At 37.8% G+C, this 235728-nt stretch overlaps 1 protein-coding gene across 4 annotated transcripts; it reads left to right on the top strand.

Annotated features, from left to right (window-relative positions):
• Window positions 1-28663: 28663 nt before the first annotated feature.
• Window positions 28664-216009, top strand: LRP6 (LDL receptor related protein 6). Of its 4 annotated transcripts, XR_005021566.1 has the most exons (24): window positions 28664-28992; window positions 50412-50805; window positions 105971-106168; window positions 140761-140957; window positions 142690-142821; window positions 145404-145800; window positions 146863-147034; window positions 164569-164785; window positions 165882-166171; window positions 167469-167695; window positions 169666-169850; window positions 170482-170808; window positions 177427-177629; window positions 179407-179618; window positions 180497-180687; window positions 192386-192595; window positions 194773-194898; window positions 199382-199618; window positions 200294-200404; window positions 204109-204339; window positions 205990-206126; window positions 206783-206880; window positions 210425-212821; window positions 214351-216006. XR_005021566.1 is itself a non-coding variant. In XM_036866848.1 (23 exons), the coding sequence occupies exons 1-23, from the start codon at window positions 28923-28925 to the stop codon at window positions 210720-210722; spliced, it is 4854 nt and encodes a 1617-aa protein (XP_036722743.1). In that variant the 5' UTR covers window positions 28664-28922; the 3' UTR covers window positions 210723-216009. The 4 variants fall into 4 exon arrangements, 3 of the variants coding, with proteins under 3 accessions (XP_036722743.1, XP_036722742.1, XP_036722744.1); XM_036866848.1 differs by having other exon boundaries at window positions 210431-216009; XM_036866847.1 differs by having other exon boundaries at window positions 210425-216009.
• Window positions 216010-235728: the final 19719 nt, after the last annotated feature.

The raw sequence follows: 235728 nt of genomic DNA, 5'->3' as shown, positions 1-235728 counted from the left end.
AGCACAGTGACTATAGTTAATAATATTTGTACTCTTGAAATTTGCTAAGAGTAGATCTTAAGCATTCTCACACACATACAAAAAGGTAACTGTTAGTGATGGATGTGTAAATGAACTTGATTGTAGTAATAATTTCACAATGCGTATCTATATGAAACCATCACATTGCACATTTTATATTTTTAAATTTATTTATTAATTTTTTGGCTGCATTGGGTCTTCATTGCTGTGTGCGGGCTTTCTCTAGTTATGGCAGGCGGGGGCTACTCTTCATTGTGGTGCGCAGGCTTCTCACTGCAGTGGCTTCCTTTGTTGCAGAGCACAGGCTCTAGGTGCATGGGCTTCAGTAGTTGTGGCACGTGGGCTCAGTAGTTGTGGCTCTCGGGCTCTAGAGTGCAGGCTCAGTAGTTGTGGCGCATAGGCTTAGTTGCTCCACGGCATGTGGGATCTTCCCAGACCAGGGCTCAAACCCATGTCCCCTGCATTGGCAGGCGGATTCTTAACCACTGCACCACCAAGGAAGTCCTACATTTTAAATATATGATAATTTTATTTGTTATATCCCTCAATAAATCTAGGAAAAAATCATTTTAATGACATGCGTAAATACTAGCAGGATAATATTAAATGAAAAATGAAACTGTATTAGGTATAATCCTGATTTTGTGTGTATGTGTGTTTATATGTGTGAAAAGGCTTAAAGAAAATTTACCAAATACACCAAACTGTTCACAGTGATTATCCATCTTTGGGTCATTGGACTTTGGGTGATTTTGTTTCATTATATTTATCGATATTTTACAAATTTCTATAAAAAACTAAAATATTATGTTTATAATTAGAAAAACACAAAAGTTATTTTTTAAAACACTTATAACACCACATTTATATTTTTAATACCGAAGCCTCTAACCCTCCCCAAAGGACAGGTCTCCACAATTTACATATTTTGGAGAAGAAGCATTTGCTACAGCACTTATAAGCATGAAAACATGTATAACCACTGCTTAAATATCCAATCATGTGCCTGGAGTCTAAAAAAGTCATCTCTTTCATAAAACACCTCTTTTGTAATCTACCATGGGATAAGCCAGAAATCAGGCATACCAGTGGGAACAGGCAGAGGCCCCTGACCTCAATATAGGTGCATGGCTAAGGTCACAGGCTTTGGAGAAAATGCCAAGACGAAAAGATAAGCCTAAGGGGAAAGGACAGATGGACTCTCACTTTTATAAGCCAAGTCCCTGTAGAATCTGAGAGTCAGCCCGAGCTGGGGTGGGGGAGGCAATGGCAGGTGATTGGAAGAAGGCCAGAGAGGACATTGGCAACAGGGAGATATGGCAGCAGGGCCTCAGGCATCAATCCCAGGGGCTGGAACTTGTGGGTGATCTGAGGCATTTAAGGAGCCAGAGGTGCAGTTCCCCAGTTTGAGGGGCTGTGGATAAAAGTGGGAAAACCTCAGTTTCAGAGATACATCTGAAAGACCTAGCTCAGACATACCCAGTTCAGCCAAGTGACATGGTGCTAATTTCTACTTCACAGAGTTATGGTGGGGATTAGATGAAATATGATAGGTGAAATATTCAGCACAAAACCTACATAGTACAACTAAATCCAAGTCACTTTACCATTTATGTTTATTATTGCTGTTGTTCTTGCTTTCTTGACTCTCATAAAATGGGGTTTGGGCATATGTGGGTAAGAATCAGGGATCCTCAGGCGACACTTTGCCTAATGGACCAAGCCTAGACATTCTTCATTAAAGACCACCCAGGTGGTCTCCAGACCTGCAGGAGCCTAAGTCAAGGGGAATTCATAGTGACACGCTGATTATTTGATCTTCTCACCTGGGGCATCAATGCCTTATCTGCACCACACCTGTATATACAGCCTGTAAAATGAAGCTTTACTGCCTTTATTAGTGTGTCTCTGGAATAGGAGGGAGCCAAAGCAGTGTTCACTTTCTTCTCTTAAGCCTTAAGTTGTAAAGTTGACAAACATTATGCAATTTTTGATTAAGAAACAGAATTACACATATAGATTATGAATCATACCTTAATCCAATTGACTATACCTTATGTAACCCATTTGAAACTTTTTTGGGGGGTTATAAATGTTTACCTCCAAATTTCCAACATTATAAGATAGAACCTTAACAAAGAAAAAAAAGGGAGCTTCCCCTCCCGATTTCTATGCCCTTCACTCAAAGTTAAGAAAATATGCCCACACCTTTTGCTGTTACCTATGTTGGATCCTGCATTCCCAGCCTTGTTTACTTATAGCTTCAAGCTCAACTCCATCCAAATCCAGAACTAAAATAGGACTTAGGCAGCTAGTAATTGCTGTTTGGGACCAGTGTATGAACTTTAAGCCCTAGCACAATTATAAAAACTATAGTAATTATTTTTCATTTTTTTCCCCCTGCCCAGCATCCCTCCTGCTTCTTCTGGTAACACTATCCTATTTTTTCTGGTGGGCATGGGGGATCGGAGGGTTGGGGGCGGGGGAGGTCAGTGCCTCCTTGGCTCCACGTAGCCATGGTGGAACTCTAGCGTTCTCTGCTTATGAAACAGAAGCCTTTTCAGACTCCAGATGTATGATGGGATGTTTAAGCAGTGGCTGTACCGACCATGTCCTGAGATTCTGATTCAACTGGGGCAGGGGCATCATTATTTTTTGTTTCCCAGGCGGTCATAGTGTGCAGAAGACAGGTGGAGATCCACTAGACCAGGGCAAGCAAGCCATGACCGTGGGGACCCTGAGATCTCCTATCTCTCACCAACTCAAGGGACTCTCCTTCTGCCTGCCCTTTCTCCATCTTCTCCCTCATGAATTTCCATCTGGTTTATCCATGTTACAAAGTGCAGAGTTGTGCTTTAAAGTTATACAGAATTAATATTTTTAGTTTTAAAAAAATCACCAGAGTTGGTGGATCACTTGTGACATTTTTATTCTCAGACCCGACTGCAGGGTCTGTGTCATCCTAAACAGACTCTACCGTTCCCAAGCATGACATATTTGGGTTAACAGAAAGGTTATTCTGCCAGTTTTATGAGAAGACTAGTGATGAGAAGCAGCAAAGGCCGTTTGGGGGCTGTTTCTAGGTGGGCACATTCTGCTAGGATCTCTCTCCTAAAATCTCTCTCCTAAAGTAGAAAGAGACCTGAGACCCAATAAGATTAAAACGAGCCTTGTGAGTGTGTAAAAGGACATCCTCTTCAACTTTGGGAGCTACCTGGACACGAGAATTCTAATTCAGATACTGATGTAGGATTCCTATGGTCCAGGTATTAGCTATACCTCTGTCTCCAAAACACATATTTTAAATTCTTGAAATCAAGACTTTACAAATATAATAGAAAAATGGATTTGTTTGAGCCCGTGCTCTGGGATGCAAAGCATGCCCAGTATATCCTCACAGAGGTTCCTGTGTAACAGACTATACATGATACTTTCTGTGGTACATCATTCAATATCTCCCTGGCAGCAGCAGCTAGAAATTACTGCTTACACACTTCACGCTCACTGATCCATGGGCTACCGAGACACGGGGTAGAAAGTCTTTAATTCCACGTCCTGAGGCTCGCCTTCCACCTGCTTTCTACTTCAGCAACAGGGACACCTGTCATAATCCCAGTCTGGGTTCTCTGGCCAAGCTACAGTTTGTATTGGTGAAATCTGAAGGGACTTCTGTGGCAGTTTTCCTCACTTCATTCATCCATTTATCAAGCAGTGATTGAGCAACGTCTTTGTGTCAGGCGTTGCGGTGATTCAAACACAATTAACGTGCAAGCAATTACAACACATTGTGCCACACGTAACCCTAGAGGGATGAACAAAACTGGACAGAGAGACAGTTTTCTTAGAAAATTTAAGGCCTTTTTTATAAAAAAGAAAAAAAAACACGGGAAGTTATGTTCAAGTTGGGTCTTGAAGAGTATAGGGGAGTTTCCCTAAGAGAAAAGTGGAGTATGGTACTCCAGGCAGAAAGAATACTATGTACAAAGGCATAGGAGTTAAAAAAAAAAAAAAAAGCAGGGCAACTTTGAGAATAGTGAGAAATTCAGTATCACTAGAGCAATGGGGATGTGGGAATAAAATTGTACGTGAGACTAGCAAGGTAGTTTTTGGGAAGGGTTTTTGTAAGCTTTGCTTGAGAGTTTAGATTTTACCCTATGAATGCACAAAATAGTCATTATTTCCAAGCATGGCACGTTTTTGTTACAAAAGAAAATCTGCCAGGTGTGTAAGAAAAAGACTAGGGGTGAGAGGCAGAAAAGTCAGCTTCAAGACTCCTGAGCTGTGATTCTCAGCCAGGGGAGATTTTTGCCCCCTCCCCAGGGGACAGTTGTCAGTGTCTAGAGACATGTTTTATTTCACGACCAGGGATATATAGTGGTGGGTAGAGGTCAAGGGTGCTGCTAACATCTTACAATGTAGAGGACAGCCCCCTGCAACCCCAGTAAAGAATTATCCCGAGAATTCCCTGGTGGTCCAGTGGTTAGGACACTGAGCTTTCACTGCCAAGGGCCTGGGTTCAATCCCTGGTCAGAGAACTAAGATCCTGAAAGCAGTGTGGTGCCACCAAGAAAAAAAAAATCATCTAGCCCAAAATGACAACAGTGCCAAAGCTGAGAAACCCTGACCTAGGGTGTAGCGGACAGTTTCTGCTTTCGGTTGCTCAGTGACCATCCCCTGTTCTTCTTTGGAAAAGGAACTTGATTTTTCATGTTCCCTTTTCTCTATAAAACCACGTGCTGCAGGGAAAGCCGACATCCACATTCCAGTCTGCAGGAAGAGCAAAGAGAGAGTTCACTGCCAGCAGTTTTTTAGTCCTTACGGAGGTGATCTGAAACTTGTATGCGTCACTTTCCCTCCCACCCCATTGACCTGAACTCTGTCATATGGTCACGTCAAGGGGAGAGAGAAACTGGGAAGTGGCCATGTTCTCAGCTAAAACTGGGGCAAGTGGTGGTTCTGCTAAGACGTAAAAGGGAAGTGTGGAAACTGAGGGATAATTATCGTCTCTGTCACACCCAGATTTTTTTTTTTTTTTTTTTTTTTGGGCCGTGCCACTCGGCATGCGAGTGGCAGCGCAGAGTCTTAACCACTGGACTGTCAGGGAAGTCCCTCTGTCACACCTAGATTGATTTGTGTTTGGTCCAGGGCCATGACTTGATATAGGCCCATGAGATATAAAAATATATGAAAAAGACATTTTCTAGGAGCTTCTGGGAAAGAAGCTAGGAAAATTCAAATCAACCTAAAAATAACTTAGAGTGTCCTGATATTTTTCCTTAACCTTATTAGATCTCTTCCTCCAAACTGCATTTTTATTTCTCTCCATTTCCACACTGCCCTATTTCTATCACATTCTCCCTATCATGATGGATTGGTACTAGGCATTCCCTTCCTCCTTTTTCTCTCTAGCCCCCGAAACTAGTCACTCATGACGTCAAAGCTCTGTTCTCTAACATCCCTCTTTTTTTAAAACAACTTTGACATATATTTCACAAGCCATACAATTCACCCATTTAAAGTGGGTAATTCTATGGTTTTTCATATATTCACAGATCTGTGCAACCATCACCACAGTCAGTTTTTTTTTTTTGAATTTATTTATTTGGCTGCGTCAGGTCTTGGTTGCGGCACGTGGGATCTTTGTTGCAGCGCGCAGGCTCTAGAGCCTGTGGGCTTAGTTACAGCATGTGGGATCTTAGTTCCCCGACCAGCGATCGAACACGAGTCCCCTGCACTGGAAGGCGGATTCTTAACCACGGGACCACCAATGAAGTCCCTACCATAGTCAGTTTTAAAACATTTTCATCATCTCCGGATGAAATCCCATACCCTTTGGCTATCACCTCCATATACCCCCATTACCTTCAGCCTTAAGTAACCACTAATTTACTTTCAATCTGTATAGATCTCCCTGTTCTGGACATTTCATATGAATGGAATCCTGTGAAATACAGTCTTTTGTGACTGGCTTCTTTCACTTCGCATAATGGTTTCAAGATTCATCTATGATGTAACATGTATCGGTACTTCATTCCTTTTTATGGTTGAATAATATTTCATTTATGGACAGACCACATTTTGTTTATCCATTGGCCAGTTGGTAGACATTTGGGTTGTTTCCACTTTCTGTCTATTATGAATAATGTTACTATAAACATTTGTGTGCTAGTTTTTAATTGGACATATATTTTCATTTCTCTTGGGTTTATACTTGGGAGTGGAATTGCTGGGTCATATGGTGACTCTACGTTTAAACATTTCAGGAACTGCCAGACTGTTTTCCAAAGAAGATGCACCATCTTACATTCCCACCAGCAGGGTATGAGGGCTCTGATTTCTCCATCTTTGCCAACACTTGTTATTACCTGACTTTTTTTATTCTAGCCATCTTCTAATTGTTACCAAGTCAATTGGTAACACGACGTGTGACCTGCTGGCCACACGACAGGCCAATAGGTCAAGAGATGAGTTATTGGGGCAAGGAATAGCAACTTTATTCGGAAAGCCAGCAGACCGAGAAGACGGTGGACTACAGTCCCAAAGAATCATCTTACCCAAGTTAGAATTCAGGCTTCTTTTATACTAAAGGGGGAGGGGGTGTGGCTGGTTGTTGCAGACTTCTTGGTGCTGGAATCCTTTGTTCTTGCAGCTGTCCACTTAGGTCTGGACACAATGTTTCTATAAACCTGCAACAAGACAATTGTTATTTTCTGTTCTGCAACTTTTTATCTCTATATGAAAGGGAAAGTGTTATACCTTTAAAGGTCAGAGCCTTGAGACTGGGCTATCATGTATATTTCAGGTTATAGGCAACGTTCTTTTATAAAAGGTGCAGAGCCAGCTTGACTAAGCACAGGCAACAGAGCAAAAGGTTAGAGCTAAAAGAAGAGATCCAATATGGAGTCACGTTTATTCTTCTCTGTTACATAATGTCTCTTGCTTTCATCTCTTTTCCATAGAGGCACCAAGCCCTCAACTGACCCATTGGTTCCCGATTCCAAACCTCTTCTAGCACTACCAACCTGTGTATTTTCCTGTCACAATGAGCACCTGACTTACGCCTGTCTTCCTGGTCTTGTCCTGTAGAGCCAATGAGAGACCCATCAGGCAATATGCAGGTGACTGTCTACACCAGACAATCCAGTCTTCCAGTCCTCCCCACACACACTGAGTTGGGGAACATTAAAATATCATGACTGGGGGCTTCCCTGGTGGCGCAGTGGTTGAGAATCTGCCTGCCAATGCAGGGGACACGGGTTCGAGCCCTGGTCTGGGAAGATCCCACATGCCACGGAGCAACTGGGCCCGTGAGCCACAACTACTGAGCCTGCGCGTCTGGAGCCTGTGCTCCGCAACGGGAGAGGCCGCGACAGTGAGAGGCCTGCGCACCGCGATGAAGAGTGGCCCCCACTTGCCACAACTAGAGAAAACCCTCGCACAGAAACGAAGACGCAACACAGTCATAAATAAATAAATAAATAAATAAAAGAACGTGAATTTCTTTAAAAAAAAAAAATATCATGACTGCACACTGATGGTGGGAATGTAATATGGTATAACCATTGTAGAAAACAGTGTGATGGTCCCTCAAAAAATTAAAAATAGAATTACTATAAGATGCAACAATTCTACTTCTGAGTATATACCTGTGATGGTTAATTTTATGTGTCAACTTGACTGGGTCACAGGATGCCCAGATGTCTGGTTAAACATTATCGCTGGGTGCGTCAGTGAGGGTGTTTCTGGAAGAGATTAACATTTGAACAGGTGAACTGAATAAAGCAGATTACCCTTCCCAGTGTGGATGGCACCATCCAATCTGCAGAGGGCCTGAACAGAACAAAAGGTGGAGGAACAGAGAATTCTCTCTCTGTCTGACTACTGAGCAGGGATATCTGTCTTTTGCTCTCAGGATGGGGCTTACACTCTGGCGCTCCGTTCTCAGGCCTTCCGACTTGGACTAGAGCTAAACTGCCAGCTTTCTTGGGTCTTCAGCTTGCAGACGGCAGATCATAGGCCTTCTCAGCTTCCATAATTGCATGAGCCAATTCCCTGTAATAGTCTCTCCCTCTCTCTCTCTCTCCCTCTACGGATCTATCTATCTCCTATTGTTTCTCTGGAGAACTGTAATACAATACAGAAAATAATTGAAGGCAGGAGCTCGAACAGATATTTGTACACCGATGTTCATAGCAGTGTTATTCACAATAACCGAAAGGTAGAAACAACCCAAGCGCCCATCAACAGATGAATGGATAAACGAAATGTGGTATATACATTTGGAATAGAATATTATTCAGCCTTAAAAAAAGAAGGAAAATCTGACACACGCTACAACGTGAATGAGCCTTGAGGATGTTATGCTGAGTGAAATAAGCCAGTGACAAAAAGGCAAACTGTATGCTTCCATTTATGTGAGATTTCTTAGAGCAGTCAAATTCACAGAAACAGCAAGTGGAATGGAGGTTATTAGGGGCTGCAAGAAAGAGGAATTGGGAGTCACCGTTTAATGGGAACAAAGTTTCAGTTTGAGGAGAAGAAGTTCCCAGATGGTGATGAGTGTTGTGAAATAATGTAAATGTACTCAATGCCACTGAATCATACACTTAAAAATAGTCAGGATGGTAAATTTTATGTCATGTGTATTTTCCTACAATGTAAAACATGTTAAATCATGATTGCAAATACGTGCACAATGGGGTATTATTGGGCCATAAAAACGAATAAGCACTGACACATGCTACAACATGGATGAACCTGAAAATGTTCTGCTAAGTGAAAGAAGCCAGACACGAAAGGTCATATTTTATGGTTCCACTTCTATGAAATGTCCAGAATAGGTAAATCCGTAGAGACAGCATGCAGACTGATGGCTGCCAGAGTCTGAGGGAGAAGAGGAAATGGGGAGAAATTGCTTAATGAATGCAAAGTTTTATTCTGGAGTGATGGAAATGTTTTGGAACTAGATAGAGGTTGTGATTGCACAACATGTGAATGTCCTAAATGCCACTGAATTGTTCACTTAAAATAACTAATTATGTGTTATGTGAATTTCATCTTACTACATTAAAAAATCTGTATATATATACATTTATATATGTATGTATATGTATATATCTGTATAAATATATATTATTATTTTATTATATAAATATATCTATAGATGTAGATACAGATATCATGACTAATACCTGCTTCCTCCTTGACATCAAGCACTGTAGCTGCTCTCTAGAGCATGACTCCAATTTTATTCCCCTGAGGAGGGGGCTAGCTACTTACCTGACCCTCTTCTCTCCTTTTAGATACTGACCTTTTTTTCCTTCTCCCCATTCCCCATCCCTTTTACACTGTCATTACCATGGCCCACAGTGCTCCAGGGGGACCTGGCCCCTGCCTAACGCTCTGAGCTCTTTCCTACCACCCTCCCCTTTACTTACTGTCCTGCGTTGACACTGGCCTTGAGCTTGAACAGGCCACACCTGCTGCCCCCTCAGTGTTAGCGCTTGCTGTGCCCTCAGCCTGCAGTATGCGTGCCCTGGGTATTTATCTGCTTTACCTTCCCTTCATTTCAGTCTCCTCTCTAATGTCACCTCCCAAGAGGAGCATTTTGTAATCAATCATTCTACCTACATTTTAAGTATTATCCACCGTCATTCTCTGTCTCATTTCTTTGCCTCCCCCCCCCCCGCCTTCCTAGCAGTTATCATATTTGCCATATTTGCTTCAGACCTTTCTAAAATAAAGAATATAGTTGAAGGTCCTTTATTCCATCTTCCCCCAATATCATTCCCTTTTCCTCCTTTACCAAAGGAAACCACTATCATAACTCTGTTCTCTCTGACTTCACATATTCTTCTACTCATGTTTTTATACTTCTATTACATGTATGTAGGCATAGATAACATACAACAATTGTCTTTTCTGTTTGTTTTAAACGTTTTTATACTGTTATGTATTTCTCTACAATACACACACACACTTAAAATTTTATTTATTTATTTATTTTGGGGTTTGTTTATTTATTTATTTATTATTTATTTAATTTATTGTTGGGTCTTCGTTTCTGTGTGAGGGCTTTCTCCAGTTCTGGCGAGCGGGGGCCACTCTTCATCGCGGCGTGCAGGCCTCTCACTATCGCGGCCTCTCTTGTTGCGGAGCACAAGCTCCAGACGCGCAGGCTCAGCAATTGTGGCTCACGGGCCTAGTTGCTCTGCGGCATGTGGGCTCTTCCCAGACCAGGGCTCGAACCCGTGTCCCGTGCATTGGCAGGCAGATTCTCAACCACTGTGCCACCAGGGAAGCCCCCACACACACACTTTTATAGATACACACACTTATATACACAGTTCATTCATTTTAACGGATGCTCTATATTCTAACAAATGAAAATACCTCAATTTATCTAGCCCTTTACCAGGTTCCCCCCCAATCTACTGTGAACAATTCTGCACGACAGTATCCGTGCATGTCCTTTTGTACACACGTTGGAAGAGTTTCTGTATGGTGTAAACCTGGAAGTAGCGATGCTGGTCATGTGGTATGAGGGGTGTTTTCCATTTGCCCCTCAGATCCACTCTCTCCTCCACAGAAAGCTGATCTCTGTGGACTACATCAATGAATTCCCTTTCCCTACTGGCTTCCTGTTGGATAGTTGGCCAGTGGGAGGTACCATCAGGAAAGCAGGGGGGTGAGGAGGAGAGTGAGATCTGGGCGTTTATCCTCCTGGCTCCCATCCTGCTGGGTCTCTGTGGATTGGCTGGATTTCTCTCCGTAAGGCTCCCTAAGGCTGCTGCCCCTTGGGTTCTGGGATCTGGTGACACTCCTCTCTTTACCTCTTCAGGCCTAAGGGTTGCAATGAAGCTCCCCAAACTCCCCTCTTAAATGTAACTGACTTTGAGCTCTGTTTTTTAGTATTCACCCATATTACCTAAGTGCTGTGTACAGAGAGGAGCTCAGTTAGGATTTTAATGAATCAATAAATAAATTGACTGCACTAATATCGCTAATCAAGAATTGGTAATAGCATGCAATCTGGTGACTTGAAATCCTTTCTGCAGTTCTAGATAAATGTAATTTTCATTTTTCCTGCTTGTCTAATTTATTCTTATGTTAAATGTATCCTGTTAAATGGCCTGTGTGTCTTGGTTCTGAGAAATATACATTTTGGTAGTGAATGAATTAATGCCTATAAGTTTACCGTAGATATAAAACTGCCATTAAAATTAAAATATTCATATTTTCATAAAAGAAAAATTTCTTAGCAGTGAAAATGACGGTGATACCCAAGTAAATTAATAGGGATCAAGGGCCTCCATTCTCCACCCACTTCTGGATGAAAATCTGAGGTTCCTTTATCAGCTCTGAAGTATCTCTTAACATCTGCAGACATCCTAAGGGAAATAGGCACAAATAAATAGATCCATGCTATTTTTAACTCCAATGGGAAAAAAAAGCTAGGAGAAATTAGGTTTCTCTATGTGAAAACAGGAAGAGAAATGTTTCTCAAAAGTCTACCTAAGGGCTTCCCTGGTGGCGCAGTGGTTGAGAATCTGCCTGCCAATGCAGGGGACATGGGTTCGAGCCCTGATCTGGGAGGATCCCGCATGCCGCGGAGTAACTGGGCCTGTGAGCCACAGCTGCTGAGCCTGCGCGTCTGGAGCCCGTGCTCCGCAACAAGAGAGGCCGCGATAGAGAGGCCCGCGCACCGCGATGAAGAGTGGCCCCCACTTGCCGCAACTGGAGAAAGCCCTCGCACAGAAACGAAGACCCAACACAGCCATAAATAAATAAATAAATAAATAAATTTAAAAAAAAAAAAAAAAGTCTACCTAAGCAAAGAAAAAAAAAAATTAGTCCTTGACCTCATTCACAGCCACCCCAAATACAATAACAACAATCACCCATTTCTACCTAACATATACCCAGGGCCCAAAATATCCTGGATCTTATGACTGTCAAAATACTTTTTTCTCTTCCTTTCCTTTGACTTAGGGCTTTAAGTTTTTTTTTTTTTTTTTTTTTTAAATGAATCTGTGATGAACACTTCAATTGCATTTGTAAGCAAATACTTAGATTTCCTAGAGGTCAGGATGCATTACGCTGCAAGTAACAGCTTAGATCCTTGCTACTCAAAATGTGGTCCTTGGAGCATCACTTGGGCATTTGATAGAACTGCAGAAGCTAGGCTCCACCCCAGTCCTACTAGATCAGAACCTGCATTTTAACAAGACCCCCAGGTGACTCATGTGCACATTAAAGTTTGAGAAGCACTAGCTCAGACCAAACAGGGGTTTATTATTTCACATAACAGACGTCTGGAGATAGATCATTCTGGAGTTTGTTAATTCACTTGCAAAATGATGTTGTTGATAATCCACGTGCTTTCCAGCTTTCTGCTTTGACATCTTCCATGTGTTGGCTTTTGTCCTCGGATGTAACCTTTCATTGTAACATAATGGTTGCTGCAGCTCCATCACATCCTCATCAAACTATATTCGAAGCAGGAAAAGTAATCTCTCCTCGTGCTTCTTTTTTTCTAAAGAAGAAAACTATTTCTCAGGAGTCCCCCACCACACTTCTCCTTTGTTTCATTGGCCAGAACAGAGCTAATCACTGGTAGTGGGCATAGGGATTAATATATTGGCTTAAATCAATCATGGTTTATCCCCCCCAGAAGTAGGAGGAGCCTGTCTCACCTGGACACCTGAACCAAATTGAGGTTCTATTATCAAGACACATTAATCTCTGTCCGGTAAGTACAAACCAATTATATTACATGGAAGCAAGTAGCATTAGTAGGGAGAAGCAAAATGAGTTAATGAAGGGATGGGAGGCCTATGGGAAAAGTTCTAAACATAGAACTTTTTCTTATAAATACTGAGAAGTGGTCAATAATATCAAATCTGTGTCACATAACAAGTTTGACAAACAACAACTGAATCTGGTGATCATAAAGTTACAAACAATCTTGATGAACAGTAAAGTGGTGGATGGGGGTAGGATAAAGATTACAGGACATTAAAGAGAGAATGAAGGGTGAGGGAATAAGAATAGTCAATGTAAACAATTTAAAAAGTTTGCAAGAGGGAGTGGCCAAGTGGTTAGGATTCCGGGCTTTCACTGCTGTGGCCCAGGTTCAATCCCTGCTCAGGGAACTGAGATCCTGCAACTTGCACAGCATGGCCAAAAAAAAAAAAAGTTTGCAAGGAAAAGATAGAGGAATAGAGTGATGGTTAAGAAGTAACTCTATCAAGGGAAAGGGTTCTTGTCTTTTCCCTGCTCCCTCAACCGCCATAGCACAGATCTGAGAATGTCAAGAGGAGAATGAGTCTGTGAAAGAAGAATGAGAGAGGTTGTTAGCAAAGACAGAGGTAAGTCTTGGGTCACAGGGGACCTTGCTGGCCTCGGTGAAAGGACAGGCAAAATCGTCTGTTGAGGAGAGAGATGTGGAGTGGGTGCTAGGGTGGTGGTCTTCATGGCGTTTTCCCCAGGTTGACAGCACCTCCTGGGGACTTAGAAGTGCAAATTCTCTGGCCACACTTCAGACCCACTGAATCAGAATCTCTGGGGATGGGCCTCAGCCATCTGTGTGTTAATAAGCTCCTTCGCAGGTGATTCTGATGCAAGTTTGAGAACCACCATGCCAGGGAATTGTTTATACAGTACCTGCCTGTATGCATGCCTCTGCAGCGAAACTATTTGAGATTTTCCTGTCAGGAAGTGTTTCCCTCTTTGTTCTTCACTGCTCACTCCAGCCAGGTATACCTGTGGGTTCGGGTAGACACACTCTGAGGTGCTTCTGGCCCTGAGGAGGGTGTGTAGAACTCTGGGTAGACTAGGAGGTCTTCCATGTAGTTTCTCTTCTGGCTGGGCTGGTTACCCACATTTCCTTTATTCCTGCTCTGGCTCTACTTGAGTTCACAGAAAAAAGCCCACTCATCATGTTAACGTTTGTTTCAGTTCCATTAATGACTGTCTATTGCTAAACCATGAACGTCTGTACCCCTGAGCATGGAAGGCCAAGGCTTCTGTAGCCTAACCTCTGCCCACTTCTTGAGCTGTCTACCTTGCTGCCCTGAGGGAGACCTCTTCTCTTTGGCAAGAAGTATGTAGAAGGGAATTGAGAAAAATTCTTACAGAGTTCTAGTATCATCTGATCTGCTCACAGACCTTTATTACCTGCCTACTATATGCTCGGAACTCTACTAGGGATAGGGATAAAAAGATGCTTTACAGAGGAGTATAAAAGATTCTGGAAGAGATGACCAAAGAAACAGATGATTTAAATACAGTAAATTTAAATGCTATGATAAAGGTCTGTGTGAGGTGATGTGGAAGCACAAAGACAGGACATTTAAGTCAAGGAAGGTCTCCTGGAGAAATTGGTACCTACACTTCAGAATATAGTCTTGAAGGAAAAGTAGGAAGTAGCTAAGAAAAAAAGGTAGAGTTATGTGTTGTGACGAAAGGAATAACATAATCAAAGATAGGGTGTAGGGCTTCCCTGGTGGCGCAGCGGTTGAGAATCTGCCTGCCAATGCAGGGGACATGGGTTCGAGCCCTGGTCTGGGAAGATCCCACATGCCACGGAGCAGCTGGGCCCGTGAGCCACAACTGCTGAGCCTGCACGTCTGGAGCCTGTGCTCCACAACAAGAGAGGCCGCGATAGTGAGAGGCCCGCGCACTGCGATGGAGAGTGGCCCCCACTTGCCACAACTAGAGAAAGTCCTCGCACAGAAACGAAGACCCAACACAGCAAAAAATAAATAAATTAATTTTAAAAAAAAACTTAAAAAAAAAAAAAAAAAGATAGGGTGTAAAAACAGCGGAGCAGAGGCTGGACACAGAGATTCCCTGAAGCCGGACTGGAGAGCAGCAGATCAGAGAGCTGGAGAGGAAGATAGAGGGTGACCAACCATTTGGCTTTCCCCAGAACCATCCCAGTTTTAGCATTGAAAGTCCCCTGTCCCTCACTTCTAGGCAAACCAGGATGGAAGCCAGAATGCAGAAGGTCATATGTGCCATGGAAAGGAGTACACACTTGATCATCAGGGTGGAAGAGGCACTGAAGGCAACAGGATATATTTGGGAACATCTTACAGGGCTGCATGAGCAAGAGAGGGGCCCAAGTGGGCTAACCCTCCACAGGGAAGGGAAGGCAAAGTCAAGTCTCCGGGCTTTTGCTGTCCCACACAAGTGGGAAAATCAACACACATACGCAAAAACATTGTTAAAGAGGGAGGAAGGAAAGGCAGGAAGGCAAGGAGGGAGCATAAGACTTGAAGTCTGGAGTTAACTGTTCATTGTTTCCACTTACTCAGATGTGCTTTGTGAGCTTCAGCTTCCGCATCTGTGAAATGGGATAGTACTTACCTCCTTGGTTTGTTTGATGATCAAACAAGAGAGTGTGTATGGAAAAGCTTGGTAAGCTATAAAGCACTCTATGAGTATTACTAATAGGACTATTATCACACTCAAAATGTACCCGACCACATCAACTCTGAGAGTGTGATTTTGGTTGTAATTGCATCACATTGCTTTCTGCTGTTCACCAGCACTGAGTCACCATCAACAGCTCCTGTATGTCGGCTGGTTTGAGGGGGGTTGAGAGTTGCTGGGGAGAATTGCTAAGGGAGAGGCAGTCTAGATTCTTCTTGTTCTTCCTCCAACCATAAACATTCAAGCCCGGTTCAGTGAGATTGAAAGAGCAAGAGTGGAATTCTAAAAGATACATGTACCCCAATGTTCATAGCAGTGCTGTTTACAATAGCCAAGACATGGAAGCATCCTAAGTGTCCATCAACAGATGAACGGATAAAGAAGATGTGGTAAATATATACTCAATGAAATATTACTCAGCAATAAAAAAGCATGAAATTTTGCCATTTGTAGCGACATGGATGGACTTGGAGGCTATTATGCTAAGTGAAATAAGTCAGACAGAGAAAGACAAATACTGTAGGATACACTTATATGTGAAATCTAAAAAATACAACAAATAGTGAATATAACAAAAAAGAAGCAGACTCACAGATAGAGAGAACAAACTACTGGTTACCAGTGGGGAGAGGGAAGGTGGGAGGGGCAATATAGGGGTAGGGGATTAAGACGTACAAACTATTTGGTATAAAATAAGCTACAAGGATATATTGTACAACATGGGGAATATAGCCAGTATTTTAAAATAACTATAAATGGAGTATAACCTTTAAAAATTGTGAAAATGGGACGAAGCTCACACTTCTTGATCTGACCCCACTCACCTCTCCAGGTTCTCTTTAGTCCTTCCCCCGTGTACTACATTTCAACCACTGCCACCTGCTAACCACGGCGGAATCTGTCCTGGTCTCTTCTCGCTTGTGCCATCCCTTTCCCTGACTTTCCTCCTTGACTTCCAATATGGGCTCAGATGCTACCTTGGTTTCCCCAGGCAAAGTCAAGCATCAGTGAGCCTGTATGACCTTGGGTGATCTCCTAGTACAGGGGAGGGTATGTAATGCTGGGTAGCAGATGAAAGCATTGGGTTTGCAGGCACTCTGGCTTTTACATCCAGATCAGCCACCTGCTTCTTCGGGCTAAGGCACAAGAGATGCACTGGAGTGGGTTGTAAAGAGCATAGATTCTGGAGCCAGATGACCTGGTGGCAGGACCTTGGACCAAACTCTCAGCCTCTCAGTATCCACATATGTAAAATGGGGATGATGATATCAGTACCCATATCATAGGGCAGTCATGGGGATAACGTGAGCTCATATGTAAAAGACACCAAGAACAGCGCCTGACACATACTTGTTAGCTCTCGTTATTAATTTCATGCTTTCGTCTTTGTGAAATGGGAATAATACTCACTGGAGAGAGCTGATATGAGAATTACTCAAGATAAGCAGATGTGCTTGGCTTAGAGAAGGTGCTCGATAAATCTGTTACTTGCCCTTTTCGCTCTTGCCATTTGTATTGTAATTTTTTTACTTAAAGATATTTCAACCGCTAAACTCTCTTAGCTCCTCCAGGGAAGAGAGTCATCCATCTTTGTGTTCTCAGCGTCTGACACACTCTAGGTGCTCAAGAAATGCTTGGCAAATGAATTGATAAAAAGATAGTCATGGGGAAACTCAGAAGGGCTTTAACTGCCTCTCAGCAATATCCTGAAAGGTCACAAAATAGGAACTTAATCCCTAAAAAATTCATATCTTTATAAATCTGCGTGCAATTCATAGTTTGAATATTAGTGTGGTTTTTTTTGTTGTTGTTTTTAAAATTTTATTTACTTATTTATTTATTTTTGGCTGTGTTGGGTCTTTGTTTCTGTGCGAGGGCTTTCTCTAGTTGCGGCGAGCGGGGGCCACTCTTCATCGCGGTGCGCGGGCCTCTCACTATCGCGGCCTCTCTTGTTGCGGAGCACAGGCTCCAGACGCGCAGGCTCAGTAGTTGTGGCTCACGGGCCCAGTTGCTCCGCGGCATGTGGGATCTTCCCAGACCAGGGCTCGAACCCTTGTCCCCTGCATTGGCAGGCAGATTCTCAACCACTGCGCCACCAGGGAAGACCTGAATATTAGTTTTTAATTGTGTTCTGTGTTTGTGTTTCTTGGTATTTTTTTCCCTCCCTCGTCTTTTCTGTATTCATCTTGGGCAGGGTTTCTCGATCCTGGCACTAACAATTCTTTGTTGCGGAGACTGTCCTGTGATTGTAGGATGTTTAGCAACGTCCCTGGCCTCCACGCACGAAATGCCAGTAGCACCTCCCCCCCCTAGTTTTGACAACCTGCAATGTCACTAGGCAGTGCTAAAACTTCGGGGGAGGGGGCAGAATCTACCCCCTTTCCCCACTATTGAGGACCACTGATTCAGGAATATGCTTAAACAGTTTCAGCTACAGCAAATTTGGGTAGGACTGATCGTTTTTCTCTTTATCTCCAACGGAAAAATCTGGCTCCTATGCCTCCAAATTGAACAGATTCTAACAATGGTGAAGGAGAATTTCTTCTTCCCTGATGGCAGAATTCCTCCCCATTCTCACTCTCAGAAGTGGCACGGAGGCGGGGAAGAGGTTGGGACCATGTTTTATTTACCTAGACATATACCCCCCAGATAGCAAGTGCATATTTCTTTCTCTTCATTTTGTGGGAAAACTGAAAGAATGCAGTGTTTTACAATTCAGATTAAAGCGAAAAACACATCAGGCTGTCTGATTTTCTGGGAGCGAGAAGTGGGAGAGGGGCTTCATTCTGTAATAGGTGGAGAAAAAGACTTTTCAGCATCAGAAGAACTTTTTACAGCATGAAAGAAAAATGTGTATGTTGAGAAAGAACATGAATGCTAAAGACATATTGTTACTATAAATCCTTGAATCTGAGACACAATTCATAATGCCGCTTTACTAATAGTGCAATTTTAAACCTATTTAAGCTGGGAAATTTGTTATCAGGTGACTCAGACATGTGGGGAAATCCAGTTCATCTGTGCCAAAGCTGAAAGAAAGCGATTAGGTATTTAAATATTGAGATTCCATTCAGTCTTGTAAATGAATTGCAGTAATCTTGGATGAGGAGAAAAGTAAGAACTCATCATTTTTTAACTCATCATGTTAAAAAATGTTAAAGGGCTCTTTGGATTTAAATAATAAAACCTTATATTTATAACACATTTATCTTTCAAATAGCATACGTACTTTTATTACTTTTTTATCTTGAAACATTCAAAAAGTTTTTTTAAAAAAAAGTTAAGTACAGTGCAAAGAACGTTTTGTCCTTAACCGTTTGAGAGAAAGTATGGATCTGATGCCCCACCGTCCCCAAATACTTTTTAGTGTTATTTCCTATGACTAAGACCTCTTTCCTACTTAATCACAATGCAACCATTAAAATCAGAAAATTAACGTTGATACATGACTGTCTAATCCTCAGGTTCCACTCAAGTTTTGCCAGTTGTCTCAATAAAATGTTTTCTAGCAACAAGATATGGTTCAGAATCACACACGACATTGAGTTGTGTCTCTCCCATCTCCCCTATAAATCTCTTACACATCTAATCCTGTCTTGGTGACTGCTTCTCAGTAGACATGAACTAATACATCCGCTTGTTGGACAGAGCTAGGGAATACACACACACACACACACACACACACAGACACACACACACACTTACAGCCATGTTTATTTCTATATCTATCCACATATATTGAAAACCATGAGTTCATAACAATACATCCAATACTAATACAGCATCACAGGGTCCATTCTAGTTTTCTCTGTTTCTGTGTTTGTAACTCTTTGTAATTGTTAAGCTTCTCGGATGTGTAGATTTATATATTTTAACAAACACGAGAAGCTTTGGATTATTATTTCTTTAAATATTCTGCCTCTTTCTCACTCTCTCCTCTCCTCCTGGGACTCATATTATGTGTATGTTGGTACACTTAATGATGTCCCACTGGTCTCATAGTCTCTGTTCATTTTTCTTCATGTTGTTTTCTTTCTGCTCCTCAGACTTGATAATTTCGATTGACCTATCTTCAAATTCAGTGATTCTTCTGCCTGCTTGTATCTGCTGCTGAATTCTCCTAGTGAAATTTTCATTTCAGTTGTTGTATTTTTAGCTCCAGAATTTTTATTTGGTTCCTTTTAAAATAATTTCTCTCTCTTTATTGACATGCGGTATTGGTTGAGGCATTGTTCTCCTGGTTTCCTTTAGCCTTTTGTCCATGGTTTCCTTTAGCTCTTGAATATATTTAAGACAGTTGATTTAAAGTCTTTGTCCAGTAAGTCCAATGTCTATGCTTCCTCAAAGATAGTTTCTGTTAATTTCTTTATTTTCCCCTGTAAATAGGCCATGCTTTCTTGTTTCTTTATATGCCTCATGATTTTTTTGTTGAAAACCGGACATTTAAAATATGAGGTAACTTTGGAAATCAAATTCTCCTCTTTCCCAGGATTTGTTGTTGTTGGTTGCTGTGGGCTGTAGTTGTTTGTTTAGTGACTTTCCTAAACTACTTCTGTAAAGATCATATTCTTTGTCTTGCGTAGTCTCTGAACTCTCTGTAGTCTCTCTGTGTGTTGCCGCCAATGCTTCAGTGCTTAGTCAGGCCATTTATCACTTGGCTTTAGCCTTCACTCCTGCTTGTGCTAAGCCTGGAGATCAGCCAGAGGTGAAAGCGTATGGTCTTTTCAGGTCTTTTCTGAGGACGTGTCCTGCCCTGAGCGTGTGCATAGCTTTCTCGATTCCCCTGAATGCACAGGAGCTTTTCAAAACCTTATTCCCTAAGTGTATCAACCCTCAGCTTTTCCTCCCAGGTTTCTACATGTCTGTGGTTTGTCCCAGCTGCCTTTGCACTTTTTTTTTTTTTTTAAATAAATTTATAAATTTATTTATTTATTTTTGGCTGTGTTGGGTCTTCGTTTCTGTGCGAGGGCTTTCTCTCGTTGAGGCGAGCGGGGGCCACTCTTCATCATGGTGCGCGGGCCTCTCACTATCGCGGCCTCTCTTGTTGTGGAGCACAGGCTCCAGACGCGCAGGCTCAGTAGTTGTGGCTCACAGGCCTCGTTGCTCCGCGGCATGTGGGATCTTCCCAGACCAGGGCTCGAACCCGTGCCCCCTGCATTGGCAGGCAGATTCTCAACCACTGCGCCACCAGGGAAGCCCCCCTTTGCATGTTTTTGAAGAATCTCCTCCAGACAGCCACTTCTGCACTCTTAGAGGGTCCTGAGTTGGGTGATACAAAGGCAAACCCCTTGCTTCAGTCCTTCAGGGAGCCCCCAAACAGGCCAAAACATACAAGCACAATTCCCTGGGAACAAGGTCCCCTCTGCTCTCTCCAGATCAAGGAACCCACTCTGGGAACACTGGCTGCTGTTTTCTAGAATGCTTCTGCCCCAGGGAGGCAAGGCTGGGCAAGGGTAGGGTCAAACATGACAAACCTCCTCTACCATGTTTCAGTGGCCCTCCTCCTGATAAAGCATTTGCTTGGTTGCTGTAGACCCTTGACTATCTTCTAGAGCTCTGATAAAGTTGATTCTGACAGTTTCTGCCAGGTTTTTTCAGTGTGTCTGGGAAGAGACAGGACCCTAACAGAACTAGTCCACCATTTTCATTGACTTGGGCACCAATACAGCTCCCTTGTATTTGTAACTCCTTCTCCAACAGTTAGAAACCCAGCGTCCACTGTCCTTAATGTGTTTACTTACTTGATCAATTCCTCTGTATGTAACCAATATTCTGACTCCACCGTCATCCCCTCCCTGGCATGGACACCCTCCTCTCTGCTCTGGCTCTGGTTCCCTAGGGCAGGGTACCCTCTACTGCAGATGTCCTCTCCTCCTGCAGGGGCTAAGTATTTATTGTTCATGTTTTAATTTTATTAGTCTTATTGGGGGTTTATATAGCTGATGTTGAAATAAGAAAAACTATTACCAGAAACAAAGTATAATTCTTTTCAAATTATAATGAATTCTTCTTATGCATCCCCTGCAATACTCTCATGCTGTAGCTAGGAACAAATATTATTTCCATTCCGTGATGGGAAAATAGAGGCAAGAAGGCCACCGTTCATGGTACCCACCAAATTTATGGTAACCAGTTGCAGCAGGACCCTCTCTGATGTTGGGGAATTCTTTGTCAGCTCTCTCGTCCATTCCTTCAGCAGCTTTTCCAAATCTTCATCACTTTCCTGAAGCCCCCACTATATTCTTTCTTACTTCACTCTGAACAGATTAACTTTGCTTTTTGTTTATTAATAAAATAAAGGCGAACAAACATAAATTTCTTTCAGTTTTGGCCTCCCCTATCCCCTCTCCCCCAAACCTATTAACAGCTACCAGGGGCAGATTTGGTTTTGTGGTGCCTGAGCAGATTCAACTGGAGAAGGGGGAACTTTAAAAAAAAAATGAATACAAAAAATACCTTACTTTTGCAAATTTGGTAAAAACACATGACCACGTTAAATCATTGCCAGGGTCCCTCCTAGGGCCTCTGGAAGAAGCCTGTAGAAAATGGGGGTGGGAGAAAGGGAGCTGGAACTTCAGCAGCCCTAGATAGGCACGCTCATTCTCCTCTCGCCCAGAAATGGCAGCCCTCCTCCTCCTCCCCCTCCTCCTCTCCCTTCCCGTCTCCCTCCGCCTCCCTCCTCCTGCTCCCATCCAAGACTCATGCACCCTGCCAGGTTCCAGATCTTCTGGGAAGCCTCCAATTCACTCCTTTTTCCTCCTTCTTTATTGGATCACCCACTTCAGGTTATAAATGTGACTGTGTTCCTCTCAAGCTGAAAAACAAAGTAACCAGTCAACCCTAACCATGTCAACCCCTAAATTCCTCCATCTCCAAATTCCTTTCTAGCCACCCAATTGCTCTTTCCTTTAACAACAAAATTCTGGGAAAACCACTGGCCTCCCTCCCTGTTTCCTATTCATTTCTTAATTCACTTCACTCTTGCTTTGGCTCTCATAACTCACTGAAATTGCCTTGGCTAAAGTCATCAATGACTATTTTGTTCACTTTAAGTTTAGTAGTGATTTTTTTAAAAAACAGGCATTTGAATTAAAAAAGTAATGATCCTCAAGCATCTCAAATAGTAAAGTGTCAAAACTAGAATTAAGTTCCCATTACCTCTGCTAAGTACACACCTCTGAATGTCCACTCTTTTTAACAAAAAAACCACATTTATTTATTTATTTGGCTGCACTGGGTCTTAGCTGTGGCATGCGGGATCTAGTTCTCTGACCAGGGATCGAACCTGGGCCCCCTTGCATTGGGAGCACAGAGTCTTAACCACTGGATCACCAGGGAAGTCCCTGAATGTTCACTCTTAACAACTTCATGTTTACTATCCATACTGTTTGCTTTGTCCATCCAAATCTAAAACAAACACATATGCAACTACATAGGATTTCTGTTTCTTTCTCTTCTTCTCTCTTTCACTCTCCCTTCATTCCTTCTTTTCTTCTAAACAAAAATTCCATCACATTGAACATTCTATTCTCTAACCTGCTCTTCAGTTAACCATATATCATAGCTACACTTTCAAACCAATAGATAGAAATCTATAGAATTCTTTTTGACAGTTGCATAGCATTCCACAATAAGGATATACTGTGGTTGATTCAACTATTCCCTACTGAAGTGCATTTAGGTTCTTTTGCCTAGGTTGAATCACATAAAACTGCCATTTTTTGTAGGCTTGTTTTTTTGTTTTGTTTGTTTTCTATTACATACAATGTTATAGTAAATATCTATATATGCGTATCTCTATAAACTTTTCTTTCTGCCGATAAATTCCAAGAAGTGGAACTCTAGTTTAAAAGGTGTGTGTATTTTACTCCCAGGTTGCTTTCCTAATATGTTGGCATAATGTATGTTCCCATCAATGACCTTTTGGGAAGTTATATGTCATAATGGCCTCTTTTCAGTGCTTCTCTTAGCAGACTTCACAGTACACTGTATAGTCGGCCCTCGAGGGTGGATTCTAGGGTCCCTCGGTTACCAAAATATGGGGATGCTCAAGTCCCTTATATAAAGTGGTGTAGTACTGTCAGCCCTCCGTGACCGCGGGTTCTGCATCCTCCATCCGATCGGGGTTGGTTGAATCTGTGGATGTGGAACCGCAGATACAGAAGGCCGACTGCATTTTGCTATTATTATTATTATTTTTTTTGATGTGGACCATTTTAAAAGTCTTTATTGAATTTGTTACAATATTGCTTCTGTTCTATGTTTTGGTTTTTTGGCCGAGAGGCATGTGGGATCTTAGCTCTCAGATTGGGGATCGAACCTGCACCCCCTGCATTGGAAGGTGAAGTCTTAACCACTGGACCACCAGGGAAGTCCCTGTATTTGCCATTATTGATGCACCTTCTCTCCTGGCAGCACTTTCAGCCAGTTTTCCACTCGCCTCTTTTTGTCTCTTTCCCTAGTCTCTCTTCTTCTGTTTGTTCCTAGATTCTTGTATACCACATGGTTCTGCCATGGCTCACTTTTCTAGTCACACTAAATGTTTTGTTCTCTCCTTAGGCAAGTTTATGGTTTCAACTACCATCTCTACCCTCAGCCTGCCAAGGAGGTGACCCCAAGGTGACTTCACCTGAATTGAAAAAAGGATTTCCCTTCCTGAAGATGCCTTACTATCGTCGTCCAGAAAATTGTGCTAATAACTATTCAATCACTATTTAATATTCTACAGTATGTCCCCTGGACGGTGTGGTGTAGAAGCTCCACAATCATCACTGATGACTGTGTTTTCCATTCCTCTCCTGAGTCCAGACTTCTACGTCAAAATGGTCTCCTGGAGGGTGTGGAGAAAAGGGAACCCTCCTACACTGTTGGTGGGAATGTAAATTGGTGCAGCCACGATGGAGAACAGTATGGCAGTTCCTTAAAAAACTAAAAATAGAGCTACTATATGATCCTGCAATCCCATTCCTGGGCATATATCCAGAGAAAACTGTAATTCGAAAAGATACACGCACCCCAATGTTCATTGCAGCACTATTTACAATAGCCAAGACATGGAAGCAACCTAAATGTCCATTGACAGATGAATGGATAAAGAAGATGTGGCACATATATACAATGGAATATTACTCAGCCGTCAAAAAGAACAAAATAATGCCATTTGCAGCAACATGGATGGACCTAGTGATTGTCATACTGACTGAAGTAAGTCAGAGAAAGACATATCATATGACATTGCTTATATGTGGAATCTAAAGAAAGGGTACAAATGAACTTATCTATGAAAAAGAAATAGAGTCACAGATATAGAAAACAAACTTACGGTTACCAAGGGGAAAGGGGGGGGAGGGATAAATTGGGAGATTGGGATTGACATATACACACTCCTATATATAAACTAGATAACTAATAAGGACCTACTGTATAGCACAGGGAACTCTACTCAGTACTCTGTAATGGCCTATATGGGAAAAGAATCTAAAAAAGAGTGGATATATGTATAACTGATTCACTTTGCTGTACAGCAGAAACTAACACAACATTGTAAATCAACTATACTCCAATAAAAATTAAAAAAACAAAAACAAAAACAAACAATCAAACAAAACGGTCTCCTGGATAGCAGCAAGCTTGGTGTTTTACAGACCCCGCCAATATAAAAGACCCATTGTTGAACTTATCATCTGTCCCTCTTGGAATGCTCCTTATGCATTTCTTTTCTTAGTAAATGAGACTCCCATTCACTGGGGTGCATATTTTAGAAACCTGGAAATTCATCATAGACTACTTCTCTCTCTCTCCAAATTCACATCTGTTAGGTTACCACATCCTGCTGTTTCTATCTCATATTCCTGAAATCCACCATCTTTTTTCAATCCCCAGTGCTGCTGTCCTGACCATCTCTTTCATAGACTAAAAATAACTTCCTCACTGGTGTTCCTACTTTTTGCTTTGCCTCCATTCTCTTATTCACACTGTTGCCAGAGAAATTATTTAACATGCAAATCAGTTCTCTCCATGAGAAAAATCCTTCAATGTCCATTGTCAAGAGGTGAAAATCTAAACTTCTTAGCATGACTTAAAAAGCTCTTTATTATCCAATACCTACTTAACGGTCTTGCTTCATTTCCCGATATTCTCTGAAAGCGCCCTATCCTTCAGATATATGGATCTACTTTCAAATCCCCAACATGCCAAGCTCTCTCTCTAATAATTCAGTGCCTTTGCACCTGCTCCCCTTCTGCCTGGAATTCCTTGTCAGTCGTGCTGGCCTGACAAACTCCGACTTAAATTTCAAGACTCAGCTGTAGGGTTATTTTCCCTTCTTTAAATTGTTCAGGCAGACTTAAGTGCTTCTGTACTTGAATTCCTTGTTGATGTGGCACAAACATGCACTACAGCAATTTTAACATTTTATTTATTTGTTTTATTAATTAGAGTTTCCAAACCAGGTTGTAAGCTTCTAGAGGGTAGGGATTATATGATTAATCTCATCTTTGCATACCCAGCACTTTACACCGGGACTGGCACTGAGTATTTTTAACAGGCACTTGAATGCACGTAAAACAAATTATTAAGTAGTAAGAAGAGCATCCTGGCTGAGCTTAAGCTTAAGCTATAGATTTTCACATAAGTACCTTTAAAGAAATTGCAAAAAATATATAATACATTAAAGGAAATTTAAGAACAGAAAACTAAAGTAAATCTCATATTACTTCACCATCCTAATCCCTGTTTTAGTGTATTTACTTTCGGTCTTTTCTCAAATATGCGATATTTATATATATATGTTTTTGTTTATACATGTATATATATATTTATATTTTACATAGCTGTAATTAAAATATACATGCACTTTTATATGTTTTTAAGCTTAATGAACTGTAAGCATTTTCCAACACTGTTTCATAGTCCTCCAAATTATCATTTTTCCAGGATTGCATATCTCATTTCCCTGCTTCGGTTGATAGCCTAAAAGAGGCTTAGGTTATACCCAGTTTTCTATTATAAATAGAAACAGATCCAGGTTTTGTAGAACTTGAAATTTACACAATTTTGAGTCATGTTTTCAGAAAAAGAATACAAAATTATCTTACTTTTGCAAATAGGACCATGTGAACACATTGTTAGGGTCCCTCCCCAGGCTTTGGAAGGGGCCTGTGAAAGTCGTGGGGGGGAAGTCCTGAAGATTAATTTTTATTGGCTTCACAGTTATCTACCTCCAACTAGAAATAATCCTGGAATAAACATTTTGAGCATGAATTTTTTTCCCTCTTTTCCATTCTCTTCGAAGGATTCCAAGTTACTATGATACCATTCACCTTGCAGCAGTTGGGAAAGGAAATGGTCATTTATTGAGCACCTATTATATAGTGAGAAGTTTGTATATATTTTAAAATTTAATTCCTACCACAAACCTGAAGGAGGTATTATCCCCATTTTACAGATGAGAAAACTGAGGTGCAGTGTATTTAACTATCATGCCCAAAGTTACACATCTAGTAACTGGCAGGGTTTTGGAGCCTACCGGTCTTATTCCAAAGCTCATGCCTTCTCATTACATCGTGTTGTCTCCACAGCCTCACAGCTTCCAGGTAATATTCTCTAGGCTACTGCTGAAAACCTGGTTCTCAGTTACCTGTTTTGAGGAGGACAGAATACAAAACTTGCAGAGTCCTGACATGTTTCTTGGAAGAAGGTAATTTAAATCAATGATGGCCAGACTTTCACAGGTGAGATTAGGAGAAAGTGATTTGGCTCTTTCTGCCCTTCTGCTTACAGACACGTATTGCCTTGGTTCCGTGTGCATTTCTTGGAAGGAGCAGAGCGTCTGCAGTCGGAAGACCTGGGTTGGGTTCTGACCTGCTATGCTCTACCTGAGTGACCTTGGGTAAGTCATTGAACTCCTCAGCTTCTCATTTTCCTCTCTGCACCAAGGATACTAAGTGACACAACCTGCCTTACCCCAGGGTAGCTGTAAGCGTCAAATCTGATCATGTGTGCTCTGCACTTGGTGAACTGCAATGTTACTAAGATACCAGTACCAATGCGGGAGTGGCTCCAGCTCCGCATCTATCTGCCCCCCAGGTAAGGGCATGTGACAGCTGGGCAGGTTGCACCTAATGGCTCCTTTACGTTAACTCTTGGTGGCTTGCCCTCCTCCCTCCCCACCTCCCCCTTCACCCCGCACTGAAGCTGCCATGTGATTCCAGGGGCGTGTGGGTTGTTACTCCTGAATGCCCAGTGCACGGAGAGCAGCCAGCAGAGGCTGTACAAACTCAGAGTCCGAGATTCCGAGGAATCCTTTCCTCAAGCTGAAAACGGATCGTCAAAACATGCCCAACATTCATCATTAAACGCGGTTTGTAAAATCCCGAAGACAGTTCTGACCAATTGTCCCTTTGCTCTGTCTTAGGTGCTGACGCATTTATCTTGGAATTTTATCTGCCAGTTTAGAAATCTTTAGTCCTTGCTGGACTTAACTGAGGGGGCAGTCTGTAGTTCTGGGAAACCAGGAGAAAAATTTAAAAAATCTCCGTTTTGTGTTGGCGTTTGAACACCCTTCTGGTGTTCAAACCATATCTACGTTGAAAGTCGGTGGACGCAGCATTAATTTTTATTTACCTTAAAAAAAATAGATGCTTAAACCAATTTCCAACCCTGGAACTAAGCTCGTCACCCGCGTTGGGACCCGCATGGCTCCCTGAGCGTGGACCTGCGGCTTTGCCGGCCCCGGCCCGCCGTCCCCCGCCGCCCCCCGCGGTCCCGGCCCAGGTGGCGGCCGGCGTGGCCCAGGAGCCTCACCTGGCTCGGCCGGCAGCAGCCGCACAAAGACCCGCGCAGGCGGCGGCCGGGCCGAGCCGCAGAAAGTAGTCCCGACCACGCCGTCCCCGATGTTGTTCGACGTCGCTTCACGCCCTCCGCGGGGAGGGCCGAAGGGGCCGGACCGGGAAAGAATCCCATTGGAATGCGCCGCCGGGCGGCCTTTCCCCTCCCGCCCGCCTCTGCTCGCCCCGCACGTCTCCCGGGGTCTCCCAGCCGAGGCCGTGCGCACGGCCCCCTCTCCTTTTCTGAAATGCCCGGGAGGCGGCGCCGAGGGAGGGGGCTCGCCCGCGCGCAGGGAGACCTCGGCGGCGACTCATGAAGGCGGCAGGAGGCATATCCCTGCGCCGCTGCGTGAGAGGAAGAGGCTGAATGAGGAGCTGCGCGGGGGAAGCGGGGCGCCGGGGGAGGAGGCGGCGGCATGGAAGCAGACGCTGGCGTCGCGCGAGCCCCGGGCGGAGCGGCGCGGTAGAGAGGGCGGCAGCGGCGGCGGCGGCGCGCGCGGAGCCTTGACGGGCCCCTTTCTTTCTTTTCTCTCGGGAAAGCTGGGAAGCATGAGCGTGCAGACCTGCCGCTGCGGCGGCCGCCCCGGCTCCTCGCCTCCCCCTCTTCGGGCCGCCCCTCGCCGGTGAGAGAAGCGAATGCGAGAAGGGAAGATGGGGGCCGTCCTGAGGAGCCTCCTGGCCTGCAGTTTCTGCGTGCTCCTGAAAGGTGGGGAGAAGCGGGGGAACGGGGAAGTTGGTGGGCTTTGGGGGGGGAGGGGGCCTCGTTCTGCGGTGTGGGGGTGGGGAGGGGAGGGAGGGAGGCGAAGCAGGGGAAGAGGAGCCGGGAGAGGCCTGGTCGTGGGGAAGGAGGAAGAGAGGGGCCCGGGAGAAGGGGCTGCGCGCTCGGCCCGGCCACGCTGCAGCCCCCGCCTCGCTTTGCCCACCTCGTCGGGGCAGAGCGGAGCCTCCGTCCGGCCTCCCTGGCCGGGTGACACCCCGACCCCCCGGAGCCCCATTCTGTCCGAGTGACTGAGGGTCGGTGTGTCTCTTTCTGCCTGGAGTCACCGGGGACGAGGGGCTTTGTCTGGATTTTGGCTCTCGGAACGGTGGAGCCCAAGATGCTTTCACGTTGGGCTTCTCCGTCGAAGCCCCCGCCTTTTCTGTGTCGGTCCTGGGAACTTTGAGAGCTCCCTTACTATTTTTCCAGGCCTTGTTACAACTAATAACTGGTTTCCGTTGGGAATATAATGATCGTGGGTGAGAGCACAGTTGGAAAGTGACTCCGAGGTTAAAGGTCGAGAGGTTCAGCCTTGGGAATCGCCCGGGCTTCAGGCCATAATAAAATAGAAACGTTGCCCTTGCAACTCCTGGCATTCAGGACTTGCCCCTATTTTCGGAGCATGCAAGTGCACAGTTGGCACCAAGTAGGAGAGTCATCCTTGGTGCAGAGGAGCCTGTCTTGGGACCTAAGTTATCGTCTGCTGCGCTCCCCTGGGGACTGCTTTGGCACTTTGGTAAATAACATAGGCTATTCTAGATAATTTGCTCCGAGAATCGCGTAAATTCGATGGTCCTGTGGGTTTTTGTTTTTGTTTTTTGATTGGCCTGCAAAGCTGTCACATACGCTGTGACTTTTATTTTGTGACAGTTCACTGAGGTTTTTCACTGGCCCGCAAGATTTCAACAGCTCTTCTCAAACTTATCAGTGGTGAAGTGGTAATGACTCTGATGCTATGGGGCATTTACCAGCAGAGGAATTTAAGTACCGATTGATGCCATGACTTGTAGCTTTGGTTTTGTTAAAACTCTCGCTTGTGTTCACGGTCAGTTCTTTTCGGGTACGGAACCTCTTGGGTCTAAGGAGATTTTTAGCTATTAATTTAACAGACTAAACTTTTGGTAAGCGTGCAAAGTTACTGAGGTTTCCAGAACACAATAGAAACTAATAGTCTTGTGCTATAAATGAGCCAGATATGCCATTTTTGAGTATATATTTATTTTAGATGAGGGTGATTGACATTTTTTTGGAGGAGGAATTTTTTTTCTTTAGTTACGCTTCAGGATTATTATGTCTGCCTATTGTATCTTAGTTTTACTTAATTACGACCCACTGTAAGCATATCCTAAACTATTTCCACGTGTAAACTCCAGAAAGCTAGTGCCCATTTCATTTTCATGGCAGAGAATTTAATGCAGTGTTATGTACTTGAGAGGTTTAATAAGTATATGTTTATTTTGTTATAGTATACTCCCTGTCGAAAGGGGATTTTGCTATAGCTGTGCAAAACAATTATATTTGACATAGAATATGTATATATTTTAAGACAGAAGATTAATAGAGTTAACAAATAGGAGAGTCAGCTGATGGGTTAAAGTCTTTGAGAAATTGAAATCCATAACCCGGGATGTTTCTGGTTGCCCAATTGTGTTTCTTGGAAGGGAAGGTTATGATGTAAATGCCACTTGTTTAACACCACGTTTGAGCCTAGAGTTGGGTTTATTCATTATTGGAATTGAGAGAAGTTGTACTTGAAGTAATATTGTGCAGTATGATATTGTGTAAGAAGACCTAAAAGAGTTAATAGTTTAAATTGCCTCATTTCCACTAGCAAGCAAAGTTTCCAAAAGTGAAGCTTTCATTTTAAATGTAGTCTAATAATGGTATGAGGTGGTCTTTGAATTCAGTGTACTTAACTGTGAGTATGTATTTGAACTAAAACTGTCTTTCAGTGTGAAAGATTTTTATTCATAATTTAGATTCTTTTCATTCCATGATAATGTCATCCTGTGTTAAAATGGCAATATTAGATAACCTTGGACTCCAGGGAGAAATGTGATTAATTTGTTGCATTAAGATAATGTTTCTTCACAGAAGAGTTGGAAGTTTAACATTGGGAAGATGGGATGATGGGAGAGTTTGGGAGACCTTTTGTCCTCTGGCCCTGTTAAATCAATAGCTGAAAGCCAGGGAATAATGCTGTCATTATCTGGGCTGCATCCCTATCCCTATCATCAGAGGACAAGGTGTAATGGAAAGATTTGGGAATTTCAACACCAAAATCTTGGGTTTAAAGTCCATGCTTCACTACTTAATAACTTTGTGATTCTAGTCTAGTTAGTGAGTTTCTCTGGGCCCCAGTTTCTTTACTTGTAAAATGTGGGTAGTAATACCAAGCTAATTTGCAAATTTGTTGGGTATATTAAATGAAGTACTGAATATCAAGTGATTTGCAAATGTTATTTTTTGTTATATAATTTTTGATTGTGGACGTATCCTCAAATGCTGGGGATTTGAGATTTAATTCGTATGAGATTCACAAATTCTTAAAGATAGAAGAGATCTTGATCCTTCTGATCTAACCACTTCATTTTCAAGTGGGGAAACTCAGATTCAGAGAGATTATAGCGTGATCAAGATCCTACAGCTAGTTAATGTTAGAGCAGGGATTTATTGTCCATTCTTTCAGCAATTAGGTATGGTATACCTACTATGTATCAGGCTCTGATGGTATATTGGTGAGCAAAATCGACACGGGCCCTGCTCTCATGGACCTCACGATCTAGGTTGCCATCCTTACTTCCATCCAGGTGCTGGTTAGAAAAGAGTATAGCTCTGATTTCCTAGAGGAAATATTTTTTATAAGAATATAAGTTTTGGAATACCATAAGTGTGTATAATCTGTAAATACTATGTCTAGCTTATTTTGAGAAGGCTTTGTTGTTCTATAAGAATTCTTTGTTACTTACCTTTTTTTGTTGTTATTTGTTTTGGTGGGGTGGTGGTAAATACTGTCAGCACAAGCCACTAGTGTTTCCCATCTTAAATTTTTATAAGAGTGGTCCTTGGAAAATTGTTTAGTATCAGGTATAACGAAGTCTTGGGAAGATAGAATGAATTTTGGTGTGGGAATCAGGAGAATTTGATTCTCATTCTAAGTTTGTCATTTGCTAGCTGTGTGACCTTGGATAAGTTACCTAAACTCTGTACACCTTGGTTAGGATAATGAATCCTTCTTTTGGAGGTTCTTACTTCATATTAACACACTAAGGGCTCTGAGAGGTTCTGAGGTAGAGACCAGTTTTAACTTTGTTGAATCCACTGTTTCCCAAAGTAGACAATGAATTTTTTCATAAATCCTTTTAACAGTCTGCTGAACCTTTGTTCCAAGGAACAAACGTAGAGAGAACCTGGACTCGGTAACCCTTTAAGCATTAGGTTGAGTCATGTGAATTGATATTTGATGATAATTTCTTATAGTTGAATCTGATACTTTAATCCCTTCTTACTTACTTGGCTTTAGATTTGCTCATCTGACTAGGAAATAATTTGACTGGTTATGAAACTTCAGGGTTTCAGCTCATTGTTATCATCAGGCCTAACAGTGATTTCCCATGGTTCAGTTTTTCAGAGAATTTTTCTTTTCTTTAATTGGAGGTTTTTCCATTTGCTGAACTGAAATGCTTTTCTGTGTAGTTATATGTGTTTTGACTATCAGAAAGGTTTGTCTTTTTTGAATATCAAAGAAGATTCTGTGAAGGAGTATATAAATGGAAAATATTTTATGTGAATTTATAAATTGAATATATTGGAAAAACAAGTAATACCGGTTATAGTTCTGCTTAGACCATGGGTAAGTACTCTGAGAAAATTCATTTTCATCATGGAAATTTTATTGCAAGTTGATATTCAGAGAAGAGGCTTTGTTGACAAATCAGGTTTGTCTTCCACCACTTTATGTAGCCTTGGACAAGTTACTTAGCTTTAGTTTCTTCTACTATTTCTTACTATTTCTTCTACTATTAGACGGGGATAATACCTTCCAAGATTTCTGTGAGAACTGATGGAGTGTTTGCAAAGGGATAGCACAGTGCACAGTCTGTGGACTTTGAGTAAATGGTCACTATTGTCAAGATGGCTAATTTAAAAGAAATGTTAATGCACAGGAAAGACGAGTAAAACATTTATGTTCTGGGCACTGTTTTAGACAGTAGTTTTAAACCAGTGGTTTTTGAACTTGATTCTTTGGCAACTGGAACAAACTCCGTGAAATACTTTTACTTCTGATATTTTCTATTTTGTTTTATATAAACAAGATGGCCACTATCTACTAAATTTATTTTTCCTTCTAAAGGATTGCAACTTGAACACTTTTAGGTGATTATTATAAATAAGCTAGAGAATAAGTAGTTCGGTTAATTATAATACTTATTTACTTTTTTAAAAATTGCCCATACTTATGGGCAAAATAATTTTATCAAAATATTGTCTAATTGAGAGTTTTATTATTGTGTTTGTTTATAATAATTAAAATCAGTTGATGGACTTCTCCCTGTAGGATGGGTAAATGCTATACTGAGTTCCTGCATTGTATATTTCAGTCTTTGTATGAGAGTCTTTTACATATCTTCTGTAAAAGGACTTCCTCTTAATGAATAGAACTGTGCTCCATGTGAATAACTTTGAAATTTAGTTCAGATACATGGACTAGGCAACCTAAAGAATAGGATATTTGTCTTTGAGATTATTCATTTAAAATATAATTCATCATAAATACAAGGAAAACTGTTATTTGATATTATTAGCACATGCTTTTGTTTCTCAAGCTGTTTGTGTTATTTGTGGCAGTGACTATCCTCACAAAAAAGTCATGCAGATGTGAGGCTGGAAAATACTAAAATGTGCCTGGGCTCAATTTGGTGAACATTACAGGTACTTCAATGCTGTGATCCTATTAGCTATAATGTAACTTGCTGATTTTTGTTTCTGTGATACCTTGTTTGGAAGGGCCAGGAACTTGGGGATGTGAAGTGAAATCATATTTTTAGGCAAAAAAAAAAAAAAAAAAAAGGTGAAAATTTAAATTATTAATTGACACTAGAAAGACGAATGACTGATCTAAGGCCAGATTGCTTGTACTCTGGACAGTAATTTTACATGCAGTGCTTTCTGTATGCATCTAATTTCACCTGGACCTTAATATGGTTTTGAAAATGATACCAATCACTTTTTTTTTTTTTTTTACACTAATCACTTTTGATAGGGGAAAATAAGTAACATTGTAATTTTGGAGTTTGTACATAGGTGGTTTGTCATATTACTGTAAAATAAAAACTAGTCCAGATTTAGGTAAGGAGAGACTTTATTCAAAAGGATTATTGCAAAAGGGAGAATGCTCTTCTGTAGGATCTGCAGGCATCTCAAAATAAAACACAAAAAGACTCTTCTTTTATGGACAAGGGTGAGCAGGGCTAGCAGTAACTTGGTAAGAGTGTGGGCCGAGTGGGTGAGGGTGAGCAGATTGCATGATCAAGATAGTTTAACTGGAGTTTTTTTAATTTACTGCAGTCAGTTGATGGCTTGGAATGAGCTGTTAAGGGAGCCTAAGAGCATCTGCTTGCTTAAATTTAGGGCAAGCCAAGCTTTAGGGGCTTGTGGGAAAGGAGAAAAGCCTGACTAAAGTTTGTCAAGCCAAGTCAGTGGATAAGCAAGGGTAGTTGTGAGCACTTGGTCAGTTCTGCTGTTGTTTAAAAGAAAATTTGTCAGTCTTAGGGATATGTTTTAGTCAGCTCAGGCTGCTACAACAAAAATATTATAGACTAGGTGGCTTATAAACAACAGAAATTTATTTCTTACAGTTCTGGAGGCTGGTAACCCAACAGCAGGGTGCCAGTATGGTCAGATTCTGTTGAGGATCCTCTTCCAGTTTGCAGACTGCTGACCTCTCTTTGTATCCTCACAGGGCAGAGAGAAGAGAGAGGAAGCAAGCTCTCTCTGGACTTTTATAAGGGTACTGATCCTATTCATGAGGACTCTACCCTTATGACCTCATCTAATCCTAATTACCTCCCAAAGGCCCCACCTCCTAATACATTCACATGAGGGGGAGTGGAGGGTTTCAACGTATGAATTTTGGGGGACACAGACATTCGGTCCACAAAAAAGTAGGCTAAAATCATTGTGAAGTTGGTCTCATTAGATTGGTCTGATTATTTATGTAGGTGTAGGCATTTTAGGTCTGCTTCAATGGGACTTTTTTTTTTATTTTTATTTTTTTTTAATTAATTAATTTATTTATTTATGGCTGTGTTGGGTCTTCGTTTCTGCGCGAGGGCCCTCTCCAGCTGCGGCAAGCGGGGACCACTCTTCATCGCGGTGCGCGGGCCTCCCACCATCGCGGCCTCTCTTGTTGCGGAGCACAGGCCCCAGATACGCAGGCTCAGTAATTGTGGCTCACGGGCCCAGCCGCTCCGTGGCATGTGGGATCTTCCCAGACCAGGGCTCGAACCCGTGTCCCCTGCATTGGCAGGCAGACTCTCAACCACTGCACCACCAGGGAAGCCCCAATGGGACTTTTTATAAGGAATCTTGGATTGAACTTTTAAAAGCCTCTTGAGGCCAGGAAGCCAAGTCAAGTACTCACCATTGGGTTTCACTTGCAGTACCTGTAGATTTGGGTAAATTCCTAAGGTCCCCAAAATATCCTAGGGTTCCTGGGCCTGCCTGGAATTGACCTTGCTTACTTTACCTGTAAGACTGGGAACTCTGTAAGCCAGGTACCAGTCTAGTTTTCCCAAGGGAACTGTAAGCATTGTTCCATAAAATCAATCACAGCTCCTTAAAAGTAACTGGTGGTATTAGATTAAGTGAACATGACTTTCAAATATGACATCCAGTCAAAGCCTTGGTTGCATTATAATGTTTCCAACCGGGAGGACAGACTTTTATTGAACCTATACAAATAACTATGTTGCCCTGAAAATAAGAATACTCATTTAAATAAGAGTTTTGTTTTTGAATTATGGATGAATTAGGGAGAAAAAGATAAATATTTTTATTTCTGTTTACAAAAGCATAGTCTGCTGAAATTGTCAATGAATTATAGATAGCTTAAGAGAAAAGAGAAACGAATTCCTTATATCCAGAAAATAGGACATTAAAGCATCAGCAATATTTTAAAACCCATAATCATCCTTCATCAGTTTATTCAGTCCTGTGTGATTAATTCTTGTTCTGCTAGATCTCGAGTTAACAGTCTCATGAATCCATCTGCTTCACTAGTTTTTTGGGAATCCTGACTCAGTCCACTGGTATAGTCTTGAAGTTATTTAAGTGATGCCATCAGAAGCTTGTGCCCAGGAGTTACCGGTATAGTCCTCTTTCAACAATCCTTTTTTTGTTGAAGACAAGCACTTGGCCTGTAGCTCATTTGCAGGCACTTTCAGGGAAGCATCGAAGTAAAACAAAAAACACTCTGTAGATAACAAAAGACTTAAAATGGTGGTGCTGACTTATACGGGTAGTTTTAAAAGCGAAAGATCTGATGAGAGTTTGTTATAAAAAATAATGCAGTTGGGCTTCCCTGGTGGCACAGTGGTTAAGAATCTGCCTGCCAATGCAAGGGACATGGATTCGAGCCCTATACTGGGAAGATCCCACATGCCGTGGCGCAGCAAAGCCCGTGCGCCACGACTGCTGAGCCTGCGCTCTAGAGCCCGCGAGCCACAACCACTGAGCCTGCGAGCCATAACTACTGAAGCCCGTGTGCCTAGAGCCTGTGCTCTGCAACAAGAGAAGCCACCGTGATGAGAAGCCCGCAAACCACAACGAAGAGCAGCCCCCGCTCGCCGCAACTAGAGAAAGCCCACGTGCAGCAATGAAGACCCAACGCAGCCAAAAATAAATAAAATTTAAAAATCTAAAAAAAAAAAAATGCGGTTGATGAATAAGTTTGGTTGTTTTTTTTTTTTAAATAAAATTTTTTATTTATTATTTATTTATTATTTTTATTTTTGGCTGTGTTGGGTCTTTGTTTCTGTGTGAGGGCTTTCTCCAGTTGCGGCGAGTGGGGGCCACTCTTAATCGCGGTGCGCGGGCCTCTCACTGTTGCGGCCTCTCTTGTTGCAGAGCAGAGGCTCCAGACGCTCAGGCTCAGTGGTTGTGGCTCACGGGCCCAGTTGCTCCGCGGCATGTGGGATCTTCCCAGACCAGGGTTCGAACCCGTGTCCCCTGCATTGGCAGGCAGATTCTCAACCACTGCGCCACCAGGGAAGCCCAGTTTGGTTGTTTTTATGGCGTGCAAACCAAAATAAAATCAGTCCAGAAAAGTTTTAGGCAAGATATCTATAGGCATAATGATTAACCTTATTTTAAAAAAGAGTAGCTATTACATCTGATTTATGAGTATAAGTGAATATAACTCTTGTAGAGAAAAAGACTTAAAGATATGCAGTAATCCTGAGACATAATGTGTTATGAAGCATATAGTTAGAGCATATCAAGATTATCAAGTAAAAATTTTTAGTTAAGTCTGGAATAAGTCCTAAACATCTGTATAATAAAATTCCGTAAGTAAGTTAAGTGAATCCCTGGTGGAGAACCACTCACTGGCCTACTAATAATATACTGTATTCAAATTAGAGAAATGAAATTGTGACCAAGGTAACATTAAAAAAAATCATAAAAAAGAAAAAACAAAATTATAATTGATGATTCTGTACTGTTGTTTAATATCAGACAAAGCACCACTGGGACTCAGGAAATGGAAACACATTGTGAACACTGAGGCTATTGATAAATTTCTAGGAACTTCATCCAGTTTTTGAAATAATCATATTAACATTTTACCCATACTGATTTAATCTAGGGAGGGTAAGCCTCTCTTCTGATTTGGCAGTGCTTCCCATGCAAATCATAACATTGATCAAATAAACCAGTTATTTTTAGTACCTCTCTTCTTACAAGGTGAAAGAATCCTTTGTGAACTTCCAGGGGCCCTTTGGGAAATTTTAAAGACAGTAGTAGGTGCAAAATACATCATTTAGTATTTGAATTTGAAAAGGCAGAATGTCAAAAGTTGTCAGGAGGTTTGAACATCCGATTAAATAGGATCATGGATCAGTGAGAAAAAATACCTGGCAACCTGTTTAACCAGTGTCAAAAAAATATTTTTTTAAAAGTGAACATAGGAAAGAACTTTAGCTCTTTCAAAAGTGAGAAGACTTTTAAAAATAATAAGACATGATAAAATTAACACCAAGTACAGGAAATTCTGAAAAGACACCGAATTTTTGGCTTCTAAGGAGATTGATTACTCAGAAAACAAAGAAAAACCTTTTATAACCTCTTTATTAACAGCGGATCAGAACCCAAGATAATTTTGTCATTTTAGTAGAAAACCAAATTTTAGTTTTGTACAAGTATAATGTTTGATACTGAAGCACTTTCTGAAAATCTTACAAATAAACCTGTCAAGTCTTAGCTGGCTTTGACCGTGACAAATAAAATTCTTTTTATCATCAACTTGTTATAACTTTCTCTGTCCATTCAGGTTTTGTTCTACATGTTCCTCTTTCTCATTCTGGAACACGTAGTCACTTTACTTTAGGACCGTTTTCTTTTTCCTTAAAAACACATCCTGCATATAGAGTTGTTCCTTTCTGTCATTATTTCTATTAGAGTCTCATTTACATACAAGGTTATAACTTATAATGAGAGTAACTACTATTTTACAGAGAAAACTATGAGGTGGATAGTTGTGAACTGTCTGTCATACACCAACATTTTGTAGTAGACTGGCAGAGTTTATGAATATACATCTTACAACTTCTTATAGCCACGCACTTCCAGATAGTACAACTTCTCAATGTGACAAAAATGAATATGTTCATTGATAGACTCAAATATGTGTAGCTTCTTGGTACCATGAAAATAAGAGGCAAAAACTTATATAAACTTGAAATGCTTATGCTTCAGTGTTCTGTCTTACTTAGAAATGACCTAGGTATTTGATGAATATCCATGGACTAACTTAGCATAAGTCTAAGGTTTTAAGTTACTAAAAGATTTTGGAAACTATCTTCAAGTTGGCTTATTACAAGATATAATTACTTTTGAAGTACAGTTTGTCAGAATAATGATTCAACTTGGCTAAGTACAAATGTAGATAAAATGCTAGTTTATTCTGTCAGTAAACCTGTAAAAATTTAGGAAGAACATATTCAAGTAGAATAAAAACCTATTCTTGTGTTATACTTAATGCCCATAACTCAGAAGACATAGGTGTTTTTATTAAACCAACAATATTAAACTGGTCTCATATACCAAAGATTTGCCTAAATGTATGTTAACTTGGATTTTTAAAACATTTGGGTTAGTTTCTAAGAATTTTGATTTCCTTAACTTCTGGAAATCTTAGAAATACTTTTATATGAGCACTTTTTGTTGTTATTTTAACAGCTTTATTGAGATATTCACACACCATACAATTCATCCATGTCACGTGTACAGTTCAGTAGTTTTTATTCTATTCACAGAGTTGTGCCACCATCACCACAATCAGTTTTAAAACATTTTCATCACTCCAAAAAGAACCTGTGAGCACCTATTTATCTTCAAGCTAATCAGAATAGAACTCCTTCAAGGGATTTCATAATCTAAAATTATACTTAACAATACCATCTGAAGGTAGGGAAGTATTTTATATACATATATAACATACATACATATGTACATAAAACATACAAATAGCTTATAGCGTCAGTTTGAAAGTTTCAGCTCACTGATGGTTTATGTAGAAGAGCTAGTTCTTATCCTTCCTTTATCTTTGTGTTTCTGGCAGATAGGGCAGGTTGAGGTTACCTACCCAGTCACTATGAAGGCTAAAGTCTTCCCACCATTATTTGTGGAGGAGACTTTTCAGATTTTCTTTGCCCTGACGTGTAACCTTAAGGAGGCTGTGGACTACATTTTGAGTGAGGGCCCAAAGAGAGACCAAGGGCTGTCTGGGTGTCTCAGAAGCTCATTTGAGTGGATAAAAGATCCAGCCTGTTTCCAATTTGTATTTTTAACTTCAGGTCCCTGAGCCCCTCATGAGTCCCTAGGGGGGAAAAGGGAACCTTAAAGTGCTAGTGACTACAGGGAATTGAGGGGTTGGAGTGAGAAGGGAAAAGTCTGACAGGGTGGATAGAGGGGTGGAGGAGATTGGGGTATTAAAGGAGGATAGATAAAGGATTTAAGGGAAGGTTGAGGTTGGTAAAATGGAGGAAGGAAGAGAGATGGTGATGGGAAAGGAGAGGTTTTAGGGAGATCCCGTTTCCCAAGGAGGACATTGAAGTTCTAAATTGTCTTTAGTAAAATTTTGCTATTTTTGAAGATACTGGACTGAATTAGTGCTGTAATGGTGAAGCATGTGGTCAGTGGGAGAAGACGGAGGGTGCTCAATAGAGTGACAATTACCTGTTGGATTAGATAATTAAACAAGACATAAGAATTTTTTTTTCTTTATCTTTTTTTTTTTTTTACATCTTTATTAGAGTATAATATTAGCTATACATATATCCCCATATCTCCTCCCTCTTGCATCTCCCTTGCACCCTCCCTATCCCACCCCTCTAGGTGGTCAAAAGCACCCAGCTGATCTCCCTGTGCTATGCGGCTGCTTCCCACTAGCTGTCTATTTTCCATTTGGTAATATATGTAAGTCCATGCCACTCTCTCACTTTGCCCCAGCTTACCCTTCCTCCTCCCTGTGTCCTCAAGTCCATTTTCTAAGTCTGCATCTTTATTCCTGTCCTGCCCCTAGGTTCTTCATAACCATTTTTTTTAAATTCCATATATATGTGTTAGCATACGGTGTTTGTTCTTCTTTTTCTGACTTACTTCACTCTGTATGACAGACTCTAGGTCCATCCACCTCACTACAGATAACTCCATTTTGTTTCTTTTTATGGCTGAGTAATATTCCATGGTATATATGTGCCACATCTTCTTTATCCATTCATCTGTCGATGGACACTTAGGTTGCTTCCATGTCCTGGCTATTGTAAATAGAGCTGCAGTGAACATTGTGGTACATGACTCTTTTTGAATTATGGTTTTCTCAGGGTATATGCCCAGTGGTGGGATTGCTGGGTCGTATGGTAGTTCTATTTTTAGTTTTTTAAGGAACCTCCATACTGTTCTCCATAGTGGCTGTATCAATTTACATTCCCACCAACAGTGCAGGAGGGTTCCCTTTTCTCCACACCATCTCCAGCATTTATTGTTTGTAGATTTTTTGATGATGAAGATATAAGAATTTAAAGGAGCTGGGAAAGGGTATTCCCTTGTGAAGAGCCCAGGAAATTCCCTTGTGTAATCTCCATTATAGGAGTTAGGGAAGTTAGAAGAGGCCTCACAGAAGAGTTGGGAATATTCCGCCTCAAGAGTTAGGGTGTGATTGTCTACTCAGAGAGTCAAAGAAAAAAATTATTTGCTGGAAAATATCAAGGTAACTTCTTACCATGTTGCAACAGATAAGATGTCTGCAGCACTGGTTAAAGAGTTGAACTCAAGGAAAGATCCCTGAATCTCTGAGCAGGAAAGGAGTTTAAATGACTCACAAAGTGTCATTATTGAGGTGGGGATGGCACGGGTCCATAGGTGAGGTCAATACCCATCCAAGTCATGTCACTCACTATACAGATGTCAAATACAAATAAATTCCTGCTTGGTAAGGCGAGTCTTTATTCAAAAAGACTTTTGCAATAAGGAGAATGACCACAGGGTATGCAGGTATCTCAGAATCAAACCCAAAAAGGCTTTACTCTTATATGTAGAAATGAATAGTGCCAGCAGGATCTTTGTGGGAAAGTGGGACAAGTGGGTAGAGGTTAGCAGATGACATGACCAGGGCAGTTTTAACAGGAGATTTTTTTGAGTGTATGGTCAGCTGATACTTCAAATGAGTCCTTAAGAGAGGATGTTCTGGATTGGCTTGCTTAAGGTTAGAGCTAGCCGAAGTTTAGGGCCCAGAAGCCTGACTAATCTGGGCAGGCCAAGTCAATGTGTAAGTTGGGCATTTGTATGCATTTGGCCAGTACTTAATGTAAAATCCTTTAGGGTTTATGACAAGTATGTTTTTAGATCAGGTTCTAAAAAATTCCTTTTAAATATTAATAAATGTTTTTTATATGACCGTCATACAGTGAACTGTGTTAGGGATTCCCCAAATTAGTTAAAAGGTATGGCTCCTGTTCCCAAGTGGCAGAGGTCCTAGTTGAAGAAGGAAATATACCTAAAAAAATGCTAATATGAAATAAGTGGTGAAGACTGTAAGGGTGCAAAGAAGGAAAGCTGAGGCAATTGGAAAGATTCTTGGAATAGATAAGGTTTGAATCTGGCCTTGAAGGATTTGCTTGCTGGATAAGGTTAGAGAAATACGGAGCGTGCAGGAAAATGAATACACTGTGGTGATGGAGTATGATGTGCTCACAGTTGATGTGTTAAAAACTAGTTTGTATGACGCAGAGACTATAAAAGGTAAGTTAGAGTCATAGGTAGAAAGCACCCGGTGGAGGCCTGAGGTATTGAGGCTTTTTAATTTTAGGCACAGGAGATCAGAAACCTTTTTGAGTTGGATAAAGTAGAAGTATTGGAAGTAGAAAAGGGAAGGGAGAGTGTTGAGATCATTTACTATTGAGGTAGTTTAGGCATGAGGTTATGAAGGTCTAGAGTAGGATAGTGGTTCTAAAAAAGGGAAAAGAAGAGGCAGATTTAAGGACATGCTAAAGCGAGAATCAACAAGACAGTGAGTGATTGGCAGACGGGGGGGGGGGGGGAAAGGTGGGTGTCAAGGATGGCTCCGTGGCGCACCAGTAGGATTAGGAAAATTGTGGTACCATTGACTCTTGAGGATTTTCTTTGGGGGAAAGGTGATGAATTTAATTTTATGGCCGGAAGAGACGGCCAACTTAGATAATTTTCTCATCTACACTCTGTGTTGTCCCCTAAGTAAGAGAGTGTAGAAGAGAAGATTATCCAAGTTCACCTGGTCAACCAGCAACTCTGTTCAGGTAATTTTCAAGTCATCATCTCCAGCCTAAGCTTCAGTTCTATACATATAACTTCTTGTTGGCCATCTCACTATCCTGTTTCTTGAATCTCCAATGGCTCCTGCCAGGTCCCTGCTCTCAAAAAACTTAGTTTTAATAAAGCTAACCTTGCTACCACCAAGAGAATAATTATATTAATCACAAAACCTTACAGTATTGGTATACACTTCATATAACCACCCATTAGCTATTAACTCCTTTAGTCTAACTTCCCACCTAGCACTCAGCTGAAACTGCTTTCTCCAAGTCTTCATAACCAAATCCAACTGGCCTTTTCTCAGTCCTTATTCTTCTCTGCAGCATTCAAAAATGTTGACCATATCCCCACCTATGTACAATGTTCTGCATACTATACTATACTATTATTCCTCTGATCGTGCTTCATCTGCCTTTTAGTTTCAAATCTTCCCTCCCACTTACCAAACATAGGTATAGACTAAGAAAGGAGGAAGCGCAACTTGTCATTTGAGACTGAGGACAAAATAGAGGAGGATGGGTAGGATATAAAGAGATTTTTGAGAAGTTTAAAGTAATTTGTTGGGGATGTATGACATTTACCTTGCTTCCTGCTTCACTGAGATTATTTTGTGAAGATGATCTGGGATGAAGGATTCAAAGCATGGAATTTGTCTTCAGGAAAGCAGAAAAAGTTTAGAAAGGCACTAGGGAAAGATTGGTAGAAAGTTAATAAAGGAAAATAAGGATTTCTAAGCACCTGTGAAGGTTCACTAAAGAGATATGATGGTGGTTATTTGGGTTATCTGGGTATTAAGTCTGAAGGTAAGTGCTTTGGAGTGGAAGATACTGAGTGCATGGCACATACGCTACAACTAGGGGCAAGTGTGTCTGGATCCAGTGTATTTCTTTAGTAGATTAAAACAGTATTACAAGTCAAATTATACCTTTCAGATGTCCCATTTAATACACTGCTAAGTAGATATTGGTGACAATATTGTAGAAAGTATTGAAGTATCAGAAGGGTGGTTGGACAGGATGAACTCCGGGATTTCTTTTTAATAGTGTGTATAGGGTTATGTATAGTCCTTTAGAAATCCTCAATTATAATCACTACTGCTAACTTAAATTAACTTGTACACACTCACCCACCCACCCCCCTCCCCTTTTTTTTTTTTTTTGTACTCTTAAGGCTTGTGAGGCCTTAAATGACCAGAAAGGTTCTTTGGATTTTGTAGACCACATATTTAGTAGAAATGTTAATGTTTGACTTGAAAGCCATAAAAGACATTTAGCTGCCACTTAATGCCATATACAGATTTGGTATAGTTTTCCAAGGAAAGTGCCATAAAGAAAGGTGCCCAATAAATATCAGATTATTATCACTCTTGGATTTTAAATTGTAAATGCTCTGGGGCTATTTCTTAGCCTTGTGCAGCACTTAACATTGTACCCTTAACTAATATTGACCTTTCTTCTGATTTTTATAATTGGCGCATAATATGAGGGGTTCAGTATAAGATAGTGCAGTGAACACTATGTGGACTGATAAATCAGTGTGATGTATGAAGGCCTGAAATGAGCTAAAAGTGAATCTGTGAGGGAAATTTACTAATTTGCCAATAGCAGCTGTAGGTACGCAGAATAAGCAGAAAGGGCTCTTAGTCACTTTTTTTTTTAAAAATAAATTTATTTATTTTAATTTTTATTTATTTTTGGTTGCATTGGGTCTTTGCTGCTGTGCGCGGGCTTTCTCTAGTTGTGGCGAGCGGGGGCTACTCTTCGTTGCGGTGCGCGGGCTTCTAATTGCAGTGGCTTCTCTTTCTGCGGAGCACGGGCTCTAGGCGCGTGGGCTTCAGTAGTTGTCGCACGCGGGCTCAGTAGTTGTGGCGCACGGGCTTAGTTGCTCCACAGCATGTGTAGTTGCTCCGCAGCATGTGGGATCTTCCCAGACCAGGGCTCGAACCCGTGTCCCCTGCGTTGGCAGGCGAATTCTTTACCACTGCGCCACCAGGGAAGCCCTCTTAGTCACTTTTTTAAAAAGCTGTCCGCCCATCTGTTTTTGACTAAGAAAGTTGGACTTAAGCTTAGTTAGAAGGGAAGTTCATGTTGTGCTTACTGATGAAAATAGTGGACTTAATAACTCCATTTGGCAGACAAAACCCATAAACTGGCTTAAACATCACTTTTTTCTTTACTGTTTTTGAGCACCTTAATTTTTTTAAAAATTAGTTTCTTAAAGAGGGGAGTGGTTAGTTTTCAGTGGCACTTGGTCTTGGCTTTGGATGACTGTTTTAGATCTTTAGTAAGTAATTGTGAGAGAAGATCATGTAGATTATTGCATCGTAACTCTGGTCTTATTTTTGCTGCCTCGTCTGTGTTCTTCATCTCAGCCTCTAGATCTGTGCTATCCATACGACCACTTGTCTACTTAAATTTAAATGAATTAAGATTAAATAAAATTAAAAATTTATTTTCTTAGTCATACTAGCCATCTTTTAAGTGCTCCGTAGCCACATGTGGCCAGTGGCTATTGTATTGCACAGTGGAGAGAACACTTCTATCATCATAGAAATTTCTGTTGGATAGTGGTGCTCTAGATCTTTAATTACTGTTGATACCAGGAAAGTAGATGTCAAAAGCTTGGAATAAATGCTTTAAAAAAACCAAAACCCGTATTTTGGGTTAAAAAAAAAAAAAAAAAGCATTTATACTACTTCAGTCCTAACAGCTTCAGCTTTCTCAGAGTTAAATATCTCTTTCGGATAGGCTTTATATTTAGTTTTGGTATTAGGTCTTATTCAAAGATCATTTTAATAATAATATAAAACAGAATAAAAATAGTTGCATTAAGAACTATATCTGCCAGACTGTTTTATTAAGGTATAATTGATAATTCAATAAATTACACATATGTAAAGTTTAAAATTTAATAAGTTTTGACATATGTATGTACTTCTGGAACCATCATCACAGTCAGTATAATATAGCCATCACCTACAAAAGTTTCCTCATGCCCCTTTATCATCCCTCCTCCTCTTCTTTTCCGCCCTCTCTCCCCACCTCCAGGCAACCACCGATCTGCTTTTTGTTACAATAGATTAATCTGAATTTTCTAAAATTTTATGTAAATGGAGTATGCAATATATACACTTTTATTCTGACTTCTTTTATTTTACATAATTATTTTGAGATTCACCCAAGTTACATAAACAAATAGTTCATTACTTTTTTTTTTGGCATGCCGTGTGGCACGCGGGATTTTAGTTTCCTGACTGGGGATTGAACCCGTGCCCCCTGTAGTGGAAGCGTGGAGTCTTAACCACTGGACTGCCAGGGAATTCCCAATAGTTCGTTACTTTTTTTTTTTTTTTAATTTATGTTTGGCTGTGTTGGGTCTTCGTTGCTGCATGCGGGCTTTCTCTAGTTGCGACAGGCAGGGGCTACTCCTCGTTGTGGTGCGCGGGCTTCTCATTGCGGTGGCTTCTCATTGTGGAGCATGAGCTCTAGGCGCGTGGGCTTCAGTAGTTGTGGCATGCGGGCTCAGTAGTTGTGGCTTGTGGGCTCTAGAGCACAGGCTCAGTGGTTGTGGTGCACAGGCTTAGTTGCTCCACGGCATGTGGGATTTCCCCGGATCAGGGCTCGAAGCTGTGTCCCCTGCATTGGCAGGCAGATTCTTAACCACTGCAACACCAGGGAAGTCCCCATTACTTTTTTTTTTTGAAATTAATTTTATTTTATTTTTTTATACAGCAGATTTTTATTAGTTATGCATTTTATACACATCCGTGTATACGTGTCAATCCCAATCTCCCAATTCATCACACCACCACCCCCCGCCACTTTTCCCCCTTAGTGTCCATACATTTGTTCTCTACATCTGTGTCTCAGTTTCTGTCCTGCAAACCGGTTCATCTGTACCATTTTTCTAGATTCCACATATATGTGTTAATATATGATATTTGTATTTCTCTTTCTGACTTACTTCACTCTGTATGCCAGTCTCTGGATCCATCCACGTCTCTCCACATGACCCAGTTTCGTTCCTTTTTATGGCTGAGTAATAGTCCATCGTATATATGTACCACATTTTCTTTATCCATTCGTCTGTCGATGGGCATTTAGGTTGTTTCCAGGACATGACTATTGTAAATAGTGCTGCAGTGAACATTGGGGTGCATGTGTCTTTTTTTTAGCAATTTTTTTTTTTAATTTTACTTATTTATTTATTTATTTATTTATGGCTGTGTTGGGTCTTCATTTCTGTGCGAGGGCTTTCTCTAGTTGTGGCAAGTGGGGGCCACTCTTCATCGCGGTGCGTGGGCCTCCCACTATCGCGGCCTCTCTTGTTGTGGAGCACAGGCTCCAGACGCGCAGGCTCAGTAATTGTAGCTCACGGGCCCAGTTGCTCCGCGGTATGTGGAATCTTCCCAGACCGGGGCTCGAACCCGTGTCCCCTGCATTGGCAGGCAGATTCTCAACCACTGCGCCACCAGGGAAGCCCACATGTGTCTTTTTGAATTATGGTTTCCTCTGGATATATGCCCAGTAGTGGGATTGCTGGGTCATATGGTAATTCTATTTTTAGTTTTTTAAGGAACCTCCATACTGTTCTCCAAAGTGGCTGTATCAATTTACATTCCCACCAAGAGTGCAAGAGGGTTCCCTTTGCTCCACACCCTCTCCAGCATTTGTTGTTTGTAGATTTTCTGATGATGCCCATTCTAACTGGTGTGAGGTGATACCTCATTGTAGTTTTGATTTGCATTTCTCTAATAATTAGTGATGTTGAGCAGCTTTTCATGTGCCTGTTGGCCATCTGTATGTCTTCTTTGGAGAAATGTCTATTTAGGTCTTTGGCCCATTTTTGGATTGGGTTGTCTGTTTCTTTAATATTGAGCTGCATGAGCTGTTTATATATTTTGGAGATTAATCCTTTGTCCGTTGATTCATTTGCAAATATTTTCTCCCATTCTGAGGGTTGTCTTTTCGTCTTGTTTATGGTTTCCTTTGCTGTGCAAAAGCTTTTAAGTTTCATTAGGTCCCATTTGTTTATTTTTGTTTTTATTTCCATTACTCTAGGAGGTGGATCAAAAAAGATTTTGCTGTGATTTATGTCAAAGAGTGTTCTTCCTATGTTTTCCTCTAAGAGTTTTATAGTGTCTGGTCTTACATTTAGGTCTCGAATCTGTTTTGAGTTTATTTTTGTGTATGGTGTTAGGGAGTGTTCTAATTTCATTCTTTTACATGTAGCTGTCCAGTTTTCCCAGCACCACTTATTGAAGAGACTCTCTTTTCTCCATTGTATATCCTTGCTTCCTTTGTCATAGGTTAGTTGACCAAAGGTGCGTGGGTTTATCTCTGGGCTTTCTATCTTGTTCCATTGATCTATGTTTCTGTTTTTGTGCCAGTACCATATTTTCTTGATTACTGTAGCTTTGTAGTATAGTCTGAAGTCAGGGAGTCTGATTCCTCCAGCTCCGTTTTTTTTCCCTCAAGACTGCTTTGGCTATTCGGGGTCTTTTGTGTCTCCATACAAATTTTAAGATTTTTTTTTCTAGTTCCATAAAAAATGCCATTGGTAATTTCATAGGGATTGCATTGCATCTGTAGATTGCTTTGGGTAGTAGAGTCATTTTCACAATATTGAGTCTTCCAATCCAAGAACATGGTATATCTCTCCATCTGTTGGTATCATCTTTAATTTCTTTCATCAGTGTCTTATAGTTTTCTGCATACAGGTCTTTTGTCTCCCTAGGTAGGTTTATTCCTAGGTATTTTATTCTTTTTGTTGCAATGGTAAATGGGAGTGTTTCCTTAATTTCTCTTTCAGATTTTTCATCATTAATGTATAGGAATGCAAGAGATTTCTGTGCATTAATTTTGTATCCTGCAACTTTACCAAATTCATTGATTAGCTCTAGTAGTTTTCTGGTGGTATCTTTAAAATTCTTTATGTAAAGTATCATGTCATCTGCAAACAGTGACAGTTTTACTTCTTTTCCAATTTGTATTCCTTTTATTCCTTTTTCTTCTCTGATTGCCGTGGCTAGGACTTCCAAAATTATGTTGAGTAATAGTGGTGAGAATGGGCATCCTTGTCTCGTTCCTGATCTTAGAGGAAATGCTTTCTGATTTTCACCATTGAGAATAATGTTTGCTGTGGGTTTGTTGTATATGGCCTTTATTATGTTGAGGTAGGTTCCCTCTATGCCCACTTTCTGGAGAGTTTTTATCATAAATGGGTGTTGAATTTTGTCAAAAGCTTTTTCTGCATCTATTGAGATGATCATATGGTTTTTATTCTTCAGTTTGTTAATATGGTGTATCACATTGATTGATTTATGTATATTGAAGAATCCTTGCATCCCTGGGATAAATCCCACTTGATCATGGTGTATGATCCTTTTAATGTGTTGTTGGATTCTGTTTGCTAGTATTTTGTTGAGGATTTTTGCATCTATATTCATCAGTGATATTGGTCTGTAATTTTCTTTTTTTGTAGTATCTTTGGTTTTGGTATCAGGGTGATGGTGGCCTCATAGAATGAGTTTGGGAGTGTTCCTTCCTCTGCAATTTTTTGGAAGAGTTTGAGAAGGATGGGTGTTAGCTCTTCTCTAAATGTTTGATAGAATTCACCTGTGAAGCCATCTGGTCCTGGACTTTTGTTTGTTGGAAGATTTTTAATCACAGTTTCAATTTCATTACTTGTGTTGGTCTGTTCATATTTTCTATTTCTTCCTGGTTCAGTCTTGGTCCCCATTACTTTTTATTGTATGGATATATCACTGTTTTTTCATCTGTTAGTCTGTTGATGACTTTTGGGTTGGTTCCAGTTTGGGTTATTACAGAAAAGCTGCTGTGAACATCATGCAACCAGGTCTTTGTATTGACATATACTTTTATTTCTCTGAAGTAAATATCTAGTCTTTTAAGAAACTGCCAAACTGTTTTCCAAAGGTGCTGCACCATTTCACAGCCCGCCCCCCCCCCCCCCAACCCAGGAGAGTATGAGTGGTCCACTGGCTCCATATCCTTGCCAGTTCTTGGAATGACCAGGCCTTTTAAAATTTTATCTGGCAGACTATTTTAACAAGAAAAGACTGTCCTGGTAGAATTAATTTCCCCTCTTGCAACTCTTTTGTATTTAAAATGCTGCAAAAATAATGCCATGTGAAAAGATTTTGACAGTTTTCTATACATTTATTTACTCTTTAGTTTTGATAGTATTTGCTCACTAACACTAATTTGAAACTCAATTTATAGGAACCAAGACATTTCCTTCGTTTTGACTTACATATTTTTCTTTTTTTGTTCTAGCGGCCCCTTTGTTGCTTTATGCAAACAGACGGGACTTGCGATTGGTTGATGCTGCAAATGGCAAAGAGAATGCTACGATTGTAGTTGGAGGCTTGGAGGATGCAGCTGCGGTGGACTTTGTGTTTGGTCATGGCTTGATATACTGGAGTGATGTCAGCGAAGAAGCCATTAAACGAACAGAGTTCAACAAAACTGAGAGTGTACAGAATGTTGTTGTTTCTGGATTATTGTCCCCTGATGGGCTGGCATGTGATTGGCTTGGAGAAAAATTGTACTGGACAGATTCTGAAACTAATCGTATTGAAGTTTCTAATTTAGATGGATCTTTACGAAAAGTTTTATTTTGGCAAGAGTTGGATCAACCTAGAGCTATTGCCTTAGATCCTTCAAGTGGGTAAGTTTTGCATCATGTACAAAGGTTATTGTATCTCCTTCTCCTGGCTGTTTTCTCTCCATTAGCATAGACATCCCTTACCTCCAAGAGAAAAGAAACATCAGACCCCAGTTTTAGATTCTTTGGGCTTCTTTGTCAAGTAGATTTGAATGTGGGAAGTTAGGTCATGTTCTGATTCAGTAAGGTGTGTCTGTAAATAGTTTTGTGTTTCTAGTATCACTTATGGGATAGCCATGTTTATAGTTCTTGGTTTTTCTTCTGCACTTATTTTTTATAATTATGAGAGGATAATCAGAAGGCGGAGAAGAAGGAATGATAATGAGTAGTATTTGATAGCTCAAGATTATATAAAAAATCTTCTGAATCTTATACCTTTTATTATATACACAAGTGTTTTGTAATGCTAGTGTTTTTTTATATTAAACTGATATTTTTAATATGTCAGTGTTGAATGAAAAATAAAAATTAGGTTGTTAAATAACTCATTTTTAGTTAGCTAAACATGTATTTGCCATAAGAGTTTATTTTCTTTTTTTCCCTAAATATTTGTGTTTTTATTATATATATATTTTTAGTGCAGATATTCTCTACAGAACCACTGATTTTTCAGAAAGCTGTCTCTAATTTGGGCAACACAATGTATAGGGAGACCACGGTATCCTATTACTTTATTTTTTTTTTTTGGCCACACCGGGTGCAGCATGTGGAACTTCCCCAACCAGGGATGAAACCCGCGCCCCCTGCAGTGCAAACGTGCAATCTTAACCACTGGACCACCCGGGAAGTCCCAAAGTTTATTTTCTAATAGAAGAGAAACGTAAAGCTATGGGCAGATCTTATTATAAAATGTGAACTGTGTCCCCAGGTGCTTCTCTGTTACTGTGTTTCAGTCCTGCCATATACAATTCCTTGCTATTTATCTATTGAATACATTGTCATGCCAGAGTCTGTCATGGCTAGGTATAGATAACTAAACATGAACCTGAAATGAGTTACTAATAATTGTTTAAAATCTAAAGATAAATAACCTGTGAATAACTCTTTTAGTACTTCGTTTTCTTTGACTTTCAAGTATGTTGGAATGCTTTAAAACTCATTTATAGAAGGCAGTGGATTAATATTATGTAATAAATGAAAATTTGGGAAAAATGAAAGAAAGGTTTATATATGCTCCTTTCTCTTGATATCAGGCCCTTTTTGGTGACAAAAGTTAAAGAAGATACAATGTTATAGGAAAATGAAAAGCCTTTTCTGACTATAAAAGATAACATGGGCAATGGTGAGTGAAATTTTAGGGTGAGAAGTTCTAGAAAACATATATTATGTATACTTTATATAATATATAAAAAATGTATTTTTAGAGGGGCATTAAGAGGTATCTGCTAAAGTCAGATGGTCTTTTAATAAAGCATCAGAAAATATTATACTGACTCTAGTGGTAGGAAAAAGGTTTGTGTGTCCCAAGGAGAAGGTCACAGATGTTGAATGTGTGGTAAACTGTATTGATTGAAGAATTTGCTTCTTGAGAACTTGCAGGGTATTTTTGAGAAATGGAATCTGTTTTGCCAACAAAGTTCGTTAAGTCTCAGGGAGTGTTGAAATGTTTCTGAGGTTACTGCTTCACAGAACACACAGGGTTTTGGTGCTTTCAGTGGTTATTAGGGAGTAATACGTTGATGAAAAGATAAATAGTTCTTTTTTTTTTCCCCATTTTTGACAGATTCAATCTTATAACTCTAAGGGTGATGATGGAAATTTCCCCAAATATCTGTTAAATGGTTAGTATGTTCAGAGCTTTGCTTTTTGTGTTCTTCTTGTGGAGAGGGTGAATATCTTTAAGGATTTACTATTTTATTTAAGGAGAGAAAACTTAGGAGAGAGAACTTTTCATTTTTCAGAGCATGTTTATTTGCATTATGTAGTATGTATGTGGAGAGGGAAAGAGTGTTAAAGGAATTAGAAGGGCCACAGAACTCTTAAGGAGGATGGGTGGATAAAATAGCTAGATTATCACAATTCTGGAGTAGCATCTTATCATTTCTATAAGGGGTAATGATTATGTGATAGTACATAGTCAAGGGAGATGAATTTATAGGCAACTATTGACTATTCAGGAGCTGATAATTTAATAAGTAAATGAATCATTCTCATTTTGTCCCCTAAAACTGAGTTTCACTTCTGGGTGGCAGGTCTGATAAGTGTCTTAGGAAGTAAGTTTGCCATATGATTAAAAAGTATTTACATTAGCGTTTCTGTGGCTTAAATATTTACTAATATTTAAAGTTTGAATTTGCCAAAGACTCAGCTGGTAAAGGATACTGGAAGAATCAATAATAATGTGCTTTGAAGGTAGAAAGTACTGTTATTTAAGCTTCTAAGGGATGTTCAGTGAAGAATATGTATATTTTTCCTGAGGCCTAAATGGGGGTGTGGTCAAACACTCAAAGAAATGTCTTTCGTTATTTTTGATGTCTGTAGTTAGTGTTCAGTGTGTGTGTGTGTGTAAATTCACTTTCCCCCCCCTTCAGCAGTTCTAAAATTTCTTTTAATTTTTTGAAAGTTTTGTGTCAGATGGCTATTTTTTGAATTGTGCAACTGGAAGCAAATAGAATGCAGACAAATGGCATCATTTGGTAATTAGCAAGATGAAGCGTATTTAAAATTATATTTTAAACTCATGCATTTAAAAATATATTTTATCAAACGGTTTTTCGGTATTGATCTTAGGTTTTATGTTAATGCTTTTAGTTTTAACGGAATAGTAATTTTGGATTGAGTATATCACTTATCAAACAGAAGAGATGATTTTCAGATTTATTTTTTAGGGGAAAAGTGAAGTTTGCTTTCCAGAGAAAGTACATGAAAACAGAGCTGAGGAAAAAGGTGGCTTTATCAGAGTTCCGGGATCCTGGGTTATGAGGTTCAGAAGAGCTGACTGAGCTCTCTCACAGCAGCTTATGTAAAAGGAAAGCTATTGAATGACTGGTATTGTTTGAACCCTGGGAACTGGTGCAGAAATCTGTGTGCTTTTGGGTGTATGGAGTTCTTTGTGCACTCAGTCCATTTAGCCTAGACTGAAGGAAGATTTTTATTTCCCTCCCTAAATTTGGCCTCTGTTAGTCTGAGATTTTTTTTCTTTTGAGTGACTGGCAGTGTAGAATTCAGAATAAGGAGCAGGAAAACGTGTGTATGGAAATTGTTCCAGAAGTGAACAACCATGGCTATAGAAAGCAGTATCCTTACTTTATAGTGAGAGGTGATTCCTATGTGGCTGCTCCTAATGGTGGAACGCCTTAATCTGATCCCCAGTGACTGTACTAATCTTAGTGATGTTGAGGACCTACTGTTTCAGGTACAAATAAAGCAGTTCTAAGGGTTTTTTGTTTGTTAAGGATCTGTTCATATTCCAAATCATTCTGGATATTTTTTAGAAAGTTAAATTTTAGTGATTCAGTCTGAAGTGAATTCATACTGAATAGCTTTGAATGATACATATTTTAAAAAGTACATTTTTATCATTGTTAAGAATAATAACAACACTAAAAGTTCTGCTTTAAAAATGCTTGCAGAACTAGTTCAGTGGAAAAAGAATGATTTATAATTTCTTTATCAATTATGTACATATAATTGTCATAACTTGAGTATGTTTAAAAGTATTTTCTGTACTGGTATATCCCAGGTGACTAAAATAGTTCCTGCCACATAGTAAGTATTCAGTAAATATTTCTGAGTGGCTGGACTTTATATTTTCTTTTATAATTCTATTAATTATCCTTGTTAGGGACATTTGTTTTCTAAGCAAATGTAAATTTTAGTATGGTCCTGTGAATTCTAAATCACTATGGCTTTGACTGCAATTGTTAATTTAAAACATAATTAAGATTTTTAGTCTTTTCATTTCAAGTTTTCAAGATCATATTTTATAAAAATACACTCACTGGAGTATGGTCCTCTGAATTCTAAATCACTATGGCTTTGACTGCAATTGTTAATTTAAAACATAATTAAGATTTTTAGTCTTTTCATTTCAAGTTTTCAAGATCATATTTTATAAAAATACACTCACTGGAGCATGGTTCATATCACACCTTGCTCTGTTATTTACCAAGCAAGTTACTTCATTTTCTTGGACCTCAATTTCCTCATCTCTAGAATGATGAGTTCCTTTCAATTTTGACATTATTTAAGTTTTAAAAGTCAGACATTTAAAGAAAGTACTCTTAATTTTTATTTTTATTTTTGGCTGTGTTGCTGTGTGCAGGCTTTCTTCTAGTTGCGGCGAGCGGGGACTACTCTTCGTTGCGGTGTGCAGGCTTCTCATTGCGGTGGCTTCTCTTGTTGCGGAGCACCGGCTCTAGGCGCGCGGGCTTCAGTAGTCGTGGCACGCAGGCTCAGTAGTTGTGGCGCAGTGGCTTAGTTGCTCCGTGGCATGTGGGACCTTCCCGGACCAGGGCTCGAACCTGTGTCCCCTGCATAGGCAGGCAGATTCTCAACCACTGTGCCACCAGGGAAGCCCTAAGAAAGTACTCTAATTTTAAAAATTGTATTTTACTATTACATATTCAAGTCTAATTTAGGTATGTTACACTTAGAATTGTGTTTCTGCAGAACAGATTCTTCTTAAAATTTTGGTTCTACTGCCCTTATTGCATATGTCATCACACTTTTTTAGGGTTGTTTCGCCTCTAGTTTAAACCTCTTTTCCAGTTCCACTTGATGTAAACTGAAAAATTTTTTTTTTTTTAATTTTTATTTATTTATATTTATTTATTTTTGGCTGTGTTGGGTCTTCGTTTCTGTGTGAGGGCTTTCTCTAGTTGCGGCAGGCGGGGGCCACTCTTCATTGCGGTGCGCGGGCCTCTCACTATCGTGGCCTCTCTTGTTGCGGAGCACAGGCTCCAGACGCGCAGGCTCAGTAATTGTGGCCCACGGGCCTAGTTGCTCCGCAGCATGTGGGATCCTCCCAGACCAGGGCTCGAACCCGTGTCCCCCGCATTGGCAGGCAGATTCTCAACCACTGCGCCACCAAGGAAGCCCTGAAAAATATTTTTAAATGGCGAAGGATTCTTTTTTTTTTTTTTTTTTTCCGAAGGATTCTTTTTGTATGAAGAATGGAAAATGTGGCCTATTACTTTTAGGCAGACTATATATATTCAGATATGTTTGGAGATAGGTGTTTTTGAGATTATTTAAAAATTAAGAGAGTGTGTAAGAAAAGCCACTAATCCAGGAAATCTGGATAATAGGTTTAGCTTTACCAGCCTCTGGGATAGGAATCAAGGCCCTTGGAAGTGAAAACATTTTTTTTTAAAGAATAAATAAATGTGATGAATTGGGCGATTGGGACTGACATGTATACACTGATGTGTATAAAATTGATGACTAATAAGAACCTGCTATATAAAAAAATAATAAAATTCAACAATTAAAAAAAGAATAAATAAATGTGTGTGTATATTTATAGGTATTCTTAAATGTTAGTGTTGGTCTTTCCTCTTATAAACATCTTAACCCTCATCCAGTTTTTAATTCTTTATATCTAGTGATATACATCACATCTCAAATTGAGTTTTGATTATGTGGTCTGATATTTTTATGTTCTGTATCTCCAAGGCCCACTTCTATTGAAGGAATATTGAAAGGGAGTATTTGCAGTATGACCTAGCCCAGTCTCTTAATAGCTTTCTTTGCTAAAAGCTATCCTTGCTTGCAGCATTGACCTTGTAATTTATCCTTAACAAGGAGAACAGTGAACAATGAAATTTTATGAGAGTAAAGAATAGGATACCTTTAACTGAGTTCTCTGCATTTTGGAGATCTTACATACCCTTGCTGTATTCCAGTATGATTGGCTCTTTAGCAATTATAGCAAATTAGTTTGATTGCTCCTGGTATTTCTGTCATTGAACCTTTAAGATTTTGGAAGGAGGAGTCTGTGATAGCTAATTTGTGAAGTAGGAATAAAATGATTGTCTTCAGTATTTTTTTTTTTTTTTTGCAGCATTTGATATTGATACCATATTCCTTTTAGAAATTTTCTCTTAAGACTTTCTTATTTTTATACTGTTCGTTTTCCTACCACTTGGACCACCCTTTTCCTTTCTTTATTAACTCTTTAAGTTTAAAATGCATCATTTTCTATATTCTTTCTCTAAGATCATATCCATTTCCATAGTTTTTGCACAGAAGCAGATAGCCAGTTATCCATAAAGCTCCATATCCTCAAGCACTGGTTCTGAGTATGAAATATCTTGCTCTGAACTCTCAATAATTTACATTTTTAAAAGTGTCCTGGTCAATTGGGGAAGCCTATTTTCTGCCCATTAAATCCTGGGACTGGTAGGGAATTTTAAGGATCTTCTAGCTAAATGCCTTCACTTTTTGGCTGAAGAAACTTAGGTCTTTGGCTAAAATAAGAGAAAGTCAGATTCTTGGTTGAGATTTTCCAGTTCCACGTTTGGTGCTTTTTTCATCATGAAAGGTATCTTGCTAAAGCCATTTTTTTTGCACATTTAATTACTTTAAAAATGCAACATGGTAGCTTTATTTAAAGGAGGATTTTATAAATTCTGTGTTTTAGATTTACTCACTGTACTAATTTCTTATTTTACTATATTTTTTTGCATCCCACTTAATCCATTTGTGTTCAGCTTCCTTCTGCTTGCAGTATGTTCTTTAATATTCCTTTCAGCAGAGGTCTGTTGATGGTAAACTCTTGATCTTTGTCTGAAAATGTATTTATTTTGTCCTCATTCTTGGAATGATAATTATTTGATTATAGAATTCTTTGTGATAGTTATTTGCACTTTGTCCTTCGAGGGTATTATGACTTTAATTGTTGCTGTGAGAAGTCTGCTGTTTCTAATTATTGTTGCTTGGCAAGTAATTTATTATTATTATTTTTTCTGGTTGCTTAAAAGCAGCCCTTAGAAATCCCTTAATTTTTTTAAAAAAAATTTATTTATTTTATTTATTTGCCTTATTTATTTATTTTTTTTGGCTGTGTCGGGTCTTAGCTGTGGCGCATGGGATCTTTGTTGAGGCAAGCCGGATCTTTTTCGTTATGGCGCGCAGTCTGCTTGGACTTCTTTCTAGTTGCGGCGCCCGGGCTCCTCTCTAGTTGTGGCGTGCGGGTTTTCTCTCTCAAGTTGTGGCACGTGGGCTCCAGGGCGTGTGGGCTGTGTAGTTGTGGCGCACAGGCTTAGTTGCCCCGCAGCATGTGGGATATTAGTTCCCTGACCAGGGATCGAACCCATGTCCCCTTTATTGGAAGGTGGATTCTTTACCACTGGACCACCAGGGGAGTCCCTAAACATCCCTTAATTTTTTTTAAATTATTTATTTATTTAATTTTTGGCTGCATTGGGTCTTCGTTGCTGTGCGCGGGCTTTCTCTAGTTGCGGTGAGTGGGGGCTACTCTTTGTTGTGGTGCGCGGGCTTCTCATTGCGGTGGCTTCTCTTGTTGCAGAGCACAGGCTCTAGGCGCACAGGCCTCAGTAGTTGTAGCATGCGGGCTCAGTAGTTGTGGCTCACGGGCTCTAGAGTGCAGGCTCAGTAGTTGTGGCGCATGGGCTTAGTTGCTCCGCGGCATGTGGGATCTTCCCGGACCAGGTCTCAAACCCGTGTCCGTCCCCTGCATTGGCAGGCGGATTCTTAACCACTGTGCCACCAAGGAAGCCCCATCCCTTAATTGTTGGTATTTTGCAGCTTTGTTCACTTTGTGTCTAGATGTGACTATGTTTTTATTTATCCTGCTTAGAGCTCTTGTTTCTAGAATGTAATCATTATTGTTATTTATTAATTCTAGAGAATTATTATCCCTTAATTTCTTACTTACCCTTCAGTCTCTTTAGTCGCCTTTGGATCTCCTGTTTGATGTATGAGGACCATGTAATTTTCTGCTCCTTGCCTCTTAATCTTGCTTTCATATCTTCTATATCTAGGCCACTTTCTGGTTAGTTTTTGCACGTGCCTTCCAGATAATTAATTCTTTCTTAAGCTGTGCCTAATTTTACAGTTTGAGTCAGTTGATTTTTTAATATCAGCAATTGTATTTTGCTTTTCTAGAAGTTCTTTGTGCCCCTCATTTAAAAGACTTATTATGAGAAAATGTCAGCCTACATGAAAATAGAGAAAATAGTGTTATCAATAATATTAGACTTATAAAAAAGTTACAAAAATAGTGTATAGTTTTTGTATAACCTTTACCTGGCTTCCACTAATATTATATTTTATGTAATCATAGAATAGTTATCTTAGATCAGGAAATTAATGTTGATAAAATACCATTGACTAATCTGTAGACCATATTTGAATTTCTCCAGTTTTCCCACTAGAGTCCTTTTTGTGGACTAGGATCCCATGTCACATTTAGTTGGTATTTCCTTAGTCTTTTCTAATCTGGACATTTAACCAGTCTTTGTCTTCGTAACCTTGACCTTTTGAAGATTACTGGCCATTTTGTAGAATGTCCCTCATTTAGGATCTGTCTGATGTTTTCTTGTGATTGGTTATACATTTTTGGCATGGCAGAGGTCGTGTTGTGCTCTTCTCTGGGCATCATATCAGCAGGTGCATGATGTAGATACTGGCGATGTAACATTTGATCACTTGCTTATGGTGTTGTCTGCCAGGTTGGTTTTTATTTTTTTGTGTATTTACTTTTTTCCCCCTTGTAATAAATATTTGAAGCTATGCAGTTATCCTGTTTCTTATCATACTTTTCAGCATTTTTTAATGGTTTTTGCCTGCAACAATTATTACTGTGGTGTTTGCCAAATGGCGATATTTCTAGTCCCATTGTTCCTATTACATGCATTATCAGTTAGAATTCCATCTTAAGGAAGAGCTTTCCTGTCTTTCCTATTTATTCATTTATCCAATTATTTATACTAGTATGGACTTGGGCACTTGTTTATTCTATAGGTTATAATCCATTAGTGTCATTATTTCTTGCTTAGTGTTGTCCCAGATTTTGCTGTTGGGAGTTCCTTCAAGTTTGCTCCTGTGTCCTTTTGACAGGCCCTCATCATTTTTTAAACCCTTTTTTTTTTTTTACTATCTGCATAGCACAAGATGTTCCAGATTCAACTTGTCCTTCTTCTGCTTCACCCTTAGAATCAACCATTTCTCCAAGGGGCTCTGTTCTCCTTTGATTGGAAAATGGTATTGAGAAATTAGGATCTGGAAGCTCGGTGTGTTCATACTGGGTTTTCATCGCTTTTAAGTCCTCTCAGTGGACAGAGTTAAGAAATACATGTATGTATATGCATACACCCAGTTCTGTGTGTTTCTATCTGTATCTACATATTTAAAAAAAAGAGTTCGTGTTGATATCTCCAATTCCAATCCACTGCTTACAGCATTGTGTTATAGTCTTCTCCCCCCACACCGTTTGTTTGATAGGTTGTTTTTCCAGTCTATGATAGTGAGAAACCTGGTTCTCATTGTCCACAATGTATTTTCTTACTTGCTCAATCCTAGTATACAAGAATTTCAGAATTGCTAACCTCTACTCTTGTGAGAAACAAATTTACTGTCTAGAATACACTACTATGAAAATATTGTCAGTAGAGTCAAAATACTGTTTTCCAAATTTATTTAGGTAATTTCTTTTCTTTCCCACCCACTGCAGTGTGACATTTGTAATACATTTATTACTGTTTGTGTTCCATTTTGAATCCCCACCCCCCATATCCTGGTTGATTTTAATTATCAATTTATTTTGGGGTTATGTGAAACAATTACCATGTTTCTAAGAGTTAGAAATAACACAAAAAGCTTTACTCAGAGTAGTGTCCGTCCTCCCTATCCTTCTACCATGGTCCCATTTTCACTTTCTTTCCAGCTTGTTCCGATTTGTCCTCTAGGATATCTTATTATCATTTATTTCTGGTTTTATCTTCTTGGAATTCTTTTTTGTGCAAATGAGCTGATACGTATAAATTTTCTTATTATATTGCCTTTTTTTCTTACATGAAAAAAATACTAAAGAGTTTTTTTGTACTTTCTTTTTTAACTTAATAATATATACTGAATATCACTTCATATCATTTCATAGAGCTCTTCCTCATTCTTTTTTTTGAGACTGCCTAGTATTCCATTGTGCAAATATAGCATAGCTTATTCAGCTACTCTCCTGTGTTTAGAAATTTAGGCTGTTTTGTTAGCTGAGGTGTTTTAAAGCAAATCACACAGTGACATCTCACTTTATGTTGCATCTCTGAAAAATAGACATTTTTCTCCATAACCACAGTACCATTGTCTTCCACACACCCCAAATGCACAAGTCTTTAATATTTTAGTTTAGTTATATCTTTCATAGCCTCAGAAATGCTGTGTTACAGTTGGCGTGTTTGAATTAGGATTTAAAACAAGCTTCATAAGTTGCATTTGATTATGTCTCTTTAAGTTTGTCTAGACCAGTCCCCCCCATCTTTTTTTTCCTCTCACCCTCTTGACTTATTGAAATGATTCTACAGTTTTCTTGTAGAATGTTCCAGATTTTGGGTTTTTTAAGAGTTATTTGGATGTTTGACTTATTTTTATTCCTTTACATTTCTTTCTATCTATCTATCTATCTATTTATTTATTTTTGGCTGAGTTGGGTCTTTGTTGCTGTGCGCGGGCTTTCTCTAGTTGCGGCGAGCGGGGGCTACTTTTCGTTGCAGTGCGCAGGCTTCTCATTGCAGTGGCTTCTCATGTTGCGGAGCATGGGCTCTAGGTATGTGGGCTCAGTAGTTGTGGCTCACGGGCTCTAGAGCGCAGGCTCAGTGGTTGTGGCGCGCGGGCTTAGTTGCTCCGCGGCATGTGGGATCTTCCCGGACCAGGGCTCGAACCCGTGTCCCCTGTGTTGGTAGGCGGATTCTTAGCCACTGCGCCACCAGGGAAGCCCTCCTTTACATTTCTTGTAAAATTAAAATTTATGATAGGAGACTTGGTTTGCAACGAATTCAGTGTTTTGGCACAAATGCTTCATAGGTAGTACTGAGTACTTTGTATTCATCACATCAGAAATGTTTTGTCCTACTTGTAGTGATGTTAATATTCAGTAGATTCAGATGATGAAAGTTAATATTCTTATTATAATATTGAGCTTTTCCTCTTATATCCTTCGTGCAATCTGTGGGATGATCCTTTTGTACCATGCCAGTATCCAGTTCCTCATCTGTTGATTGTTTTAACATCCACCGAGTATCAGTTCTTGTATTGTTGTGTTAGGGATGTCTGTTACTGTTTTATGATGTCCTGTCCCATGTATTTTAGTTTATCTTTTATGTGTTTTAATCATTTAAAGCACTTATAAATGTCTATCAGATTGTTCAGTTTTCTGAAGTTCTTAGAAATCCACTTCTGTTCTTTGCTATATTTGCTGATTCTTAAGGTGAACTGTTTCCTTAGGTGTTTTATAGTTTTGAATTGTGAGCTGATCTTCAGAGGGGTTGTCTATGAGAATTCTGAGTGGCTTCTTGGCGAGGCGGGGGGGCATATTACTCCAGAGAGGTTTGTTTTTGCCAAGCACCCTAGAGATGTTTCCAGGGACCACTTTATTTTTAAACTGAAGTATAGCTTACATGTACTAAAATGCACAGATTTTCATTGCAGTTTTGACATGTGTATATACCTATGTTATCAAGCAGAGAACATTTTTTCTATTTAATTTTTGGAATTTGGAGTTCCTGTACAACGTAGATAGAATAAATTCAAACTCTAAACCTATGTGAGGGCATCTTGTGATTACAGAGTCTTTGCTGATTTTTCCCACATTTTCAGAGCCTAGGCCAAGGCAGAAGATTTCTTTGCCTCCTACCAATGGCAGATTTTTCTACTTCAGTTCCCCAAGGGTCTGTGCTTTGTGCAAAAATCTTACTTCTAACCCAGTGCATCTTGTGTGTCAAGGCCTTGTCTTTTTCCCTGCTCTGCCACTGAAACAGAAGTTCCTCAGTTTCTGAGATGAGAATAACCTGCAGGGTGGCTGTAGCATCAGGTGTGTACTGCTTTTTATTTCCCTATTAATTTTTGGCTCTCTAAGAGATTTCCCCTACTTTCATACCTTAGTTGTACATTTAAAGGAGTGTTTATGTATTTTTATTTTGTGTATATATGTGTATCAGTCCGTTTGGACTGCTATTACAATACACCACAGACTGAGTAGCTTATGACAATAGAAATTTTATTGCTTACAGCAGCGGTCCCCAACCTTTTTGGCACTAGGGACCGGTTTCTTGGAAGACAGTTTTTCCACGGGGGGTGGGGGGGATGGTTCAGGCGGTAGTGCGGGTGATGGGGAGCGGCAGATGAAGCTTTGCTCACTCCCCTGCCGCTCACCTCCTGCTGTGTGGCCCTGGTTCCTAACAGGCTGTGGACCGGTAGCGGTCCGTGGCCCAGGGGTTGGGGACCCCTGGTGTACAGTTCTGGAGGCTGGGAGGTCCAAGATCAAGGCGCCAGCTTGGTCCACTTCGGGTGGGGGCCCTCTTCCTGGTTCATGCACCTTCTTTCTGTGTCCTTATGTGGTGGAAGGGCCTAGGGGTCTTTCTGGAGCCTCTTGTATAAGGCACTAATCCCATTCATGACAGCTCTGCCCTTATGACTAAGCATCTCCCAGAGGCCTCACATTCTAATACTATCATCTTTGAGGATTTCAGTACAGGAATTTTGAGGAGACATAAACATTCAGACCATAGCAATGTATAAATCAAGTAAAAAGACTTACCAGTGGTTCTAGGTGTTTTGTAAAAGGAGGGTTTTCTGGTTATGCTGTTATCAAATTACCAGAAATAGAAATTCTAACTTTTATGTTTTTAAATATTACCTTTTCTTATTGTGGATATATGTGCATGATAGTTGGGCATTATTCATACTTACTAATATGTGTACTAATGACTTCTTTTAATTATAGGTAAGATTATATAAGTAACTTAAAGGATCATGAAGTGGTTTATCACCTGGTATAGATCTGGTTCACTTAGATTTTATGACTCAATTCTAAATGTTGTCTTAATTAGTCACCTTTGAATGTAATTACATCTTGTAAAGGGTGAAAATGTATCCCTTTTGTTTAGCTTTATTGAAACTGAACATTTCTGAGTATTTTTGTTAGGGGAAGCTGGATTCAAATTAAGTATACATACTAGATTAGGAGTCTGTAAATATTTTGGAAAATATATTATTTTTTCCTTACCTAATCATAGAAATTATATGCTTGGGATTGTAATAAATGTGTGTAAAATGGCTGATATCTAGTCTGATTGACAGTTGAGATATTTTTACTTTACTGGCATAAGAAATTTTGATGTCTTGAAAACTCACTGTTTTCTTTACTTTACTTCCTAATTAAAATGAAGCCGATCTTCTACCCTTTACTCCATTTAAAAATTATTTTCCAGAAAGCGTTGCAAATGGATATCATGCCAGATACAGCAATAAAATTACATTTGTGTGGAAACTAGTGAACAGCATATAGCAACCTGGCATTGGTTTTCATGATTTTTGATGAATAGCAGATGTGCACACTCTGGCAAAGCGGAGCTGTAACCACATGTATTTAATTCTTCAGTATCAAGTAGATATGTTTATATTCTCTTAATGCAAAGCCCAGATAGAACCCAGAGCCAAAATAAATTAGAGGCCAAACAGACTACATAATTGGAGAGTTAGTAATAATTGTTGCTGAAGAGAGATTTCTCTTATGTGAGCCTGTAACTTGGCTTTTGAGAAGCCGTAGGAGATATTTATCAAACACTCTTGTATTTCCTAAAGGATACTTTAGGTATCCTTTTGGCTTTTAAATAATGCTGATAAAAAGTGTTTGTAGAATATACTACACAACTAGTTGAATTTAGCAACTTTATTGTTAAGTGCTTTTAGGTAACCATAGGTTACTAAGCTAGGTTAACTGCCCAAACAAAACAAAACAACTAAGCCAAACCAAACTGACTCCTTAATATGTGTACCCCAGTTATTTTTTATTTTTGGAAAGAGTCCAAAATAAAATGATGTCGTCAAGGAGTTCACCTCATAGTCTTAGTTTTTAGGCAGCTGGGTTAAGGGGGGAGGTCTTCAGGCCTCAGTGTCAAATACTCTTTTCTTTATTTTAATAATAGAAAATGTTTATGTGATATCCTAACAGATAAATCTGGAGAATTTTTTTTTTCCTCTTTTTTCTCTGCATCCTGAAGTCTCTATTCTGCTGGCAATCTTGATGTTCTCCATCCTACTAGTTGATCTTTAAATAAAACGTTTACATCTTTCTCTTATTGGCTGGTGCCCATCCCCCCTTTAAGGAGTAACTGTCTTAAAAGGAGTAGCCCCTAAGTATTGTTCTTTATTAAATCTACTGTCTTAAAAGGAGTAGCCCCTAAATATTGTTCTTTATTAAATCTAACACCTTAGTTTGTCATTCAAGCTTTTAGCCGGTGCCCTTTACCATATCATCCTGATTTTTTCATATTCTCTTATGCAACTTAACAGTGAGAGCCAGAGTCTGTATATATGCTATATATTTTTGGGCTGGAAATGACCTTCCCTCACGTCCCCAATGCAGATATAACTCTTCATGACTTATTGACATTCATTGCCCCATGATGCTTCTTGTTGGCAGCTCTACCCCAGCTGTGTAAAGTTTCTGGAAATTTTGAAGTCATAGAATCATTTTGAAAAATGACAAATTCCTAAAGGATTCAATTTTGCTTTAAATTATGTACTATAATAGATTAATGGGAAAAACTATAAAGTTAAAAAAGTTAACTGGGAATTTAAAAATCTCTTTTGTAAACTTAAGAGTTTTTCTAGGTCACATAATCTCTTTCTGATACATAGACTGAACCTTAAATTTCTTCCAGTACCTAGAGTAGTAAAGTCACTCATATTTATAGAGATATTGTGTATTTGTGCCATGTCTGGATTACGTATGAGGGCAGAGCATGCTAGTCTTGTCTTGTGCCACACTTTGACTAAGGGATATAAATTGATATTCATTTGACAGTGTTAAAATGTTGTAATTCAACTTTGTCCCCTCACCTGGCCCAAATAAAGCTCTTAGGTAATCAAACTCAAAATACAGAGTAAATCCTCTGTATCTACTTTGGATATGGAGGATACTTTGATTTTGGAGGACATATACCAGTGGATGTTCTTTTTCCCCTCTCTCCAGGGTTTTTCTCCTCCCCTCATGTTGAATGATGATTTTGGGTTTGCGGAAATGGAATTCCCAGTGATGAGATCGGCTGCCATAGTTGTCCAACATCACATATCTGTACAAGGGTCCTGAGCGGGGCTCAATAGCTTCCATTCCGTTTGAATCAGCTTCAGTGCTTCATCCCCGAGTGCCATGAATGCTTCTCTCCTGGCTCCCTAGGGCCCATTACCATTTTTTTTCCGCACTCTCTAGAGAAAGACAAAGTCTCATAAAGCAGAGTCTGAGCCTGAAACATAGGAAAGACTATAGTGTGACCGTTGTGGAGAAGACCCAAGCAGAGAGCCTCATTGTGCTGAAAGGTCATTGCATTGACTGGAGACATTTTAGAATAACATTTACTGTAATCTCTTTCAGTCTCTCTTTCTTATTCCTTCCTTTGGACACGTAATTTAGCTGCCTTTGGGGAGCCCACGTGCCACAACTAATGAAGCCTGTGTGCCCTAGAGCCCGTCCTCTGCAACAAGAGAAGCCACGGCAGTGGGAAGCCCACGCAGTGCAACGAAGAGTAACCCCCGCTCACCACAGCTAGAGAAAGCCGGCACGCAGCAACGAAGACCCAGTGCAGCCAAAAATAAATAAAATTTAAAAAAAGAATAAGAAAAAGAAAATAAAAAAGAGAAAAGTTTTTTGTTTGACATTCATTCATTCCTTCTCTAATACTCTTTTTTTTTTTTTTTTTTTTTAATGTAGATCTGAGTTTCTTACCCGTATCATTTTCCTTCTCTCTGAAAAACTTCATTTCTTGCAAAGCAGGTCTGTAGGCAATAAATCCCCTCAATTTTTGTTTTTCTGAGAAAGTCTTTATTTCCCCTTCACTTTTGAAGGATAATTTTGCAGGTTACAGAATTCTAGATTGACAGGTTTTTCCCTTTCAACTCTTTTAAGTATTTCACTTTTCCTGCTTGCTGTTCTCTGAGCTGCTTAGATTTGTGGTTTGGTATCTGATACTAATTTGGGAAAATTCTAAGTTATTAGAATATTCTTCAAATTAGAATATGCTTCAAATAGCTCTTTCTCTTTTTCTTTGCCTTCTGGGATTCCCATTATGCATATGATATACCTTTTGTAGTTGTCCCACAGTTCTTGGATATTGTGCCTTTTTTTTTTTTTTTTTTCCCAATCTTTTTTCTCTTTGCTGTTTAGTTTGGAAATTTCTGTAGACATTTTATAAATACAGAGATTCTTTCCTCAGCTGTGTCCAGTCTCCTAATGAGCCCATTAAAGGCATTCATTTCTGTTATAGTGTTTTTGATCTCCAGCACTTCTTTTTGTTTCTTTCTTAGAATTTCTTAGAATCTTTCCGGTTATATTATCTGTCTATTCTTGCATGTTGCCTGTTTTTTCCGTTTGAGTCCTTAGCATATTAATCATGGTTGTTTTAAGTTCCTGATCTCATAATTCCAACATTCTGGCCATATCTGAGTCTGGTTCTGATGCTTGCTCTGTCTCTTCAAACTTTTTTTCCTTTTAGTAAATAAGCCTTGTATTTTTTTGTTGAAAGCTGAACATTATGTACTGGGCAAAAGGGACTGCAGTAAATAGGCCTTTAGTAATGTGCTGGAGGAGGGGATATGTTCTGTAGTTATATGAGTAGGTCTCAAGTCTTTTAGTGAGTCTTCTAGTTCCTGGGCTGGGAGCTTCACAAATGTGTCTGTTTTTTTCCGTCCCCTTAGGTGGGGCAGGATAGCTAGAGGAGACTGGAGTTGGGTATTTCCCTCCCTCAGGTCTGATAAAAGCCCAATAGGTTAGGGTAAAATAGTTTCTCTTGAGGGCAGGCCTTGTTAAGAAGAATAGAATACTCTGATGTAGTTCAAAAATTATTATTTTTTTCCTTCCCATTGCTGGAAGCATGAGGGGATTTTTCTTTGATCTTCACAGTGAGGACCTGGGAGAGTTCCTGGAGGAAAAATTCACGAAAGTGTGAGGGCCACCTCATGACTGGTTCTCTCTGGAGTTTTTAACTTTCAGATTTATCTACACTAAGTCTCTAGCAATTCATCATTTACAGTTTAGGTTTTACTACCCTGCTACTGGTTCCCACATAGTTTTCTGCTCTGGTAAATTATGATTCTCTGTATCTGCCTGCCTGTCTGTCCAATTTTTGGATCAGCAGTTTACTCTGTGACCCAATTCTCTGATGGATCTAAGAAGAATTGTTGATTTTTTTCAGTTCAGGTTTTTGCTTGTTAGGATGGAGTGGTGGTTTCTAAGCTTCTTACATGCTGGACTAGAAATTGGAAGTCAGGGCTTTTGCTTTTTTTGCATTAAAAATCTAAATACATGAAGCTTAAGTAATGCAATATTTATTAGCTAGAAGAATCTTACATAATATAATCTGGAATCTTAATTTCGATAGATGAGTTCCAGACATATTCAGAGGTTTTGCTTTGGATTGGGGCAGGCATCCAGGGAATAGAACCTGTATGCTCTTATATCTTATTTATATCCTTAGTCTAGTTCCCTAAGCCATTGGTATTGGGTCTAATAATACTTTTATTTATTACCATAAACTGTTTTTCTACAGTAAACAGATACTGTTTAGACTAGACTGACTTTGTTTAAGAATCCTTACAGTGAGACTGAACTAAGCAAGTGAATCCATATCATCTCAGTTTATATATAAGAAGACTGAAGTGGAAATGAAAGCAGTAAAATGAATTCATAACTGTCTTTTTAAATTTTCACTAATTTTATTAATGATAGAGGCTTAAGTGAAACTCTCAGAACTTGGTTGTAAAATAAGATATGAAGTCTGTTTTCTTATAACTCTGTAACATTTTCCTTTGAAGCCTAACCATGAGCAAACAACTGTTAGCAATCTGAAAGTAAATTTTCTGAACTGTCTCCTCAGAGGTTGAAAATAGTGTTATGTGCATGGAGATAAGCCTACAAACATGTAGACTGTGTACTCTGTTTAGAAGAATTAAAGAGGACTTTGGAAATGTGTATGTTTGCCTGAAGAATGAGTAGTAAAATTGTTTGTAAGCTGTTATATGTATATAGAAGATGAGAAGCATCATAAAAGAGCACACTGTAAATTTGTCAAAACCCATAGAACTCTACAGCAGAAAGTGAACCTTAATGTGTGCAAATTAAAAAAACAAACATGTAGTTGGTTGGAGGATCCCAGGATGAAATGCAGACTGAGCCAAACATCTAATTCTATTAGAAATGTATGAAAAAAATCTCACTGAATATAACGGGGGAGAAAAGGTACTGTCCTAAGTAACTTCGGAAATGCATGGAACCTGTAAGACTAAAGGCAAAAGGAACCGCACATACATAGTGTACTCAAGTTGATAATGTTGCTTCCCATAGAGGCATGGTTAACAATTCTGATTCTATACTAGAATTCAACAAGTAAGGTAGGTGGTAGGTGGTGGGAACCAGGTTTCTTACTGTTGGAGTGGGAGGTTACAGACAAGCAAGGGAAGGAGGCTGCAGTGATCCATGTGGTAGTGCATTAGACTTGGAGATACTAGTATAAGCTCATACTTAACTTACTCTAGATATAAGTGTACATCTTAAATGAGTTTATTAGTTCATTAACCTCAAAGCAATCAAACATAGAAATTTCAGCCTTGGAATTAATCGTATTTTTAAATTAAAAAAATTTTTTTATAATTAATTTATTTTTATTATTTATTTATTTATTTTGGGCTGCGTTGGGTCGTCGTTGCTGTGCGTGGGCTTTCTCTAGTTGCGGCAAGCAGGGGCTACTCTTCGTTGCAGTGTGGTGGCTTCTCTTGTTGTGGAGCACGGGCTCTAGGTGCACGGGCTTTAGTAGTTGTGGCTCGTGGGCTCTAGGCACGCAGGCTCAGTAGTTGCGGCGCACGGGCTTAGTTGCTCTGTGGCATGTGGAATCTTCCTGGACCAGGGCTGGAACCCGTGTCCCCTGCATTGGCAGGCGGATTCTTAACCACTGCGCCACCAGGGAAGTCCCTTAATAGTTTTTTATAATCAAGGTGGGAGTAGTTGAAAAGTATATTATAGTTAATATTTTAAGCATTTGCCTTAAGTATTGCAGGATTTGTTAGATCTTACAGAATGAGACAGAGTCCTAAATCCAGACCTAAGTATTGCCAGTCATATTGTTGAATGCCTTCTGTTAAGAGGGAGGTTTGTATTGATACAAATACAAATCCCTTGATCATAGAATCATGATTGTATTTTGCAGTATTTGTAATTTTATTTAAATTTTTCAATATATGTGGTATGCTCCTTCCTTCTCTCTCTCTCTCTCTCTCTCTCTCTCTCTCTCTCTCTCTCCCTCTCTCTCTCTCTCTCTCTCTCTCTCTCTCTCTCTCTCTCTCTCTCTCTCTCTCTCTCTCTCTCTCTCTCTCTCTCATTCCCAGGGGGAAACACAGCAACAGTGTTTGACTGGTGGTAATACTTGTACCTAATTTTCAATTAAACAGTTTGTGGAAAGACTTTGTAGAATGGCCGTTTCCAAGTCATTCTGGGAGGCTGAGATAAATGACTGTAACATGCGTATAAAGATTTGGGAAAATTCAGATTCTGTTTTTTCTTTTGATGAAGGGTTTGAATGAAATAATTGGGGAAATATTTCTTTAAAACCTTGGAGTGTCTTTATAATTTTTATGCTTAGCTAATGGCATGAATACTTACTACTTTTCTGGGGAGAATGATTTAAAATATTTTATCTTGGTGTTGGACTGTGTCAGCTATAATTTCGGGTTCAGAAAATAGAGTCACAATATGATTGAGATTTAATTGATGGTTTTTCCAAATTGACCTAGGAGCATTTTGCCAAATGCTTTATAGATTTATCCTAGAAATACTGCTTGGTGTTTTCTAGAGTTGTGTATACTACGATTACTATGTATTTACTGTGTATTTTCTGATGTTACAAAGACATTTATAAGGAAAGATAATACTTGAGTTTTATTCTCTTATTACAACGTGGATTTTGATTTAGTAGTTCTAGTGTGGAGCCTGAGATTTCTCTGAGGCTGTTGGTTCATGGACCACATTTGCAAGGTGTTAGAGCAAGGGGTGGGCAAATGTTTTCTGCAAAGGCCCAGTTAGTAAACATTTTAGTCTTGGTTGGCCACATATGGTCTCTGTTGCATCTTTCTCTTTTTTTTTTTTTTTTTTACAACCCTTTAAAAATGTAAAAACCATTCTTAGCTCATGGACCCATACAAAAACAAGGCATCAGATTTGAACCCCTGGCCATAGTTTTCCTATTCCTGTTTTAGAGAAAGGACATATGTGTTTAGTTTGATAGAAACAAAAATTCTAGAATTGGTGTTTGTCATGACTTTTCAGCATTTCAGATGATCATGTGATTTTTCTTTGCCCTATTAATGAGGTGAATTATTGCTGATGGTTCAGAAGCTATTTGTTGTTGTTTACAAAAGTTTGTTCTTATTTTAATAGGGGTATAATTTTACATACAGTAAAATTCATCCTTTTTATTGTATGGTATTATGAATTTTGACAAATGAATATAGTTGTGTACTGTTAAAGGTGAACAAAGCTGGACCCTAGTTAAAATGGTAAGGACAGATTTTAATCAATAATATATTACTGCAATACAGAAAAGACTCCAGCGTGAATGGAGCTCGGCTTTAATTTGTACAGCAGTGACCTGGCGTTTTAAAGGGAGAATGAAGGCATTGAGAAGGGGTGAGAGGGGGTTCAGTGGAGTCAGGGAAGCGATAAATAACAGGAGGCTGGAAGGGGAGCTTTTTGTTATTGGTCCACATGAAACTATCTGGATTGGTTAATTGCTGCTTATCCAAAGCTCTTACCATCCCACACGTCCTGCCAGACAGAAGCCCTGTGTTCAGGTGTTGGCTGGAACACACAGTAAATTCTTTTGGCAGCTTTGAGTTTTTTCAGGCAGGTATTTTAAGAGGGGCTGGAGTTATCCTAGGGATGCAGCTGTGAAACTGTGTTAGTGTTTTGTTCAAGTCTTTATAGGCCATGGTTGAGGCATAGTTGAGGAGGGGACTCAGGAGCATGGCTGGAGTTTAATTAGAGAGTCTCTGTCAGTATCACCACCACAATCAAGATATAGAACTGTTCTATCGTCACCTCCCCCTCCCCCCCAATTTCCTTGTGCTCTGTTGTACTTACCTTCTTGCCTCACCCTTGGCTCCTGACAATTACTGATTTGTTCTCTGCTCTTCTTGTCTTTTCCAGAATGTCATATAAATGGAATCATGTATTACATAGCTCTTTGAGACTGGCTTCTTTGACTCATCATAATACATTTGAGATTCATCTATGTTGTTGTGTGTATCAGTAGTTTTTGTTGTTGTTGTTGTAGCTGAGTGGTATCCCATTGTATTGATGTATTACAGTTTGTCCATTAATCAGTTGTTTCCAGTTTTGGCAATTACAAATAAAGCTACTGTAAACGTTCGTGGACAGGTTTTTTTGTGAACATAAGTTTTCATTTCTCTTCCTATTCTTGGGTAATACCCAGAAGTTAGCTTGTTGGGTTCTGTGGTAACTATAATTAACTTTATACGAAACTGAAAATTTCCTGAAGTGGTTATATCGTTTTTTATTCCCACTAGCAGTGTATGAGGGTTCCAGTTGTTCTGCATCGTCACTGGCATTTGATAATGTCAGTTTCCGTCAGGTCATTCTTATACATATGTTGTGATCTCATTGTGGTTTTAATTTGTATTTCTCTAATGGCTAATGATGGTGAGCATCTTTATATATGTTTAATGTATTTGTGTATCTTCTTGGGTGAAATATCTGTCAGATGTTTTGCCAAGTTTTTATATTGTTTTTCTTAATTATTGTTGAGTCTTGAAAGTTGCTGATATACAGTCTGGATACAAGTCCTTTATCAGGTATGTGTTTGATAAATCTTTTCTCCTAGGCTGTGGCTTGTCTTTTTACTCTCTTAACAGCGTCTTTCAAAGAGCAGACATTTTATGTTTTATCAGTTTTTTTTCTTTTAGGGATTGTACTTTTGGCTTTTAGTATCACATCTTGGAAATCTTTGCCTCATCTAGGGTCACAACGATTTTTCTCATGTGTTTTCTTCTAGAAATTTTAGGTTTTACATTTAACTCTATGACCCATTTTGAGTTAATTTTTTTTTCCATTTTTACTGGAGTATAATTGCTTTACAGTGGTGTGTTAGTTTCTGCTTATAACAAAGTGAATCAGTTATACATATACACATATCCCCATATCTCTTCCCCCTTGCGTCTCTTTCCCTCCCACCCTCCCTATCCCACCCTTCTAGCTGGTCACAAAGCACCGAGCTGATCTCCCTGTGCTTTGCAACTGCTTCCCACTAGCTATCTATTTTACATTTGGTAGTGTATATATGTCCATATATACACTACCAGTCTCTCACTTTGTCCCAGCTTAACCTTCCCCTCCCTGTGTCCTCAAGTCTATTCTCTAGTAAGTCTGCGTCTTTATTCCCATCTTGCCCCTAGGTTCTTCAGGACCTTTTTTTTTTTTTTTTCCCCCAGGTTCCATATATATGTGTTAGCATACGGTGTTTGTTTTTCTCTTTCTGACTTACTTCACTCTGTATGACAGACTCTAGGTCCATCCACCTCACTACAAATAATTCAAATTTCTTTTCTTTTTATGGCTAAGTAATACTCCATTGTATATATGTGCCACATCTTCTTTATCCATTCATCTGTCAGTGGACACTTAGGTTGATTCCATGTCCTGGCTATTGTAAATAGAGTGGCAATGAACATTGTGGTACATGACTCTTTTTGAATTATGGTTTTCTCAGGGTATATGCCCAGTAGTGGGGTTGCAGGGTCATATGATAGTTCTATTTTTAGTTTCTTAAGGAACCTCTGTGCTGTTCTCCATAGTGGCTGTATCAATTTACATTCCCACCAACAGTGTCTGAGGGTTTCCTTTTCTCAACACCCTCTCCAGCATTTATTGTTTCTAGATTTTTTGATGATGGCCATTCTGACCGGTGTGACATGATATCGCATTGCAGTTTTGATTTACATTTCTCTAATGATTAATGATGTTGAGCATTCTTTCATGTGTTTGTTGGCAATCTGTATATCTTCTTTGGAGAAATGTCTATTTAGGTCTTCTGCCCATTTTCGGATTGGGTTGTTTGGTTTTTTTGATATTGAGCTGCATGACCTGCTTGTAAATTTTGGAGATTAATCCTTTGTCAGTTGCTTCATTTGTAAGTATTTTCTCCCATTCTGAGGGTTGTCTTTTCGTCTTGTTTATGGTTTCCTTTGCTGTGCAAAAGCTGTTAACTTTCATTAGTTCCCATTTGTTTATTTTTGTTTTTATTTCCCTTTCTCTAGGAGGTGGGTCAAAAAGAATCTTGCTGTGATTTTTGTCATAGAGTGTTCTGCCTATGTTTTCCTTTAAGAGTTTGATAGTGTCTGGCCTTATATTTAGGTCTTTAATCCATTTTGAGTTTATTTTTGTGTCTGATGTTAGGGAGTGTTCTGATTTCATTCTTTTACATGTAGCTGTCCAGTTTTCCCAGCACCACTTATTGAAGAGGCTGTCTTTTCTCCACTGTATATTCTTGCCTTCTTTATCAAAGATAAGGTGACCATATGTGCGTGGGTTTATCTCTGGGCTTTCTGTCCTGTTCCATTGATCTATATTTCTGTTTTTGTGCCAGTACCATACTGTCTTGATTACTGTAGCTTTGTAGTATAGTCTGAAGTCAAGGAGTCTGATTCCTCCAGCTCCATTTTTCTTTCTCAAGATCGCTTTGGCTATTCGGGGTCTTTTGTGTTTCCATACAAATTGTGAAATTTTTTGTTCTAGTTCTGTGAAAAATGCCAGTGGTAGGTTGATAGGGATTGCATTGAATCTGTAGATTGCTTTGGGTAATATAGTCATCTTCACAATGGTGATTCTTACAATCTAAGAACATGGTGTATCTCTCCATCTATTTGTATCATCTTTAATTTCTTTCATCAGTGTCTTATAATTTTTTGCATACAGGTCTTTTGTCTCCTTAGGTAGGTTTATTCCTAGGTATTTTATTCTTTTTGTTGCAGTGGTAAATGGGAGTGTTTTCTTAATTTCACTTTCAGATTTTTCATCATTAGTGTATAGGAATGCAAGAGATTTCTGTGCATTAATTTTGTGTCCTGCTACTTTACCAAATTCATTGATTAGCTGTAGTAGTTTTCTGGTAGCATCTTTAGGATTCTCTATGTATAGTATCATGTCATCTGCAAACAGTGACAGCTTTACTTCTTCTTTTCCGATTTGGATTCCTATTACTTCTTTTTCTTCTCTGATTGCTGTGGCTGAAACTTCCAAAACTCTGTTGAATAATAGTGGTGAGAGTGGGCAACCTTGTCTTGTTCCTAATCTTAGTGGAAATGGTTTCAGTTTTTCACCGTTGAGGACGATGTTGGCTGTGGGTTCGTCATATATGGCCTTTATGATGTTGAGGTAAGTTCCCTCTATGCCTACTTTCTGGAGGGTTTTTATCATAAATGGGTGTTGAATTTTGTCGAAAGCTTTTTCTGCATCTATTGAGATGATCATATGGTTTTTCTCCTTCATTTTGTTAGTATGGTGTATCACACTGATTGATTTGCATATACTGAAGAATTCTTGTGTTCCTGGGATAAACCCCACTTGATCATGGTGTATAAACCTTTCAGTGTGCTCTTGGATTCTGTTTGCTAGTATTTTGTTGAGGATTTTTGCATCTATGCTCATCAGTGATATTGGCCTGTAGTTTTCTTTTTTTGTGACATCTTTGTCTCATTTTGGTATCAGGGTGATGGTGGCCTCATAGAATGAGTTTGGGAGTGTTCCTCCCTCTGCTATATTTTTGAAGAGTTTGAGAAGGATAGGTGTTAGCTCTTCTCTAAATGTTTGATAGAATTCGCCTGTGAAGCCATCTGGTCCTGGGCTTTTGTTTGTTGCAAGATTTTTAAGCACAGTTTCAATTTCAGTGCTTGTGATTGGTCTGTTCATATTTTCTATTTTTTCCTGGTTCAGTCTTGGAAGGTTGTGCATTTCTAAGAATTTGTCCATTTCTTCCAGGTTGTCCATTTTATTGGCATAGAGTTGCTTGTAGTAATCTCTCATGATCCTTTGTATTTCTGCAGTGTCAGTTGTTACTTCTCCTTTTTCATTTCTAATTCTGTTGATTTGAGTCTTCTCCCTTTTTTTCTTGATGAGTCTGGCTAATGGTTTATTAATTTTATCTTCTCAGAGAAGCAGCTTTTAGTTTTATTGACCTTTGCTATCATTTCCTTCATTTCTTTTTCATTTCTTTCTGATCTGATCTTTATGATTTCTTTCCTTCTGCTAACTTTGGGGTTTTTTTGTTCTTCTTTCTCTAATTGCTTTAGGTGTAAGGTTAGGTTGTTTATTTGAGATGTTTCTTGTTTCTTAAGGTAGGATTGTTTTGCTCTGAATTTCCCTCTTAGAACTGCTTTTGCTGCATCCCATAGGTTTTGGGTCATTGTGTTTTCATTGTCATTTGTTTCTAGGTATTTTTTGATTTCCTCTTTGATTTCTTCAGTGAACTCTTGATTATTAAGTAGTGCATCGTTTAGCCTCGGTGTGTTTGTATTTTTTACAGATTTTTTCTTGTATTGATATGTAGTCTCATAGCGTTGTGGTCAGAAAAGATACTTGATATGATTTCAGTTTTCTTAAATTTACCAAGGCTTGACTTGTGACCCAAGATGTGATCTATCCTGGAGAATGTTCCATGAGCACTTGAGAAGAAAGTGTATTCTATTGTTTTTGGAGGGTTGTCCTATAAATATCAAGTTCATCTTGTTTAATGTATCATTTAAAGCTTGTGTTTCTTTATTTATTTTCATTTTGGATGATGTGTCCATTGGTGAAAGTGGGGTGTTAAATTCCCCTACTGTGATTGTGTTACTGTCGTTTTCCCCTTTTATGGCTGTTAGTGTTTGCCTTATATATTGAGGTGCTCTTATGTTGGGTGCATAAATATTTACAATTGTTGTATCTTCTTGGATTGATCCCTTGATCATTATGTAGTGTCCTTCTTTGTCTCTTGTAATAGTCTTTGTTTTAAAGTCTATTTTGTCTGATATGAGAATTGCTACTCCAGCTTTCTTCTGATTTCCATTTGCATGGAGTATCTTTTTCCATCCCCTCACTTTCAGTCTGTATGTGTCCCTAGGTCTGAAGTGGGTCTCTTGTAGACAGCATATATACGGGTCTTGTTTTTGTATCCATTCCGCCAGTCTGTGTCTTTTGTTTGGAGCATTTAATCCATTTACATTTAAGGTAATTATTGATATGTATGTTCCCATTACCATTTTCTTAATTGTTTTGGGTTTATTATTGTAGGTCTTTTCCTTCTCTTGTGTTTCCTGCCTAGAGAATTTCCTTTAGCATTTGTTGTAAAGCTGTTTGGTGGTGCTGAATTCTCTTAGCTTTTGCTTGTCTGTAAAGGTTTTAATTTCTCCGTCAAATCTGAATGATATCCTTGCTGGGTAATTTTGGTTGTAGGTTTTTCCTTTTCATTACTTTAAATATGTCCTGCCACTCCCTTCTGTCTTGCAGAGTTTGTGCTGAAAGATCAGCTGTTAACCTTATGGGGAGTCCCTTGTGTGTTATTTGTTGTTCTTCCCTTGCTGCTTTTAATATTTTTTCTTTGTATTTAATTTTTGATAGTTTGACTAATATGTGTCTTGGTGTGTTTCTCCTTCGACGTATCCTGTATGGGACTCTCTGTGCTTCCTGGACTTGATTAACTATTTCCTTTCCCATATTAGGGAAGTTTTAAACTATAATCTTTTCAAATATTTTCTCAGTCCCTTTCTTTTTCTCTTCTTCTGGCACCCCTATAATGCGAATGTTGGTGCGTTTAATATTGTCCCAGAGGTCTCTTGAGACTGTCCTCAGTTCTTTTCATTCTTTTTTCTTTATTCTGCTCTGCAGTAGTTATTTCCACTATTTTATCTTCCAGGTCACTTATCCGTTCTTCTGCCCCAGTTATTCTGCTGTTGATCCCTTCTAGAGAATTTTTAATTTCATTTATTGTGTTGTTGATGATTGTTTGTTTACCTTTTAGTTCTTCTAAGTCCTTGTTAAACGTTTCTTGTATTTTCTCCATTCTATTTCCAAGATTTTGGATCATCTTTACTATCATTATTCTGAATTCTTTTTCAGGTAGACTTCCTATTTTCTCTTCAGGTGTTTGGTCTGGTGGGTTTTTACCTTGCTTCTTTGTCTTCTCATTTTGCTTAACTTACTGTGTTTGGGGTCTCCTTTTCGCAGGCTGCAGGTTCGTAGTTCCCGTTGTTTTTGGTGTCTGTCCCCAGTGGCTAAGGTTGGTTCAGTTGGTTGTGTAGGCTTCCTGGTGGAGGGGACTAGTGCCTGTGTTCTGGTGGATGAGGCTGGATCTTGTCTTTCTGGTGGGTAGGTCCACATCTGGTGGTGTGTTTTGGGGTGTCTGTGACCTTATTATGATTTTAGGCAGCCTCTCTGCTGATGGGTGGGGTTGTGTTCTTGTCTTGCTAGTCGTTTGGCATAGGGTGTCCAGCACTGTAGCTTGCTGGTCATTGAGTGCAGCTGGGTCTTGGCATTGAGATGGAGATCTCTGGGAGATTTTCGCCATTTGATATTACATGGAGCTGGGAGGCCTCTGGTGGACCAGTGTCCTGAACTTTGCTCTCCCATCTCAGAGGCACAGTCCTGATGCCTGGCTGGAGCACCAAGAGCCTGTCCTCCACATGGCTCAGAATAAAAGGGAGAAAAAAAGAAAGAACGAAAGAAAAAGATAAAATAAAATAGTTATTAAAATAAAAAACAAAAAATAAGTATTAAAAAAATTTTTTTTAACTGATTAAAAAGAAAGATAACAACCAAACCAAAAAGTAAAGCCACCAATGATAAGCGCTGAAAACTATACTAAAAAAGAAACAAACAAAAAACCGGACAGACAGAACTCTAGGACAAATGGTAAAAGGAAAGCTATACAGACAAAATCACACACAGAAGCATACACATACACACTCACAAAAAAGAGAAAAAGGGTAAAAATATATATATCGTTGCTCCCAAAGTCCACTCCTCAATTTGGGATGATTCGTTGTCTATTCAGGGATTCCACAGATGCAGGGTACATCAAGTTGACTGTGGAGCTTTAATCCACTGCTCCTGAGGCTGCTGGGAGAAATTTCCCTTTCTCTTCTTTGTTCGCACAGCTCCTGGGATTCAGCTTTGGATTTGGCCCTACCTCTGCGTGTAGGTCGCCAGAGGGCGTCTGTTCTTCGCTCAGACAGAATGGGGTTAAAGTAGCAGCTGATTCGGGGGCTCTGGCTCACTCAGGCTGGGGGGAGGGAGTGGTACGGATGCCGGGCAAGCCTGCGGCAGCAGAGGCTGGCATGACGTTGCAACATCCTGAGGTGCGCCGTGTGTTCTCCCAGGGAAGTTGTCCCTGGATCACGGGACCCTGGCAGTGGCGGGCTGCACAGGCTCCCGGGAGGGGAGGTGTGGAGAGTGACCTGTGCTTGCACACAGGCATCTTGGTGGCTGCAGTAGCAGCCTTAGCGTCTCATGCCCGTCTTTGGGGTCTGCACTGATAGCCACGGCTCGCGCCCGTCTCTGGAGCTCCTTTAAGCAGCGCTCTTTAAGCAGCGTACCAGGAAACAAGGAGGCAAGAAAAAGTCTCTTGCCTCTTCGGCAGTTCCAGACCTTTTCCCGGAGTCCCTCCCAGCTAGCCGTGGCGCACTAGTCCCCTTCAGGCTGTGTTCACGCACCCAACCCCAGTCCTCTCCCTGGGATCTGACCGAAGCTGGAGCCTCAGCTCCCAGCCCGCACCCGTCCCAGCGGGTGAGCAGACGAGCCTCTCGGGCTGGTGAGTGGTGGTCGGCACTGATCCTCTGTGCGGGAATCTCTCCACTTTGCCCTCTGCACCCCTGTTGCTGCGCTCTCCTCCGTGGCTCCGAAGCTTCCCCCCTCCGCTGCCCACAGTCTCTGCCTGTGAAGGGGCTCTCTAGTGTGTGGAAACCTTTCCTCCTTCACTGTTCCCTCCCACTGGTGCAGGTCCCTATTCTTTTGTCTCTTTTTTCTTTTTTCTTTTACCCTACCCAGGTACTACCGTGGGGAGTTTCTTTCTTTTTGGGAGTTTTGAGGTCTTCTGCCAGCGTTCAGTAGGTGTTCTGTAGGAGCTGTTCCACATGTAGATGTATTTCTCGTGTATTTGTGGAGAGGAAGGTGATCTCCACGTCTTACTCTTCTGCCATCTTGAAGCTCCTCCTCCATCTTGAGTTAATTTTTGTATGTGGTGTGATTGAAGTACATCTTTTGGCATGTGAATATCCAATTGTTCCAGCATCATTTGTTGAACAGACTGCCCTCCATTGACTTGTCTTTGTATCTTTATTGAAAACCAAATATGTGGGTCTATTTCTGGACTCTGTTCATTTGATCTTTGTGTCCATTGTTTTGTCAGTAACATGCTCTCTTGATTACTGTAGTAAAGATAGTAAGTCTTGAAAGCAATTAGTATGAGTTCTCCAAGGTTGTTTTCCATTTTCAAAATTGTTTTGGCAACTCTAGTCTTTGATTTTTCAAATGAATATTAATGTCAGCTTGTCAGATTCTAATTAAATCTTGCTGGGATTAAATGAAGCATGTTTGTTCTGTTGAAATCTTCTAATTCCTAACTGATTTTTGAGTCTGTTTGATTTATCTGTTGCTGAGAGAAGTATGTTAAAAATCTTGACAGTTTCTTTCTATAGATCTGCCCATTTTGCTTTTTAAAAGGGTGCTTTGAGACTGTTTTGAAGTGTACGTAGATAGAGAATTATCTTCCTGATGTACCTCGTACTATTATTTAGGGACTGAATTTATTGCTAATGCATTTTGACTTAAAAGTCTGTTTTGTTTGTTGTTACTGACTACATGTACTTTCTTTCAGTTAGTTTTTGCCTGATAGTTTTCTGTTTTTAAATTTTCTGTGTGTTTGTTTTCTAGGTATTTCTTTTTTAAACTTTAAGTAGCTTGTGGTTTGATTTTTAAGCCCACCTTACAATTTGTCTTCTACTGAAGCTTTTAGTCCATTTGTGCTTATTGTAATTACTAATATATTTCAGTTCATTTCTGACATCTTATTTTGAGCTTTCTGTTTGTCCTTCCCATTTCTGTTTCTTTCTCTGTTCTTTCTTGGCTTTTTTCATGTTGATTATGTTTTGTCCTTCAGTTTTTCTCCTCTACTAGTGTGCAAATTGTACACATTCTGTTCTTTTTGAAGATACCCTAGGAATTTTTTAGCACATACACTTATGAAATTCTTAGTACACTTGACCTCTGTTTATTACTTTCCTGGCTTATATAAATATCATTATCATTAATTTAAGTTCTACTTCGTTGTTTGTAACTCACTAGAAATTTTTAAAATTTAGATTTATCATGCCATCTTGCATATTAGACCTTCCAGGTGAGATAATTTTTCCAAATGTTTAGTATTTACATTAGTGAAGGTGTGTTGGTAGCTGACTCTCTCAGGCTTTGTTTGTCTGATATACCTTCATTCTAGGTCAATAGATTTCATCATGTTGATGGTATCATTCTACTGTCCATTGGCATTCTTTGTTGTTGAAATAATCTATTATTCTTATTATCATTCCTGACCACAGTTTAAGTATAATTTGTGTAGATTTTTGTTTCTTATTATGCTACTTGGGATTTGTTGGGTTTCTGGATTCTGTGGGCTGATGTCTTTCATCAGTTGTAGAAAATTCTCTTCAAATAATTGCATTTGCCCCATTGTTTTCTTTTGGAACTCTAAATAGAAATCTGTTTTCCTCACTCTTCCATTTTTTTTATGATAACCTGTCTTTCATGAATCCATTTTTTCCCTTTGTATTTAACACTAATTATCTCTTCATACAGTCAGGTATTCCTACCATTTCCTTCTTTCTCTCTGTCTGTGTGTTTGTGTGTGTGCGTGTGTGTGTTCCTTTTAGCTTACCCACTGAGAATGTTCAAGTTGGGGTTTCTGGTACTGTGTGTAATCCCTCATCTGTGGGTGCTACCTTGTGTAGATTACAGAGACTGTCTCTCTTTCAGTGCTGCATTACTTCTCTGGATTTTTCCTTTCTTTTTGCTGTGCTCAAAATATTTCCTTAATTTTCTATGGTCGTAGATATGTACTTAAAATATTATTTTTGGAGTTTATCATTTTCAGGTGTTTTATAGTAGAAAGCCTTCTCTGGACTTACAGTCTGCTGTATTGCTGTATAAGCTTTCCTGCCCACCCCCACCCCAGTATTTAATTTGCTGTTTCTTTCTTTTATGATTCTTATATTCCACTCTTTCCAGTACTAAGGAGAGTTAAGTATGTTCAGCTTGCTTTCCTCTCTTCTTTTTTTCTTTATGGTTTAGTTTGCTGTGCATTTTAAACCACTCACATACTTATATTTCATACCTACAAGAAGATAATAACATAATGAGCACTGTGCCTACTATATAAGCTAAGCAGTAGAACATTACCAGTGTGGTTTGCTCCCTGTACTGATTGCCTCCTCTCGTACCATACTTCATATTTAATTCTTCAGTTGTTTTGGGGGATGTGAAGTAGGGTGAGACTCTAAGTAGCTCCCCCAACCAAGAGTTTTTTAAATATATACTAGAGTTTTAATTTGATGAAATTTGAGAGTTGGATTAGAGATTAATTCCTAGTCTAGTGCCATTTTCCTTTTCTCAGTTATTTCAATTTAAGAAAAAAGTTTATTCTGTAGCTTTCAGATGATTTTGTCCTTTTTCTCTTTCACCTGCTTTCCACTTCTGGTAGATTAATGAATTACCTGCTCAAACATACTGTTCACCTTTTTAAGTAGTATTTGTTTAGAGTTTATTAACAAATTAATTTTTCACCCATCACTTTAAATTCTTTTGCAACTAAATCCTTGTGAAACAGGCCTACTTAAAATAATAATCCTTTTACTTAGCTCCTTTTCTAACTGGAGAATACATTTAAAATAGATGTTTATGGTGCCGTTTTATTTTTAAGTTTTAAATAACTATTTCTGTTTTGTTTTTGGTAGTTATCTTGACGTTTATTCTTTTGACCTGTTTGACCTCAAGGTGAAATTGGAGGTAACTTTAAGCGCTAGGTAGTACCCAGGTAGCTCTAAATTTAGCACCAGTATCAGAAGACTGTTCATCCTCTAGATGCTATTTCACTCTGACTCTTGGGGTCTTGGGCAGAAACTGAGTCACTAATTTTGTCAAAGAATCTTAATGATGCCCCCACACATACATAAAAGAAGGGTTGGCTTTGGGGCATGTCTGCCTACTGTGGGTATCTGAGTAGGATTACCAACTTTTTTCTGCTGATTTATATGGATTTGAAAAAGACAGTAATGAGTGATGGCTTTTATTTTCAGGAGTATTTAAACTCTTAGAAGTGTACCAGTTTTCCCAGGGGAAAATTGAGAATTACCAATTGTTTTTTTGAGTAATGCAGTTTTGTTTAAGGCATGATAGCTTTTTGTTCTTATTTATTTATTTTTTTAAATCTTTATTTTATATTGGAGCCTAGTTGATTAACAGTGTTGTGTTAGTTTCAGGTATACAGCAAAGTGATTCAGTTATTTGTGTACATGTATCTGTTCTTTCTCAAATTCTTTTCCCATTTAGGTTATTACAGAATATTGAACAGAGTTCTCTGTGCTATACAGTAGGTCCTTGTTGGTTATCTATTTTAAATATAGCAGTGTGGACATATCAATCCCAAACTCCCAATCTGTCCCTCCCCGCTGGTAACTGTTCTCTAAGTCTGTGAGTCTGTTTCTGTTTTGTAAATAAGTTCATTTGTATCATTTTTTATTTTTAGATTCCACATATAAGCAATATCATAAGATACTTGTTTTTCTGTATGTGACTTACTTCACTTAGTATGATAATCTCCAGGTCCATCCATGTTGCTGCAAATGACATTATTTCATTCTTTTTAATGGCTGAGTAATATTCCATTGTATATATGTACCAAATCTTTATCCGTTCATCTGTTGATGGACATTTAGGTTGCTTCCATGTCTTGGCTATTGTAAACAGTGCTACAGTGAACACTGGGGCGCATGCATCCTTTTGAACCATGTTTTTCTCTGGATATATGCCCAGGAATGGGATTGCTGGATCATATGGTATCTCTATTTTTAGTTTTTTAAGGAACCTCCATAATGTTCTCCATAGTGGCTGTACCAGTTTACATCCCACCAACAGTGTAGGAGAGTTCCTTTTTCTTCACACCCTTTCTAGCATTTATTGTTTGTAGATTTTTTGATGATGGCCATTCTGACTGGTGTGAGGTGATATCTCATTGTAGTTTTCATATGCATTTCTCTAATAATTACCAACGTTGAGCGTCTTTTCATGTGCCTATTGGCCATCTGTATGTATTCTTTAGAGAAGTGTTTATTTAGGTCTTCTGCCCATTTTTTTGGTTGAGTTTCTTTTCTTTTTTTTTTTTTTGATATAGAGCTGCATGAGCTGTTTATAAATTTTGGAGACTAATCCGTGGTCAGTCGCACTGTTTGCAAATATTTTCTCCCATTCTGTGGGTTGTCTTTTTTGTTTTGTCTGTGGTTTCCTTTGCTGTGCAAAAGCTTTTGAGTTTAATTAGGTCCATTTGTTATTTTTGTTTTTATTTCCATTACTCTAGGAGATGGCCCAAAAAAGATATTGCTGTGATTTATGTCTAAGAGTGTTCTGCCTGTGTTTTCCTCTAAAGAGTTTTATAGTGTCCAGTCTTACATTTAGGTCTTTAATCCATTTTGAGTTTATTTTCGTGTATGGTGTTAAATAATGTTCTAATCTTTTTTTTTTTTTTCTTTTTACATGTAGCTGTCCGGTTTTCCCAGCACCATTTGTTGAAAAGGCTATCTTTCTTCAATTGTATCATCTTGCCTCCTTTGTCATAGATTAATTGACCATAGGTGCAAGAGTTTATTTCTGGGCTTTCTATCCTGTTCCATTGATCTATATTTCTGTTTTTGTGCCAGTACCATACTGTTTTGATGACTGTAGCTGTGTAGTATAGTCTGAAGCCAGCAAGCATGATTCCTCCAGGTCTGTTTTTGTTTCTCAAGATTGTTTTGGCTATTTGGAGTCTTTTGTGTCTCCATACAAATTTTAAGATTTTTTTGTTTTAGTTCTGTGAAAAATGCCATTGGTAATTTGATACGGATTGCATTGGATCTGTAGATTGCCTTGGGTAGTATACTCATTTTCACAATATTGATTTTTCCAGTCCAAGAACATGGTATATCTTTCCATCTGTTTGTGTCATCTTCGATTTCTTTCATTAGCGTCTTAACAGTTTTCGGAGTATGGGTGTTTTGTCTCCTTAGGTAGGTTTATTTCTAGGTATTTTATTCTTTTTGATATGATGGTGAATGGGATTGTTTCTTTAATTTCTCTTTCTGATCTTTCGTTGTTAGTGTACAGGAATGAAAGAGATTTCTGTGTATTAATTTAGTATCCTGCAACTTTACTAAATTCATTGATGAGCTCTAGTAGTTTTCTGGTAGCATCTTTAGGATTTTCTATGTATAGTATCATGTCATTTGCAAACAGTGACAGTTTTACTTCTTTTCCAATTTGAATTCCTTTTATTTCTTTTTTTTTTTCTGATTGCCATGGCTAGGACTTCCAAAAGTATGCTGAATAAAAGTGGCAAGAGTTAATGACAGCTTTTTAAATATTGATCTTTTATTGGACTGAACCTGCATGAAGGAAAAAGTAAAATATCCTTAATTATTTAGAAAAAAACATTAGTTTTGTGATCATTTCAGACTTTATTTAGCATAGCTAAGGGTAGGTGCAAGTCAACCAGTGTCAAAGTAACACAATGCCAAGGTAACTATACTATTTATATTACACATTTTGATGAAAATTTCTTGCTAGCCTAACATAATCCGTCTTTTACCATTTTGGCAACATCTAAACTGAAGACAAAAGTTTTTTAAGGATATTTACTATAATCTTCTATATGTTTATATCTTATAAGTAAAATGAGACCCTGTTGTGTGTAATATATTGAATGAATTAACAAATTAAAACCTCCAATGAAGAGTTGCCACCATATATATATATAAAGAATTGGATGCCAAAAGCTTGAGAAGTTTTAGAAGAAATTTGAAAATTCATTTTATCCTCACAGATTTTTGTATATTTATTCTTAGTAGAATTTTAAACAGTAATTGTGAACTTTCAAAATACCATTTCTTAAATTATAAAACTTTTGAAAGAAATATGGAAGTGTTGTGTGCAGGAAGGAATTCGTTTGGTACTTTGCTTCCTTTTGTGGTCTTCCACAGCTTAAGGTGTGAGTACCAACTGAGGCTAATTATTAGCTAATATTTAGGGTCAGCTGGTTAATGATTTAAACACATTAACACCACCTGTACAGGAACAGAGTGCTGTGGATAAACAGGTGCTTGAGAAAGTCAGACTCCTCTTTACTCTTTCTAAACCCTGTCTGAGTGCACTAACATTCCTTTGGGAGCTTTTAGACAATATTGATGCCTGGGCCCCAATCCAGACCAATTTAATCAGAATCTCTGATGGAGGAACCCAAGTTACTGATATTTTTAATGAGTTTTTCAGGTCATTCTCAAATGCTGCCAGGGTTTAAAAAATTTATGCTTTAGGTGTTTCATGCTGTTGATGCTGCTGCTGTTGTTGATGGTGGTGGTATTAATGTTGTTGTTGTTATTTTTATTAGTGTGTTTGTGTGGGGAAGCGTGTGCATAATCTAAGAAACATTGTGCTTAAGGTAACTGGTATTAGTCCGTTTGGGCTTCTGTAACAGTATACCATAACTGGTGGCTTATAAACAACAGAAATTTATTTCTCACAGTTCTGAGGGTTATGATGTCTAAGATCAAGGCACTGGCAGGTTTGGTGTCAGGGGAGGGCCTGCTTCCTAGTCGGCTGTTTTTTCCACTGTAACTGCACATGGTAGAGGGGGCAAGGGAGCTTTCTTGGGCCTTTTAAATAAGGGCATTAATTCCATTCACGAGGGCTCCAACCTCATGACCTAATCACCCCAGAGGCCATACCTCCTAATACCATCACCTTGGGAGTTAGGATTTCAACATATAATCTTGGGGGGCAGGGGAACATTCAGGCCATACCATAACTGTTAATTATGTGTACAATTCTGGTTTCTGAATATTCAAGAACTGGTTATCTCAGGGTCATTACGTATTGGTGATTATTGGATTTTGAAGTTATAAATGTGTAGATAAAGCAGACAGTTCAGTTGAATTTTCTTTCTTTTATGCCTCATTGTTTCATTGTTTATGGTGACATAAGTGTCATATTTTGATGTTAAGTTGGCTTTTCCATCTGTCACAAATTGTTCTCTTTATATCAGTTTTCATCAAGATACCGATTTAGGTTAAGTGTACAGGTGGAAGGTTCAGGATATGATTTGCCTGACAGTTTTCTGCCAGCCATTCTCATGAATGTTGACATTGCCCCTTAATGAGCGGAGTCACAGTAGATTGAGGGAAGAGTTGTGAGATTTTTGAAACATGCCATTTCTAAGATAGCAGAGGTGAGGGGAGGTCTAAGATACGAGGCTTTGTTGGGACAAGAGTTGAAGTGACTTTGTCTAAACTTTTAAGTGATGGTGTTTGGATCTAAAAATGTGTGTTAGTGTTCATAGTTTTAAGCAATAGAAACCCTTCTACTTTAAACAGAAAAAGTATTTTTAAAGAGGATGTTGGCTTACTCATAGAATTTCATAAATGGTAGAATTACCAAGCTTGGAATCTACATCCAGGACCTCTGCTACAAATCATACCACAGACCTGGTCCGGTGAGGGCACCGCTGTCAGGTGGTGTGCTTACCACTGTGTGTGCTCTCCCACTGACACGAGGCAACAGATGATCCTTAAACTGTTGTAAAACTGGGTTAAAGAAGGATGAGTGAGCTTAAACTGGATTTAATTAGCCTTTGCTCTTACCCCCAGCCTCCCCAGAATGGGTTGCTGTGGTCCTTGCTGCTGCAGCTGTTGCTTCCTCCTCTCCTGCCTCTACCTCCTCCTTTCCTTGGTGTGTCTGACTGGGAAAACCCAGATCTTATGTGCTTGTCGCAATTGCAAGGAAGGTTTGGAAAGCAAATAGCTGGTGTTTTCAGTTTCTTTAGTTTCAGGTAGTGGTTCTCTCTCATAAGGTGGAGGATTCTTCAACCATAGGAAGGTAGTTTAGATGCTGGAGAGCCCCCTAAAATGCCAGCTATCCATGACAGAACATTTTGTAAGTGAATGGTCATAGGATTAGTCCATATTTTTGCCATACTTTGAATACTGTATTTTTTTTCCTTTCTCATGTTGAAAGAATGAATGGAGTGTGATGATAGATAGTTAATAGAAATACAAATTTTGTAACTGGAATGGGCCTTAGGAATTATCTAAGCCAATCTAAAGAAAATACTGATTATAAGAGTAATGCCATTCGCTGAGAAATCATCTTTCCTCCTGTTAGTGAAACCAATTTCTACCCCCATTAGTCCTCATAAAGAAGCTGCTATATAAAGTAGTGAACAGCACCCTTGTAGTATCATCAGTGACACATTTATTTGGTCTTTGTGCTGCAGTGTCAGGGCACAGTGCAGTTCAGTAGAAGCCGGTAAGGTGAGCTAGAGATGTGAACTGAGTACTCAAGGGCAAGGGCAAGATTCTCCTCAAAAAGTAATTTTGGGATTCCTGTAATACATCAGACATGTAATTGAAGTCCTCATAGGGCCGACTGAAATAATTTTACCTTTATTCTCTTCACCAGGCCATTAAAAAAAAAGTCAGTGAAGCTCTATGTGTAGTTTTTAGGTTTGAGCAATGGGATATTCTAGTATATCCTCTGCGGTGACCTAATAGCAAAATGTGCATAGAATAGAGACTAATTATATATTGATTAGGTATAAACCAGTTTTAAATTTAGGGAAATAATGTTGTGTAATAAAGCTTTATAGGTATTGCTATGGGAATCTGTACAGTGGAGAGAGTTTTCAGTTTTACCCGGGAGGCTATTTCAGGTTGGTGCTTTCTAGCTGAGCAGTTGTTGGCCAGAGGAACAAGGTGTGGAAATGGGTAATAGCTTTTAGTCAGTAGGAACGCTGTGTGCCAGACTCTATCGTGCCATTCATTGCACATTCAAGGAATAACAAATAGCTTGTAACTGGAGTGTAGTATAGGAATAAGGGTATACATTAAAATAAAATTCTACCTGTATTTTTCAAGGATGTGGTCTCTGTAATAAGACCCACATACAAGATGGTCCAAGAGCAGGTGAATGCAGACCATTATTAAACATTGGAGTAGTGACTATAAATATGCTTGCCATTATATTAGATGGTTTTAGGATAGGGGATACAACTATGAATAAAAACAAGGGCCTGGAATCTAGAGGGGTGGGAAACGTGTAAACAGTCCTGGTATCGTATGTGTTTGAGATGTACAGAGCACTGGAGGAGCACAGAGGAGAGTGTGCTTGAGGGAGTCATGAAATGCTTTCACCAAGGTGTGGTGACGTTTGAACTGTCTGAAGAATCAGGATGTTTATGAGTGTCTAGAAGGAGGAGGGTGGCATTCCAGACAGTTAATATATCATTTTTACTATACTTAAAGGAGCTCAAAATGCATCACCTTGTTTTCTTCAGAAAGAGGAATGTGGATAACAGCAATTTGGCAAAATTGCTATAGTTAACATTTTCTTTGGTAAGCGTAGGGAATTAAATTGATTTAGCGTGCTGTTAATTTCAGGCTTATAAGCTATACCTTCCAGTAGTGTTATATCAATGTTATTTCTGAATGAAATATATTCTTAGTATTGTGTCCACTAACTCTTAAATTTGTCAACTAGACTGGGTGCCTAAGGATCATTTTTCTCCAGGATAATCAGTTTATACATGCAGACTTCCATTATGATGCATATTGTCGGAGCAAGGTTTTATTTAATAGAACCCATGTTCTTTCCTGTTCCTCAATAATAGAATCTTTTTTTTTGATTTGGTTACTGTATATTCTCTGTAAGAACAAATCATGTAAAACAAATGCTTTCATTATCTTCCAGTAATCCCCACGTATAGTTAAAATATGATACTAACACTAATAATCAAGGAGAGGGAAAACACGGGAAGTATAGCAGATTTCTTCATAGTTTTTTTTTTTCCTCTTTGTATTGGGTTGGCTAAAAAGTTCGTTCGGGTTTTTCCGTAAGATGTTATGATAGTTCTGTCAGGAAATAGATATTATTGAATTCTCCAACCTTTTCTTCACTTAAAAGCCTAATCTACTAACCAAAGTAAAACAGAACTGGTTCAGGGATGAGGAAGACGAAGGATGTGTGAATTCTGCATGAGCCTTTTCTTTTCACTTTCATTAAGTCAGAATTTTTTTCACTGGCTTTAGTCCCAGTGATTTTAGAAACTTTCTCAAAACAAATTTTATGGCAAGAAAATGTTTTTGAGGCTCCACGGCTCTTTATAGTTAGATTTTACCTTACATCTGTCACGTCATGTTGTTAGAATGTGGCATGACTCTTCCTTACACTTTGGGGTTGGCTTGGTTTCATATGCAACATTCATTCATTCATTCATTCATTCATTTATTTATTTATTTATGGCTGTGTTAGGTCTTCGTTTCTGTGCGAGGGCTTTCTCTAGTTGCAGCAAGCGGGGGCCACTCTTCATTGCGGTGCGCGGGCCTCTCACTATCGCGGCCTCTCTTGTTGCGGAGCACAGGCTCCAGATGCGCAGGCTCAGCAATTGTGGCTCACGGGCCTAGTCGCTCCGCGGCATGTGGGATCTTCCCAGACCAGGGCTCGAACCCGTGTCCCCTGCATTGGCAGGCAGATTCTCAACCACTGCGCCACCAGGGAAGCCCTCATATGCAACTCTTAATTGTAGTTTCTTTTGCCTTGTTACTATAGTCCAACTGCGTTGACTGTTAACATCCTTTTTATTTTATTTACTTTTCTGTCCAACTCTTCCTTAATTTTTACACTGTTTTTTTTTTTGTTACTCTTTTGGCTGGTTCTTTGGATATAGAAGGAAGAACAGTGAGGTCAGTGTGCTCATTTCATCTTTGTCTGAACTCAGCATGTTGCCCCCTAAACTCTGTCTCTATTCCATATTTTGTTGAGTGACACCAATATGGACTTACTCACATTAGCCAAATCTTGGGAGCCATCCTAGTCTGTCCTTTATCTTTCTTCTCCCTCGTTGATCCATCCCTCAACTTTTATCTTCATCAGTTCTCATTTGGAATATCTGAGAAGTTTTGTGCCTTACTTCTCTTTCTCTAATTTCTTCCCCCTCTAGTCAGTCCCTCAGTATTATCAACAGTGATTTGTAAAAGGATAATCTTTTGTAATTTGTAAAAGGATGATAAGCACTTTACTTTTCTGCTTATAGTCTTACGTAACTTCTCATCCCTTATAAGCTATGCAGTCCAAGCTTCTTAGCACAGCAAAATAGATCCCATCTGTGGGACTTCTTTTGTTGCCTTGTGTCCTCCACAATACACAGTATCCTGCAGCTCTGCTGATCTTGCTGTTTCTCAAATATGTCATGACTTCTTATGGCCTTTGCATAGGCTGTGTCTTCTTCCTGGAACACTGTTTCCCATTTTGGCAACTGCCTAAATAAAAATATTACTTCCTCTGGTGGGCTTTTGTTGAGAACTCTTACATTCACTGGCTTGACTGGGTATGAATTCCCAGTACTCTCATAGCAGCCTGTTCATACCTCTCTTGATACAGTTACCATTCCTTGCCTAGATTGCAAGTTTCATAAGGACAGTAGTTTTACCTTGCTTATTTTTGTACTACCATGTCAAGCATGATGCTAAGCTCCTAATAGGTGGTCAGTACATTAAAAAAAATTAAACAGTATCTTGGTAACTTATAAAATATTTGTGTTTTTGTGCTGCCTGTTCCTTTTTCCCTTTCTGTATTAAGTATGTAATGAGTTTTTAGCTTAAAGGTTAATTAAATAACAAATGCAAATGTTCGGTATTTATAGATGAAATTTATTACTTTAAATTTTAAATATTTGAACAAATGAAAATACCAGCAAGCTTCAATTAAAAATTCTAAATTTTATCAAATTCTCACCTGACAAATTTCTGTTTCATTTGTTGTAGTTGAAGCCTTTACCTGAGTGTGATCCGTGAAGTAACATGACATGATTTATTTCTTAGGGTTGAGTACTGGAAGAGTTATTTATTAGCTTTGAGCATGCATATAATTTTATTTATTATAAAATTCTTGTTGAGCTGACTAATTCATTTGTGATAGCTTTTTATTACACCATAAACTAGACACTGAGTTCTTGTAAGTTTAGTGCTTCTTTAGACAAGCTTAGTGGCAATTGTGAGACCTATGTAAATGATATTATACAGGAAGGAAAACGGCACTTATTTGCTATATCCATTTGATAGCGTGCAAATTGCTTATGGTCAGCCCATATGAGTTCTTCATAATTTGTCTACAAACTGTGATAAGTATTATAGCACAGTGAAACAAGCTATATAGGAGCACATAGGAGGGAGTAACTCTACTTTTTCTAGGCAAGCTAGGAAAGGCTTCTACAGAAAAGAAGCTACCTTTGCATTAACTTTAAAAATAGTCTCTTGATTCTTATTTGTGTTATAAGCAACTTTTTTGAGATATAATTTATATGCAAATATATGTATATTTTAGTATTTATAGCTTGATGAGTTTTGATAAATGCGTGCATCTACCATTACCTCCGAAAAAAACCCATTTTATCACATCACTCCAGAAAGCTGCCTTAGTCCCTTTCAAGTCAGCTCCTACTTTCACCACGATAACTACTGATCTGACTTCTATCACTATAGATTAGTTTTGCTGAATCTAGAACTTCATATAATGGAGTCATTCTGTAGGTACTCTTTTGAGTCTGGGTTCTTTTGTTTACCATTATTTAAAAAAATATATCCTTGTTGTTGAATATGTGAGTAGTTAGTTTTTTTACATTGTTGAGTTGTATTCCATTTTATGAATATACCAGAGTTTGTTTATCATCCTATTGATGGGCATTTGATTTATTTCCAGTTTTTGGTTATTATGAATAAAACTTCTGTGGACTTAAATGTACAGATCATTGTGTGGGTATGTTTTTATTTCTCTTGAGTAAATACCTAGAACTAGAATTACTGGTTCATAGGGTTTAAGTGTACATTTAATTTTGTAAGAAACTGCCAGACTATTTTCCAAAGTGATTATACTAGCAGTGTATGAGAGTTCCAGTTGCTGTATCCTCACCAACACTTGGTATTGTTGGTCTTTTTAATGTTAGCCATTCTAGTGGGTGTGAAGTGATATCTTATTACTGATTTAATTTTCATTTCCCTGATGATTGATGAGATTGAGCATCTTTTTATGTGCCAATTGGCCATTCATGTATCTTTTGTGAAGTATTAAATGATGTCTTCTACCCATTAAAAAAGTTAAAGTAAAATTTGCACACAGTAAATTTACACTTTTTTGGGTGGGCAGTTCTGAATTTAGACAAATGCATACATTTGGGTAATCACTACCATAATTAAAATATAGAATAATTCCACGACCCCCCAAAATATATTCTTGGCTTTTTGTTATCAACCTTTCCTTCCACCTGCAGCTCTAGGTAACCACTGATCTGTTTTCTGACTCTATACAATTTTGTTTTTTCCAGAATGTAACATAAATGGAATCATATATCGTGTAGTGTTTGAATCCAGCTTCTTTCTCTTACCATAAAACATTTGAAGTTTATATGTGTTATTGTGTATGTCAGTGGTTCTTTTTCTTCCTAAAAATATAAACATTTAGTAAATTATAACACAGATACAGAAAATGTGCAAATCATATATATATAAAGCAAATTAAGTTTATAAATGTGAACACATCAATGTGAGCAGCATATAGATAAGAAAACAGTACAGTACCAGCATTCTAGAAGTCCCCTCATGCTCTACTCCTTCCCCCAGAAGTAACCATTATTCTGACTTCTAACAGTTAAAATAGTTTTCCTTTTTTTTTTTTGCACTTTTATTTTTATTACAGTGGTTCTTTTTATTAATGCTGAGAGTATTCTGTTGTTCGAATGTACCATAGTTTGTTTATCCATTCCCCATTTGAAGAATATTCAGTAGTTTTTGGTGACTATGAATACATCTGCTATAAACATTTTCATACAGGTTTTTGTGTGAATACATATTTAATTTCTCTTGAGTAAATACCTGGGAGTGGGGTTACTAGATCTTATGGGAATGTTTAACGTAAGAAACTGCCAAACGGTTCTCCAAAGTAGATGTGCCATTTTGCATTAACACTAGCAGTGTATAAGAGTTTCAGTTGCGCTGCATCTTTGCTAGTACTTTGTATTGCCCATTTTTTAAAGTTTAGTCATCTTACTAGATCTGTAGTGATATCTCACTATAGTTTTAATTTTCATTTCCGTGATGAATAATTATGTTGACTATCTTTTTGTATGCTTATTTGCCATTTGTATGTCTTTTTTTGATGTGTCTGTTCAGATCTTTTGCCCAGTTTTTAATTGGGTTATCTTTTATTGAGTTTTAGGAGTTCTTCATACATTGTAGATATAAGTCCTTTGTCAGATATATATAATGTACTACAACAGATTGAACGCAGAAAGCTCAGATTTTGTTATTGGCAACAAATTGAAGTGACAAGGTCATTTCATGTATTTCCAAGAAAGTATCTGCCTCATACCTAAGTTTTATTAACCATAGTTTGTCATTCATTTTTTTTTTTAAAGTAAAAATGGTGTTCCATGAAAAAAGCAGCTAGCTCAGTTGGCCAAGTGCTTTTTCTCAAGACAACCATTCTACATTCATATGCAGCAAAAGTACTTTCTCTGTAGATCCTGTTTTGTCACACAGAATATTAAATGTGTAATCAAAGGTCAAGCTCTAATGAAATTAATAATTTTCTGCCTTACCATTGTCAGTGTTCATTGAGACTGACTTTTCTTTTGTATGTGGTGAAGAATAAATATAGTGACTATTAGTACAGTTGGTTGCCACTCCCTGCAGTCTTACCCACCATTGCTTTTGGACTATCAGTGCAAATATCAGCACAAGTAGGTAGTTCAGGGTAATCTGTGCAATTCAAAAAAGTTATTCAACACTTTGAATATTTCAGCACCACTTACATTTATTGTTGTAAACATTCACATAGAAGACCTTTGATAATTAGTTGGTACTGACACCTGATGAACAAACAAAACAGTAAGTCCGGCCATATCTTTAAATTTAGTCATATGTAAGGCAAAAGCACAGTTTCTTAGATGACATTAACTTCCGTTTTCATGTTTGCAGCTAAATTTTAAATTTTGTGTTAATGTAGCTTTGGAAATTGGCGGCACTATGATTTCTTTTATTGGCTTTTCCTCTGGGAGGAATTCAGTAATGCTAACTGGAGAAAGCTTTATTTGTCTCTGTTTTTGTGAGTTTCTCCAGCTGGAAAGCTGTAATAAACATTGTTTGGCTTTTAATGAGGTCATATTTACATTTAAACTATGCAATTCATTTTTCTTTAAACTCTGAATGATTGTCTCAAAATAATGCCTCAGCTTAACTGGAACCATAATACTATTCAGAAAAAGATAACATGTATAAGCCAATGGAAAGATTGCTTTTGTAATACTTTTTCATTTACAGTTTTGCTCAGGGTCTTGGAGTAGATTTCATCCCTTCTTAGAGTCAGAGAACTCTCTCTGATAGATCAGTATCATCTTTTTTAACATCTTTAAATGTAGGCAGTATAGCTGTGGGTTGAAGAAGTGAGTTTTCTCATCTCTCCTTTTTAAGCCAATGGGCCATTCTTAAATACAAGACAAATATAAGTAAATTTTCTTTTATTTTAAAATAGAATACTAGTAAATTTCAAAATAAAAACTTAAAGTTAAGAAATATTGTAAAACAAAGCAGTGTATTTGCTCCTTGATGTGTTTTTGCTCTGGGCACAGTAAAATTTCAGGACTTCAAAAGTAACAAGTTTTTAGATGATAATGAGGTACAGAGATTATAGCAGGTATAATCAAAGGTAGCTAGTAAGAGTGCAAAAGTGCTGTGAACTGAGTTAATCTCGGAACATGTATATAGTTATTTCCAAAACCTGCTACCTTAGAAGCTTATGGAAAATATAGTAGGTATACATTCCATGAGCCATCAGGGTGAAGTCATCACCACACCTTATATGTATCCATGAAAAACCTCCAGGATGAAAGTGAAAAAGGCTAAATAAATACATAAAGCTTAGCAATATTATGAAAACAGTTTTGACCCTGTAGACCTCCTGAAAGGATTCCTTAGATCTCCAGATCTTTTTTTTTTTTTTAATAACTTTATTTATTTATTTATGGTTGCGTTGGGTCTTCATTGCTGCGCGCAGGCTTTCTCTAGTTGTGGCGAGTGGGGGCTACTCTTCATTGCAGTGTGTGGGCTTCTCATTGCGGTGGCTTCTCTTGTTGCGGAGCATGGGCTCTAGGCGCGCGGGCTTCAGTATTTGTGGCACGTGGGCTCAGTAGTTGTGGTGCATGGGCTTAGTTGCTCCACGGCATGTGGGATCTTCCTGGACCAGGGCTCGAACCCGTGTCCCCTGCTTTGGCAGGCGGATTCTTAACCACTGCGCCACCAGGGAAGTCTGTCCAGGGATTTTTGGATCACGCTCTGAGAACCACTGCCCTAGGGTGTGGTCTGGATTCAGCCCTTTGAGGTGTCTCAGCTGAATGTCCAGGGTGGTGTTGATACTCTTTACTCTGTCTTGGCAGAACGTGTAAGACCACCCGCATTCCTTGACTTCTGGCATTTTAGTTCTGTTCTCAACCTGATAATCCTTGAGGATCCTGTGCGTGCACAGCCTGGTTCTTGGTCCAAGGACTCATGGGGATCCCCCATGAGTCCCCCTCACCCCCACCAATGTAACTTTCTCCTTGTTGGGGCCCTGCAGATTCCAGTCTTTGCCCCAAATTCTGTCTGCCTTCTTAAGCTTGTTGAGACCACTGTTCCTAATTTCAGTTTCAGCTTTCCACACTTTGGTTGGGGAGTTGTCACCAGGTTGAGTCCGGGTGATTTTTGGAGCTCACCTGGTGAGTTTCCTTTGTCTCATGGTTTGTGGTCTCATGCTGCCTTATTTTCAGTTCCTAGAACAGCTGCCTCATAATATTTTGTTTAATTTTATGATTATTTATAGCTGTCTCAGTAGAAGTTAATGTGTAATAGCTGCAGTTTTGTGAGTTAATTATTGATGGTGGTTATTAGCTTTTTAAATTAGGATGGAGTAAAATAGTATGCGCGAAAACATAGGGACAAAAAACTCAGGGTGTCTTGGGAAGAGCATGTAGTCGCTGTGTTTACAGTAGGGTCAACAAAGGCAGGCCTGCATTAGCTCATTCCCCTGGGTTCTTAGTAGAAGTCATTAACTAAAAATCACTGAGTTTCTCCCCACAGCTCTGACTAGGCTTCACAACCTTTATGAACAGAGTACCGGACCAAGTCACTGATGGTTGGCTGTTAGGGGAAGGAAACAATTTGTCAACTTGGGGCTCTAACTATAGGGAACACCAGGTGATGAAACTAGGAATTTAGGCTAGGCCTAAAGAAAGGCCCTGACCCTTTATATAAATGAATATTTCTGTTATATTATTCTACTACCATTGCCCATTTGCTTTAGTTGTCGCCTCATCCTTTCTCACTTGGAAAAATTGAAATAGATTCCTAACTAGTATCTGTGTTTTTCTTCATTTAAATCCAGTAAGCTGCCAGTGTGATCTGTATAAAATGTACAAGTTTGACCATGTCATGCCTCCCCCGCTAAATAATCCAACTTAGCAATGGTTTCCCAAATACCTATAGTGTCAAGTTTAAGCTCCTGAGTACAGGTGTATGGCTCTTTGTGAGATTTGATGCCTTTGTTCTCTAGCCTGATCTCAAACCTTTCATTTTATGATGTAATGATACTGGAAAGCATGTAGTACCTTTTACACACAGTTCGTGCCTCGGTGTAATGTTTTCTCCCAATTTCTTATAAACCAACCTGCTCCTCCTTCAAGGCGCAACTCAGGTGTCATTATCTCTGGTTGGACTCATAGCCCCTCTTCTGTTGCTGTCAGAGCAGTGAGGTCACACTTACCTCTCTTATATCTCTATTATATTTGAAAACTGTCTCTTCTGAAAACTCCTTGAATGCCAGAACCATACCTCAAGGGATGTTTGTCACTTGGTAGGTGCTCAGTGTTAGTCTAGCTGCATTGAAGTGAACTGATGAAAATGAAATAATGGTTAATCCCCAAAAAAGCTTTTCCTATGGAGGAAAATTTGACAAACACCAAAACGTGCAACACCATACAAAGCTGTAACTATACAAACCAATCTTAATAATTAGTATATAAATTACAGTTCTTTTGTGACGTTTAAAATTTTTTGTCAAAACATTAAAAATTATTACTATCTGCTGTAAATGTATAGGGAAATGGAGAAACAGTAAAACTAGTATTTATTTATGTACTATAATTTAAAACATTAGAAATATTATTAAAAGTAGTTTGAGCAGAGTGTGCTGCTGTCTTCTCATTGTATAACTTACTATACGGAACAAACATCTTTTCTATGCCTTGGTGAATTGTCGTATTCCTTTCTATGTTTGGATCAAGCTTTCAGAATATTTAGGCCTTTTTGTTTTCACTGTTGTGGATTACCTGAGGGAGTCCCTTCAGTGTGAAGTCTTTGCCGCCATCACTCTGGGGTGGCTTTATCCTTTTTGTCGCAATCATTTTCCTCGTTTATGTTGATAACTTGGCCTTGACTGAGTTCTTCTGGCTGCATATCTGTGTAGAGTCTTGAATGGCAGTGGTGTCGATGTTCCCATGGTCAGCTGTTTCTTCTATAACTCCATTTATGTTCAATTCAGATTTCATTTCCTGTGTTACCACTTTTCATTTCTTTGCTGCACCTTCATCTTTCTTGGCCAATTTCCTTTCGATAATTCATTGCCATAAAATGTTACATGGGTTTATCAGTACAAGGAGGCAACACAGCTATACACTTTGCTGTCTATGTTTGAGCTGAATAGCAGATGGGCAGAGGCCAATCATAGACTTTGAAAGAAGGATGTGATTGATCACTGATCATCAGACACATCTGTCATTTACATAGTGATTTGTGGAGCTGGCAGTGAAATTTGTACTTTGTGTACTTACAGTTCATATACCATGGTAAGTGAAATTTGATCATGTTGAGCGGGGACTGATGTTATTTAACTAAACTGTGGTAACTGAAGTTCACACGTATTGGAACCGTGCAGAGCCATGACTGCCTGTACAAAATTAAAAACAGGATATTGGAAGGAGCCTGTATGAGGGATTCTGAGGTTTGCTTATGCTTTATTTATGGTAAATGTGCTTCTGAGTTGCTACATGATATATGCATTTAACAATTAAAGATAGTTTGAGAAATTCTGTATTTTGGTAGAGATAGGGTTTAAATTTCAATTTTTTTTGAAGAAAGCTTCTACATGATTTTGTCATTTTTAGGTGGTTCTTTGCCCACATGCAGAAGACTGCATCTCAAACAAGCACTTAATTTATGGGAATAATAGCTGATTGGGAAAAGATAAACACAGATACTCAGCTTATCTTCCCAGCCCCTCTTTTTCCTACTCATTATGGAGATCCAAAACAGTGAAAGGACTCACAGTTAAAAGTGAAAAAATTTAGACCAGCACAAGCAACAAAAGCAAAAATCAACAAGTGGGACTACATCATACTAAAAAGTTTCTGCACAGCAAAGGAAACTGTCCCCCCCACAAAAAAAAACAACAAAAAACCCTACAGAATGGGAGAAAATATTTGCAAACCATATATCAGATAAGGGTTAATATCCAAAATGTATAAAGAATTCATACAACTTAATTAAAAAAAATCCAATTAAAAAAATGGGCAGAGGAACTAAATAGATCTTTTTCAAAAGAAGTCATCTAAATGGCCACTGGGTACATGAAAAGATGCTGCATGTCACTAATCATCAGGGACGTGCAAAGCAAAACCACAATGAGATATCACCTCTCACCTGTTAGAATGGTTATCATCAAGAAGACAAGAGGTAGGTGTTGGCGAGGGTGTGGAGACAAGGGAATCCTTGTACGCTGTTGATGGGCATGTAAATTGGTTCAGTTACTATGGAAACCAGTATGGAGGTCTTCAAAACATTAAAAATGGAACTGCCATATGATCCAGCAATTCCACTTGTGGATATACAGTTGAGCCTTGAACAACACAGGAGTTAGGGATGCCGACCCTCTGTGCAGTTGAAAATCCACATGTAACTTATAGTTGGCCCTCTGTACACATGTGGTTGCTCTGTATCCGAGGATCCACATCCGAGGATTCAGCCGACCATGGATTGTGTGGTACCGTAGTATTTATCGTTGAAAAAAAATTTGCGTATACATGGACCTGTGCAGTTCCAATTTCTGTTGTTGGAAATGAAAACAGGAGTTTGAAGGGATACATGTACTCCTATATTCATTGCAACTTTATTCACAAGAGCTAAGATACATAAACAACCTAAGTGTTCTTCAACGATGAATGGATGAAGAAGTTGTAGTATATATATATATATATATACAATGGAATATTAGCCATTGAGAAAGAAGGAAATCTGCCATTTGTGGCAACATAGGGGGGCCTTGAGGGCATTATGCTAAGTTAGATAAGGCAATCAAAGACAAATATTGTATAATATCACTTAGATGTGGGCTCTAAAAAAGCCAAACTTATAAAAGCGGAGTAGAATAGTGGTTACCAGAAGCTGGGGGCTGGAGGAATTGGAGATGTGTTGTTTTAGGGTACAAACTTAGAACTAGTAGATAAATAAGTCCTTGAGATCTAATGTACAACATAGTGATTATAATAAACAATACTATATTATAAACTTCAAAGTTGCTAAGAGACTAGATCTTAATTGTTCCCACTGCACAAAAGAAATGATAATTATGTGATGTGGTAGGGGTGTTAGCTAATGCTATGGTGGTAATGATATTTCAGTATATAAATCTGTATCAAACCAATATGTTGTACATCTTAGACGTACGTGTTGTTATATGTCAATTATACTTCAATTTGAAAAAAAAAAATTAGTCTAGGAGGACCTTGGACTTGGATTGTACAATAATAAAAGAACAAAAGGTGCATGGGTTGACTTAATATTTTGTCATTGACTGGTTGCTCTCTTTTTAAAACTCTTCTTGTGGTGAGAGATCTAAACTCTTATCATAAATTCATTCCAGCTTTCTTATTTTTAACGTTGTGAAATATAAACCAGAGGTGAGCTGTTAGCTAGAACATTGCTAAAATATTTACTAATAGAATGACCTGTAAACAGTTGGCACTCAGCCAACTGAGACATGACATTAGCATGTCAAACTACATAATGAAATGCTGCCACCAAATTCAGTCTGTGATCATTGGAAATCTCTAGTCAGTTTCTCTGCCAACTTATTCTTCAAATGTATTATTTCTTTTCTGCTGGCTGTTGTAGACAAGAGTTCTTTCATGTAATAGCATTATTAAGAATGAGGTATTTGTATGCCTCAGCAAAAGGTATACTTTACCAAATCAGAAGATGGAAAATTTATCTTTCATTTACTTTTAAAAATCTTGTCCTAATCCAGAAATTGCATGAAACATAAATGTGCAAGTTAGAGGTAATAAACAATAAACATTAAGCAAATAATTATATTGATAGTTGTAATGCTATGAATATAAGATAGTCTGAGAGCTTATGAGAGACTGTATAACCTAATTTGGGATTTAAGGGAAGGCCTCGTAGAGGAAACACGATTTAAGCGGAACTCTGAAAGAGGAAGATAATAGGTAGAGGGAAAGCCCTATACTGCCAGGGAGTGTGGTACCCGGCATATAATAAATGAGGTGAAGAGTGGCATTAGTTGAAGCTGAAGAGATGGGTAGGAGCCAGATAGTACAGAGTTAAGGATTATGTTAATGATTTTGCTCTTCATTCTAAAAGTGAGAAGCCATAAACAAGGGATTTATGACATAAACAGCAGTAGCTAAAGCATATATAGAGCTTCTACGTGCTTTGCATATATTAACTGCTTTAATTCTTGCAGAAACCCTATGAAGTAGATCGTTTTTGAATCCTCATGTTATAAGGAATATGAGGGACAGAGAAGTGAAGTAACTCGCTCAAGATCACGTGTCTGGGAAGTGGCAGAACTGAGCTCTGGAATCTGTGCTCTAAATCACCTCTACACTATCTTATAATCCAACTTTTCCACACTTAAAGGGCTTGTAATTATAAATTATACAATTTATAATTGAACAGTTACAACAAAAGAACATTTCTCTGTTACGGTGATATCCGAAATATGACATTCATACCAGTAGGTGTTATATGGTTGAACATCTTTTATTTTAATAGCTGTGTATTTATTTTGATGTGTATTAATATTTACCTCTTTTAAGGCATCACTTTTTGGCCAGAGACCTAGAAATCATCCGCAGTTCCTGCTCTTCCCTCACTCCTCAAGCCAAGTCCTGTCAGTTTTTCCTTCCCAAATACCTGTTGGCTTTGCCCTCTGACAATTTCTTTTTTGAATGGAATCTTTAATACATTTATATTTTAATGTTGTTATTTACTTGAGTGTAGTCATGTCTGTCATTTTGTTTTCCTTACGTCTTGTTTTTCTTGTTACTTTGCTTCAACTTAACTGCCTCCGTTTTTATTAAGCAGATGTTTTCTAGGGTATCATTTTAATTCCTCGTTGAATTCTTTTTTTAAAAAATTATTTATTTTTATTTATTTATTTATGGCTGTGCTGGGTCTTCATTTCTGTGCGAGGGCTTTCTCTAGTTGCGGCAAGTGGGGGCCACTCTTCATCGCGGTGCGCGGGCCTCTCACTATCACGGCCTCTCTTGTTGCGGAGCACAGGCTCCAGACGCACAGGCTCAGTAGTTGTGGCTCATGGGCCTAGCTGCTCCGCGGCATGTGGGATCTTCCCAGACCAGGGCTCGAACCCGTGTCCCCTGCATTGGCAGGCAGATTCTCAACCACTGCGCCACCAGGGAAGCCCCTCCTCTGTTGAATTCTTAACTATAATTTTTAAGATATTTTCTTAGTATTTGTTGTAGGGATTATAATATCTATTTTAATCACAGTGGACTTCAGATGAATGCTAATTTAATTCCAATAAAATACAGAAACTTTGCTCCAGTATTGATCTATGTTTTTCCTTGTCCGTTTTGCTATTGTCATATATTATGTTTCTGTATGTTATAAAACACTAATACTGTGTCATAATGATCGCTTTAAGCAGTCTTTTTTTTTTTTCTTTTTGGCTGTGTTGGGTCTTCTTTGCTGGGCGCGGGCTTTCTCTAGTTGTGGCGAGCAGGGGCTACTCTTGGTTGCGGTGCACGGGCTTCTCATTGTGGTGGCTTCTCTTGTTGCAGAGCACAGGCTCGAGGCATGTGAGCTTCAGTAGTCGCGGCACACGGGCTCAGTGGTTGTGGCTTGCGGGCTCTAGAGCGCAGGCTCAGTAGTTAGTTGTGGCGCACGGGCTTATTAGTTGCTCTGTGGCATGTGGGATCTTCCTGGACCAGGGCTTGAACCCCTGTCTCCTGCATTGGCAGGTGGATTCTTAACCACTGCGCCACCAGGGAAGTTCCTTTTTTAGTCTTTAGTAAGGTTATTTTGTATATAAGACACTTTGGGAACTGGGAAGTCTTGCATTTTTTAAAGATGCTAGGGGAATAACAGAAAAAATGTATAAGCCTTTTATATTAACCTGCATATTACCATTTCTGGTACTCTTGATTTCTTCTTGTGACTTTAGTTTGTGCTGTAACTTGCCTCAATTTTGCTTCCCTTTTCTCTTCTTAATGCTACTATTTCCATATATATAACACCTTTATATGTTACAAGCCCAATAAAACAAGTTTATAATTATTTTTTTGTGCAGTTGTCTTTTTAATCCATTAAGAGAAGGAAAGGGAAAAATATATTTGTCCTGTCTTTTATAATTACCTACATAATTATCTGTATGAGTACTGTTTGCTTTTTCATGTGGATTTGAGTTAACATCTAGGTCACTTCTTTTCTGCCTGAAGAATATCCTTGGTATCTCTTGTAAGGCAGATCTACATGCCACAAATTCTCTCACTTTGTTTATCTGGGAATGTCTTTATTTCACCTTCATTTTGGAAAGATAGTTTTGCTGTATGTAGGATTCTTGGTTGACATTTTAATTTCTTTTAGCACTTTTAGTGTGTCGTCGTACTGCTTTCTGCCCTCCATTGTTCTGATAAGAAATCAGCTCTTAGTTATATTGTGGTTTCTTTGCAAGTGATGAGTTGTTTTTCTTAGTGCTCGCGATTTCTTTGTCTTTCAACAGTTTAACTGATGTGTATAGTTGTATATATCTGTGTTTATCATACTTAGAGTTTATTAAACTTCATGGATGTATGGGCTAGTATTTTAAAAATCAAATTAGGGAAGTTTTTGGTCATGATTTATTTGAAATATCAGAACCAAAGTACAATGATCATATTTAGGAAATTAACATTAGTACATTTCTGTTATAGAATTTGACATGCTGTAAAATTTTGCCAGGTTTCCCAGTAATGTCTTTGTAGCATTTTCCGCAACTGATCAGTCCAGAATCATACACTTTATATAGTTACTGTGTCTCTCTTTGTTTATTTATTTTTCTTTATTTTTTTTTGGCTGCGTGGAGTCTTAGTTGCAGCATGCAGGATCTTTTTGTGGAGGCATGGGAGATCTTTTTCGTTACCGCGTGGTCTGCTGGAGCTTCTCTCTAGTTGCGGCTTGTGGGTTTTCTCTTCTCTAGTTGTGGCACGTGGGCTCTGTAGTTTGTGGCACGTGGGCTTAGTTGCCCCACGGCATGTGGGATCTTAGTTCCCCGACCAGGGATCGAACCCCCATCCCCTGCATTGGAAGGTGGATTCTTAACCACTGGACCACCAGGGAAGTCCCTTACTGTGTCTCTTTATTTTCCTCCTACCTAGATTAGTTCATCTGCCTTTCTTTGACTTTTATGACATTGATATTTTCAAAGGCAGTTGTTTTGTAGAATGTTCTTTAATTTGGTACTCTCTATTTCCTTAATAATTTTGTTCAGGTTATGCATTTTGGGGCAGAAATAATATGTAAGAGAATATACATAAAAGAGACGGTATGGGGGCTTCCCTGGTGGCGCAGTGGTTAATAATCCGCCTGCCAGTGCAGGAGACACGGGTTTGAGCCCTGGTCTGGGAAGATCCCACATGCTGCAGAGCAACTAAGCCCGTGCGCCACAACTACTGAGCCTGCGCTCTAGAGCCCACGAGCCACAACTACTGAGCTCGTGCGCCTAGAGCCTGTGCTCTCAACAAGAGAACCCACCACAATGAGAAGCCCGCACACCACAACAGAGTAGCCCCTGCTCACCACAACCAGAGAAAAGCCCGCGTGCAGCAATGAAGACCCAACGCAGCCAAAAGTAAAATAAATAAAATAAATTTATATATAAAAGAAAGGTGGAATGTTCTTCCCAGCGTATCACATATATGATGCCAGTGTTGATGATGATGATGTTAATTTAGATGATGTGGATAAGGTGGTGTCCACCAAGTTTATTTTCTCTAAAGTTACCATTTTCCCCTTTGTCATTAATAAGTAATTTGTGGGGAGATACATTGAGACAGTGTAAGGTATCCTTTTTGCCAAAGAAACTTTGATCAGATGGTTTTTGTGTCCTGGATGATGCTTGTCTTGAGTCAGTTATTACCATCATGGTGGCAAAAAGATGATTAAAATTTCGGTAACAGTTTCTAGGAGTTTCAGTTTTAGTGTTCCTGAGAGAGCTTTCTTTATCCAATAGTTATAAGATACTTGGCGGTTAACCTGCTTATGTCATGGGTTTATTTTTCATGATTTTTAGGTTCATGTACTGGACAGACTGGGGAGAAGTACCAAAGATAGAACGTGCTGGAATGGATGGTTCAAGTCGCTTCATTATAATAAACACTGAAATTTACTGGCCAAATGGACTGACTTTGGATTATGAGGAACGGAAGCTTTATTGGGCAGATGCAAAACTTAATTTCATCCACAGATCAAATCTGGATGGAACAAATCGGTAAGATTGCCTTATAAATTTATTTTTAAACTTTAAGTCAACCCTGTGATATCTTGATGTAGTAATCAAATTATAAAGCCTAATTTTATTAAGAAGTTAGCATATTATTGGCTTAAGTGTCAAAGGGGAAGAAGAATAGATTTTTTAAAAATTTATTTATTTATTTATTTATTTTTTATTATTAATTAATTTATTTATTTATGGCTGTGTTGGGTTTTTTTGTTTCTGTGCGAGGGCTCTCTCTAGTTGTGGCGAGCGGGGTACACTCTTCATCGCTGTGCGTGGGCCTCTCACTGTCACGGCCTCTCCCGTTGCAGAGCACAGGCTCCAGACGCGCAGGCTCAGTAGTTGTGGCTCACGGGCCCAGTTGCTCCGCGGCATGTGGGATCTTCCCAGACCAGGGCTCAAACCCGTGTCCCCTGCATTGGCAGGCGGATTCTCAACCACTGCACCACCAGGGAAGCCCAAGAATAGATTTTTAGTTTGCTTTTTAAAAAGGTAACGACATTTCTCATCTATCTTGGTGGCACTTAGAATTTATGGGCTGTATTTTCTCCTTCTTTACTCTGAGCTAATAATTTAGTTCTGCAGTGGTTCTCCACCAGGGATAGTGCTTCCATTCTCTTGCAGAGTGTTTGGAAATGTGTGGAGAATTTTGGTTAACACTGGGATTGGGAGTACTACTAGCATTTTAGTTCCTGGGGGGCCAGGGATGCTAAACATCCTGTAATGTGCTGGGCACCTAATGTCACAAAGAATCATCCTGTTCAGACTTACCCACCTCCCAGGTGCTGTTTGTGGAAGCTCATTTGATAAATCTGTAGACCAGAACAGGGTTGGCCAACTTTTTCTGTGAAGGGCCAGATCGTAAATATTTTAGGCTTTGTGGGCCATATCTCTGTTGCAGCTATTTACCTCTGCTGTTGTGGTGTGAAAGAAGCTGTATATAATACCTAAGGGAATGGGCATGGTTGTGTTCCAGTAAAACTTTTTTTGAGCCAGTGGACTCTAGTTTGCTGACCCCTAGACCAGGAGAAAACCTACTGCATGTATGCTATACCCCAGTATTCACAGAAGACAAAGTTATAGTACATAAACATGGAATTTCTATTCAGATCATGTTCAGATTTTTTAAAAAATTTTTTATTGAAGTATGGTTGATTTACAATGTTGTGTATGTTCAGATTTTTAAAAATTATTTATTTATTTATGTATTTATTTAGGCTGCGTTGGGTCTTCGTTGCTGCGTGTGGTCTTTCTCTAGTTGCGGCGAGCGGGCTTATTGTGGTGGCTTCTCGTTGCAGTGCACGGGCTCTAGGCACGTGGGCTTCAGTGGTTGTGGCATGTGGGCTCAGTAGTTGTGGCACACAGGCTTAGTTGCTGCATGGCATGTGGGATCTTCCCGGACCAGGGCTCAAACCCGTGTCCCCAGCATTGGCAGGCGGATTCTTAACCACTGTGCCACCAGGGAAGTCCTGTTCAGATTTTTAAAAACACTTTATATTCTTGTGTTTGGAAGATTATTTAGGTTTCTAGTGGTCTCATTTTAAGACCTCAATAGAAGCAGGGAGCCTTAGGTAGTTGAAGGAATTTTTCAAAGTGTACACATTTGTAACTTATCTGAACTATGAGTCAGGAAGCATTTATAAGTGTTGAAAACCAGGAAAGATTTAAAGAATATATTAAAGTGAACTTTTTAAAATCATGGAGTGAGAGAATTTTTTGCCTTGTTGCAAAAAAGAATGAAATGACTCACAACAGGATGGTTTAAAAATAATTAGAAATAAGTGTCAAAAAAATTGATAAGTATATGATGAATATAACAACATAATTGCTGTGTTTGAGCTTCAAATTTGTCTTTGAGAGGGATACTAGGAAGTGAATATGACCACTCCGTAGGTTTTTGACTCTCTCGGAATACCCACACAAAAACCAATGGAACAAGATAGCAAATCTGAATACTTACCGTAAAGTTAACCTCAGGCATCCAGAAATGAAAGCAGGTAAGTGCAGACCACTAACAGCCACAAGACCTCCATAGTATTACTGTCTGTGCAAGAGTAAGCTGAGAGAGTGAGTAAAGTATTTCACTGAACTTAAAAGCAGGGGACCTCCAAAATAGCCCCAGCTATTTACTAGACAGTGTAGTGAGCTATATTAAGAGCAGTAGCTGAAATGAGAGAGTGGGGGGTTGCCCACTCCAATATGAGGCAAGTGCAGTGTGTCCGTGGTAAAGACAGAAGAGGATAGAGCAGTCTGGCTCCAGAGAATTCTCAAAACAGACCTGCTAGAGTTCTCTACCAGGACAGGGTACTACAGAGTAGAGACAAAGTTGAATAGAAGAACATCAAAATTCAGCACAGTAGGGAAAATTAAGGAATGAAAGGAGAAGGAAAGAGAAGGTTCAGATAAGGATGGGCAGAGGAAGAGCTGGGATATCTCAGAAAGGAAGCTACCATAGTTTTTAACATGTGAAAACAGAAGAGTGAATTCTGTAAAGTTAGAAAAACTATGCTGAACACCACTATGTTCTAAAAGTTCAGGAAAACTAATTTCACAAAAATAGAAACATAAAAGTTTCAAGGTATAAAATCTCATTTAAGGTTACTATGAAGAATATCTTACATTTATAACAGTATTTTAAGCTAATAACAACTAAACTTTAAATGCGTACTTAGGGACTTCCCTGGCAGTCCAATGGTTAAGACTCCACGCTTCCACAGCAGGGGGCTTGGGTTCAATCCCTGGTTGGGGAACTACGATCCTTCATGCTGCGTGGTGCGGCCAAAAAGAAAAACCAGAAAACAAACAAACAAAAAAAACCGTGTACTTAAACTCTACATTTTTTTCCCAAACATTTAGTGTTTATGATGTCACAATGCATGTCTTTATACCTTGTGTATCCATTAACACATTATTATAGTTAGTTATTTTTAGTACTTTCGCTTTTAAGTGATTTGCTCACCACCATTACGGCATTAGAATATTCTGAATTAACCCTATATTTATCTTTACCAATGAGATTTATACTTTCATATGTTTTCCTGTTACTAATTAGCACTCTTGTTTCATCTTGAAGAAGTACCTTTAACATTTCTTTTAAGGCCGATACAGTGGTGATGAACTCCTTCAGCTTTTGCTTGTATGGAAAACTCTTTATCTCTTTTCATTCTGAAGGACAGCTTTGCTGGGTAGAGTATTCTTGGTTGGCAGTTTTTTCTTTCAGCACTTTGACTGTATCATGTCACTCCCTTCTGGCCTGCAAGGTTTCTGCTGAAAAATCTACTGATAGTCTTATGGGGGTTCCCTTGTGTGAGACAACTTGTTTTTCTCTTGCTACTTTCAAGATTCTCTCCTTGTCTTTAACTTCTGACATTTTATTTATAATGTGTCTTGGTGTGGGTCCTTTTGGACTCACCTTTTTTGGAAGTTTCTGGGCTTCCTGTTTCTGGATGTCTGTTTATTTCCCCAGGTTGGGGAAGTTTTCAGCCATTATTTTGGGATAAGCTTTCTTCCCCTTTCTCTCTATCCTCTCCTTCGGGGACCACTGGCATGCAAATAGTAGTCCACTTGATGGTGTCCCATAAGTCCCTTAAGCTATTTTCACTTCCTTTTATTGTTTTTTCTTTCTGCTTCTCTGACTGGATGAATTCTACTGCCCTGTCTTTGAGTCTGCTGACCCTTTCTTCCACTTGATCTAGTGTACTCTTGTACCCCTCTATTGAATTCTTTATTTCAGTTACTGCATTCTTCGGCTCTCTGATTTCTGTTTGGTACTTTGTTCTCTTTTTATTTTTTTTGTTGTTGAAATTCTCACTTTGTTCATGCATTGTTCTCCTGACCTCAGTGAGCATATTTATGATTGTTGTTTTGAACTCTTAATCACGGAAATTATGTATCTTTGTTTCATTATGAAGTCTGTTTCTGGAGGGGTTTTTTTGGTTTGTTTGTTTGAAACATATTCCCTTGTTTCTTCATTTTCCTTGACTCTCTGTGTTGGTTTCTGTGCGTTAGATAAAACAGCCACCTCTCCCAGTCTTGACAGAGGAGTCTTGTGTAGGATATGAACCTTAGCATTCAGCTTGGCCTGAGCTCTTGGTTGTCTCTCAAACCTTTGTGATTGTCCAAGCTGCCTTCTTTGTGCTTCTTGCTCCCAGTAGTTGAGTGTGTGCCAGGATTTGTCAAGTGTTCCATAGAGGAGGATTGCAGTCGGTACCTAGGTGAACCCTGTTTGGAAGTCAGACCCCCAGGCAGCAGGGAATATGCATGTAGTTTGAGCCCTTCTATGGAGAATGTTGGAGATAGGCTTTTTTTGCCTGCTCCTTCTGCTCTGGACCCAGCTTATAGCTGTGGAAGAGGTTCCTCCTGTACCCATTAAAAACTGCTTCATTATTTGCCATAGTCCTGTGGGATTTGTCAGTGCAAGCCCTGTTGACTTTCAAAGCCAGGCGAGCCAGGGGCCCATTGTTTGAGTGGCATCCATGAAATCTGGGGTACCAGATGTGTGTACAAGCTGATTCTGTGTGGAAATACTGGAGATTTGGAGTGGGCTAGTGGGAGAAGGCAGAGGCAGTATCTGCTGGCTTCCCTGGTCTCCTAGGAGGATTGCACTTAGCCCCTGGATGTCTGCCAAGTTAGAAGCCTGAGCATTAGACAGCAGCTTTTAAAGTATGAAAATAGACCTCTTTTAGGGAAAGACTGGGAGATGAGCAATTCTGACTGCTCCCTCTGTGCTGAGCTCTGCTGGGCTCGACATCTTATGTAAGCCTAATGGTAATCGAAAACAAAAACCTGTCCTAGATATACAAAAGATTAATAGAAAAATCATCAAATCACAAAGAGAGGAAGAGAAGAAGGGAACAGTTGAAATACAAAACAGCCAGACAGCAACAAAATGGCAATAGGAAGCCTATACCTATCAATAATTACTTTATATGGAAATGGACTATATTCTGCAATGAAAACATGTAGAGTAGCTGAATGGATAAAAACACAAGACTCACTGTATGTTGCCTGCAAGAGACTCACTTTAGCCTTAAGGAAACACACACTTTGAAAGTAAAGGGATGGAAAAATGTATTCCATATGAATGGAAACTGAAAGAAAGCAGGGAAGCTATACTTATATGAAACAAAATAGATTCTAAGCTGCAGACTGTAACAAGAGACAAAAAAGGTCATTATATAGTGATAATGGAGTCAGTCCAAGAAGATATAATTTTGTTTATACACCCAACATAGGAGCACCTCTATATATGATGCAAATATTAACAGGCCTGGAGAGAGTAATAGACAGCAATACAACAATAGTAGGGACTTCAGTACCCCACTTTCAGTAGTGGATAGATCACCCAGGCAAAAATCAGTAAGCAAATATTGGACTTAAACTACATGTTAGACTAGGTGTACTTAAGAGATGTTAAGAAACATTCCATCTAACAGCACCAGAATACACATTCTTCTAGAGCACACGTGGAACACTCTGGAGAACAGATTATATGTTAGGCCACAAAACAAGTCTTAATAAATTTAAGAAGGTTGAAATCATAACAGATATCTTTTCTGACCACAGTGGTATGAAACTAGAAATCAGTTACAAGAAGAAAACTGGAAAATTATCACCTCATACTTGTTAGAGTGGCTTTTTTCAAAAAGACAAGAAATAACAAGTGTTGGTGAGGATGTGGAGAAAAGGGAACACTTGTGCACTGTTGATGGGAATGTAAATGGTGCAGCCACCATGGAAAACAGTGTAGAAGTTCCTCAAAGAATTAAAAATAGAACTGCCATATGGTCCAGCCATTCCACTTCTGGGTATATGAAGAAAAAAACACTTAACTTGAAAAGATACATACACCCCTATGTTCATTGCAACGTTATTTACAATCACCAAGATAAGGAAACAACCCAAGTGTCCATTGATGGATGGATAAAGAAGATGTAGTATATATGTACAATGGAATATTATTCAGCCATAAAAAAGAATGAAGTATTGCTATTTGTGACAACATGAATGTACCTTGAGGGCATCATGCTAAGTGAAATAAGTCAGACAGAGAAAGAAATACCATATTATCTCACTTACATGTTGAATCTAAACAACAAACGAACAAAAAACCAAGCTCATAGATACAGAGAACAGATTGGTGGTTGCCATAGGCAGGGTATGGGGGTTAGTGAAATGGTTGAAGGGAGTCAAAAAATACAAACTTCCAGTTATAAAATAAGTAAGTCCTGGGGATGTAATACACAGCATTGTGACTATGGTTAATAATACTGTTTTACGTATTTGAAAGTTACTAAAAGAGTAAATCTCAAAGATTCTCATCACAAGAAAATGTGTACTTTGACAACGGACGTTAACTAGACTTGTGATCATTATATGTTATATACCAATATCAAATCATTATGTTGTAAACCTGAAGCTAATATTATGTTGTATGTCAGTTATACCTCAATTAACAAGAAAAGAAAATTGGAAAATTCACAAATACATGGAGATTAAACAGGATTCTCCTGAACAACCTGTGGTTGAAGGAAAATGTCAGAAGGGAAATCAAAAATATCTGGAGACAAATAAAAATTGAAATACAACCTACCAAAACTTACGGGATGCAGCAAAAGGAAGTTCTAAGAGGGAAGTTCATAGTGCTAAATGCTTACATTTGAAATGAGAAAGATCTCAAACAACCTAACTTTACACCTCAAAGAACTTGATAACAGAGGACAAACTAAGCCCAAAGTTGCCAGAAAGAAGTGAATAATATATCAGAGTGGAAATAAATGAAATAGAGACTAAAAAGACAATAGAAAAAATCAGTGAAAGCAAGAGCTGTCTTTTTTGAAAGAGAAACAAAATAGACAAACCTTTAGCTAGACTTAATAAGAAATAGAGAAGACAAATAAAATCAGGAGGAGACATTCAACTGATACTACATAAATAGAAAGGATCATAAGAGACTACTGTAAACAATTACATGCCATCAAATTGAACAGCCTAGAAGAAATGGATCATGACTGAATCATGAAGAAATAGAAAATTTGAGCAAACCAGTTATTTATAAGGAGAGTAAATCAGTAATCAAAAACTTCCCAAAAAACAAAAGTTGAGGACCAGAAGGCTTCACTGGTGAATTCTACCAGACATTTGAAAAAGAATTAGTACCAGTCCTTCTCAAAGTCTCCTGAAAAATAGAAGAGGAGGGAACTCTTACAAACTCATTTTAAGTGGCTAGCATTACCTCGATATCAAAACCAAACAAGAAGCCTACAAGAAAAGAAAATTACAGGCAATATTCCTAATGAGTATAGATGCAAAAATCCTCAACTAAATACTAGCAAACTGAATTCAGCACCACATTAAAAGGATCATATACCATGATCAAGTGGAGTTTATTCCAGGGGTACAAGGATGGTTCAGTATATGCAAATCAATCAATGTGATTCAGCACATTAACAAAATGAAGGATAAAAGAGATGTGATGATCATGTAATCATCTCAACAGGTGCAGAAAAAGCATGTGACAAAATTCAGCATCCGTTCATGATTAACTCTCAACGAAGTGAGTATAGAGGGAACATACCTCAACACAGTGAAAGCTATATATGACAAGCCCACAGCTAATATCATATTCAAAAGAGGAAAGCTGAAAGTTTTTCCTCTAAGGTCAAAACAAGACAAGGATGTCCACTCTTGCCACTTTTATTCAGCATAGTACTGGAGGTCCTAACCAGAGCAGTTAGGCAAGGAAAAGAAGAAAAGGCATCTCAATAAAAAGGAAGAAGTAAAGCTGTATTTGCAGATGATCTGATGTTATATATAGAAAATTCTAGAAACCACCACAAAACTGTTAGAACTAAAAACAAATTCAGTAACATTGCAGGATACAAAATCAGTATACAAAAATCAGCTATGTTCCTGTATGCTAATAATAAACTGTCAGCAAAATTAAGAAAATCTTATTTACTATATCATCAGAAAGAATAAAATACCTAATATTAAGTTTAACCAAGGAGGTAAAAGACCTGTACACTGAAAGCTATGACACTGATGAAAGAAATTGAAGAAGACACAAATAAATTGAAAAATATTTTATGCTCACAGATTAGAAAAATTAATTTGTTAAAACGTCTGTACTACCCAAAGCCATCTACAGATGCAGTGCAATCCATATCCAAGTTCCAGTGGCATTTTTCACAGAAGTAGAACAAACAATTCTAAAATTTGTGTGGAATTACAAAAGACCACAAATAGCCAACGGAATCTTGAGAAAGAATAAAGCTGGAGGCATCACACTTTCTAACTTCAAACTGTATTACAAAGCTGTAGTAATCAAAACGGTATGGTATTGGCATAAAAACAGACACATAGATCAGTGGAACAGAATAGAGAGCCCAGAAACAAACCCATGCATAATTGGTCAATCAATTTATGGGGGAGGAGCCAGAATATCCCATGGGGAAAGGATAGTGTTTTCAATAAATGGTTTGGGAAAACTGGATATCCACATGCAAAAGGATGAAACTAGATCCCTATCTTATACCACACACAAAATCAACTCAGAGTGGCTTAAAGACTCCAGTAGAAGACCTGAAACTATAAAACTTTTAGAAAAGAACAGAGCGTAAGCTCCTTGACATTGGTCTTGGTTATGATTTTTTGTGTGTGTTTGACACCACAAGCAAACAGTATGGAGGCTCCTCAAAAAATGAAAAATATTAATTCCATATGATCCAGTAATCCCACTTCTGGGTATTTATCCAGAGGAAATGAGAACAGGATCCTGAGGAGATATCTGCACTTACATTTTCATAGTAGCATTATTCACAATATCCAATACATGAAACAATGTAAGTGTCTGTTAGCAGATGAATGGATAAAGAAGATGTGGTATATACACATTCAGTAGAATATTGTTCAGCCATGAGAAGGAAGGACATCCTGCTGTTTGTGGTAACATGCATGGACCTTGAGGCCATAATGCTCATTGAAATGACCCAGATAGAGGAAGACAAATATTGCATGGTATTACATATATGTGGAATCTTAAAAAAAAAAAAAGTCAAACTCATAGAAACAGAAGAAAAGTGGCTGTCAGGAGATTGGAGGAAATAGGAAGGAGTTGATGGAAGGGTGTAAACTTTCAGCTATAAGATGAATAAGGTCTGAGGATTTAGTATACAGTTGACTTGTGAACAACATGGGTTTGAACTATGCGGGTCCATTTATATGCAGGTTTTTAAAAATAAATATGTACTACAGTACTACATGATTTGTGCTTGGTTGAACCTGCGGATGTGGAACCTCAGATATGGGAGTTACAACTGTAAAGTTATACACAGATGCAGGGGTTTGCACCTTTAATCCCTGTGTTATTCAAGGGTCAGCTGTATAATATTGTGACAATCGTTGATAACACTGTACTGTGTAATTGAAATTTGTTACGAGAGTAGAACTTAAATATTCTAACCAAAAAAAACACCAAAAACACGAAACCCTAAAAAGTAAAACAAACCCCCCCCAAATGTGTGAGATGTGATAAATAACTAGATGAGGGGTATTCTTTCACAATTTATGTGTGTATCATATCATTACTATGTACACTTTATGTATCTTTCAAATTTGTTTGTTAATTATACCTGGAAAAAGCTGAAGAAAAAAAGTGAGGAACAGAATAATGTCCTTACATAAAAATCTCCCCAGCAAGATATGATCATAGAACAGATTAAACTTCCATTTTAAAATGCACTATCACTAATTGAGACACCAGTATCACATGTCAAAGACCAACATATATTAAAATTAGAAAGTTCAGAGATGAGATGCCAGAACTGAGGAAAGAATTATAAATAAAAGAAAAAAATCATTTCAGAAAAGCTAGCTAAACTAGAAGGGACAAAAGAGTGAGTAAACAGAAAAGATCTTTAAACAGAAGTTGAAAAGGGGGAAAAATTTAAGGACTAAAAAGAAATGTAAAAAGATGAACAGGATTTGAGAGAAAGTAACAAATATTAAAGATAGGCAAAGAAGAAAAAACACATAGATTAAAAAAGACTCTTAGGAAGATAACTTACATAAAGGAATAGGACAAATATGAGGAACTATAATTCAGGAAAAGTTTCTTAAAAGAAGATTTGAAACAACAGATAGAGAACATTATGTACCTGGTAATATAAGCTAAAGCTTATACAAGATATAAGTAAAATCACTCTATAGAAAAAGGAAAATATTCCTTTAAGAATAAAATAAATGACTTTTTAAAAGGAAAAGAAAATTAGATTCACATTAGGCTTTCTCACAGCAACACTCCCTGTCAGAATTAAATGGAATAGTATTTTTAAGATATTGAAAGTAAGAAGGTGTGAGCCAGTGATTTTTCTCCCCAGCAAAAGTGATTTTCCTCATACAAAGCCATAGACAAATTTTATTAACATGCAAGAAATCAAGAAATACTGTTTCCCTGAGTCATTCTGAAAATGATCTAGTGGCTGAGCTTTAGATAATCAAAATGATGAGCGATATAACAAAATAAGACTTGGTGAAGAGCATTAAACATATAATTAACTTGTATTAAAACTAAAGGAGGATTAAGATTGAGAGTATGGTATATAATGTCTAGATAATGTAGGTAAAGCACCACTCTAAAAAATAGAGTGAAAGGACTTCCCTGGTGGTCCAGTGGTTAAGATGCCGTGCTTCCATTACAAGGGGCATGGATTCAATCCCTGGTCGGGGAACTAAGATTCCACATGCCTTGCAGAGCGGGCAAAAAAAGAATAAATAAATAATAAAATAAAATAAAATTTTAAAAATAGAGTGAAAGTTAGAGGTATTATATGCAAAAATTTTGTTCAACTCTTTATAGTGACTACAGTGGTGTATTGGTATGAATATTTATAATTTTGGATCAAATAAGTGAGTAATTTTTGGATATATTAATTCCATTGCCTTTGAATATGTAGGATTCTTGTTGTGGAAGAAAGGATATATAGATGTAATACTGTGGAGGTTAAGTAAGAAAAATTGATAAGTCTGAGTTTTAATTGAAAGGACTGGTGTGAGCTCATTAGTTATTGTATGTTACAAAAATACACACAAGTATGTATGTTTATTTCTTAACTGTGACCACTGATGAGGACTAGGGAAAACACCACCCAGATTGTATTCTTGGAAAAACATTCCACCTTAAAAGAAATCAAACCTTTCAGGTGAAATGGTTGATTCTATGTCTCTTGCAAGAAACGTCCAAGATGAGCTGGAACATTATGTCATAGTGGAAAGCAAGGAAGCTATTACAAGCTACTAGGGTCATTTCATAAAGCCCAGAGAAATAACTTGAAAAGCCTCTCACTGATCAAAGATTGATAGAAACCCATCAAGTATGTTTAAATCCTTGAGTGCATAATGATACTTTTTTTTTTTAAAGGAAGTCACTTTCAGAGGATGACGGAACCAATTCATTACGTTTTTGGTTTTTTTTTTTTAAATTGATATTTCTTTATTTTTTCAACAAAGATTTACCTTGTCTCACTGTTCTAAATTTTTTTTTAAGTTTCTTTTTCTTTTTTTTTAATTCAAACAGAAAGTCACAAAAATTATAATCATCCTCATCAGTTCACTCAGTCCCATGTAATTAATTTTTTTTTCATCTTGATCTTTTGTTAGCACTTTTATGAATTCATCAGTTTTCCATTAGAGTTCTGAAAATGCTTATTCATTCAGTTCAGCAGTATAGTCAGTTACCAGAAACCTGTACTTGTCAGAGTCTTTTTCATGAATTCCTTGAAGATGAAAACCTTTTATAGGAACATTTTTGCAAAAGCATCAGAGTACACCCAGAACTGTCTGTAAATGACAAAAGACTTAAAAATGACCACGGTTAAAGATTTGATGAAAGTTCATAATAATACAATTGACAAGGTAATTTAGTTATTTCTGAGATATACATTTTAAAATAATAGCTAGAATTATGACATAACATTATACCAGAACATATAAGATTTTTAGGAATTTCATGTAATGTCTGAAACATTTATATTAACATATTTCCATACAAATAACCCAAAGAAAGTTTAATATTCGTTTTTTTTTAATTTTTAAATTTAATTTAATTTATTTTTTTATACAGCAGGTTCTTAATAGTCATCAGTTTTATACACATCAGTGTACACATGTCAATCCCAACTGCCCAATTCATCACACCACCATCCCTGCCCCCCCTCCCGACCCCCCGCAGCTTTCCCCCCTTGGCATCCATACGTTTGTTCTCTACATCTGTGTCTCAACTTCTGTGCTGCAAACCGGAATATCTGTACCATTTTTCTAGGTTCCACATACATGCGTTAATATACGATATTTGTTTTTCTCTTTCTGACTTACTTCACTCTGTATGACAGTCTCTGTATGACAGTCTCTAGATCCATCCACGTCTCAACAAATGACTCAATTTCGTTCCTTTTTATGGCTGAGTAATATTCCATTCTATATATGTACCACATCTTCTTTATCCGTTAATCTGTCGATGGGCATTTAGGTTGCTTCCATGACCTGGCTATTGTAAATAGTGCTGCAGTGAACATTGGGGTGCATGTATCTTTTTGAATTATGGTTTTCTCTGGATATATGCCCAGTAGTGGGATTGCTGGATCATATGGTAATTCTATTTTTAGTTTTTTAAGGAACCTCCATACTGTTCTCCAAAGTGGCTGTATCAATTTACATTCCCACCAACAGTGCAAGAGGGTTCCCTTTTCGCCACACCCTCTCCAGCATTTGTTGTTTGTAGATTTTCTGATGATGCCCATTCTAACTGGTGTGAGGTGATACCTCATTGTAGTTTTGATTTGCATTTCTCTAATAATTAGTGATGTTGAGCAGCTTTTCATGTGCTTCTTGGCCATCTGTATGTCTTCTTTGGAGAAATGTCTATTTAGGTCTTCTGCCCATTTTTGGATTAGGTTGTTTGTTTTCTTAATATTGAGCTGCATGAGCTGTTTATATATTTTGAAGATTAATCCTTTGTCTGTTGATTCATTTGCAAATATTTTCTCCCATTCTGAGGGTTGTCTTTTCATCTTGTTTATGGTTTCCTTTGCTGTGCAAAAGCTTTTAAGTTTCATTAGGTCCCATTTGTTCATTTTTGTTTTTATTTCCGTTACTCTAGGAGGTGGATCAAAAAAGATCTTGCTATGATTTATGTCAAAGAGTGTCCTTCCTATGTTTTCCTCTAAGAGTTTTATAGTGTCCGGTCTTACATTTAGGTCTCTAATCCATTTTGAGTTTATTTTTGTGTATGGTGTTAGGGAGCATTCTAATTTCATTCTTTCACATGTAGCTGTCCAGTTTTCCCAGCACCACTTATTGAAGAGGCTGTCTTTTCTCCATTGTATATGCTTGCCTCCTTTGTCATAGATTAGTTGACCATAGGTGCGTGGGTTTATCTCTGGGCTTTCTATCTTGTTCCATTGATCTATGTTTCTGTTTTTGTGTCAGTACCATATTTTCTTGATTACTGTAGCTTTGTAGTATAGTCTGAAGTCAGGGAGTCTGATTCCTCCAGCTCCGTTTTTTTTCCCTCAAGACTGCTTTGGCTATTCGGGGTCTTTTGTGTCTCCATACAAATTTTAAGATTTTTTTTTCTAGTTCCATAAAAAATGCCATTGGTAATTTCATAGGGATTGCATTGAATCTGTAGATTGCTTTGGGTAGTATAGTCATTTTCACAATATTGATTCTTCCAATCCAAGAACATGGTATATCTCTCCATCTGTTGGTATCATCTTTAATTTCTTTCATCAGTGTCTTATAGTTTTCTGCATACAGGTCTTTTGTCTCCCTAGGTAGGTTTATTCCTAGGTATTTTATTCTTTTTGTTGCAATGGTTAATGGGAGTGTTTCCTTAATTTCTCTTTCAGATTTTTCATCATTAATGTATAGGAATGCAAGGGATTTCTGTGCATTAATTTTGTATCCTGCAACTTTACCAAACTCATTGATTAGCTGTAGTAGTTTTCTGGTGGCATCTTTAGGATTCTCTATGTATAGTATCATGTCATCTGCAAACAGTGACAGTTTTACTTCTTCTTTTCCAATTTGTATTCCTTTTATTTCTTTTTCTTCTCTGATTGCCGTGGCTAGGACTTCCAAAACTATGTTGAATAATAGTGGTGAGAATGGGCATCCTTGTCTTGTTCCTGATCTTAGAGGAAATGCTTTCAGTTTTTCACCATTGAGAATGATGTTTGCTGTGGGTTTGTCGTATATGGCCTTTATTATGTTGAGGTAGGTTCCCTCTGTGCCCACTTTCTGGAGAGTTTTTATCATTAATGGGTGTTGAATTTTGTCAAAAGCTTTTTTTGCATCTATTGAGATGATCATATGGTTTTTATTCTTCAGTTTGTTAATACGGTGTATCACATTGATTGATTTGCATATATTGAAGAATCCTTGCATCCCTGGGATAAATCCCACTTGATCATGGTGTATGATCCTTTTAATGTGTTGTTGGATTCTGTTTGCTAGTATTTTGTTGAGGAATTTTGCATCTATATTCATCAGTGATATTGGTCTGTAATTTTCTTTTTTTGTAGTATCTTTGTCTGGTTTTGGTGTCAGGGTGATGGTGGCCTCATAGAATGAATTTAGGAGTGTTCCTTTCTCTGCAATTTTTTGGAAGAGTTTGAGAAGGATGGCTGTTAGCTCTTCTCTAAATGTTTTATAGAATTCACCTGTGAAGCCATCTGGTCCTGGACTTTTGTTTGTTGGAAGAATTTTAATCACAGTTTCAATTTCATTACTTGTGATTGGTCTGTTCATATTTTCTATTTCTTCCTGGTTCAGTCTTGGAAGGTTATATACCTTTCTAAGAATTTGTCCATTTCTTCCAGGTTGTCCGTTTTATTGGCATAGAGTTGCTTGTAGTAGTCTCTTAGGATGTTTGTATTTCTGCAGTGTCTGTTGTGACTTCTTCTTTTTCATTTCTAATTTTATTGATTTGAGTCCTCTCCCTCTTTTTCTTGATGAGTCTGGCTAATGGTTTATCAATTTTGTTTATCTTCTCAAAGAACCAACTTTTAGTTTTATTGATCTTTGCTATTGTTTTCTTTGTTTCTATTTCATTTATTTCTGCTCTGATCTTTATGATTTCTTTCCTTCTGCTAACTTTGGGTTTTGTTTGTTCTTCTTTCTCTAGTTCCTTTAGGTGTAAGGTTAGATTGTTTATTTGAGATTTTTCTTGTTTACTGAGGTAGGCTTGTATAGCTATAAACTTCCCTCTTAGAACTGCTTTTGCTGCATCACATAGGTTTTGGATCATCGTGTTTTCATTGTCATTTGTCTCTAGGTATTTTTTGATTTCCTCTTTGATTTCTTCAGTGATCTCTTGGTTATTTAGTAACGTATTGTTTAGCCTCCATGTGTTTGTGTTTTTTACGTTTTTTCCTTGTAATTCACTTCTAATCTCATAGCGTTGTGGTCAGAAAAGATGCTTGATATGATTTCAATTTTCTAAATTTACTGAGGCTTGATTTGTGACCCAAGATGTGATCTATCCTGGAGAATGTTCCATGCGCACTTGAGAAGAAAGTGTAATCTGCCGTTTTTGCATGGAATGTCCTATAAATATCAATTATATCTATCAGCTCTGTTGTGTCATTTAAAGCTTCTGTTTCCTTATTTATTTTCATTTTGGATGATCTGTCCATTGGTGTAAGTGAGGTGTTAAAGTCCCCCACTATTGTTGTGTTAGTGTCGAGTTCCTCTTTTATAGGTGTTAGCAGTTGCCTTATGTATTGAGGTGCTCCTGTGTTGGATGCATACATATTTATAATTGTTATGTCTACTTGGATTGGTCCCTTGATCATTATGTAGTGTCCTTCCTTGTCTCTTGTAACATTCTTTATTTCAAAGTCTATTTTATCTGATATTTTATCTATTTTATCTAATATGAGTATTGCTACTCCAGCTTTCTTTTTTTTTAAAATTTATTTATTTATTTATGGCTGTGTTGGGTCTTCGTTTCTGTGTGAGGGCTTTCTCCAGTTGCGCAGAGCAGGGACCACTCTTCATCGCAGTGCGCAGGCCTCTCACTGTCACAGCCTCTCCCGTTGCGGAGCACAGGCTCCAGACGCGCTGGCTCAGTAGTTGTGGCTCACGGGCTTAGTTGCTCTGCGGCATCTGGGATCTTCCCAGACCAGGGCTCGAACCCATGTCCCCTGCATTGGCAGGCAGATTCTTAACCACTGCGCCACCAGGGAAGCCCTCCAGCTTTCTTTTGATTTCCATTTGCATGGACTATCTTTTTCCATCCCCTCACTTTCAGTCTGTATGTGTCCCTAGGTCTGAAGTGGGTCTCTTGTAGACAGCATATATATGGGTCTTGTTTTTGTATCCATTCAGCGAGTCTGTGTCTTTTGGTTGGAGCCTTTAATACATTCATATTTCAGGTAATTATCGATATGTATGTTCCTGTGACCATTTTCTTAATTGTTTTGGGTTTGTTTTTGTAGGTCCTTTTCTTCTCTTGTGTTTCCCACTTAGAGAAGTTCCTTTAGCATTTGTTGCAGAGCTGGTTTGGTGGTGCTGAATTCTCTTAGCTTTTGTTTGTCTGTAAAGCTTTTGATTTCTCCATCAAATCTGAATGAGATCCTTGCCAGGTAGAGTAATCTTGGTTGTAGGTTCTTCCCTTTCATCACTTTAACTATATCATGTCACTCCCTTCTGACTTGTAGAGTTTCTGCTGAGAAATCAGCTGTTAACCTTATGGGAGTTCCCTTGTACGTTATTTGTCATTTTTTCCTTACTGCTTTCAATAATTTTTCTTTGTCTTTAATTTTTGCCAATTTGATTACTATGTGTTTCGGCGTGTTTCTCCTGTATGGGACTCTCTGCCCTTCCTGGACTTGGGTGGCTATTTCCTTTCCCATCCTAGAGAAGTTTTCGACTATAATCTCTTCAGATATTTTCTCGGGTCCTTTCTCTCTCTCCTCTCCTTCTGGAACCCCTGTAATGCGAATGTTGTTGCGTTTAATGTTGTCCTAGAGGTCTCTTAGACTGTCTTCATTTCTTTTCATTCTTTTCTCTTTTTTCTGTTCCACAGCAGTGAATTCCACCATTCTGTCTTCCAGGTCACTTATCTGTTCTTCTGCCTCAGTTTTTCTGGTATTCATTTCTTCTAGTGTAGTTTTCATTCAGTTATTGTATTGTTCATCTCTGTTTGTTTGTTCTTTAATTCTTCTAGGTCTTTGTTAAACATCTCTTGCATCTTCTCAATCTTTGCCTCCATTCTTTTTCCGAGGTCCTGGATCATCTTCACTATCATTATTCTGAATTCTTTTTCTGGAAGGTTACCTATCTCCACTTCCTTTAGTTGTTTTTCTGGGGTTTTATCTTGTTCCTTCATCTGGTACATAGCTCTCTGCCTTTTCATCTTGTTTATCTTTCTGTGAGTGTGGTTTTTGTTCCACAGGCTGCAGGATTGTAGTTCTTCTTGCTTCTGCTGTCTGCCTTCTGGTGGATGATGCTATCTAAGAGGCTTGTGCTTCTTCTGATGGGAGGGACTGGTGGTGGGTAGAGCTGACTGTTGCTCTGTTGGGCAGAGCTCAGTAAAACTTTAATCTGCTTGACTGCTGATGGGTGGGGCTGGGTTCCCTCCCTGTTGGTTGTTTTGCCTGAGGCAACCCAACACTGGAGCCTACCTGGGCTCTTTGGTGGGGCTAATGACAGACTCTGGGAGGGCTCACGCCAAGGAGTACTTCCCAGAACTTCTGCTGCCATTGTCCTTGTCCCCACGGTGAAACAGAGCCACCCCCCGCCTCTGCAGGAGACCCCCCAACACTAGCAGGTAGGTCTGGTTCAGTCTCTCCCAGGGTCACTGCTCCTTCCCCTGGGTCCCGATGCGCACACTATTTTGTGTGTGCCCTCCAAGGTGGGGTCTCTGTTTCCCCCAGTCCTGTCGAAGTCCTGCAGTCAATTCCCACTAGGCTTCAAAGTCTGATTCTCTATGAATTCCTCCTCCCGTTGCTGAACCCCCAGGTTGGGAAGCCTGACGTGGGGCTCAGAACCTTCACTCCAGTGGGTGGACTTCTGTGGTATAAGTGTTCTCCAGTTTGTGAGTCACCCACCCAGCAGTTATGGGATTTGATTTTACTATGATTGCGCCCTTCCTACCGTCTCATTGTGTCTTATCCTTTGTCTTTTGATGTGGGGTATCTTTTTTGGTGAGTTCTAGTGTCTTCCTGTCTATGACTGTCCAGCAGCTAGTTGTGATTCTGGTGTTCTCACAAGAGGGAGTGAGAGCACGTCCTTCTACTCCGCCATCTTGGTTCCTAGTCCCCAGTTCATTACTTTGAATGTTGGTAATAAAGAGAATCAAGCAATTTATCTTCCCTTTCATATATGAATCTACCGGTAGCTAACAAAGTAGTAGATATGGGAAAGCTATTCCAGCTAATAAATGAAAGAAATAATATAATTAGAATATCAGCATTTTATAACTTCCAGTGAACTATTAGATCTAGGCATTGAACATCAATGGCTGCTAATATCACAAGGAAAAGAACAGACACTGCCACCTGAAGGAAGAAAAGAGCATCCTCTCTCATTTTGCCAAAAGGATCAATTCATCAGGAATCTGATCAAACTTGGAATTTGCAGGAAATTTGTGGGAGAAATAAAGGACAGAGAAACATATTGAACTGCACCATGAGTATGCATCAGCAGATTCAGACATACAGGTCACACATCCCAGGTCCTTGAACAGATAAACTGCAAAGAATGATGAGGGAACCTATAGATTAAAACAGACTTAGAAAGGAAACTTACGGTTACTAAAGGCAAAGGGCGGGGGTAAGGATAAATTAGGAGTTTGGGATTAAAATATACATATTACTATATATAAAATAGATAACCAACAACGACCTACTGTTATAGCACAGGGAACTATACTCAATATTTTGTAATAACCTATGATAGGAAAGAATCTTAAGATACATATAAAACTGAATCACTTTGCTGTACACCTGAAACTAACACAGCATTTTAAATCAACTGTATTTATATTTCATTTTAAAAAGAGACTGAGGAAACCATAAACAAGACCAAAAGACAACCATCAGAATGGGAGAAAATATTTGCAAATGAAGCAACTGACAAAGGATTAATCTCCAAGATTTACAAGCAGCTCATGCAGCTCAATAACAAAAAAACGAACAACCCAATCCAAAAATGGGCAGAAGACCTAAATAGACATTTCTCCAAAGAAGATATACAGATGGCCTACAGACACATGAAAGAATGCTCAACATCATTAATCATTAGAGAAATGCAAATCAAAACTACAATGAGATATCATCTCACACCGGTCAGAATGGCCATCATCAAAAAATCTAGAAACAATAAATGCTGGAGAGGGTGTGGAGGAAAGGGAACACTCTTGCACTGTTGGTGGGAATGTAAATTGATACAGCCACTATGGAGAACAGTATGGAGGTTCCTTTAAAAACTACAAATAGAACTACCATACGACCCAGCAATCCCACTACTGGGCATATACCCTGAGAAAACCATAGGTCAAAAAGTGTCATGTACCACAATGTTCATTGCAGCTCTATTTACAATAGCCAGGACCTGGAAGCAACCTAAATGTCCATCGACAGATGAATGGATAAAGAAGATGTGGCACATATATACAATGGAATATTACTCAGCCATAAAAAGAAATGAAATGGAGGTATTTGTAATGAGGTGGATGGAGTTAGAGTCTGTCATACAGAGTGAAGTAAGTCAGAAAGAGAAAAACAAATACAGTATGCTAACACATGTATACGGAATCTAAGGAAAAAAAAAAAAAAGGCCATGAAGAACCTAGTGGCAAGACGGGAATAAAGACACAGACCTACTAGAGAATGGACTTGAGGATATGGGGAGGGGGTGGGGTGAGATGTGACAGGGTAAGAGAGTGTCATGGACATATATACACTACCAAATGTAAAATAGATAGCTAGTGGGAAGCAGCCGCATAGCACAGGGAGATCAGCTCGGCGCTTTGTGACCACCTAGAGGGGTGGGATGGGGAGGGTGGGAAGGAGGGAGATGCAAGAGGGAAGAGAAATGGGAACATATTGTATATGTATAACTGATTCACTTTGTTATAAAGCAGAAGCTAACACACTATTGTAAGGCAATTATACTTCAATAAAGATGTTTAAAAAAAATAAAATAAAATAAAATAAAAAATAAAAAAAAAAAAAAATAAAAAGAGACTGAAAAGACAGTGTGAGTGGAGGGATGAATAGGCACAGAGGGTTTACATTTAAGACGGTGAAAATACTTTGTATGAAACTATAATGATACGTACATTACTCCAGACCCATAGAATGTACACCACCAAGAATAATCTTTAAGGGTAAACTGTGGACTTTGGGTATGATGACTTTGCACTTGATTTCAAGGCTTCCCATAAAGCCAGAGTAGTTAAAACAATGAGGTACTAAATCTGAGCATAGATAGGTATCAGTGGAACAAAATTGGGTTCAGAAACTAGTGTACTAGTGTATGTATGGTTAGTTGACTTTAACCTAAGTATCAAGGATGTAAATATGCTCTTTTAACCTGCCTTGACAGACACTGAAGAAAAATAATAAACTTTAAAAACTGGGAGGAATATAAAAGCCCTTTCTGTGAAAAAATTTAAATTCCTAATTAGTAGAGTCAGGTTTTCAAGTTAAGCTTATTAAAGTTATTATTAAGGTTATTAAAGAATGCTTTGGTTTGTTCCTGTTCAGCAGCAACTGGAAATGTGAGGAATGGTTGGAGGCAAGTGTAGAGAGATGCCTAGGAGCCAGATCCTGCTGGGTCTAGTATTCTGAGATGCGGCATTTGAATTTTAGCCTGAAGTTATTGAGAGTCATTGGAAATTTTCAAGTAGCAAATTGACACGGATGGATTTGTCTTTGAAATACCTTTGGTAGTTGTGTAGAAAATGGTTTGAAGGCTAGTTATTTCACTTCCATAAGTCTTCCAATTAATCGTCATTGTTCTCCAGTAAAGTACAGACTCTTCACTATAACTTACGTGATCTAATTTATTTACCTCGTTTTAGACAAGTATTCTCACCGCTTCCTCCCTTGCCTACTATGCCCCAATCCTAACAAACCACTTGCGGCTCCCTGATGGTGTCTATGATGACTACTAGGTTTCTGCTTTTAATGGCTGGTTTGATGGAAGTGCCATTCAGTGAGATAGAAGATTCAGGAAAGGAGGATATATTCTTTTTCTTTCTTTACTTCTTTCTTTCTTTTTTTTGATGTAGAAAGAGAATGAGATTGAATTCAGCTTTGGACATGTTTGCGTTTGCATTTGAGTTGCTTACGGAAAACTATGGTGATAAAGTCTGGGGAGCTTTAGATATATGAGCCTGCAGCTCAGCAGAGTGGTCTCAGAGGGACATTTAGATTTATAGCCATTATCAAGTTAATGGTTATTAAAGCCATGGACTATAAACATAGGGGAATTTTACATCAGTGCTAGAGACTTAGGCAAAGATAACAACCACATACCAGAAACCTTGAAGAATTTCTTCAAGACTGAAGGATGTCCCAGTCTGACTGAGCTGTTGCATGATCAGCCGTCCTTGTTTGCCTGGTTCCAGGAACCCCCTCAGACCCAGGCAAATCAACATGGTTGGTCACCTACCGAGTTTGTGAAGAATCTGCTTCCCAAAGAAGCAAATTGAAGAGATTAACCCACATAAACAGTAATAACCACAACTCTAGAGAAGGAGGGCTGAAGGTGAGGGTGATGAGAGGGAGGTAGGATAAGGTGGAAGGTAGGCCTCATCTGGATTCTGTTAGCACCTCTGGGAAATATACCAGGCACTAAAGGACACGTACCTTATGACAACCATACTTGACATGATTGAGCATCTTAGGCAAACATCAGAGGTGTAGTTAAAGCTGGCTCTGAATGAGTACAGTGGTGCCAGAGAATAAGCAGGGTCATGATATCAACAGACTTCTTGGTGCTACCAGAAACATGCAAAAGAAACAGGAATATGCTGCTATTATTGCTAGCTTCAGATCCCACCGCCCTGTCCTCTGCACAGTATAATTTGATTTCCAAATTAAAATGAAGTTGTGATAAATCAGAAATTTATTTGCCTTCTCCCTTCTTGATCTGAAAGCTTGGACCAAGAATTTTCAGGCTACAACAGAATTAATCTCAACTTCCAATAATGTACAGTCTTCCCTCTGAAAGCCCTCCCTCCCTGTTAGAAAAAAACAACAGGGCACATGAGAAGATACTACAGTTCAAATGAATGATCCATGTTAAAGAATCAGAACAATGTCTTGCTGTAATTTCCTGTAAAATGCAGGAGAAAAAATTATAGAAGTTCAAGAAGACACAGCATGTATGAAAACAGAGTAAATAGTATGAAAGAGTGCATTCAAGACTGGTGAAGACAGAATGGTAATAAAGAGCATGATTGTTCAATTTAAAAGTTTAAGCAGCATCAACCAGATAAATGACTGAAAAAAAAAATAAGTGAAATGGAAGGTAACCTTGAGAAATTGTCCCACAAATTGTAGAAGTAGGGATGAAAACAATGGAATAAAAAGATCTGAGAAATGGAGGTTGATCTAGGAGTTGTTCTGTTACTGCAACAGGAAGACATTATTATTAGATATGCAAGGAGTCAAAATATGCCATTTATATCACTCTTTCTGAAAAAGTTACTTGCTACACTTCAGAAGACTGATAGAGATGAAGTACAATGTAGAGCTCAAGAGTGAGGATATCAGATAATTAAATATTTGTGAAGAATGAAACCAGTTAAACATGGAGTTAAATCTAGTAATTACTGTTAATGTACTTTTAAAACTTAACGTAACTGTGAGATATTTTGATCTCTCAAATAAAAATGGTAAAATGAAAGCACGTAATAGAGATCTAAAATTCCAGGTTTCATCAATTAAAAAATGAGACATGGTAGGGACTTCCCTGGTGGCGCAGTGGTTAAGAATCCGCCTGCCAGTGCAGGGGACACTGGTTCAAACCCTGGTCTGGGAAGATCCGACATGCCGCGGAGCAACTAAGCCCACGCGCCACAACTACTGAGCCTGCGCTCTAGAGCCTGTGAGCCACAACTACTGAAGCCCGTGTGCCTAGAGCCCATGCTCTGCAACAAGGGAAGCCACCGCAGTGAGAAGCCCGCACACCGCAATGAAGAGTAGCCCTGCTCGCTGCAACTAGAGAAAGCCTGCGCACAGCAACGAAGACCCAATGCAGCCATAAATAAATAAGTAAGTAAGTAAGTAAATAAATAAATAAATAAGTAAATTTATTTTAAAAAAAAAGAGAGATGGTAGTGGGATGGTTAGATGAGGAAGAAGAGCATGTTAACTTCTTACCTTACACATGGGAGCGTCAGTAGATACTGTCTTACTCTTAAGTTTATTGTCTAAAGTAGGATCACATATGATTTTAAAACATAAAGATAATAAAATTGAATAAAACAGTTTGTATAGCCTCCAAATCCCTAGAGACATTTAGAAAAGCATATAAATCCAGTCTAGTAGGAAAAGTCCATGAAAAAATGGAGAGGTGGAGTATAAGGAAGAATAAAAAATGGAAGTTATAAGAAAAGAGTAAGGGTCAAACAGCTATGCTGTTAGATATAAATGGAAGAAATCTGAATGTTGAATAATATTTTTTATAAACTTCCCTATTGTGAAATATTTAAGTTGTAATTTTTTTACTTGTATAAATACTGATGGAATAAAGAGGAGCCTATATGAATCTGCATCTTTGATTACATCTTTAGAATTCATTACAAGAAGTAGGATTTGTATGTCAAGGTTCAGAGTTTTAAGGCCATCTTTGTTTTTTTTATAATGGAATGATTTTATTAATTTCCACTGTCACACACAGTGTATTTCTGCATATCTAATCTACCATTTTTTTTACATTAAGTTTAGCTAAGAAAAGATAATTTCATCCTTTTTGAAATTTAAAAATATATTTTATTTGTATTTGAGTTTTTATCTTTACTAGTGAGAGTGAATATTTTCCATAGTATTAAATATAGTGGATTCTCATTATTCACCGTAGTTAATTTTATAAAGTTGTTGTGAACATGGAAATATAGTGAGCCCTGAACCATTGCTCTAAGGAGAAATACAGAATTAGTTTCCTGCTAGACTGTTGTCAAAAATTTTTCATCAACTGATCATTACATAATTTTTTAAATATATGTTTATGTTTAAAGACACCTTATTTAATATATAATGTTGAATGTTGGCAATATGGGTTTTAAAATTATAGCACAGCCATTCAATGCAGTGTTATATAGCCTTTAAAATTAATGTGAGGGCTTCCCTGGTGGCGCAGTGGTTGAGAGTCTGCCTGCCAATGCAGGGGACACGGGTTCGAGCCCTGGTCTGGGAAGATCCCACATGCCACGGAGCAACTGGGCCCGTGAGTCACAATTACTGAGCCTGCGCGTCTGGAGCCTGTGCTCCGCAACAAGGGAGGCCGCGACAGTGAGAGGCCTGCGCACCGCGATGAAGAGTGGCCCCCGCTTGCTGCAACTAGAGAAAGCCCTCGCACAGAAACGAAGACCCAACACAGCCATAAAAATAAATTAATTAATTTTTAAAAAAATTAACGTGAAAGCAATATTTAATAATATGTTGAAAATCTTTACATTGTGAAATGAAGATGGGTCATTATGATGCAGTAAATGCTGTGCATTTACAAAAATTCACTTTTGTAAAAAAATACAGTCAGATATTGTTTAAACAAGATGAGAGGGTGAGTTGGAGTCTTTCAAAATACATAAATTAACCATTTTTTCTCAGGGCATATTAACAGTTACTAAGATGCAACAAGAACCTTGGGACCTGCTGCATATATACCCAGTGAAGAAGCTCTGTAATTATAGTTGGTAAATGCTCTTTATTCCTGGTTTGGTGCAGGCGCCTCAATTGTTTCTTGGTTTGGCTCAGCTGTTTTCCTTTGTCCTGTTGGGGGCTACGATTTAGAACTAATGAATTTTTACCAAATTATTAATTCTAAATTCCATTGGTTAGTTGGTTTCCTGTTATGTCTTAGTTATTTGGTTTCATGCTGTACCTTATCTATTTATAAAAGAAACCAGGTTTTCCATTCCTTGATCATTGGAAATTGCTTGTATTTGTGTATATACATGTACATATTGTACACATGCACATAATAAAGGACTAGAAAGATATACTTTCTATTTCCACATTTTTTATAGTCAACATATGTGTATTCTTTATATTATCAGGAGAAAATAATTACTTTGGAAAAAGTAAATACCAGATTTTGCCGACATGGTTTAGGTCCCTTCATGCTTCTCTTTTGCCTCTACTCCAGATACATTATTAACTTTACTTCAGTCTATCCTGCCTGTAATCTTCTTGAATACAGTGTAGCTCTGTCTTCCTTCACATGAGGCTCAGATATTTAAGACACTATTCAAGTTAATTGCCCATTTTTAAATTGGGTTATTTTATTATTGAATTGTAAGAATTTTATGTATTCTAGATACAAGTTCTTCATTGGATATATTATTTAGAAATAAAGTTCAAACTATTAGTTTTTTTCTTTTGTTAAAGGTGTTTTTTATGTACTAAGAAATCTTTGCCTAACCCAAAGTCACAAAGATTGACACTTATGTTTTCTTCTAAGAGTTTTATTGTTTTAATTCCTAACATTTAGATCTATGATCCATTTTGTGTATGATGTCTTACACTCTTTTATTAATTTATTTCCAAGTATTTGGGGTTTTTCATGGTGTTGTGAATGAATTATTTAATAAATTTCAATTTTTCTGTTTTCTCAGCACCATTTATTGAAGAAATTGTCTTTTCTCCATTGGATATTCTTGACTCCCTTGTTAAATATTAGTTGACTATATCACTTCTTTGTATTTTTCATTGCTAGTCTGTAGAAATCAATTTATTTCTGTATATTGATCTTATATCCTGCAACCTTGTTGAATTAATTACATCTGTGAGGCTTTTTTCTTTTAAATTCTTTAGTATTCTCTGCATACAGAATCGTGTCATCTGTGAATAATGACAGTTTTACTTCTTCATTTCCCATCTGGATGCCTTTTATTCTTACTTGATAGTACTCACTAGGTCTTAGGCTGAATAGAAGACATCCTTGCCTTGTTCATGATCTTTGCGGGAAATCATTAAAAATTTTTTTTTCTTTTTTTGCCATTGAGCAGGATCTTAGCTATAGGTTTTCTGTAGAGACCTTTTAATCAGGTTTAGGAAGTTCTCATCTATTCCTAGTATCTTCAGTTTTTACCATGATTGCGTACTAGATTTTGTCCAGTACTTTTTCTGCATCTGTTGAGATGATCATGGGGTTTTGTTTTTTATACACATGGTGAATTTCATTAATTGATTTTCAGTTGTTTAACCAATCTTGCATTCTTGGAATAAATCTCACTTGGTCATGTTTTAGAATCCTTTTTATTTTTATTTTTATTTTTTTAAAAAATTATTTATTTATTTATTTTTGGCTGTGTTGGGTCTTAGTTGCTGTGCGCGGGCTTTCTCTAGTTGCGGCGAGCAGGGGTTACTCTTCGTTGCGGTGTGCGGACCTCTCATTGCAGTGGCTTCTCTTGTTGTGGAGCACAGGCTCTAGGCGCGCGGGCTCAGTAGTTGTGGCTCACGGGCTCTAGAGCGCAGGCTCAGTAGTTGTGGCGCACGGGCTTAGTTGCTCCACGGCATGTGGGATCTTCCCGGACCAGGGATAGAACCCGTTTCCCCTGTCAATGCAGGCGGATACTTAACCACTGTGCCACCAGGGAAGCCCAATCCTTTTTATTTTTATTTATTTCTTTTTTTTTTAAATAATATTTTTAAAAATTTATTTTATTTATTTACTTTTGGCTGCGTTGGGTCTTTGTTGCTGCACGTGGGCTTTCTCCAGTTGTGGCGAGCGGAGGCTACTCTTCACTGCTGTACACAGGCTTCTCATTGTGGTGGCTTCTCTTGTGGAGCATGGGCTCTAGGCGTGCGGGCTTCAGTAGTTGTGGCATGTGGGCTCAGTAGTTGTGGCTCGCGGGCTCTAGAGCGCAGGCTCAGTAGTTGTGGCTCACGGGCTTAGTTGCTCCACGGCATGTGGGATCTTCCCGGACCAGGGCTTGAACCTGTGTCCCCTGCATTGGCAGGTGGGTTCTTAACCACTGTGCCACAAGGGAAGCTGTAGAATCCTTTTTAGATGTTTCTAGATTCAGTTTGCTAATATTCTGTTGAGGATTTTTATGTGTTTATTCATGAGAAATTGGTCTGTAGTTTTATTTTCCTTGTGCTGTCTGGCTGGTTCGTATCAGTGTAATACGAGCCTCATAGAATGAGTTGGGAAGTGTTCCCTCTTCCTCTATTTTCTGGAAGACTATGTGATGGATTGATATTATTTCTTCTGCATATATTTAATAGGAGTCATTAATGAAGCTATCTGGGCCTGGGGATTTCTTTATGGAAAGATTTTAAATTATTAAGTCAATTTCTTTAATTGTTCTAGGTCTTTACATTTAATTTCTTCTTGAGTGAGTTTTGGTGATTTGTTTCTAGGAATGTTTCCATTTCATCTAAGTTTTCCATTTTGTTGGCATAAAATTGTTCATGGTATCTTATAATCCTTTTAATTTCTAAGGTCAGTAGTGATGTCCCTCTTTTATTCATAATTTTATTCACAAGTTTCCCAATTTCTTTTTTTTGTCAGTCTAGTTAAAGGCTTGTCAACTTTGTCAGTCTTTTAGTAGAACCCACATTTGGTTTTATTTTTTTTTTTTTCTGTATTGTTTTTTCTGTTTTATATTTCATTTGATTTCCACCCTAATATTTAAAAATTTTCTTGCTTTGGATTTAGTTTGCATCTTCCCCCCCCCCCCTAGTTTCTTAAGGTTGAAGCTTAGATTATAGATTTGAAGTCTGTCTTCTTCTTTTTTTCTTTAATATTATTTATTTATTCGCTGCATCAGGTCTTAGTTGCGGCACGCAGGTCTTTCGTTGTGGTGTGTGGGCCCTTCACTTCGTTGCGGTGTGTGCAAGGGCTTCTCTCTAGTTGTGGCACACGGGCTTAGTTGCCCCGCTGCATGTGGGATCTTAGTTCCCTGACCAGGGATAGAACCGGTGTCCCTGCATTGCAAGACAGATTCTTAACCACTGGACCACCAGGGAAGTCCCTATCTTCTTTTCTAATGCAGGCATTTAGGGATAAATTTATAGAATTTACCCTAAGCACTGCTCTGGCTGGTAACATCCCACAAATTTTTATATGTTGTATTTTCATTCTCTTTTAGGTCAAAATATTTTTTTAAAATTTATTGGGATTTCTTCTTTGACCCATTGCTTACTTAGAAGACATTGAGGGAGGATTTAGAAAAATTTAACAATGAGAAAATTCTCACTGTGGATTTCCCGAATTTTTCTGTTCTTGGTATTCAGTGTGCTCAGAGAATACACTTTGTATGACTTCAGTCTTTTAAAATTAATTGATACTTGTCCTAATGTTCGAATTTCCATATCCTTTTTTTTTTTAAGTATTTATTTATTTATTTATGGCTGTGTTGGGTCTTCGTTTCTGTGCGAGGGCTTTCTCTAGTTGTGGCGAGCGGGGGCCACTCTTCATCGCGGTACGCGGGCCTCTCACTATCACGGCCTCTCCTGTTGCGGAGCACAGGCTCCGGACGCGCAGGCTCAGTAGTTGTGGCTCACGGGCCTAGCTGCTCCGTGGCACATGGGATCTTCCCAGACCAGGACCCGAACCCGTGTCCCCTGCATTGGCAGGCAGACTCTCAACCACTGCGCCACCAGGGAAGCCCGAATTTCCATATCCTTTATGATTTCCTGTCTAGTTGTCCTACCTTTTAATGAGAATAGGATTTTGAGATCTCAGACTGTTATTGTTGAATTGTCTGTTTCTTCCTTCAGTTCTGTCAGGTTTTGCTTCATTTGTTTGGGGCTCTGTTTTTATTTGTGTATGTTTATAATTGTTATATCTTCCTGATGATTTGACTTTTTGTCATTATAAAATGTGCTGCTTTATCTCTAGTAATATTTTTTGTCTTAAAATGTATTTTGCCTGATAGAACCACTGCATCTCTCCTATGGTTACTGTTTGCTGTAACCTTTCAGTTTCAACGAATTTGGATCTTTGGATATAAAGGGTGTCTCTTGTAGACAGCCTACAGTTGAGTCTTGTTTTGTTTTACCCGGTCTAACAACCTTTGCCCTATATATATGGTTTCTTTTTACAAAGAAAAACTGTATATATTTAAGGTGTTCAACCTTTTGTCTTTTAATTGGGGTGCTTAATCTATTTACATTTAATGTTGTTAATAATATGGTTGAGTTTACATCTGACATTTTTATTTTATTTTTTTTCATGTCTTTTTTTGTTCCTTTGGTTCTTCTGCCTTCTTTTGTATTAAGTAGATATTTTTTAGTGTATCGTTTTAATTCCTTTCATGTTTTTAAACAGTATTTTAGAGAATAAAATATTCTTAGTGATTGTTCTAGGGATTGCAGTATTCCTTTTGTCAAAATCTGTATTATGATAAAATACTAAGTTAATTCCTGTAAATTATAGAAATTTTAGTCTAGTATATCTCCATTCCCTCTCCCCTCCTTTGTACTATTAGTGTCATTTATATTACATTTCTATTATAACCAATGGAATGTTATAATTATCACTTTATACAATCTTAGGTGTTTTTAAAAGGTTAAAGGAGAAAAAGAGAAAACATTATTCATAGAGTCTTTTGTATTAACCTACATATATGCCGTTTCAGGTACCCTGTAATTCTTCCTGAGGGTTTGAGTTACTATTGGGTGTCATTTCTTTGCTCCAAATTAGTTCTGTTCTCTTCCCTGTCCTTTGTGCTTCAAATCTTTATTTTTAAAATATCTATTTTTCTGTTTCTTTTTGATCTTCAAAAATTCCTCCTTAGGGATGTAATGTACAACATGATGACTGTAGTTAATTAACACTGCTGGATGATACATAGAAAAGTTATAGGAGAGTTAATCCTAAGAGTTCTCATCCCATGGAGAAAATTTTTTTTTTCTTTCTATTATATCTGTATGAGATGATGGATGTTAGCTGAATTTATGTGGTAATCATTTCACAATATGTCTAACTCACACCATGCTGTACATTGTACTGTGATATATGTCAATTATTTCTTAATAAAACGGGAAAAACATCATGAAAAAAGAAAAAAAATTCCTTCTTTTCACTGGCTGTTTCTGTTTCCTTATCTGTTGTGTTTATTCACTCTTGTGTTTGTGTTATTTCTAGTTGATAATTCATTTCTTAAGTGACTTATTCTTATACTTCTAATTCTTTCATTAGTTCTGTCACCTCAGTTTTGAGGTTTTAAATTATAATTTGTGTTATTCTTTTATGGCTAGTATATGATTTTAAAGCATTTTAGGTTATTTTGCAATAGGTTGTAAACTATTTGTTTTAGGGCCATACTTTTCTGGCATATTTTATTATCTTTAGGGATGTTATTTTCCTTATTCTTCTTTTTGTTTTTAACATTTACTTTGTTAATGGACTTGATCTTAATTTATTTATTTATTCATTTTGTTTAAAAATTTTATTTATTTATTTATTTATGGCTGTGTTGGGTCTTCGTTTCTGTGCGAAGGCTTTCTCTAGTTGCAGCGAGCGGGGGCCACTCTTCATCATGGTGCACAGGCCTCTCACTATCGCGGCCTCTCTTGTTGCGGAGCGCAGGCTCAGTAGTTGTGGCTCACGGACCCAGTTGCTCCGTGGCATGTGGGATCTTCCCACACCAGGGCTCGAACCCGTCTCCCCTGCATTGGCAGGCAGATTCTCAACCGCTGCGCCACCAGGGAAGCCCCTTAATTTATTTTTAAATTTTCACATGAAATTGTTTTTCTGGAACTTGTTGAAGAAGGCAGAGTTTATCATAACTTTTGTAATTTCACAGAACTCTAGAGTGTGTGTGTGTTTAAAAAATTGGCAGCTTGCTTTCTGAGATATCCTGGCTCTGTTTCCTTCTCCCACTTTTTTCTGTACCTTGGTTTTCCATTATCTCTCTTGTACTATCATCCTCATTTTCATTCTACTCCCAGTAGTGTATGGTCAGTATGGGCCTTTGTCTGGAAGGGAGCTCTGTTGGGTCAGTTGGAGAGTTCACTGTAGGTTAAAGTGCGCCAGTCCCTTCAGTACCAACCATCCACTCTTTGCATTCTCCGAGTGGACGGAACCAGTCCTCGGCAGCTGCTGTTCTCAGATTGGTTTCCCTGTCTTTCCATTGCTGTCTATTTTGTGTATTCTCCTGTTCCTGGATCTGCTGAATGCCCTATTTTTTCCTTCCGATTCCTCCTGCAGAAGTGCTGATGCCAATGAGATCTTATGGCTGTTGGTAGTTTTCCTTTTTGTGTCTTGGGTTTTGTGGTAGTACCTTTTCGTCTAGCTTTGTTGTAAATGTTGTCCAAGGGTTTTTTGGTTTTGCTACCTAGTTGTTCTGTTTTCATGTGGAAGACTTGTAGAGATTTTTCAAACACTGTACCACTACCACTGTTGTCATCTTTTTAGGTGTTATAAAAACCTCACTGTGATGTGGAGAAGCTCTCTTCCAAGGTTAGGTTCAGATGTCAGAATTCATGACAGTAGTGCTTTGGTGTGACTAAGTAGATTTATTACCCACACAGGTGGGGAGTTCTGAGTTGGGGGAAGAGGACAACTTTCTGGGAAGAGGTCCAGAAACAGAAAGTGAATACAAGTGCACAGGTGTTTTATAAAGGATAAGTCTGGTTGGTGCAGAATTTGAAAGAGGCACCTGCCAGGCGTGGAATCTGAAAGAGGTAGCGAGTGCACTCCTGTACTTGGCGGTACTGGTGAGAGTGAGCCCTCAGGAAATGACAGACAGAGGGAGGAGTTGATGCTCAGAGGTTGCCAGCACTAAAGCAAAACATCAGTGGGGGTCTCGGTTTCTCTCCTTTGGTCTCTGTAGAAGAGATCAGTTTTTCAAGTCCTGTTTTGGTTGTGGCATACTACTGAAGGACTGGGCTTTGACCTTGCCAGCCACATTTGTTCTCAGTATCCGTGATCAACTCCTCCTTGAAGTAACCCGAGTTCCCGAGGGGGGGGTAATCCCAACCAGAGGGAAGAAAGGTGAAGACTATGTTCACTTATCTGCAGTTTCAGAGCAAGTCACCATTTGCTGGACAAATCGGTAAGTCACCAAAGAATATGACAAGAATGAGTGATAGCCTTCTTAGCTCTGCTTTTTGTACAGTTCTGTTAATTACATATTTCATTTAAGATATTTAATTTTATCAGGCATTCACTGAGTGTCTAATAAGTCCACCTAATTTGTACATATTGTCATTTTGTGTTGTGTGAGATCCTGTTAATGTAAATAAGCCAGAGTCTAGTATTTACTTGATTCTAATAAGCTATTGATTTTAAGAGCTTTTTATTTTGACTTACAAACCAGCCCATGAAATGTTCACTTCAGTTGTAAAATATTATCCCTATGTCAGAAGTATTAAAATATTGAAAACATACATCTTAAAATTGAGGAGTCATTTATGAAATGTTTATTAAGTACCAATCATAATGCTGAAATGCTTTTGCATATATTATCATTTAGTCTTCACAGTAACTCAGTGTGGTTAGGTTAGTATCTTCCAATAACAGATGAGGAAAACAAAGCTTGTGGAAATAAGTAGTGTAAGTACAGGGGGACATTTGAACTCGGCTCTGTCTCATTTCTTTTCAGTATATAAGTGCTTTCAGTCAATGTGTAAACTGAGTATATCTTTTAGGGAGGGGTTCTGTTTTTCCTATCTGTTTATTCTGCTGTGTTAAATTCATCAGGGTGAATTGTAATTTTTTATTTAATAATATACAAAGGACTTAGAAGACTTCTTTCTCCGCAGAGTTTTTCAAAGATCTGGTTATATAATTTGTGATTCTTTAAGATGGTTAATGAAAACCTAAGTAATTTCATCTTTCCTGTTATTTATTTTTCAGTCATGTTACTTGACTTTCTTGGCAGCTTCTCAGAACTCTCTCTTTATGTCTTACCATAATGAATTTTGGAAAACGTCAGTGTGAAATATGCAGGCCTATTTAAATTTGAACTTAAACTATGATATCACTCCTATAATAGCATAATCATTTTAGTAAACTTAATAAAGCAGTTCATTTAAAAACTGGAAGAAACCACTTCAGAAGTAGTCATTGTGACCGTTTTTATTGGGAAATGAGAGGGAAAGTAATCTGCTAGGGAAGCGAGAATTAAAAAAGAGGAGAAAATTGTGGTGATGTGGGCTGGCCTAGGTATGAGGTTTTAAAATAGAAAGTTTGATAAACTAGTCATGCTAATCTTGTATACAGTTATTTAAAAATCTGGCTCAGATTTAAAACATCTTAGGCTAGGACCATTCCATGTACAATAACAGATGCTAATTCTGCTTAGATGAAAATTATCTTACTGCTCTTAAATTTAATTTAGAATACCTGTGATCTGTTAGGTGTTAGAGATCAGATAACCTCAGGGACCTAAAAACTGGATTATCTGTCAATGTGTTATCCTTTATTTCTTTTTAGTTGCTTACATTTTCCTCTTTCTCTCCTAGCTGAGCGATTTATGAAAATATTAGATTTGATATTATGAAAATATCAAAGCATTTATTTTCTTGACTGTTATTGTGGCTCAAACGCAGTTTGTTCATTATTCAAGAATTATATTATTTACTAATTACATAACTCTCCATGACAGTCTGCAAAGTTCTGTGCCTTCAGTACTAATCAGGTTCTCTACCTCTCCTTCCACATAGTTAGGATTGCTTGTGAAATTTGGGGATCTGCTTTGTCTCTTGAACACATTCTGCCAGTGGTTGGGCTTCCTTTTTGCTGCCTGGCTTGTGGAGATTAAGTAACCATATAGCAGAAAGCCAAGTGAGATGATCATTTGCTGGAGCGAGACTGGAGTCTGCAGAGAGAGAGCTCTACCAGAATGACTTTTTAGCCTCATGTGTATGTTTTTACTTTTCAGTTATCAAAGCCATAAGAAGTGATGGAAGAAACAGGCTCAGATTCTTTGTTCTTCCACGTCAAGAAGGGAAAAACCTATTGCTGATTTAAAACTACTTCCCAGGGCCAACTCTAAACCCTGGGATTTTTCTTTTTGCCAGCCTTTCTCTTTCCAATGGCATGAATTATGTGGAAGGCTGGAAGGTGTGAGTGCGGAGACGGGAGCTGACAGCAGTGCTCATACTTGGGTCTTCACTTTGTCTGCTAGCTTGTGGTGCACCCGAAGCCTGCTGCCAAGTTAGGAACCATTCTGAAGTGCGTGGTTGAGGATTTCGGGCACCATGATTGCAAATACGTTTGAATTTACTCCGTGTCTTATTTTTCATAGGTGTATTTGACCTTAACATATGTGTTATCCAGGATTTGTATGTGTTAATGTGGACTACAAGACCATTTTAATGGGAGAGATGAAGTTTTGATTAAAGAAGAAAATTTAGAAATGTTTGAGTTTTTCTCTTTATGTTTAATAGGCAGGCGGTGGTTAAAGGTTCCCTTCCACATCCTTTTGCCTTGACGTTATTTGAGGACACATTGTACTGGACTGACTGGAATACACACTCCATTTTGGCTTGCAACAAGTACACTGGCGAGGGTCTGCGTGAAATCCATTCTAACATCTTTTCTCCCATGGATATACATGCCTTCAGCCAGCAGAGGCAGCCAAATGGTAAGTGATCTTGATTTTTAAATTGCAGGTTGGAATAGCTTTGTAGCACTCTGATGTTTGGCTTTAGTGAGGGGCAAGAGGAGGGAGGATATATCCAAAGGTAGTGGGAAGGAATAAAAAACAGGGAAAATGTCAAAATATAATTCAGGGTAGATAACAGCGTTAAACCATTTGTAGCTTGATATCTGTCACTACAGACCACCTCAGCCCTTGGTTGAGTCTGGGGTTATGAAGGTAAAGAAGAGAGAAATAAAATAAGAAATTGAGATAGCTCATATGCTAAGATTGTGCACAAATGCATTTCTTATTCATATTATTTCTCTCTAATGAGTGATTTTGTTCATTGTATGTTTAAAAATGAACACTTTTCTTGAATGGAAACCTCTATTAATCTAACTGGTTAATTTAAGTACCTCAGGTTACTTAAATAAAATACTTGCTTATACCTTTTCTGTGCACATCCCCCCACCTTTTTTTCTTAGTTTTGCTTCTGTTTCTGGCCATCCTTTATAATGACTTGGGCTGTGACTGCTGACAACAATTTCTTGTAAGAGAGGACTAGAATTAGGTTTAAAAGAATATGAGAATGTTAAGTGTTTGGCACTGGTGTGTAAATAAATGTCTGGCATGTGTCTGAGTGTATTTCAGATTGTATTCCATAGCCAAAAATGCAGGGGTTTTGAATTATGCATTGCTTTGTATTAGTTCCTTCCATTTAGGGGGAGATAGTCAAATACTGAATGTGTCATATTGGAATCTGGTGATCATGAGTCCATAAAAATGTTTTAAAATGTTTGTGTTACTCTTTTGTAGAAAAGAAAATGTTGAGTCACTTGCGTGAATTTTTTCTTCTTAGTGTTGGCCCTCAGGAAAGAATTTCTTTGTTCTTGTTTTTTTAATGACACTGTTGATCCTTTATGTTTTACTAGTTTGAGAATTTGCAGTTATGTGTGATATTGCTTTCTTTTATCTTTCATATTTTGTTGATCTCCATCTTTTGCTGATTTTTTTCTATGAGTATTATTTAAATCCACCCCTTTCTATAGTGTCCTCACATTTTCTAATTAATCTCTGCTTCTCAGTTTTCCCTTTTAAGTCCATTTTGTTTATCTTTTCCATGTAAATCTTTCCAAAGTGTGGCTTTTCTTGACTCTCAGTGCCTCCACCACAGATGTGCTCATTCAGCTTTAGTTCCTGTTAGTCAAACCTTAATCTTCAGTTACACTGTTCACCTTATTATCTCACCCAGTGCACAGCCTCCAAGCCTTCATTCATGTGGTTTTACCACACTTGAATGTCCCCCTATCTGTTCTTCCTATCTTTCAAGACTTCAGTCATGTCCTGTATCTTTCCTTAGTGATTTACTTCCCATTTGACTCTATACTTACTTTACAGTCTAAATGTGCAAGATAGCAGTTTCATTGTTTTGTATTGTTTTCCAGTATTATTGTTCATTAATTTTGGCATACTGGCCAGATTGCAAGCTCTTTAGGGCAGGGACATCCTGCTTTATTTCTTGTATATTCCTCTTTGGATACAAAATGCTAAGTAAATTCTCACTGATTAATTCCCTTCCTTGTAGATGGTCTGGTAGTCAAGCACCTGGATGACATTTGGTAATGATTTGGTTTATCAGAGTTGCTCATGTTATGGTTGTTAACCTTTGTGTACCTAGAGTGGGGGAGGTCATCCATAATCATTGGTATTAATTACTGTGATTTATATTTGACAGCTACAAATCCATGTGGAATTGATAATGGTGGTTGTTCCCACTTGTGTTTGATGTCTCCAGTCAAGCCTTTTTATCAGTGTGCTTGCCCGACTGGGGTTAAACTCCTGGAGAATGGAAAAACCTGCAAAGATGGTAAGAAGTTGGTCTCCAAGAAGGAAGAATTTTAGATAGCAATTGGGATTCTTTATGATTTATTTTATTTCTCTATAATAAGCTCTACAGGTTACAGTGCTTTGGGAGACTAGTCACTTAATCTCTCAGTCTTCACAAGTGGTTATACACTAGGAATGTTTTGTGTTTTATGGCAACTCTCGAATATTATTTTATAAATTATTTTAGTATTTAACTGAATTTTTAACATGCTATTTTGGAAAAAAAAAATTAGGTGCCATTTCTTTTCTCTGTCAAATCTCATAGTCATTGATATCACAATTGATTCTTGTGGAAATGAGTATTCTCATAAAGAATACATTTTTAACAGTAGGTAGCATTTGTAAATAAAGAACTTCCGTGCAAGGAAAAGATGTTTATTAAACTTTTAACTATAAAGACTATCATGGGATAAACATATTTTCTAAAAAATGATTGAATGATGTTTTTAATTGCCTTTTAACAACAGAGAATTGCCTTCAGAAGAAGAAAAGAATTCCTTATTGTACTGTTTAGAGCAACTCTTTCTATACTTAACCACCACACTGCCTCTTCTCCTTACCCTCAATCCCCTATAGAGAGAGGGCATATTGGAGAAGTATTCTGATTTAGGACATTTCCAGGGACTTCTGGTTTGGGATAACACCAGTTCTTCTCTTTTTCTTCTTAATGAGAATGTTATTCTTCATTCTTACCCCTATGGATCACCATCTGGTTCTCTAGCCACCAGCAAGACCTGGTAAGAAAATTGTTACATTTAGCAGTGCCTTCTTTATCTAACTCTGAAAAGCAGAAGCCTTTATTTAGGAGTGGGTTAGAGTTTCTGGCAAGGGGGTCAGGGAGCCAGAGAGATGGAATTGAGTTGGTGTACAGGATATTTGTCATGACTTGGCATTGATAAATTATCCTCCTAGTCAAAGGTGAAGCTGGCTGACTCTTGTCAGACGGTTTTCATGGCAAACAATAATTTGGTTTCAGTTTAAAACAAAAGGTTTTTGTAATGTTGCCTTTTTGTTTAAAAATGTAGCCCGACTTTAAAACAGAGGATTTATTTTAGCAGTAGTGGTCTGTTTACACCCTATAGCAGTGCAGATGTATGAGTTTAACTACTATTTTGAATTTCAGATATAAATTTGGCATGTAATAGCCTTAAGTTAACTATTCTGTTTTGATCACCTTGCCAAATTGACAGCTTCACTTTCTATGACTTCTTTGTTTGCAAAGTTTAGGGCTGGCTTCTTTTGGTAGTTAGCAGAGGCAGTGAATTGTATAAAGTTACTCCTGCTTGGTGCCTGCTATGGCATTTAGGGCCGTATTCTCTCCAAGACAGAGTTCATTTATAATTAATCCATGAGTCAAAAAGCTGATGCTGAGAGCTTTTTCACTCCTCTTCTCAGTGTTTTCTACTTCCAGATTAATGCTTGAAGTTTAATGTCAGTATTTTCTTTCAGACTCATTTCTTTGGTTGGGAATCTTTCTTCACTCTTTGAGATGTCAACTTGCTTACTATCTTTTATTAGCTTTTATATAAAGTTAAATGGTTTTTTGCTAGTGGTTGACTTGAATATTTAAAATCAAAGCAAACAAAAAGATTAATATTCTCATTCACAACAGTGTTTTTATTGAATACTGTTTTGGGTTAAAAGCATTTCATAAATAAATCTGATTTAAAACTCAATGAGATAAAAATTTGAAAGTTTATTTTCTAATGGTAATAATAATAATATATTAGCTAGTATTTATTGAATACTTACATGTTTGGTACATTTCTGAGTTTTACATTTATCTCCTTAAAGTCTCACAGCAACCCTATAGAAACCAGGCTTAGAGAGATTAGGTGTTTTGCCCGAGTTTGTGTAACTGCTTGAATCCAGTTCTGTCAGATGAACAACTCTAACCCTTACCCACTGTGTCATATTTATCTGATTCCCTCTCTCTTCTGCTGCTGTTTCCTCCTCCATAGGTTCCTTTGTCCTTAATTCTGTCAGGCATTGCCCTGTAGTTCTTTCTGTTACAACAGCTTTACCGAGATGTAGTTTACATATAAAATTCAACCATTTCAAATGTACAATTCAGTGATTTTTAGTAAATTTACAGAGTTGTGCAGCCATCACAGTACATCCAATTTTAGAACATTCTCGTTAATCACAAAAGATCCTTGTCCTAGATTCCTTTACCTTTTTAAACATCCTTCTTGAACAAAGGACCTGTATCCTATACTTCCTCTAATATTCAGCTACTTAGCTTCTTAGTCATTACTTAGTTGCTATTCATTATACCTTTAAATAAATGTTATTAATTCCAGGGACTATATAATGAATGAAGCCAGAGAGAGAATCAAAACTTGATTTGGAGAATTCAGCCGTTATAGAGCTTGAACTCATAGTCAAGCTACTCCTGTTTTACTGCATTACTTTCCATTTCCACCCTAAATAGACCCTAGTATCCTTTTATACTCATTACTTTTCAATTCCTGAAGAAGTTCTGCATTCTCTATTTAGAGTACCTAAATTTTGCCTGTGGGTTTCAATTTTTTCTTCATTTTTTTCACTTTGTTGTTCTAGGTGCCACTGAATTACTGCTTTTAGCCCGAAGGACAGATTTGAGACGAATTTCTTTGGATACACCAGATTTCACAGACATTGTTCTACAGTTGGAAGACATCCGTCATGCCATTGCCATAGATTATGATCCTGTGGAAGGCTATATCTACTGGACTGATGATGAAGTGAGGGCCATACGCCGCTCATTCATAGATGGATCTGGCAGTCAGTTTGTGGTCACTGCTCAAATCGCCCATCCTGATGGTATTGCTGTTGATTGGGTTGCCCGAAATCTTTATTGGACAGACACTGGCACTGATCGGATAGAAGTGACAAGGCTCAACGGGACCATGAGGAAGATCTTGATTTCAGAGGACTTAGAGGAACCCCGGGCTATTGTGTTAGATCCCATGGTTGGGTAAGAGGCTCTGCTGATAGAAAATTTTGCCAGGTGTTTCTGATTTTTACAGGTTCCTAGAAACATTGAGAAAAACAATGTGAAGTATATGTTGGTTTCCAATAAATAGCTCTTTAACGACTGTCCATTTTTAGAATATAGTGATTGGAATAAAATCTCAAGTTAAAGAATTGCTAGTTTTTTTCCTTGAATGTTTTGAATACTTTTTCTTTCTAAATTAAGTCCATGCTTGCTGACTTTGGGTGTTGGCTGCAGATTTTGCCGAGGTTGCATCATGACCATGAAAAGTGTGGAAAGAAGTTGTTTTCAGAGCTCTTTCTCTTCCCCCTAGAAAATTTAATTTCATCTAATTTTCAGTACTTCCAGAACGACTTGGTAAAGAATATATCTTACTTTTTGTATGTCCCCAAACATATAAATGATTTGATTTCCAAAACTTTGTCTGGCCATGTAGCTTTATGCCTAGTCTTTTTTTTTTTTTTGGCTATAACACCCTGACCATGGTCCAGGGAAACACAGCTTTCTACATACTCACCAGTGTTGTTTGTTACTATGAGATTCATCCTGAGGGTGAACATAATGACAAATTATTACACCTCAGTGCATACCAATGCCTTCAAGCCCCTTAAATTCTCAGGAGCCTCAAGAATCACTTAGTGCTACAGGAAGAGTTAGTTGTTTGGGGAAGTCAGTTTGCCATCTGAATATTACTACTGGTTTAACCTCTTTGTGTCAGAGATGGCAAGCCAGCAAGAAAGAGAGGGCTATTCCTGGGAAGAAGCACAGAATGTTTTGAGAAAAAACAACTGAAAATAGAATATCATTACTGGGAGGCATTATCAGGTCTAGAAAACACTGTTTCATCTGAAAATTTTCTACAAGCTTACACACTGCAGTTATAAATGTCTTAAACATACTCTTCGTATGTTTGTCTTACGTTTTTTTTCCTTCTGTGGTGTTAACGGATAATCAATGTAAAAGAGGGGCGGATCTCACCTTTAGGATATCTGAAAGTTACAGTTTATTATCTGTTTTTAGCTCATATTCTGTGTACTTCTATAGGTACATGTATTGGACTGACTGGGGAGAAATCCCGAAAATTGAGCGAGCAGCTCTGGATGGTTCTGATCGAGTAGTGTTGGTTAACACTTCTCTTGGTTGGCCAAATGGTTTAGCCTTGGATTATGATGAAGGCAAAATATACTGGGGAGATGCCAAAACAGACAAAATTGAGGTTTGTTTCTTGCTTTTTCATTTTAAAACCAGTTTTATAATGGTTTTTGAATTAATGGTAATTTGATGCAGATATTCTTGCATCTTCACTGGGGTGCCGGAGGTATCTTGCATAGAAATTTTATTCAACCTTTAGGATTCTAGGGATTGCGTATTTTCTTCCATCTAACCATAAAATTTCTGAGTTACACTGGAATGAGAAATGGGTATTCATGTATTTCTAGTCTTAAAAGCTTATGTGAGTGATTTTTCTCATTATGGGTAAAACCACTGCCTGAATTTCCTAGGGGCAGTTTGCACAAACCAAATATTATATAAGCTCTAGACTGAAAAAGCTGATAGTCGTTGTCAGGAAAACAAAGCCCATGCTTGCATATATACTTTCTGTTGGTGATGGTGTTGGGGCAGGTGGTGGCATATATTAACTATTAATAAGATGGTTACATGCAAACGGTTTTTAAATTGATTTATGAGCTGTGTGGGAGAAAAATTAATTAGCCAAAACTTGGGGGAAATATTTTCCAAATGATAGAACTAAGGGCAATCAGAATAGAATTACGGTGGAAACAACCACCATATGTGAATATGTGACTATTTTATCACATTGTTTTGTGAAGAGCACATATCCTTGATAATTGATTGTGAAGTCTAACCTTACAACTTTGAATTGCTAGAGGTCTTGTGAATCACATACTTAAAATGGAGTTTTGATCACAATATTTCTTTGGAAAACACATGACTTCTCATATAAGGAATAGCTTTGAATGGCTCTTCAAAGGCACAGCACACATCTCGCAATAGATAGATAATTTGGGCTCTAGAGCAGTTACTTTAGAAAGGTGATTCTTAGGAATGTCAGGGACTCTGAGGGAATAATGAGTTAAAGGGCCTTCCTTTAAGAATGGAATCTTGGAATAGAAAAAAATCCATTAGTATTCCGCCAGGCTTAAATACTGAAAACCATCTTCAACTCTTGCAGCTGGTTTCCATTAATAGAAAATTATGCATAGACTTGACTATATAAATTTTCTCCCTGCTGTTAGTGTTTCACTGCCCCCACCCCCTTTAAATCCAAGTTAGGTTTGAATCTAGCAGCTGGAGTGCAGTGCTAATGAGACAAAGGTTATGAGTTCACTTTTCAGACAGGCTATTAGCTTCACTTGGGTAGGCTTGAGTACAAATCTCACAACATTCCCATCCAGTTCACAAATGTGAATTGTTGATCAGCTGTGGACTATACATGAGTGTATAGGTATACTACTCTTAGAAAAATAGTTTAAGTCCATGTGTCCCAGAGGAATGTCTGCACATAAGGAAAGAGCACATAATTTACATCACAGAAGAACACGTGATTTATTATTTTATAGGGATTTTAAAAATTCTGTATTTGATCTTATCTTTCTTAGCTTACTATGACTGACTGATTAGATTGTAAATAAAACATTTGTTTCTTTCTAGGAATTTTTCAAGTCTTAGTTTCCCTACTGCAGGTCACTTTTAGCACTTCAGATATAGAAATTCATTCAAAATCACAAATAGTTCAGGAGGGATTCAGGTAGAGAAATGGGAATTTATGGAGGTTCTGAATGACAGTGTTTAAGAATAAAAATGAATACACATTATATAACAATATATAATATTCATTTTACAGGATTTATTTTCTTAGTTTGCAGGAAGTGCAGTAGGTCTTAAAATTAGTATTAGTTCTGACCTTTTGAGCTGTGTATATGTATATAAGTGGTGTCAGTTGCTTTCTCACTTCCTTATTTCCTTCCTCCTTGACTTGTACCAGCATCCTTAAACTTACCTTTCAGATCTATTTCTCTTCTTCCAGGTTTACTGGAACACAGCTGCTATTTGTTCTTTGTCCCCCTTTTGACAGATTATTTGAGGTTAGTGATATATCTACTTCCACCAAATTATACACACAAAGACCTCCCCTCATTCTTTCCCCTGAGATTCTGATTAAGTTTCCCTAATTGAACATTCAATGCTTTTGTAATTTTAATTACAATTACAGTGTAAAAAAAAATTCTTTTTACAGACACATCTGGGAAATAAAGAGAGCAGATATTGTTATCTGTTACCCTCAAATTTACGATATGTAAAATTGCTGGTATATGGCAAACTAAGGAAAGAGCACAGCTCTTCATATGGCATAACTGAGGGAGAAAAACTGTTAGTTTCCCTCTCTGAGACTAGTAGTGATTATAGGAGCAACTGTAACCACCAGCTTTTTCATTTTGCTTTACTCAGTAGTAGGTCGACTAAAACTTTTGGGAAGACACATAATTTTAAAAATGCTTCTTTTTCTAGGATTACTTGCTAGCCTCTTGTTAATGTATCAGCTGATCCTCGGTGCTGATCTGACCCTAGTCTAGGTCACATGCTCCTTGCTACTCCCCTTCTCTTAAGAAAGCTTCTCCGCTTTTGTCATGCCCAAGAATGAAAGGTACTTTTTCTTGGGACTATAAGAAAATATTAAATTATGGTTGTAGTGGCCTTATTCTCTTCTGGAAGACTTAGAGTTTACTTGGGATATATGTTTCCAGTACATTTGGGAAGAAAAGATAGGTATTTGATAAATTATGTAGCAGTGTAAGGCATAGTAAACTCTTGTGTTTTGAGTGGATCTTATGGGAAGAGCTTAAAATGTTCATTCGCTTATGCTCTCTGCTCCCTCAGTGGAGATTCCTTAGATCAGGTTCTCACTCACATTTTTTGGTAAGTGGTGATGTAACCAGATGCTGGATATTGGGGAGCTGGGTCTGAGGATTGGGGAAACCAGAGAAAATTAATGGGGAGCTCTGGGTTTCAGACTCAACTTCTGTTGTACAGAGTTGCAAGAAAGAATAAATAGGTTTACCTGAGGTTTATAACCAATTCCGCAGAGAGGGATGGTACATAGGGAATTGCTAATGATGTCACATTTTTTAAAAAAAAGACGGTCATCGTATTGGCTGGTGCTTTTTTTTTTTTATTTTATTCAAATCACATTTATTTTAAATTTATTTATTTATTTATTTATGGCTGTGTTGGGTCTTCGTTTCCGTGCGAGGGCTTTCTCTATTTGCAGCAAGCGGGGGCCACTCTTCATCGCGGTGCGCGGGCCTCTCACTATCGCGGCCTCTCTTGTTGTGGAGCACAGGCTCCAGACGCGCAGGCTCAGTAATTGTGGCTCACGGGCCCAGCTGCTCCGCGGCATGTGGGATCCTCCCAGACCAGGGCTCAAACCCGTGTCCCCTGCACCGGCAGGCAGATTCCCAACCACTGCGCCACCAGGGAAGCCCTTGGCTGGTGCTTTAATATAAGAATGCATTTGTGAGGATATGTCTGATTTCCCTACTTTTCAACTGATAGTGACCACTTAACTGTAGGTGTTATTTAAAAGGTACTTCCTGGTACTTGTTTACGTTTCTTCATTATGCTGAAATCATTTCATCACCTTTTACATACAAGCTTCTAGTTTACTTGTCTGCACTGGGGTCCCCTCTACTCCCCACCCAAGTGTTACTATAGTGTTCTGGGGCTTCCTGATAATAAATACTAAAGCATTAGCAGAAAGGATCATTTTCTTTTTTCTGGTTGGGGAACATCAAACAAGCCTTTATTTCAACTTTATAAGACCCTGCAGTAGGCAGAAGCACATTGTGTCTTAACACTATTCTTGTTTTTCTTTGTCCATTTTAACTGCCAAAAACATTTGTTGTACTAAGGGCCTGCAGTACTGCTTACCAATGGTGAAGACATATCATAGATAATTTATAAGTTTAAAACATTTTCAGTTAATGCGTTTTCAGTCACTGGTTTTATTGAAAATAATATTGTCATAGCTGAAATTTTCTCACAGTTTATTTTCTCATTATATACTTTTTATTCATTTTTTTCCCCTTTTCATTTCTGAGCTTATGCTGACAGATGCAGCAACACCTAGTGGTCGTAGGTAAAGAGAGAGATTTTTCTTGTTTACTTCAAGGACATGTAGAATTATTTCACATCTCTTTTATTGTAAATTTCCCTGTTTTAGAGAACAGTGTCCATAGGTAGTTTTGTCCAAATCTAATTATACCTGGCACAATTTTGTTGGGAGACGGAAACAGAGATTATTAGAACCTTGAGTACCAAGACATTTTTGAATAAAGACTGTATTATTGTGTAGGATGTGTGCTGAAAACTTCGCATTTGGTGAATATTCTATTTCATATTCTAAGCCTGAAACTGCAGGGCTGTATTTTCCTCTCATGACAACTTCCTCTGTTTAATCAGTACTCTTATAAAGAAATTTGTTTCCCAAGTATTCAGATTTTTTTTTTAAGTAATTTCTTTGTCTGGCATCTTTAGCCTGTGTATTGTGAAAGTCTGTTAAAACACACAAGGACCCATTTATGATGGTTTTTCTTATTGTTTTTCCTAAGATTAATTCATCCTTAAGAAATTATAAAAATATAATCATCTGTTGTTGAGATAAAGCTCTCCTGAGTGTATGACAAGTACCAACAAGTTCTTCCTTTTGCATCTTTGCCAGTTTTATAACAGTGTTCCTTAAAATTGGTTTTACTTTTAGTTTTAGAGAAATGTTCAAGATAATGAACTTAAATACCTGAATCTTTGCCCATTCCTACTACTTTACCACACTATATGTATGTATATATGAATATATATTTTTCCCCGCATCTTCTTGACATATAATAACGGAAGAATGATTTTGATACATTCCATTATTAGATTCCTCAGGTCAACAGAATACCTGGATTTGGGGCCTGTATTCACTGAGTTGTAAACATGGGCTATCCTGTTATAGCATCTTGTTTCTGATCGGGGTGTATCTTATGATTATATCTATCTTTGAACCCGTATTTGAAGGTTACCTGTTGTTGTACAATTCTAACAACATTATTTAACTTGTTATCATCTCTAGCAGCCAGAGTAGTACATCGTCCAGTTGTATGCTCTGTCATCTCATTATCTACTCTACTTTGTCTGGCTCTAAAAAAATTATTGCACATATTTATAATGAGAGAAACTTGCTTGATGATAGGTGTAATCATATTTTCCTGAACTGGCACAACAAACCCTGGAGCCTCACCAAACAAGATGCAGTTGCCTCACTTTGGAGTTAGTATAATTTTATCTATGTACATTAGGATAATCTGTTCATTTGGTACTTAGAAAGCATTTTAGTGACCAAGTTTGAACTTGCACTTGGATTATTTTTTAAATGTTCTGCTATTATACTTTTTCGCCTCATGTTTTAGTATAAAACCATTTAATATGTGGGGAGCTGTTTTTAGTTACAGTCTGATTATTTTAGAAGTACCTTTTTTATTCCTTTGGTTTTTGTACCCCTGAAGTAAGAGTGCTGATTTCAGTGTCCTACTTTCTTGAGAAGAGAGGTCATCCTCTTTACAGTTTGTAACAGTGTTTAGTTTTTATCGAGGTAATCTCTAGATGTTTTATTGAAACATTTTATAATATTGGACCCTGACCTAGTTCTTGTTTGATTTTGCCATTTAACTCGGTGACTTTAGATAATTCACATAATCTCTGGTCTTTGTATTTTGGCCAATGAGGTCATTTGAACCAGGTGATCTTTAGGTTCCTTCCAGTTATAACATTTTCTGATTTTTTTATATTAACTGCATGTCATAGGTTAAGAACAAATAAAACGCTTTGCTTGGGAGAGTTGCTAAAAGGAATCTATATTGAAGATGACATGACTGTTTTCTTTTTTTCTTTAAATTTTTCCTTATTTACGGTGCCTTTAATTCCTATCACCTAAAGAAAACTTGCCTGTTGGGGGTTCAATATCTTTAGTAACTCAGTTTTACTGATAGCGACTTCTCGTAAGCTATTCATTTAGATTTTGCGTTGACCTGTATGCAGGCTACTCCATTATAAACATGCATGGCGGGTTTAAATAAATGTTTAAAGCTGTTGTTTGAAGCTTGCCAAACATGTAAATGTTAATGGAGTACACGTAAAACATTATTTTTCAGGAGGTTATTTCCCTGTAGCTGGGAAACTATTATACTTTTAAAGGGGTCATAGAGGTTTTATTTTTACTGTTTTTAGAAGGTTTGGAAAGGGTAAAAAGAAATATAATGGCAAGGACCACAGTTTTGGGGCTTCTTGGGAGGGAATTTGCAAAACATAGAGCAGTGTCAACAATAACAAGTATTTTAACTTCTTGTTTCAACTTAATTTATCACCAGCTATTTAAGGATTCTGTGTAATAGTCATTGCTGAAGTTATCCATAACGAGCAAAGGATTCTCCTTCAATTTTTTTCCCACTTTAAGTGTAGCTTACAATTTTAAAATGTTGAGAATGTTATAATGCAGGCCCTGTAATTTTTTTGTTGAACTCTTAATAGATTTCCTAAACTCTTCATTCATTGTACTATGATTTGTTTTTTTGGTAGATTTGATCTGAAATAATAATCTGAGGGAAAGAGTTAGAGTCCCTTTTATAGTGCTGAGATTTTTCAATAGATTAGTATTTTGTTATTTCATTTATAATTTTGAGCTTCTGAGATCTGCCAGGCTTGTAGAGCTTGTAAGTAGGACTGAAATTAGAGGCTTTATGCTATTAATATAGCCCCTGTTCAGTTTTTTATTTTTGTTGTTGATTGATTGATTTTTTTACAGTTTTATAAGTTTTAATAAGTGCATAGAGTCATGTAACCACCACCACAATTAAGATACAGAACATTTCCATCAATCACAAAAACTGCCTTGTGCTGCCCTTTTATTTTCAACTCCCCACGGCCACTCTCCGGCAACCTCTGCACCTAGATTTGCATAAATGGAATCATACAGTATGTTGCCTTATAAGTATGGCTTCTTTCACTTAGGTTTAGACATTTAAAAAGTTAAATGTTCATTTATTTTTGATTTTAGATTGATTTATGACTTGGTCTTTATGTCTGGTTGAGATTTATAACACTACTATTGTGTTTTAGTTACAGTGTTATTCTTAAAATATGGAAAAAAAATCCCAAACCCTTCTCTGCTGCAATAGATTTCATTAGTCTACAGATAGTAAGCAAACAGAGTTTCATGGGTTTTCAAAGTGTTGTTGTCTTTGGGAAAAAAGCCATGTTCAGATGGTTTAGACATTATCAGATGGTTTCTAGGTAGTGTCATATACTTACACAAACATTTGTTCTTTCTATCCCAGGTTTCTCTTCCCAGAATTCAGCAGTGTTTGTTGCTTTTTGATTAGTTAGCTTCTTTTATTTGTCAAAGGTCATAGAACTTGCTATTTATGAAGAAAACAATGGAATTCAAGTTTCCTGATTCCTAATACAGTACTTCTTGTGTTGAGTTCTGCTGCCTCTTTTTTAGACTGTTCATTTTGAAATAATTTCAGACTTCAACAAAAAATTTGCAAGAGTAATAAAACTTTCACCCAGGTTCATTTTACGTACTCATAGAATAGTGATCAACACCAGGAAATTAACCCTGATACCATTTGCATTATTCCTGTTATATTAATTGGAATTCTCCCATAAGGAAGAGGTGTCCCCTTTCCTATTTATTCAATTATTCATATATATATGTGTGCACATATATATGTATATATATGAGCCCATGGATGTTCAGTTTATTCTACAGGCTATATTTCATTATCATCATTATATCGTTGCAAAAATTGTTGCAGAATTGGCATTAGGAGCACCTTCAAGGTGATTCCGTGTCCTTTTGATGTGCCTCCATCTTTTTTTTTTTTTTAATTGTGGTGAAAAACACATAACGTAAAACCTACCATCTTAACCGTTTTTAAGTGTACAGTCGTGCTAATTATATGCACATTGTTCTGCAAGATCTGTAGAACTTTTTCATCTTGCAAAATTGAATCTCCATTCCTATTGAACAACTGCTTCCCCGCCAGCCCCTGGCAACTGCCATTTTACTTTCTGTTTCTAAGAGTTTGATTACTTTAGATACCTCATATAAGTGGAATCATGCAGTATTATCTTTTTGTGACTGGCTTTATTTCATTTAGCATATGTCCTCAGGGTTCATCCGTGTTGTGGTCTGTGACAGGATTCCCATCTTTTTTAAGGCTGAATAATATTCCATTGTATATATATATACCTTATTTTCTCTATCCGTTCATCTGTTGATGGACATTTAAGTTGGTTCTACCTCTTGGCCATTGTGCATACTGCTGCAGTGAACGTGAGTGTGCAGATATCTCTTTGGGATCCTGTTTTCAATTCTTTTGGATATGTACCAGAAGTAGGATTGCTGAATCATATGGTAATTTAATTTTAATTTTGTAAGGAGCCCCCGTCATTTTTAAAACACTTTTTGGAACAACAGCATATTCCAGCTTTCTCTTATTTCCCATGCCAAGGAGCCATGGTTCTTTTTAATGAAGAATAGTATTTAAAAACCAATATCTGGGCATAAGGCGTGCTCATTGGTACTTGAGTAATTTGTTTTAATACTAAGATGTTAGAGTTGATTTTTTTTTTCCTACTAAGACTCCAAATATATGTTAGTTGTGCTTGAAAAGAATGAGGAAAGGGAGTATCTTCCCCTTGTTAATATGCTAATGTGTTTCCCTTAGGGTTTATTAAAGGCTCCAGGACAGTGGGGTTCTCACAAGTGTCTCATGAAGCATTTGAGTATTGACTAAGGTGGTGTTGGTTTTCATCATAGTGATACCTTCAGCTGAAAATCTGTTCTCAATTTTATAGTTTTCCTGAGTAATTCATGTTTTAGAATGCTTTGGTCACAATAACAATTCGTAGCTCTGTCTGTAAAAGAGCGTAGTAACTGCAAATGTTTAATATTCTAAGCACGGCTCCTTGAAAAAATATTATGAAACTACCTAGTGCAAGTTTGATACTTTTTCTTTCCATATTAAAAATCACTTGAAAAAATAAAAAAAATAAAAAATTTAAAAAAATTTAAAAATCACTTGTATTTACTCAGACATAATATGTCTTGAAGTAGGTTAAAAGGCTTTAAATGCAGCACCGAATTTGCCCTTACTGCTCTCTTAAACAGGAGCATGGCATCCCTTTGCTTCCCCTACTGAGTGCAAAGCATTTCTCTTTCCTTCTCACCCCAGTGAGATTCTGCATGACTGAAATGTTATTTCCATCGATATAGTTTTCAAAAATGCCATTTCTATGAAATTATACTTTATAACCTATGAAGTATATGAATCAGCCCCCAACGATACCTATTTGTCTGTCATATATATATATATAAACTTCTAATTTACTACTTGTTTTGGATATTGGCTGGAACAGTATAAGAGGAATGGTTCATTTGCATTTCTTTCTTGGAACTTGATAGCATTCTCCGTTCATTTTATGGTGGGTGCCTGGTTGTCCTGTTGTCATCTATCTCTTGAACATGTCCAGTCAAGTGAATTTGCATAGCAGCAACTTTGGTAGTAGACTGGCTGCATTCCAGGATTTCATGGGTAATCCTGTCTTGACATTTAATGGCCTGATGAAACTGCTCAAAAAAACCGGATGTGATGTCTGCAGAAGGTTTGCCATTACCTCCTCTCTGTGAAGATAATGTTCTGGTTAACCCACATCTGTTTCCTGTTGTAGCCCATATGCTCAGTGTGGTTTGCAATATTTGGGAATGCCTCGGAATGTTAAATCCATACCGCAGTGTGGTTGAAGCAGCTGAAACCACTGGAGACTCTGGTTCAGATTTGGAGGTAGATTTTAGAAGTGACAGAAGCCTAATTTCAGTTTAATTAAACCACTCTGAGGTAATATGGTGAAACACACCCTCAAGAAGATTTAATTAATGTTGGCTCAACTTTTAAAGCATAAGGGTTATCTTTTGGAATGGCCTAAAATGGTGCATTTGTTCTGGATTCAGAATGTACAAGCAAGCTTTTACCAGGATTTGGGTTGTTATTTTAAACATAAAGGGGCTTAAAACTGTATTTACAAACCTAGTAACCTGTCCAAAACTGTTACTCCTTGGGTATGAGAAATGTAACAGTAATTTTCTTTGAGACAAAGCAACATGTTCTTGTTTCTCTATGTTGCTTCTGCCCAGTAGAGAGATTGTGCGGCTGATAAAAGAGAAGCATTTAGGGCAGAAGCCAATTTTCTAAGAAGTGTCAACTCTGCAAAAGTAATGGAAGGAAACACATTTCAGAAAGTAATCAGACTCTGTATAAAGGGAAATATGTAGTTCTTTAGAAGTAAAGTCTCACAATCAGATTTTGTTTAAGCTTTTGATCCCTTAATCTCTTCAGAGGATTCTTATAAATTGCTTCCTACATCATATGAACAACAAAAATGATAACAGCATTTATTACTAACAACTATTATTATTATTCAAGTGCCCTTGGACTTTTTCCTTATCTTTCCTCCCTTCATTTTTTTTTTTTTTTAATTATGGAAAATTTCAGACATATAGTAAAGCAGAATAAAGATACTCAGGAACTACCCGGCTTCAACCATTATCTGTCAATCTAGGATGCTCTTAAGGGGAGAGCCAAGGAGATGGCAGATAGGGATTCTCTTATTAATATAAATGTGATTTTAATACTTTTATTTTGAGATAACCTAAAAGAAATGAAAGAATCAGGCCTTTGTCCTTACTCTTACAAATCTCAGCTAGTACTTTGAAATGTAAACTTACAAATGTGATAAAAGATGAAAAAAGTAGAGTTTTATTAATTCTTTTCATGAGAAATCAGTTTTTGAAGTAATTTTAACCCGTATTAGAATTAAGTATAGTATAGCTGGGGAGGGAGGAAAGACGAAATGGAAGACATTTGTTTGTGGCTTTACTGAGCCTGATGAGTCTAGGGCAGCCCTGAAGGTGGCAGGTTTGAGAGGGGACAGAGATCTAATCTAAAACAGGAGTAAATTAATTTTGTTGTGGGCTGTAGAGTCACCACCATGAAATTCTAATCCTGTGCGGTCCACTAGGGTAGCCAGTAACCACATATGTCTATGGAGCACCTAAAATGTGGCTACTCTGAATTGAGATGCTTGAAGTGTAAAATGCATACTAAGAAGACCTAGTAAGAAAAAACATAAAATCTCGTTAATAAATTTTTAAAGAGTGATTACATGTTGAAATAAAATATTTTGGATATATATGAATAGATTAAATATATTATTAAAATTACTTTTACCTGTTTTTCTTTTTTAAACTTTAAAAAATCTGGCTCCTAGAAAATTTTAAATTACACACATGACTCACATTTGTAACTTGTATTTCTTTTGGACAGCACTGTTGTAGACCCAACCCTGTTGTAAAAAGCTACAACAGTCAAGAATGGGAAGATAGGGAATTAAGGGAAGCAGTGTGCTTACAAATTTACATTTAAAGTATCTTAGCATATCTTAATTACATTGTTTAATTTGAAATAGATGTGATATATCTAGCTTTAGTGTGCACTTTATTTACTCCACTACCCACCCCCACCCCCCCCAAAAAAACACTTTTAGTTTTTGCCTTTAAAGTGAGAGAACAAGGAATAGCTAGCTGGAAGGGTCTAATACTCTAGTGTGCAAAGCTATAAAATCCTTAGCTGTGGCTTTTAGGGAACTATATTTCAGTTCTTGGACTCTGTGCTATTCTAAAGATCTTCTTAAGACCTTCATTTATCATTTGTTGTTGTTTTGCCAGATGTTGCTAAAAATTACCTTATCTTTTTAACATGTCCTTTGCTTGTTTTTCTTCTTCCTGAGACCCTTGCTTGCACTTAGAGCAGCAGTAACACTGATCCAAGCCCCAGTTTTGTCAGGGGACCAGAGTGAAGATCACCAAAGCATTCCTAACCTACAGTCCTTTATGTGCAATTCTGAAATCCAAAAAGCTCTCGAAACGGAAAGTTATTTTTATTAATTCAGTTGGTAGAGAGTCTGGCTTGAGGGACTTCCCTGGCGGTCCAGGCAGGGGGTGCGGGTTCCATCCCTGGTGCGGGAGCCCAAGAAAACCAAAACACAAAATGGAAGCAGTATTGTAACAAATTCAACAAAGACTTTAAAAATGGTACACATCAAAAACACTTAAAAAAAAAAAAAAAGAGTCTGACTTGAAGCAGTGTAAGACTAATTGTAGTCTCTATTTATCCCCCTTTGTGGGAATATGTATATGTCTTGCTGCAAAAATATTATCATGCTAGGCAATGAAGTGCTGTCCTGGACCCAGGTAGAGGTGATACGACATGTGCATTGTGTTAGCCTTTCGGTATTTCAAAGAAGTCCAAATTCTAAAATAGAGCTAGCCCAGAGACTTTCAGAAAGGGGATTTTTGGACCTCTATTATCATCCCATAGAAATTGAAAATATTTTATTAACCATAATTCTGTATTTAAGATATTTATCTTTAGCACAATCTGGACACAGTGATAGAGGTAAATGAGGTCTTCCTGAAATACAGCTTTGTTATGTCACTCTCCTTAAAGTGCTTTCAGAAGTTTCTTGTTTTCTATAGTTTTTCTTACCTGGGATTTCATACCTCCTATAGGGTGCTGTCTCTGAGTCCCTTCTGTATTCTTTCTACCTCAATGCGTCTCTTTCAAAGTCAGTCAAACAAGACATCCTTGACTGTGTCTTAACGTATGTTACTTCTTTTATTCTGAAAAATCATTTTCTCTTTTTCTTTGTCAAAATTCTTCTAATTCTTGAAGGTGGATTTGAACTCCTGCTCCTTCCTAAAGTTTTTCCTGATTAGCTGTAGGCCAGAGAAGGGTGTATGTGTATGGTTTTAATGTAAATTTAGTTTACTTCCTCAACCAGATTGTAATCCCTTAGCTAGAAGAGGCCCTGTTGTAAACTTCTTAGCATTCATCATGCTTTTCATGTGATTTGCATTTAGTAGATATGTTTATTAATGTTGTTTGATTTGGGGTGGGGAGTGGAGTTGAGGGTCTGGTAGAGCAGCAAAAAGTATATTCCAATCAAATTGTCAAACTGCTCCATTTTGTTTACTGTTTTAGTTACTGTGCGTCTAAGTAGCATAAGCAAACAATAAAAATGGGGGTTGGAAATGGGAATAAGGCTGCAGCCCTGCAGTTTTCCACTAGTTGCGAGGATACAGAAAGGTCTGTGTTGTTTTTATTCAGCTTAAAACTGTGTGGTCCTTTACTTCTACATATCCTTTTATATTTATGTATTAATTTTTATTTTGAAGCACTATATTTTACTGAATTAATTAAATATAGCCATTTAAATATAGCTGTTTACTTTTAGGGACTAAAGCATTTTACTAAAACAATAAAAGGCAAGAACCAGCATTTACTGAGCATCTACTAATCTGATACTGTGCTATATAAGTAAACATTCTTTTCTTTAATTCTTAAATAATTCAGTAATGTAAGTGCTCTCTCCCTATTTTACATGTGAGAAATTTCCTTAAGGGTATCTAGTGAGTGATAGAGCTTATATTTAAAATCCAAATCTGTCTAATTCTGCCAGAGTATTGTTTGCTAATCATAAGAGATTTTTAGAGAGCAGAAGAATGAAGAATATATGCTAAATAAGAAAATGCTGAGTTGTGTAAACCAGAAGAATCTTTTGGATTATCTTTTTGTTATTTTTCTCACTGTGGTTTTCAGTTTAATTCTTTGCCCATTATCTAAACTCATAGCTGATCAGCTATCTTTGTTTAAGTTGTTAATGTCTCAAAATGAACAAACAAGCATGTTGCAGGACACATAACAAAGAGGAGAGTTGGTTGATCCTGTAATGTGTTTGAAGTAGAAATTTAGATTTTATTTTTAAAAAGTTCAGTATTAGGCAACTAGTGTATGCTTTTAGATCAGCAAATAAATTTTAATAGGAAGGCCAATATTGGAGCATAGTAATCAGCAAAATTAGTATTAATTTATTAAATGTAAGATAATAATTGATTTAAGATAATACTGAAACGAGGAATAAGGTAAAAGCAGACACGTTTTACTATACCATACACTTGTAAGAAAGTATTATTTTAGAATTCTGTAATACAGAATGTTTAGCACTCTTGTGTTAGATGCTCTCTGATAGGATGATGAACTCCTCCCCCTAATGGAGAAGATAGGTTTCCTGTTAAGTATCTGACATTTTAGATGAGGTAGCAGTAGATTTTCTGGGAGATGCAGTGGGAAATATTGCAGTAGAAACTGATGAGACTTTAGACTAGAACTTTACATCTTTGTAATTTTTCTGCATAAGGTAATATTAAAGACTTAAGACTTGATGGGCTTGTTGAAAGGTGTTTTATAGACAGAGAACAACTCAGGAAATCTTGGAACATATCCAGCCAGGTTTGAAAAAGGAAAGAGGAACCAGTGAGATGAAGAGATAGAAAGCAGATTGTGCACAAGAGCACAAGAGCAGAGAAGAACTGGAAAGTAGTCACTGATCATTTTCAGTAGTCATTTGAGCTTGTCACAGATTGTCAGCCAGTTGTAGGGAGGTAAGGGAATGAATGGTAAGAGGCGGAGGCAGCGGCTACTGATCATTCAAAGAACATGGCAGCAAAAACAGAATCATTCAGCTTTTAAACAGTGTCTTTCTAAAATGGTGGAAACTGTGTTAAAGGCAGAAAAGAAGGACCTTATGGAGAGGGAGAAATTGGAGATCCTGGGAAGGAAGGACATAGTATTGGGAGGAAATTTTTGCAAGGAGGGTAGAGGAAGATACCAGAGTCAAGAAAGAATCTCCATATTAGGGTGGAGGCAAAAGGACAGAGTTTTAAAGTAAGCTTCTCCTACCTAAAATAATGACTATTCTAAATTATGTCTAATAAAGGAAAAGATTTTCACCCTGATCAGAGTTTCCAGGCAGTAATAAAATGGGGCCAGAAATTCTTTCTTGGAGCTCTGCTTTTAGGAGGGATCAGGAATGTATCCATTCTCTAAAAGTAGGCAGTAGTATGCATTTTTACATGGATTTAAAATTTGGGCAAGAATACCTTTCATTCATTCACATGGCTAAGCTAGGATCTAAGGATAAGAACTGTTTTATAAATTTTTATTCCCATTTTTAAGAAGGTTTCTTGACTGTCATAGGTCTTAGGAAACCTGTCTCCTTTTAAAGGTTTTTTTTTTTTAAAAAATAAATTTATTTATTTATTTTTGGCTGCATTGGGTCTTTGTTGCTACGCGCTGGCTTTCTCTAGTTGCGGCGAGCTGGGGCTACGCTGCATTGCGGTGCGCGAGCGTCTCATTGTGGTGGCTTGTTGCGGAGCACAGGCTCTAGGCTCACGGGCTCAGTAGTTGTGGCTTGCAGGCTCAGTAGTTGTGGCGCACAGGCTTAGTTGCTCCGCAGCATGTGGGATCCTCCCGGACCAGGGCTTGAACCTGTGTCCCCTGCATTGGCAGGCAGATTCTTAACCACTGTGCCACCAGGGAAGGTCCCTCCTTTTAAAAATTATTTAACAAATATTTGTTGAGTTCTCTGCCAGGCTCTTTAATAGTAGCTGTGAAAGACATAAATAGATGAATTAGGTTTCTGCTATTCTAGATATCACATCCTAGTTATATATGGAAACAGATTATCAACCTTTTTTCTCTGCTTAGTCATCTTACTCTTAAACACCAAAGTAATTTTAAGGTAAACCGTAGACATCATAAAGTATATCCAGGAATGGTCTGTTGCAAGAAAATATGTAAAAAATCCAAACTCATGTCTCAAGGAGAAATTATTAACTTTAAAAAGTATGTAATGTTAGGAGTTGGAGTAGTATTTAATTCTCTTTAACTATGTTTTTGACTTTTAAAAAACATTGTATTTAAATATAGATTTATTCAGTTGGCTTAATGGAAGTCCTCTTGTATCTAATATGAACAGATAAACATCCAACTAATATAATCTCTCTTCCATCAGATATAAATCAAATATTTATTGATATTTGCAAGTGAAGATACAAGAATATAGCACAACTTTGCTCAATTTTTAAGTATTTTGTTTCCAAGGTTTGGATGTTTGGGGAAGGTCAGCAAGTGTTTTAAAATTTTTAGAGAGGAGAGATAAAGATATTTGCTTGTCATTCCATCTAGGCATCACAGTATTGACTTACATGGAATATAATTTATGAATAAAAAATTAATACTTGTATAAGATCATGCCTGATACTTCTTTTTAGGTGGGTGTTTGCATGTACATGTTATTAGTAACAGAATAACATTTCTGAAGGCTGATTTGCCTGGTACACAGGCCACTTTAAATGATAGAAATGTTCTCAGATGAGGACTTGGAAGTTGGTGCTTTAGAATACTTCCTCTGTCTTTTAGAACAGAAGATTAGTACATGTTTCTGTAATGTCAGAGACAGATAAGACGCCTTTGCCACTTCTAGGGAAATTGCTGATGTTTATAATGAAAATGTCAGAATGAATTTAATAATGTTGCTATAGCAGGGGTCCCCAACCCCCGGGCCACGGACCAATAGTGGTCTGTGGTCTGTTAGGAACCGGGTTGCACAGTAGGAGGTGAGCCGAGCGAAGCTCCATCTGTATTTACAGCTGCTCCCCATTGGTCGTATTACTGCCTGAGCTCCGCCTCCTGTCAGATCAGCGGCGGCATTAGATTCTCATAGGAGCGCGAACCCTACTGTGAACTGCACATGTGAGGGCTCTAGGTCGCAAATACAGATTATCATTAGCAGAGAGGTTTGACTGCACAGAGACCGTAATAAATCAATTGCTTGCAGACTCATATCAAAACCCTGTCAGTGAGTGGCAAGTGAAAACCAGCTCAGGGCTCCCACTGATTCTGCATTATGGTGAGCTGTATAATTATTTCCTTATATATTTCATATTATATTACAATGTAATAGTAATAGAAATAAAGAGCACAATAAATGTAATGTGCTTGAATCATCCTGAAACCATCCTCCTCCACCCGGTCCGTGGAAAAATTGTCTTCCACGAAACTGGTCCCTGGTGCCAGAAAGGTTGGGGACTGTAGGGTAGTTGGAAAGAGCTGATACATCCTAGTTACTTGAAACTTAGTTGCAGAGAGAGTATCTAGAGTGTTTTGGTTTTTTTTTATTTTTTAAACAAAAACAATGAAATAAAAAATACACTAAATAAAGGAGTCCTGAAAAAGACATCAACTCTGTTTACAAGCTGTGTAACCTTATTTGAATCTTAGTTTCCTTAGATGTCAAACAGGCAAAACTCTCAGGATAAAATAAAATATGTTATAAAGCACAATACGTAGTAAAATAATATGTGCAGAGGTACACTATTATTTGAAAACAAATGTACAAGCAAACTTAAGGTGATACTATTGTACTTTTAATTTTTACACAGTCATTCAATAGAGGAGGTGCATACTAAATCTAATGTTGCCAGAATTTTCAGAAGGAAGGGTAATAAAAGACTGGAGAAATAGAGGTAAAATATGAGCCTACATTGAGTCTTTGAAATCATTCTCATTAAATGAACATGTTGTCATTTTGTGAAAGCATTGTAATAGGAGTAACTAAGATGACACTTGGATTTTGATGTAGGCACAGTTGGTTTTGTCATTTTTACATACATTTGAAGAATAAGTACACATCTTTTCCTCTTCCTTCTCTTTAAACTTAAACTTGAAGGTTATGAATACCGATGGGACTGGGAGACGAGTGCTAGTGGAAGACAAAATTCCCCACATATTTGGGTTTACTTTGTTGGGTGACTATGTTTACTGGACTGACTGGCAGAGGCGTAGCATCGAAAGAGTACACAAACGAAGTGCAGAGCGGGAAATCATCATAGACCAGCTCCCTGACCTCATGGGCCTGAAGGCCACAAATGTTCATCGAATCATTGGTAAGTAATTGCACGATTCTCTTAGAGATTGAACCAGGAATGAGAAAAGATGGAGACAGTCAGCAGCTTGTAAAGTCAGCAGTGTAAATTGTTGATGTTTTGAGGGGATATACATAAATTCTTTGTGGTACAAGTACGTTTTTCTCAAAGTCTGATACCTTTTACATCATATCCCATGGTGTCTTATGGTGGCTAAGGAAGACAGTGAACAGCTTTTAGACAATTATCTTCTTTCTCAGGGACTATCATTCCATTTCTTTCCACCTCCCTACTGTCAAACCCTAAATGTAAGAACCAGAGAAATTAAATAAATGTCCCAGGGAAAATACTCCAAATCACTTTCTTCTTTTGGTTCCTGCAACCTCCAAACATATTTTCAGCATATCACCAAGTTCAGTGATATTTGGGGATGACCTAGTGCTGGGCACCATGTAGATGGTCCATGAATAATTTTGGAATCGAGAACTTTCTTTAAAGTTGTTTACCCGGAAACAAATGAGAACTTTATCAGATTGATTGGCAGGAATAGACCTTTTAAATGTTGGCTTAGTACTCTGGCTACATAGTTTGAATCAAAGGGCTAAACTTAACACACACACACACCCCTTCATGAAAAGAATTTCTATTATATGAATAATGCAGTTTACTTAAAGTTTACTGTGGGTACAAAGGAAAGTATTTTTGTCATACCTTTATTCGCAGTTGATCAGCACAAGAGTTTTGACCTGCTCCGTTTTCAGCCTGGGCCAGTTCACCACTCCTTAAGCAACCTGGTAGTCCCCACTCCTGGGAGGTCACCATACTGATGCCAACTTAATCGGATACCCAGTCAGCATAGAGCATTACCGGTCAGAACTCCTGGGCTCAAGCCATCCTGCTTGCGAGCAGCTGGGACTGTAGGCCTGCACACCTGTGCCTGGCCTTTTATTCCCTATTAATCCTCATAGTGCATGTTTATGAGATTAGAACTGAAACTCTAGGTTTGGGAGCAAATATAATCCTCGGTCTTTGTGAAACAAATGCTTAGTCATTTTAAATTGAAAATGTGTTGGTTGTGTCAATGCGTGTGTCCTTCTGTGCCCTTTTATAATTTTAGGTTCCAACCCCTGCGCTGAGGAGAATGGGGGATGCAGCCATCTCTGCCTCTATAGACCTCAGGGCCTTCGCTGTGCCTGCCCCATTGGCTTTGAACTCATCAGTGACATGAAGACCTGCATTGTCCCAGAGGCTTTCCTTTTGTTTTCACGGAGAGCAGATATCAGGAGAATTTCTTTGGAAACTAACAATAATAACGTGGCCATCCCGCTCACTGGTGTCAAAGAAGCTTCTGCTTTGGATTTTGATGTGACAGACAACCGAATATACTGGACTGACATATCACTCAAGGTTAGCAAAAGAACTGGAATATTAAAACTGGGGGCTAAAAGGGAGAGCGTCTAGAATTTGAGTCTTCGTGCTATTATCAGCTTTCCTCATTACTTAATAGGCAGAGTACAACAAAAACACTTAACTTTTTAAAGGAAGTCGAGGGAAAGGCCCATTCAGTATTTTATTAAGTATCTTTTAGTGCAAGATACTTTGCTTGAGTGTTCTAAATCTGCAAGACATAATCTTCCTCTACTTTGTTCTGTTTGAATATAATGAGTGACATTTTCTTCAGTTAGAGAGTAAGCAATTGTATGCTTCATATATAAATGGCATATAGAGACTTGACTCTTAATTTATTAAAAAAAAATTTGGGGGCGCCTGACTGAGGTAGAAAATGCCAATTATGAGCTATAGCATACCTTTTTTTCCCCCCCTAGAATAAATATTGAAAAGCACACTGAGTCAATAAGGAGGAGCTCTTAACCAGAAAATCTGGAGAATAAGCTTTCCTTCTTCCAGATTGTTTTGGACTTGTTTTAGATAACTTGCGTAAAATTTTGTCTCATGTGCAAAAATCATGGAATGTTAGAGCCGGAGTTGGATTCTAATGGTGTTCAGTAAAATCTGTTAAATGAGTGAATAAATGCTTTCTCTTGGCTTTTATTATATGGGCTTGTAAGTTTCCTCATCTTGAAAATAGCGATAATGTCTATCTTGCAGGGCTGTTGCGAGGATTAAATGAGAAAATATATGTACACAAGGTACTTAGGATAGTACTTGCCAAGAAGTAGCAGCTATTATTAATAGCTTGAATTATGGCGATTTTAATTTTTAGGGGATTCAAAGCTACAGTGGTAATGGTATGATAATAGTCATATGCGCTTCTATAAGGTATCAATATAAGTTTGTTGAGATCTTCAGTTGACACAATGGCATGGCCTACTCTCAAGTACCTTCAGGAAGCTGACTACCAGTTAAAAGTCTACAACATTCTGGTCACATCTTTTTCACTTGATTACTAATAAATTTTACAAGAATAGTCATTCCACTGTTTTACTAGAATACATTTCTGGTCCTTAAAAATTTCAAAACTTTCTCCCTGAATTGGCAATAAAACTTGAGGTCACAGTTGCATTTATTAGAGATTGACATCATTTTTTTTTTCTTTGCTCATAAAATATGTGAATTGTATTGAGAAACTATGCCTCTGGCTCTTCTGGATCCTCCCACCCAACGAAAACCAAACCATACGTTCCTTCTGGATAGTGTTTTGTACTTAAGCCCTGTGACTTTTTTGTTAATCTTATTTTTGCAGACCATCAGCAGAGCCTTTATGAATGGCAGTGCACTGGAACATGTGGTAGAATTTGGCTTAGATTATCCAGAAGGCATGGCAGTAGACTGGCTTGGGAAGAACTTGTACTGGGCAGACACAGGAACAAATCGAATTGAGGTATCAAAGTTGGACGGGCAGCACCGACAAGTTTTGGTGTGGAAAGACCTAGATAGTCCCAGAGCTCTTGCATTGGACCCCGCTGAAGGGTAAACAGCTTTTTGTATGCATTCTTTGCAACTGCATTGTTCATGGCCAAGTTATGGATTATATTCTTGATGTCTTAAATAATGCTTATTAGGAATTTCAGAAGTCAACCATAGACAGGCTTTATCTTAAAACCATTAGTTGAGATTTCACTGATATAGAATTAATAATTATTCGCTAAATTTGACTTTTGTCATCATTAACATTGGGTGGAAAAGATTAGTGAAATGGATTAATAATTAAATACTACTGATCATACTTATATACTAAGTAGACAGCCTTTTTAAAGGTGTCATCAAGTCTGTATTTGCTTGCACTCTCTCCCAAGTTACACCAGATTCCAAACCTATGAAAGTAAACCCACTGAAATAATGTGTGCTAGGAAATAACTGCATTTTACAATCTCCATTCTAGAATGTTTGTTAATTCAAAAATGGACAATTAGTTTGATTATTATTATAAACTTGGGGAAACTTTGATATTAAACAGTGAACTTTCTGATAAACTATTTATTTACAACGTGACATGTTTTTCAACGGTAGATGACCCTTCTTACATGATTTAGCAAGTTTTAAAAAGCCAGCATCTAAGAAATCTGAAATTTGAAGAATAACTCCATTTTAAAAAGCAGAAGTTAACAATGTGAACATACAAACATATTTACTATAGCCGTAATGAAAAATAGTTTCCCTGAATCAGTCAGTTCCATGGTTAGCTTGTTAGCCATGTAGTTAAGAAGGTCATACTGAAAGCACCCTCTCTGTGCTGACATGTTGTGATTGGGTTATGGTGATTTTTATTCTAAACATTAGTTACCAGACAGATATATTTAGTAGTTGGGACGAAGGTCTCTAGTTTATGTGGCTGCTGGCAACTGTGAAATTTCTCCCACAGTTGTTTTCTCTTGGGCTCTTGGGGTGTGCACGTGCCTGTCAGCTGACAAGTACAAATGCAAACAAAGACCGAGACAACTTCAGTTTTCAGAAAAGCGTGTTCATACATTGCTACCAAATCAACCATCAGCTAACAGGCTGATGAGTGAATGTCTCCCATGGGTATTTGATGAGACCTGGCATGTGGAGAACATTCCTAGTCCCAGTATTCAGAGTGTCTTGAAACTAGCACAACTAGTTCAGCTGAAAGGGCATTTGGCTAAGGATTAGCTTCTAGTTCTAGCTCTGCCATATGACTGGCTTGAAGACATTAGACAAATCAGTCACACTTTTAGTGCCTTGGCCTCCTCATGTGTAAAAAGCCTATACTGTTGGGCCACTCTAAGGTTCAGGTGAAAAACTCAAAAGAGTACAATAAAAGCAAAAGAGTGTTCTAAAATTTCACAGGGGTTGTAGTAATAGTGTTCACTGACCAGCTGACACATTAAGGGGTGGTTCGTTGCTCTTACACGTAGCAGTATGTTACCTTGGACCATGTGACCAAATACATTTTCAAACTTTGCTTTTAAATTTCAGTTAAAGGCTATTAATTTTTACCCTTGATGTACTGCTGCAACTTGGTTTGGGGGAGAGTTGATGACACAAATTGAAAAGAAGTTTAAAAATTAAAAAATTCGAATTACTTGTATTCAGAAATACATGTATTTTGTTCTGAAGTGAATCAGGTTCTGAGACCAGAGCTTTAATTCTTTCCTAACTTCTTGAATATTAGTTTTATAAATGCAAGTGCTGCAATAAGGAAATCATTGGTTTGTTTCCAGTTCCTAGGTTTTGGATGGAACAAATTCATTGGAAAGACTAAGGAAAGCTGACTCACTTCCTTTTTAGGATATGAGAAAAAATATTTAGTTGAGGCTGCCAATATTCTTGAAAAAAATTATAGCTATGATTTTGCTTTACCAGTTTCCTTGACTTAATGTATATTTTCTTTAAATTCATTTAGTTACTATGCATGAATATGATCCTTTCTCCCAAATAGTCAAAAATGAAATGTTAAATATCCACTGTTTTGAATTTAGATTTATGTATTGGACTGAATGGGGTGGAAAGCCTAAGATAGACAGAGCTGCCATGGATGGAAGTGAACGTACTACATTAGTTCCAAATGTGGGGCGAGCAAATGGCCTAACTATTGATTATGCTAAAAGGAGGCTTTATTGGACAGACCTGGACACCAACTTAATAGAATCTTCAAATATGCTTGGTAAGCTGTACTCCTTTTTGTTCAGACAGATAGTATATAATCCTTTCTGTGCAAAACTCAGTGGCTGTTATTTACCATAGGTTAGATACTATTAATAAAACTTCATATGAATGTCTAGGTTCTTCCTCTGTCTCACACTGTATCCTATTTATTAATAGTGGGCCAAATACTTGGATTCATATCTCTTTAATATGTGGAAATTTCATTACTGTTGGGCTTATTATGGAATTTATAACACCCTGGATATTCCTGAAGTGACTTTTTGTACCAGTAAAATACAATATATGCATTTCCATCTTTTTATGGAAGGAAAAATAGTTGAACTATAGACCTTTACGGAGGGAAAATAAGACCACAATCAAAATAGACCATTTACAGGAGTTTAAACAAACTCAGTGATTTGTAGCAAGAATGTTAGTTTGAGGCATGGGGTCAGACTGCAGGTGGGTTGATTTCAGAGGACCAGTCTGGTTTAAGAATTGCTTTTAAAGGAATTTTTCTGTTTTAAATTGCTTACAAAAGTAATGTTTTATATGTTAACATTTTATTTTATTTTTGCCAACAAGACTCTTACATTCTCACATATTTCATCTCTCTGCTTCTCCCCTTTCTACTACCTTTCTGAAAACAGGACTCAACCGTGAGGTTATAGCAGATGACTTGCCTCATCCTTTTGGCTTAACTCAGTACCAAGATTACATCTACTGGACGGACTGGAGCCGACGCAGCATCGAGCGTGCCAACAAAACCAGTGGCCAAAACCGCACCATCATTCAGGGCCATTTGGATTATGTGATGGACATCCTCGTGTTTCACTCCTCTCGGCAGGCAGGGTGGAATGAGTGTGCTTCCAGCAATGGGCACTGCTCCCACCTCTGCTTGGCAGTGCCAGTTGGAGGCTTTGTTTGTGGATGCCCTGCCCACTACTCTCTTAATGCTGACAACAGGACTTGCAGTGGTAAGCTGCATTCCCCCCCCCCCCACCCCAAAGCGATCGAGAATTAGAGGAGAAAGCAGGATTGTGAAAACACTGTAGTTCATGTTCTTTCTAGAGTAAAAAGTTGTAGAGGTCCAGAGTTGATCATTTGTTTAATAAAAGGGAAGGACTAAACGTGGAAAAATGCAAGTGTTTGTTACTTTTATTTGTTTGGTGCTAACTAGTTGATGTTATGGAAAAATTGATACTATAGAAAAAGTAAGTCTTTTATCCTTGGGGATTAAATATGTATTGAAAAATTTGCATCGCTTCTTTGAGAGAGACAGCACATGTGTGTGCTATACATATTTATTCATGATAAGGGAAGAACAGTACAAACAGTACAACAAAGAGAATCTACAAAATACAATCTCCTTGTCCTTTGAAGTTCATAGAATAGGCTAAAGATGAAGAATTTAAGTGTGTAAGAGGCCAGGCAGAAAATGCTATGAGTAAATTTAGCCCAGTATGAAACAGTAGTAAATACATGGGGAAGGGAAACGGGAGAGCACATGCTCTGAACATAGTGAGTGGTCGCCACTTATTTCTAGCTGATGTTACCAGATCTTCTCAGATTCACATGCACACAGAGACACGCACACATACAGTGCTAAGAACACCAAAACACAGTGTGTAACAAAAGATTGTTGGCTTGGGGAGTCCTGATTTAGGATTCAAGTGTGCATGAACGCCCATGTCTTGGTGGATAGACAAGAACAAATTGGTAGATATGATAAAGAAATAGATCAGAAAAAGTAGATTCGTGGGAGAGAAGTAGGGTATGGTTCACTAAGTTAGAAGGTAACAAAATTGCTGTAGGATATTGGATATAGTGAACTATTGAAATTACCTTATTCTGTGCCTGAAAGTATAGGAGGTCACATAGGAAAGGATTTAGTCTGTTCTGGCTCAAGACTTCAGTTCTGAAAAAGAAAGTACATCAGTTTACAGTTTAATGGTTTGGCATCTCTGTCACACGTTAAGTTTTGTGTTTTACCGAAGCAAGTCACATAAATTTTTTAAGCCTTAATTTTTCTCATTTGTACAATGGGAATAATAATAGTAACTAACTTGTAGGGTTGCTATGAAAATTGAATAAGATATAATAACATGATTGCTGTGGAGAATGGATTTGAGGAGGAAAATAAGTGGCTGCAGGGCAGTCAGACTCTTGTGATAATGCAGGTCGACTTAGACGGGGGCTGGTGGCAGTCGTGATGGAGAGACGTCGGTGGGTTCAAGGTATATTTTGAAACTAGAATGAACAGAACTTGTTAATGAGTTGTATATGAGGAAGAATAAGAGGGAGGAAGCAAGGATGACTCCTAGATTTTTGGTTTGAGCACTTAAGTAGGTAGCAAATGGGGAGGATTAATTTTCAAAAAGAATTTTAAAATTTTAGGTTTGTATTCATTTTCCTATGGGAAATAGAAATATTAAATAAGTAATTGTAGGGACTTCCCTGGTGGTGCAGTGGTTAAGAATCCACCTGCCAATGCAGGGGACATGGGTTCGAGCCATGGTCCGGGAAGATCCCACATGCCGCGGAGCAACTAAGCCCATGCACCATAACTACTGAGCCTGCGCTCTAGAGCCCGCTTGCCTAAAGCCTGTGCTCCGCAACAAGAGAGGCCACCGCAATGAGAAGCCTGCGCACTGCAACAAACAGTAGCCCTCACTCACTGCAACTAGAGAAAGCCCGCGTGCAGCAACGGAGACCTAACGCAGCGATAGATAGATAGATAGATAGGTAGATAGATAGGTAGGTAGATAGATAGATAGATAAGATAGATAGATTAGATAGATAGAAATTGTATAGAAGAATCCATAGCTCAGAGAGAGAGATGAGGTTAGAGGTATTAATTTTAGAAATGCCAGCATGTATTTAAAATAGGTACTTAGGGAGAAGGTGTAGACCTGCGGTCAGCAAACTTTTTCTTTAAAGAGCCAGAGAGTAAATATTTAGGCGTTGTGAATCCTACAGTCTCTCTCACACCTATTCAGCTCTGTACACTGCAGCGTGATAGCAGCCATAGATGTTACATTTTTAAAATGCGGCTCAATTCTGATCAACTTTATTATAAAAACAGGCAGCAGGCCAGATTTACCTTGTGGACCATAATTTGCCAACTCTAGTGTGGCGAAAAGAAGGGGTCTGGTACCCTCAGGAACTCTGGCTGAGGAGGGAAAGCTGGCAGTGGGTATAGAAAAGCAGCAGCGAGAAAGAGGCCAAAGGAGAACCAGGAGGAGATAGTGACACAGAAGACAGAAGGTTGTTTCAACATAGAGCTGTGTCAATGCTGTTGACAGGTTGAGTAAGGTGAGGCCTAAAATAGTATCCATTGGATATTTGGGTGAGGTGGTTATTAGTAACCCTAAAAAAAAGTAATTTCAGGGAGGTGATGGTGAAAGATGGGAATAGATCAACAAGTGAATGGAGAAAAGGAAGGGGAGGTAGCGTATTATGTAGACATCTTTTTTAAGAAGTTTAACTTTGGAAGGAGAAAATGGGGGTAATAAGTGATGGAGGATGGAGACAGAAGAATATGGAAAGACCTTTTGAGGTCATTATTGTTTGGGCTGATTTTACCAGTGTGTGCTAGTTGGTGAGTGAAGGTCTTGAGAAATCAGTGCTGAGTGTCCCTGATGTCTGTCTTTGGCTCTTTCTGAGATGATTGGCAGTGTTTCAAGAGGCTTCCTGTTGCGTGTTCTTTTTATAATGAGTACTATTTAATGTTTGTGCACAGATGTATTAGATTCCAAAGCAGATTACAAGAGAAGTTTAACACAAAGTACTTGCCCTCAAAAAGTTTTCTAACATTGTGTAATTTACTCCTAGACCTGTGTTTCAAAAGCTAAATCAGATCATGTTGTTACTCTGCTCAAAACCTCCCATTTCACACAGAGTGAAAACCTAGTTCTTATAATGGCCTACAAGTTCCTGCATGATCCGTACCCCACACTTTGCACCCCCCGCCCCTTGCTTCTCTAACCTCAGCTTTTACCATTCTCTCTCTTGCTCTCTCCATGGCAGCCACACCAGCCTCATTGCTGTTTTCAAATATGCCAGTTACTCCTACTTCAGGACTGTTGTACTGCTTATTTCCTCTACTTGGAATGTTCTTCCTGCAAATATTTGCATGGATATACTTCACCTCCAAGTCTTTGCTTAATTGTGACCTCCACAGTGAGACCTGATCTGCCCGATTTAAAATTGCAAGTCATCCTTCCACCCTATCTAACATTACCAGTGCCCCTTACCTGCCATTTTTCTTTTTCCTGTGACACTTAATCACTCTCTGATATACTATATAATTTATATACTCTATTATTTATATACTATATAGCCTCTTTATTATGCTTATTACTTGTTACCTGTTTACTGGAATATAGACTCCATGAAGCAGCATTTTTTTCCTGTTTTTCCACTGATGTATCTTAGGTGCCTAAAAAAGTGTTCAGTAAATAGTAATCATTCAAGAAATCATTGTTAAATAGAAGAATGAAGAAGCAGGACAGGATTTGGAAAAACATGTGCTCTTCCATTCAGCAGCAGCTTTGTGACCTGGGAAAAATTACTTAACCTTTCTGAGCTTTTCTTTAAAAATTACTTAACCATTCTGAGTTTGCTCACCTATAAAATGGAGTAATTTGGGGTATTGGATGACATCTGGTATGATGTGTGACATCTTGGAGTTCCTAAATAAATGCTTGTTTCTTTTCTTTCCCAGTTTTCTGAAATAATTTTATTTCCTTACTTTCAGAATCATGGCTACAGGGCTGTCCTTAGTTATCATGATCTCATGCTTGTTTCTTCATTTGTTTACTCATTTATTCTTTCAATGACTATTTACTGAACACCTAATCCACACTGGGCATCATTTGAGCCAGTGAAGAATGTAGCACTGAATAAAATAGACATTAATCCCTGCCCTCATGGAGCTTACATTTCAGTGGGACAGATAATGAACTAAATAAGTAAACTCTGTCATGAGTTAGATGGAGATGAGTGTTATGGAGAAAATTTAGAGCAAGAAAGGGTGGGTAAGAGGATCACAGTGTTAAATAGGGTCATGAGAGAAGTCCTGACTGTAAAAGTGACACTATGTCCGGAACTGAAGGAGGTGAGGAAATGAGCTATGCTGGATATCTGGTAGAAGACCTGTCAAGCAAAAGGGAATAGCAAATGCAGAGGCCCTAGGGGGAAGCATGTCTGGCATATTAGAGGAACACCTAGGAGGCCAGTGTCTCTGGAACACAGTGAATAGAGATTAAGTCAGAGAGGAAACAGGAGGCCAAATTGTGTAATCCCTTGTTCAGTACTGAAGTGGTTGGCCTCTATGGAACCTTTGTGCGAATTGGGAAAAGATGTTTCCTCTGGGCAGATGCAGCTGCCTAGGTGCTTGACTTGGCTAATGAAGTGTGGACTGGACTTCAGTCCCTACTTGGTGCCTTTGGCACAATGCACAAGTGGCACAGTCAGACATGGTGGGCTTGGCCTTGTCATTTATGCTGTTCTTACACCAGAGTAATACCTTTCTTTAAGCTTTGGGTGAACACTTGTGTCTTCAAAGGAGAGCTGAAGAGCTTCCTCCTACCTCATCCTCCAACTTCTGCGTGTGGCTGTCTTCATTGCGGGAATGCAAAACAGAGTCAACCTCACAGGACGGTTTGGAAAGCATTCTGCAGGAGATGAGGGAGTGGTGGTTAGAGGTTTACATAAATCAGGATGGATTTAGGCTTACAAAATTGCATATTCTTCGTCACTTTTGTAAATAAGTCAAAACATCAGCTTCCTCTTAGAAATATTTAGCCAGCTGTAATTATTAATGTCATCCATAGACTTTTTGAAACAAGCATTTATTTGGAGCCATATTTGGCTTTGTCTTAATCTACATTTCTAGAACACCTAATCGTGGAATCTTATTAAAGGTTAAAACTTGTTTCAAAAAAAAAAAAAACTACCCAGTGAAACATACTTGGAGCCAAATACATATTTGAGTATTTCCCAGGCAGGAAAAGTTGACACCTAAAACTGTGGGGTCTTTCTTGTAAGTTTCATCGTATGTCTTAGTATAAGCGGTGCTTATTTTGTTGGAAATGTAGAATTCAGAACTTTTTTTTTCTATTTTCTTGATTTACAAGAATGTAGTACTGCGAAAAAAATAATTCTTTAAAAAAAAAAAAGATGGGAGACTTGTTAACTACTCTATTGTGACCTGTATTCTTACTGCTTAAGGCATGGGTTCTACTAAAATTGCTGAAAGTTGTTAAATCAATATGTTATGGACTCCAGGTAATGGAGAGTTCCAGTGGGATCATTGGAATACTTTCTAAATCTTCCAAGCTAGGTGTGGACTTTTAGCCAGTGAGGAACTCAAAGCAGAATTTCAGTGCTGTGAATACCAAGTTTCTTTGTGAGAACCAGTGAATTTCTTTGGGATTTAAGCCAATATACATTTGGGTGTAAATGTAAAGTCAACCAGGGAACCACAAATAATGGAGCTGTGAAGAATGGGGTTTAAGGGGAAATAAAGCAGGGAGTTCTGTCTTGGCCATTTATGTTTATATCCCTGAGAAGGACAAAATTCTCCTGGATTTAGGTGATGACTGAGCAACAAGAGTATAATTATGGAATTTTTACATATATTTTAAATGAAAATTTTAAAAATGCTATTAGACTTTGAAGTTTTTGGTAGCACTGCCAGATGCTGTCCTTTTCTAGATTAGAGGCCTAGTCCCTGGGAAAGGGAATGTTGTCTCTGTTGCATTTTCCCATTTCATAAATTTAAGGGCATCAACTTAAGTGTGGTTTTTTTTTTTTTACTGGCTCCCTCTCCTTGCAACCCACTATGCAAAATATTAAGCCTATGTCTGCAACCAATGAGGGTTTGTTTGAATCCTACTAATACCAAGTTTATTACTGCTACTACTGATAATAATAAACAGTAGTTATTTTTACTTGATATTTACATAATGCCTTACAATTTTTTGTTGAGGTATAATTGCCATAATGCCTTACAGTTTTTAAAGTATTTTCACATATGTTGTAAAATTTTTATAGCAACTCAATGACCAGGACAACATAACTATGACCTTATTTTACAGTTGAGTAGATTTTGACCCAAAGAGGTTTAGGGCCTTAGTTAAGATCAAGCGACTAAATAGTGTGAGAAGTGAGACTAAAACCAATCTTCTTCTTTGACCTATGGAGACCCAGGCTTCCTTCCACCTACAAGAATTGGTTATGGAGGAGTTAGGATTATTTACTTGGCAGACAGGAGTATTTTGTCTGTCTTTATTAAATGCTTCATTAAAATCAGGTGTCCTATGATACCACTGTGGACAAGACAGAGAAAAAGTGGCTAGTTGGCTGTTATCATGGGGTAAATTCATAACTGGTTTGGTAACCAGAGCGCTGATCAGTGTTGCCTCTAAGAGAGTTTCTGGAGGCATTCCAAAGGGTTTTGTCTCAACCTTACCTTTTCAACATACATGTCTGTTTTGTATGAGATACAGACAACAGGCTGATCAAATCTTTGAGTGATACAAGACTTAGGGTAACTATGTTTTTCCTCTTTGCTTTTTTCTTTCTTTAAGCTCCAACTACTTTCCTGCTCTTCAGTCAAAAGAGTGCCATCAACCGCATGGTGATTGATGAACAGCAGAGCCCCGACATCATCCTTCCTATCCACAGCCTTCGGAATGTCCGGGCCATTGACTATGACCCACTGGACAAGCAGCTCTATTGGATTGACTCACGACAAAACATGATCCGAAAAGCACAAGAAGATGGCAGCCAGGTAATTCAGGGCTGCGTTCAAGATCCAGTTCTTCTGCCGAGTAATTGGACCAGCCAACCATCCTATTTTACTTAAGTCTTGACTCTGCTTATGTGTGTGTGTGTGTGTGTGTGTGTGTGTGTGTGTAAAACTGGAATTCTGAACCTAGCAGCTTTTTTCCCTCCTAATGATCTTTGAGTAAACAATTGTTTGATACTTCTATTGGAATGAAGATTGTGTTGCATTAAAATAACTTATGCTCATATGTTAGTATGACTGTCAGTGCCACCCATATCATTTATATAGTTTTTTTTTTTTAATTCCATTTACATGGAGTGTTGGAAACTTTGAAATCAAATAAACCCTTGGTTCTGATCTCAGCTTTGTCACTCACTAGGATTCTTACGAACTTTTTAGCTGAAAGGAATGTAAAGCACATAGCCCATTACCTGTTACATCGTGGGCACTCAATAAATAATAGTTCTATTACTAGTTAACTATTATTTAAAAGGTTCAGAGGATGGGAAACATAAAACACAGTCTCAGTAAAATTACATCTAGGATATGTTATCATTAGTCTAATGTTTTTTTGTTTTTGTTTTGGTAACTATTATTTGGTAACTGTGGGATAGGAATGAAAATATTATCAACACGTCTTATCTGTGCTTACATTCTAGTCATGATTTACATACCACTGTCCATAATTCTTTGCTTTCTTCCTGTGTCCAAGCAGTATTAGACCGGGATTACTATAAATAATTATTTGTCATTTTCCTTTTAACAGTAGTGTTAAGTTGGATTTTTAATGCATTAAAATTTAGGGAGCCTGTTAGGGAGATTAGATTACTTATTTTTTATATGTCTTGTCTGACAAAAAAGAGCAAGGAGATAGTGTATTTAGGGCTGCCGAGGATCATTTAGGGGTATAGTTGTAGCGGTATATTACAGATGCACTTTACACGGTGTAGGCCAGGACCAATAGACTGATAACTAGTTGATAGAAATTATAGCTGTTCTTATACAGCTGAGGACATAGCAAATAAATGAGATAGCCTTATTAAGGAGTGTTACCTCAGAGATGCCGAGTACATAAAATATAATTTATTCAGATAAAAGAGATGAAGAAAGCCTCTCCTTTTGCTTGGCTTTGTTTACAAAAAAAATTTTGAGGGGGGGGTAGATTTGAGGATTAGAGAAGGACATGACTGATAGATGTGGTTTGTAGCCCTGACTAATTGCTGTTGTCTCCAGAGCAGAGTTTCTCAGCTTCCGCACTGTTAACCTTTTTGGCTGGATAATTCTTTGTGTGGAGGCCTGACGTGTACGTCGTAGGATGTTTAGCAGCATCCCTGGCCTCTCCCCACGAGAAGCCAGTTACACTCTCATAGGCGTGACAATCAAAAATGTCTCCAGACATTGGCCAGTGCCCCTGGTGGAGGCGTTTGCAAATGCAGAATCGCCCCTGGTTGAACACCACTGCTTTAGGGGTATTTCTAGAGTGTGGTTCTAGCCGCAGTTGTCTCTAGTCTACAGGGACACCTGCCACCTTCTCACTCTCATTTCTGAGCAATGCACTATCAGCTTCTTAGAGCAACTAATATGGCCTCAGCTTGCTCTTCTGCTTTATGTCGTAATAACCAAAGGGAACATTTGAAATGTTCACTAAGAATGTTGCTTGAGACTTGAGAGATCCTTCTCAGGTGTGTGACCACATAAGTGTAAGTATTGTGAGTGATCTCCTCGGAGCTATCTGGCTTGGAATCTAATTTTCTGTGTGTGTTTCTTTTTCTTTCCTTAGGGCTTTACTGTGGTTGTGAGCTCAGTTCCGAATCAGAACCTGGAAATACAGCCCTATGACCTCAGCATTGATATTTATAGCCGCTACATCTATTGGACTTGCGAGGCCACCAATGTCATTAATGTAACAAGATTAGATGGGCGATCGATTGGAGTGGTGTTAAAAGGCGAGCAAGACAGACCTCGAGCCATTGTGGTAAACCCAGAAAAAGGGTATGTTACTAAGGTGGCATCTGAAACCCTCATCAGCCTTCCTTTTCAGCCCGTGTATATTCTTGCTTTCCCTGATTTTACTGTCTAGAATTTCCTTCCTTAGTCACTACTGCTTTAATCCTAATTTCTACCCATACCTCCAGGACTGTTTGAACTGTAACATCCTCCGTGAAGTTTCCATTGATCTGCCCCACCCTCAGCCAGATGTGACGTTCCCCTCTCTCAAATACCCACCGCTCTGTGTCTGTACCTCTCTAGTTATACTTAGTCCTTTCCAATTTACCTTATACTTAATTGTTTTTCAGTCTTATGTTTTCTACTAGATTTTAGGTTCTTTTATGATAAGAACTAATATGCCTTCTTTCATTTAATATAGAGCTTTGCATTTAATAAATTGTATTTACTTGAATCTGAATGAATGATAAGGAATTCAGCAGGGAAAGTAGCTTACTTCAAAGGAGTTACAGGAAAGAGATGAACTATAGAAGTTAAATATAAGAAATGATTCATATACGACTTATTTTCAGTTATGAAATGGACTAATAGAGAAGAAATTTAAAATTTTGTGTCCAGATCTCTCTGATTACTGCTATTTTCTTTTATTTATTGTATTGTATTATTCCAAAAGCATAAGGCTGCCTGTATCTAACACTTTGTTTTATTAATTCCTTAAAGTTAACTCCCTAAGAACTTCTGTGCACCCTTTGTTGCTATTATTGAAATTAATATATCCCATGACCTTCAAAAAAATATGTTCTAAAACATTTTAAAATAAGATTTAAAAATATTATTTTACTTCCTTTTGTCTTAACAGCAATATTCTCATTTTGTGTGATTTCTTACTTTGGTAAACTTATAGTTTCCTCCTTTCTCTTCAGGTATATGTATTTTACCAATCTTCAGGAAAGGTCTCCCAAAATTGAACGAGCTGCTTTAGATGGAACAGAACGGGAAGTCCTCTTTTTCAGTGGCTTAAGTAAACCAATTGCTTTAGCTCTTGATAGCAGATTGGGCAAACTCTTTTGGGCTGATTCAGATCTCCGGCGAATTGAAAGCAGTGATCTCTCAGGTACCCAAGAAATGTGTTTCCTTATTTTGATTTGAGTTATTGAGATGATTCACCAATAGCATTTGTATTTTCCTTCTATTGTATTATTTTTGTACACATTTCTTTACAGTTTTATTTACTAAGAATAGTCAGCATCAAGTTGGTTGGGAAGCATTGTTTCTTTAACCATCAACATGATTACTCCATTTTTATCTAATAACTTGCCAATTTTCTTGATTTGGGCTCCGTAAATAATATGTTTCTAATGCATCTCTTCTCCTTTTCTAATTCTTCTGCTCTACTTTGTCTTGTCTCTGGCCTGACTTCTAGCCTATGATTAGTCTCCTGCCTGCTGATTTTTCCCCCCTGAAAGTTTACACACTGTTCCTAAATTAATTTTCTGAAGCATGGTTTTTAATCATGTCACTAACTATACTAAAAAAACCCTTCAGGGTACTCTTATAACCTGAAGAAAACAAGTCTGGTTGAATGCTAAAGTTGGTATTTTCCTTTCACAAATTCATCCTCAAACTCAAATGATCTTAACATTCCTAGTGTGTTTTAACGAAATTAAATAATTTGTTTGTCTTCAGATATACTTTTTACTTTCTCATTTCTCTGTGGTCCTCTCTTTACAGTCATGTTTATTCCCCTACCCCCAATTTCTGAAGTCCAAATACTCTGTGTGGTCTCACTAGTGATCAGGGAAATGAAATTAAAATAATGCACTATTTATATATATCAGAGTTGTAAAATATGATGTTGATTATTCCCAACATTGGCCAGAATGGTAGCAAATGGCATGCTCTCATACACTTTTGTAGAAATGGAAATTGGTAGAACCTTTTTGGAGGGCCATTTGCTTTTAAATTTCTCTTTCAGATAGCTGTCTTACAGAAACACTGACCCCGTTGTACAACAGTGTTTGCTGAGCATTATTTGTAATAGTCTATCACAGAGAAATACATTCTAGTATATCAAGGGTATGAAATATTACAATCATTCAGTAAATATTACAGTCATTCAGTAGATCTGTGTGTACTGACATAGAAGGATGATTTTTAAAATTAAGTTGTATAGTAATGTTTATTAAGATTTAGTTTTATTTAAAATTTAAAACTATATTATACACACACACACACACACATATAAATACACATACACACACACACTATATTACTATATATACTGGCAAATTGCCTCCAAAAATGTATGTACTACACACACACACACACACATACAATATGTATACTATTAATAAATATATAGGTATGTATGTATGTATATTCCTTGAGAAATATGCAAACAAATAAACCGTGAGAAAGGTATGGAAGGTTAGCATATTAATATGTTAAGAGTATTTATTTCTGTATCATTTAAGTTTTATATTTTTGCATATATGTGTAACTTGTTTAAAAATTTAAGAAACTCTGGGCTTCCCTGGTGGTGCAGTGGTTGAGAATCTGCCTGCCAATGCAGGAGACACGGGTTCGAGCCCTGGTCTGGGAAGATCCCACATGCCACGGAGCAAATGGGCCCGTGAGCCACAATTACTGAGCCTGCGCGTCTGGAGCCTGTGCTCTGCAACAAGAGAGGCCGCGATAGTGAGAGGCCCACGCACCGCGATGAAGAGTGGCCCCCACTTGCCACAACTAGAGAAAGCCCTCGCACAGAAACGAAGATCCAACACAGCCATTAATAAATAAATAAAGCACACCTAGTATAGTGTAATTTAAAAAAAAAAAAAAATTTAAGAAACTCTGTCTTTTCAGGTTCAAATGCCTCCCTTCCATTATGCCTTCTTTGATTCCAAACAGTCATGCACTCACTTTGCGTGTGTGTGCACACACCTTGCAGAGTATACTCTTTCCCTTACCTGATCACCTGTATCTCTTATATCCCCTCTAATTTGTATAATAGTTATTTATATCAATGTTTTAACTCTTCCTAGTATTTAAGGTGGGTTTTCCCCCTTCTTTCCTTTTCTCTTTTTCTCTTCGTTTATGATGTTTATTTTTTGTTATAAAAGCAGCACATGTTTATTAAAGACAGTTTAGCAAATAAAAAAAGAAAATCCAAAACACTATCATTATTTATTTATTTTTAAAACATCTTTATTGGAGTATAATTGCTTTACAATGGTCTGTTAGTTTCTGCTTTATACCAAAGTGAATCAGCTATACGTATACATATATCCCCATATCTCCTCCCTCTTGTGTCTCCCTCCCACCTTCCCTATCCCACCCCTCTAGGTGGTCACAAAGCACCAAGCTGATCTCCCTGTGCTATGCAGCTGCTTCCCACTAGCTACCTGTTTTACATTTCATAGTATAAATTAGTCCATGCCACTCTCTCACTTCGTCCCAGTTTACCCTTCCCCCTCCCCATGTCCTCAAGTCCATTCTCTACGTCTGCGTCTTTATTCCTGTCCTGCCCCTAGGTTCTTCATAACCTTTTTTTTTTTTTTTGAGTCCATATTTATGTGTTACCATACAATATTTGTTTTTCTCTTTCTAACTTACTTCACTCTGAATGACAGACTTTAGGTCCATCCACCTCACTACAAATAACTCAGTTTCATTTCTTTTTATGGCTGAGTAATATTCCATTGTATATATGTGCCACATCTTCTTTATCCATTCATCTGTCGGTGGACACTTAGGTTGATTCTGTGTCCTGGCTATTGTAAATAGAACTGCAGTGAACGTTGTGGTACATGTCTCTTTTTGATTTATGGTTTTCTCAGGGTATATGCCCAGTAGTGGGATTGCTGGGTCATATGGTAGTTCTATTTTTAGTTTCTTAAGGAACCTCCATACTGTTCTCCATAGTGGCTGTATCAATTTACATTCCCACCAACAGTGCAAGAGGGTTCCCTTTCCTCCACACCGTCTCCAGCATTTATTGTTTGTAGATTTTTTTGATGATGGCCATTCTGACTGGTGTGAGGTGATACCTCATTGTAGTTTTGATTTGCATTTCTCTAATGATTAGTGATGTTGAGCATTCTTTCATATGTTTGTTGGCTGTCTGTATATCTTCTTTGGAAAAATGTCTATTTAGATTTTCTGCCCAGTTTTGGATTGGGTTGTTGTTTTTTTGATAATGAGCTGCATGAGCTGCTTGTAAACAAAACACTATCGTTATTAATGCTTCTTTTTTTGTCTATGCATGTTTTATTGTTTGTTTTTCCACCCTTAATTATGAAATGGTTCCAACATACAGAAAGTATAGAATTTCTGCCATCCAGCTTTGTCAGATCTTAGTGTTTGAACAAATAACACATAAGGGAATCCCCATAAGGTTAACAGCTGATCTTTCAGCACGAACTCTGCAAGCCAGAAGGGAGTGGCAGGACATATTTAAAGTGATGAAGGAGAAAAACCTACCACCAAGATTACTCTACCCAGCAAGGATCTCATTCAGATTTGATGGAGAAATTAAAAGCTTTACAGACAAGCAAAAGGTAAGAGGATTCAGCACCACCAAACCAGCTTTACAACAAATGCTAAAGGAACTTCTCTAGGCAGGAAACACAAGAGAAGGAAAAGACCTACAATAATAAACCGAAGACGATTAAGTAAATGGTAATAGGAACATACATATCAATAATTACCTCAGATGTAAATGGATTAAATGCTCCAACCAAAAGACATAGACTGGCTGAATGGATACAAAAACAAGACCCGTATATATGCTGTCTACAAGAGACCCACTTCAGACCTAGAGACACATACAGACTGAAAGTGAGGGGATGGAAAAAGATATTCCATGCAAATGGAAATCAAAAGAAAGCTGGAGTAGCAATTCTCATATCAGACAAAATAGACTTTAAAACAAAGACTGTTACAAGAGACAAAGAAGGACACTACATAATGATCAAGGGATCAATCCAAGAAGAAGATATAACAATTGTAAATATTTATGCACCCAACATAAGAGCACCTCAATAGACATAAGAACAAATACTAACAGCCATAAAAGGGGAACTCGACAATAACACAATCATAGTAGGGGACTTTAACACCCCACTTTCACCAATGGACACATCATCCAAAATGAAAATAAATAATGAAACACAAGCTTTAAATGATACATTAAATATGATGGACTTAATTGATATTTATAGGACATTCCATCCAAAAACAACAGAATACACATTCTTCTCAAGTGCTCATGGAACATTCTCCAGGATAGATCATATCTTGGGTCACAAATCAAGCCTTGGTAACTTTAAGAAAATTGAAATTGTATCAAGTATCTTTTCCAACCACAATGCTATGAGACTAGATATCAATTACAGGAAAAAATCTGTAAGAAATACAAACACATGGAGGCTAAACATCACACTACTTAATAACCAAGAGATCACTGAAGAAATCAAAGAGGAAATCAAAAAATACCTAGAAACAAATGACAATGAAAACACAATGATCCAAAACCTATGGGATGCAGCAAAAGCAGTCCTAAGAGGGAAGTTTATAGCAATACAATCCTACCTTAAGAAACAAGGAACATCTCAAATAAACAACCTAACCTTACACCTAAAGCAATTAGAGAAAGAAGAACAAAAAACCCCAAAGTTAGCAGAAGGAAAGAAATCATAAAGATCGGATCAGAAATAAATGAAAAAAAATGAAGGAAACGATAGCAAAGATCAATAAAACTAAAAGCTGGTTCTTTGAGAAGATAAACAAAATTGATAAACCATTAGCCAGACTTACCAAGAAAAAAAGGGAGAAGACTCAAATCAATAGAATTAGAAATGAAAAAGGAGAAGTAACAACTGACACTGCAGAAATACAAAGGATCATGAGAGATTACTACAAGCAACTATATGCCAATAAAATGGACAACCTGGAAGAAATGGATAAATGCTTAGAAATGCACAACCTTCTGAGCCTGAACCAGGAAGAAATAGAAAATATGAACAGACCAATCACAAGCACTGAAATTGAAACTGTGCTTAAAAATCTTGCAACAAACAAAAGCCCAGGACCAGATGGCTTCACAGGCGAATTCTATCAAACATTTAGAGAAGAGCTAACACCTATCCTTCTCAAACTCTTCAAAAATATAGCAGAGGGAGGAACACTCCCAAACTCATTCTACGAGGCCACCATCACCCTGATACCAAAACCAGACAAAGATGTCACAAAGAAAGAAAACTACAGGCCAATATCACGGATGAACATAGATGCAAAAATCCTTAACAAAACAGTAGCAAACAGAATCCAACAGCACATTAAAAGGATCATGCACTATGATCAAGTGGGGTTTATCCCAGGAATGCAAGGATTCTTCAATATACGCAAATCAATCAACGTGATACACCCTATTAACAAATTGAAGGAGAAAAACCATATGATCATCTCAATAGATGCAGAGAAAGCTTTCGACAAAATTCAAAACCCATTTATGATAAAAACCCTCCAGAAAGTAGGCATGAGGGAACTTTCCTCAACATAATAAAGGCCACATATGACAAACCCACAGCCAACATTGTCCTCAATGGTGAAAAACTGAAACCATTTCCACTAAGATCAGGAACAGGACAAGGTTGCCCACTCTAACCGCTATTATTCAACATAGTTTTGGAAGTTTTAGCCACAACAATCAGAGAAGAAAAAGAAATAAAAGGAATCCAAATTGGAAAAGAGGAAGTAAAGCAGTCACTATTTGCAGATGACATGATACCAAACATAGAGAATCCTAAAGATGCTACCACAAAACTACTAGAGCTAATCAATGAATTTGGTAAAGTAGCAGGATACAAAATTAATGCACAGAAATCTCTTGCATTCCTATACACTAATGCTGAAAAATCTGAAGGTGAAATTAAGAAAACACTCCCATTTACCACTGCAACAAAAAGAATAAAATACCTAGGAATAAACCTACCTAAGGAGACAAAAGACCTGTATGCAGAAAATTATAAGACACTGATGAAAGGAATTAAAGATGATACAAATAGATGGAGAGATATACCATGTTCTTTGATTGGAAGAATTAACATTGTGAAAATGACTCTACTACCCAAAGCAATCTACAGATTCAATGCAATCCCTATCAAACTACCAATGACATTTTTCACAGAACTAGAACAAAAAATTTCACAATTTGTATGGAAACACAAAAGACCCCGAATAGCCAAAGCAATCTTGAGAAAGAAAATCGGAGCTGGAGGAACCAGGCTCCCTGACTTCAGACTATACTACAGAGCTGCAGTAATCAAGACAGTATGGTACTGGCACAGAAACAGAAATATAGATCAATGGAACAGGGTAGAAAGCCCAGAGATAAACCCACGCACATATGGTCACCTTATCTTTGATAAAGGAGGCAGGCATATACAGTGGAGAAAAGACAGTCTCTTCAATAAGTGGTGCTGGGAAAACTGGACAGCTACATGTAAAAGAATGAAATTAGAACACTCCCTAACACCATACACAAAAATAAACTCAAAATGGATTAAAGACCTAAATGTATACCAGACACCATCAAACTCTTAGAGGAAAACATAGGCAGAACACTCTATGATATAAATCACAGCAAGATCCTTTTTGACCCACCTGCTAGAGAAATGGAAATAAAAACAAAAATAAACAAATGGGACCTAATGAAACTTAACAGCTTTTGCACAGCAAAGGAAACCATAAACAAGACAAAAAGACAACCCTCAGAATGGGAGAAAATATGTGCAAATGAAGCAACTGACAAAGGATTAATCTCCAAAACATACAAGCACCCCATGCAGCTCAATATCAAAAAAACAAACAACCCAATCCAAAACTGGGCAGAAGACCTAAATAGACATTTCTCCAAAGAAGATATACAGATTGCCAATAAACACATGAAAGAATGCTCAACATCATTAATCATTAGAGAAATGCAAATCAAAACTACAATGAGATACCATCTCACACCAGTCAGAATGGCCATCATCAAAAAATCTAGAAACAATAAATGCTGGAGAGGGTGTGGAGGAAAGGGAACACTCTTGCACTGTTGGTGGGAATGTAAATTGATACAGCCACCATGGAGAACAGTATGGAGGTTCCTAAAGAAACTAAAAATAGAACTACCATATGACCCAGCAATCCCACTACTGGGCATATACCCTGAGAAAACCATAATTCAAAAAGAGTTATGTACCTCAGTGTTCATTGCAGCTCTATTTACAATAGCTAGGACATGGAAGCAACCTAAGTGTCCATCGACAGACGAATGGATAAAGAAGATGTGGCACATATACACAATGGAATAGTACTCAGCGATAAAAAGGAATGAAACTGAGTTATTTATAGTGAGGTGGATGGACCTAGAGACTGTCATAGAGAGTGAAGTAAGTCAGAAAGAGAAAAACAAATACCGTATGCTAACACATATATATGGAATCTAAAAAGAAAAAGAAAAAAAATGGTCAGAAGAACCTAGGGGCAAGATAGGAATAAAGATGCTGACCTACTAGAGAATGGACTTGAGGATACAGGGAGGGGGAAGTGTAAGCTGGGACAAAGTGAGAGAGTGGCATGGACATATATACACTACCAAACATAAAATAGATAGCTAGTGGGAAGCAGCCGCATAGCACAGGGAGATCAGCTCAGTGCTTTGTGACCACCTAGAGGGGTGGGATAGGGAGGGTGGGAGGGAGGGAGATGCAAGAGGGAAGAGATATGGCGACATAGGTATATGTATAACTGATTCACTTTGTTATAAAGCAGAAACTAACACACCATTATAAAGCAATTATACTCTAATAAAGATGTTTTAAAAAAATCTTAGTGTTTGGCCATATTTGCTTTTGAACCTCCCTTCCTCCTTCTCTCTCGTGAAAAAAAAAAAAGCATTAGGGAGAATTTGAAGCCCTTGTGTATCCCTCCCCAATTCTGTTTTCCTCCCTCTTTCCTCAGAGGTAACTTTTGATGTGTTTCTTTGCCATGCATGTTTTGCTTTCTCTCTGTCTCTCTCTCTCTCTCTCTCTCTGTGTGTGTGTGTATTTTCTACCATGTAAACTCACACATACATTTAAACTTTTTTTCACTTTTTAAAATTAGTATAAATAGTCTCATGTATTCTTTTGTAGCTTGCTTTTTTCAGATATATCATGGTTTTGAGATGATCCCTTTTGATCCACAAATCTATGTCAGTTATTTTCAGTGCTAAATAGTATTTCATTGTATGATCATCCTACAGTTTCTCTATTCTGCTATCTAAACTGCTATTTCCAATTTTTTGCCATTAAAAGCAGTGCTGCGATGTATATTCTTATGTACATATTTGAGTATTTCTCTGTGGCCTAAACTTAGTAGTGGGATTGCTATGTAATGTGGTATGTATATATTCAACTTGAATATGTCTATTCAGATTGCTCTCCAAAGTGATTATATCAGTTTAGAATCTCCACCAGAAGTATATGAGTTTCTCCTCCAGTACTTGGTACTTTTAGACTTCTGAGTTTTTACCAATCCAATAGTTTTAAAGGTATATCTCATTATTAATAAAATATTCATTTCTCTATTTGAATTTGAGGTTAATTTATTGGTCATTCATGTTTCATCTGTGAATTGCAATTCGTAGTTTTAAAAGTTTTAATTAAATTAAAGTTTTAATTAAATTAAAGTTTTTAATGAAAACTTTATAACAAATTTATCTGGCAGTGTACATCTTTAGTATTTCTTCAAGATTACCGTGGCTATTGTTGACACTTTGCATTTCCATATACATTTTAGAATCAGCCTCTGAGTTTCCACCAGAAAGCAAAAACCTATTAGAATTCTGTCTGGTTTGCTTTGAATTTATAGATCAATTTAGGGAGAATTGTTATCTTTATAATATTAGTCTAGATTCTAAACCATGAACATGGTATATCCCTCATTTATTTAGAACTTTAATTTCTCTCAGTGTTTTGTAGTTTTTTCTGTGTAGAGGTCTTGCCTGTCTTTCATTGGAATTATTCCTTGGTATTTAATGCTTTTGAATGCTAGTGGTAAAGAGTAGTCTAAATATTTGATATTTCATTTTCTGGTTGTGGCTGGAATATAGAAATACAGTTTTTCCCTTCTTCCCCAGTCTGGTACATTGTGCTTGTTCCCAGGGACCTTGCTAAATTAGAATTTTCTATGTTACAAAATCATTTGTCTACAAATGAGGAGAGTTTTATTTTTTTCTTTTCCAGTCCTTTTTCTTTGTTGCCTTATTACACTGACTGGGACCCCCCAGTACAATATTGAATAAAATAATAGAATCCTTAGATTTTTTTTTGTTTCATTTTGTTTTTGTTTTTCATGATTTGGGGGAAGCATTAAATACGTCTTGATTAGGTTTTATGTTTGCTAAGGTTTTTCTGTAGATAACTTTTAAAAAGCAGATTAAGAAAATTCTCTTCTGTTCTTAGTTTGCTAGAATAAATCAAACTTGGTATGATACATTATCCCTTTTATATATTGCTGGATTTGATTTGCTAATGTTTTGTTTAAGATTTTTACATCTGTGTTCCTGGGAAAGATTACCCCATAATTTTCCTTTCTTATAATGTACTTTTTGGCATCTTGCCATCAAGGTTACATTGGCCTCATAAAAAAAAATGTTTCCTTTTTTTACATTTTCTGAAAAAGATTAGTATAATGTTGGTAGGTTTTTTTTTCCCCTCTTCCTTATATATTCACAGATAATCATATACTTTTTTCATGGGATATCTTTCTACTTAGTATTTTTAGCCTCCTACAGAGCTTTTATACTGGACTGCGTTTAGTATATGCTTAGATTGTTGAATAAATGTGTCTTTTCATTGCTGATCTAGAGTTTTATAACTGCCATCAGAGTAAATCAGTAGATCTGGGATCCTCCAGCAACACTGTTGACCTCTTATTTTCCCCAGTTGTCCAATTGAGGCCATCCTTCCACTACCACCAACTAATCTTTTTTTAATCACTCTTAGTGTTACAATTTTAAATTTAATTTTAATTTTCATCAAAATAATACATGTAGATATAGAAATCAAATGGTTCTAATTGGCCTACAAAAACCAAGTCTACTGCTCTACTCCTTCCTCCTCTCAGTTCCTACTCTGAGAGGCATCTCTGATAGTTTAAAATAACTTGTTTAAAACTGCTGCTTCATGGTTTTTAATTTTTAGATACCACAATTTGACTTCTTTTAATGGAAGAAAATGATTTTGCTGTCTTAAACCATATATCCCTCACATACCTATATGAACTCTCCTCCCATCCTCCCAGCTTAGTTATATCATAATTTTTAAGTTCATAATTATTTGTTATTTATGGCTATGAAGATATTACCATCAGCTACATTTCCTTCTGTAGCTTTTTTTCTCTCTGAAATTAATCTTATCTAATGTAAATATTGTTTCAGTATATGCAGATGCATCAAGCAATCCATCTTTTTTTCTTTTTAACTGAAGACGTACGTACCTCCTGAATTTCTTTGTCATCTTGCTCCAGTCTGGATTTGCTTGCTTTCTACGCCAACTTTCTTTCACCGTTATCCTTGGAATGTACTTGCCAGTCTCCTTGGTGCTGAACCTGCTGTTTCCCAGATTCCGTTTCTTTCGTTAATTCCTTTTTCGTGATAGATCACGTCCTCTATTAGCTTCTTGAAAGGAGATTCATAGTAGGCTAAAATTCTTGATCTGTTGTCTGTCTGTTCTCCAACTTGTAAATTTTATATCACTTTTCTACTCTTCTGTCCCATTTGTCCTTATGGGTTTATGCCTTCATTTTTTACCATCGTTTTAGTAGATTTTTAAGAGGGAGCTTAAATAGACTTGTGTTTAACCCACCATGAATCTGAATGTTGACTTAGGCGGTGCCTTCTCATCCGTAATATCTCCCCACTTTTCTCCATTTATTAAAACTTAGCTTTATGCTTGCCTCTTTCCTGGAACTTTCCCTGATATTTCCAAAGTATTAAGCTAATGTCTTTCTTTGATCAAACACTTAGGACCAGGGAAAAGTTCTATAGATATTTGAAGGATGCTTAGGGGGAAGAGAGAAAGAATTAATGTATTTTATTCTTTTTGAATGAGGGAGAAGCTATGGGGGTGGGCAGTGGGGCACAGATTTCAGCACACTATGTGAAAGAACTTTCTCCTAGTTCAGCAGTAGAATAGGCTGCCTCTTCAGAGTCTGGATGGCTCTGTGTCTGGGGTGTTGTAGAAATCTTATTTTGAGGTGAAGCTTGAACCAGGTAACCTTTGAGTCCTTTTTCCTGTGTTCTGAGTGGCCCGGTAGGTGAGGGTGGTGTTCTTCACAGATGCCTTGGGTGTGCTCGGCAGGTGGGGGAAGCCGAGAACACAGAGCTCTCGGCCCAGCACCACTGCTTCATCCAGAGAAGTACTGTTTTTGTGTGTTATACATGTTAGAAAGTTTGATAAGACTTAATTTGAAAGATGGACTGTGCTTTAAAAAATTTTTGAAAACGACTCAAGTTCTTTTCTACATTTCTATGAACTTAGTATCTACTATGTATTGGACGCTTATTTGCTCTTGATTGCACTTGGATGTCTAGTCTGTTACCTGTTTTCTGGTATGTATATATCTTTTCTTCTCAGAATGATTTTTAAGTTTTCTTGTAGAGAGCTTATCATATTTTCCTTTTCAGTACTTTAAAAATCTAACTGGTTTTCAGTAAATAGCTGTTGAATGTATGACTTGACCCACATGCATCATTTCTGTTGAATGTTCTCCTTTCCAAGGTGCCAACCGGATAGTATTAGAAGACTCCAACATTCTGCAGCCTGTGGGACTAACTGTGTTTGAAAACTGGCTATATTGGATTGATAAGCAGCAGCAGATGATTGAAAAAATTGACATGACAGGTAGAGAGGGTAGAACCAAAGTCCAGGCTCGAATTGCCCAGCTTAGTGACATTCATGCTGTAAAGGAGCTGAATCTTCAGGAATATAGTAAGTGTTGGTGGTGTACTGCTAATCGCAAGATTCATGTTTGTTGTAAGAAATGATATAAAATTAAGATGTTGTTTTGTGTCTTCTTATTTATCTTTAAGATTTTCATACACTATTAGTTTTGCCTTTTTTTTTTTTTTTAACTCTTCATGTTTTTAAAGCCTTATATTCACCTGGTAACTTTTTCATATGAAATACCTTTTCCTCATGAAGCAGGAGTGGGGGAAAGGAATGGTATTGCTCATTTTCAAAAATTTCCCCAGGTATAGCAAGGACTCTGCTTGTCATGTTTTTTCTTTCTCTGCTTCAGCCCTTTTAAGAATATTGGTATACAGCATATATTTCTTTTGTTCCATGTACATCCCCATGGTTTCAACAAAAGCAAAAGTTACATTTATATAATGATGACTATAGTTATCATGGAAATAAACCTATTCTTAAGCAAAAGCAAAACAAACTAAAAATTAGTGTGTAAACTTAGAAAAGACTGTGTTTAATAAGAGCTTGTTTTTTCCCCTCTTGGGTAAGTTTTTCAATTCTAGCTTAGAAAAGTGGCCATAAATTATTTTTTTATCTTACTGAAAACTTTTGAAAATGACTAGTCATCTTGGCCTAGTTAACGTGTGTTTATGTAATACTATTAACTCTTGTTAATATGTGTCTGTCATCAAATGTGCCTTCCTAGCAATCACTACTATAGGTCTTATACAGTATATCAGGAACACAAATGTTATATGGAGGACTAATGAGAGAAGTATTGAAACTCCTTAACTTCTTGGCACAATGCTTCAGAAATGAATTGGAGTATGAAAGGAGGGAAGAGGAATGAGAGTACCGTAGCTTGTTCAAGTCTTCATTGTGTTGTCACTGTTCATGAACTTAGAAGTTAAGTTAGGAGGTATTTGAGATTTAGAAAGTTAGAATTGTTGTCATCCTATGTTATGACATATAATTCATGCTGAATATTTAACAGAAATAAGGTAGAGATGATATAATGGCTAGGTTATTTATTCAGTTGAGATGAACATTTTATTGCAGAAAAATCTCAGTGAAGGTTTTTAGAATTTCAGGGGAAATATCTTTAAAATTTAACATTTAAATATGGGTTTATATTTAGAAAAACTTTTTTTTTTTCAAATTTCTAATAACAAAGAAAATGGGATTGCTGTTTATGAAAAGTGTCATGAATTAAAAGGTTGAGAAACTGCTATATAGGTTGTACATCCTAATACAAGGACTGGGGTGTCTGCTTTGTGTGATACTACACATATGTGTAGTATCACACATCTGCTCATTTGTACAGAGCTGGCTCCCTCAATCTCATCAACACACACTGAAGCAGGATTGATGTGTTACTGAGAAAAGAGTCACATAATAAATGGGTGGCTACTGGGATGACACCTGTCAAGTTGCTTTTGACACGAGCTAAGTAGCAAAGTCAAAACAATGATTTCATTAAATACAACTTATGAGACAGACTTTGAAATGTGCCTGACAGTGTATTTATTTAATTTAACCCAAATATGAGGAAATTAAACATTTGTAACATTGCAAGTTCTTTTGCAGTTGACCAAGCAAATAATTTTGATTGTCTCTGGGTGGTTAGATTCACATGAACTTGTTTTTTCTTCTAATAACTCTAATTTTCAGCAGGTTCCTCATTGGAGTATACTTTTTGAGTGAAATCATCTTATCTCTCAGAAAGGTAGAATTTCGGAGTTAAAAATCTTTAGAAGAGTTTTTATATTTTAAAGAGAATAATATCCAAGTTTCAGCATTCTCCCTAGCAATTTTTTTAGTTTGAATAATCAGATTTTCTTATTCACAAAAATTAACATGAGCTGTACCGTTACCTTACTTTAAATAGTGTAAAATATTTTATGTATAAATATGTAAAGACAGTGGTTAGATATAAGTATTTTGTGTTTTAAATTGTTATCCTCCTTGTAGATTGTGTAGGGATGGGGTGAGAAATTATATTGTGTGGAAATAAAATTCAAAGGGATTTTACATTTGGTTTTGTTGGTAACTCAAAAATAATTGATTTTGGCTGGGCTGTTCTTCCTTCTTCCTCCCTCCCTTCCTTTTCTTTTTCCGTTCTTTCTTTTTCTTTCCTTTCTTTTTTCTCCTCTCTTCTCTGCTCTTCTTCTCTTCTCTCTTCTCTCTTCTCTTTGCAGGACAGCACCCTTGTACTCAGGATAATGGTGGCTGTTCACATATTTGTCTTGTAAAGGGAGATGGTACTACAAGGTGCTCCTGCCCCATGCACTTGGTTCTGCTTCAAGATGAGCTACTATGTGGAGGTAAATATGTTATTATTTTTTTCTGAAAGTCTAAATGCCAATCATGTTCCAAAACTTAGTCTAGCATTCTTTGATTTGACAGTGAGTGAAATTGCTTTCTCCTAACTTGATTGCTCACTTATATTTCATTTTCTGCACTATACTAGGCTTTTGGATTATTCTAAGAGTGAATTCATCATGACAAGTGATAGGTGTAACCCAACCCTGGGACTAAGGCAAAAGGGGAAACTCATAACTGTGAATGAGTCTATTTCCTAATAAAAAAAGTAGCTTTTCCCACCCCAAAGGGTAACAAGGCGAATTAATTCTGCCTCCTATAGTCTCCATCCACTGAATCCTAGATTCTATCCGTTTATATTGTCATTGCTGGGAGTGTGTCCAGTGAAAAGAATACTCTTTTGTTCAGTTCTATCAGCAGTTCCCTGTTGTTTCTCTTACTTACCTAGCCAAAAAAAAAAAAAAAAAAATTTTTTTTTTAAAGATATCACTGAGTAGTAATAATGTTGTAGTGAAACTGGTTCAGTCACTCATGGGACCATAAGAGATTGGTATATTCCTTTGTTAAAGCAAAGTATGGTAGCTTCAAATGCCATTACAATATTTATTCCCTTAATTCAGAAATTCTCCTCTCGGGGATGATTCTAAGTTAATTCAACTGAAGGAAAAAGACTATTCTCTACAGTGACAGAAATTTAAAAACAATTTCTAATGATAGGAAAGTTAGTAAAATAACTGAGTTTATATAGCTATTAAACATTATGAGCATAAGCTGATGTAAAAATGTAGCCAAAATTTGCTGCAAGTGGAAAAAAAATATTAAAATTGCGTTTTCTACTATGATGAGAATTACGTAAAAAACGTATTTCTGTGAACAAAGATTGAAAGGGCTTACACTCAAAATATAAAAATTATTGATAAGATGGTATTATAAGAATATTTTATTCTTCTAACTTTCCTTTAAGTTTTTTTTTAAAAAATAAATAACATGTATTGAGTAGCAGCTATGAGGCACTCTGTTTGGACTGCAGAAGATTTGCAGCTCTTTGACACAGAGCATACAGTTTAGTCGGGGAGATCAGATATGTGCATAGTAAAAGTTAAGCTCTGGTACTTGAAGTATCTCTCCCCAAAATAGCAGGCATTACACAACAATGTGAATATATTTAATGCCACTGAACTGTATATTTTTAAATGGCTAAAGTGGTAAACTTGTTACATATATTTTACCACAATTAAAAAAAAAAAAAAGCAAGTGTTTCCATGTCAGGGTGCCAGATTATTGCTCTAATAAGGCAAATCCTAGAAAAATATGCCTTTGTGTAATGATAACGTAGGTAAAACTGAATCAAAGATACCACCTTTCATTTAGAAAATGTCCTGTAAAAGACCAGTGTTTTTTTCCTTCACATTTATTGATTGTTTTTAATGTATATATTAAATGCATAGTTTTATTAAATGCATAGTTTTTAACAAATGTGTACAATGGTGTTACCAACACCCAAATCTAGACATACGGTGTTTTCATTAAGAAAAGCTCCCTGTGTCCTAGCAGCCAGTTCTGTTCCAGAAGTAACCACTTTTTAAATTTTCATCCTCATAGTTTAGCTTTGCCTGTTTTTGAACTTTATATAAGGAATCATGACGTACGTACTCTATGTCTGGATTCTCTTGCTTAATATAATATTTTTGAGATTCATCCTTATAGTGGAGTGCATCAGTCATTTTTATCTTTTTATTGCTACGTAGTATGTTTCATTGTATAAATAAGCCACAGTTTATTATTCTTGTGTTGAGGGACATTTTAATTGTTTTCAGTTTTTGTTATTAAGAGTGAAACTGCAGTGGATGTTTTTATACAAGATTTTTCTTGTGACTTAACATTGATTTTACAATGGAGGTAAATGAAATACAGAATCTTAATTCCTCTGCTTGACCTTCAAGATGTGTTTTCATTTCAGCCTATTTTACCAGCCCATCTCATTTGTATTTCTGCCCAGTCTGCTCACTTTATTTCTGTGTGGCTGTTTGGAGTTTGACATCACTGTGACATGTTCTGTTTTGTTTTGCTTCTGAGGATTTTCTTGTGGTATTTCAGGGATGTATTTTTCTTCTTGCCTGCGCATCCTCAATCTCTCGTTTTCAAGGTGCAGCTGATGAGTCTTCCTCATGATCTTTGAAACCCTCACTAGCGGTTACTGTTGTCCCTTTTTCTGAATTGTAGCACTTGTTAGCACCATGCAGCTCAGAGTTACATAATCATTTGTTTTATATTCATTAGTGTGTTCCTAGCCCCAACCAAAGTAAAAGCTCTTTAAGGACATGGACCATATTTTATGTATTTTTATTCTCCATATGATCTGTTACAGTGCTCTATACATAATAGGCTCAAATTTCCTCTAAAAAATCCCTCAAATTCTCCATGTAAAATGTTCACTTATAATCTCTATTCTCTATCCAATATTCTCTATTTTAAGGATAAAAGGTTTTCTGATCCATAGTCATATAATAAAGTTGTGTTCTCTAGAGAATTTACTAACAGATAAGTTTTTAAAAGGAGTCAGTGGGCTAGTGGTACAGTAGTAAAGGCAATGGGCTAAAAGTTAGGAGACTGCCCTTCTAGTCCTCTTTTTTTTTTTAATCACCCTTGTTCATAGGAAGCTCTTTGACCTTGGTGATCCACTTAGCCTCTCTGAACCTCAGTTTCTTCATTTGCAAAACAAAGGAATTCAGATTGAATGACAGTTCTCAAACTGGTCTCAGCATATTTTTACATTTTAAAGAACTGCTGAGGAGAGCTTTTGTTTGCATAGGTTATATTTATCTGTATTTACTTTAGTAGGATTTGAAACGAAGAACTTTAAAAAATATTTGTTAAAAAATAACAATAATAAACCTTTACATGTTCTTAAGTTAAAACTGTTAAGAAAATTAACTGTATTTTCTAAAGCAAAATCATTTTAGTGAGAAATATGGCATTATTTTTACATTTTTGTAAATCTCTTTAATGTTGGGCTAGATTCTCATGTCTACTTCTGCATTCAGTCTGTTGTAGTACATTGTTTTGTTGAAGTACATGAAGAAATTTGGCCTCATACAGATATGAGGAAAATGGAGGACTATAACATAGCCTTTTCAAATAATTATGTACATTCATCTTGAATTCTACACCAAATCTTGACAAGTGGTCGTTTTCTATAGGTTTAGTTGTAATGTGGAATTTGAAACCGTATCAGTTCACTTTTCATAGTCTCTTATGTTGAAATCTGTTAATTTATCTTGTGCTCAGAATGGATATTTTACCCATGCACTATTTTGTAACCTTACATGTTGGTCATTTGGAAATATTAGAATTCCACTCAGAAATTCCCAGATCTTCAGATTTTGATGCGTTTCATTATATAGTATCGAAAAAAATAACATTAATATTACCACCAATCTCATCATAAAAATATTTAAGTACTAGGAGTCTGTCAAGTTTACAGTTTTGGATATAGGTCTTCCAAAATTATAATTTCTGATTGAAAGTTCCAGTGTTATAATTTGCCACAGAAGTACAGTGTTATGATTTGCTATTGTTTTCCTTGAAATAATTGACTCACTGGTTCATTTTTTTAAAACTTCCTGCCAAATACCCAAGTGCAACTATTGATAGTTTATCTGTCAGTTGTTCTTTCACATCAGAAGGGTGTCCCATTTTAGGTTGCGTTTATAGCTCAGAATGCTTTCCCTTAAGAAACCATCATGCTGAGGTATGCAACGCGAGCTTTATACATGCTTCCCATTTTGTCAGACGGTATTGAGGAGACATGTACTCAAAGAATTGATTTTAATGTAATTAGTATTTTTACTGATTCATCAAGAACATTCTTAAATGAAACTGGCTTCCCCAATGCCCCCCACCCCGTATGTATGTGACTATGTAGAATGCATTGACTACTAGTACAGTTTGGTGCCATTGCCTTGAATCTGCTAAGGTGCCAAGAGTTTTACCCACCATTCCTTTTGTGGCACCAGTGCAAGTGACATGTTAATATTATTATAAAATAGTTTTTGTCAATTCCCTGAAAGAGGTCGCAGGTTAGGAACCCCCAGGGGTTTGTGGACCATTATTTGAGAACCTCAGGGCTAGAAAAGTAATGAATTCTAAGGTAACTTTAAAATATTTGGAGGTCGATGATTATAGTGATGATTCCTAGGTTATGTGTGAGATTATAACGGATTGCAAATACAGTAATCCTACTTGAATTATAGTATATGAGAAAACTTCTGCCTTAATAGTTTTGCAAGTTAGTGCATCTAAATGAAGTACTGTAAAAATTATATTTCTTCTCTGATTCGGTGAGACACTTTACAGATTTTATCTATTATGAAGTGTTTTGTACATGCTAATTATTAAATGGGCTTCTCTCAGGTGTAAATGTTTGTACCTCTGTGTGACGATGATTGTGTTTTTGTCACTCCCCTCCCCCTTGTTCATTTGAAGAACCCCCAACATGTTCTCCTCAGCAGTTTACTTGTTTCACGGGAGAAATTGACTGTATCCCTGTGGCTTGGCGGTGCGATGGGTTTACTGAGTGTGAAGATCACAGTGATGAGCTCAATTGTCCTGTGTGCTCAGAGTCCCAGTTCCAGTGTGCCAGTGGGCAGTGTATTGACGGTGCCCTGAGATGCAATGGAGATGCCAACTGCCAGGATAAGTCAGATGAGAAGAGCTGTGAAGGTATCCGAAACCCCTAGGCCTGGTTATGGAGTCCTTTTTCAATTAAGTTGTTTGAAATTCAGAGTATTGCTTTGGCTCATTCAGTGGTAGATTTGGGGTTTTTCAAGTGTATTTGACTTTATTATTTCTAAACATAGTAGCATGTTCTAAATTGTTTTAATTCACTTAACATGCGTAAGGTTTATACACGTTAATAAGCTTTGCAAGTTGAGAAATGAGGCCAAAACATTAGACCTTCAGTATGTAAAACTAGTCCTTGTTTCCAGTGAGCTCTCAGTTAGTGGATTTATTTATTACAACGTAAAATAATTTCATATTTTCTTCTTTTATCTGCTAACCTTTAACACAGTAAAAAACAACCACGACAAAAACAAAAAACAAACAAATTCTCTGGAAATTTTTAGTGTCCAGAAATGCATGTAGAATTCTTTAATTCTTGACAGAATTATTAGTGAAAGATGAAATTTAGCGTAAAGGACAAAATAGGAAGTTTTGTGCTGGATTCCTTTGTCTTTTCTCTGGACCAGCTGAAATCCCCAGAGAATAATTTGTAAGTTTTCTCTAAAAGTCTAATTTGTTTTTCATTTGCACCCAGAAAGCACTTTTTGACTTTTGCCAGAGTTTACCTTTACATGGTAGCAAAAATAAGAAAACTATTTGCATTTTTTTCCTCAGTGCTTTGTTTAATTGATCAATTCCGCTGTGCCAACGGTCAGTGCATTGGAAAACACAAGAAATGTGATCATAATTTAGATTGCAGCGACAAATCAGATGAACTGGATTGTTGTAAGTATGACTAAAACCATGTTTATTACTCTTAAGGGAGAATTTTTAAAGTACTTTTCCTTTTCTTTATGTGTGAGGTTCACTTACAACCAGTATTTCCTTATTAAGAAACAAGTTATTTAGTTAGTTATTTGTACCAGGGATTTCTTACGTTTTATATTTAATAATTTCTTAAAGACAGTAGTTTTCTTATGTACAAAAATCTTCACAGAAACATTTAGTAAAGCATCAGAAAAGAATATTGTTTTGCCAAAACTAAAGTTAGGAAATTCTCAGTTTAGATATGTAGAAATCAATCAGTGGTCTAAACTTAAGAGTTTCTGAACATTGGTCCACGTTTAAAATCTCCCATTTTTCTTCTGGGTAATTTTCTACCAGTCTCTCAGTGACTTTAAGAGCTTCCTTAAAATGCAGCCTGAGGCTACTTGAGCCACCATACACCCCTAGGTCTAGAGACCTTAGGCTAAATAACCTGTATTTCTTCAGGGTTCATAACTATTGACTAATGTCCTACCATAAAATATATCCCAAATTGACAAACAGTTCTGAATGGAATTCAACAGAAGCCAGGTCTACCTACCCTGGTTTTGTGGAGTTTAGACAGAACTCATTTTAAAGCTCTTTAATCTTAACAAAGACTTTAAGCTGCTATTTTTACAAAATTCAAATGGGAGACTCACTAAAATTTTTGGAAACTATTCATTTATTCAGCAAACATGTGCTGAATACCTACTGTGTGCTGAGGATGCATGGTACCTGTACCAAGGTTCTCAAAGTCCTCTGTGGTTGGAGGTAGTAGTAAGAAGAGGGATTTTAAAGCCAGGCAGAGATGGATTTGAATTCTAACTTCACCGCTTACCAGCATTTATTTGCTCTTGTTAGGCCTCAGTTTCTCCATCTTTAAAGTGAAGATAATATTTAGCATGGCTGTTGTGAGAAAATTAAATGATTTAATGTATATAAAACATACAGCTTGGCTCATAGTAGGTACTTGATAAAGGAGTGTGATAAGTGATATTAAATGTGCTATAGTAGAACTCTATACAAGGATTAGCGCAAAGAAGAGAGTAGTCAGATCTTTAGGAATGAAGATGGGGTTCATCAGGGAAAACGTCTTAGAAAAGTGGTGCACAAGGTTGGTGGGTGTTGGTCGGTGAATAGCGTTACTTATGCGGATAAGTGGAGAGATTGCATTCCAGGCAGAGGGACTGTCCTGTCCTGCTGAAAGCCAGAGCGAAACAAGCACCTTTGAGAAGTTACATGTAAACTGGACTGCCAAAATACAGGCTCCTGTCTTGAGGGGTGTCAGCTGGAGGTAGCATATGTAAAGGTGAGATCACGAAGGATTCTGCTTTTCCTCTAACGAGTCTAGACAGTACTCCAGAATAATGGTGAGCCATTGAGAGACTTAAGTGAAGGACTGGCACGGCTCCGTAATCGTGAAAGCTGTAAAGCGGACGCACTGGAGGTGATAAGATTATGGCAGGGAGATTGTTTAGATTGGTTTTAGATTTGAAAATCTTTTGACCACATCAAGAGGAATACAAAGATGTGAGTACACACAAATGAAAGTGTCATACAACAGTATTCCCCTATATTGTGTGGAACGCATTCTGAAGTTTTCTGTTTCAAAATGCTGGTTTCAACCCACTAAGTTGTTTTTACCATCTAATGACTTGCAGCCTATAATTTTAAAATGCTTTGGAGGCTATTGTAGTTCCAGCAGAAGACGGTGGAGGTCTAAATCAAGGGGAGCAGTGGTGGTGGAAAGGAGGGAGTGGATAGGTTTCAAAGTTATTCCAGAAATAGAATGAAAAGGGTTTGGTAACCACTTAGAGTTGATAAGTCTAGGTTGACTCACAGGTTACCTCATTGAGTGACTGGAGTCATAAACTAGAATATATGGCAGAGACTAAGAACCCAAGTATCGTTTTGTATCTTGACTGTGGATGTCATGTTTAGCTGATGTAGATTTTTAGTTAGTTTATTTTTGTTTTAAATTTAATTTAAATTCCTTTAATTTGCTACAGGTGCCATCATTTATTTATGATCTACCTTACCCCTGGAATCTAGGAAACATTGACAAATGATGGTGACTACGAGTTCAGTTTGGATTATGTTGCATTAAAGTTGCCCATTGAGTATCCTATTGTAGCTATTCAGAAAGTTAACTATATGGGTCTGTAGCTCAAGAGAGATGGGCTTTTTAGTTTATTAATGTTAATCACAGCTGAGGCAGTAGACAAAATCTCCTAGGGAGAGTAAGCAGTGGAGGAAAATAGCAGGTGGTAGACAGAACTCTGGGAAGCACCTGCACTTGAGGCAGACAGAAGAGAATGAAGCCGACAAGAGGAAACAGAACAAATAATCAGATGGTAAAACTGAGAGAGTGGTATCTTGGAAGGATCAGGCATTTTTGAGAAGAAAACAGGGGTCAGCAATATCGAATGCAGAGAAATGTCAGTGAGAAGAAGAGTTTATTGACTATGGCAAATAGGAGAACTTTGACCTTTGCAGACTAGTTTCATTGTGGTGGTGAGGACAGAAGTCTAATTTCAGTGAGTTAAGATGTGACCCAGAGACTAAGAATTGGAGATGGTGAGTGTAAATGTTCTTTCTTGAAGGTTGGCGTTAGAGAGGAATGCCAGTGCGCTGAAAAAGAATGAGAAAGATGGGCTGTTGCTCACAAAGACTAAGGAGTCTGTGCCTCCGAGTCCATAGGTGGTAATATGGGACTGGCAGCCCCTACGTATTATGTAACTTAGCGATGTTGTTTTCTCTCCTTTCTTGGATTTAATCATAGGGTGAGTTAGCTGTGTGGATGGGCGCTTTTGAGGCAAGATGAAGCAGAAGGAAGGTTTTTAAAGGATCTGCAATTGTGAAATATAGTCAGACTATTCAGAATGGAAGGATTTTCCTTCTGAATAGAAGAGTAATGCTCTGAATCTGATGAGCCCTTTTGCTGTTTCCCTCTACCTCTAATATTGATGCCCTCTGCTTCTAAAGCCTCAGATAGCTCAGGGATTCCATGAAGGTAGGTGCCATGGGCATCTCATGCTCTGGCTTTTCTTTCTGAGTCCTCGGGTACTCAGGTATCAGAGACCTTACATTCCTTGCCCTCAGGCAACTAGACTCACCCTTAAGGCAGCAGTATATTGGGCCTGAGAGCTAATGCTCATCTGTAGCTTCTACTTTCTCTTCACCAGGCCTAAACGTCACTTTTCAGACCTAAAATCAAGCTCAGAGCTGATTTTGGCTTCTTTACCATTCCAGGTAAAACATTTGATGACTTTTCCAGGTCCATCCCTTCTGACCCTAAAATTTTCTCTGAAATTCCAAAGTAACCATATTGATTTTTATGATATACAGAATGAAGTAGGATAGATTTTATCTATATATGTGGTTTTAAGCTTCTTAATGGTGTTTAAATCTATAATTAACATTTTTGTTATTGATTTACAATTATACTTCCCAATGTATTGTTCTATGTCTGTTTTCACTTAAGGATAATTCGTTTTGATTCCTAACAATGACGTTTATGTATATATCCATGGGGCATGATGTATATGTATTCATAAAAGAGAAAAGTGTTTATGAGTTGTCTTCATTAGCCTCACATTCTGCTTGCAAGCCCTCTTTTTAATTACTATTTTGAACCTACAGTTGTTTTTCCATTATATAACTGTACTGCATTCCCATTTTAGATCCAACTGAGGAGCCAGCACCACAGGCCACCAATACAGTTGGTTCAGTTATTGGAGTAATTGTTACCATTTTTGTGTCTGGAACCATATACTTTATTTGCCAGAGGATGTTGTGTCCACGTATGAAGGGCGATGGGGAAACCATGACTAATGACTATGTAGTTCATGGACCAGCTTCTGTGCCCCTTGGTTATGTGCCACACCCAAGCTCTTTGTCAGGATCTCTTCCAGGTGAGCTGAGGCTGATCCATTGAGAGTCAAGTCTTGGGTCCTGGCAAGATTGCCACGTTTCCCTTATGGAAACAGACAGAATACTGCCTACAGTCTATTTCAACGTAGACCGCTTTGGGTTTAAACAATTATAAGAACAAATGTTCTCTTTTACTTTTAGCACCTTCTCTTTACACAGAAGTCCTTAGGTATGGTTTGGTAGAAATTGCCAAAGGATATAAAGCAAATATATGCACATACAAGCATTTATATATAATACATTTACTGCACATACTGCGTTTCTGGATGTGCTCTACTGAAAATGAATCAACTGGTCATTTGGTGAAAAGAGTCATAAACCACAGTTCTTTAGGTTCACAACCAAGAGACCTCAGTACTACTGAGCCCAGGAATTAAAGGAGGCCAAAAAATGGATGAAGATTCCTTTTCAGCAAACAGAGATTTAGAAATACCTGAGTGAGAGCAGGGAGGTATATATCATCTTATGTTTTCTCCTAACTTAGGTGTTGACAGTGGGAGTAGGGTTTGTTCAAACATAGCCAAGTTGCCAGATGTTCTATACTTGGGAGAGACCATATTGCTCTAGGGACGTACAGCTTTCTTTTCTTTTTTTTTTCTTTTTTAAATAAATTTATTTATTTATTTTTGGCTTCATTGGGTCTTTGTTGCTGCGAGTGGGCTTTCTATAGTTGCGGCGAGCGGGGGCCGCTCTTTGTTGCTATGCGCAGGCTTCCCATTGCGGTGGCCTCTCCTGCTGTGGAGCACGGGCTCTAGGCGCGTGGGCTTCAGTAGTTGTGGCTCGCGGACTCCAGAGCACAGGCTCAGTAGCTGTGGCTCACAGGCCTATCTGCTCCGTGGCATGTGGGATCCTCCCGGACCAGGGCTCGAACCCGTGTCCCCTGCATTGGCAGGCGGATTCTCAACCACTGCGCCACCAGGGAAGCCCCAGCTTTCTTTTCAATCCATTTTGGTACCCTCAGTGAAAAGAAGCCTTTCTTGTAATAAATATGGAGAAAGAGATACCAGGCCAAGAGCCCTGTGAAAATAAGAACTTATTCTGGATGTTAATTCTAAGGAAACATGTGATTTTTAAAACTGTTAATGATTCCTTGTTACCATACCTAACTTTGTTAGTGGAATCTGGGAAGTCACTTTGAAAAAATGGAATTTCTTCTTTAGCATTATAGTTGTGATTCCAACAACATTTGCATCCAGTAGATAAAGCAGTAATCTTCCATGCAGTGAATTTATGCCCTTAAAAATGGGTTTAGTTTTCTTTTGAGATCTGTTACTTAGTCTGCTCTGCTTTGCAGCCTCCACTCTCCACAGTTCTTTCTTTCTCAGATCCTCTAAGAGGTTGAAAACCTCTCAGTTTGAAGAGCTCTGCTTCCATTCTGGGGAAGAGGAAGGGCTGGGAGCTACTCGTGGCCTTGTTCTAGGCCAGCTCTCAATGGAAGTGTCCACTTCTAGGGAACATTTGTTCCTCTTTTCCGTTAAGTGTTTTCAATTATTATTGGGAAAAGAGGGCGTAAATTGTTTTAAAGCCAAACTATTTGACTATTGGTATTTGTAATTCTAGTACTGAATAAAATTATTTCATGCATTTTTATACATCTTATTCAACTTCAGTATTATCCTCCTTCATTTTAGGAATGTCTCGAGGTAAATCAATGATAAGCTCCCTGAGTATCATGGGGGGAAGCAGTGGACCCCCTTATGACCGAGCTCATGTCACGGGAGCATCGTCCAGTAGTTCTTCAAGCACCAAAGGCACTTACTTCCCTGCAGTAAGCAGTCTCTTTTCCTTTGTTCACTTTGAATAGTAAGAGAAACAGGATCTTAAATTTTTAATTTATTTAAATGTGGGTACTCAGCGATGGTAACATAAAAAGTTTTTTAGTATAGAATTTAGGTATATAAGGCTCAAAGGAATTACCACCACGTGAGCACTTAGAAATCTTTCTTTAAGTTTACTGTGTAGCAACCAGCATATTTGAAAACACTGACATTAATTTCATATACTGGGTAAAAGTAGAACTATTGAATAGTACCTCCTGAGAGGCTAAGGACCTTCATTCCATGACCTCCCAAGAGAAGAAGCACACCTGGTATTTCTCCTAAGTCAGTAATTTTTCTCTAAACATTTATAATTTTAAAAACTCAGAACCCAGTTGTGCTACACTTAAACCAGTGACTTGTAGATTACAGATTTCCTTCTCATCACCTGGTGCTATTCAGCCATAATGAAATTGTGTCTTGGGGGGTGGAGAGCCACAGTCCTGAAGTACTATTTTAAGTCAATTCTTTGAAACAGGATTGTGCTACTAGTGTAATGGAAAGGAATATGAACCGAGATGAAGGAAAAGAAGTTGAAAAAAGGCTAATAGTCTCTGTCTGGAATAGACTATTCTTATTTCAATAATTTGATTATTTTTCCTTTTAGATTTTGAACCCTCCGCCATCCCCGGCCACAGAGCGATCACATTACACTATGGAATTTGGTTATTCTTCAAACAGTCCTTCCACTCATAGGTCCTACAGGTAATACACATCCTCCTCCAGCATGAATCGCAGTATTTATTAGAAGCAGGTATTCTAGTTGTGAGTTTGCTGTAGCCTTGAATGAGTAGATGATGGTCACCAAGAGAGAACAGGCATCTTGTCTTGGTAATGCTGATATTGCCCCTACCACAAATCCTTTTCTTTCAGGGCATTATACTTTTTTAAAATTGAAGTATAGTTGATGTACAATACTATATAAGTTACAGGTGTACAGTATAGTGAGTCACAATTTTTAGGGGTTATACTCCATTTATAGCTATTATAAAATATTGGCTATTCCCTGTGTTGTACAATATATCCTTGTAGCTTATTTTATACCTAAAAGATTATACCTCTTATTCCCCTGCCCCTAAATTGCTCCTCCCCACTTCTCTCTCCCAAGTAGTAACTACTAGTTTGTTCTCTATATCTGTGGGCCTGCTTCTTTTTTGTTATATTCACTAGTTTGTTGTATTTTTTAAATTCCACATATAATTGATATCATACGGTATTTGTCTTTCTCTGTCTGACTTATTTCACTTAGCTCAATACCCTCCAAGTCCATCCATGTTATTGCAAATGGCAAAATTTCTTTCTTTTTTATGGCTGAATAGTATTCCATTTTGTGTGTGTGTGTGTGTGTGTGTGTGTTTGTGTACCACATCTTCTTTATCCATTCATGTGTTGATGGACACTTAGGTTGCTTCCATATCTTGGCAATTGTAATAATGCTGCTGGGAACATTGGGGTGCACATATCTTTTTGAATTAGTGTTTCCATTTTTTCAGATATATACCCAGGAGTGGAATTGCTGGGTCATACGATAGTTCTATTTTAGTTTTTTGAGAAACGTCCATACTGTTTTCCACAGTGGCTGCATCAATTTGCATTCCCACTAACAGTATACAAGGGTTCCCTTTTCTCTACATCCTGCCAACATTTGTTATTTTTGTTCTTTCTGATGATAGCCCTTCTGACAGGTGTGAAGGGATACCTCATTGTGGTTTTGATTTGCATTTTGCTGATGATAGCAATGTCAAGCATCTTTTCATGTGCCTGTTGGCCATCTGCATTTCCTCTTTGGAGAAATGTCTGTTCGGGTCTTCAGGGCTCTATACATTTTTTAAAGAGAGTCAAAAATGCTGTCTTTTAAAGTATTAAGGTAGAGCCCCCAGGCTTTGGCAGTATTCTAAGGAAGTTACCCCCCAAAGTGACTTGATTGCAAAATAGGTTACTGCTGACGTTAGGTTTGATTGATAGTCTTCAGTGGAATATTGGGATAAAACTAAGGTTGGGAGTGTTATGAGAACTGTAAAACAGCAGGAGTATTAAGGGAACAGAATTTGAGAAAAGTTGAGAGAAGCTTAAGTTCACCTCTTGCTTACATATGTTATTACAATCTGGAATGAAAAGTTTCTCATATAGTTGCATGGAATAAATCATGACTCACTAAAATAACTGAAATGTGTTTGTAAGCCAGAAATGGGGGGATTATGCCTTTGTGCTGCTTCGTGAGGCTGTAGAGCACAGGGATGAGCAAGTTAAGTCCTAGTGTGTCGTCTTTCGTCTTATTTGAGAGGCCAGCAGAAAGTCAGAAACTTACACTCTGTCTTCACTTAGTGCCCAGTGTTTACTGGCATCCCTCAAGTGCCTATTATCTTCGAGATCAGGTGTTTTCTAGCATTCCAGTCAGATTGCCCTGATATATAACCTTATAGATGTGTAGAAAGCAAGTGGAAATTGTTTATAGTATCTCATTCACAATTCTCATTTCAGTTTATGGATAAGATAGGCTAGGCTCTGAACTGATTGTTTTTATGTTTTATTATAAATGTTGCTTTCCCTACCACAGGTTTGTTCTAAAAAGCCAAATAGAAAGGCAGAAACCTGAAAATTGAAAAAAGGAAAGACCTAAAATTTTACTTTTAAAAAATTAATTTCCTTAAATGGAATAAAACACTGTTTGGTTCAAGTAAACATAATTGCATCAAAAACAATTCTTATTTAACCATTTCCCACATCTCAAATTAAGCCCAGTTTATTTCTTCAGAGTGAAACTTTTTATCATTTGTTGAAATTTTTGTCTAACTTAAAGTTTGTGGAACTTAAAAGAATTTTGTTAATTCTGTTTCCTTTCGTTCTCTCCTCTTTTTTTTTTTCTCCCATGAAAATGGAATTTGGGCCTTTTAAATGTAGAGCCAAGAAATTTCTCCAAGGCTCGCCACCTGATTGGACAGAAAGATAAGACCTAAAAAATACTATGACATCATGTCAGTACTGGTAGTAAAAATGCTTGAGAACCTGCTTGGCAGGTCATGTAACTTTTGGTCTTTTGCAGCCATTTCTTTTCATACCACTGAGGGCTTGGCCTCACATGGCTTTTATCCTGAGGTGTTATCTGGCACTCTGTATCGCTAGGTATTTTATAAATCGTTACTTCAGTTTTACACTTGCTCTTGCCCTACTCTTACAGTCATTTTGTCTGATGGGAAAGCATATAAATAAATCTTGATTGAGGTATATATGAAATAAGATCAGCTTTACTCAGCTTTACTATACTTAGACTATGAATGGTATAAGAAGTTACAGATAGAAGTAGAAATGATAGAAAAGCCAGCAATTTGTCAGCTCTTATTTTCACTAGTACATTTCTCTCTTTCCAGTGCCTTTTTCTTTAGTTAGCCACGCTACAAACTTGACTTAACAGCTATAGATTACTTGAAAAGGTAGCTTAAAAAGTGTGAAAAATAAATTAGGACTCTGAAATACACATTAGAAAATTCACTGGTCCTGTATGGATACCTAGAATTTATCATTTTGATGTTCAGTTAGAGCCACTCTTATGACAATATGCTTGTCTACATACAGGGAATCAACACTTCTTCCCCCAAACCACAGCAATTTCCCTTTGCTGATAGTAATAATAATGGGATAGATAAGCTCCTTAGGCTGTCTACCAAAATTCAGCCTGGCTTGTACAGTATTTGAGTTGTAAAGAGACAGTGAAGTCTTCAGACATCATTAAATTATTCATCAGGTAAATCATAGATCATTTAAGGAGTATTGAGAGAATGCTAACATGTTTGAGTAATGTAAGATAATAAAGACCCATTCTTCTCACAGATCATGGAGAGGCAGAAATTGGTGAGGTCCACTATATAGACTAAATCCAAAATGTATAACTGAGAGATTTTCCAAAGATGACCATTAAATACAACTTTGAATAGTTCATTTTTATTCTATGATACAGGGTAACTTAAAGATACAAGTGCACACCCAGAGGCTAGAATGGGTTCACCTCTGCATTCCCATTCTGTCCACTTTTAATTGCCTCTAATCACATTTTATCTACAAATATGAAACACATGCTATCTTCCTCCTCCAATCTGCCATTGAAAACTGCCTCTTGGTTGGTGCAGCCTTAAATTGTGGTAGCTTATTGTCTTGCAGGTGAGGTTTGCGTTTAATACCTCTGTATTCTGATAGAGAAAACCACCTCTCCATAACCCTGACTCAGCCTCTCCTGGTTTTCTCCCTCTGCCAGCTACAGGCCGCACAGTTACCGGCACTTTGCACCGCCCACCACACCCTGCAGCACAGATGTTTGTGACAGTGACTACGCTCCCAGCCGGAGAATAATGACCTCAGTGGCCACAGCCAAGGGCTACACTAGTGACTTGAACTATGACTCAGAGCCTGTGCCTCCGCCTCCCACGCCCCGAAGCCAGTACTTGTCGGCAGAAGAGAACTATGAAAGCTGCCCGCCTTCTCCATACACAGAGAGGAGCTACCCTCATCACCTCTACCCACCGCCGCCCTCTCCCTGTACAGACTCCTCCTGAGGAGGGGCCCTCCTCCTCTGACTGCCTCCCACACGGAAGTGTAAACACGAATGCGGTTGGGATCTGGAGGGGGGGGGGAGCTCTTCGAGAAAGGTGAGGCAGACCATGTACAGATAAAAATTATAAATGGGGTAGGGCATACTGGAGATATTTGTACAGAAGGAAAAGATATTTATATATTTTCTTAAAACAGCACATTTGCTGCTTGTGCCATAAAAATTTGTATAAAAAATAAATTTGTACTAAAAGTTTTATTTTTGCAAACTAAATACACAAAGCATGCCTTAAACCCAGTGAAGTGACTGAGTACAAAGGAAGCAGGAATAATAAAGGCATCACTGACCAGGAATGTCTGGGCTTTATTGATACCAAAAAAAAAGAAAAAAAAAAGAAAAGAAAAAAAAGTCCATCTCAGAGCAGCAAACTAGATACTTGGAAGTAGCCAAATGGCCTTCATGTTAACTAACATTTGAAGGCCAGCAGGTTTAAGAAATGAAAGGAAAAAAAAAAGAATTAATACTAACTTTGGATAAAGGGCTTTGTTTTCTCTAGGAATCCAACAATTTTATCGAGGAAAATAGATATTTATAAAAATCCATTTGGGGTGCTGCTGTTGTGGGAGAGATCAGCTGTCTGGTAAGATGCTATGGGGCCGTTTGTTGTGCAAGTCTTCTGTCCCTACCTTAAAACTCACCCCTCTGTCATATATTAATTTTTTTCCCTGGGTGTTTTCACCTTGCTTCCTCCCCTAGCAGTATTGTAGGGTATTTTGCCAAAATGCCATAATTTATTCACAGTTTTTTATCTGAGGATTGATAAAATGGAGTTTTCTAAATTAAGGTTTCATTTTAATATTTCTACTAGCTCCATACCCCAGTCAGCTTAGCTCTTCATTTGGACTGCTGTGTTCGCATAATGATCAAAGGTTAGACATGTTTATTGCTCCTCTTTACTTCCAAGATTGTTTTAATGCTCATTAAAATGTCTTTTTACAACACATATAGACAATGTTTAAGAGTTACAAATTTAACCATTAAGTTTTTGTTGTAAATTAATCATATATCCTTGCAGTACTTTCAGCATATAATATCACAATATGAAATCATTTTTATATGTATCTTTCCTAGTAAAACATTTAAATATGTTCCGGTTAGAGACAATCTATTTAAAAAGAGAATTTTTTGTTATCGTTGGGTTTTCCCTTTATTAACTGTTGGTGACATTTTCATGTTCTTTAGGCCAATTTTTCTCAGAATGATCTCTACATACATACCTCTTCTAATGTGTGACATGAGTTTAATATCTTTCTGTTACCTAATGTGAATGTTAGATTGTTTTCAAATTATCCATGAATTATTCTTATAATCACCTCATATATTTTTTATGTGTCTTCTCTCTTATTCCATGATGGATTAAGACGATTTAACAAATTTAACAATATGGATTACATGAGAAGGCAAACTATTAACTTCTCAGCTGTCAGAACTTGGGTGGAGGGGAATATTGGAAGGCTCTTACGTAATCTGCCTGACCTGTGTGGTACTGGGGCTGCTTCATCTTCAGCTATCAGGGCTGACCTGTGGAATGATTCTAGCACTGCTCTGCCACCTTGCCAGAAGTTGGTTTCCTGCTTTTTACATGTTTCCAGAATTTCTCTGCTAAAGTTGAATGTGTTTTTAAACTAATGTATTTTTACCTTAACAGATGTTGGTCAGTTGTTATCAAATGATTTTTTTTTTTTTTAATTCTGTTTTGTTGAGGCCTCTCTGGATTTCAGGACCGAAGAGAAAACAGTGGAAGAAGGGATTCAGAAGTTTGGTAGAGGTGAACTAACTGTTTAAGCAATTAAAAAATATACCTAAGTAATCTTTTTAAAGAGAAAAAAACACGGTTTCAGAGTAATGCTTAGATTATTGGGAGTACCTTATATGAATCAGGTGCACTTGATTTTGCATATAAATAAATGGTAATCCATTAGTATCTTGCATTTCAGTCAGACGAGTGTTAACTCTTCCTGTTGATGGAACAAAGTGCTCAAGTTCTAACAAAATGGACATTGAAGTTGCAGGGGCACTTGATGCTCAAATGAAGATGGAAAGGTTAGCAATAACTGGGTATCACTTAAAATTTGAGAATTCTGTATGTTTACATTTTTTAATGTGCATCTTTATCTGGTGGGCTTCCCATGTGGAAACTTGCACTATAATGAACTAAGAAGAATATTGCCTTGTTATATCTCAGTTCAAGTGCTTGTACTGCGATGGCAATGGCCTCTTCTTGCAAAATACTAATTTGTGTGCCAATTTGTTTGAAATTATTTGAAGGCAGTTCAGCTTAATCTCAGAATCCTCTTTCTTGGTATTTGAGATGGATTCTTAACATTTTGGGGAGTACCTTTCAATGAGAGAATTGTCAAAATTCAGGAAAGATTTATTGACCCTCAGATTATATGGACAGTTAAGCTTAAAAGTAGACTATCTTGATTGTTAAACACAAGATCTTTAATTGGAAGATAAAAAATTAATATATGAGAGCACAAATCAGGGGAAAAAGGGAAAAAGTGTTTTGAATTTGGAGTATTGCTAGATTCATTATCCATGCTGGGGGGCAATGAATAAAATTTCATTATATTCCTTAAATGCAGAAGTATTCATTGTGATTGTATGGCGTGAAGTATGCCCACTTACTGATGTCATTAAAATTATCTGAGAATTGAACTTCAGCATAGCATGCTTTCTGTGCCCTATAGTAAGCTATTCTTCACTGAAGGTGGTCTTTTATAATTCTGAACTTTCATAATCTTGAATTTGGCTCCTGCAGAGCCCTGGTTTTCTGAACAGTGGCCCAAAGGATTTTGCTGCTTATATCAGATAATGGCATATTCACAATGTAAAAAACAATTAAGGCATAGAATTTTCTCAATATTAATTTTTCTTTCAGGAAATTTTGTTATGCCTCTGACACTTGCTATAACTCTTCTAACTAGCATATCATGAGATATTATATGTTTAGCAGAAAATTATTATTTTAATTTTAATATAAAAATACTTTGTGATGTACCACCAAGAGCTTATCTGACTTATTGAAATAAGTTTGAGAACAACTATTCTAAAGGGTTGATATGTATTTAGAAATGAAGTCTTTACATTTTCATCTAATATAGGCCAATAATTGGGGGTGGAGGCTTTTGAGCAGTAAAATTTTAAGATGATTGAGGATTGTATATTTTCATTATTTAAAAATACTCCAAAGTCAGTCATTTGTATACAACCAACTCATTTGATATTAAGACATTGTTAAGGTATAAAAATAGCCACCATCCTTATCAGGTAGCAATTAGTTTGGAGGGAAAATTTTTTTGTTTTGTTGTAAAAGCTCATTAGTGAAGAATACTTCATGTAGGGTTAGTAGCTGTGACTTATCTGTTAATGAACTGTGTATATTTATGTGACCTGATAGCAGTAATCATAGTATAGAGACTACTTACTTTTGGTACAAAAGAAAGGCTTGCCTTAAGCAAGCAAACCTGGCTCTACGATAGGTCTGCTGCTGTTGTTTCTCTGTCAAGTCCTTTGCCTCGACTAGATTCTTAAAAGTGTAGTTTTTAAAATTGCTTTATCTCTTGCAGGGGGAAACTTGCCACTTCATTGATTTGCATGCCATAAAAGCAGCATGTTGGTTATTACCGTTACACATCTAACAAGATTCAGAAACAAAAATCTTGGCCTTTTCACGCCCCCCAAGTATGTCAAACTTTTAATAAGCGCAGTACTTCATTTTGAATAATGACATGAATAGTATGTCTGGAGTGTGGGTATGAGTATGTGATTATCAGATGGCTGACAAATGTTTGAGCGTCAATAAATGAGACTGTACACTAAGTGTAGACATGGACTGAGTCTTAAAGAAGTTCATAATCAAGCGTTGTTTAAAACATGTTCTCAAAATTCTTAAACTCAAGAAATTTAATTTTATTTGGTACCCCTTTCCTTATCCCAAACCTAAAATGAACCAAGAGAAATAACAGATGATTTTACAAAGTACTAGTAGCATATGGTTGGTTTCTGACTTCTGGGATTGCATCATTTCACAATAGGCTCAAAATTTAGCTTTTGAAATTCTCAAACTTTTAAAGGACTTTGGACCCTAAAGCATAACATTTTACTGTTATAATTTTAAAAGATTTTTTAAATTGTGGACCATATACTCAGGATATTTGTTTGATTGGATTCTGCCTTTTGTTAAACTAAGCCTATACCTGAGCGGAGAGGGAGGTAGATTCTTCGGTTAATCTAGATGATTTAGAATGAAATTACTGACCTCATCCTTCTTCAGTCAAAGTAAACTTTACTGGTTTTTTGGTTTTGGTTTTGGTTTTTTTTTTTTTTCATAAGGCATTCTTAAACCATTCTTAAGTTATTGCCGAAAAAAATCATCATGACTTTACAGGTAGAATTATAAACTAAGTGATATCTTGTACTCAGAAGTGGAATATAGCCCTAACAAAAACTAACTTTTAGATTTCCCATTACTTAGGGTTTGCCCAGTAGTTAACGCCAAAGAATTATACAATGTGCTTTTGCTTAACTGTCCATTCTTTTTTTAAAAGAAAGAATTTTAATTATTAAAAAAAATTTTTAAATCAAATATAAGGGCAGGGGTATAGATAAATATATAGATAGATAGATCTCTATGTATATGACTCTAAATATCAATGCCTAAATATGAATATTAAAAAGAAAATAAAGCAAAGAAAGTCTGATTAAACCTAACATTACATGAAATTAAGTATCTGGGCTTAGTTGAGGACATTTTATTATAATAAGAGTAAAGAGGATACTGAGACGCTTAAGCTGGACTAGCCTTATTTGCAAGTGAAGGATCTGGTGCTGCTTTCAGATGTTTTATCCTCTGTGTTTTTAAATTTTTTCTTAAGCTTTAATCTTCGTCATTGTCTTGAAGTCAGCTGGTGTTTCTTGTTCATGGACTTTGGTACGATGGTGCTTTGCAAGGATGTATTTATATTTTAATGACCAACATTTGGTCAGCCCTTGTCCACTATTCACTTCCCCCTTTTTGTAAAATAAGTGCTTTAATTTTAAACTGTATAAAAATACCTTGTATAAATCCCCTTTTTGATTATTACAATAAGTTGAGTTGTAACAAATGAAATGTTGATTTTTATAATAAAACGGTGGAAAATACAAGTGTCATTTCTTCAGCAAAAAATTAAAACAGTTGATTGTGCTTTGCTATGATATATGAATGTTGTGTTTCAGACACAACAAAACCCACCTTTATTGTTTGCATTTCAAATAAAATACAACTTTGGAAGAAAGGTTTGAGAAGGGCTGTTGCTTAGTGCAATGCTGACAATACCTGTGATTGGGAACAGAATAAGGAAAAGTTGGGTCTACTTACCCACTGCACAGCAAAGCCAATCTACTGATACCGTGTTGTGGTGAAGGAAAGTACAGCATTTATTTGCAGGGTGCCAAGCAAGAAGAATGGGCAGTTCGTGCTCAAAAGACCCAGACTCCCTGATAGCTTTCAGGAAAGAGTTTTTTTAAAGGCAGCATTTGGGGTAAGAGCTGCAAGGTGCATGACTTTCTTCTGATTGGTTGGTGGTAAGGTAACAGAGTGGTGTTTATCACAGGAATCTTTATCATTAACCTTGTGGTTCTAGCCAGTCTGGGTTCTACATGTTTGTGGTTAGCATGTAGTCACCATTCTCTACTTGGGTTGGGGGGCTGGGAATCTTAGTTTCTACAGAACAGCTCAAAGATATGCATCAGGTTGTTAGGTATATCCCTTGAGAAGGAACTAGGATTCTGTTTTACCACTGAACTATTATCATTACTTTTCTTGCTTAACTGCTTTTCCTTTGTTTCTGAATTCCCTCTCTTCCCTAATTAGTAGGAACTCTGGGAAGGCATAGGAGACTAAAGCCTTTTTCTACAAACAAGAAACAGGAGACAGGAGGGCTTTTGTGCTCAGGAGGGCCCCACAGGGTCCTGCTCAGTTTCACAATTTGTGCTTCTGACTGCTCTTGTTTGTATAAACTCCTGGAAGGAGTCCTGATGTGGCCTCTGAGCCACCCCCTTCTCCTCCTCCAAATTATCTTTAAAAATGAACTTGCTTTTCCTGGTGCAGAGCCCAATATGATATGATGATATTGAAGGGCAGCAGAATATACCACTGCAAAATATGCCACTTTGGCATCTTGATTATTTTGATCTGTAGGTACTTAAAAACCAGCAAATGCAGAGAAAAGCTGTCTCTGAATTCCCCTTATGTGCCTAAAGGCAGATAATCTAAAAGCAACACAATTGTCATGAATCATAAATCCCTTCCCGGAGAGTTTTATCAACCAGGGAAGATTGACGTCATGGGAGAGGAGACTAGAAGTGGACACGTTGGCCAAAAAACAAACTTTGTCACAAACTGTCATATCTCCTATGTATTCTCTTAAAGGCCTATTCATCTTTCCTAATAATCCCATAAGAGGCCTACATCCTCACTCCCCTTTCCCTGTTACAATGGTATTTATGCCTGAATTCTAAACCACCTTAGGGAGTTACTCATTTTTCTCTGGGTATCTCCTATGTATACCTAAAGTATACATGTTAATAAACTTCTGGTCTCTTTTTTTTTCCCCCCTTATAAATCTATCTTTTATTGTAGGAGTCTCATCTAAGAACTCAGAAGGGTGGATGGAAAAACCATTGAGAACTCAAAACTACCAGATCCCTGCTTTAGTCTGAGATTACTGTTTGATAGGAAGAGAGGAAGCTGCTTTTTTATTAGGCAGTAGTTGAGTTCAAACATCAGGTGGTTAAATGGAAACCAAGTGGTTTTTTTTTTTTCCTTAATCAGTATATTTTAAAATTGAAGTATGGTTGATTAACAGTGTTGTGTTAATTTCTGCTGTGCAGCAAAGTGATTATATTCTTTTTTTTTAGTATTCTTTTCCATTATGGTTTATCATAGGATATTGAATATAGTTCTCTGTGCTATACAGTCAGACCTTGTTTTTTCTGTTTGTTTGTTTTCATTTATTTATTTTTTATTTTTGGCTGTGTTGGGTCTTCGTTGCTGTACACAGGCTTTCTCTAGTTTCAGCAAGCAGGGGCTACTCTTTGTTGCAGTGCACGGGCTTCTCATTACGGTGGCTTCTTTTGCTGAGGAGCATGGGCTCTAGGCACGTGGACTTCAGTAGTTGTGGCTCGCTGGCTCTAGAGCGCAGGCTCAGTAGTTGTGGTGCACGGGCTTAGCTGCTCCATGGCACATGGGATCTTCCTGGACCAGGGATCAAACCCATGTCCCCTGCATTGGCAGGCGGATTCTTAACCACTGCGCCACCAGGGAAGCCCAGGACCTTGTTGTTTATCCATTCTGTATATAAAAGCCTACATCTGCTCACCCCAACCTCCCACTCGATCCTTCCCCCAACCCCCTCCCCCTGGCAACCACCAGTCTGTTCTCTATGTCCATGATTCTGTTTCTGTTTCATAGATAGGTTCATTTGTGTCATATTTTAGATTCCATATATAAGTGATACCATATGGTATTTGTCTTTCTCTCTCTGACTTACATTACTTAGTATGATAATCTTTAGTTGCATCCATGTTGCTGCAAATGGCATTATTTTGTTCTTTTTATGGCTGAGTAGTATTCCACTGTATATATGTACCACATCTTCTTTATCCATTCATCTGTCAATGGACATTTAGGTCGTTTCCATGTCTTAGATATTGTGAATAGTGCCACTATGAACATAGAGGTGCATGTATCTTTTTGAATTATAGGTTTGTCTGAATATATTCCCAGGAGTGGGATTGCTGGATCATATGGTAATTCTGCTTTTAGTGGAAACCTAGTTTTAATGTAAAAGTCTTTCCTTAGTAGATGCTTTTGAAAAAATGAGCTTACCTTGGCTTCTTTGCTGACCCCTTGCATTCTTTCTCTGGAGGGAAAACAAAAATCATGTAAGTTGTGCTGTTGCCAGTTGAGTCACAGAAAGGAAAGGCAGAACTATGGTTGGTTTGCCTGATTTTAAAGGCGTGCTGTAGAATAAGGAAAACAGTGAAAAGACTAATTCAAAAAGATACATACAGCCCAGCAGTGTTCATAGCAGCATTATTTACAGTAGCCAAGATATGGAAGCAGCGTAAGTTTCCAACAAGTGAATGGATAAAGAAGATGTAGTGTGTGTATACACACACAGACACACACACACAAGGGAATATTACTCAGCCATAAAAAACAATGAAATTTTGCCATTTGCAACAATATGGATGGATCTGGAGGGAAGGTATTATGCTTAGAGAGTGACAAATAATGTATGCTATAACTTATATGTGGGAATCTAAAATATGAAACAAATGAATATAACCAAAAAAAAAGAAACAGACTTACAGATATAGAGAACAAACTAGTGGTTACCAGTAGGGAGAGGGAAAGGGGGAGGGGCAAGGTAGGAGGAGGGGATTAAGGGATACAAATCACTATGTATAAAATAAATAAGCTGCAAGGATATATTGTATAGCACAGGGAATATAGCCAATATTTTATAATAACTTTAAATGGGTTATAACTTTTAAAGTATCCATCACTATGTCGTACACCTGAAACTAATATAATATAGTAAATCAACTATACTTCCATTAAAAAAATGAGTAGGGAATACAGTGAGTTGTTTTGGGTTCTTCTTTCCCCAGATAGGTTTTCAGCTAAGGTTTTACAATCTTTTTAATTTTAATTCTTTGCCTTGCTTGTATGTGATTGCATTATTTCTGTAAATTTAAATCAAAGGATGAATTAGTATTCACAGGGTTCAGGACACACTACCCCAAAATATGGCACCTTGGCATGTTGAATATTTTAAGCTGAAGGAATTTGAGAAATGGGATGTTCAGGAAGGACTCTCTGACCTTCCTGTGAAGCAGGTATAAACCATCATGTGAAAGGTGCCCTCCCTTTACCCGGAAGAAAGACACACTGAGGAATCTGAACAGGCATTGCTGAGTTCTCCCAGTTTCCTACACTTAACTCATACTCTGCCCTATCATATTTTTCCATGACTTTCCACTCTTCATCAAACCCAGTGAAAGAACAGGTTTAACCATCTTTTGGATCTTCATTTCCTTATGAGGGCTCCCATGTCACGTAAAACAAACACATATGTATGCTTTTCTATTCTTAATCTCTTTTGTTATAGCGGTCCCAGTAGAGAACTTAGAAGATATTTTCCCTCCCCTATACTGGTTTCAGACCTCTGGATCTATTCATTTGTACCATCGTGCAGTCTGCACAATCCATCTTCCACCCCAGAAAAATTTCTACCTGAGATTTGCATTTGTAAATTCAGATTTAATTACCATGTAAAGCCAATCTTCCCCAATAAAGAGGCTAAAAATAAAGGATAACATTTGTTAACATTTAACCAGCATTTACTGTGCACCAGGTGCTGTGGGAAGTATCCCATTTTTTTCCACAAAATAATCAACTGATTAATGACTAACCTTGACAGGAAGTACCCAATTGGAGTATGAAAATGCCAGTGTAAAATTTTGATCAGAGACAGTTGGCAGTGGATGCAGGGAAAAGGACACTGAATTGAGATTTAGACTGTAATCTCTGTTCCATTTTAATTAATTGCCAAGACATGTCTGAAGTCATTTATTCTCTGTATTTGTTGGTATTCGTCTCTAATAGTTTTCTGAATCTTGACTCTTCAATCAGCCAGTTCTACTACCTGTTCCAGAGAGCTACTTGTACATAAAGCATTCTAGGCAATGAATAGTATTACAAGGAGGCCGAACAGCTATGTAGCATCCTGTTCTGTGTAGATCCCTGTTTAATGCCTCCTTCCTCCTGGCCCCTTCTCTGGTCTTGCTCTGCATTCCAAAGGAATGTATAGCTCTCAAAAGAGAGACAACACAAGGCCTATCATACCGTAAAAGCTGTATGGCAGACAAAAGTGATTATCTTTTGATAATCAGAGGGAGCTTTTTGACTTGATTATCCTACCAAAAGCTTCCACTCTACGATTACCTAATTGTATGGTCCTCAAGATGCTTGCGTTTTGTCCAGTAATTATAAAACCAAGTTCCCCTGCCAAGTTCGATTAACCTCTCTATCTAAAACGTTATTCCCTTTCTTGTCTTGCCCCTGTTCTCCTCAGGATTGAGGAGTGTCAAAGAAAAGGTGGGATTGAAACTGAGCAGAACCCTGTAGGGCCTTCCCAGGTACCAAAGCCCCTCCGTGTTCTCTGTTTCTTGTTTGTAGCAAAAGGCTTTAGTCTCCTAGGCCTTCCCTGAGTTCCAAAAAGTGGGCACAAGTAGTTAACTAGGGAAGTGAGGGCATACAGAAACAAAGGTAAAGCAAACAAGAAAAGTAATAATAGTTTAAACAGTAGTTCAGTGATAACAGTCCTAGTTCCTCCTCAGAGGATATACATAACAATCTGATACATATCTTTGAGTTGTTCAGCAAAAATAAGATACCCTTCCCTGCCTGGAGGGTAGTGACATCATGCAGACCACAAGTATGTAGACCTCAGAAGACTGGAATCAGAAGGTTGATGATTAAGATTTCTGAAACACCACTCTTACCTCACCATCAACTAATTAGAAGAAATCGTGCACCTTGCATCTTTCATCCCAAATGTTGCCTTTAGTAACCCTTCCCTGAAAGCCATCAGGGAGTTTGGATCTTTTGAGCATGAACTGCCTGTTCTCCTTGCTTGATACCCTGCAAATAAATGCTATACTTTGCTTCACCACAACCCGGTGTCAGTAGATTGGCTTTACCAGCAGACCCTAGTTGGATTTGGTGACCACAAAGGGACTCATCATCCCACGTGGGTGTCTCAACCTGTGGCACATCAAACCCTGGCTTGTGGTGGCTCTCATTCTGTCCAGCAGCTGCCTGAGCACATTTGTCTCAAGGACAGCCCTGAGGCTTGCCACTGACTGGGTGTCGTTGACGCACAGCACTTTTCATTTTTGTGGTAAAGGAAACAAGGCATTTGAAGGTTGAGGTACCTGGTAAGTAGAGGAGTCTTGTGTGTGACGATACCAGGGTATTCTTCCCTATTGTGTTACCTTGACTGGAAGTTTCCTTTTGGGTTTGGGACTTGGTCATTTGACTCCAGTGACTGAGCAGAGCACTGCTTTAATTGGATTTTCCCTTTTGGACTGAGGAGTCTCTCTGGCCATTTAGCACCACCTGGGGCTGTACCTGGGGATCTCCCGTTTGGACCAGGACTCATACAACACCATCTGGGACAGTAAGACAAGGCTCCTCACTCTCAAGTTAGGGAAGTGTGACCTTAAGAGACCCCATTGCATTGGTTTGTTTTTTTTGGCACACAGACTGGGGAATGTCTGACAGTACCAGCCATGGATAATTAATGATGGGTAACCAGAACTCTATTATATCTTGTAGACCCTTAGGGTCTGTTTTGCAAAACTGGGAGATCTTCAGTTATGCATCCATGAAAGAAAAAAGTGTTTCATTTTAATACTGCTTGGCCTCATTGCTCCTTAGGATCTGGAGAACAATGGGCCCTAATGGCTCTCTAATTTATAACATTATCTTTCAAGTAGAACTGTTTTGTAAAAGGGAAGGAAAATGGTATGAAATTCCTTATGCAAAGCCTTTTTTTTTTTAAATTTATTTATTATTTATGGCTGTGTTGGGGCTTCGTTTCTGTGCGAGGGCTTTCTCTAGTTGCGGCGAGCGGGGGCCACTCTTCATCGCGGTGCGCAGGCCTCTCACTATCGTGGCCTCTCTTGTTGCAGAGCACAGGCTCCAGACGCGCAGGCTCAGTAATTGTGGCTCACGGGCCTAGTTGCTCCGCGGCATATGGGATCTTCCCAGACCAGGGCTCGAACCCGTGTCCCCTGCACTGGCAGGCAGATTCTCAACCACTGCACCACCAGGGACGCCTGCAAAGCCTTTTTATACTGTTGTATCAAAGTAAGCCTTTTGGAATTGGTTTGGCTTTGAGCCTTTTGGAACTGGTTTGGCTTATATTTTGAGGGTGTGTGTGTGAGTGTATATTTGTGTTAAAGAAGGTGCAGTGTTTCAATTGGTGGACATGAGAAACAAAAGTTCATTTCCTAAAAATAGCCCTTTAGGATGCATCCTACAAAATTAGACCACCCTCAGTTCGCGTGACCATGGTGTTCTTTAGACTCCAGAGAAAAATGATGAGGATGGAGCTCTTTTGACATTCTAAATTTTTTTTTTTTTTTTTTTTGCATATCCTGTTAGAGGAAGCAGGCTTTCTAGGAGGAACTTGCATTTCTCTCCCTGTGCCTTTGAGATATAAATGTTCTAATTGGGCTCTCAGAAACTTTTATCTGACCATCTCCAATTCCTGAGACTAAAGGAAAAAAAAAAAAAGGAAAAAGATTTTTAGCTCAAGCAGGAAACAATGAGATCTGTTTATATGGATGTATGTATGTCTGTGTACATTATAGAGATGATATGTTTTTACCTCTGGATGATATTACCAAAATTAATTTGTAAATGATCTCTATTTAATTGGCTTAAAGGAAAGTAAGCACTTACATAAATTTTCAGACTTAGAAACTAACTTGATGAATTTTAGGTTCACATGATCTGGGAAATATTTAGTATTAAATTAATTTTTGGTATTAAAGTTAAAGTTTATTGGTTTAATATAGGCATGTCTTTTGAGTCATCAACATTAAGTAGAATACTTTTATCATACCTAGGTTTACTGAGAGTCAATAAGATTTTGTTATTCCTGTTACAAAATTTGTCAGGAAAGAAAATAACTTGATATGATGAAACTTTTAAGTAAACGTAAATGAGGTAGTAGTTTTTTTGGATCAACTCTTTGGGAATAATTATGTTTTGCGAATGTCTACTTAAAAATCATCTCCCCAGGTGTTGGTAACTTAAAACTCTTTATAGAGTTTTGCTAAATTAAGTTAAATGATGGAAATTTATTGAATATCTAGGTCATTTCAAATAAGATAAAATACTGGAACGTTAATTGTTAAACAAGTCTAAGTTTACCTAATTTTGTTTTCTTGTGAGAGAAAAACTAAAGATGTTTGGGTTTATTAGACATATGTCTTGTACCACAGTGAGGAAAGAAATTATAATATGAAGAGATGTATATTTCTAGAGGTTATAGAATATATTCATAAGTTGGCCAGTCAGGAAATGCTGGTATGTTCACAGTTGCTTACTTCTTGGTTTTCACTAGAGATTAAGGTTTTTGATGGTTAAAATTTGTAATATATATGTATATAAAGCTACTAAAATAATAAGGGAAACATTTCAGTATGCAAGGAAAGTAGGAGGTGTGTTTTCACTAAAAGAATGTATGAGAAATTGAAATGCATTTTTTTAAGGGAAAAAGTAATTTTGTCCTAAAGCTGATTATTTCGCAATGGGAAAGAAAATAAGGGATAAACTAATATTGATATAGAAAGTTGTAGATTTATGAAAACAAAAAAGAATCTTTAAAAGGAATTTTATGTGTGGTCCGGACTAAGATTAGAATGAATTTAACTGAGTAAAGTTTAAGATTGAAGGTAAAGTGGTGTAAAACTTGAATTGGGTTTTCTCTTTCTGTTAAGAGAACAAAATTTTTTTGGAATATTGATCAGCTTTTGATAATAGATTGTAAAGTTTCTTAACTTTTTAAGTAATTTATACTTTCTGTATTTGCTCTTAAAATCTCTTATTGTCACTTTGGTTAAGTAAATAAGTATTGTTTCACAATGACCTATGATCCTATTTGACCAGGTGTTTTGAAATTCTTTTATATTTTTGACAAACTTTTCTAATATCAAATTCTAATTAAAGTACTTTTGATCTCCAGCTAATTTTGGAATACTTCAGAGAAACCCTAAGGCATCTCAGAGAGCAATATTAAAATAATTAGGATTATTTGGTATGTTAAATTACTTGAGAAACATTGTCAAGTGATTGGTAATAAATTTTCTCAGTTTATAGTGTATGGGCAAATGCCCTTAATATAAAGGTTTTAGAAGTTATACGAAATTTTTAAAAATCTGGTTTGTTCTGGTATAATGTTATCAGTCATAATTCTAGTTGTTATCTTAAAATGTTGTCTGTCACAGCAGTAACCGAATTTCTTTGTCCATTGCAATGTAATCATGTGTTTAACTGTGCCTTTTAAAGTCTTTTGTCATTTATAGACAGTTATCGTTGTACTCTGATGCTTTTACCAAAAAAAAATGCTTCATCTTCAAGAAGATTCATAGAGAGGACTTTTTGACAAGTACAGGTTTTTGATAATGTTCAGGTCATACCGCTGAACTGGGTAAGAAATTAAAGAATTCTAATGGAAAATGTGATGGCTTCATAAAACTGTTAACACAAGGATTAGTAACGTAGGACTGAATGATCTGGTAAACGTGGTTATAATTTTTATGGGTTTTGTCTGAAATATTACTGGCTTTTAATCTGTGTTTTCCAGATAGAAGGAAACCTTTCCCCTCAAATTAATTATGGCTTGTAATAACTTGGTAAATTATACCTTTGTAAGTAGGATTGAAACATTTATCTTTTTTCTTTTCTTTTCTACCTGATTTTATCTTTCCTCTCTACCTGAATCATTCAGAAATTGGAAACTTGTAGTTTCCCAGCAGCCTTATCAGATGAATAAGGAAAGCCACCTCCTGACTGATGCAGGAATCTCAAGATATTTTGGGAACTTCAAGAAGAGAGGGATTCACCCAAATCTATAGATATCATAGATGGAATCTGACAAGCCCTCGGCACAGGTTTTCTGGCCTTAAGAGACCTTTTAAAGTTCCAGCACAGCCAGTTAAAAAAAACCAGTGTGATCAATTATAGCTATGTAAATAATCAGACCAAGTTTATTGAAACCAGACTTATTTTGCAGACAAATTTTTTTTTAGTGAGAAAAAGATTATGTTTCTGTAGATATTAAATTCTGGTTTTGTTCATTGAGGTCTGTATTCACTGTCTAAGACTCACCTCCCAAATAGTTTCTTGTTGTTATGTTACATAATTATAAAGTTTAACTGAATTATTTAAAGGACACTTTGTTTCTGAAGCTTATCACAACATTCTGTCTTTGGATGAAGATCAGATGCCCCATGACCTGCAACAAGGATATTATAAATACTGAAAAAGGCATCATTTAAAGGACTGTCTCCTAGATAAAAGTACCTGGTACCATTCATTACCAGGTACTCTTAACTAGCTCATGCACAGCAAAACTAAAGAGAATGTCTCTTGAATTCATGTTTTTCCCATTTAAGAAGGGCCTCTGCATTGGACTTGTCTGTAGAAAGGACTGCTGACCCCAAAACCCAGACCCACACCAGGATGAGAAGAAGACAATGGCAATGGTAGGCAGCTGACCCAACAATCTGGACCAGGCCTGTGAGACCAATTCCACTAATTTAATTGAACTGTCTACCAGGTGTGTGTCTATCAACATTGAAAGTTACTGTTTTACTTCTAACCATACTGTTGCTCTCAATGTTTAGAATGGTAAGAAAATTATCTAGTGAAGTTGTCACAGAGTATAACTACTCAAGACTTGTTTCACTGCAAGTCTGCTAAAAGCACATGTACAATGTTTGTGTTATAATTCATTATAATTGAAAAAAAGTATAGCCTATAAACTGTTTTTCCGTTTCACTATGTGTGATTAATTTTCCCCCAACGTGGATAACTAGGCATATGTGTGTGTGTGTGTGTGTATGTATGTATGTATGTGTATATATATATATATATATATATATATATATATATATATATTTATAGAGGAGGCCTAGCCCTGAGGGACATTATGAACCCAGGGCAGGCAGCAACCACCCTGGCACTGAGGGACAAATATTTGGATCTATCAAAAGATTTGCAAACAAAAGGGGAAACGATGGAAGAAATCTTCACATATTGAGGTATGGGAAAGTCATTCTGGCTTATACATGATTCAACTTGAACTTTATGCTGACCAGAGTGGCCTGTTTTATGGCCTGTCAAGCATGCATTGTACATCTGCTTTGGCCATCGAGAAGGGGAATTCATTTGAAAGTCAAAATGGTGTGGTTGTGGTTCAGGCATCCAAGGTAGAGCTGGGTGGCCATTTTGGATGTGATTGCAGACAGTTTCCTGTATTGATGAGAACTTGAATTTTCTGAACTGTGTCGGACTTGAGGATGCCACTAACCATTCTCAAAACAGTGTCTGCTGGAAGCTTCCACTTGCAACCTTATGATCTCAAAAGTTCTCTTATAATAAAATTTTTCTTACTTTTGGAATAGTAACAAATGAGACAGCTCAAGCCATAGCTTCCCATCAGAAAGCACTAGATTCTTCAGCCAGAATAGTACTGGACAATAAAATTGCTTTAGATTGGATTTTAGCAGAAAAGGGAGATGTATAAATGCCAATCAGAAGTTAAAACTTACTTAGATAAAGCTAGGCAACTGGCTACCTGGCTGTAAGTCTCCCCAGAAGTGCCAGGTCCAGGTTTTTGGAGTTATTCTCCTGAATTCTTCAGGGAATGCAATCTATTTTCCAAGGTTTATTAAAATTTGAATTGTTACTCCTCCTCCTACTTCTAATTGTGTCTGTTGCACCAAAATGGTGGACCAAGGGACTAAGACGTTAATCATGCAAGATTTAAATCCAAAACCTGGGACTTGGGAATATTTCCAATTTGCTGTCCATTCCCCAAATTGAGGCAGGACCAAACCCTGTTTCATCAGGAAGTAGCCAGAGGAGTCATCACACCATTCCCTCAAAGCTTTGGGGAAAGTTAGAACAAGAGTGGAGATTAAAACCAGGTTCCCCTAAAACTGAGTTCCCCTGCTGAGTTTATGATTAACCTCTCTATCCAAAACTTTATCCCCGTTCTTGTCCTGCCCCTTTTCTCCTCAGGATTAAGGAGTATCAAAGAAAAGGGGGGGGGGGTTGAAACCAAGCAGGACCCTGCGGGGCCTTCCCAGGTATTAACAAAAGCCCCTCAGTGTCCCTTGTTTCTTGTTTGTAGAAAAAGGCTGTGGTCACCTAGGGCTTCCCTGAGTTCCAAAGAGCAGACTCAACTAGTAAACTAATTAAGGAAGTGAAGGAATGCAGAAACAAAGGAAAAGCAGTCAAACAAGAAAAGTAATGATAGCGTAAACAATAGTTCAGTGATAAAACTATGTCTTTCAAAGGAATTTGTCTTTTTTAATTGTTTTCAATTTATCGGCATAAAGTGCATTCCTCATCCTTTTAATGTCTGTTTTCACTTCTGACATTGATATTTGTATCCTATCTTGGTCAAAGTGAAGATTTCAAAAAATCAGCTCTTGTTCTAATTTATTTTTCTCTATTGTATGTCCATTTTCTATTTTATTGTTTTTTATTCATTATTTCTTTCCTTTTACTTACTTGGGTGTAGCTTGCTAGCTGCTTAAGCTGGAAACCTAAATCACTGATTTTAGACCTTTCTTTTCTGATACAAGTATTGAAAGCTATATATTTCCCTCTAAGCATGCGTTAACTGCACCCCACAAATTTTGATACATTCATTATCATTCATTTCAAAACATTTTACAGTTTTGCTTGTGATTTCTTCTTTGAACCATGGATTACGTAAAAGTGTGTTTAATTTATAAATATTTGGGGATTTTCCAGATTTTTTTTTTTTAGATTTAATTCCATAGTGGTCATAGATACTCTGTATGATTTTAATCCTTCTAAATTTATTGAGACATAGTAGGCCAGATTATCTATAATATTGAATGTTTTATGGATGCTTAAGTAGTAGTCTTCAGTTGTTGGATGCAGTTTTCTATAAAGGTCAATTAGGTCAGTTTGGTTTATATTGTTGTTCAAGTCTTTTATGTCTTTACTGATTTTCTATTTCAGTTACCAAGAGAAGAGTGTTGAAATCTACAACTATAATTGTTTTGTCAGTTTTTACTTTATTATGAGTTCTGTATAATTTAGGATTATTATATTATATCTTCTTAATCTTAATAAAAAATTTTAAAATAATTTTATTATTACATAATGTCCCTCTTTGTCCCTATATTCCTTAATCTGAAGTCTACATTGACTGATATTAATATACCCATTCCAGCTTTCGTATTAGTTTTGTATATATTTTTCTGTTCTTTTACTTTTAACTTCTCTTTCATGTTTAGATATAAAACAGTACATTTGGGTCTTCATTTTTATTGATTCTATTTTTGCCTTTGATTTGGAGTGTTTAGCTATTTCCATAAATGTAATCATTGCTGTGATTTGGTTCATCTACCATCTTACTATTTTCTTTTTGTTGCAACTGTTCTTTCTCTTCTCTTGAGTATCTTTTAGTATTCCATTTTATTTCCACTATTGACTTGTTAACTTTGCTCATATATGGTCATTGCTGTATGATTTACAGTATGCCTCTTTACCTTGTTAAGTCTAGCTTGAAATTATACACCACTTTGCATGTAAGAACCTTACAACAGTCTATTTCCTTCTCCCCTTCCAGTCCTTTGTGTTTTTATTATCACATATATTGCTTCTGAATGTTATGTCATGATACGCCAAGGTTTTTTTGTCTTGTTTCTTTGCTTGTTTGCTTTAAACAGTTACCTTTTTAAAAAATTTAAAGATGAGAAAAATATTTTAACTTACCCACATATTTATTGTTTTTTGGTGCTCTTTATTCCTTTGTATGTGTCTGAGTTTCTGTTTGGTATAATTTTCCTGCAAGCTGAAGAATTTCTTTTGGTATATCTTACACTGTTTGTCTGCTCATAACAAATCCTACTTTTGATTGAAAATGTTTTCATTTTGCCTTCATTTAAAAAAATTATAACAGCTTTATTGAGGTATAATTGGCATACAATAAACTGCATGTATTTAAAGTATACAGTAACAAGGTAATGAATAGTTCCATCACCCCCAAACACTCACGTCTCTTTGTAATTCCTTTTTTCCATCCCTCCCTGTTTCCAAGCAACCAGTGATCTGCTTTCTGTCACAATAGATTAGTTTGCATTTTGTAGAATTTTTTATGAATAAGCCTATACACTATGTGCTGGGCTCCCCACCCCCTGGCTTTGGTCTGACATCTTTCACTTAGAGATTCATCCATGTTACAGGATATACCAATAGTTCATTATGTTTTTAATTGAATAGTATTCCATTGTATGGATACACCACAATTTGTTTATCCATTTGTTGATGAACATTTGGGTTGTTTTCTCTTTAGAGCTTTCACAAATAGTTACTTCATTTGGTGCAAGTTTTGGACCAAATTCATTTGCTTTGAGTAAATTCCTAAGAGTGAAATGGTTGGGTCATCTCATAGATGTTTGTTTAGCTTTTTAAGAAACTGCCAAAATGTTTTCCATTTTGGAAATGTAAAATTTTACATTCTGTTTTTCTTGAGTGAACTTTGGTAGTTTCTGTCTTTCAAGAAAGTTGTCCATTTCATGTAAGTTGTCAGATTCTTGGCATAAAGTTTTGTATCATATTCTTATTTTCCTTTTAATATCTGTAGAACCTATAATGATGTCACCTCTCTTGTTCCTGATATTGGTAATTTGTGCCTCTTCTCCTGATCAGTCAGATTAGAGGTTTTATTGTACTGCTCAACAAACCACTTTTTGGTTTCATAGATTTTCCACTATTTTTCTGTTTTCTATTTGATTCCCCTCCCCACTTATGCCTACTCTGCATTTGCTTTCTGTAATTTAAGGTACAGGCTGAAGTCATCAGTTAATGACCATTCCTTTGAATATAGGTGTTTAGTGCTATAAATTTCCCCCTAAGTAGTACATTAGTGGCTCTCATAAATTCTGGTATGTTGTGCTTTTATTTTCTTTAAGTTTAGATTTTTTCTTTGACCCAAGGGTGATTTAGACATGGCTTATTTAGTTTCCAAACATTTGAGGGGTTTTCTAGATATCTTTCTGTTACTGATTTATAATTTAATTTCATTGTGATCAGCAAACATATTTTGTATGATCTGAATCCTTTTAAATGTATTAAGATTTGTTTTATGACCCAGAATATAGTTTTACTTTGTAAATGTTCCATGTGCAGCTGAAAAGAATGTGCTTTCTACTATTGCTGGGCGTGATGGCTGTGATGTCAGTTAGATTTTATTTATTTATTTATTTTTTAATCTATTTATTTATCTATCTTTTTATCTATCTATTTATTTATTTATGGCTGTGTTGGGTCTTCGTTGCTACGCTCAGGCTTTCTCTAGTTGCAGCTAGCAGGGGCTACTCTTAGTTGTGGTGCGAGGGCTTCTCATTGCGATGGCTCCTTTTGTTGAGGAGCACAGGCTCTAGGCTCATGGGCTTCAGTAGTTGTGGCTCACAGGCTCTAGAGCTCAGGCTCAGTAGTTGTGGCACATGGGCTTAGTTGCTCTGTGGCATGTGGGATCTTCCCAGATCAGGGCTCGAACCTGTGTCCCTTGCATTGGCAGGCGGATTCTTAACCACTGTGCCACCAGGGAAGCCTTGTGATGTCAATTAGATCAAGTGGGTTGGTAGTGTTGAAGTCTACCATATCCTTACTGATTTTCTGTTTACTTGTTCTGTTAACCATTGAGAGAGATTGAAATCCCCAACTATAATTGTGAATTTGTCTATAGCTCCTTGGAATTCTATCAGTTTTTGCTTTGTGTATTTTGAATTTGTTTAATACTGTGATTTGCTTTGTGTATTTGAAGCTGTGATGCTATGTTTTATAATAATAAATATATATTTGATCTTTGTCCCTGTTCCTGGTACAGAGCTTCTAAAATCTTTGGAATTTTCTTAGTGGTGAGAGCTATAAAGGTATCTTTTTGTTAATATGGTTAATTTTGGAAAGCCCCTAGGTAACCTTGGATGGGGGCTGGTTTTCAGGGGAACCATCTATCTGCTTAGAGGGGTGGGACTGAAAGTTCCAACCCTTGACCTCCAGGAAGAGGAGGGGGGCTGGAGGTTGAATCAGTTGCTAATGACCAGTGATTCAATCAATCGTGACTCTGTAATGAAGCCTCCATAAAAACCCAAAAGGACAGGGTTGAGAGAGCTTCGGGTTGATGAACATATGAAAGTGCTGAGAGAGTGGTGCTCCTGGAGAGGGCATGGAAGCTCTGCAGCCGTACCTAGCCCTATGCATCTTTTCATCTGGCTTATATCCTAAGTTATATCCTTTTATAATAAGCTAGTAATCTAGTAAGTAGAATGTTTCTCAGAGCTCTGTGAGCTGTTCTAGCAAGTTAATTGAACCCAAGGAGGGGGTCATAGAAACTTCTGATTACAGCCTGTTGGTCAGAAGCCCAGGTGACAGTCTGGACTTGCGATGGGCATCTGAAGTGTGTGTTGTTGGGGAGCCAGTCTCCTGGAGCTGAGCCCTTAACCTGTGGGATCTGACGCGGGTAGATAGTGTCAGAGTTGAGTTGAATTGTAGGATACCCAGCTGGTGTTGGAGAATTCTTGGTGGTGTGGGGAAAAAACACACACACTAGAAGATACATAAACATTACAATTGTTAGGTCCTCTTGATGAATTGACCCCTTTATTATTATTAAATTGCATTAATACTAATTAACACTAATATTAACATTCTTTGCTCTGAAATCTACTTTGACTGATATTAATATAGTCATTCCATCTTTCTTTTGATTAGGGTTATCACGGTATTTCTTTTTACCTTCTTTTACTTTTAACATAATCATGTCTTTGTATTTAAAGCTGTTTTATGTAGGCTGCATATAGCTAGGTCTGGATTTTTTATCTAATCTAGTAATCTCTGCCTTTTAATTGGGATGTTTAGACCATTTTCATTTATTGTGATTATTGATATGGTTTGGTTTAATATTCCAACACCTGCTGTTTGTTTTCTTATTGTCTTATTTGTCCTTCGTTCCCTTTTTCCTCCTTTTCTGCTTTATTTTTGGATTATTTTTTGTGATTACATATTATCACCTTTGTCAGTTTATTAGCTGTGAGTCTTGTGTAAGTGTATATGTGTGTATATGTTTTAGTGATTTTTTTTTAGTTGTATAGTATGTATTTTAAAATTACCACAGTCTACTTTCCAGTGAAATTATACACTTCACATATAGTATGGAATCTTACAATTGTATTTCCGTCTCTCTCTTCCCAGCCCTGTACTTATTGTCACACATTTTATTCTACATATTATAAACCCTACAATTATTTTTCCTTTAAATGGTCCATTATCCTTTAAAGAGATTCAAATAAGAGTATTTTATTGTATTTATCATTTCCAGTGCTCACTCTTTTCTGTAGCTATAGATGTCTATTTGATATAATTTTCCTTCTGCCTAAAGGACTTCCTTTAACAGTTTTTATAGTTCAGTTCTGCTGGTGAGGAATTCTTTTTTTTTGTACTTATCAAAAAAATCTTTATTTCACCTTCCTTTTTAAAATCATCTTTTTGTTGAGTATAGAATTCTGTGCTGACAGGTTTTTTTTTCTTTTCATACTTTAAAGTTAATACTCTTCTTCTGTCTTGTATTGTTTCCCAAGAAAAGTTTGCTGTCATTTTTATTTTTGTTTCTCTGTATGTAATGTGCCTTTTTCTCTGGCTACTTTTTTTTTTTTAAAGGAATTTCTTTATTTTTATTATTTATTTATTTATTTATTTTTAGCTGTGTTGGGTCTTCGTTTCTGTGCAAGGGCTTTCTCTACTTGTGGCAAGTGGGGGCCACTCTTCATCGCGGTGCGCGGGCTTCTCACTATCGCGGCCTCTCCCGTTGCGGAGCACAGGCTCCAGACGCGCAGGCTCAGTAGTTGTGGCTCACGGGCCCAGTTGCTCCGCAGCGTGTGGGATCTTCCCAGACCAGGGCTCGAACCCGTGTCCCCTGCATTGGCAGGCAGACTCTCAACCACTGTGCCACCAGGGAAGCCCTCTCTGGCTACTTTTAAGATTTTTTTTCATCATCACTGCTTTTGAGCAATTTATGATGTGCCTTAGTTTTCTACGTGTTTTTGTGTTCGTCATTCGTTGAGTTGCTTGGTTCTGTAGATTTATAGTTTTCATCAAATTTGGAAATTTTTCACTCCAATTATACATATATTAGGCTGGTAGAAGTCATTTCCCAAGTCACTGTTGTTCTGTTGTTTTTTCCCCCAGTCTTATTTCTCTGTGTTTTATTTTGAATCTATTGGTATGTCTTCAGGTTTACTTTCTATTCTTCTACAATGTCTAGTCTGCTGTTAATCTGATCCAGTATATTTTTCATCTCAGAGTTATAGATTTCTTCTCTAGGAGTTTGATTTGAGTCATATTTATAATTCCTATGTGAGGTTCTGTGTACTTCACATGTTCACTCTTTCCTCTGGCTCATTGAACATATGGAATACAATAAAGATGGTTTCAATGTCCTTGTAGAATAAGTATATCAGCTGTATCATCTCTGTTTTTGTTTTTTTTTTTTAAATTTTCTCATTATGGGTCTAATTTTCCTGCTTCTTTACACACCTTTTAATTTTTTTTATTGGATGCTGACTGTGAATGTTACCTGTTGGGTGTTGGATAGTCTTGTGATCCTTTAAAGATTCTTGAGCTTTGTTCTGGAACACAGCTCAATTACTTGATAACAGCTTAGTCCTTTTGGTACTTGCTTTTTGCTTTTGTTGGAGAGAACCAGAAGTATGTTTAGTCTAGGGCTAATTTTTTCCCACTACTGAGGCAAAATTCTTCTGTGTATTCTGCCTATTGCCATGTGGATTTTGAGGTTTTTCCATTCTGGTTAGTGGAAATAGGCACTGCTCCCAGCCCTGTGTGAGCCTGGAAGAGTATGCCACTTAATATTTTCAAGCGTTTCTTTCCCAAGCCTTGGGTAACTTCTTGATACGCACACGTTGATGAGTATTCATCTGGAAACTTGAGGGGAACTGTCTGCAGATCTCTGGAGCTTGATGTGCCATTTTCTTCTCTCCATTTGCCCTACAAACTTCAGCTGCCTTGGCCTTCCTGGACTCCCAGGCTGTATCTCCTCTCTTCAGGGAGAGTGCTGAGCCCTGTGTGGGCTCCCTTCCTTGCAGCGTGGCCTGGAAACTCTACCTGCAGTAATCTACAGCAATCATTGGGCTCACTTTTTTTCTCATCTCAGGGACCAGTCCTTCATTACCTGATGCACAATGTGTTGATAACTGGTGTTTTTGTATATATATTTCATCTGTTTTTCAGTTGTTTTTAGCAGGAGATTAAATTCAGTTACTAGTACTTCATCTTGTCTAGAAGCTGCAGATGATATTGGAACACTTGGAGAGCTTGTTAAAACTACATATATCTTGGGCCATGCTCCAGCCTTACTGATTTACAGGTTATAGCAGTGAGGCTAGGGTGTGACTCTGCAAATGTGCACTAAAAATATGCCAGGCATTAGGTATACAAAGTTAAATTAGACATAATAGTTGTTTACAAAATAATTTATAATCCAGTGCAAAAGACTCATTTTTATGATACAATGTATTAGGTATAATGTCTCTATACAGGGTGATATGGAACATCCTTATGAGGAAAGGCATCCAAATATAGTCTCATGGTGGCCCAGGGAGGGTTAGCAAATGCTTCCTGGAGAAAATGAAGGAATGGATTTGCAAAAATGGGCTAGAATTAGTTGGATTAGGGGAAACGGGGGAAAGAGGACCGACAGATAAGAATAGTCCAAGTGGAGAAAATGTTATGAGGCTCAGAAGTACAAGGTTACATAATACATTTGGGGAACTGCAAATAGTTTGGAATGGAGAGGAGGTGGTCTCTAGTGTCCCCATCTGTAAGAGGAAACTCCTTTAGCCCTAAAATTTGTGAGTTTCAACGTAGGGGGAAGAAGGTAAAAGAGAATAACTCATTTTAATCCAGAGTAGAGTAGTGAAGCATGTGATAATAGATAGCTCCAGTTTTCCCTTGAAGCTGAAAATATGTCTGATAAACTCATTCATTTATTTGTTCATCAAAGGTCTGTTAAACCCCTACTTTACATCAGGCTACGTGC

The sequence above is a fragment of the Balaenoptera musculus genome, chromosome 10, assembly GCF_009873245.2.
Source record: "Balaenoptera musculus isolate JJ_BM4_2016_0621 chromosome 10, mBalMus1.pri.v3, whole genome shotgun sequence".
In the NCBI taxonomy this organism is placed as follows: Eukaryota; Metazoa; Chordata; class Mammalia; order Artiodactyla; family Balaenopteridae; genus Balaenoptera; species Balaenoptera musculus.
This window is presented reverse-complemented; position numbering and strand designations above follow the sequence as displayed.

Coding starts and splice junctions, on each gene's coding strand:
- LRP6 (XM_036866847.1), top strand. CDS start 28,923: ATGCGAGAAGGGAAGATGGGGGCCGTCCTGAGGAGCCTCCTGGCCTGC. Junction 170,809..177,426: donor TGACAACAGGACTTGCAGTG/GTAAGCTGCATT, acceptor TCTTTCTTTAAG/CTCCAACTACTTTCCTGCTC. Junction 192,596..194,772: donor GCTGAATCTTCAGGAATATA/GTAAGTGTTGGT, acceptor TTCTCTTTGCAG/GACAGCACCCTTGTACTCAG.